Below are 288,358 nucleotides of genomic sequence, written 5' to 3' on the forward strand. Positions count from 1 at the left end.
GGTCCCCCGTTTACTGATATAACAGCCTCCACTCTTTTCTGAAGGTTTTTCACTAGATGTTGGAACATTGGAACATTGCTGTGGGAACTTGCATTCAGCTACAAGAGCATTACTGAGGTTGGCACTGATGTTCGGCGATTAGGCCTGGCTCGCAGTTGGCATACCAATTCATGCCAAATATGTTCAATGGGGTTGATATCAGCAAACCATTTCTGTATGGACCTCGCTTTCTACATGGTGTCATTGTCATGCTGAAACAGGAAAGGGCCTTCCCCAAACTGTTGCCACAAAGTTGGAAGCACAGAATAATCTGGAATGCCATTGTATGCGGTAGTATTAAGATTTCCCTTTACTGGAGCGAAGGGGCCTAGCCCGAACCATAAAACGCCCCAGACCATTATTCCTCCAAACTTTACAGTTGGAACTATGCATTAGGGCAGTTAGCGTTCTCGTGGCATCTGCCCAACTCAGATTCGTACGTTGGACTGTCAGATGGTGAAGCGTGAGTCTTCACTCCAGAGAATGTGTTTCCACTGCCCCAGGGTCCATTGACAGCGAGCTTTACACCATTCCAGCTGACGCTTGGCATTGCGCATGGTGATCTTAGGATTGTATGCAGCTTCTCGGCCATGGAAACCCATTTCATGAAGCTCCCGACGAACAGTTCCTGTGCTGACGTTGCTTCCAGAAGCAGTTCGGAACTCGATAAAGAGTATTGCAACCAAGGACAAACTATTTTTACGAGCTAAGGGCTTCAGCACTCGGTAGTCCCGTTTTGTGAGCTTGTGTGGCCTACCACTTTGTGGTTGGGCCGTTGTTGCTGCTAGACATTTCCACTTCACAATAACAGCTCTTACAGTTGACTGGGGCAGCTCTTGCAGGGCAGATATTTGATGAACTGACTTGTTGGAAAGGTGGCATCCTATGACGGTGCCAAGTTGAAAGTCACAGCTCTTCAGTATGGCCATTCTACTGCCAATGTTTGGCTATGGAGATTGCATGGCTATGTGCTCGATTTTGATACACCTGTCAACAATGGGTGTGGCTGAAATAGCCAAATCCACTAATTTGAAGGGGTGTCCACATACTATTGAATATATAATGTATAATAAAAGGTTTACACTATTCATCTATGGCATAGATACTTATATGTCTCCCCTTTCATCTGTGTCTGGTGTTAGCTAGTTACTGACTTGCTAGGTCTTCAGCTGGCATGGAAGAAAAGGGGAGGATTTTTTATTAGATTTATTTATGTAACCTTCATTTAACTAGGCAAGTCAGTTAAGAACAAATTATTATTTACAAGACCTCTCAAAAGGTCGGGACAGGGGATAGGATAAAAAAAAAATGTTTAGGACAAAACACACATCACGATAAGAGAGACACCACAACACTACATAAAGGGAGACCTAAGACAACAACAGCATGGCAGCAACACATAACAACACAGCATGTTAGCATCACAACATGACAACAACATGGTAGCAACACAGCATGGCAGCTGCACAACATGGTAGCAGCACAACACACGGTACAAACATTATTGGGCACAGACCAAAGGGCAAGAAGGTAGAGACAACACTACATCACGTGAAGCAGCAACACAACTGTCAGGAAGAGTGTCCTTGATTGAGTCTTTGAATGAAGAGATGGAGATAAAACATTCCACTTTGAGTGTTTTTTGCAGCTCGTTCCAGTCGCTAGCTGCAGTGGAGCGACCCCGGGATGTGTGTGCTTTGGGGACCTTTAACAAAATGTGACTGGAAGAACGGTTGTTGTAGGTGGAGGATGAGGCTGCAGTAGGTATCTCAGATAGCGGGGGAAGGGTAATTCAAAACCGTGTATTTTTCTATTGTATTGTCACTGACCTGGTGGCGCAGCAGGACATTCAAGTAGTTACCAACCAATAGCTTGTGAGTTCAAATCCTATGTGATGTATAGTCCCAATTAATTAGCACTCAGCAGTAAAAAAAAAGTATTTTCACGTACCGCAAAAAAACGGTACCAAAGATTACAATAAGAATAAATTACTGTAAAAACAACTAGATTTGTTTTACAGTGTAGCAGCCAACCTGCTTGCACCAATCCAATGTTATTACAGTAAATTAATTTAATCAGTTAATTTGTTAATTCACTACGAGTACCGTAGCATTTACTTTAGTACAATATAATACAGTCCAGTTTACTGTATTGTACTGTGTTGTAGATTACAGTAGGTATAAATTACTGTCAAATTCACGGCAACCCCTTTACAGTGTACCCAGGTCACCTAACCCCACCCTGAAGATAATCATGGAGTCTACGTCAGCCCTAAGCTGCTTAGTGAAGAGGGGGAAGAAGCTGGCTGATCTGGCTGGGTGGAAGACACAGTGTAAGCCTCTTTACCCCTACACTGTTCTGCTGTATACCTTTAGGCTATGCTATGTGGTCAGTGCTCTGTGCTGTTTGCTGTCTTGACCTCGACCCTGAAGCCTTTGATACAGGTTCCATTCTTGAAGAGTCACCTCTGCTCTGGAGGTCTGGGATGTCCACTTGAAGGAGATCTACAGGAGGAGATTCCTTTGGAAATCTGCATCACGCTCTCTCTTTGGATCTTTACATGACCCGTGATGGTGGATGTCTGACATGTTCACAGCTCTGAGATTTTAGAGGCCTGTCCCCACATTTTTGTCGAAGTCCTCTGCGCTGGAGGATTGAAGTGTCCTGGTAGAGCTGAAAGCCATTCTAGAATTCTGGCTGAGTTGTATTTAGAGTGTTGTACCCTGCTCTGCGGGAAGGCTGAGGGGGAACCGGGCAACATGCCCACCCTCAACAGCCTGGGCAAGCTGTGTAGCACCAACCGTAGCCACACAGTGGACCGCCTCACCCGCATCAAACATAAAAACTCAGTCAAGCGCATGTCCATCATTGAGGACGGTCAAGTGGCTGAGGTGCTCTACCTCATTCCCAAAGTGTACATGCAGCAGCTGCCGTACCTCAACCCTAACGACTATTACCTGAGTGAGAGACTTATCGATCTGGCACCAGGTAGGACTATGGTATGGGGTAGGAGGTCCTGGCAGGGAAAATCTGTCTGTCTGTTGGTGTCTATCTTTCTGTCTGTCTACTGGTCTGTCTGTCTTTGTGTCTGCCTGCCAGCCTGCTTGCCTGCATGTATCTATTAATCTCTTTACTCTTCATTAGTCACTTTGAACTCGCCATTGTTTTTCAGAGTTATACAATTAGCTCTACATACTTTTTGAGTATGGTTTGATATTAGCATTAAGTGCTGTGGTCCAAGTGTAGCATCAGTCAAAGCTCAGCGTGCTGTTTGTGAGTAGGCGGATAAAGCAGATTATGAAAGTGAATTGATAAGGCGTTGCACAGAGATTGAGATTACTTCATTTTAATTACATTGAAAGTGAGTAATTATACCACTTCAGGCACTGCAGCACTGGCCTGTGTGTGTGTGTGTGTGTGTGTGTGTGTGTGTGTGTGTGTGTGTGTGTACGTCCATGTTTGTGGTGTGTTACGCAATCATATCCAAAAAAGTGTTATTGCAAAGTCCAAAATGTATTGCTGTCTTCTCGGAATTTATGTAATATAAAACTTATGCAGGGAAAGGGGCCACAGTCTGCCAAGTAAGGAACCAACATGGTGGTTTACATCAGGATTACAGTGTGGATGAGGACTTTCCAGACCTTATTCGTCCATTGACTGCACGTCAGGCTGTGAGATATGGGCTATATCCCAAATGGAAACCTATTCCCTATATAGTTCACTATTTTTGACCAGGGTCAATAGGTATGTAGTGCAGTTTGGATGCCATTTGGGATGTACCTTAGATTGTAAAATGTGCATGATAACTAACTCGCTCTTATCACATGACTATTATCTCTGTTTTGTAATACATTATACTATCAGAAGCTAACCCCCCATCAATGTCCAGAGATAGATAGAGATCCAATAGCTGCACTTTAATTAAGAGCAGGATTAGAATTAATCCCAATTTGTGTTGGGTTATTTTAATAAATCGGTGGTGGAAGAGGCAATTGCTTCAGACCTCACATCCCATCATCAAGAGGCCTCATGAGCTGGGCATTTAAAAAAAACAAGATTCTCAGTTCGAGGCTCCCCAAACAGTGGCATGTCCAGAACATTTTGAATGCAGTGGCCAAGGTGGGGCACAGACCCAGTTTAGGGGGGCCATAACATTTTGAACCTTAATCGATGCAAGGTGGATTAATTCAATATAGTTATGATAGTTCAACGCATTAAATGCTCCAGTTTAGGCATGGTACACTTCCCTGTTCAAATAAATCACAAATCAATTCCAAAAGTTTTGTTTGTGTTTGCATTCAAGGTTAGGATTTACATGAGGGTATTAGCATACATCAGTAAATTCACTTAAAAGAGCCAGCCAGCGTGTGAATCATACCTTGACACTCGTGGGTCTCTATATTTTTAAATGGACCAAGTAAAGATGTAATGTAACTGTAAAAATGTATTACTTTTTAAATGTGTCTTGATCACAACCAGTCATGAAGTTTTCATCTGATTGTCAAACAAATAACTTCAAAAAGTAGGTTAAGTAGATTACCTGTGCACGTTCGTCTACTGCAAAATATGTCCAGCATTCGAACAGTGCCTGGCCACTGTGCCCAGGTTAATGAGGCCACATTTTTCATCTTTTTTGTCAACAAAGGAAATTACTCTATAGAGCCAAATAATAATTCCTAATAGATCAATAATGTATTTCTATACATATATTATATAGGTTTTCTCATGATGGTAGAAACAGGTGTCATTAATCACCCACAGACTGGTTAATAATAATGGACTATTCCACCCTGACAGAGTTCCAGTGCATTGTTTCACGTGATATGATTGCAAACGTGACTTTCATTGAAATTAAACTGCAGCAATAATAAGCTTTCAGAGCGGTGAACATTTAATTTGAACAGAAAAATTACCTAAGTTAACGCATTTCTTTAGTAATAATACAATACTGCCATCGTCTTCTTTTTGTTGTTGTTGATACCCCTACCCAAGGTAGAACATAATACAACCATGTTTTCTCATATCCCTAATGTCTCCCATATATGAAATGGATGGGTGTGTAAACATATTTTTGTGGCTAGTGTAATCTGCTCTAAGAAAAACAAGTGGGCTCAAGACATCGGAATTAGATATTTTGGGGTTCAAGGTTCCTTGAAGGATTTTGTATCTTTAGCCCCTACTCTTGTTATGTCAGCTATTCAATGTGTGGTGATCTGTATCAAATTCTACAACAGTTGGGTGCAGACATTCAGGAGATGCGGCTTGCATGCCAACGAGACCCATTGACTAATTGGTATGTTATCTCAGCCTGAATGATGCTGTGGATACTCCAGTAGTGGAATGGTATGTTTGACCATCCTCTTGTTTGCCATAGATTCAGTCTTATGTTACAAAATTTGAAATGTTGTTTTTTGCATTGGATAAAAGTAGACTCACAGATAGAAAATGGTATATCATACACTACAGTTGAGCAACAATGGGAAAGTAATTCTGCTTTGAAAGTTAATCAACTTTGAGAAAATGGCCCTTGAATTTTTTGGTACCTACTGGAGAGCTATTCTTTGTCGACACCCATTCAGAATCATTCATACCCTCTTAAGCTTTGTGAGGCTATGTACTAAACAACCAAAGATTTGAAGCCTAAAGGCTGGCTTATACTACGGGTGTGTTAATGAATTTAATCTGGAATGCCAGATTGTGCTCTGGGCGTTGGTAAACTCAGAGCATTGTCAGATTGGCCGTTTGTAAATTCAGAGCGTTTCGCACTCTGAAGTCCCGAAGCGCACACTCAATGCTCTGGACGAAAAGTAGGGTTGATCCAAGCGTTCTGACCTAACAACAGCAGTCAAGCACCCAAACTAACTGGCTAACTTTGCTAGCTACTGCACTTCCAGTCACAAATGAGAAAACAGCTCACTCTGGAAACACGTTTTCAGACCCTTTGCTATGAGATGCGAAATTGAGCTCAGATGCATCCTGTTTCCATTTATCATCCTTGAGATGTTTCTACAACTTGATTGGAGTCCCCTTATTGTAAATTACATTGATTGGACATGATTTGGAAAGAACACTTGTCCATATAAGGTCCCACAGTTGACAGTGCATGTCAGAGCAAAAACCAAGCCATAACGTCGAAGGAATTGTCCGTAGAGCTCCGAGACAGGATTGTATCGAGGCACAGATCTGGGGAAGGGTACCATTACATTACATTTAAGTCATTTAGCAGACGCTCTTATCCAGAGCGACTTTCTGCAGCATTGAAGGTCTCCAAGAACACAGTCCTCCATCAATCTTAAATAGAAGAAGTTTGGAACCACCAAATCAAATCAAATCTTAATGGTCACATACACATGGTTAGCAGATGTTAATGTGAGTGTAGCAAAATGCTTGTGCTTCTAGTTCCGACCATGCAGTAATATCTAACAAGTAATCTAACAATTTCACAACAACTACCTTATACACACAAGTGTAAAGGAATGAATGAGAATATGTACATATAAATATATGGATGAGCAATGGCTGTGTGGCATAGGCAAGAAGCAGTAGATGGTATAGAGTACAGCATATACATATGAGATGAGTAATATAGGGTATGTAAACATTATATAAAGTGGCATTGTTTAAAGTGATTAGTGATACATTTATTACATCCAATTATTAATTATTAAAGCAGCTAGAGATTTGAGTCAGTATGTTGTCAGCAGCCACTCAATGTTAGTGATGGCTGTTTAACAGCCTGATGGCCTTGAGATAGAAGCTGTTTTTCAGTCTCCCGGTCCCAGCTTTGATGCACCTGTACTGACCTCGCCATCTGGATGATAGTGGGGTGAACAGGCAGTGGCTCGGGTGGTTGTCGTCCTTGATGAACTTTTTGATCTTCCTGTGACATCAGATGGTGTAGGTGTCCTGGAGGGCAGGTAGTTTGCCCCCGGTGATGAGTTGTGCAGAACTCACTACCCTCTGGAGAGCCTTACGGTTGTGGGCGGAGCAGTTGTCGTAGCAGGCAGTGATACAGTCCGACAGGATGCCCTCGATTGTTTATCTTTAAAGGTTTGTGAGTGATTTTGGTGACAGCCAAATTTCTTCAGCCTCCTGAGGTTGAAGAGGAGCTGTTGCGCCTTCTTCACCATGCTGTCTGTGTGGGTGGACCATTTCAGTTTGTCCGTGATGTGTACGCCGAGGAACTTAAAACTTTTTACCTTCTCCATGATCATCTCCTTTGTTTTGCTGATGTTAAGTGTGAGGTTATTTTCCTGACATCACAGTCCAAGGGCCCTCACCTCCTCCCTGTAGGCCGTCTCGTCATTGTTGGTAATCAAGCCTACCACTGTAGTGTCGTCTGCAAACTTGATGATTGAGTTGGAGGCGTGCATGGCCACACAGTCCTGGGTGAACAGGGAGTACAGGAGATGGCTGAGAATGCACCCTTGTGGGGCTCCAGTGTTGAGGATCAGCGGGGTGGAGATGTTGTTTCCTACCCTCACCACTTGGGGGCGGCCCGTCAGAAAGTCCAGGACCCAGTTGCACAGGGCGGGGTCGAGACCCAGAGTCTCGAGCTTAATGACGAGTTTGGAGGGTACTATGGTGTTAAATACTGAGCTGTAATCGACAAACAGCATTCTTCCATATGTATTCCTCTTGTCCAGATGAGTTAGGGCAGTGTGCAGTGTGATTGCAATTGCGTTGTCTGTGAACCTATTGGGGTGGAAAGAAAATTGGAGTGGGTCTAGTGTGTCAGGTACGGGGGAGATGATATGATCCTTGACTTGTCTCTCACAGGAGTTGATGATGACGGAAGTGAGTGCTACAGGGCGATAGTCATTTAGCTCAGTTACCTTGGCTTTCTTGGGAACAGGAACAATGGTGGCCCTCTTGAAGCATGTGGGAACAGAAAACTGGGATAGGGATTGATTGAATATGTCCATAAACACACCAGCCAGCTGGTCTGCACATGCTCTGAGGACACGGCTCGGGATGCCATCTGGGCCGGCAGCCTTGCAAGGGTTAACACATTTAAATGTTTTACTCACGTTGGCTGCAGTGAAGGAGAGCCCGCAGGTTTTGGTAGGGGGCCGTGTCAGTGGCACTGTATTGTCCTCAAAGCGAGCAAAGAAGTTGATTAAGTTTGTCTGGGAGCAAGACATCGGTGTCCACGACGGGGCTGGTTTTCTTTTTGTAATCCATGATTGACTGTAGACCCTGCCACATACGTCTCATGTCTGAGCCGTTGAATTGCGACTCTACTTTGTCTCTATACTGATGCTTAGCTTAATTGATTGCCTTGCGGAGGGAATAGCTACACTGTTTGTATTCGGGTTCGCGTTTTCAGTTTTGCATGAATGCCGCCATCAATCCACAGTTTCTGATTGTGGAAGGTTTTAATAGTCACCGTGGCTACAACATCACCGATGCATTGCTAATAAACTCGCTCACCAAATCAGCGTATACATCAATGTTGTTGTCTGAGGCTATCCGGAACATATCCCAGTCCACATGATCGAAGCAATCTTGAAGCGTTGAATCAGATTGGTCGGACCAGCGTTGAACAGACCTGAGCACGGGTGTGTCATATTTTAGTTTCTGTCTATAGGCTGGGAACAACAAAATGGAGTCGTGGTCAGATTTGCCGAAAGGAGGGTGAGGGAGGGCTTTGTATGCATTGCGGAAGGTAAAGTAGCAATGAATACTGCCAGCCCTGATAATATTTAGGGAGCCTTGTTTTCAGATGAGCTTTGTTAAAATCCTCAGCTACAATTAATGCAGCCTCAGGATACGTGGTTTCCAGTTTGCTTGGGGGGGATACACGGCTGTGATTATAATCAAAGAGAATTCTCTTGTAGATAATGTGGTCAGCATTTGATTGTAAGGAATTCTAGGTCAGGTGAACAATAGGACTTGAGTTCCTGTATGTTATTATGATCACACCTCGGCTTGTTAATCACAAGGCATACACCCCCGCTCTTCTTCTTACCAGAGAGATGTTTGGCTGTACCGACTCTGATAAGGTATCCCGAGTGAGCCATGTTTCCGTAAAACAGAGAATGTTACAATCTCTGATGTCTCTCTGGAAGGCAACCCTTGCTCGAATTTTGTCTAGCTTGTTGTCAAGAGACTGGACATTGGCGAGTAGTATTCTCGGGAGCGGTGAGCGATGTGCCTGTCTATAGAGCCTGACCAGAAGAGCGCTCCGTCTGCCCAACCGTTGTTTTGCGTTGCCTATAGGGATCTATCCATTGTCCTGGGTGGTGGTCTAAACAGAAAGTTGTTTCGGGAAAGTCGCGATCCTGGTCATAATGTTGGTAATTTGACAATGCTCTTATAGCCAATAGTTCTTCCCTGCTGTATGTAATAAGACTTAAGATTTCCTGGGGCAACAGTGTAAGAAATAATACATAAAAAACAAAATACTGCATAGTTTCCTAAGAACGCGAAGTGAGGTGACAGTCTCTGTCGGCACCATGTTACGTTCCAACTCTCTTCCTAGATCTGGCCACCCTGACAGAGCATCAGAGTTCCTATTTGGAGATGGGAGGACCTTCCAGAAGGACAATGATCTCTGCAGTCCTCCACAAGTCAGGCCTTTATGTTAGTGTGGCCAGACGGGAGTCACTCCTTGGGCGACTTTAACCTCCCCACGTCTACCTTTGACTCATTCCTCTCTGCCTCCTTCTTTCCACTCCTCTCCTCTTTTGACCTCACCCTCTCACCTTCCCCCTCTACTCACAAGGCAGGCAATACGCTCGACCTCATCTTTACTAGATGCTGTTCTTCCACTAACCTCACTGCAACTCCCCTCCAAGTCTCCGACCACTACCTTGTATCCTTTTCCCTCTTGCTCTCATCCAACACTTCCCACACTGCCCCTACTCGGATGGTATCGCGTCGTCCCAATCTTCGCTCTCTCTCCCCCGCTACTCTCTCCTCTTCCATCCTATCATCTCTTCCCTCTGCTCAAACCTTCTCCAACCTATCTCCTGATTCTGCCTCCTCAACCCTCCTCTCCTCCCTTTCTGCATCCCTTGATTCTCTATGTCCCCTATCCTCCAGGCCGGCTCGGTCCTCCCCTCCTGCTCCGTGGCTCGACGACTCATTGCGAGCTCACAGAACAGGGCTCCGGGCAGCCGAGCGGAAATGGAGGAAAACTCGCCTCCCTGCGGACCTGGCATCCTTTCACTCCCTCCTCTCTACATTTTCCTCTTCTGTCTCTGCTGCTAAAGCCACTTTCTACCACTCTAAAGTCCAAGCATCTGCCTCTAACCCTAGGAAGCTCTTTGCCACCTTCTCCTCCCTCCTGAATCCTCCCCCTCCCCCTCCTCCCTCTCTGCAGATGACTTCGTCAACCATTTTGAAAAGAAGGTCGACGACATCCGATCCTCGTTTGCTAAGTCAAACGACACCGCTGGTTCTGCTCACACTGCCCTACCCTGTGCTCTGACCTCTTTCTCCCTCTCTCTCCAGATGAAATCTCGCGTCTTGTGACGGCCGGCCGCCCAACAACCTGCCCGCTTGACCCTATTCCCTCCTCTCTTCTCCAGACCATTTCCGGAGACCTTCTCCCTTACCTCACCTCGCCCATCAACTCATCCCTGACCGCTGGCTACGTCCCTTCTGTCTTCAAGAGAGCGAGAGTTGCACCCTTCTGAAAAACCTACACTCGATCCCTCCGATGTCAACAACTACAGACCAGTATCCCTTCTTTCTTTTCTCTCCAAAACTCTTGAACGTGCCGTCCTTGGCCAGCTCTCCCGCTATCTCTCTCAGAATGACCTTCTTGATCCAAATCAGTCTGGTTTCAAGACTAGTCATTCAACTGAGACTGCTCTTCTCTGTATCACGGAGGCCCTCCGCACTGCTAAAGCTAACTCTCTCTCCTCTGCTCTCATCCTTCTAGACCTATCGGCTGCCTTCGATACTGTGAACCATCAGATCCTCCTCTCCACCCTCTCCGATTTGGGCATCTCCGGCGCGGCCCACGCTTGGATTGCGTCCTACCTGACAGGTCGCTCCTACCAGGTGGCGTGGCGAGAATCTGTCTCCTCACCACGCGCTCTCACCACTGGCGTCCCCCAGGGCTCTGTTCTAGGCCCTCTCCTATTCTCGCTATACACCAAGTCACTTGGCTCTGTCATAACCTCACATGGTCTCTCCTATCATTGCTATGCAGACGACACACAATTAATCTTCTCCTTTCCCCTTCTGATGACCAGGTGGCGAATCGCATCTCTGCATGTCTGGCAGACATATCAGTGTGGATGACGGATCACCACCTCAAGCTGAACCTCGGCAAGACGGAGCTGCTCTTCCTCCCGGGAAGGACTGCCCGTTCCATGATCTCGCCATCACGGTTGACAACTCCATTGTGTCCTCCTCCCAGAGCGCTAAGAACCTTGGCGTGATCCTGGACAACACCCTGTCGTTCTCAACTAACATCAAGGCGGTGGCCCGTTCTTGTAGGTTCATGCTCTACAACATCCGCAGAGTAGACCCTGCCTCACACAGGAAGCAGCGCAGGTCCTAATCCAGGCACTTGTCATCTCCCGTCTGGATTACTGCAACTCGCTGTTGGCTGGGCTCCCTGCCTGTGCCATTAAACCCCTACAACTCATCCAGAACGCCGCAGCCCGTCTGGTGTTCAACCTTCCCAAGTTCTCTCACGTCACCCCGCTCCTCCGCTCTCTCCACTGGCTTCCAGTTGAAGCTCGCATCCGCTACAAGACCATGGTGCTTGCCTACGGAGCTGTGAGGGGAACGGCACCTCAGTACCTCCAGGCTCTGATCAGGCCCTACACCCAAACAAGGGCACTGCGTTCATCCACCTCTGGCCTGCTCGCCTCCCTACCACTGAGGAAGTACAGTTCCCGCGCAGCCCAGTCAAAACTGTTCGCTGCTCTGGCCCCCCAATGGTGGAACAAACTCCCTCACGACGCCAGGACAGCGGAGTCAATCACCACCTTCCGGAGACACCTGAAACCCCACCTCTTTCAGGAATACCTAGGATAGGATAAAGTAATCCTTCTCACCCCCCTTAAAAGATTTAGATGCACTATTGTAAAGTGGCTGTTCCACTGGATGTCTTAAGGTGAACGCACCAATTTGTAAGTCGCTCTGGATAAGAGCGTCTGCTAAATGACTTAAATGTAAATGTAAATGTAAAAGGCACATTACAGCCCACTTGGAGTTCGCCAAAAGGCACCTATAGGACTCTCAGACCATGAAAAACAAGATTATCTGGTCTGATGTAACAAAGTTTGAACTCTTTGGCCTGAATGCCAAGCGTCATGTCTGGTGGAAACCAGGCACCGCTCATCACCTGGCCAATACCATCCCTACAGTGAAGCATGGTCGTGGCAGAATCATGCTGCGGGGATGTTTTTCAGCGGCAGGGACTGGGAGACTAGTCAAGTTTGAGGGAAAGATGAATGGAGCAAAGTACAGAGAGATCGTTAATGAAAACCTGCTCCAGAGCACTCAGGATCTCAGACTGGGGGTGAATGTTCACCTTTCAACAGGACAACGACCCTAAGCACACAGCCAAGACAACGCAGGAGTGGCTTCGGGACAAGTCTCTGAATGTCCTAGAGTCGCCCAGCCAGAGTTCGGCTTGAAATTGGATCGAACATCTCTGAAAATACCTTAAAATAGCTGTGCAGCGACACTCCCCATCCATCCTGACAGAGCTTAAGATGAATAGGAGCAACTCCCCAAATACATGTTTTCCAAGCTTGTATAAACATACCCAAGAAGACTTGAAGCTGTAATCGCTGCCAAATGTGGTTCAACAAAGTACTGAGTAAAGGGTCTAAAAACTTTTAATTTGTAATAAATTCACAGAAAGTTCTAAAAACTTGTTTTGCTTTGTCATTATGGGGAAAAAATATTTAATACATTTTAGAAAAAGGCTGTAACGTTCTGACTTGGTGTGAAGGGAGAATAATGTAAGAACGGCCCATGTTCTGAATTCCACCGCTGTACATTTGGAAAGTGCTGAACAAATATATTGACTACGTACGTCTTAGCTCGCTTAATCAAAAATAAAGATTGCCTCTTATCCACTCATCATTCCCTTATGCCATAGTACAGTCATGGCCAAAAGTTTTGAGAATGACACAAATATTAATTTTCACAAAGTTTGCTGCTTCAGTGTCTTTAGATATTTTCTGTCAGATGTTACTATGGAATACTGAAGTATAATTACAAGCATTTTGTAACGGCTTTCTACTGGTGAAGGAGAGTCGGACCAAACTGCAGCGTGTAGATTTCGATCCATGTTTAATAAAACAACTTAACACGAATCAACACACAAACTCAACAAAACAATAAACGAAACGAAAACTGAAAACAGCCTATACATGTGTCTACAAACCTCTAACAAGGACATCAAGACACACAGGACAATCACCCACAATACAACCAAAGAATATGGCTGCCTAAATATGGTTCCCAATCAGAGACAACGGTAAACACCTGCCTCTGATTGAGAACCACTTCAGACAGCCATAGACTCTCCCAGAACACCCCACTAAGCTACAATCCCACTAAGCTACACACCACATACAAAAACCCATGTCACACCCTTGCCTGACCAAAACATAAAGAAAAACACAAAATACTTCGACCAGGGCGTGACACATTTCAAAGGATTTTATTGACAATTACATGAAGTTGATGCAAAGAGTCAATATTTGCAGTGTTGACCCTTCTTTTTCAAGACCTCTGCAAACCGCCCTGGCATGCTGTCAATTGACATCTGGGCCAAATCCTGACTGATGGCAGCCCATTCTTGCATAATAAATGCTTGGAGTTTGTCAGAATTTGTGGGGTTTTGTTTGTCCACCCGCCTCTTGAGGATTGACCTCAAGTTCTCAATGGGATTAAGGTCTGGGGAGTTTCCTGGCCATGGACCCAAAATATAAATGTTTTGTTCCTGAGCCACTTAGTTATCACTGTTGCCTTATGGCAAGGTGCTCCATCATGCATGCTGGAAAAGGCATTGTTCACCACCAAACTGTTCCTGGATGGTTGGGAGAAGTTGCTCTCTGAGGATGTGTTGGTATCATTCTTTATTAATGACTATGTTCTTAGGCAAAATTGTGAGTGAGCCCACTCCATTGGCTGAGAAGCAACCCCACACATGAATGGTCTCAGGATGCTTTACTGTTGGCATGACACAGGACTGATGGTAGCACTCACCGTGTCTTCTCCGGACAAGTTTTTTTCCAGATGCCCCAAACAATCGGGAAAGGGGATTCATCAGAGAAAATGACTTTACCCCAGTCCTCAGCAGTCCAATCCCAGTACCTTTTGCAGAATACCAGTCTGTCCCTGATGTTTTTCCTGGAGAGAAGTGGCATCTTTGCTGCCCTTCTTGACACCAGGCCATCGTCCAAAAGTCTTCGCTTCACTGTGCGTGCAGATGCACTCACACCTGCCTGCTACCATTCCTGAGCAAGCTCTCTACTGGTGGTGCCCCAATCCCGCAGCTGAATCAACTTTAGGAGACGGTGCTGGCGCTTGCTGGACTTTCTTGGGTGCCCTGAAGCATTCTTCACAACTATTGAACCGCTCTCCTTGAATGTCAGGTGGTCCTTTTGTGGCAGGGCTGAAATGTAGTGGAAATGGTTTTGGGGGATTCAGTTCATTTGCATGGCAAAGAGGGACTTTGCAAATAATTTAAATTCATCTGCAAGCTCTTCATAACATTCTGGAGTATATGCAAATTGCCATCATACAATGTGAGGCAGCAGACTTTGTGAAAATTAATATTTGTCATTCTCAAAACTTTTGGCCACGGCTGTACATCTCAATTGTCAGTCGAAACCACATTTATTGAAGCAAGTCAACCATATCAGCTATGTTTCTTAAAATTGCAGTAAATTTAGGCTGAATTAACTGTTTCTCTGCCAGACAAGGCTCCGTCAGGTGTAGCAGTAGTAAGGATTCACTCCATGGTGCTGCAAAGAAAGCTCTGCTGTTGGGACAGATGTATTTAGGCCTTAACAGTTTTTGGGCCCTGTTTGTCACTGTTATTTTGCAATTAATGTATTGTTTAGTGTTGAGTTGTACTGTGGCTTTGCTGGCATGCCTCTAAAAAAAACATGTTGAGTTTTTGCCCCACAGAGATTTACATGATAAAATCGCTACTGTAAGGCTATGTGTAATTTGTCAATATAGTTCAATATATATTCAAATCCTTCTGCTGCAGGATTATTTACCTTCTGCGATGAAAGGGTTAATATTAAGATCTGTCATCTGTCTTTTCCATCCAACGCACATAGAAAGCTATTGACAAGCATTTGGAAGGGGTGCAAGGAAGCTGCTATGTTAAAATGACATAACAATTCCTGACAAAAATCTGCTTTAGAGGCAGGATCCACCTCTGTTCACCTAAGCCGCTAGCAAAATAAAATGATGAAGCATTTTTCCCCTTCAGAATACAGAGCAAATAAATATGAAATGTGTCATAACTGTAGGTTTTGTCATCCAGCAGATGACACAGTTGACACTACATTTAATGTGAAAACACATTCAGTCAGTAGAGCTCTGGCACCCGACCTGAGCCCGACGGGCACCGATATTATACATTTGGTTAGGGCCGGGTAGGGCCTGTTTTTTCAACAATAAGTATGGGCAGGGCTCGTGTATCACTAAATTGATCACTAAAATGTTGAAGCTGAGACATTTGCTTGTGCTCTGCTGTGCAGTACAGTAATATCTGGTGTCAGAAGTGCTTCAACCTCATCAAATATACAACAGCAGAGATTATTCCACAGAAAAAATAATGTTTTTTGAGTTTTGTCGGAGTTTAGAGTGACGAAAAGTAGCTAACAGCTAACAGTTCTCTTGTCTCTTCATTGAGCAGTGCAGCCCAAGGGGAGCTGTTGCTATGGATACTCACAGACTCAGCGATGCCACGAGCAGAGTGTATGCAGAGCGAGCTGCATGCAGGAAGCGAGTAATAGACAGAGAAAAGCAGCTAATGGATTTACTAATGGAGGAAGTTATTTCTGATTTCGGGTTTCGGGCAGGGCCGGGGGGCGTGAAATCTGTCAGAAGCAATCAGCCTGGGTAGTGTAGGGTCTTTAAGTCTCAGGCATGGGTATGACTCATGCTTAAAATTCATCCCTGTGCAGGGCTCTATCAGTCAGACAGAGACCCTGTATATTGCAATAAAAACATTTCAGTGGAAAGGAGGAATATGGCCTAGGCCTATCTCTTCCTGCCTGCCTGCCATAAGAAGCACTGAGAAGTTCAGTGATCATGTGATTGTTAATTGGGATTAGTGGGCCAGTGGTAGATCACCTCTCCAATCCTCTCTTCTCGAGCCAATGTATTTATAGGTCTAAAGACATTGGATTGGATTTCTAATGCTCATCTGCTGGATCTGACAATGGTGGTTGCTTTCCCCCCAAAAGTCTAAGGCATTTTGGGCCGTTTTTCACTACCTTGACACATTGGCTTCTACAGTGCTCCTCCTGTATAGGAGAATCAAGTGCTTTATGGCTTTGGATTCAACACACTCTCAGCTACAAATAGTAGAATATCAAAACAGACTTTTGAGACACTTGAGTGTGTGTGATATGTGTGATAAAAGCAAAAAACTCATTGCTTCATTTTGTAAGATAAAGCATTGCACACACTGAGGAAGTAGGTTTTGACCAATAGAATCCGATTTTCCCATCGGTCTTGGGTACCTCTATACATTTTAGGGGGCAAAAATATTAATCAAACAAACAGCTATATACATTTTTTGGACTACTCTCCACATCTGTTTTTCAACAGAACAAAAAGCCCAATCAGACAGAATTGCCGTGTCTGTCCCTCACGTTATGCCACAGGTGAAGAGGTCACCCTTGACCCCACACTCATTAGTGGGATTAGATCTCCATCTACTGGCCTTCATGTGATGTAGCAGTTGGTCACAGCAATGTCAATGAAATGGAAAAACAGGGTCCTGTACCATCTCTTAGTCTTGTGGTGCACAGAGTAGTACTGTAGTGTCCATCCACATGGTAAAGAGGAGGTTGCCATCTCTGATCCACCTCAGTGAGTTGGTTGGTTGGTCTGGCTCATCGTATCTTCTTGACTTAAATAAAAAATATAAATTAGGATTTAGTTGTACATAGTCTTTTTTTCTTGCCATGTTTGAAAAGCAGAAGATCCTTAAATACCAACATTCATACTATTTTTTTCACAAAATGAACTACCCTTCCACATTTAGCTCAGTGGAGGTGGAGGTGCGAAGGGGGAGAAAGTTATAGGTGCTATTGTTTTGTTGGAGTGGTAGGTGGTTGGGTGAAGTTCTGCGCCGTGAAAATGTATCATACAGTAAGCCTACTTACTAGACTAAATTTTAAGTTCTGTGCTGTAGCGGGTCATGATGTAGGGAGGGGGTTACCCTGATCTTAACTTTTTTTGTACATAATGTCGGCGCCATAATTTCCTATGACCGGAAACAGCTTCTGGACATCAGAACATCATTCACTAACCTCAATTTGGATGACCATTTCTACCTCTACGAGTTGGCAGCTTTGGACGTTCTCCTTACTGCAGACCAGGCCTTAATCCCGGAGAAAGAGGAAGCAGGGGCCAAAGAGAGGCAGGCAAGGCAGCATCCTGAAAAGAATATGCCGGTGAGCAAATAGATCGCCATTGCTTTCTATTCTATTGGCAAACGTGCAGTCACTGTAGACTGAACAAGATGGTGTCTACAGACACGGCCACCTTGTTTCTACATCCTAGCCAACTTTGCAGTATATATATATTTTTTTGTTATTTCTTACATTATTTGCTCAGAACATTTCATGTATTATTACCTACAACCAGAAATACCTTTTGGGAATTGGATGGACAGTAAATCTCCAGAAATTCAAGCAGAAATGTGACTTCCTTGGCCTGGATCCTTTGTCTGATCTTCCAGAGGCAGCTCTATTCATCCCGGGGGATGCACCAAAATGCAGACACAGGAGAATAGGTAGAAGGAGTGGGGCCCTAGACAGACTCAGGTGGCTTGCATACAATTACTTACAAATGTTCAGTCCCTAGACAATGAAAAACACAAGCTCGGAGCGAGGATCTCCTTCCAGAGAGAAATCAGGGATTGTAACATACTCTGTTTTACGGAATCATGGCTCTCTCCGGATACATTGTCCCCCTCCATTCCAGCGGGGTTCTATGTCCGTCGCATGGACTGGAAGAAAGAACTCTATGGGAAAAAGAAAGGTGGAGGGGTTTGTTTCATGATTATCAACTGCCTTTTGTTCTACCAATCTGGAGTACCTTACCATCAAATGCCGACTACATTACCTCATGAGAAAATGTTCTTCGGTCATCATCACTGCCATAGATTCCCCCCACAAGCCGACACCACAACTGCTTTCAAGGAACTACACTATGTGCAAACTGGAAACCGCATACCCTGAGGCTGCATTTATTGTAGCTGGTTACTTTAATAAAGGAAATCTAAGGAAAATGCTACCGCTATTCTATCAACACATCTCCTGTGCTACACTTGCAACATGAACCCTGGATCATTGCTACTGTCCCTTCTGGGGTGACTACAAGGCCCTCGCCCACCCTCCCTCCAGCAAATCAGATCACTCCTCCACTGCACACTGCCCTCTCCCACCTAGAATACCTATGTAAGAATGCTTTTCATCGACAACAGCTAAGCATTCAACACCATAGTGTCCTACAAGCTCATCGCTAAGCTCAAGGCCCTGGGTCTGACACCCTCCCTGTGTAACTGGGTCCTGGGCCTGGGCCAACCCTAAGTGGTGAAGGTAAGCAACAAGACCTCCACCAAGGTGATCCTCAACATGGGGGCCCCACAGGTGTGCGTGCTCAGCCTCCTCCTGTACTCCCTGTTCAGCCATGACTGCGTGGCCACACACATCTTCAACTGAATCATCACGTTTTGTGACGACACAACAGCGGTAGGCCTGATTACCAACAATGATGAGACAGCCTAAAGGGAGGCCCTGTCGGAGTGGTGCCAGGAAAATAACCTCCCCCTCAACGTCAACAAACCAAAGGGGCAGAGGAGAGCAGAGAGAGCATCGCCTCATTCACCTCGACAGGGCCAGAGTGGAGAGGGTCAAAAGCTTCATGGTCCTCGTGATGCACATCACTAACAACCTGAAATGGTCCCTTTACACAGATAGTGTAGTGAAGACGGTGCAACAACGTCAGGAGGCTGAAGAAATTCCTCTTGGCCCCAAAGAACTTCTACAGATGCACCATTAAGAACATCCTGTATGGCTGTATCTCCACCTGGTATGGCAATTGCACCATACGCAACCGCAGGACTGTCCAGAGGGTAGTGCAGTCAGCCCAATGCATCCCCGGGTGCACAATGCCTGCCCTCCAGAGCATCTATAGCACCCAGTGTCACAGGAAGGCCAAGAAGATCATCAAGGACCTCAGCCAGCTAAGCCACAGCCTGTTCACCCCACTACCATCTAGAAGGAGGAGACAGTAAAGGTGCATCAAAGCTGGGACCGAGAGACTGAGAAACAACTTATACTGTATCTCCAGGCCATCAGACTGATGAATAGTCACCACTAGCTTTAGTCACTGTTAGTAGCCGGATACCACCCGGTGCTCTGCCCTGCACCTTAGAGATGGGGTGTGAATACTTTCTGAAGCAAACAGTATGTAAAGATCATAAAACGTGACCAGTGTTCAATGACTCTATGTACTCTATGTAACATGATTTTCAATGACTACCCCATCTATGTACATAGAGTCATTGAACACTGGTCACGTTTTATGATCTTTACATACTGTTTACTTCAGAAAGTATTCACACCCCTTTTTCCACATTTTGTCTTGTTACAGCCTGAATTTAAATTGGATTGATAAGTTGTGTCACTGATCTGCACATAATGTCAAAGTGGAATTTAGTTTTGAGATGTTTTTAAACAAATTAATTGAAAGTGATAAATTGAAATGTTTTGAGTCAAAAAGTAATCAACCCCTTTGTTATGGAAAACCTAAATCGTTTAGGGGTAGAAATGTGCTTAACCTCTCTGCGCACGGAACCCGGTAACATACGGTGATCGCTACATAAATAGTCATATTAAACATTCATGAAAATACAAGTGTCTCACATGTATCGAAAGCCTAGAATCTTGCTAATCCAACTGCGTTGTCAGATTCAAAAAAGGATTTACTGCGAAAGAATACGATGCGATTATCTGAGCATAGAGCCCCATAAAAAACAACTATTTCAACCAGCACAGGCGCAACAAAATCACAAACTGCAATAATATAAATTGTTTACCTTTGACGATATTCTTCTGTTTGCAATTCCAATGCTCATTGTTACACAATGAATGATCTTTTGTTTGATAAAATCCGTTTTTATAGCCGAAACATTTTGTGAACCGCTTGTGTAGTGAATTCCGTCTCATTCCATTTTCGACGACACATTCCAGGTAAATCACCCACACAGAATGTGACTTTTCCAGTCATGTTTGGTTTCACTGCAATCAACTGGTTTGTTTGTAACACAATCAAACCTGATGGGCCATTTCGCTGGACATATTGACTGAAAGAAACCGATTTGAAGACAACAAGTAATGACATCATTGTGCACCAATGATTTGCCCGCTGTTTTGTTGATTGACTGTCTTTTAACCCAATGACCACTGATCGTCTTGAAATCTAGCTGGGTAGATAGCCAATGATCTGAGCTAAACGGCAATACGCCATGTTTATGTGTTGCAAGACCAACCCATGTAGTAAGCTCCAGTGTAAAGAGAGTCATGCGCTATTGAATTTTCATACCGGAAGGAGAAACACATTACGCATGGCATTGTTTGGTAAACGCGCAGATTCAGCTGTTTATATATCAATCATTATGGCGACTAAGTCAAGTCTAGATATACAGATGTACAAACAATTTTAGAATAAATTGATTGGGAAGGTGAGACAGAGATTGTTGTAGGACGCTTCATTTAGCGATTGTGGAGGAATATTTTTTGAACGGGAGAGGACATCGTTTTGGACTGGTAAGTTCTTATCATGCTAATGCCCTTGTTTGAAATTAATAATATAAAATATTATTTGTGATTTTTTATTTATTTTAGAAGCAATATATAAACATTTAATGTCATGAAATGTGAGATGCGTGTGTCTGCCGCCCCACCCCAACCCACATGAAATAGCCTATTTGAGGCTGTTGAGGAGAGGGCAGGGCCACATCAATGGCCAAAGTGAAATGGAGACAGTAGATACAGCTGGTCTGTTGTAATATAATAAAGACAGTAGATCTTGCTGAAATGTCATAATATAAAAGAGACAGTAGATCTAGCAGGTAATAATAATATAATAATATATTCAACCTTCCTGTGTGAATTTAAGTATGCTCTTATTTTTCTCAATTTATTTGGGGGGGGGGGGTGTTAGAATACCATTTTGGTATTTTATATATAGTTATTTGTTTCAAAATGTATACCTTCACCAATTTGGCCACTTGGGTACATTTGGGCGACTTGTGTGGGACACCTGGGTGACTTCATGATAAATGTCATGTAAGCACACTCATTTTGGAAGTTATCATTCTGAAACTTTGCACAAGTACTGTTGCCCTCTTATATTTTCCACTGAAATTGTCCCCATCATCCTATCTGAATGTTTGTTTTATCTTGTTCATTTTAAAGATGATGATACAAAAATAAAAATAAAAAACATATGTTTTTTTCATTGTTTTATCTAAACCAGATCTATTGTGTGTTATTCTCCTACATTCAATTCACATTTACACAAACTTCAGAGTGTTTTCTTTCAAATGGTACCAAGAATATGCATATCCTTGGTTCTGTGCCTGAGCTACAGGCTGTTAGATTTGGGTATGTCTTCAGGCAGAAATTGCACAATGTAGGGGGGGAGCTGCAAGAGGTTTTAACATGATTTTCAATGACTACCCCATCGCTGTACCCCACACAAACAATTATCTGTAAGGTCCCTCAATTGAATTTCAAGCACAGAGTTCAACCACAAGAAGGTCACCAACTGGTAGATGTGAAAGGAAACAGACACTGGATATTAATTTGAGCATAGTGAAGTTATTAATTAGGCTACAAAAATACAGGCGTCCTTCTTAAAACCTCTTTGGGCTAGGGGGCGGTATTTTGACGTCCGGATAAAAAGCCCAGAAGCTAGGATATGCATATAACATGTAGTATTGGATAGAAAACATTCTAAAGTTTCTAAAACTGTTAAAATAATGTCTGTGAGTATAACAGAACTGAAATGGTGAGGACAAACCACCCCCAAAAGAAATCAGCATCACACTGATTTCAATGGCTGGCACTTTTATTATACGGCGAAATCCTCCCTGATTGCAGTTCCAAAGGCTTCTTGAAAAATTAGGGAAAAGTTGTAGTTTTTGTAAGTGGCTCCCATTTTGGCTGTAGTGTTTCCAAGCGCGTGGAGGAAAGCGCGTTCTTGGTGATTTATTTAAAGACAGTACCGATTCTCCGTCTTAAATTTGATCGTTTATTTGCGTATTAGGGTACCTAAGGTTTTATTATAAACGTTGATTGACTTGTTTGGTTAAGTTTATTAGTAACGTTTGGGATTCATTTTGTGTGCATTTTTAAGGAGGGAAATCAGTGGATTATTGACTGAAGCGCGCCAGCTAAACTGAGTTTTTATGGATATAAAGAAGGACTTTATATTTTTGCTTTGGCCATAAAGCCTTTTTGAAAGCTGAAACCTTGGCTGGATTAACAAGAAGTTAAGCTTTATTTTGATGTATTGCACTTTGGATTTTATGAAAGTTAAATATTTATAATACTGTATTTTGAATTGGGCGCTGTGCAATTTCTCCGGATGTTGGCCAGGTGGGATGCTACCGTCCCACGTACCCTAGAGAGGTTTTAACTAATTTGCCGTAGAGCGGAGTCAAGATCACTTTCTAAATTAAAATATAAGCTGAGATCGACCGCTCAGATTTCTTTTTAAAACATGACTTAATGCTGTATAAGCTATCGTTTTTTAACCAATTAAAAACAGTTTTACAGCACTGAGGTTTGTGCAGTAGGTTTTGGCCCAATACATTGCATATTGGCTATGCTTGAATTGCCTTGCCAGTTTTCTTCTTCTCAGACCATTTGGAAATTATATTTCAAAATTTGAGGTATATGATCACACTGGTAATTTATTTATTGTATTATACTGAACAAAAATATAAACGCAACATGCAACAATTTCATTGAAATTACTGAATTATAGTTGTCATGACTTGCCCTCCTGCATGAAGATCAAAGGTATCGTCTAACCAAAGGTTTCAAGACCCCCGTAAATACCTTGCAGGTACTGTCTCTCCCTGGCCAGGCACTATTGAGGGGAAAGAACCATTTTGTTACAAGGAGATTCTTCCCGCCGAAACTATAACATCCAAAAGTGGATAATGAAACAATATTCCTAACACAAAGAATGTGGGAAATGGTCAGGAGGGACTTAACCTCTAGTGACACCCCATCCCGTGAACGGGACCGTTGTCATCATCTGACACTAATTAGCATAACGCAACGGACTAAATATTACTAGAACATTTTCCTATCCATGAAAATCACAACTGAAATATATTGAGACACAGCTTAGCCTTTTGTTAATCACCCTGTCATCTCAGATTTTCAAAATATGCTTTACAGCCAAAGCTAGACAAGCATTTGTGTAAGTTTATCGATAGACTAGCATAGCATTTTGTCCAGCTAGCAGCAGGTAACTTGGTCAAGGAAATCAGAAAAGCAATCAAATTAAATTGTTTACCTTTGATGAGCTTCGGATGTTTTCACTCACGAGACTCCCAGTTAGATAGCAAATGGTCCTTTTTTCCCCAAATATTTTTTTTGTAGGCGAAATAGCTCCGCTTGTTCTTCACGTTTGGCTGAGAAATCGCCCGGAAATTGCAGTCACGAAAACGGCGAAAAATATTTCAAATTAGCTCCATAATATCGACAGAAACATGGCAAACGTTGTTTATAATCAATCCTCAATGTGTTTTTCAATGATCTATTCGATAATATATCCATGGGGACAATTAGTTTTTCAGTAGGACCGATTGGAGTAATGGCTACCTCTGTATTTTATTCGAGAATCTCTCTGGGAGCATCAGGTGACCACCTGCGCAATGTAGCCTCCTACGGGTATTCTTCAACATAAATGCGTAAAACTACGTCACAATGCTGTAGACACCTTCGGGAATATGGAGAAAGAATCTGGTTGATAGCCCATTCACTGCTCAATAGGGACACATTGGAACGCAGCGCTTTCAAAACATGAGGCACCTCCAGATTGGATTTTTCTCAGGCTTTCGCCTGCAACATCAGTTCTGTTATACTCACAGACAATATTTTTACAGTTTTGGACATTTTCGAGTGTTTTCTATCCTAAGCTGTCAATTATATGCATATTCTAGCATCTTGTCCCGTTTATTACGGAACATTTTTTTTCCAAAATTGAAAATACTGCCCCCTAGTCACAAAAGGTTAAAGAACAATCATGTCAGATCATTTATTGTTTGGTGATATCATTAAAGACGTTAAATCAGAAACATTGTAACTTTAAGAGCTTTCACAATGTATGTCAGAGTTGTAAAACGTATATGATTAAATACAAAACTATTTGTGATTTTAGCCTTCTAAATGAGATAATTGTTTTTCATGTAAAGCTTTACCCAGTCAGTAACCACGCCCACGTGAGCACAGACATTATGCCAAAAGGAACGCCCCTTTTTCCAGAGTGCTTATAAAAGGACTCCTAACGAAATGTACATGAGACCAGAAAACGTGGCGCTATGGCTACACATTGAAATGGTTGCAATTTAAATACAGACCAAAACATGACGGGTTGCTGCCAGTGTGGAAAGGGGTCTTAGCTGTACCCTGAATAATCAACCATTAGACCAGAAAGCGTGGAGCAGTGGATACACGTGGAAATGGTTAGACTCTATCAGACCAGAGAACGTGAAGACCAGCATGACTAACAGTGTGAAGGTGAAGACTAGACATTCACAGTCTGCAGCTGTAATGTAAACTAGTCTAGAACTTTGACCAAAGACACGAGGGAGATCCCTTCAAACGACCATTAGAACGTCTGAAGGATCCAGTCTAATGGACAACCAGAGACTTTCTGTGGAATACTCCCCATAGACGGACCAGGCGATTTTAACAGAGATACGACAAAGACATACAAGTGTAAATATGTGTTGCATTTCTAAATCCGAATGAGCGGTTGTTAGGGTGCAAATTATCCATATTTACGATTATTGAACTGTATGTACGATTGTTTAATTCCTTTGTCTCTCCTTCTCCCGCTCTTTCTTTCCCCACCCCATTCATTGTGTCCAAGACACAAAGGGGGGGAATACTAGCCCAGACCCAATATGAGCCTCGTCAAGGCCGGTGATGGGTTAGATACTAATTGTAACAACAATTGTTACGAGATTAATTTAATCACATAATCAATTCAAAGTATTTAATTGATTTGATAGAATAATCATCATCACATGATATTCACGTCATGACACAGTTCATATGAGGAAATCAGACAATTTAAATAAGTTTATCAGACCCTAATCTTTGGATTTCACATGACTGGGAATACAGACATGCATCTGTTGGTCACATATACTGTACCGTAAACAAATGGACCTCAGGATCTCATCATGGTATTTTTGTCCAATTAAATTGCCATCGATAAAATGCAATTGTGTTTGTTGTCCGTAGCTTATGCCTGCCCATACCATAACCCTACCGCCACAAATGTTCAAAACATTGACATCAGTAAACCGCTCGCCCACACCATGCCATTGCACATTTTAGAGTGGCTTTTTATTTTCCCCAGCACAAGGTGCACCTGTGTAATGACAATGCTGTTTAATCAGCTTCTTGATATGCCACGTACCTTCAGACACAGGAAATGGTTCAAAATGGGAACACTTTGCCTTCCTGGCTCTAGGGCTGATGAATCAAGTGCACTTACCATCAAGAGCGCGAAACAAATAAAAAATAGGAACGCAAGCCTTTATCGTTGGGTTTTTAACAGACATTTTTGGTGATCGACTAGAAATGTCTTGGAGATTTACCAGTCGATCATGATCAACCGTTTGGTGATCACAGTCGTAGAGGAAGGAATCCGCTCAGGGATTTCACCATGAGGGCAATGGTGACTTTAAAACAGTAACAGGGTTTAATGGTTGTGATATGAGAAAACGCAGGATGGATCAACAACATTGTAGTTACTCCACAATGCTATCCTAAATGACAGAGTGAAAAGATGGAAATGTGTACAGAATAATGAAAAGAAGGAATTGTGTAGAGCATAAAAATATTCCTAAACATGCGTCCTTTTTACAACAAGGCACTAACAGTACTTTCGGAAAGTATTTAGACCCCTTGACTTTTTCCCAACATTTTTACGTTACAGCCTTATTGTAAAATAGATGGAAAAATGTATCATCCTCGGCAATCTACACACAATACCCCGTAATGACAAATCAAAAACAGATTTTTAGACAGTTTTGCTCATTTAAAAAATGTAAAACAGAAATGCTTTATTTACATAAGTATTCAGATCCTTGCTATGAGACACGAAATTGAACTCAGGTGCATCCAGTTTCCATTGATCATCCTTGAGATGCTTCTACAACTTGATTAGAATCAACGTGTGGGAAATTCAATTCATTGGACATGATTTGGAAGGTACACGTCAGAGCAAAAACCAAGCCATGAGATCGAAGGAATTGTCCGTAGAGTTCCCAAGACAGGATTGTGTTGAAGCACAGATCTGGGGAAAGGTACCAAAACATTTCTGCAGCATTGAAGGTCCCCAAGAACACAGTGGCCCCCATCTTTCTTAAATGGATGAAGTTTGGAACCACCAAGACTCTTCCTACAGCTGGCCTCCCGGCCAAAATGAGCAATCGGGGGGAGAAGGGCCTTGGTCAGAGAGGTGACCAAGAACCCAATGGTCCCTCTGACAGAGTTCTAGTGTTTCTCTGTTTCTCTTGCAGAAGGACAACCATCTCTGTAGCACTTCACCAATCAGGCCTTTGTGTTAGAGTGGTCAGATGGAAGCCATCCCTCACTAAAAGGCACATGACAGCCCGCTTGGATTTTGCCAAAAGTCACCTAAAGAGTCTCAGACCATGAGAAACACGATTCTCTGGTGTGATGAGTCCATGGTTTAACTATTTGGCCTAAATGCAAAGTGTCACATCTGGAGTACCTCTGGCACCATCCCTATGGTGAAGCATGGTGGTGGCAGCATCATGCTGTGGGGGTGTTTTTCAGCTGCAGGGACTGGGAGACTAGTCAGGATTGAGGCAAAGATGAACAGAGCAAAGTACAGAGAGATTATTGATGAAAACCATCTCCAGAGCACTCAAGACCGCAGACTGGGGCAAAGGTTCACCTTCCAACAGGACTATGACCCTAAGCACACAGCCAAGACAATGCAGATGTGGCTTCGGGACAAGTCTTTGAATGTCCTCGAGTGTCCCAGCCAGAGCCCGGACTTGAACTTCATCAAACATCTCTAGAGAGACCTGAAAATGGCTATGCAGCGATGCTCCCCCATCCAACATGACAGCGCTTGAGAAGAATGGGATAAACTCCCCAAATACAGGTGTGCCAAGCTTGTAGCATTATACCCAAGAAGACTCAAGGCTGTAATCGCTGTCAAAGGTGCTTCAACCATGTAAATTGTTTGAATACTTATGTAAATGTTATATTTCTTTTAAAAATTCTTAATACATTGGTACATTTTTCAAAAAACATGTTTTTGCTTTGTCATTGTGGCATATTGTGTGTAGTTTGATGAGGGGGAAAAATTGATCGATTAAAGAATAAAGCTGTAACGTAACAAAATGTGGAAAAAGTCAAGGGGTCTGAATACATTCAGAATGCACTGTAACCATGTGTGTGATGTGTATACTTTTGTTTCAAAGTAGATTTGTTTAAGACTACCAAGAATCACTCGATGTGACCCTGATTTAGCCAACTGCAGTAGAATGAAGGAAGTCTTGAGTTTTTGCTCACCTGAGTTTTACCAAGAGTGTTTTCATCTGTATTTTTCTTATCTGTTTATTTACCACCACAAACCATAGCTGACACTAAGACCGCGCTCAATGAACTGTATAGGCCCAAAAACAAACAAGAAAATGCACATTCAGGGAAAGTGTTTTTTTGTGGCCGGTGATTTTAATGCAGGGAAACTGGAAACCTGTGCAACTAGAGGCAGCAAAACTCTAGATCACCTTCATTCCTCACATGGAAACGCAAGGCTCTCCATCGCACTCTCTTCGGCAAAACAGACCATAACTCTATCCTCCCGCTTTCTGTTTACAAGCAAAAATTCTAACAGAAAGTACAAGTGACACGCTAAATATGGTAGTAGTCCGATGAAGCAGATGTTGAACTACAGGACTCTTTCGCTAGCACGGACTTGAACATGTTCTGGGATTCATCCGATAACATTGAGGAGTATACCAAATCAGTCACCGGCTTCATTAAGTGCATTGGTGACTTTGTCCCCACAGTGACCGCACGTACATACATATCCCAACTAGAAGCCATGGAGTAAAGGCAACATCTGCATTGAGTTAAAGACCTGCCACTAATCCAAACGCTCATAAGAAATCGCCCTACGACCTCAGGCAAGCCATCAAACAGAGAAATCGTCAACACAGGACTAAGATTGGATGAGTAATCAGAGGATGTGCTGGCCAGCTGGCAAGTGTCTTCACTTACATTTTCAACCTATCCCTGACCCGGTCTGAAATAAAAAACTTGTTTCAAGCAGACCACCATAGTTCTTGTGCCCAAGAACGGCAAGGTAACCTGCCTAAATGACTATCGCCCCTTAGCACTCACATCTATAGCCATGAAGTGCTTTGAAAAGCTGGTCATGGCTCGAATCAACACCTTCATCCCAGACACCCTGGACCCACTCCAATTCCCATACTGCCCCAACAGATCCACAGATGACACAATCTCTATTGCACTTCACACTGCCCTCACCCACCTGGATAAAAGTAATACCTATAAAATAATGCTGTTCATTGATTACAGCTCAGCATTCAACGCTATAGTCCCCTCCAAGCTCAGGACCCTGGGACTGAATACCTCCCTCTGCAACTGGATACTGTACTTCCTGACAGCCCGTCCCCAGTTGGTTAGGGTTGGGAAAAACACATCCGCTACGCTGACCATCAACACGGGGGCCCCTCTGGGGTATGTGCTTAGTCCCTTCCCATACTCCCTGTTCACCCACAACTGCGTGGCTGCATCATCAAGTTTGCTGATGACACAGCGGTGGTAGGACTGATCACGCAGTCTATAGGGAGGAGGTCAGATACCAGCCAGTGTGGTGGCAAGACAAAAACCTCTCTGTCAATCACAGCAAGACAAAATAACTGATTGTGGATTACAGGAAATGGAGGGGCGAGCTTGTCCCCATCCACGTCGATGGGGCTGTAGTGGAACGGGTCGAGTTCCTAATTATCCACATCACTAAAGAATTAACATTATCGACACACACCCACACAGTTGTGATAAAGGGTAAGACAATGCCTCGTCCCCCTCAGGAGGCTGAAAAGATTTGGCATGGGCCCTTAGATCCTCAAAAAGTTCTACAGCTGCACAATTGAAAGAATCTTGATTGGCTGCTTAACTGCTTGGCATAGCAAACGCAAGGCACCAGACCGCAAGGTGCTACAGAGGGTGGTGAGTACGGCCTAGTACATCACTGGGAATGAACTACCAGCCATCCAGGATCTGTATACCAGGCGGTGTCAGAGAAAAACCCCAAAATGTTTCAAAGGTTCCAGACACCCAAGCCATAGTAACGGTACCAGTGCACCAAGTCTGGAACCAAAAGGACCCTGCACAGCTTCTACCCCCAAGCCATTAGACTGCTAAACAAGAATGCTAAATAGCTCATCAAATGGCTACCCAGACTACTTGCATTTACCCATTTTTTTGCACTAACTTTTTTTGCACTAACACTGACTCTATGCACACACATTGGACTCTACCCACACACTCACACATACTTACACTGACATCTCAACTCACACTACATATGCCCACACACACAACATGCTCACATATGCATACTGACGTCACACACACACACATTCACACCCTTTCACGCTCACCATATACGCTGCTGCTACCGACTATTATCAGTCCATTTGCCTAGTCACTTTACCCCTACATACTGTATATGTACATACAGTGCCTTACAAAGTATTCATCACCCTTGGTATTTTTTGTATTTTGTTGCATTACAAACTGTAATTTAAATTGATTTTTATTTGGATTTCATGTAATGGATATACACAAAATATTCCAAATTGTCGAAGTGAAATGAAAGAAATAACTTGTTTCAAAAAATATATATAGATATATGGAAAAGTGGTGCATTCATATGTATTCACCCTCTTTGCTATGAAGCCCATAAAAAATATATTGTGCAACCAATTACCTTCAGAAGTCACATAATTATTTAGATTGCACACAGGTGGACTTTATTTAAGTGTCACATGATCTCAGTATATATACACCTGTTCTGAAAGGCCCCAGAGTCTGGAACAACCCTATGCAAGGGGCACCACCAAGCAAGCAGCACCAATAAAGACCAAGGAGCTCGCCAAATAGTACAGATCAGGAAAAAAATAAATATCAGAAACTTTGAACATCCCACGGTGCAACATTAAATCCATGGCACCACAACAAACCTGCCAAGACAGGGCCGACCACCAAAACTCACAGACCAGGCAAGGAGTGCATTAATCAGAGAGGCAACAAAGAGACTAAAGATAACTCTGAAGGAGCTGCAAACCTCCACAGCGGAGATTGGAGTATCTGTCCATAGGACCACTTTAAGCCGTATGCTTCACAGAGCTGGCCTTTACGGAAGAGTGGCCAGAAAAGAAAAAATAAGCGAACCCTTTTGATGTTCACCAAAAGGCAAGTGGGAGACTCCCCAAACACATGGAAGAAGCTATCCTTGTCAGATGAGACTAAAATGTAGCTTTTTGGCCATAAAGAAAATTAGGACTAGACTGGATTAGGACCTGCGCTGCTTCCTGTGTGAGGCAGGGTCGTACTCTGCGGATGTTGTAGAGCATGAACCTACAAGAACGGGCCACCGCCATGATGTTAGTTGAGAACGACAGGGTGTTGTCCAGGATCACGCCAAGGTTCTTAGCGCTCTGGGAGGAGGACACAATGGAGTTGTCAACCGTGATGGCGAGATCATGGAACGGGCAGTCCTTCCCCGGGAGGAAGAGCAGCTCCGTCTTGCCGAGGTTCAGCTTGAGGTGGTGATCCGTCATCCACACTGATATGTCTGCCAGACATGCAGAGATGCGATTCGCCACCTGGTCATCAGAAGGGGGAAAGGAGAAGATTAATTGTGTGTCGTCTGCATAGCAATGATAGGAGAGACCATGTGAGGTTATGACAGAGCCAAGTGACTTGGTGTATAGTGAGAATAGGAGAGGGCCTAGAACAGAGCCCTGGGGGACGCCAGTGGTGAGAGCGCGTGGTGAGGAGACAGATTCTCGCCACGCCACCTGGTAGGAGCGACCTGTCAGGTAGGACGCAATCCAAGCGTGGGCCGCGCCGGAGATGCCAAACTCGGAGAGGGTGGAGAGGAGGATCTGATGGTTCACAGTATCGAAGGCAGTCGATAGGTCTAGAAGGATGAGAGCAGAGGAGAGAGAGTTAGCTTTAGCAGTGCGGAGGGCCTCCGTGATACAGAGAAGAGCAGTCTCAGTTGAATGACTAGTCTTGAAACCAGACTGATTTGGATCAAGAAGGTCATTCTGAGAGAGATAGCGGGAGAGCTGGCCAAGGACGGCACGTTCAAGAGTTTTGGAGAGAAAAGAAAGAAGGGATACTGGTCTGTAGTTGTTGACATCGGAGGGATCGAGTGTAGGTTTTTTCAGAAGGGGTGCAACTCTCGCTCTCTTGAAGACAGAAGGGACGTAGCCAGCGGTCAGGGATGAGTTGATGAGCGAGGTGAGGTAAGGAGAAGGTCTCCGGAAATGGTCTGGAGAAGAGAGGAGGGAATAGGGTCAAGCGGGCAGGTTGTTGGGCGGCCGGCCGTCACAAGACGCGAGATTTCATCTGGAGAGAGAGGGGAGAAAGAGGTCAGAGCACAGGGTAGGGCAGTGTGAGCAGAACCAGCGGTGTCGTTTGACTTAGCAAACGAGGATCGGATGTCGTCGACCTTCTTTTCAAAATGGTTGACGAAGTCATCTGCAGAGAGGGAGAAGGGGGGAGGGGGAGGAGGATTCAGGAGGGAGGAGAAGGTGGCAAAGAGCTTCCTAGGGTTAGAGGCAGATGCTTGGACTTTAGAGTGGTAGAAAGTGGCTTTAGCAGCAGAGACAGAAGAGGAAAATGTAGAGAGGAGGGAGTGAAAGGATGCCAGGTCCGCAGGGAGGCGAGTTTTCCTCCATTTCCGCTCGGCTGCCCGGAGCCCTGTTCTGTGAGCTCGCAATGAGTCGTCGAGCCACGGAGCAGGAGGGGAGGACCGAGCCGGCCTGGAGGATAGGGGACATAGAGAATCAAGGGATGCAGAAAGGGAGGAGAGGAGGGTTGAGGAGGCAGAATCAGGAGATAGGTTGGAGAAGGTTTGAGCAGAGGGAAGAGATGATAGGATGGAAGAGGAGAGAGTAGCGGGGAGAGAGAGCGAAGATTGGGACGGCGCGATACCATCCGAGTAGGGGCAGTGTGGGAAGTGTTGGATGAGAGCAAGAGGGAAAAGGATACAAGGTAGTGGTCGGAGACTTGGAGGGAGTTGCAGTGAGGTTAGTGGAAGAACAGCATCTAGTAAAGATGAGGTCGAGCGTATTGCCTGCCTTGTGAGTAGAGGGGGAAGGTGAGAGGGTGAGGTCAAAAGAGGAGAGGAGTGGAAAGAAGGAGGCAGAGAGGAATGAGTCAAAGGTAGACGTGGGGAGGTTAAAGTCGCCCAGAACTGTGAGAGGTGAGCCATCCTCAGGAAAGGAGCTTATCAAGGCATCAAGCTCATTGATGAACTCTCCGAGGAACCTGGAGGGCGATAAATGATAAGGATGTTAAGCTTGAAAGGGCTGGTAACTGTGACAGCATGGAATTCAAAGGAGGCGATAGACAGATGGGTAAGGGGAGAAAGAGAGAATGACCACTTGGGAGAGATGAGGATCCCGGTGCCACCACCCCGCTGACCAGAAGCTCTCGGGGTGTGCGAGAACACGTGGGCGGACGAAGAGAGAGCAGTAGGAGTAGCAGTGTTATCTGTGGTGATCCATGTTTCCGTCAGTGCCAAGAAGTCGAGGGACTGGAGGGAGGCATAGGCTGAGATGAACTCTGCCTTGTTGGCCGCAGATCGGCAGTTCCAGAGGCTACCGGAGACCTGGAACTCCACGTGGGTCGTGCGCGCTGGGACCACCAGATTAGAGTGGCCGCGGCCACGCGGTGTGGAGCGTTTGTATGGTCTGTGCAGAGAGGAGAGAACAGGGATAGACAGACACATAGTTGACAGGCTACAGAAGAGGCTACGCTAATGCAAAGGAGATTGGAATGACAAATGGACTACACGTCTCGAATGTTCAGAAAGTTAAGCTTACGTAGCAGGAATCTTATTGACTAAAATAATTCAAATGATACAGTACTGCTGAAGTAGGCTAGCTGGCAGTGGCTGCGTTGTTGTTGTTCTATCTCTCTATAGTGCTGTTTCTTGTATTATGGTCTCTTGTTTCTTTAGAGGTTTCACTTTGTTGTCCTTTTTCTTTTCCTTTTTCTTCTGTCCTTATTTTGTCTTCCTTTCTTCTGTTAACTAGATATTTTTGTTGTTATTCTTTGTAAGCTAGCTAGCTTCTTCCAGGAGAGTCCCTAGCAACTGCTTAGCAACAAGTAAACAATTCAGCTAGCAATTCAGCTAGCTAAGATAACTGTACAATTTTATGAAAAATAGTTACTTCTTCAAAAGCCTGTCTTTTTGGTTTGTTCCTTGTTTTGTCTTCTATTGAGTCTTGCAGTTTTCTCTTGATTTTTTCGATGTACTTCACTCTAAAAAAACATTTAAATCTCAATATATACAGGAGCTCATTTTTCAGCAGCTGCTCAATTTGGAACTCCGGAACACATCACTTAACTTGAAGGAGCTGGAGCAGTTTTGCCTTGAAGAATGGGCAAAGATCCCAGTGGCGCGATGTGCCAAGCTTATAGTGACATACCCCAAGAGACTTGCAGCTGTAATTGCTGAGAAAGGTGGCTCTACAAAGTATTGACTTTGTCGGGTGAATAGTTATGCACGCTCAAGTTTTCAGTTTTTTTTGTCTTATTTCTTCTATATCTACCAATAAAAACAATTTTGCATATTCAAAGTGGTAGGCATGTTGTGTAAATCAAATGATACAAACCTCCCAAAAATCGATTTTTAATTCCAGGTTGTAAGGCAACAAAATAGGAAAAATGCCAAGGGGGGTGAATACTTTTGCAAGCCACTGTAGCTACCTCAATTACCTTGTACCCCTGCACATTGACTCGGTACTGGTACTCCCTGTATATAGCCATGTTATTGTTAGTCGTTATTGTTATTCGTTATTCACTGTGTATTTATTACTTGTGTCACTATTTCTATATATATATTTAGTTTTAAAAAATCTTTACCTTTAACTCTGCGTTGTTGGGAAAGGACCCATAAGCAAGCATTTCACTGTTAGTCTACACGTGTTGTTTACAAAGCATGTGACAAATATAATTTCATCATAATAGGAAAACTATCTGGACCAGATCATCTCCTTCATCCTCACTGCTCTTCAAAGTAATGTCTAACTCTTGTTTCATGGTGAACGATTATTTTGCCTCACGGACTTGTTGACTCAAGATTTATCACTCCGTGAGGCTTCGGGAATAAATCTGAGAACCACGAATCAACTTCCTGTTGGTTGTGTGACGTCCTAGGACAAGGTGAAAGCATAATCTGTGACTGGGTAACAAAATTGTGATGGGGTACAAATGAATCATCTGGACAGGACTCAGGTTAGTGTTTTTCATCATGAATGGAAGATGAAAAAGCACATTTTGGTTTTCAGGAATTTTCACAATATAGCCAATTTTGACTTTGCAGCTGGCCCAACTAGTGGAAATTGCACAATTCTGCCTCCAGGGCAAGATTCATGACACTAAACCTTAATTAACCTGCGGCTGGAAGGGGTGTATCGATCAAGCGTCTCAAAGTACGAGTGCTGATTCAGGATCAGTTTTGCCTTTTAGATTCCAATGAATAAGGTTTTATGGACATGTAAACACTCTAAAGCGGCTACTGTGAATTTGACAGAAATTTACAGGCAGCTTGGTGGCAAGTAAATTTCTGTATTTCATATTACATTACACCTATTGTAATGTAAACACGGTATCAAGGCAAGTACTGTGTAATGAAACACAGTGCCATACCATTAAATTGACTGTATTATACTGTAAAAAGGTAAATGCTACCGTAATCAGGATTAATACATTTATGGATGAAATTCATTGAAGGGAGGGGTCTCTATTTCACAGTAGGTAAAGGTAAAGTGTTCACACATTACAGCATATTAATTAATATTTGTTGGAACTCCTAAAGGCCTTAACAAAGGCTTCCCAGCTGGTCGTAAATACAGGGCAAAACAGCCTGAAAAGACATGGCAAACTGCTCAACCATTAAAAGTTGAAGACTTTTCGCAGCATAAAATCTGTCCCCTATTCATTTTAACGTGATGGAGCACTATAACCACATACGAGTTAAATTGGTACAGCATTCTTACTCACGAGCCAGGAACCATCGACATACTAGTGGTCAAAAGGTTTTTGGCACTCCAAAGAGACTGTACGGTACTGTATTCTGTGCGATTGAATTATAGCACCGTTTGAAATACAGCTATTTTTTCCCCCCGCTCACAACATTTTCCCAAAATGCATCATAATTTACAATAGGCTGAAGTAAACTGTTTTAGACTATTTTACTGTTGATAATACCCCAAATTACCATGTTATTGACAGTTTTCCGTTACAGTGTAGATCAGCACTCCTATTCTGAGATGCTTGATACATACAGCCCCAGAGCTTGATATTTCTTTGTTACATTGTTGAGTGGTTATGTAAGAGGGATTTACTGTATATGTGAAAATATATATACTCACTGCTCTAATCATTCTTTTCCATGCATCATGTTTATGTACAATATACTATTCATTGACTATAACCTCTTGTGTATTACTCTTCGCTGTCGGTCTCTGTCCCCCTTCAGACAAACATCAGTCCTTTTGTGTTCCCTAGCAGTAATACAGATGAAGGATCTTAATTTCAGCCAGTTTTCTACAGCAGTAAAATAACGGGGCAACAACAGGAACTGTGCATTTTTTGTGAATTATAATTAATGGACTTTTTTGTAGGGGTTGATACATTTTTCATTCGGGCAAATCAAGTTTGAAATTACCAAGTGGAAATGACGAACTTTAGAAGCCTTTTAAAAACTCGAATACCCTTCAAGAACATTTTCAGCAACAAAAGAGTGATCAAATTAACATCTCACATCTGAACATGGGTGTCTGGCTAGAAGTAAAGCACAACTGCATGGGGAATTGTGTGTTTTGTCAACTGGTTAGGGTGTTGGCTGTCTTTCATAGGCTGACAACCAAACAAGACTCATGTCTCCCCCAGGAGTCCTTAGTCCTATGTTGTCTAGTTTGAGACTGGAATCAATAGCTGTGGTTTTACTATTGTTGTCTACGTAAAGCTTAGAACACAACAAGAGAGATAAAAAAGAGACAGGCCAAGAGATTATTTGAGAGACAGTATGGCAGCACGATAGAGGTACTGGGACTTGAAAACAGACACAGTAGAGTGTGTGTGTATGTCTGTATTTTTGTATTTGTGTACACGTGGGGTTTCTGTATGTGCTTAACAGCTCTGTGTGCGTGTGTGTGTGTGTGTGTGTGTGTGTCTGTGTATAATTTAACATATTGGGGGATGTTTCGGGGGTCTAGAGTATGTTTGTAACACGGTAGCAGCTGCCATCTCCTAGGCACTGCAATGAGGTGAGGGCTGACAGCAGAGGGGATGACCAAGGGGAGGTGGGGAAAATGGAGTGTGAGGGGGAGGGGAGGTGGAGAGGAGAGGGAGTGGAAGAAAATAGCCTGGCAGGAGGCATACCCCATGCTGCCGTATTGGTTTCGGGAGAAGAGCTTTTCTCCTGCATCTCTCACTCTCTAGCTTGCATAGCTCGTTTTTTCACTCTAAGGATACACCATCTGCCTGGACGTATTTTATACATATCAACCCTCATTTTCTGGTCAGTTTTACCTCAATACCAATGGTCATGGTCAAGGAAAAAGGTAACTGAATTGTGTGTGTCTGTGAGATTTGTTTTGATTGTTTTGATTGCCCGCAGTCTGATGTGCAGTGTGTGTTTTTGTGGATCTGTCCTGTATGCTGATGTAAGCTGCAGACCAGTATTAGTGATCAGCGAACACATTTTTGTAAGGATTGTTCTTTGAGGGAGCATACTAAAGCATAACCAATTCACACAGGATAGAAGATCCCTTTTTGCTATCAAGGAGATATCTGCAGTGTATCGCTCCGCTGATAAAGACACACATGCAAACATACAGTTCCTTATGCTGAAATATTACGTTGATATTTGGAACTGACTGCGTTTTACTACATGTAAATATACGAATATGGCTTGATGGCTAGTTTCAGTGGTGAGTTTGAGGTAAGATAATGTACATTTGTGTACAGAGGGAAAGTGGAGCACTAGTGTAGGGATCCACACGGCGCACAGCCGCCCCAGTCAGACACGCACACATACTCAGTCTGCAGCCATAACCATGGTAACCGACTAAAAGGTACACTCCATTATTGTCTGCCGTGGCCTCATTCATAGTGAGGTTTTTCTTACTGAAATCAGTCCATGTCCTACCATAATATGGTTCGAGTGTGAAATATCTGTGTGTGTGTCTAAATGTAGAGGGTGACTGAGTGTGTGTGTGTGTGTGTGTGTGTGTGTGCACGCTAGCGTGTGTGTGTCAGACAGGCAGGCAGACAGGCAGGCAGGCAGAAAGGCAGACAGACAGATCACATGATATGGCCTATCTGAGACCCACTGAGCTTTGGCGTCTAAGCTGAATGTGTGACACATGGAAAACTGAACTAAACAATGACTACACTCAGAGAGATTGTGCTTGTGGGTGGATTTCCCTATTAAGCTAATAATACTCTAGGCGCACTTGGCAATTTACAGGGTCTGCGAAGTACACCCGAGGAGACAGACCTACTTACCTTGAGTTACATGCGCTCTTTACGCCATCATCACATCTTCAGTATTTGCTTCAGTTGTGTTTCTCATTACTGTGTGTGTGTGTGTGTGTGTGTGTGTGTGTGTGTGTGTGTGTGTGTGTGTGTGTGTGTGTGTGTGTGTGTGTGTGTGTGTGCGCATGTCTGCATGCGTGTGAGTGTGTGAGTTGGGTGTGTACTTGTACATTCTCTTTGTCTAATCCTATGCTGACTCCAGCCGCCTGTAAACACAGATAATCATCAAGAGCATTTCTACCTCATGCCACAGAAACAACGATACACAGAATCCCCTAATTTATCATCACAATCACTTTTATATTTTTGTGACTCACCCAGGTTTTGCAGAGTACTGCAGACACTGCAGTAGTGCCTCCTCTTTGAAGCGTGGCTCTCTCGCTCTCTCTCTCTCTCTCTCTCTCTCTCTCCTCCCTGAAACAGTAGCGGAACATCCTCACTGTTACAGTTTTTCTCAATTGCTAAAACACAATTTCTGAAACCTTGCTCCATTTCCTGAAAACATTAAACACAAAACCTCATCTTCAGGCACTATTTACATAACCTCTGACTCCTCTCGCAAAATGAAACATTCGCCTCAAAACAGTTTTACCTGTGTTCAAAATCAAACACTGCTCTCAAATCACAAACAAAGTGATCAACATGATATACGCTCACAAGCAGTCAGTAAACAATACACCGAAAAATAGAAAACACATTGTTCAAAACATACAATTCTTAGGGAGAAGTACATTTTTAATCTAAAAAAATATTCACATTTTTCCGCCATTGTCTTTTGATGAACGAAAACATGTTCTATCATAGTAGTTCAAAATTGATCAGAAATTACTATTCTGCTTTGCTCTTTGCAATTTAGTTTTTTGTTCTTCCTCCTCATTGTACCCCTATTTTTACAGTACTGTACCCTGCATCTCACAAACTTGTCCTTTGTCTCTGTGATACTGAAATTCTTGTTCTTTGTTTATATGAACTTGCAACCAGCCAAAATGTATTGTCCCTGTTAGTAAATGTAAAGCACAATGTTCAGGGCCATACAATTTGTCCATTGTACAGTATACAGCCTACAATGCACTGTACTACAGTATACATTACTAAAAGGGACAAAAATCAAAGGATTAAACGTGATCAATGTGCTTCTTCTTGTCTTTGGGCTGGGTCAGGCCAGAGCACTTCGTCGACATCACAAGCAATATTGTCCCTCCTGAGGCAACGGGGGAAGAAGCCTCTTGTGTGCCGTATCCAGCCCTGACATGATTCCTCACCTATATCACCACAGGCTAAATCCATGGCTTGCAGCAGATTTACTCTGGTGTAGGGTTGTCTATCATACACTTTCCATCTCCAAGAGGAGAAAAACTCCTCAATCGGATTCAGGAAAGGCGAGTATGGAGGGAGGTACAAGTTCATAAACTGCCCATTGATGTTAAACCATTCCCATACCTGAGCAGCTCGGTGGAAACTGACATTGTCCCACACTATCACATAGGTGGGAATGGGATTCTCATTTAGCTCTTGACCCTGCTGCTCTTGAACCTGCTGCTCAAATAAAATATATCTTAGATTGGCAATAAAACTTAGAAGGTGCTGGGTGTTATATGGCCTGAGTGTAACATGGTGATGTAGAACACCATGGTTGCTGATAGCAGCACAGATTGTGACATTGCCACCTCGTTGATCAGGGACTTCAACAATGGCCCGCTGTCCAATCATGTTTCGGCCTCTCCTTCTCCTCTTTGTTAGATTGAAGCCTGCTTCATCGACAAAGATGAACTCATGGGGTCTGTCCAAGGATTCGAAGTCAAATATTTTCTGTGTAGAAATACAATATACTGTATGTAGGATTTTGTATGTTGTACAGAGACAGTGCTATACTGTAGAGTACAATTAGGCTTCTGATTCACATACATTGTATGTGCTGAAGAGTAATGTCATTCACATAGTATGTGTTAGTACTGTAGACAATCTGGATTACAGTAAATGTTTCTGAATACACTTACTTGCACATACTGAGCTTGCAGTTCTTTCACCCTTGGTGAGTTGCGCTCAAAAGGTACTCTGTATACTTATTTCATTCGCATCCTGTTAGGATGGAGGACACGGTCAATTGTGGAAATGCTCACACTGTCGATGTGTTGTCTTGAATCACTCGTTCCTGGATTTCTCGGAGTCGTATTGCATTATCTTGAAGGACCATGCCAACTACAACGGCCTCTTGCTCCCGAGTGAATATAGCTGTCCTTCCACCTGCATGTGGCAGCCTTGCAATTCTACAAAAAGTAGCTGTGCAGTTACAAAACATATTCATGCAGTACAATACATACAGTGATTAACTTTACAAATGTATATTGAAACAGCTGCATATAGTGTAGTACAGTAAATTTGCAATTACAAAAATACAGTAGTATCCTGTACCTGTTCTCTTCTCTGAATGTCCTTACTATGGTGGACACAGAAAATCGGCTCAAATTGGGTTACACTCTAAGTCCTGCTTCCCTCATTGTCAGTCCATGGACAAGAACATGGTCTATAACTGTTGCTCGTATTTCATCAGATATTTCCACTCTTTGTCTTCCTCTTCCTCTTCGTCCTCCTCTTCCTCCTCGTCGCCCACCTCGCATACGCACTCGTCCTCTCACACTGTTTCTTCTATCCATTCTCAGACTTTCTCCTTTCCACCTTCAACAACCTGTTTGCTCTCTGAACTGGTTTATATTGGTTGTGTTCGCATCATTTGAAACAGGTTAAATCAATTTTGAGTGGTTGTGTTCAATCAATGACATGTTTTCTCTATTTGTATTTGATTGTTGCCACTTGTGTTTACCAGTATGGATGACATGTGTATTAGAGTGCAGAATGTGTTTTGAGAATGAGAATGTGTTTAGAGTTTTGCTGAAAAGTCTAAGTGAGATCTGCAAATTGTGTTTTTCCATGTGAAATAGTTTAAGGTATTGACAACAGACTGCATAACTAGCTAAATGAGTCCAGGCAACTGAGAACCTTGTTCAGTCAATGGGTTTTAGTGTTTTAGCAATTGAGAAAAACTGTAATACAACTGTAGCAAAGGATCAGCACTTATAGAGGTAAAGCGGAGTGGATACATCCCAAATGGCACCGTATTCCCTACATAGTGCACTACTTTTGACCAAGGCCTATATGGTCCCATTTGGGACGCAGATCGTGAGTTAGACACAGCGAGCACCAGTGTTGCGGCCTAAAATCAATACACAGAGCTCTGAAACCTGCATCCCCCTTGAGATATAATTAGTTTAGAGAAGGAAATAGAGGGGACATCCAGGTTGTGTATGACAAACCTTAGAAATACTCATTATATGTGACAAACATCCCTTTGCCATTTGCTCTGTGCTAAAACTGAACCCCTCATCTGATTATCATAGGAAATCTGACACATGATGCTAAACAGAGAAGATAGAGTCTAGATTTGGGCCTGATTTTGGATCCTGTAATGTATTTAAATGTACTATCTTTCACAGGGAGGTAACAATTCTTTTGATAGGGTAGGGTTTTTTGATAGGGTTTTTATTGTTTAGGAAATGATAAGAGGGGGCAAATAGTCTTAGATACACAGTAATCCTGTATAAAAATAAACACTATATATTACACACTTGACAGATACACAAAAGTACATACACATGTCTCTACACACACAGTATGTACCAAGAGCTGGGTGGGTGAATTGAAAGTCCTTCTCCGTTCATACATTACAGGTAACTGTGTTAGTTAGAACATCCCAACAACAACAACCCTCTGGTCTATGACAGCCAGCCATTTAGAAACAATGATTATTCTGTGTTAGGTCCCCGGGGATTAGTTATTCAGGGCTGGGGGGCTGGTAGAGGGAGATACGTTCCCCCCAATTTGTGCCCATGTTTGAAGTGCTTTGTCTGGGACACTGGTGCAGGGGCTGGCGGTTGGTCGGGGGGTAGGGGTTGTGAATCAAATCATACATATTCATAAGAGGGAGGTTATAGGATGCCTTATTATGTCTGTGTGATAAAGAGTACCGCACGCCCTCACCAAAACACACATGCACACACACATGCAACCTCGCACGCACGCACACAAGCACTCACACACACACACTTTTACCACAGTGGGGATATTTAGAATTTGATATTTGTTGTAAGCCATGCCACTCCAGAACTGCTCATCCCAGAGGGGTTGGTTGGATGGGAGACCCAGAGCCATACACATGTGTGTGTGGGAGGGGCATGGTTTGGTGGGGAGTTGGTGTGTGTGTGTGTGTGTGTGTGTGTGTGTGTGTGTGTCTGTATGTGTGTGTGTGTGTAAATAGAGTAGTGTGTGTGATACTCATTGCATCTGGCTTGTATGTTCTGTATATATCTTCTATATCTTATCAGTGGAGTGTCCCAGACACGCCACAGGGGTCCTGTTTTTCTGCTAGGCTCCACAGGAAGCAGTCATTTCAGTCTCATACTTAAATGACTTACAGAAAACAAATAGTGGTGTGAAAATACGCTATTAGAACTTTTCCTTTGATTTTTTGAGTATTCCCAATCCATTTTCAAAACACTACTACTGTTTTGTGCATTTTAGATAGAATAGTCTAGGACGAAAATGGGAGACCCAGAAAAAGGGTTATCTGAAGGACAGCTGAAGAACCCTTTATGGTTCAAGGTAGTCTAGAAAATAGGAAGTTAAAGCTTGAGCCTGAGAGTGAAGATGAGAGTGGAGGCTTCATCAGTTATTTCCCCTCTCCATCCATAAATTACACACAATCTATTGTTATTTACCGGCAAGGCCTGTGCATGCGTAACAGGAAAATATGTCCATGGGCGATTCAATCTGTCCTTCTCCAGTTCCCCCCAGTGCATCATCGGCAATCTTTATTATTGCTTATGCAGAGGCTTTAAAGAGATGGGGGTTGGGGTTGTAGTAGGTGGGTTGAAAGCACCACTCGTCGAAGTGTGCTGTGCCTGGGGAAGCTCTTTTGGTAACTTTACACCTACATCCATGGATTTGGGGGCTACGCCTGTCTGTCTGTTGCCTTGTATCAGTCCTAAAGCAATGCAGGCTATGGGCTGTAAGTGTGAGAGGAGGCCTGGGTGATGATTAGGGCCATGTTCGGTAGGACAAATGTTGTGGAAAGTTTCACACAGAAATGTCATAAATACAGTGGACACTACTCCTTTTTCTACATAACATATTTCTATCTGAACATTTCACAATGTTGTGCCCTGTTGAATGTATCCCAGTGTACATGGTTTTACCTGTGATCTTCCAGTGATGAGGCAGAGGCAGTATAGATCTCTCTGTCAGCAGATATTACAGTTCCATCCTCTGTAGACTGAGACATCAATGCAGTAGTAGAGTCGAGGGTGGAATGTGACATTGTGTGACCATAGTTACTGATTAATCACTCGGTAAGAGCATGGTATAGCGAAGATATCACAGTCTCACATAGTTTTTTGACATCCTTGTACAAACGTATATTTTCTACTAGTAAACTGCATGAGATCCAGACGATTTAGGCACACAGAAACAATTACGGTTAAGACATTAATTCCGACTGGCTTAAGTTAAGAGTTAAGGTTTGTATCACATCCGGACATGATTGGGAGTCCCATAGGGCGGTGCACAATTGGCCCAGCTTTGTCCAGGTTTGGCCGGGGTACGACCTTCATTGTAAAATAAGAATTTGCTCTTAACTGACTTGCCTAGTTAAATAAAGGTGAAATAAAAAATAAACAGAAACAACTTTAGGGTTAAGTTCAAGCATTCATTCCAATTGGTTAACAGTTCACGAATTCATACTGATTGGTTAAGTTAAGGATTAAGGTTTTGTGATAGAGTTAATTCAATTCAGGCATTAATTCCGATCGGGTAAATTAAGGATTAAGGTTTGGAATAGGGTAAAAACTGAAAAACACGGTTAAGTTTAGCCATTAATTAAGATTGGCCTTGCTAACTCAATGTGGATGGATGGTGCAGTGGTCTAAGCAGTGACCTCCTGCTCCATAGACTTTGGGCTTAATGCTAGATCCGGGCACTTGTTTTGAGTATTACATTTTCTCCCACGGTGGATGGTTTCGACAGGGTCTCCCAACGTCCTGGCGACCTGTGATCGAGTGATCTCTCTGGGGATAAACAGTTCTACTTACTTACAGCTATGGTGATAGCACAGTCACCGTACTGGGCTAGCCCTGGGTATTCCCTATTACTGAGGTAATATTGTCACAGTTGGTTTATTCTCGGAACCCAGAACCAAATCTTGCAAGAAACTACAGTTGGTTTGGAGTATTCATTACTCCTTAGTCCCAGTAAGTTGCTGTATAGTTACATACCAGTGCTGAGGCGCCATATCACATTGTGAGTACTGAGTACTGAGCCCTCACCACTGCTGTCTTAGTTCACTGCCACTCTGGTCTAAGACCTTTGTTATTGAAGAATGACTCACAGCTCTGTGGAAAATCACATTGAGCACACGAGGGAGACAGACTCCCTCCCTCCTTACCTTACTTCCCCCCTCTCTCGCTCTCTCTCTTGCTCTCACCCCTCTTTTTCTCTCTTTTAACTCCCTCCTTTCCTCCATCCGTCCATCTCATCCTATAAACCAGGGTTGCCCAATAGGCGGCCCTTGAGCCAATTTCCTCCCTCAGGTGATTTCATTTGCAACCCCTTAAACTTTCTGGGCAAAAATATAAATAATAACAATTTCTTGTATAAATAATTTTCATTTTGGGACATGAAATAAATTACCAGGAAATTAGCTCAAAGTTATTTTAATTGAGGAAATCTGTTCCCAAGTACTCCCATGCATAAAGAGAGAGGCATATGTGATCGTATCCCAATGTCATCGAGGTCGGAATTTATTCTGTTTTTTGTCAAATATTATATATTTTTGGGATTCTTGCGGTCAAATTGCGGTGTACAAATTATTATTATTTATTTATTTATTTAAATTTGACCCCTTTTTCTCCCCAATTTCGTGGTATCCAATTGTTTAGTCGCTACTATCTTGTCTCATCGCTACAACTCCCATACAGGCTCGGGAGAGACGAAGGTTGAAAGTCATGCGTCCTCCGATACACAACCCAACCAAGCCGCACTGCTTCTTAACACAGCGCGCATCCAACCCGGAAGCCAGCCGCACCAATGTGTCGGAGGAAACATTGTGCACCTGGCAACCTTGGTTAGCGTGCACTGCGCTCGGCCCGCCACAGGAGTCGCTTGTGCGCGATGAGTCAAGGATATCCCTACCGGCCAAACCCTCCCTAACCCGGATGACCCTGGGCGTCGCCGCAGCCGGTTGCGACAGAGCCTGTGCGCGAACCCAGAGTCTCTGGTGGCATAGCTGGCGCCAGCTGGCGCTGCAGTACAGCCCCCTTAACCACTGTGCCACCCGGGAGGCCGTGTACAGGGTTATTTAGGGTCCAGGGTCAGCGCACTCTCAAATGTTGTTTTTCCCATCATTGTAAGCCTGCCACACACATATTATACAATACATTTATTAAACATAAGAATGAGTGTGAGTTTTTGTCACAACCCGGGTCGTGGGAAGTGGCAAAGAGCTCTTATAGGACCAGGGCACAATCCAGAAATCTGGCAGTGGCTTCTGATTAAATCAAATTATCACAGAACAGCTTGTTGCAATTTCGATGAGGCTCTGTTGTTCAGATATCGGTAAGTGGACTGGAGGCAGGGCATGAAAGGGATAACGAATCCAGTTGTTAGTGTCATCAGTTTCGGGAAAGTGCCTGCGTAATTGCAGACCCAACTCAGTCAGGTGCTTCGCTATATCACATTTGACATTGTCGGTAAGTTTGAGTTCATTTGCACACAAAAAAATCATACAATGACGGAAAGATGAATGGATAAGAGTGTCTGACTAAAATGGAAAAATGTGAAGTGAATATGTTTGCTGAACGTTTTCTGAAGGTGTTCCCTTGTCAGAAAGAATTTAATGTGAAGGGTGGAGGTGCGATCTGTTTTTATAACTGATTACTATCTGTTGTGGTCGTTCCCTGGCTTATTACACAGAGAAAATGCCTGGTACTTTATCCTCAGGTATAATACTTTTTAACTGGGTATAAGCATGTATGAACCTTTACAATATCTGATAATAAGGGGTATAATATGTTATGCCTCTCTATGTATTAATATTTCAACTGACTCAAATTGCTGTTAATTACTCAGGATCATTATGAGTTGACAAAAATAAATTATAGGGGGGGGGGTGTACATACTTAGGACTGGTGTTACAATGCATTATAACGGCATCATAGTACATTAAACCTGCATGCTGTAAAGTGTGACTGAATGTTTTGGTAAAAGGTATGTTGTTCATGTTAAAACAACTTTAATCTCAGCAGAATTGTATGTGTGTGTGTGTGTGTGTGTGTGTGTGTGTGTGTGTGTGTGTGTGTGTGTGTGTGTGTGTGTGTGTGTGTGTGTGTGTGTGGACATGTTTAACTCTTCTTGTGGGGACCAGAAGTCTTGACCAATTTGACCAACTGGGGACATTTTGTTTGTCCCCACGAGGTCACGAATGCTATTTCTAGGGTGTGTGTTTCTGAGTTGATGCTCTTGAAAGTGTAATAATCTGCAGTTTCAAAATAAACTGCATTGCCGCAATGGAACAGTATGTGTATACAGTATAGTGGTGTGAATGTGTGTGTGTGTGTGTTATTCTTTTCACTGTCATGGTTTCTGAGCAGTTGGTCCTTATCCACTGCTCCATGTGGGAACACAGATACAGATACAGAGCCTCTGCCTGCCCATATACCCGCATCAATAGCCATTGGAGGGCAAAGCTACAGTTTACTAATGTATAACCTACTGTGTATTATATTTTATAGGGTATGTTTCTTGGACATTGATAAAAGGGGCCAAACAACAACAAAATGCTCACCCTGCCACTGTTATCGTAAACAGCTGTGCGATTGGGCTGGAGAAATGTAACTACTCTCAAATTCATAAACAGGGCTATGGATCCAAGGACGATAGTTTTATTTAAATGTTTCTCCCCAGTTGGTAGTTACAGTCTTGTCCCATCGCTGCACCTCCTGTACGGACTCGGCAGAGGGCGAAGGTCAAGAAGAGCCGTGTGTCCTCCGAAACACAACCCAGCCAAGCTGCACAGCTTCTTGACACATTGCCCGCTTAACCCGGAAGCCAGCTGCACCAACGTGTCAGAGGAAACACTGTACACCTGTTGACCGCGTCAGCTTGCGTACGCCCTGCCCGCCACAGGAGTCGCTAGAGCGCAATGGGACAAGGACATTCCAGTCGGCCAAACCCTCCCCTAACCTGGATGACGCTGGTCCAATTGTGTGTCGCCCCATGGGTCTTCCGGTCGCAGCCGGCTGTGACAGAGCCTGGACTCGAACCAGGATCTCTAGTGGCACAGCTAGCACTGCGATACTCGGACTATAGGAAGGACTATAGTTTTAACCATGTTTCGAGGCAATACAGTTTTTGTTTACAATTTCACTGTTTACAAACAATGGAGTAAATCCAGCCATATTTAGGGTTCTGACGAGGTTCAAAAGCTGAACTAAGCTCATGAGGCATTTTTTAATGAAATCCATCAAGAACAAATGGGTATAAAGGATATATTTAAAAGTCCAAACATGAGGTACCAATCCTAGATTACCCTAGTCTAAATCTATGACTAGGCTTAGCCTGTGAAATGATAAACTAGACCTATACACTGTTCAAATGAAGTGTTTTATAACACACAAAAAATAGTGCTGCCACCAACGTTAAGGTGACGAAACGAACCCGGAAAAAGTTGAAAATACTATCATGGTGTCAGTGGTGGGAAAAGTACCCAATTGTTATACTTGAATAAAAGTAAATATACTCTAATAGAAAATGACTCAAGTAAAAGTGAAAGTCACCCAAAATACTACCTGCGTAAATGTCTAAAAGTATTTTGTTTTAATATACTAAAGTATCAAAAGTAAAAGTATAACTATAAATAATTTCAAATTCTTCATATTAAGCAAACCAGACGGTCTTGTTTTTTCAATTTACAGATAGCATGGGGCACATTCCAGTCCTCAGACATAATTTACAAATGTGTTTAGTGGGTCCGCCAGATCAGAAGCAGTAGAGATGACCAAGGATGTTCTCTTGATAAGTGTGTGAATTGGACCATTTTCTTGTCCTGCTAAGCATTCAAAATGTAATGAGTACATTTGGGTGTCAGGGAAAATGTATGGAGTAAAAAGTACATTATTTTCTTTGGGAATGTAGGGTAGTAAAAGTAGTCAAAAATATAAATAGTAGAGTACAGATGCCTCAAAAAACTACTTAAGTAGTAGTTTAAAGTATTTTTTACTTAAGTACTTTACACCATTGCAAGTCCCTCCTCTTATTGTACATTCCCTGCTCTTATAAGATGTGATGATTAAGTCCTCATTAGTAATTCCAAAACGTCAAACGAACAGTATTATTCTTAAACAAAGAATACAAGACAATATCGTTTTGTGAAAATACAAACGATATGCTTATCCATGATATAATTAATGAGTGTAAATGTGCTTTTTCAAGACATGATTTTGAAGCTTCAAATGCTTTATCTTTTCTTTGCAAATTATGAAATGACAACATAACATTAATTACTGCAGTCGACTAAATCAGGGTCACACAGAGTGTTTCTTGGTAGTCTTAAACAAATCTACTTTAAAACAAAAGTATACACCACTCACAGGGTTATGGGCTTAAAAAAAGAAGACACCTGTACCATGTCAGATATAGAGTTGACATGTATTACATTTTGAGTTTGCATCCCATTATTACACTGTATATACATCACAGAAGACTGAAATATAACGAAACCATTTGTCTTAGAAACACCAGATTTTAGGTGTTACATTTAAAAAAAAACGTTTAATTAATGACGAAAGTATGACAAATATGAATAACATTCCACCCATGAGGCCACTAGGTCATTTGAATGCAAGAATAGGCTACCAGGTGTTTCACATTTTTATATTGATAAAGTAAGACAGGTCAAAGATCTGTAAGGCATTCTATTTCATATTCATGGGGAAAAAAACAGCTAACGGACTGCTAATGTTAGCAGTAGCACTTATACAAAACATGTTCAAAACGTCAGCCCGGAGCTCAATATGATCCACCAGTTTTTCTATAGGGAGACAGAGAAATAGCAAATAATAACAATAAATAATGATAGTATATGAATGCATAATTAATTTACTAACTGCTATCATGTTAATACATTGCAATATGAATATACAATTATTAAACATATTAATAGCAATATGCAACATGTATATACATGAATGAAGCTGTGCAAATATAGCAACAAGATAACAATAGGAATCTCAAAAGTAGGATACAATAACATGTGGCGTGGCCTCCAATATGAAGTAGTTTAAGTGTCTCCATTACACATTTAGGCAAATTGTGCTTCAGGCTTAATACATTGGCGACAGCCCTCCCACCTATATGTTTCATGTCTCAGGTAGCCCGTGAAAGCTAGCATGGATAGAATGCAATAGTTTACTATTATTTGCTATATTCTCATAATGTTCATGTGTTAACTTATCGCCACGGTCCGCGCTATGGTGAAACTAGCACTCTGAGAGATCTGAAATCATTTGATGGTGAACTTTGGCAGCCAACTAGAGAAGAAAGGCAAGCTATTACATACTTGAAAGTCAGGACAATACTTGTCCTGAAAAGAAACATTATTTTTAAAGTTTATTTTATTTTATTTAGCAAGCAGTAGGAATTTAGAATTAAATGTGGAGTGTAGCTTTATAGTTACATGATGACATCACCTGCCTCACATACCTTATTCGGCAATCATAATGTATAATTTTTTTTATTTTTTATAATTCTATCATCATTTGTCACAATAAAGAAAGTTTGACAAAAGAAAAATCCACCCCAGCATATACTCTCTGATTACAACCTCATTGAATCCTGGCGAGCACATGATCCTAAAGCAAAAGAGAACACTTTCTACTCAAACAGGCATAAAACATTCTCACATTTCGATTTCATACTATTATCTACACCTCTGTTTTCTTTAAACAAGAAAATATAAATTCGACATATGAGCTTATTACTGCCATATTCAAATCTTAGAATGTACTAAAAGATTCACAAGATGGCATTTCAAAGTACATTGCTACATAATTCTACATTCTGTGATGTCAAATGGATCTAATTGAATACATAATTATCAATTAAAAGGCAGTCGATGACCGAAGGGTTCTATGGAATGCCACCAAAGGTTTTATAATTCTTTTTTTAACTGCATTTGCATGTGGTTTGAATATAAAAGAATTGGAAATGTTTAACTGCGTTAGATCGTTCTCAACAAACACTCATGACCAGGTAGCTATTCCTCTTTCCAAGGTTGAGACAGAGCTCAATTAACTGATTAGAGAGCAGAATTTGCCATCCATCGAATTTGACTCAACCATTGCTTCCATGGTAATCGTCCTAGTCATTTACTGGCCAACAAGCTAAGCAGTAATGATCAATTAGCTGTTATAGCAACTATTGAATCTGGAACAGGGGAATTACTATCAGAACCCACATTAATCAATCAAAGTTTCTCCCACTTCTATAAAGAACTGTATACCTCAGATTATAAAACCGCACACCCAGCCAGACTAAGTCATTTCTAAAATAATTAAGAACTCCTCTTCTCTCAATAGAGGAAGACACCCTGGCTGGGAGCCTGAATTGTTAGGTATGCTGCACTGTTGGATATTGAAACATAAGCATTTTGTTGCACCTGCGATAACATCTGCAAAACATGTCTTTGCGACCAATAAAATCAGATTTGATTTGAAATCTTCTTCAATTAACTCAAAGGGGTATTGGATAGCATAAATCAAGGCATATCACCTGGATGAGACGGTATTCCTCCTGAGGTCTGTTTAAAATGTGGGAAGCAATTATATCCGCTATCAAAATGAGTAACACACGTTCACAAAGGGTCAATGTGGGGGAGATGTGAATTCAGCACTAATTATGCTTGTATTAAAAAAAGATAACGAACCCAGTGTTCTCACTATTGACCCCTGTCTTTGATGAACACAGATTTTAAACTGTTTTCCAAAATGTTGTCTTCCCATCTCGAGACTTACTAACCAAAATTGGTCCTACTAAAGCGGGTTTGTTAAAAAAAAATGTATCCTTGGATAACCTATGTCGACTATTACATATACTATACAAAAATATGTGGACACCTCTTCAAATGAGTGGATTTGGCTATTTCATCCACAACTGTTGCTGACGTGTATAAAATTGAGCAGACAGCCATACAATCTCTATAGACAAATATGGGCAGTAGAATGGCCTTACTGAACAGCTCAGTGACTTTCAACGTGACATCGTCATAGGATGCCACCTTTCCAACAAGTTAGTTCATCACATTTCTGCTATGCTAGAGCTGCCCCGGTCGACTGTAAGTCCTGTTATTGTGAACTGGAGGAACAACAACGGCTCAGCTGCTCGAAGTGTTAGGCCACACAAGCTCACAGTACTGGACCGCTGAATGCTGAAGTGTGTAGCTTGTAAAAATTGTCTGTCCTCGGTTGCAACACTCACTACTGAGTTCCAAACTGCCTCTGGAAGCAACCTCAGCACCAGAACTGTTCTTTGGGAGCTTCATGACATGACATGGGTTTTTATGGGCAAGCAGCCACACACAAGTCTAAGATCACTATGCATAATGCCAAACGTTGGCTAGAGTGGTGTAAAGCTTGCCGCCATTGAACTCTGGAGCAGTAGAAATGCGTTCTCTGGAAGGATGAATCAAGCTTCACCATCTGGCAGTCCGACGAACAAATCTGGGTTTGGCAGAAGCCAGGAGAACGCTACCTGCCCGAATGCATAGTACCAACTATAAGGTTTGGTTCGGGGCAAGGCCCCTTAGTTCCAGTGAAGGGAAATCTTGACGTTATAGCATACAATATAGATGATTCTGTTCTTCCAACTTTGTGGCAATAGTTTGGGGAGGGACCTTTCCTGTTTTAGCATGACAATGCCCTTGTCTACAAAGCGGTGTCCATACAAAAATGGTTTGCCGAGATTGGTGTTGAATAATTTGATTGGCCTGCACAGAGCCCTGACCTCAACCCCATCGAATACCTTTGGGATGGATTGGAACTTCGACTGCGAGCCAGGCCTAACATCAGTGCTCGACCTCACTAATGCTCTTGTGGCTGAATGGAAGCAAGTCCCCACAGCAATGTTACAACATCTAGTTGAAAGCCTTCCCAGAAGAGTGGAGGCTGTTACAGTGGCAAAGGAGGGCCCAACTCTATAATAATGCACATGATTTTGGAATGAGATGTTCAACGAGCAGGTGATCGTATCTCTTGTCTGTCTTGGAACATACAGTGCATTCAGAAAGTATTCAGACCCCTTGATTTTTCCCACATTTTGTTACGTTACAGCCTTATTCTAAAATGTATTAAATATTGTTTTCCCCCTCATCAATCTACACACAATACCTCATAACGACAAAGTGAAAACAGGTTTTTAGACATTTTTGCAAATGTATTAAAAATAGAAAATATAATTATTTACTTACATTCGTTTTCAGAACCTTTGCTATGAGACTCTAAATTGAGGTCAGGTGCATCCTGTTTCCATTGATCATCCTTGAGATGTTTCTACAACTTGATTGGATTCCTCCTGTATTAAATTCAATTGATTGGACATGATTTGGAAAGGCACACACCTGTCTATATAAGGTCCCACAGTTGACAGAACATGTCAGAGCAAAATCCAAGCCATGAGGTCGAAGGAATTGTCCGTAAAGCTCTGAGACAGGATTGTGTCAAGTCACAGATCTGGGTAAGGATACCAAAACAATGTCTGCAGCTTTTAAGGTACCCAAGAAAACAGTGGTCTCCATCAAGGTGCTTCAACAAAGTACTGAGTAAAGGGTCTGAAAACTTATGTAAATGTTCTATTTCAGAATTATTATTTTTTTAAACCTGTTTTTGTTTTGTCATTATGGTGTATTGTTTGTAGATTGGTGAGGGGGGAAAAAAACAAATGAATCCATTTTAGAATAAGACTGTAACGTAAACAAATTGTGGAAAAAGTCAAGGTGTCTGAATACTTTCTGAATGCGCTGTATACCTATTATATCTATTTAGTTTTACTAAACGCATACTTTCTTGGACTGTTTTGGAGATTTTCACCAGAGCGTTTGGTGTGCTCTTTCCTGTCTGAGTTTGTGAAGGGCCTGAATACAGCAGGGCCGAACGCAAACATGCCTGTTTTAATACAAGACCACAGAGTTTGCTAGAGGACACACCAAACACGAATGCCCTCTAACCACCTCCATGCCCCAGAAATTAGGGGAATTCTGAACAGTATGGCAGCACAATGTTTGAAGTTCACAATTTGTCTTTAATCTATCATTTGTATTCTGATATGGGGGCCCAAGTTCTTCACATGGTATGTGTCTGTGTGGTTTAGTGGGTAAAATTCTAATTAAATGTGCCATTTTACTGCCCCAAAAGTCGGGGGTTCTATTCCCACTTCTGCCTGTTCTACTTTCACTCCTTCTCCATCTCCTCCTGCTTCTAATCTGTCTAAACAAAGCAGACAAAAAAATAATAATTCCTATTCAGATGTGAGATAAATTGATTTAACATGGACTTTTTGACTTGAGTATATGGTAAGTCGACATGTCTGAATCAGGTCCCATGTTCTCAGTGTAACAAGGGTGGTTCAGCACAACAGTTTATTCCTGAAGACTGGCTGAATGGACTAAAGCAGTGTTTTCACAAACAGACCAGTGATGAAGGCCCACTCTATACATGTTAATTGCGCTATAACTTACATACCCCTAAACATTTTGATTTTAACATAATTTATAATCTCACAATAGCAACTGAAGCATATAATTGGTCAAATGTTCTACCATAGGAAAAATATTAAATATTAAATTCCCAGTGTCTTATTTAAAATGTTAATTCAAGTCTGGTCTGAAAATCATCATCAATCAATATTTACATGATATACTTTTCATGGTTTCAGAACACAATTATGGTGTTTTGAGTCTTTCTATTTTAACAGTGTAGTGCATGTGATTACAGTGTTTCATACTCATGTCTATTTGTGTTCTGTTCTGTTCTATTCTAGTGGCACATGCTCAGGACGCACACAATTCCAATGAGAAGCCTCTGATCCAGTGCTACAAGTGTGGGGAGCCATGTAAGGGTGAGGTGCTGAGGGTCCAGTCCAAGCACTTCCACCTGAAGTGCTTCACCTGTAAAGGTAAGTACAGTACCAAACCCTGAAGATAATTTGTTGATGGTGGTATGACCTATGCTCCTCATGAGGTAAAAGGGTTTAAAGCTTAAATGGTTTAAATGTGGAGGTCTACCATTTTTTTCTGAGGTCTTGGCTGATTTCTTTTGATTTTCCAATAATGTCAAGCAAAGAGGCAGTGAGTTTGAAGGTAGGCTTTGAAATACATCCACAGGTACACCTCCAATTGACTCAAATGATGTAATTTAGCCTATCAGAAGCTTCTAAAGCCATGACATAATTTCTGGAATTTTAAAGGCACCGTTTAAAGGCACAGTCAACTTAGTAAACTTCTGACACACTGGAATTGTGATACAATTGTGATACAATGAAATAATCTGTCTGCAAACAATTGTTGGAAAAATTATTTGTGTCAAGCTCCAAGTAGATGTCCTAACTGACTTGCCAAAGCTACAGTTTATTTTTTGAATTTTTTTATTTGACCCCTTTTTCTCCCCAATTTCATGGTATCCAATTGTTTTAGTAGCTACTATCTTGTCTCATCGCTACAACTCCCGTACGGGCTCGGGAGAGACGAAGGTTGAAAGTCATGCGTCCTCTGATACACAACCCAACCAAGCCGCACTGCTTCTTAACACAGCGCCATCCAACCCGGAAGCCAGCCGCACCAATGTGTCGGAGGAAACACAGTGCACCTGGCAACCTTGGTTAGCTCGCACTGCACCCGGCCCGCCACAGGAGTCGCTGGTGCACGATTAGACAAGGATTTCCCTACCCGCCAAACCCTCCCTAACCCGGACGATGCTAGGCCAATTGTGTGTCGCCCAACGGACCTCCCGGTCGCGGCCGGTTACGACAGAGCCTGGGCGCGAATCCAGAGTCTCTGGTGGCACATCTGGCGCTGCAGTACAGCGCCCTTAACCACTGCACCACCCAGGAGGCCCGGAAGCTATAGTTTGTTAAAAAGAGTGGTTGTGGAGTGGTTGAAAAATGAGTTTTAATGACTACAACCTAAGTGTATGTAAATTTCATCGATTACAGCTCAGCAATTAACACCATAGTACCCTCCAAACTCGTCATTTAGCTCGAGACCCGGGGTCTCGACCCAACCCTGTGCAACTGAAAACAGCAGAGGGAGCACCCACGTATGTAAAGTGGGACATTTTTAAGTTCCATCACGGACAAACTGAAATGATCCACCCACACAGACAGCATGGTGAAGAAGGCGCAACAGCGCCTCTTCAACTTCAGGAGGCTGAAGAAATTTGGCTTGTCACCGAAAACACTCTCAAACTTTGACAGATGCACAATTGAGAGCATGTGACCAATAGAATTTGATTTGATTTGCTTTGATTTTCAATTCTTATTGCTAGCTCTCTCATCACCAATCACCATCACTGTTTCCTCATGTTTCCTCCTTCCATTGAAAATGGTTGTCGCTGGTAACTAGGTCACTGATTATAGCCCCAAGTGTGAGCCAAACTAATGCACATCAAGTATAGCCTGGTCCCAATGAATCACAGTCTCTGCTTGTTTATTCACCCAAGGCCCAGAGGACTACAATGTGTGGCCTGTTTATCTCCTGTTGTGTCAAAGTTACAAGTGCCTTGTCAATATTATAATAAACAGATTGAACAGCCAATTAGTTCATATTTTCCCACAGCTGCTGTACACAGTCCAGAAATCGAGAATAACAATTAGTCAGTTAGCTAGTTAGCTAGCCAGGTCATCAAATCCTACTTGAAGGCAAGTACTGTGGCATTGAGAGTCACATAGCCATAATATCATTTCAACAGTATGAACAGGCAGTGGTTACAGTAAATCCACTCATTTGGAGTTACACTACATTACCAAAGTATTTGGACACCTGCTTGTACATCTCATTCCAAAATCATGGGCAATAACATGGAGTTGGTCCCCCAATAGTTGGTCCCTCAAATATAACAGACTCCACTCTTATGTGAAGGCTTTCCACTAGATGTTGGAATCTAATCAAATCAAATGTATTTATATAGCACTTCTTACATCAGCTGATATCACAAAGTGCTGTACAGAAACCCAGCCTAAAACCCCAAACAGCAAGCAATGCAGGTCTAGAAGCACAGTGGCTAGGAAAAACTCCCTAGAAAGGCCAAAACCTAGGAAGAAACCTAGAGAGGGACCAGGCTATGAGGGGTGACCAGTCCTCTTCTGGCTGTGCCGGGTGGAGATTATAACAGAACATGGCCAAGATGTTCAAATGTTCATAAATGACCAGCATGGTCAAATAATAATAATCACATTAGTTGTCGAGGGTGCAACAGGTCAGCACCTCAGGAGTAAATGTCAGTTGGCTTGTCATAGCCGATCATTGAGAGTATCTCTACCACTCCTGCTGTCTCTAGAGAGTTGAAAACAGCAGGTCTGGGACAGGTAGCACGTCCGGTGAACAGGTCAGGGTTCCATAGCCGCAGGCAGAACAGTTGAAACTGGAGCAGCAGCACGGCCAGGTGGACTGGGGACAGCAAGGAGTCATCATGCCAGGTAGTCCTGAGGCATGGTCCTAGGGCTCAGGTCCTCCGAGAGAGAGAAAGAAAGAAAGAAAGAGAGAAAGAGAGAATTAGAGAGAGCATACTTAAATTCACACAGGACACCGGATAAGACAGGAGAAATACTCCAGATATAACAGACTGACCCTAGCCCCCCGACACATAAACTACTGCAGCATAAATACTGGTGGCTGAGACAGGAGGGGTCAGGAGACACTGTGGCCCCTCCCGATGATACCCCTGGAAAGGACCAAACAGGCTGGATATAACCCCACCCACTTTGTCCAAGCACAGCCCCCACACCACTAGAGGGATATCTTCAACCAACAACATACCATCCTGAGACAAGGCCGAGTATAGCCCACAAAGATCTCCGCCACGGCACAACCCAAGGGGGGGGCGCCAACCCAGACAGGAAGACCACGTCAGTGACTCAACCCACTCAAGTGACGCACCCCTCCTAGGGACGGCATGGAAGAGCACCAGTAAGCCAATTACTCAGCCCCTGTAATAGGGTTAGAGGCAGAGAATCCCAGTGGAGAGAGGGGAACCGGCCAGGCAAAGACAGCAAGGGCGGTTCGTTGCTCCAGTACCTTTCCGTTCACCTTCACACTCCTGGACCAGACTACAATCAATCATAGGACCTACTGAATAGATGAGTCTTCAATAAAGACTTAAAGGTTGAGACCGAGTCTGCGTCTCTCACATGGGTAGGCAGACCATTCCATAAAAATGGAGCTCTATAGGAGAAAGCTCTGCCTCCAGCTGTTTGCTTAGAAATTCTAGGGACAATTAGGAGACCTTATGACTGTAGCGTACGTGTAGGTATGTACGGCAGGACCAAATCGGAAAGATAGGTAGGAGCAAGCCCATGTAATGCTTTGTAGGTTAGCAGTAAAACCTTGAAATCAGCCCTTGCCTTAACAGGAAGCCAGTGTAGAGAGGCTAGCACTGGAGTAATATGATCACATTTTTTGGTTCTAGTCAGGATTCTAACAGCCGTATTTAGCACTAACTAAAGTTTATTTAGTCCTTTATTCGGGTAGCCGGAAAATAGAGCATTGCAGTAGTCTAACCTAGTAGTGACAAAAGCATGGATACATTTTTCTGCATCATTTTTAGACAGAAAAATTCAGATTTTTGCAATGTTACGTAGATGGAAAAAAAGCTGTCCTTGAAACAGTCTTGATATGTTCGTCAAAAGAGAGATCAGCATCCAGAATAATGCCTAGGTCCTTCACAGTTTTATTCGAGACGACTGTACAACCATCAAGATTAATTGTCAGATTCAACAGAAGATCTCTTTGTTTCTTGGGACCTAGAACATGCATCTCTATTTTTTCTGAGTTTAAAAGTAGAACGTTTCTAGCCATCCACTTCCTTATGTCTGAAACAAAGGCTTCCAGCAAGGGCAATTTTGGGGCTTCACCATGTTTAATTGAAATGTACAGCTGTGCATCATCCGCATAGCAGTGTAAGTTAACATTATGTTTTCAAATGACATCCCCATGAGGTAAAATATATAGTGAAAACAATAATGGTCCTAAAACGGAACCTTGAGGAACACCGATATTTACAGTTGATTTGTCAGAGGACAAACCATCCACAGAGACAAACTGATATCTTTCCGACAGAGAAGATCTAAACCAGGCCAGAACTTGTTCGTGTAGACCAATTTGGGTTTCCAATCTCTCCAAAAGAATATGGTGATCGATGGTATCAAATGCAGCACTAAGGTCTAGGAGCAGGAGGACAGATGCAGAGCCTCGGTCTGACGCCATTAAAAGGTCATTTACCACCTTCACAAGTGCAGTCTCAGTGCTATGATGGGGTCTAAAACTAGAAGCATTTCGTATACATTGTTTGTCTTCAGCAAGGCAGTGAGTTGCTGCGCAACATCTTTTTCTAAAACTTTTGAGAGGAATGGGACATTCGATATAGGCCGAAAGTTTTTTATATTTTCTGGGTCAAGGTTTGGCTTTTTCAAGAAAGGCTTTATTACTGCCACTTTTAGTGAGTTTGGTACACATCCGGTGGATATTAAGACGTTTATTATGTTCAACATAGAAGGGCCAAGCACAGGAAGCAGTTATTTCAGTAGTTTAGTTGGAATAGGGTCCAGCATGCAGCTTGAAGCTTTAGGGGCAATGATTATTTTCATCATGGTGTCAAGAGATATAGTATTAAAACACTTTAGCGTCTCCCTTGATCCTAGGTCCTGGTAGAGTTGTGCAGACTCAGGACGACTGAGCTTTGGAGGAATATGCAGATTTAAAGAGGAGTCTGTAATTTGCTTTCTAATAATCATGATCTTTTCCTCAAAGAAGTTCATGAATTTATTACTGTTGAAGTGAAAGCCATCCTCTCTTGGGGAATGCTGCTTTTTAGTTAGCTTTGTAACAGTATTAAAAATACATTTTGGATTGGTGTTATTTTCCTCAACTAAGTTGGAAAAATAGGATGATCGAGCAGCAGTGAGGGCTCTTCGATACTGCACGGTACTGTCTTTCCAAGCTAGTTGTAAGACTTCCAGTTTGGTGTGGCACCATTTCCGTTCCAATTTTCTGGAAGTTTGCTTCATTGCTCGGCTATTTTCTATATTCCATGGAGCTATTTTCTTATGACAAATATTTTTCGTTTTTAGGGGTGCGACTGCATCTAGGGTATTGCGAAAGGTTAAATTGAGTTCCTCAGGTGGTTAACTGATTTTTGTCCTCTAATGTCCTTGGGTAGGCAGAGAGAGTGTGGAAGAGTGTGGAAGGATCCCCCCGCGGGGGATATGGTCACTAGTGTAACCAGGAGGTGAGGCCTCATTTAACACAGTAAATTCATCAGGCTTAAGCCAAGTTTCAGTCATGCCAATCACATCAAGATCATGATCAGTGAATAGTTAATTGACTATAACTGCCTTGGAAGTGAGGGATCTAACATTAAGTAGCCCTGTTTTGAGATGTGAGGTATCACAATCTCTTTCAATAATGGCAGGAATGGAGGAGGTCTTTATTCTAGTGAGATAGCTAAGGCGAACACCGCCATGTTTAGTTTTGCCCAACCTAGGTTGAGGCACAGACACGGTCTCAATGGGGATAGCTGAGCTGACTGTGCAGGCTAACAGCCTGCTGCCTAGCCTACACCCTATTTCATTGTGGAGCTAGGGGAGTTAGAGCCCTGTCTATGTTTGTAGATAAGATGAGAGCACCCCTCCAGCTAAGATGGAGTCCGTCACTCCTCAACAGGCCATGCTTGGTCCTGTTTGTGGGTGAGTCTCACCAATTATCTACAAATTCTATCTTTTGGGAGGGGCAGAAAACAGTTTTCAACCAGCGATTGAGTTGTGAGACTCTGCTGTAGAGCTCATCACTCCCCCTAACTGGGAAGGGGCCAGAGACAATTACTCGATGCCGACACATCTTTCTAGCTGATTTACACGCTGAAGTTATGTTGCGCTTGGTGACCTCTTACTCTTTCATCCTAACATCGTTGGTGCCGACGTGGATAACAATATCTCTATACTCTCTACACTCACCAGTTATAGCTTTAGCCAGCACCATCTTCAGATTAGCCTTAACGTCAGCAGCCCTGTCCCCTGGTAAACAGTGTGTGATCGCTGGATGATTCGTTTTAAGTCTAATACTGTGGGTAATGGAGTCGCCAATGACCAGGGTTTTCAATTTGTCAGAGCTAATGGTGGGAGGTTTCGGCATTTCAGACCCCATAACGGGAGGAGTAGAGACCAGAGAAGGCTCGGCCTCTGACTCCGACTCGCTGCTTAATGGGGAGAACCGGTTGAAAGTTTTTGTCGGCTGAATGAGCGACACCGGTTGAGCATTCCTACAGCATTTCCCTCAAGAAGTCATGAGAAAGTTGTCTGGCTGCAGAGACCGTGCGATGGGGATTTATACTACTATCTGTACTTACTAGTGGCACCGACGCTGTTTCATCCTTTCCTACACTGAAATTACCCTTGCCTAACGACTGCATCTGAAGCTGGGCTTGTAGCACAGCTATCCTCGCCGCAAGGCGATCGTTCTCCTGTATATTACGAGTACAGCAACTGCAATTAGAAGGCATCATTTTAATGTTACTACTTAGCTTCGGCTGGTGGAGGTCTTGACGAACCACGTCCAGATAAAGCGTCCGGAGTGAAAAAGTTGAATGGAAAAAAGTTGAGTGAGGGAAAAACAAAAAAATATAAACGGTAATTAAAAGTAAAAAACGTGAAGTTGTCAGGTAGCAAAGTAAGGTTAGCAACAAAACGCACAGCAGCACGTAAACAAGTCTGCAAGTTGTGACCGGAAATGACACTCTTCTATAATAAAAAGAGAAATACAGAGAGAAATGCCCACCTCTCCACTTTCGTGGTAGACAAAAACTTTGCTGCGTCGTCTTGCTTCCACTAAGCCACGAGAGCATTAGTGAGGTTGGGCACTGATGTTGGGCAATTAGGCCTTAGCTGGCAGTCGGCGTTCCAATTCATCCCAAAAGTGTTCGATTAGGCTAAGGTCAGGAACCTGTGCAGGCCAGTGAAATGTACATGGCTGTGTGCTCAATTTTATACATCTGTCAGGTGTGGCTGAAATAGCCGAAATGACTAATTTGAAGGGGTGTCCACATATTTTGTATATATAGTGTATCTTATTTCAGATATTCTGTGTTGGATGAACCTCAACTGTTGAGGTTGTTATAGCTAATCTCTGACGGGGTGAGTGTTTGTGATTTGGCGTTGCTCACCCCCTCCTCAAATCAAAGTACAGTTGCCTCACACACCGAGATAAAGCCCTAAATCTGTCTATGTCAAGTGTTGTTGGTGCCGCTGTCCTTACAGGCACTGTGTGGTGGGGGTATGTGCATGTGTGTGTGTGTGTGTGTGTGTGTGGGCTGGCAGTTGTCAAAGCATACATTAGAGCTATCCTCTTAAAAAGTGTAAAAGCAACTGTCAAATTGTTGATTCTGTTGTCTTTAGCTGCATCCCAAATGGTACCGTATTCCCTATACAGTGCACTACTGTTGATCAGAGCCCTATGCTCCCTGGTTAAAAGGAGTGCACTATATAGGGAATAGGTTACAATGTGGGATGCCCCCTTTAACTTAATTTGCATTGTTATTGCAACATGCTTGCTCCTACATGTACATTAGTCAGAAAAAATGTATTATGCTAAAAATGTGTGCGTGGTTTTACTGTATCCTCTATGATATTCCCCGTGTTTTGGTATTTGGTATTTTACTAGGATCCCCATTAGCTGTTGCAAAAGCAGTAGCTACTCTTCCTGGGGTACACACGAAACCTGAAACATGACATAATATAGAACATCAATAGACAAGAACAACTCAAGGACAGAAATACAAACATTTTTTTTAAAGGCACACGTAACCTACACATCAATGAATGCACATAAACTACTGTATCTAGGTCAGATAGGGGAGAGCCGTTGTTCGTGAGGTGTTGCTTCATCTGTTTTTTGAAACCAGGTTTGCTGTTAATTTGAGCAATATGAGATGGAAGGAAGTTCCATGCAATAAGGGCTCTATATAATACTTTCTTGAAATTGTTCTGGATTTGGGGACTGTGAAAAGACCCCTGGTGGCACGTCTGTTGGGGTAAGAGTGTGTGTCAGAACTCTGTGTAAGTTGACTGTGAAACTATTTGGGATTTTCAACACATTAATCTTTCTTATATAAAAAGAAGAAGTGATTGCAGTCAGTCCTCAACTCTTATCCAAGAGAGACTGGCATGCATAGTATTAATATTAGGCCTCTGATTACAATGAAAAATGTGCAGCTATGTTCTGGGCCAGCTGCATCTTAGATATTTTCTTGCAGCACTGGACCACACGACTGGACAATAATCAAGATTAGACAAAACTAGAGGCTGCAGAACTTGCTTTTTGCAGTGTGGTGTCAAAAAAGCAGAGCATCTTTTTAAAGGACAGTCCTCTCCCCATCTTTACAACCATTGAATGTATATGTTTTGACCATGACAGTTACAATCCAAGGTAACGCCAAGTAATTTAGTCTCCTCAACTTGTTCAACAGCCACACCTATTCATTACCAGATTCAGCTGAGGTCTAGAACTTAAGGAATGATTTGTACTAAATACAATGCTCTTAGTTTTAGAGATGTTCAGGACCAGTTTATTACTGGCCACCCATTCCAAACAACTCTTTTTTAAGGGTTTCAGTGACTTCATTATCTGTGGTTGTTGATGCGTATATGGTTGAATCATCAACACACATGACTTGTTTAATGCCAGGTCTTTAGTCAGTTTGTCAGTTTGTTTGAAACTCCCACAGTCCCTATCCTCCACATACACAAATACTGTACACATGCACATGTACAAACACACACACACACACACACACACATACACATACACATACACATACACATACACATACACATACACACACACACAGAACACAAACCCAAGGTGGTATTTATGTGTGTCTATAGAGGAACCCATTGCATGCTACGCTTAGAGAAAAACTCATTTTAGCACTGTCCATGCATTTCACTTTCAATTACAAATTGCTTTGTTATAGCTCGCCGCCTCTCACACAGGGAGACATACACAAGCCCTTACAACAGAGAACACTGTTACCTTGCATGCAAACCAGCCTGACTTGTGTGGCCTAAACCTGCTTTAGACAAGGTGGGCTGAGAACCAATCAAATGGACTGTTTCCCAAATGGCACCATATTCCCAACATACTGTATGTAGTGCACTACTTTAGACCAGATACCTATGGGTCCTGATCAAAAGTAGTGCACTAGAGAATAGGGTGCATTTGGGACACTGCTAGACATTACCTCTGACTGATGGTTCTCGCTCAATTCGATTAGTTTAAGAACTAATCTAATCTAACTAATCTCTGAGCCTTAATCCAAATAAATGTTATTCTCTCTCTCTCTCTGGGTCAATTCATCATTGGGAGTGAATGCGGCTCGTTGCATACAGTATGTCATGGTTCCACCTGTAACCAGAGGACAGCAGAGACCATCCTCGAGACATTAATGGCACTCAAGTGTGCACTCAAGTGTGTCCAATTTGCTCAGTAAAGTATTATGTTTATCCTTAACCACTGATTCCTCATCTGGTTTCTTCTCTGCACCTGGGTCCAACCTTATCATGTCACAGCAAGCTTCACCCAGATAAATAATGTTTTAACCCAACAAGGAGCACTGCTGGGGCAGAAGCAATAATAACTCTCCCAAATATCAGAAACCCTGCGGACACTTATCGACTCCCTCCAACCACAGTTCAGCCTCAACCCAGGAGGAGCCAATGTCCAAGTCTTATCGCTCAGCGCTACAGGCATCGCTGTAGTTCCTCAAAGAAACTTGAACCAGGAACCCAAGATCCCAGCCCCCAAGTGGTGTGCTGGCCACCTGGAAAGATGCAAGGGTTCCTCACTGAGTGTTCTCTGGTGTTCAAGCTACAGTCCTTCTCGTTCCACACCGATCGGGCCATGATCACCAACATCATCTCTCTACTCTCGGGCAAGACCCTGGCGTGGGCAACGGCGATGTGGGAACTGCAGTCACCATCCTGCAGTTCCATATTAGCCTTCATTGCCGAGCAGCGATGAGTCTTTGACCACCCTGACGGCGGACGAGAAGTGGACAGTCGACTGTTCAATATCCACCAAGGGGCCAGACCAGTTGTTGACTTCGCCATTGAGTTCCGCAACCTTGCCGCCGAGAGTGGGTGGAATACCGAGGCCCTGGTCATCGCTTTCCACCAGGGTTTGTCTACCTCAATCAATGATGAACTGGCCTCAAAGGGAACTGGGAGAGGACCTCAAGTCCCTGATAACGCTGGCAATCAGGATCGACAACCGCCTCCAAGGATGAGTGAGACAGCGCATTTTTGACACCACCCCAGTATCCCGGTTTTCTGAGCACCCCAAGCCCCCGAACCCAGCATTCAGGTTCCCATGCAGCTGGGACGCACACGTCGGAGCCCACAGGTGCGTGAAAGGCCAAAGCAAAAGGTCTGAATACTTGTAAATGTAAATACGCTTTTTATTTCTCTATATAAATTTGCAATACATTTAAAAAACCTTGTTGTTTTGTCATTATGGGGTATTGTGTGTAGAATGATGAGACATTGTTTATTTAATAAATTTTGGAATAGGGCTGTAACGTAACAAAATTTCTAAAGTCAAGGGGTCTGAATTATTTCTGAATGCACTGTAGTTTCACCCTCTGGTTGGTATTGTCATTGGAACAACTTAGTCCTTTTTGAACAGACTAAGAGCAATTTATCTATTTGACATCTGTACAATATAAATAAAGTATTTCCTCGTTTATCATGGCAAATCTACTGTGGCAATTTACCCAACACTTTGTGTGAATGGAAACAAATTTTGGTGCAGCCTACTGTTATTTTTTTTACCCCTATTTATGTAATGCAAAAGTGTCTAATTTGTTAATTTCTTGTAAAGGTCGAGGGTAAAAATCCCTAGACTGACCATATTAGAAATGTGTAACTAAATCAAGTCAATCAAGTCATTTGTGCCAGATTGGCATGGGCTGGAATCAAACCTATGCCGACACGGTAGGCCTAATCGTGAATAATGATGAGTGAGAAAGTCACAGACACACACATATCATACCCCCAAGACATGCTAACCTCTCACCATTACAATAACAGGGGAGGTTAGCATTTTTGGAGGGTATAATATTTCTCACTCATCACTATTCAAGATTCATTCAGGACTGTCCATAATCATCGTAGCGTCCACATTAATGTAGAAGTGTTAAGAAACATATTATATTCTTATTTACAATTAAAGTGGCTCCATAATGTCCCAATACATTATATACAATTAATTTCCATTGGACAAAAAATAATCTGAAACACCAAACAACCAAAACAAACAGAAAAAGCATCCAACAAGTTTGTAGCTTGTTGATGTAATCAAGCTTGATGTAATCATTGCGCGCAAAAGGTGCTGAAAATATGCCTTCTGGAATGGCCCAGTAAGTCCTGACCTCAACCCGATTGAGATGCTGTGGCATGATCTTAAGAGAGATGATTCACACCAGGCATCCCAAGAATATTTCTGAACTGATACAGTTTTGTAAAGAGGAAAACTCCTCTTGACCATTGTGCAGGTCTGATCCGCATCTACAGAAAATGTTTGGTTGAGGTTATTGCTGCCAAAGTAGGGTCAACCAGTTATTAATAACAAGGGTTTACATACTTTTCCCACCCTGCACTGTGAATGTTTACATGGTGTGTACAATAAAGACATGAAAAAGTATAATTGTTGTGTGTTCTTAGTTTAATCAGACTCTGTTTGTCTATTGTTGTGACTTAGATGAAGATCAGATCAAATTGTATGACCAATTTATGCAGACGTCCAGGTAATTCCAAAGGGTTCACATACTTTTTCTTGCCACTGTAAGTGAATTTGTCCCAATACTTTTGGTCCCCTAAAATGGGGGGACGACGAACAAAAGGTGCTGTAATTTCCTAACAGGTATAAAAAATACCCCTAAATTAAAGCTGACAGTCTGCACTTTAACCTCGTAGTCATTGTATCCTTTTAAATCCAAAGTGTTGGAGTACAGAGCCAATACAACAACACATTTGTCACTTTCCCAATACATTTGTAGCTCGCTGTTCATTATTTACAAGTGCAAAATACAGCATTGGTAGCAATCCCATATGGGAAGACCCAAGGAGCGGCCTTCTTAATCATTTATTTATATTCCATATCTCTATAATTGAAGGTGGAAGATATTGTTCTTGTCTCTGGAAACACAATAAATAATTCACCTTACATATCCACAGAGGCATTGGCATTTGACTTTATTTTATCGTACTTTTTGTCAGAGTGACATTCAGTAGCCTAATGGACATACAAACACACATTTCTACACATCCACATGGAAAACCCACACATGGATGGATGGATGGATGGGTCGATGAATGGATAGGTTGATGGATGGATGGTTGGATGGATGGATGCATGGAAGGAGGGTAGAGAATAGCATGACTTACTGACTGCTTTTGTGTCCCTGCAGTGTGTGGCTGTGACCTGGCTCAGGGAGGCTTCTTCATGAAGAATGGAGACTACCTGTGTACCCTGGACTACCAGCGAATGCACGGGACGCGCTGCAATGGCTGTGGGGACTTTGTGGAGGGAGAGGTCGTCACTGCTCTGGGCAAGACCTACCACCCTGCCTGCTTCGTCTGCACCATCTGCAAGTAAGAACCCTCACCCGAAACCTACAGACACTTATTTTGAAGTGCATACTCCTATTTTGGAACTGTATGTATCCCTTACATGCTGACCATACTGCTTGCATTATGTGTGTGAGCGTAGCAGAATAAATTTACACATGTTATTCAATCATTTAATCCAAACTGCTAGAGTGCGTCAACGAGCGCCTGCGTAGCCAGGCGCTAAAACAGAACTTTGTAACATTTTTGACGCTTGAAGAGCTGCAAGTCCCGCCTCCCCCATCTCCTCATTGGTTTTTAGGAGCATATTCCCACGTGGGTGATTGAAAGATGAACTGAGGTTCACACTCCAGTCCAGTTGGTGGTGGTAATGCACCTTAAAGTCCAAAGAAGAAGAAGAAGAAGAAGAAGCAGAAGAATGAAGGAGGAGAGATTACTTGGAAACTAGGTTCACCCATTTATCTGTGGATTAATTGTCGGAGTAGAGGACCTTGTGCATTTCAGGTAAAATAACAACCCAATGTTTATATAGCAGGACAAACTAGCTAGCAACAGCAAACTAGCTAGCTAAATGGCCATGATTGTTTCATGCGTTTCGACCTGTCCCCAAATTAATAAAGTTGGTTCAGAGTTCATTGGTATCGTCTGGTATGGATGGACAAAATCGACATGCGTGCGATGGCGCACGAGGACGCACGTGCGTACTCGGTCTAGTCAGCATGTTAGTTATTCAGGAGAGTACTATTGAGAATCTATTTTTCAAATGAGCCCTGGTCAAGAGCTAGAAGCATTACTCATTATCTATCTCATTACTCTTATTGTTCACCTTATTGTACTCTTCTTATCAACCTGACTGCATCTTCTTATCTACATCGATTTCTTTGGTCTTGCAAAGGGTCACTCCAACAATGCTGAAACACGTTCACGTCATCATACGGGGTGGTAGGTAACCTAGTGGTTAGAGCGTTGGACTAGTAACCGAAAGGCTGATAGATCGAATCCCCGAGATGATAAGGTAAAAATCTGTCATTCTGTCCCTGAACAAGGCAGTTAACCCACTATTCCTAAGCCATCATTGAAAATTTGAATTTGTTCCTAACTGACTTGCCTAGTTAAACAAATAAAATTATACACTGTTACTCGATACATGGGATATTCTCAGCCAGACATACCCTAATGTGACCTGTACATTATCCATCTGTATCTGTTTGGTGTCTGACCATTAGTCCATGTATCTGTCTGTCTCTCCCACAGACGACCGTTTCCTGCTGGGGATAGGGTCACCTTCAATGGCAAAGACTGTCTGTGTCAGTACTGTGTCCAGCCCACATCCCCAGGACCCGGCAAAGACATCATTGACTCCAACTGTGAGTAGCCTGTCTCCACTCTCCTTACAGTACTGTGAATAGCTTAGTTACATTGAACTAACACTCAAACAAAAATGTCCAACAAATGTATTTGAGTTCATATGTGTGTAACCCATTGTTAGTGATAAACACCAGAACTCTGTAAACTACTGTCACGACTTCCGTCGAAGTAGGTCCCACTCCTTGTTCGGGCGGTGTTCGGCGGTCGACGTCACCGACCTTCTAGCCATCATTGATCCATTTTTACTTTTTCCATTGGTTTTGTCTTCCTACACACCTGGTTCCAATCCCTTCAATTGCATGTTGTGTATTTAACCCTCTGTTTCCCCTCATGTCCTTGTCGGAGATTGTTTGTCGTATGTAGGTGTTTATTGTTATTTCTGTTGTGCGACGGGTTTTGCACCTTCTATTTGTTATTTTGTATACTTTGGTTTTCGGAAGTTTTGATGTTTATTAAACAGCTCTGATTTACCAAGTTCATTCTCCTGCGCCTGACTTCCCTGCCATCAGCACGCACCACATTACAGAATCTTCGACCTTGCTATGGAGTCAGCAGGAGAGGGTACCCCGGCCATTGAGGTGGAGGAGCGCATCCAGGAGCATGCAGTTATGCTTCACCATCCTGGCGTTGCCATGGATCGCATTGTCCAGACGATGGACCGCTGGGAGAGACAGGGAGTTCTTCCAGCGCCTCCACCAGCACAACCGGGTTCTCTCTTGTGCGCATCTTTCCCGCCTGAACCCAGTGGGATCCATCTCTCCTTGACCCAGGAGTATGACGGGAGGGCTTCGAACTACCAGGGTTTTTTACTGCAATTAAACCTTTATCTGGCCACTGTCCACCTGGCTCCATGGTTCCTCTGGGAATCGAGGCAGCAGGCAGGGCACTCGGGCATCACACCAGGTGAGCTGGCATAATTCTCTCTCAGAGCCCTCTGTTGCACATATGTTTGTGTCTATTACTTTTCCTGAGTTTTCTCCATATTCCCAGCATAAGGCGCTCGTCGATTCAGGCGCGGCTGGGAATTTCAGCGATAGAGCATTAGCTCATAGTTTAGGGACCCCCATTTTTCCTGTGGATGTGCTCTTCCCCTTTCACCATTAGGGTCAGGGATAATTAGGGAGGTCACCACGCCGTTGGGTATGGTGATGCAGGGGGGTGATACAGAGAGAATTAGTCTCTTCCTCATTGACTCTCCTGCGTTTCCCGTGGTGCTGGGCCTACCCTGGTTAGCTTTTCATAACCCCACTGTTTCTTGGCCACAGAGGGCTCTCATGGGGTGGTCGCGAGAGTGCTCAGGTAGGTGTTGGTGCTACAACGGTGGAGAGTCCAGACCAGGTCTCCACCGTGCGCATTCTCCCTGAATATGCCGATTTGGCTCTCTCAATTACCACCTCATCGATGGGGCGATTGTGCGAAAGACCGCCTGGTAGATTCTGCACTTCCCAGGAGTCACGTGTATCCCCTCTCACAGGCGGAGACGGAGGCTATGGAAACATATGTTTTAGAATCCCTGCGTCAGGGGTACATTCAGTCCTCCACTTCACCCACCTCCTCGAGTTCCTTTTTTGTGAAGAAGAAGGATGGGGATCTGCACCCGTGCATTGACTATCTGGGTCTGAATCAGATGAGGTAGGTATAGTGAGGTATAGTTACCCGCTACCAATGCACGGGGCGTGCTTCTTCACCAAACTAGATCTCAGGAGCGCTTACAACCTGGTACGTATCTGAGAGGGAGATGAGTGGAAGACAAATCAAATCAAATCAAATGTATTTATATAGCCCTTCGTACATCAGCTGATATCTCAAAGTGCTGTACAGAAACCCAGCCTAAAACCCCAAACAGCAAGCAATGCAGGTGTAGAAGCACGGTGGCTAGGGAAAAACTCCCTAGAAAGGCCAAAACCTAGGAAGAAACCTAGAGAGAAACCCGGCTATGTGGGGTGGCCAGTCCTCTTCTGGCTGTGCCGGGTGGAGATTATAACAGAACATGGCCAAGATGTTCAAATGTTCATAAATGACCAGCATGGTCCAATAATAATAAGGCAGAACAGTTGAAACTGGAGCAGCAGCACGGCCAGGTGGACTGGGGACAGCAAGGAGTCATCCTGAGGCATGGTCCCGAGAGAGAGAAAGAAAGAGAGAAAGAGAGAATTAGAGAGAGCACACTAAATTCACACAGGACACCGAATAGGACAGGAGAAGTACTCCAGATATAACAAACTGACCCTAGCCCCCCGACACATAAACTACTGCAGCATAAATACTGGAGGCTGAGACAGGAGGGGTCAGGAGACACTGTGGCCCCATCCGAGGACACCCCCGGACAGGGCCAAACAGGAAGGATATAACCCCACCCACTTTGCCAAAGCACAGCCGCCACACCACTAGAGGGTTATCTTCAACCACCAACTTACCAACCTGAGAAAAGGCTGAGTATAGCCCACAAAGATCTCTGCCACGGCACAACCCAAGGGGGGGGGGGGGGAACTGGATGACCACAAGACGGCTTTCAGTACCACCTCTGGGCACTATGAGTGACTCGTCATGCCGTACGGGTTGATGAATGCGCCCTCAGTCTTCCAAGCATTTTGTAGACAAGATTTTCAGGGACCTGCACCGGCAGGGTGTAGTGGTGTATATTGATGACATTTTCATATTCTCCGCTACACGCGCCGACCATGTGTCCTTGGTGCGCAGAGTACTTGGTCGCCTGTTGGAGCATGACCTGTACGTCAAGGCTGATAAATGCCTGTTCTTTCATCAAGCCATCTCCTTCCTAGGGTATCGCATTTCCACATCAAGTGTGGAGACGGAGAGTGACCGCATTTCAGCCGTAAGTAATTGGCCGACTCCCTCCACGGTAATTGGGGGTGTAGCGATTTTTAGGATTTGCCAATTACTACTGGAGATTTATCCAGGGTTTTGGTCAGGTGGCTGCTCCCATTACCTCACTGCTGAAGGGGGGTCCTGTACTGCAGTGGTCAGTTGAGGCGGACAGGGCTTTTGGGCAACTAAGGGCTCTGTTTACCTCGGCACCCGTGCTGCCCATCCGGATCCCTCTTTGGCATTCACAGTGGAGGTGGACGCGTCCGAGGCTGGGATAGGAGCAGTGCTCTCTCAACGCTCAAATACGCCACCGAAGCCCCGCCCCTGTGCCTTCTTCTCGAAGAAGCTCAGCCCGGCGGAGCAAAACTATGACGTGGGGGACTGGGAGCTGTTGGCTGTAGTCAAGGCCTTGAAGGCGTGGAGACATTGGCTTGAGGGGGATAAACACCCTTTTCTCATTTGGACTGACCACAGCAATCTGGAGTACATCCGGGCAGCGAGGAGACTGAACCCTCACCAGGCAAGGTGGGCCATGTTTTTCAACCGTTTTGTTTTCACCCTTTCGTACAGACCAGGTTCCCAAAACGTTAAGTCAGACGCACTGTCCCGGCAGTATGACACAGAGGAGCGTTCCATGGATCCCACTCCCATACTCCCCACCTCTTGCTTGGTGGAACCGGTAGTGTGGGAGCTGAATGCGGAGATTGAGTGGGCATTACGTGCAGAGCCCCCTCCCCCTTGGCGTCTGTACCTTCCGTCTGCTGTCCGCAACCGGCTGATCTTTAGGGCCCACATGTCATCCTGGGATCGGTCGGACAGTGAGCTGTCTTAGTGGGAAGTACTGATGGCCCACTTAGGCTAAGGATGTGAGGGTTTATGTTCCCTCCTGCTTGGTAAGTTACAACACCTGCCCGTTCCACAACGGCCGTGGTCGCACCTGTCGATGGATTTAATAACCGATCTTCCACCTTCACAGGGAAAAACCACGATCCTCGTCTCCTCCCTTTGCCCGGTCTCCCTACGGTCCTACAGACTGTGGAGGCCCTGTTTACTCACATCTTCCGGCACTATGGGGTACCTGAGAATATAGTGTCTGATCGGGGTCCCCAGTTCACTTCGAGGGTCTGGAGGGTGTTCATGGAACTTTTGGGGGTCTCGGTCAGCCTTCACCCCGAGAGTAACAGGCAGGTGGAGAGAGTTAACCAGGATGTGGGTAGATTTCTGAGGTCTTATTGCCAGAACCGGCCGTGGAAGTGAGCAGAGATGGCCCAGAACTCGCCCCGCCACTCCTCCACTAACCTCTCTCCCTTCCAGTGTATGTTTGGGTATCAGCCGACTCTGACTCCTTGGCCAGACCGAAGCTCCTGCGGTGGATGACTGGTTCCGGCGCGAGGAGGAGACATGGGATGCCGCCCATGTCCATCTTCAGCGCGCCGTGCTGCGCCAGAAAGTTGGCGCAGACCATCACCGCAGTGAGGCCCGGTGTTCGCACTGGGTCTGGCTCTCGGCCCGGAACCTGCCCCTCTGCATGCCCTGTCGGAAGCTGGGTCCGCGGTTTGTGGGGCCATTTAAAGTCCTGAGGAGAGTGAACGAGGTATGTTATAGGCCGGTGGTGGCTGGTCCGCTCCAGGAAGCTGAGGTGCGGGAGGTTCCTCCACCCCCTCTGGACATCGAGGGGGCCCCGGCGTACTCCGTTCGATCCATCCTGGATTCGAGACGTCGGGCGAGGGGCCTTCAGTACCTCATGGACTGGGAGGGGTACGGTCCGGAGGAGAGATGCTGGGTTTCGGAGGAGGATGTGTTGGACCCTTCTATGCTGAAGGGATTTCCACCGTCTCCGTCCGGATCGCCTTGAGCCTCGCCCTCCGGGGCGTCCATGGGCCAGTGTCGGCGCACTGCTGGACCCGCTGGTCAAGGGGGGGGTACTGTCACGACTTCTACCGAAGTCGGTTCCTCTCCTTGTTCGGGCGGTGTTCGGCGGTCGACGTCTTCTAGCCATCACGATCCATTTTCATGTTCCATTTGTTTTGTCTTGTTTTCACACTCACCCGGTTTCAATTCTCTAAATTACATGTTGTATATTTTCCCTCTGTTTTCACCCATGTCCTCGTCGGGAATTGTTTGTTGTATGTAATGGGGCCAAGTATGTTATGGTGTGTGATGGGTTTTTACCCACTTTCTTTATTTGTATGTTGGTTTTCGGAGTTTGTAAGCATTTATTAAATATATCTGTTTATACCAATTTCGTTCTCTTGCGTCGGACTTCCCTGCCACCAGCACGCACCCCATTACTGTGTGTGTGTGTGTGTGTGTGTGTGTGTGTGTGTGTGTGTGTGTGTGTTTTTTACAGGCTGTACGGGCTGTGGTAGAGACATTAAGAATGGTCAGGCTCTATTAGCTCTGGAGAGACAGTGGCACCTGGGCTGCTTCAAGTGTAAGGCATGTCAAAAAGTCCTCACTGGGGAGTACATCAGCAAGTAAGTCTAAAAAACAACTATTATACATTACATTTACATTTAAGTCATTTAGCAGACGCTCTTATCCAGAGCGACTTACAAATTGGTGCATTCACCTTATGACATCCAGTGGAACAGTAGTGCATCTAAATCTTTTAAGGGGGGGGGGGGTGAGAGGGATTACTTTATCCTATCATGACATGCTTACACACAGTGAAATACACACATATTATACTTGCAGACAAAGGAAAACACATTATTCTATTCTACTCTATTTAATTTTAATCTAATCTATTCTAATGCACACAACATACACACAGTAAACTTGCAGACACAGTGAAAGACATTGTTCGATTCTATTCTGTTCTATTACACACATAGTGAAACACACAGTATACTTTCAGACACAGTGAAAGACACAATTCTATTCTATCCTATTCTAATGCAGTCTGTGTTATCCTCTCTCTCTGCACAGGGATGGCACACCCTATTGTGAGAAGGACTACCAGGTCCATTTTGGGGTCCAATGCGAAGCCTGCCAGCAGTTTATCACAGGCAAAGTGCTGGAGGTAAGCCAATCACCTAACTTTCATTCCTCCCCCTGACTGTCACCAATTGGCTGATTGGTTTAACACATAGGGAGAGCCGAACTCTGTCCGGCGTTCAAACTTACTCTTGAAAGTTGTAATAGTAGAATGCACAAGGTGGGTAGTGCATCATCAGTTTTCATCTTGTCATGTCAGTCATTGCATACCTTAGAGAGCTATTTATAGCTTGTCAGAAATGTCCAGATCAACTAGCCCATGTCAGCTAATGTTTTTGAGTTAGGTTTTTTTTATCCCATAGATTTTGTTGTAATATTTGAGTCACAAATGAGCTTTAAAACTTCAACATTTTCTCTGCACCCCATGATAAAATGTGTAGAATTCCAGGAAATACGCTTTAAAATGGCAAAATGTTCACTCCCCCAACAAGAGGGGTGTGAGCAGTTTGTGTCATGAACAGTGCTTGTGCCTATAGAAATAGGCGTGGCCGGTGCGCATAGATGGGGGGCGCGGGATGTTTCCCAATGCTGGAAGGGGGGCCTGAGTGAAAAAATGTGGGAACCCCTGCCATAACTCATAGTCCGATTGCATCTCTGTCTGCAGACAGGCTGGCCACTACTATGGCAGGGAGAGAGAAAGGACATATAGCTGGGGAGAGAGAACATCAGAGAAATGCAGGGTGGAATGACAGAAGCAGATAGGAGAGGGGCAAACAGAATGAGTTGTGTCACACAATGAGGCAGACAGATTTGCTGCTTTGTTCTACTCTGGATGCACTGACAGTAATCTAGCCATCGCTACTCTGTTTCATTCCCAATGGATTTGGCCATTGCCTGTGGCCAATGTCTGTGAGTGTGTGTTCACAAAAATAATTCACCTTTAGCATAACAAATTCGTGTTAGTGACTATTTGGCGCAGTCCTGTATTCAGAAGATGTATCAATGGATTACCTAAGAGCATTTCACAGTTCTGCTAAAGATTAATCGTTTTTGTGTAGACACATATCGACACTATGGTTTTCTTTAGCGCAGTTTGTGTGTGTGTCTGGACTGGAGGGTGGTTCTGGACCAACAGGGATGGTTAAAGAGTCACCGGCATTGTATCTAATGACATTTTTTTATACTGTAGCTTATTCAGATGTGCGTGTGATCCAGCCAACCCTTACAGGTATTGCCAAGCCTGAAAATGAACTATGAAAATACACATTTTCAAGGCCATAGCCACATATCTGTGAATTGGCACTTGTCTATTAGCTTACTGGTGAGTGGGAAGGGTGGTTGGTCAGGGGCTGGTTGCTTCTCCGTTCTTCTGTTCAGTGTCCTGTTCCTAATAGCTTTTGTGTGACATGTTGCTGTGCATGCTAAGCACCTCATTATACAGTTTCAAAGTACTGTAGCCCCCTATGCAATATCAGGGGAGGATACTGTTAACTTTACTTTAGCACAAAGGGAGGATAGCTCCTATATTTGAAGGCATGTTGACTGACAGTGAACCCTTTGTGGTATGCCTGGATGAATGGGTAAATCAAAGGTAGATTTAATCAGTTGACTGTATATGTATATCATTTTAACCTCGTCTCCAGGCTCGAATTGTTGGCGCATAGAGCCTTTCAATAGTGTGGGAATGTTTGTAACTTAGGGGGTGTGGATTTAATGAGTGACATGCTACTCAATTCAAATTCTGACCGAATCACACGACTGCATATTAAAACCTGCCTATTTCTAAAATGTATCTTCTTAAAATCTGTTTTAAACCTAAACTTAACCTTAACCCTAACCTTAACCACACTGCTAACCTTATGCCTAACCGTAACCTTAAATTAAGACCAAAAAGCACATTTTTGTAGCCAATTTTGACTTTGAATCTGACTTTGTGGCAATGGAAGCTAGGGGAAACCGAGGATGAGCTAGCCTGTGACAGTTATATTAGATTGTCAATCAATCAATCACTTTAACCATATTATTTTGGGGAAGCACAAATTTAAAAAGTGTATACGTGAAAACTATTTGTGCTGCTTGTGCTTTGAAGTCCACAATGTAGGGGAGGGTGGCGCTAAATGGTATGGGTTGTGCTAGATGGTGATGGACTGAGAGATCAGCCAATTCAAACCGGTGGCTGTTTTTGCCGCTCCTCCCATAGTCTACCATTCAAGATCCATTCTGAGACGCTGTGAAACCAGACAGTTCGACAGAGAGAGAGGTGTCTGGTGGACAAGATTAATGTCATGTAAATGCCTCTTAATTAACTGCTCCTGTGAAGAAATGCACATACACTGGACATTACACTAAACCATACCCTGGATGGACTAGTGAGTCAGCATGTTCCAGTTCTTAAGAAAACTGCATGTGGGTTGATTACTTAGTGCACATCAAATGATGACATAACATGACTATGTTCCTTCTCTCTGCTGGGCTGTTGTTGTTGACGTGATGAACAAGTAAAGACGGCCATCAGTGGAGCAGTGTCGGTGTGAAGGAACGACATGGGAATGAGAGACACGAGAGAGCTACACACACACACACCACACCACACCACACCACACCACACCAACCACACACTGAGTGCTCTGAAACAGGGTTCTAGCCTATGTGTAACATGGCGCCGACAGAGATGGTCGCCTCACTTCGAGTCCTTAGGAAACTATGCTGTATTTTGTTTTGTATGTATTATTTCTAACAGTGTTATTACATACAGATATAAGAGCGACATCAACTTACCAACATTACGACCAGGAATACGACTTTCCTTCGTTCGGACCACCACCCAGGACATTGGATCTACTCCCAGAGGCCGAGCCAAAAGAACGTTGCCGCAGGAGAGGTAGACGGAGCGACCTCCTGGTCAGACTGCGAAGGCGTGCACACAACCCATCGCTTCAGAGCATATTACTCACCAATGTCCTGTCTCTAGACAACAAGGTTGATGAAATTAGGGCAAGGGTTGCCTTCCAGAGAGACATCAGAGATTGTAACATTCTCGATATTGTTGCTCCTGCTGCCGCTGTTGCTTCTCCTCATACCAGCGCCTCTCAGCTCTCGCTGCCTCCAGTTCTTCTTTGGGGCGGCGATATTCTCCAGGCTGATCCCAGGGTCCTTCTCCGAACAATTCATCCTCCCCTGTCCATTCCTCTCTTTGTTGCTCCTGCCTGATACCACGCCGCTTGGTCCTGTTGTGGTGGGTGATTCTGTAACGGTTCTCGTCTGGTGAAGGAGAAGCGGACCAAAATGCAGCGTGGTATTTTTGAGACATGTTTAATGACGATGAAAAAACACGAACAATACAAAAACAACAAACAGAACGTGAAAACCTATACAGCCTATTTGGTGACAACAAACACAGAGACAGGAACAATCACCCACGAAACACTCAAAGAATATGGCTGCCTAAATATGGTTCCCAATCAGAGACAACGAGAATCACCTGCCTCTGATTGAGAACCGCCTCAAGCAACCATAGACTATGCTAGAAAACCCCACTAAGCCACAATCCCAAAACCTACGAAAAACCCCCATACATAAACACAACACAAAATAAACCCATGTCACACCCTGGCCTGACCAAATAAATCAAGAAAACACTAAATACTAAGACCAGGGTGTGACACTGTTTCATGGAAACATGGCTCTCTCGGGATATGTTGTTGGAGTCGGTATAGCCACCGGGTTTCTTCCTGCGTCGCACCGACAGAAACAAACATCTCTCTGGTAAGAAGAAGGGGCTGGGGTGTATGCTTCATGATTAATGATTCATGGTGTAATCATAACAACATACAGGAACTCAAGTCCTTTTGTTCACCTGAACTGGAATTCCTTACAATCAAATGCCGACCACATTATCTCCAAAGAGAATTATCTTCAATTATAGTCACAACCGTGTAGATCCACCCCTAAGGAGATACCTCGATGGCCCTCAAGGAACTTCACTAGACTGGAAAACATATATCCTGAGGCTGCCTTTATTGCAGCTGGGGATTTTAAACAAAGCTCATTTGAGAACCAGGCTCCCTAAATTCTACCAGCACATTGACTGTAGCGCGGGCAATACACTAGACCACTGCTACTCTAACGTCCGAGATGCATGCAAAGCACTCCCCCGCCCTCCCTTCGGCAAATCCAACCACGACTCCATTTTGCGCCTACCGTCCTATAGGCAGAAACTCAAACAGGATGCACCTGTGACGAGAACTATTCAACACTGGTCTGACCAATCGGAATCCACACTTCAATATTGTTTTGATCACGCGGACTGGGAAATGTTCCAGGAAGCCTCAGAGAATAACGTGGATTTATGCGCTGACCCAGTGAATGAGTTTTTAAGGAAGTGCATTGGAGATGTTGTACCCATTGTGACTAATAAAACCTACCCTAACCAGAAACCGTGGATAGATGGAGGCATTCGTGCATAACTGAAAGAGCGAGCCACCGCATTAAACCATGGAAAGATGTCGGGAAATATCACCGAATTTAAACCGTGTAGTTATTCCCTCTGCAAGGCTATCAAACAAGCGAAATGTTGGTATAAGGACTAAATGGAACCGCAATTCAACGGCTCAGACACGAGACATGTGTGACAGGGTCTACAGGCAATTACGGAATACAAAGAGAAAACGAGCCACCTCACAGACACCGGCATCTTGCTTCCAGACAAACTAAACACCTTCTTTGCCTGCTTTGAGGATAATACAGTGCTACCGACGCGACCCGCTACCAAGGACTCCTTCTCCGTGGTCAACATGTGTAAGACATCTAAACGTGTTAACCCTCGCAGGGCTGCTGGCCCAGACGGCATCCCTAGAGGAGTCCTCAGAGCATGTGCAGACCAGCTGGCTGGTGTGCTTACAGACATATTCAATCACTCCCTATCCCAATCTGCTGTTCCCACATGCTTCAAGATAGCCACCATTGTTCCTGTACCAAAGAATGCAAAGATAACTGAACTAAATGACTATCGCCCCGTAGCACTCACTTCTGTCATCACAAAGTGCTTTGAGAGACTAGTCAAGGATCATATCACCTCCACTTCACCTGCCACCCTAGACCCACTTCCGTTTACATACCGCCCCAAAAAGTCCACAGACGATGCAAACACTGCCCTATCCCATCTGGACAAGAGAATACCTATGTAAGAGTGCTGTTCATGTATCTTATACCGTTTTAAAGGTAACCTTGTTGTTAATTCCACCAGTGTCCGATTTCAAATAGAGTTTACAGTGAAAGCACCACAAACAATTATGTTAGGTCACCGCCAAGTCACAGAAAAACACAGCCATTTTTCCAACCAAAGAGAGGAGTCACAAAAAGCACAAATAGAGATAAAATTAATCACTAACCTTTGATGATCTTCATCAGATGACACTCATAGGACTTAATGTTACACAATACATGTATGTTTTGTTTGATAAAGTTCATTGTTTGTTTGATAGAGTTTACATTGCCGCGTTACGTTCACTAGTTCCAAAAACATCCAGTGATTTTGCATAGCCACATCGATTCAACAGAAATACTCATCATGAATGTAGATGATAATACAAGTTATACACATGGAATTATAGATATACCTCTCCTTAATGCAACCACTGATTTAAAAAAACCTTTACGGAAACGGCGCTCAGAAAAATAATCAAATTAGCCACCATGTTGTAGTCAACAGAAACCAGAAATCACATTATAAATATTCCCTTACCCTTGATGATCTTCATCAGAATGCACTCCCAGGAATCGCAGTTCCACAATAAATTATTTGTTCGATAATGTCCGTTATTTATGTCCAAGTAGCTACTTTTGTTAGCGTTAGGTACACATATCCAAATGCTCGTGTATTACTTCGGACAAAAACATCAAAAGTTATATTACAGGTCGAAGAAACATTTCAAACCAAGTATAGAATCAATCATTAGGATGTTTTATCATAAATCTTCAATAAAGTTCCAACCTGGAGAATTCCTTTGTGTCTAGAGGAGCAAGTTGATATCATGTGGAATGCGCATGACCAGGAAATGGCTCTCTGCCAGTAACCTGACTCATTCAGCTCTTATTCAGTCCCGCAACTCAGGAGAAGCCTCATTCAAGTTTCTAAAGACGGTTGACATCTAGTGGAAGCCTTAGGAAGTACAACTTCATTCATATCCCACTGTGAATTCAATAGGGCCTGAGTTGAAAATCGACCAACCTCAGATTTCTCACTTCCTGTTTGGATTTCTTCTCAGTTTTTTGCCTGCCATATACTATTATGTACTATTATACTCACATACATCATTCAAACAGTTTTAGAAACTTCAGAGTGTTTTCTATCCAATACTAATAACAATATGCATATATTATCCACTGAGACTGAGGAGCCGGCCGTTTACTCTGCGCACCTCTGGGCACCTTTCATCCAAGCTACTCAATACTGCCCCTGCAGCCATAAGACGTTTTAAGGCCCTGGGGCTCAACCCCGCCCTGTGCAACTGGGTCATGGACTTTCTGACGGGCCGCCTCCCAGGTGGTGAAGGTAGGAAACAGCATGTCCACTTCACTGATCCTCAACACTGGGGCCCCACAAGGGTGCATGCTCAGCCCCCTCCTGTACTCCCTTCTTCGTATATATTTCGTATATATTTTAATCTCACTTTACATCTACGGACTGAATATACTCTCCTGCAACCGTCCTCTCCCGATATGGTACGGATCTGCAAGTGCTATACTATAGAACCCCCTTCTGAAGCTAGCCAGCTAACTAGCTACCAGCCAGTCAATTCCTGCCAGTCTGAATAACGCGATATCAACCCAGAGCATATCGGACTGCTTTTTATCTACCACATCTCCGGATTCCTACTGCAAGCTCTGAACCTTTACACTGGATCATCTTAGCAATGATCTTAGCAATCATTGCCTCATTGCCTGCGTGCTTCCGTGGTCAAACGACCACCCATCATCACTGTCAAACACCCCCTAAAACACTTCAGCAAGCAGGCCGTTCTAATAAACCTGGCCCGGGTATCATGGAAGGATATTGACCTCATCCCATCAGTAGAGGATGCCTGGTTGCTCTTTCAAAGTGCTTTCCTCGCCATCTTAAATAAGCATTCCCCATTCAAAATGTTTTAGAACTAAGAACATATATAGCCCTTGGTTCACGCCAGACTTGACTGCCCTTGACCAACACAAAATCATCCTGTGGCGTACTGCATTAGCACCGAATAGCCCCGCGATATGCAACTTTTCAGTGAAGTCAGGAACCAATAGACTCAGTCAGTTAGGAGAGCCAAGGCTAGCTTTTTCAAACAGAAATTTGCATCCGGTAGCACTAATTACAACAAGTTTTGGGACACTGTAAAGTCCATAGAGAATAAGAGCACCTCCTCCCAGCTGCCCACTGCACTGAGGCTAGGAAACACTGTCACCACCGATAAATCTACGATAATAGATCATTTCAACAAGCATTTTTCTATGGCTGGCCATGCTTTTCTCCTGGCTACCCCTACCCCGGCCAACAGCTCAGCACCTCCTGCAGCAACTTGCCCAAGCCCACACTCTGTCAATCACTGCATTCTTATTGGCAGACTCAATAGGCTTGGTTTCTCAAATGACTGCCTCGCCTGGTTCACCAACTACTTCTCAGATAGAATTCAGTGTGTCAAATCGGAGGGCATTTTGTCCGGACCTCTGGCAGTCTCTATGGGGGTGCCACAGGGTTCAATTCTCGGGCCGACTCTTTTCTCTGTATATATCAATGATGACACTCTTGCTGCTGGTGATTTTCTGATCCACCTCTACGCAGACGACACCATTCTGTATACATCTGGTCCTTCTTTGGACACTGTGTTAACTAACCTCCAAACGAGCTTCAATGCCATACAACACTCCTTCTGTGGCTTCCAACTGCTTTTAAATCCAAGTAAAACTAAATGCATGCTCTTCAATCGATTGCTGCCCTCACCCGCCCACCCAACTAGCATCACTACTCTGGACGGCTCTGACTTAGAACATGTGGACAACTACAAATACCTAGGTGTCTGGTTAGACTGTGACCTCTCCTTCCAGACTCATATCAAGCATCTCCAATACAAAATAAAATCTAGAATTGGCTTCCTATTTCGCAAAACAAAGCCTCCTTCACTTATGCTGCCTAACATACCCTCGTAAAACTGACTATCCTACCGATCCTTGACTTCGGCGATGTCATTTACAAAATAGCCTTCAACACCCTACTCATACTAACTGGATGTGGTCTATCATAGTGCCATCCATTTTGTCACCAAAGCCCCATATACTACCCACCACTGCGACCTCTATGCTCTCGTTGGCTGGCCCTCACTACATATTTGTCGACAAACCCACTGGCTCCAGGTCATCTATAAGTCTTTGCTAGATAAAGCCCCACCTTATCTCAGCGCACTGGTCACCATAGCAACACCCATTCGTAGCACGCACTCCAGCAAGTAAATTTCACTGGTCATCCCCAAAGCCAACACTTCCTTTGGCCGCCTTTCCTTCCAGTTCTCTGATGCCAATGACTGGAACGAATTGAAAAAATCACTGAAGCTGGAGTCTTATATTTCTCTCTCTAACTTTAAGCATCAGCTGTCAGAGCAGTTTAACGATCACTGCGCCTTTACACAGCCAATCTGTAACACACCCAACTACCTCATCCCCATATTGTTATTTATCCTCTACGCTCTTTTGCACCCCAGTATCTCTACTTGCACATCATCATCTGCACATCTAGCACTTCAGTGTTAATGCTAAATTGTAATTATTTTGCGTCTATGGCCTATTTATTGCCTTACCTCCCTAATCTTCTACATTTACACACACTGTACTTTGATTTTTCTGTTATGTTTTGACTGTACGTTTGTTTATGGGTAACTCTGTGTTGTTGTTTGTGTCGCACTGCTTTGCTTTATCTTGGCCAGGGCGCAGTTGTAAATGAGAACTTGTTCTCAACTGGCCTACCTGGTTAAATAAAGGTGAAATACATTTTAAAAATCAAATAAAACCACCTGAGCTGCTGCCTGTTCACACCGCTACCATCCAGAAGGCGAGGTCAGTACAGGTGCATCAAAGCTGTGACCGAGAAACTGAAAAACAGCTTCTATCTCAAAGCCATCACTGTTAAACAGCCACCACTAACAAAGAGAGGCTGCTGCCTACTTACAGACTCAAATCATTGGCCACTTTAATAAATAGATCACTAGTCACTTTAAATAATGCCACTTTAATAATGTTTACATATCTTACATTACTCATCTCATATGTATTGTATTTTATACCATCTATTGCAACTTGGCCAACTCGGCCATCGCTCATACATATAAGAACAAGCATTTCGCTACACTCGCATTAACATCTGCTACCATGTGTATGTGACCAATAACATTTGATTTGATTTGAGCCGTGGCATGCTACTCATTATGTAAGAAAGCATATTGTGTTAAACTCAACTGGATTCTCCTGAAGGCGGAAGGTAGCCTAGCGGTTAAGAGAGTTGGGCCAGCAAGGTCACTAGTTTGAATCCCCGGGTCGACTTGGTGAAACATCTGCTGATGTGCCCTTGAATAAGGCACTTAACTCTAATTTCTTCTGTCAGTAGCTCTGGATAATAGTGTGCTAAAGGACTAAAATGTCAATTACATCTCTGTGTGTTTCCAGGCAGGGGACAAACACTACCACCCCAGCTGTGCACGATGCAGCAGGTGCAACCAGATGTTCACAGAAGGAGAAGAGATGTACCTGCAAGGTGAGCTAGATGGGCTGAAGTTATACGTGGAGCATTTTACGGGTTATTACGGTAGAGCTGGGTTGGTTTAGCATGGTCCCTGATCTGCTGTATTGCCAACTCTTAGGTTTGATCATAAATGTTGGCAAGAGAGCACAAACAGATCTGGAACCAGGTTACGTTTGGTCGTCTTTGTTCTCTAATACCATCTGTCTCTGTTCTCTTCCACAGGATCAACAGTGTGGCACCCTGGCTGTAAGAACACAACCAGAACAGAGGAAAGACATAGGGAACGGGTAGGAAATACATCTGCCCATTAACTACCTCTTGTACCTTGACCTTTTTTGCACTGTGCAAGTGTCTCTTCTGTCAGCCACTCCTAATTTGCCCCCTATATCCTGTCCCCTTGGCCCTAAACCTGTTTGCAGATTTTGTAAGGTGGAAATAATAAGGTGGAAAATCCACCACTACACTGCTTATACTTACCCAGACACCACAGATCTGAAAACATCAAAGGGTTAGAGCCAAAGAGAAGGGATAGGGAGTGATCATTCAGTGATCACACAGACACCTATGGTATGCCTCTCTCCCCCTTTAATCCTATGTCTACCGGTGTATGTAGTGTGTGAGTGTCCTTTGCTCCGTGGTGGTTGTGTGTGTGTGACCTGCAGGTTTTGGGTCAATTCCACTTCAATTCAGTCAATTCAGAAAGTAAGCAGACATTTTCTCATTGGAAAGAGTTGATAAAAAAACATACATGTTCTCATTGGAAAGCATTGAGAAAAAATGTACAGTTTACTTCCAGAATTTACTGAATTGAAATGGGATTGACCCCAACCTTGGTGAACTGTGATCTGGCCAGCTGAATGGGCTCCATCTAAGTCAGGTTGGAGAGCCCATGTGTGTGTGACTTCCTGTGAATCCCCCCTCTCCCTTCCCTTCCTCCACAGCTGTTGCCTCCGTCACTATTACTCCTCCACAAAACAGAAAGGCAGGTACTGTATTCGCTATTGACTATGCGATGGCATCATCCTGTGTTCCTTTCACCAAGATGTTGCATAGGTCATAGGACATGATGCACTGTGTGCTGACCCCTGCTGGAGCCAGCCTGCAGTGTTAAAATGCTACACACATTTGCACATTACATCTCATACACCTGTATCGCCCTCATGTAGAAGGAGCATGGGCTAAAGACACAGACATATTTGAGGAGTAGACATGAACAGTGTTCAAATTATACATGGACTCTTGTGGATACCCAATGGCTCTTGCGGGCATCCAATTTGTTGTGGGGGTGCCCAGTCCACTTGTAATTCGGACCATGCAAATAAATATCAAACAATAAATTACTGGTTGTTTTCACCCAAACTACTCTTTAAAAATACCCCATTTAAGGCCTCCCGAATGGCGCAACGGCCTAATGCACTGCATGAGGCGGCGCACAATTGGCCAGGCATCGTCTGGGTTATGGGAGGGTTTCACCGGCCAGGATGTCCTTGTCCCATCATGCTCTAGCGACTCCTGTGGCGGGCCAGGCGCATGCACGCCGACAAAGTCGCAAGGTGTACGGTGTTTCCTCCGACACATTGGTGCAGCTAGCTTCTGGGTTAAGCGAGCAGTGTGTCAAGAAGCAGTGGGGTCGTGTTTCGGAGGACGTATGGCTCTCGACCTTCTCCTCTCCCAAGTCCGTACGGGAGTTGCAGCGATGGGACAAGACTGTAACTACCAATTGGGGAGAAAAAGGGGTAAAAAGACCCCATTTATAGTAACCATGTGGTTGTGAAAACATGATTCATGTCAATGGCTGCATTCAATCAATACATGAATTCAGGACTGTTGTTTCCATCTGAATTCTGCATTTCCCATTAGAAGGCATGTGGTATTTACAGTATTAAGGACATTACTAATGCTCTCATTCACTTTGCAAGAGGCAAATTATTGATGACATTGCGAGATTATTTGTTTGTATTTTATTTAAAGATTTAATCTACTTGTCATATGAGGTGTGACAATGTGGGGCATTTATAACGCTGGGCCAGTACCAGAAAGGTCATTGGTTCGAATTCCCAAGCCAACAAGGTAAACAATCTGTCAATGTGCACTTGAGCAAGATACTTAATCCTAATTCGCTACAGGAGTGCCGTACTACTATGGCTGACCCTGTAAAACGACACATTTCACTGCACGTAGTATCTGTTGTATGTGACAATAAAGCATCTTCTCATGGAATTTCTAAAACAAAGTTAGGTGTTGAACTAGGTGTCTTTTCCCCTCCTGTTGATGACGCAGTGATTGAGTTGACATACACTATATATACAAAAATATGTGGACACCCCTTCCAATTAGTGGATTCGGCTATTTCAGCCACACCAGCTGTTGACAGGTATACAAAATCAAGCAAACAGCCCTGCCTCTCCATAGACAAACATTGGCAGTAGAATGGCCTTACTGAAGAGCTCAGTGACTGGTAGGCCAGGCAAGCTCACAGAACGTGACCGGCGATTGCTGAAGCGTGTAGTGTGTAAAAATCGTCTGTCCTCAGTTGCAACACTCACGACCGAGTTCCAAACGTCCTCTGGAAGCAATGTCAGAACTGTTTTTCGGGAGCTTCATGAAATGGGTTTCCATGGCCTAGCAGCTGCACACAAGAGTAAGATCACAATGCCAAACAACGGCTGGACTGGTGTGAAGCTCGCCACCACTGGACTTTGGAGCAGTGGAAATGCATTCTCTGGAGTGATGAATCCCGCTACACCATCTGGCAGTCTGATGGAAGAACCTGGGTTTGGCGGATGCCAGGAAAATGTCACCTGCCCGAATGCATAGTGCCAACTGTAAAGTTTGATGGAGGAGGAATAGTCTGGGGCTGTTTTTCATGGTTCGAGCTAGGCCCCTTAATTCCGGTGAAGGGAATCTGAGCATCCAATGACATTCTAGACAATTCTGTGCTTCCAACTTTGTGGCATCAGTTTGGGGAAGGCCCTTTCCTGTTTCAGCACGACAATGCCCCCATGCACAAGCGAGGTCCATACATAAATTATTTGTCGAGATTGATGTGGAAGAACTTGACTGGTCTGCACAGAGCCCTGACCTCAACCCCATCTAACAACTTTGGGATGAATTGGAACGCTGACTGCGAGCCAGGCCTAATCGCCCAACTTCAGTGACCTACCTCACTAATGCTCTTACCACTGAATGGAAGCAAGTCCCCGCCTCAATGTTCCAACATCTAGTGGAAAGCCTTCTCAGAAGAAGTGCAGGCTGTTATAGCACCAAAGCGGGGACCGACTCCATCTTAATGCCCATGATTTTGGAATGAGATGTTCGACCAGCAGGTGTCCACATACTATTGGTCATGTAGTGTATTTCACTCATCATTTGCAATGGGGGCAAACATAATGCTGTAGCAACTTGGACCCAACACCTAGCAACCTCGTCAAGAGGTTAGGATCTCTTGGTGTAACAGTAAGAGATACAAACAGGTGTCACTGGACCAGTGTTTGAGTCCTGGTTGGGGCTGTCCCTTGAATTTCCTGCAATGCCGATTGAAAAAGGATGAGATGACATGAGCCAACTGAAAGATAACTAAAAGCTAGCCCAGAGATGCCCTTGAACTTGCACCGAGAGATGTTGTCTTGACATATCCCATTTCTGTTCAATAATGTAACCAACAGTTCTCCTCTTGCAGCCTTCGAGGTCGTCGTCCGAGAGTATCTGTTCCAGACCTGGTTCAAGCATACCTGGCTCACCGGGTCATACCATATATGTGAGTTCTATCTCCCGTATATCTTGCCTGGCGACTCACATTCAATTTTTCCACTGCTCTGCTGCAATCTTTAGTCTGAGACTACTATCATTGAAGTAGTTTGTGGTGAGGAGGGGCACGAGGGGTGTTGTACAAAACAAAGTAATCAGCGATTGGATAGTCTCTAACCAATCAGAGTATTAAAGCAAATGATGAATTTTAAAATGGGTCCCTTTAACCACATGTGTTCTGGCTCTGGCCCAACCAGAGTGTACTTCGCATTCGGTGAAGGTTCGGGGAGGTACTAAAATCCAGACTCATTGCGGAGAATAAACTAACGTTTATGGGCGTGGCATAGCGTTTGGCAGGAGCAGGGAGTCTGGGGAGCCAGGCAAACATACATCTACCTTCACACACGTAACGGGGCTGGATGTGCTGCTTCTATTTTTAGAATTTAGGCCACTTCTCCCCTAACGAAGCTTAAAATAAATTGTGACTCCCTGTGTAAACTTTGTCTTAATCCTTTTTCATACCGGTACATAGATTTTCTGTTTCCCCTTACATTGTTCATGTTTCTGTACCCTTACTGCCAATCCTTACTTCATGTAAAACAGAAGGGGCCCTAGGCTTATCAGACTCCCTAATAGTTATTCTATAGACCGTTGCAAATTGATTGTAACTTTCCCAAAACTCCCAGGTATTCCACAAATCCTGGTTGGAAGATCCAGTCAAGAGGGAATAGGTAGCAAATCTGTAAATCCTCCAAATGGGATTTCTGGAAAACCTGAGAATTTGGGGAAAGTTCAAGGAATTTTGCAACCCTACTGACCACTAATACTTGCTAGTGTTAACCTGTCTCGGTAGATGTGTGCTTTTAGTTGTGTATAACCTCTCTCGCTCTGTCTCTATGTATGTGTCGATCTGTCTGTCTGTCTGTCTGTCTGTCTGTGTCCCTAGGCAAAAGTAGACAATGAGATCCTTGATTACAGGGACCTAGCCGCCATTCCCAAAGTCAAAGCCATTTATGACATAGAGCACCCTGATCTGATTACCTATGAGCCTTTGTACACCATGTCCCTGGATGAGAGGGAGGAGAGGAGGGAGAGTGTGGGAGAGGTAATTAGAATGCAACCATGCATGAACGTCTGTGTGTGTTTGCATGCACGTGTGTGTGTGTGTGACGCATCATGTAAAAATGAATGAGCCTGCATTCTGAAGTTACAATCGGTGCTGTGTAAGTATTTGTTTGAAAGAAAACGTCTGTGATGCATAAATAATACAATCTTAAGTCATATTTCTTCCATCTTTCCACCCTGGAAAGTATGTCTGTTGTTGCAGGGTGGAAGGCTGACACTTTTAGTGCATTTCATGTTTAGTCTAGTGTAAATCCTTTCACATTCAGTTTGCTGAGTCACCTTCTGTGTCCACAGCTCCATACTGCGAGAAGGGAGCGTTCCTCCATGCCAGACGACAAGGTAAGGCACCCAATTATTATCATTGGTGGTACATGGTTTTGGTGTGTCTGTTCTTACAGTATGGTAATGTTGGATGTTGATATTAATAAATGTTTTCTTTTTCAGTCCTCAAGACACATGTCACCTACACCGTCTGCTGAGGTGAGTGCCTCTGTCAAGACAGTCAGTGGTTTGATTTATATTTACATTTACATTTAAGTCATTTAGCAGACGCTCTTATCCAGAGCATCTTTACTTGACAGTGGCTACGATGTAATTCCATCTGCTTCAAAAACAAAACTTGAAAGTAAAAAAGAGAACACTGTATCTCAGTACCGCATTACACCATAATGCTCTTGTTTAGCGTTCAGGAGGAATAGAATAGAATAACTTAATTGTGTTGCAGAGAGACAGCTTCTGTGGCTGATAATGAAGAGAAGCTCCTTGGATTGATAGTTTGGCAGGTGAGGTCACTGTGTTGTCCCTGTTAGGGCTGCTATGACATGAGGGAACGCATCCTCCAGAGGTCCACCAGTCAGGGTTCTATCGGATCACACGTCTACAATCGCAATAGTTACACCCCGTTGTCACGCTCACCGCAGCATTTTCACAGACCAGGTGAGTGTGCGTGTGTGTGTGTGTGTGTGTTTGTCTGTGTAGTTGTGTGTATGTATGTGTGCGTGTGTGTGTGCGAGCATGTGTGATTTGTATTGTTACTCTTTACAGGTTGCTCAGGAGAAAGAATTGAAAATAGTCTGATAAATACAGTAGGCACTGACTCTCTCCACTATTCCCTTGCGATTTTGACAAGAACACAATACCACTTGTTCACAACTCACAGGAGTAACATTCATGCCTGTCACTCTTTCTTAACCCCACCGTAATCTTAAGTCCCCACTGCAGCTGCTCTGTTGCTGTCCTCTTTTATCTTTACTCTTCACATCTTCACTGACCACCCTGGTAACACTACAAACTTGAATGAATATTCCTTATAAATACTTTAAATGTAAAATAATTGAATAATTAAATATTTATTTATTATTAATGTACAGTGGCTTGTGAAAGTATTCACCCCTCTTGGCATTTTTTCCTATTTTCCTACCTGGAATTAAAATACATTTTTTGGGCGTTGGTATCATTTGATTTACACAACATGCCTACCACTATGAAGATGCAAAATATTTTTTATTGTCGAACAAGCAAGAAATAACACAAAAAAACGGAAAACTTGAGCGTGCATAACTATTCACCCCCCCCCCTCAAGGCAAAACTGCTCCAGCTCCTTCAAGTCGGATGGGTTCATACCACCGATTCTCAATTGGATTGAGGTCTGGGATTTGACTAAGCCATTCCAAGACAATGTTTAATGTTTCCCCTTAAACCATTCAAGTGTTGCTTTAGCAGTCTGCTTAGGGTCATTGTCCTGCTAGAAGGTGAACCTCCGTCCCAGTCTCAAATCTCTGGAAGACTGAAACAGGTTTCCCTCAAGAATTTCCCTATATTTAAAGCGCCATCCATCATTCCTTCAATTCTGACCAGTGACCAATGCTTCACTGTGGGGATGGTGTTCTCGTGGTGATGTGTTGGGTCTGCCAGACATAGCATTTTCCTTGATGGCCAAAAAGCTCAATTTTAGTCTCATCTGACCAGAGTACCTTCTTCCATATGTTTGGGGAGTCTCCCACATGCCTTTTGGCGAACACCAAAAGTGTTTGCTTATTTATTTAAACAATGGCTTTTTTTCTGGACACTCTTCTGTAAAGACCAGCTCTGTGGAGTGTACGGCTTAAAGTGGTCCTATGGACAGATACTCCAATCTCCGCTGTGGTGGTTTGCAGCTCCTTCAGGGTTATCTTTGGTCTCTTTGTTGCCTCTCTGATTAATGCCCTCCTTGCCTGGTCCGTGAGTTTTGGTGGGCGGCCCTCTCTTGGCACGTTTGCTGTGGTGCCATATTCTTTCAATTTTTTTATAATGTATTTAATGGTGCTCTCTGTGGGATGTTCAAATTTTCTGATATTTTTTTATTACCAATCCCTGATCTGTACTTCTCCACAACTTTGTCCCTGACCTATTTGGAGAGCTCCTTGGTCTTCATGGTGCCACTTGCTTGGTGGTGCCCCTTGCATAGTGTTGTTGCTGACTCTGGGGCCTTTCGGAACAGATGAAAATATACTGAGATCATGTGACACTTAGATTGCACACAGGTGGACTATTTTGAACTAATTATGTGACTTCTGAAGGTAATTAGTTGCACCATATCTTATTTAGGGGCTTCATAGCAAAGGGGGTGAATACATATACACGCACCACTTTTCCATTTTTTATTTCTTTGAATTTTTTTAAACAACTAATTTTTTTCATTTCACTCACCAATTTGGACTATTTTGTGTCCATTAAATAGGAAAAATGCCAAGGGGGATGAATACTTTTGCAAGCCTCTGTATATATATTTTATAGTTTATTAATGCAATTGATATACACACCGTTTTTTCATTTGAAGGTGTATCTCGTAATACACTTTTTCCTTATTCCTTATCCCCATCTCCTTCAAATAGTTTTTCCTCCAAGTTTGTTGTTTTCTAGTTTTTACATGATTCCGATTATCTCCCCCTTCTTTTCGTTCACCCTCTCTCACCTCCCCCTCTCTCCCTTCCTAACTGTGGTGGTGGTGTCCACTGGGTCTGTTTCCTCTCTCACCTTTCTTCCACATCTTTCCTCTCTCCCTGCCTCCCTCCCTGTCTTTATCTGTGATGGTATGTCTACTGACTGTATTACTTCTTCCTCGACTCCACACCTCCCTCCTCCTTTTCCACCTCCCCTCCACGTCTCTCTCACATTTCCCTCCACATCTCCCTCCCCTCCCTACCTGTGGTGGTGTCTCCCCACCGGCTCTGTCCCCCCCTCCCCTCTCTCACCTCCCCTCCCCTGCAGAAACTCTGACAGGCATGCAGAAGCTCTGCTCTGACCTGTGCAGTAACAGCCATAGTGACTCCCGCCCCACCTCCCCTTTCAGACACCACTTCCTACCCCATAGCCAAGGTAAGACAGGGCCCTAGTCCCCATGGTCCCTCCACTCTCCCCACTACCAAGGCAAGCTGTGTCACCTCATTCAAGTCTTAATGCCTCATACGCTATCGCTAAACTACTCATGTCCCTACCACATTCTTCAGCCCCTATACATTGCTTAGTGAAAGTCTACACACCCCTTGCACTGCTTTAACATTTGATCTGAAAGGGATTACATTCAAAGTGAAAGAAACATTATAGAACATTTTCTAAATGAATTTAAAATATATAACAAACATATCTTCACACCCCAGCGTTAAAACCTGGTGAAAACACCTTTGGCAGCAATTACAGCTGTGAGTGATTTTGAATTTGATTCTACCAACTCTGCACAACGCTTATGGCAACATACTGTATATCCATTGTTTTTGTCAAAATTGTAATGCCAAAGACACACCAGAATGGATTTCCAAAAAGTGTTGAGTTTTCCTGAGTTTTCCTGCTTGACATTCAGACTACGTTTTTATATTTCTGTCCATCAGTGATTTCCAACCAAATTTACTGAGCGTTTAGCAATTTAGACAAAAACAATGGATATATATTGCCATAAGAGTTGTGCAGAGTTGGTAGAATCTTATTAAAAATGGTTCACTGCTGACAAAGGTATTTCCACCAAGTATTAACTCAGGGGTGTAAAGACATATGCAATCAATAAATCTTTGTCTTTTAGTTAATTTATTAATTAGTTAATAAACATTTATATATATTTGTATTTTACTTGGGGTATGTAGACTTCCACTAGGCACTGTATACTGTTGCCATGCACATTTGATGTGAAGTGAATGTCAGAAGCTGACTAGCCTGGTCCCAAATCTGTTTGTGCCTTTTTTACCAACTGACTGGCAAACAGATCTGGGACCAGGCTAGAGACGTCTCTTCTGCTGTCATGATATAGACATGCAGCCTAGTTCACTTAGACCAGAGGTTCCCAAACTTTTTCACTCAGGCTCCCCTTCCAGCATTGGGAAAATTTGAAATGTTCCACCCAAGTCACATTACTGACAATTTGCCTGTTTAATGATACATGTCCATTATGTCTACTTGCACAGCCTGGTCTCCTAGACTAGACGTAACATAGTAAATATAAATCCTGGACACTCAAATTAGTATGAGATGTTACGTTTGGTATGGTTACATAAGACATATGGTTACTTAAGGCACAAATGAAAGTAGGGTGGATGGGTGGGAGTATAATGCGAACATCTAGCAACCCGGAAGTTGTGAATTCAACTCTCATCATGGAGAACTTCAGCATTTTAGCAAATTAGCAACTTTTCAACTTTTACTTACTACATTTTAGCTATTTTGCAACTAAGCATGTTAACTAACCCTTCCCCTAACCTTAACCCTATTAGCTAACTCTAACCCTTTAACCTAACTCAACTCCTAACCCCTAGCCGAACTAACATTAGCAACCTAGCCACCTAGCTAGAATTCGTAACATATCATACATTTAGCAAATTCCTAACATATTGTATGTTTAGTGAATTTATAATGTATAATACAAATTCTAATTCGCAATTTATCTTATGTTACGACATCCACAAATTAACACATACCATACTAAACGTAACATATCATACTAAATGGAGTTTATGGAATTTCATACAGAATAATACGAAATGCTCTGAGACCAGGTTGGCCTACATCCTATGGTTAGGTCTCATATTACCTCATGGCTACAGTATGTTACTAACATTGTTGGTTGAGATTAGTAGGATTAGGGACGGGTTAGGGTTTGATGAGAAACATTTTCCAGCATCCATGTAGTTAGCATTAATCTGCCAATTGTTTTGGATAAAACGTGTTTTTAAAATGATAAACTAGATATTAGATATGATATCAGTCTTACGGTCTTTTGTGTTTTGATGCTGTTTGGTTGCATGCTAAAATGTGTCCTCATCCTCATATACTGTGTTATGATAGGGACAAACAGAGTGAATCTGTAGCTGTACCAAACTCAGAGTTGCATATGGTTCATACTGTATGCTCTGGTATGCTTCTTGTCTGCTGTATGCTTTAACTATGCTTTAACTAACTCTGCATGATTTTCCCATCCATTGATTTGGTAATACAGGATCCTTCAATAGTTCTCAAAACTGGGTCACTCTTTCAGAGTAAAGTAACATCCACTTGCGTCCATTTTTATGCTTGACCCTAATCTCACATGCCAGACCTTACAGCTATATCCAATACTCAGAGACACGCTCGTCTGGCTCTGCAAGATTAGCTTTCTCCAAATTTATGATTTCCTTATGGTTGCCCTGCTTACATTTTGTTCTTGGTTCTTCTCATCGGAGGCACTGATCCACCCAGCGGGCGGAGCTCCCCTATACCCCAACGGCCAGAGAGCCGGCCGGTCACTCCGCCTCTCTCTCTGACCCCTAAACATTTCCACCTCCCAGGTAGGAGATACACGGAGTGCACCCTGTCACTGTTACTGCTACTGGTCACCTGAGACTTTTTATTGCTCTCACGCAACTTCTCTCTACCACTTTTTCCATTTCAATAATGCTTTTGGCTCATGTGTCACTGGAAAAGTGTTTGATACGTATACATGAAATGCAAAACACTGAGCACAAACTGATTGAATCAACGTTGTTTCAACGTAATTTGTCGACGTATTGTGGCACGGACTCTACATGGAAAATACATTTAAAAAATGTTGACATAGACAAACGTTGTATAAAATATGTTGAATTTGTACCTTTAAGATAATGCCAGATCTTCAGCGTTATATCCACTATCAGAAAAACAAACAATAAACTGGGCATAGTCTACACATAGTCTTTGGTCTCCCATCCAAGGTTTTAACCAAGCCCAGCTATGATATTTGTCATTGACTATTACCAATGTGCTATTGTGAGAATGATTGATGATAGATCCCCACTTAAAAACTAAATAGATAGGGCCTCCCGAGTGGTGCAGTGGTCTAAGGCACCTCATTGCAGTGCTTGAGGCTTCACTACATTCCCGGATTCGATCCTAGGCTGTGTCACAACTGGCCATACCCAGGAGACCCATGCGCTGGCGCACAATTGTCCGCGTTGGGGGAGGATTTGGCTGGACGGGATGGGTGGCGGGTTGGGTGCCTGCAAGCTGACTTCAGTTGCAAGCTGACTTCAGTCGCAAGCTGTCTTCAGTCACATTGGTGCAGCTGGCTTCCGGGTTACGTGAGCAGTGTGGCTTGGCAGGGTTGTGTTTCAGAGGATGCATTGCTCTCAACCTTTGCCTCTCCCTAGTCTGTAGGGACAAGACTAATTACCAATTGGATATCATGAAAAAGGGGTAAAAGTATTTTAAAAATATAGGAATAAACAAAATAGATTTACTATTGCTATCAAAGTCATTCCAAAGGGTAGGTTTAACAGAGCTCATATATCATATATGATATCATCAAGACATCAAGACAGTGGATGGTTGACATTTTACGTGCTCCTAATCAATTGTATTTTTATGTTCGTTGTTTGTAACTGATTTTTTTACTTATTTTATACTTGTTACTTTTATGTCTTATTCTTATTCATGTTTTTTAAACTGCATTGTTGGTAAGGGGCTTGTAAGTAACATTTCAGTGTTGTATTCGGCCCATGTGACTAATACAATTTTATTTGATTTTTGAATGACACAATTTAGGCTTATATAGCATTTGCAAAGTCATCAAAAGCTATTGTTTCATTTCAACCCAGAATTCAACATAAAATAGACAATACAATAGGCCTAGGGTTTTAAGCTTTGGCTGATTTTCAAATTGAATGATATTTAGTGATTGAAAACTGTTTGGTTGTCAACACAACAAAATATCAACATTTGAAGGAGATGAAGCCTCTATATTCTGATTGGATAGTTGCATCTGTGCCACTGACTTAGTCTGGCTTTCATTTCAGTTTGTCTACAAAATAATAATTGATATGTTGGATTCAACTCCATCTCAACTAAAAATCTAAGTTAAATAATAAGACTCAATCAGATCAAATGATTTAAAGTGCATTTAACGTTGGATTTGATTTGATTTAATCCTATCCTTTAACTTTGATGTTTGATTGAGATGGAGACGTGAATCCGACGTACCAATGATTCATTTGTAGACAAACTGGAATTAAAGCCAGACTTGTGGACTAAATTCACCAAAGGCGAGGCATGCATGATTTTCTTTTTATAAGCATTGTTTTGAATTATAATAACCCAACCGAAGCCAGGTGGGCAGGTTGTCCTCCATGACGCCTCGCTCATTTAAAACCTGTCACGAGTTTTGTGATTTATTTGCTGCCGCTGTAGTCACACAAAACATTTTTTGTTGTCATTATTCACTTTTTTTTTTACTCATTTGAATTGGAAGAAGTAGCTAAATATATATATTTTTTACCATAAATGCTAAATTAGACCAATTCACCCACCGCTATCAGCAAAGATGATTGGAGATATGGACTATCCTGCTAGCATACAGTCACTGTTCTGCCTGTCCCATCCTTCCCACCCTCTTCGGTCTGTTTGCTCCGCCCACCCGCTTCCAGTGACTTTTTCGCTTACGTCAGTGGCACAGATGGAACTATTCAAGCAGAAGATAGATCTCCTTCAAATTGATATTTGGTTGCGTGGACAACCCAAAACAATTCACTATCACTTTTGTGATACAGTAAATAGCCTAAAGTTAAGTTTCCTGGTTGCTAAAATTCTAATCGTTCGCTGACTTTCAGTTTATGTGACAAAACAGGCAACATAATGTGTAAAGAAAACATTGTACCATTTAAACCGCTGTGAAATATATTTTCAAAACCCAAAATATTGTATTTTCAGCTGTTTGAAGCTGGTGTACAAAACTGAAAGTAAAGGACAGGAAGCATAGACATAGCGCACATAGAACAGATCTACTGCTTCTTAGACTTGCTTTCAATGAGAATGACAGATCTATAACTATGTGAATTTGGTTGGGTCGCCTAAAAAGTGACATATTGCAGCTTTAAAAACAAATTAAAAATGTTATCTTACAAACTAATGTAAAATTCGACTTTAATATCGGTAACACATCCATGGCCACATTTTGAGGTGATGGTAACTATACATTTCTTCTTATGTATTCACATAAAGTGTTCTAATTCAAGATAGCTATGCTATAATAATCTGTGCACAATCTCAAACAACATTGATCAATTGCGCCATGTGCTTTTAATGTAATCTCTACTGCAATCCAGTTATTTTGGTTCAGCCATTAGATGAAGTACAGCGATAACACATGAATCTGTTGTATAGATAAACAAAATATCTGACATTGTATTCCCGTTTGAACAATGCTTTGCTTTTAAATTATTGAAAGCACGGAGATAGACATTTGGGTGACAACTAAACCAAAAATCAGACGTTGTTTTTCCATTTGGAATTTGGTTGTGCTATAAGATAATTGAAAGCATAGTAATAACACTTTGGAAATTCAACTAACTTTTGTTTGTCTTTTTGAGTGGGTGAATATATCTTGTAATCCCATTGATCAACATCTCAACCAAATATTCCCCAATTATCCACGTTGAAATGACATGGTGTGCCCAGTGGTTTTGACTATGTCTTTCTCCTTCTGCCCTTTCAGATCAGGGGATCAACATTTACAGGAAACCACCCATCTACAAACAACATGGTATAATTCACTCTCTGTGACCTGGTTTCACCAGCATTTTTATTTTTATTTTTACCTTTAACTAGGCAAGTCAGTTAAGAACAAATTCTTATTTTCAATGACGGCCTAGGAACAGTGGGGTAACTGCCTTGTTCAGGGGCAGAACGGCAGATTTGTACCTTGTCAGCTCAGGGATTACAAACTTGCAACCTTTCGTTTACGAGTCCAACGGTCTAACCACTAGGCTACCCTGCCGCCCCGGCAATAATTATACTGACTGCAAATAGAGACAGAGCTTTCCAAGAGCATGACTAGGTAATATTACTTCTCTTAGCAGGGACATGATATGAGGAGTTGGTTTACTGTAAAACGACGTGATTATAGAAAGAAAGAAAGTGTCTTGAAACTCATTCGCTATAAACAAGACCGATAAGCTTAACTATACAAAGCACCACCTAACCTTTTAGTAATGGTATAGGGTTGGTGGACTAGATGTCAATGAGCAATATCTGGGTCCTTTCAATTATGTTTTTTTCAGTTTGGATTGAAATTGTGTAATCACCACATTGACCTCTAATTGTACACCATTTACTGTGACCACCTCCAATGTCAATGTGTCAATATTGTTTGAAGTCTCTCTCTCTGACCAAATACTTTCTGAACACTTTCTGAGAATTTATAAACCTAAGCAAAAGATCAAGGAATGCGAGCCTACAGTACCCCTGTAATCTAAAGAGAAGGTTTGGGATGTCACCTTAATTCCCTTAAATATGATTTATCGCTGACATGTTTTGGAGTGTGGTCCTTCTCCTACTAATGGTTCTGTAGCCCCTTCTTTCTGTCAAATGACCTAGTGGCCTTATTGCCATCAATAAATACTATTGAAGGCAAATAAGTTGCCATCTGGAACCGTCTTTTAAAATTACATTTGTACATTCCTAGGACTGAGCACCCCTTCAGAGGTGCAGACAATATTATACATATTGATTAGAGCGCCATCACACTACAACTATTTACATAATCTGTGAACAATTTTGAATAATAAGTGTAAGTGTAAGGTTTGGTGGGGTATTATCTTTACCATGTACACAGCAAATTTGAGATCAGAATTTTTACATCCACTGTGTTAAATGTAACCCTTTCTTAGTGTGTATACTGTATATGACCCACTGAAAAAGTGTTAAACTGTTGCAAATTCCAATTTAAAAGAACACTTATTAGAGATGATGGTGTTACAATTTATTTTTGTTAAGTAATCACATGTAGTGTTTCAGTATTTTAGTCTTTTTGGGGGGTGATGTTTTAACACTATAGATGTAAAGCCTTATTTACATATTTCCCAGCATGCCTTTCCAGTGAGCATGAGAGATACCCACCCATGACTATGTTTGTTAGTGACGGAGGCATGTTTGTTGAATTCATAACAGTTCAATTCTGATGCCTTCACCAAGTAACTGCAAAGGTGAATGTGTTTGAATTTATAGCCAAATAAAACACATTTGTCATGTATTTAGTTATGGCCTAATTATCCTTGACATTTCAGTCTGAAAATCTTGGTTCTTGGCCACATCAGACCTGCAAATAACAATATTCTGGTTTATGAAATTATTATTTGTACTGCAATTCCTATCAGAATCCAGCCATTTAGAAAAACTGTTTTTGAGAAGGATTTAAAAGTGAGATCATATCATTTAAACTGGAACAACCATCTCAGTGATGGGTACACTAGATTGGATTAGTTTAGAAAAATGTATGTCATTTATCTTTGTATAGCATAAGATCAATCAATGTGCATGCAGAAGCATAGTTACTAAAAACAAACTATTCTAAAAATCAACCTGCAACAAATTGTGCTGGGAAATGTGATAATGAGGCCCCTCCCACATATTTTCTACTCTGAGAGAGATCACGGAAATTAACTCAACACAATCAAGTAACAACAACACCACGCAGTGTTGATTCCACTGTGATTTAATAACACTTCATTCTCTGTCAATTTGTTAACCCAACTCGAATCAACACTCACAACACTTTTCACCTCAACACTTGTAAATTTGCTGTGTAAAGATTATCACAAGACATTTCAGACAGATCATGTTGAAATGTTCAGCTGTGTTAAAGGGGATTAAGGGTACTCACTCAGACACTGATAGTCCAGTTCTTCTGGTTACCAATTTAGATTCACCCGCACCAAAAAGAAAGTCTGCTGATGACATCATCAGATCCGCTACATTTCCTGCCGCCCATGTCCCCCCTCTGGATGACACATCACCGACAGAAAATGACCACTGGCCCCCCTGCTCTCCCTCCCTGACCTTGCCTGCCTTAGGTACAGTAGGCTCCTTATGAGCATGCTTGCACTGCCCCACCTCCTTCACCTTAGAGGCTCACTACCCCTAACCAAACCCTGAACTTGTCCCTGTCCAGAAACAACCACTAGTCCCTAACCTCTAGACATTTATGGAGATCTGAGAGAATTTGATAGGTTTCAGCAATATGTCAATAGCACCACCGTGAACTCTGATAGGCTAGGTGTAATTTCAGCCATATGGCTTTTCCGAACCTCTCATATTTTCACAAGTGTCTAGGATGTAGGGTTTGGGTTCTTTATGGATCGGTCATAATCTCAGTCTTATGCACTTGAAGCTTAACATCACCACTAAGCTTTATTGCATCCCTGCTCTCACCACAATTTGACTCTCTAGAACACAGATTTTAAAATTATTTTGCTGAATTTTGTGCAATGCTGATGAACAATGTATCCTTGAAAGACTGTTGTTGTTGGCATCATGTCACTTTTTGCTTGCTACAGCTTCAGTTGCACCTTCCTTTACAGCTTGCTTTACAGCTACCTATAAAATCAATCAATCGACCGTTCACAAATGACTTGGACAGAGCTAACTGAGACTGGCTTCAAACGGATCTGTCTTCCTACACTGTGTTGTTCTGTGTATCAAACTCATAGTAAATATCTCATCTTGTGAAGACTTGTAGTCTCCTTGTTAACATTCTGTGCAGCTGAGTAGTTTCACTGTTTTTGTGTTGTCTGTGTTTATGTCTAGTGAACTCTTTCTCACATTTGTGTTCTCCCACACCCCTGTTGCTGGAAAGATAAATCCTACAGTACTTTTGTCAATCCTTTTAAAAATCCTGTACAGTACTTTTGTGAACATGATGTCCACAGATGGGAGCATTCTATTATGCCTTCTGTTGTAGTTTTTGACAGTCTTGTTTGATTGTATTTAGCACTACTTCTCGGTCAAGACGCCTGTAATTCACACACACAGTTATAAGGGTGTGTGCGTGTATGTGCATGTGTGTGTGTTGGCTTATTCGCGGGTTGTTTATGCCACTCAAAGGTTCAGAAGGAGGAAGGAGACGGTCTAGGGAAGAGGAGGAAGAGGAGGCTATGAAGAGAAAGCAGATCCAGGAGGAGCAAATCAACAAGGTTAGAGAAGCCACATTCATACACTCACCCCCACAATGACACCCACAAACACACACACGTAGGCAGCTCTTTATAATAACACACACGTAGGCAGCTCTTATAATTTGTTATAAGCATGTACAAGCCTTTATACTGCATTATAATAAGGTTTACACTATGTTTTGTCTCTGTATGTATCAACTTTTCAACTGACTCAAAATAGCTGGTATTTAGTCAGGATCTTTATAAGATTCATTATAAGATATTATACATGCTCATGACAAGTCTTACAATGCATTATACCTGCAGGCTTTAAGTTAAGTATTTTACCATATGTTCTGTGTGTCCCCAGATCCAGTCTGGTTTGGGGAAGCTGATAATGAAAGAGGAGAATGAAAAGGAGCAGATCAGGGAAGGTCATGCACGCAGCCAATCAGCTCAGCGCTATGAACCTCAGCAGAACAACTATGATGGAGGTATGTTCTGACTAACTTCACCATATAGTAACAAGCACATTGTTTAGAAGAACCACATCAAATTAACTCTAAATCAGGGTCAAGTTCATTAGGTACCAAACTGTAGAAAGCGATCCAAAATGGATTGAAACACAGAGTTACTATCTGTACTTGTCCAATACAACAAACACCATTTTTTGTTGTAACACTCGTTGTTTGAAGGATGATTGGACAAAGATGCAGCGTGGTGTAGGGTAATAATTTTTTATTAATGATAACCGGCACAAAACAAGAAAGTGTAACAAAACGAAACGTCCAGCTTTGTAGGGCTCAAAAGCAACAATACAGAATCAAGATCCCACAAACAACAGGTGGGAAAAGGCTGCCTAAATATGATCCCCATTCAGAGACAACAATAGAGAGCTGCCTCTGATTGGGAACCATACCAGGCCAACATAGAAATAAAAAAACTAGAGTACCCACCCTAGTCACACACTGACCAAACCAAAATAGAGAATAAAAAGGCTCTCTAAGGTCAGTGCATGAGGTCAGTGCATCCCTCCGCTTCTGTGGAACCGGACAGTGAGTCGTCGCTGGAGGCTCCGGACCATGGATCGTTGCAGGAGGAACAGAACCGTGGATCGTCATCGGAAGCTCCGGACCGTGGATCGTCGCCGGAGACTCTGGACCGTGGATCGTCTCCGGAGGAATCAGACCGTGGATCGTCGCCGGGGACCCCGGACAGTGGATCGTCGCTGGAGGAACCGGGCCGTGGATTGTCGCCGGAGGGACCGTGGATCGTCACCGGGGAATCCGGACCGTGAATCGTTGCCGGGGACTCCGGACCACCTCCGGAGGCTCCGGACCGTGGATCGTCACCGGGGACTCCAGACCGTGGATCTCCGGATGGGGAACCCTCGCAGGAGGCTCCGAACTGGGCACCCTTGCAGGAGGCTCCGGACCATGGATCATCACTGGAGGCACCCCTGACGGTAGATGCCCACCCGGACTCTCCCCTATTGAGTCAGGTTTTGTGGTCGGAGTCCGCACCTTTGGGGGGGATACTGTCACGTCCTGACCATAGAGAGCTGTTTATTCTCTATGTTGGTTGGGGCGTGACAGTGACTGAACCGTGGATCTTCGTCAGAAGCTCCGGACCGTGGATCATCCCCGGGGCCTCAGATCGTCGCCGGAGACTCTGGGCCGTGGATCGTTGCCGGAAACTCCGGACCTTGGATCGTCGCCGGGGACTCCGGATCGTGGATCGTCGCCGGGGACTCCGGACCGTGGATCGTCGCCGGGGACTCCGGATGGGGAACCGTCGCTGGAGGCTCCATGCCATGGATCATCACTGGAGGCTCCGGGCCATGGATCATCACTTCATCACATTTCGTTTTGTCTTCTGTTTTGTCTGGTGAGTTTATTAAACACGTGGAATTCTACGCACGCAGCACCTTGGTCCAATCATTCAAACGACGGTGACACGCGATATGTTTAGGCTACTACATGATACTCAAATGTTCTCCATATACATCATGAAGTTGCTACAACCTAGCCTATGAATGAAAGTTTACAACGTAGGTGCACAGAGAACATTTTTAAAAGACAGACAGTGACACATGGACAGACTGTGACACGTTCAATACTGCCTTGCACACTCTTGCCTGCATCTAGCTGATCTAGGGTGTAATCATTAGTCCAACAATTACAAACAAGAGTTTCTATTGGACAAATTCAGGTATGTTTATCCCCGTTTCATTCTGTTTTCTTCCATTTAAGAAACATTTTTCAACAGAATTGGTGGACTGAATACTCCCCTGACACACGTAAAGACAGTTCACTTTCATATCCGGGTGGGCATCTACCGTCGGGGGTGGCTCCAGTGATAATCCATGGCCCGGAGCCTCCAGTGATGATCCATGTCCCGGAGCCACATTCTATTCCTTCTTGCATCTATGCACTCTCCCCCTCTCACCTTTTCCCTTCGCTTGTGCACAACACATCAGCTGTATGTGACCAGCCGAAAAAACTTTCCAAGCCAAACCATATCGTAACCGCTACACACAGCCTCCATCGTTGTCAGCATATTAGCTAAAGTAATGTCATAGTCAACATAACTAATAGAACTAATGCGTTAGTAAACCTGCTACAATCATGCAGTAACTTTACAGTGTACAGTCAGTAAAGCAGTTTATCACATTTGTAAAACCAAAAGCATACCTTGACTTGGAAGAGTTCTAGTGTTGTGTTGGATAGTCATAGCCGGCTACCTAACATAGCACCCCTCTGTTTGAGAAGGGTGTTTGAGTAGGCTAAACTAACTGGCTGCATTTGAAAGGGGAAAAATGACTCTCTCTCTCTCTTGCCTCTCCTTCTTTTTGGAAGAAATGAATTTGTTCAAAACTGTTCAACTATTGTCCTTCTCTCTCTTTGAGTCAACTACTTACTACATTTTATGAACTGCAATCCTGTAGCTTATGCTTTCATTACGAGATTTATTCTCTGATCCTTTGATTGGGTGGACAACAGGGCAGTTCATGCTATGCTGGAGCTCTGATAGGTTGGAGGATGTCCTCTGGAAGTTGTCATAATTACTGTGTAAATCTGTGGAAGGGGGTTAGAACCATGAGCCTCCTAGGTTTTGTATTTTAGTCAATGTACCCAGAGGAGGATGGAAGCTAGTTGTCCTCTGGCTACACCATGGTGCTACCCTACAGAGTGCTGTCTACTGTAGAACTTCATTGCAAAAAAGTGTATTTTAATCAATTATTTGGTGACGTGAATATATTTAGCTTTTTATCGAAAAAGTATGACTTTTAAAATGTTTTACATGTTTTTTTTAATGAAATTTACTGAAGAGGATGGTCCTCCCCTTACTTTTCTGGTGAGCCTCCACTGATGTATGAGCCACTGAAATAGTGTTATAGGTCCCGAACCTTTCCCAAGTAAAATAGCCTTTTGAGTGACTAAAGCAACACCCATAATGTTTTTTCCTGATAAAATTTGATAAAATGTAAATTTTCTCTCATGTCTAACTACCAGGAAGTCTGAAAGACAGACCTTACCTTGGCGGGCGGTTCCTTGAAATACCTATGTCAAGCCAAATTGACCCAGTGAGCAGTGCTGCAGTGAGATGATCTCAAGCAAATTTGCTGATACACAATGCAACTCAAATGCTGATACACAAAGCAACTCAAACGACATTGAAATTGCATGAAACATCCAATCCTGTCATACATCACATCTTGGTTTCAGAAATAATTTGTTCATCCAACTGCTTGGTTATTGGAAAGCATCAATATTGACACAATGTTTACTGTATCATTTAGCTAGCTAGCCCAAATGGAATTGTCAGTACTGTTTTTCAAGATTCATAATAAAATAAAAACAGAAATACTTTATTTAATTTAAGAATTTTGCTATGAGACTCGAAATTTAGCTCAGGTCTATTCTGTTTGAGATGTTGAGATGTTTCTACAACTTGATTGGAGTCCACCTGTGGTAAATTAATTGATCAAGCATGATTTGGAAAGGCACACACCTGTCTATATAAGGTCCCACAGTTGACAGTGCATGTCAGAGCAAAAACCAGCCAATGAGGTCAAAGGAATTGTCCGTAGAGCTCCGAGACATGATTGTGTTGAGGCACATGTCTGGGGAAGGGTATCAAAACATTTCTGCAGAATTGAAGGTCCTCAAGAACACAGTGGCCACCAAGGACCTTTCTAGAGCTAGCTGCACGGCCAAACTGAGCAATCGGGGGAGAAGAGCCTCGGTTAGGGAAGTGACCAAGAACCCTATGGTCACTCTGACAGAGCTCCAGAGTTCCTCTCTGGAGAGGGGAGAACCTTCCAAAAGGACAACCATCTCTGCAGCACTCCACCAATCAGGCCTTTATTGTAGAGTGAACAGACGGAAGCCACTCCACAGTAATATTCACATGACAGCCTTCTTGCAGTTTGCCAAAAGGCACCTAAAGGACTTTCAGATCATGAGACACAAGATTCTCTGGTCTGATGAAACCAAGATTGAACTCTTTGGCCTGAATGGCAAGCGTCACGTCTGGAGGAAACCTGGCACCATCCCTACGGGGAAGCATGGTGGTGGCAGCATCATGCTGTGGGGATGTTTTCAGGGACTGGGAGACTAGTCAGGATCAAGGGAAAGATGAACAGAGCAAGGTACAGAGCGATTCTTGAATGAAACCTACTCCGGAGCACTCAGGACCACTCAAGTCTAGGGTGAAGGTTCACCTTCCAACAAGACAACAACCCTAAGCACACACAAATACAGTGCAGGAGTGGCTTCGGGACAAGTCTCTGAATGTCCTTGAGTGGCCCAGGCAGAGCCCGGACTTGAACCTGATCAAACATCTCTGGAGAGACCTGAAAATATTTATTTATTTATCTATTATTTTACCAGGTAAGTTGACTGAGAACACATTCTCATTTGCAGCAACAACCTGGGGAATAGTTACAGGGGAGAGGAGGGGGATTAATGAGCCAATTGTAAACTGGGGATTATTAGGTGACCGAGTTGGTTTGAGAGCCAGATTGGGAATTTAGCCAGGACACCAGGGTTACTCTTACGATAAGTGCCATGGGATCTTTAATGACCTCAGAGAGTCAGGACACCCATTTAATGTCCCATCCAAAAGACAGCACCCTACATAGGGAAGTGTCCCCAATCACTGCCCTGGGGCATTGTTACATATATATTTTTTTAGACCAGAGGAAAGAGTGCTTCGTACTGGCCCTCCAACACCCCTTCCAGCAGCATCTGGTCTCCCATCCAGGAACTGACCAGGACCAACCCTGCTTAGCTTCAGAAGCAAGCCAGCAGTGGTATGCAGGGTGGTATGCTGCTGGCCAAATAGCTGTGTATCGATGCTCCCCATCCAACCTGACAGAGCTTGAGAGGATCTGCAGATTAGAATGGGAGAAACACCCCATATACAGGTGTGCCAAGCTTGTCGCGTCATCATACCCTAGAAGACTCAAGGTTGTAATCGCTGCCAAAGATGCTTCAACAAAGTACTGAGTAAAGAGTCTGATGTAAATGTCATATTTTTTTATTTTTTTATATATATATTTGCATTTTGATTGAATACAAGGTTATTTAAATTGTGTAAGAGAATAAGAAGTTACCATTTGTGTGATCAAATTAGGCTTTTTGTGATATCGCAAAAGTTCTTAATAATCCAGCCTCCTGAATCCAACTGTTTGACACGAGGGAGGGGACAAGTAAATTTATGAACAAACTTTATCAATGTAGAAGCAACTTTGATCTGGTTTCATCCAAATATCATAAAAATTAATGGAAAACGTACACTTTTGAGTGTTGACAAACTACCAAATCTAGTGTTGGTTCGCTAACACTATGGGGGTGCTGCAAATTCTGCTGTTCTGCTGTTACACTTTTTTCGTGTTAAGGAATAACACGTGTAGTTTTACAGTATTTTGGGCCGTTTTGTTTTAACACTGTAGGGTGTAAAGTCTTATTGACATTTTTCACAGCATGCCTTGTGAATGTGAGAGATACCCACCCATGACTGTGCCTGTTAGTTACAGACACATGGTTGTTGCATTCATTAACTTCTAGTTCTGAAACCTTCACCAAATGACTGCCTAAGTGTCTAAATTAAAACTAAATCCTTTATTACCATATATAATTGCATAAATTACCTTGACATTGTGGTCTGATAAGCCAGGGTTATATCGGACCTGCAAATCACAATATGTTGGTTTGTGAAGTCATTATGAATTCCAGCCGGAGGTAGGATGGCCAAAAATATGAAGATTTTATGACTCACAATCTGTTTTAGGAATGACTGCTATGTTGAAAGACAAGACTGCCTAAACCATCTAAACTGGAACAACCATCTCATTAACGGGTGCAATAAATCCAACCCCTTACAGATTGGATTAGTTTAGAAAAGCAGAAATTACTTATCTTTGTATAGTATAAAATCAATGAATCAATCAATGTGCATGTAGAAACATAGATATTAAAACAAACTATAAACTTTTTACCTCAACGCCGAGATTTTAACACTTGCAAATTTCCTGTACTTGAACAATTCAAACTAAAGGGCAGCCAAATTGAGTTTAGATGTTTCAGCGAAATGATGATACTTACCATAGTTTCAACTTTTCAGATGATTCCAAAACTTCCTCGCTGCCTGGTTATGGACGGAATGGATTACACCGGGTAAGATCAAACACCTATCAGATATCACAACTTGATTAAATCCAACAAAATCAATCAAATCAATATTTGATTTAATGTGGATGTTTTCCACCACCATGTTTTCCGCTATGACAGCAGCAGATAGCCTGGAGGTTAAGAGTGTTGTGACAGTAACCAAAAGGTCACTGGTTTGAATCTCTGAGCCGACTAGGTGAAAAATCTATTGATGTGCCCTTGAACAAGGCACTTAACCCTAATTGCTCCTGTAAAACGTTCTGTTTTTATTAAAATTGTTCATAGAAATATGTGACTGTTGTTATTAAAATACTGTTTCTGCCTCTACAGCCTCAGTCCACAGATTTCACTCAGTACAACAGCCATGGGGACATGTGTGGGGGAGGAAGAGGTGAGTGTTGCTCACCAAACAAAGCTCTGGTTATATTCACAACTACTTCCACAATTTAAATACTCTTAAAGCTACAATCTGGGATGAGCAGTTCAGCAAAATGACAGGCCCGCACTTGTTTTGGTATACAGCTGAGAAATGGGGCTTGGGAAATGTAACCCCTCCCAGATCCCAGATTGTACCTTTAACCGATTACACACATAAATAATTCATCAATATGTTTTATAATAAGGCACCCAATTATTTGGAAATAATGTAGTACTTCGTTCAGATATGAATGATAAATGGTAGAGAAAAAACATTAACTGTGAGTCTCATTTTCTGTCCCATTTTGTCCTGCAGAGTTTCAGGTATGTCTCTCATTTGCTTATCCACAACTGCCTTTCATTATACCTTTAATTTTGCATGTGTTTGCTCACTCATTATTCCTAAGATTGCAAACCTAATGTTGTCCTGAATGTCAACCCAGTCCTGCTAAATGCCTGCATCACTGTTTGCTATTCCAAATTGTAGTGATTGCATTGCAGTGATCCTGCATGCTCCTGCCTTGGAACGCAAACAACACTGCTTTAGTTACATATTCAATTGCAAACCGTAACAGTCCTCTAGACTGTGAGAGGTGGAGGGGTCACAAGCGTAGAGGCCATTGAGATGAATTGTATTAAAAGAATGCCAATCTTTGAAAACCGAAACCCATTACCCAAAGAGACAGACAAATGTACTGCAGTGACCATATGTTACAAGTATATTGCTCTATATAATAGTAATACGACACAGTTGCTGGGCTAGTGGTAGCTATAGTAGATAGCTATGCTAGAGACATCTCAGTTCCATACCACTATATTACATGTGTGTGTATGTTCTATCCTGTAGCACATAAGGGATGGCTGTGCCGCAGTAACAAGAATGGACAGGGGAGTATCTATGCCTAATATGTTGGAACCAAAAGCAAGTATCTTATTTCTTGATCATTTTTGTTTTATTTACCTGATGATCTCTGAGCTGTATGTAGAGCTAGAGCTGTATGTGCCCTATGCGTTTTTGTATATTTCACTGACATGACAAGTTTTTAAAATAGACTTCACTACAAAAATGAATATGCTGTATGCAACAGAAAGGAATACTGAGTCAGTGGAGAGTGAGCTCAGAGGTATATGGCTGGTGGCGTGTCTTATAATATCACCACTAACTTACCTACAGTATGCAGCTGGTAGTCAGTTCCATCATGGGTTCCTGGAACCAAATGCAGCCCCTCGACAGTACTACATCTCCCATGAGGCTGTGGCTGTGCTGAAGTCCAGACAGGAGCTAGTGAAATGAGTCACCTCTCGCTTAGCATGCCAGCTTCTCCATGTTCATTCACACATCGCTTCAATATAGACTGTATGTAGCATACAGTGGAAAATCCAACACCAAATGTATATTTGAAATGACTCTGATCACTGTATACTTTATGAAGAAGAGACAGCTTCATTGTTGGATTTTCATGATTGGTGTGGCTATTATGAGTTTGTCAGATGGAAAAATTAGAAAACAAATCACCCCTCTCATTGCTTATTAGAGTATTTCAGTAAGATCTTGCAAAACTCTCACTCTAAATTTAAATGGATCTCATCCATGTCTGTTTGTGTACTAGACCTTAGCATAAGTTCGCTGTAAAGCCCACTGTATAGCTGCTTTCCAGGACTCGATATCTATGTCTTGAATTTTATTGAACAAAATTGTTTAAAGCTTACAGTACAATTTTGTTACTTACTTACAAAATGTTAGGGTCACAGTTAGTTCTCTGAAAATGTGAATTTGTAGCCTAATCTTGTCCATTTATCTAGTCAGATATTCCAACATATTCACATTTTAACTGATATGCAGTACCGGTCAAAGGTTTTAGAACACCTACTCATTCAAGGGTTTTTCTTCATTTTTACTATTTTCTACATTGTAGAATAATAGTGAAGACATCAAAACTATGAAATAACACATATGGAATCATGTAGTAAAAAAGTGTTAAACAAATCAAAACATATTTTATATTTGAGATTCTTCAAATAGCCACCCTTGCATTGATGACAGGTTTGCACACTCTTGGCATTCTCTCAACCAGCTTCACCTGGAATGCTTTTCCAAAGTGTAACGGTTTTGACTTGAGGTTATTATTTATAGGGGTGCCAGGTAGGTTGTGCCTACCAGAGAAAACATTGGTTTCTCCTTTTGGTTTGGGAGGGAATGAGTCCCATCTGGTCCGTCAAGTCTACACCAATACAAAGGACTTATGTAAAAGTCAGGATGGAAATAAACTTTTCATAAACCCTTAAAACATTGGAAAGAACTTCAAAAACAACTATATTCTTTTGTGTGGGTTGTATTAGCAACATCAATGATTACACACACATATAATAATATCACAATGAGTTCTGGTTCTTCAAGCAATGTCCTGTACCTCGGGCCTAAAAAGAGTCCAGCCCGGTAAAGGAGTTCAGGGAACTCAAGTGACCTTTGTCATGCAATGTTTGTCCATTCATTCAAGTATAGCGTAAACCCAGTATTAATCATACAATCAATATAACAATTATTTTACCACCGAACTTTAAAGCGTATCAACTCTTACTAAGTCCTCAACTACAACTAACTACATAAATCATCACCGTATACATCACATCAAAACAAATGAAAAAACAAATGAAATACACAAAGAGTGGATCCGATCCTGGGTAAACTCTATTAGCCTACAAAACACACGTTTAACGGCAACAAAACAAACGGAATAGAGAAGAACTGAGGGTTGAACACATCCTCATTGCTTTTGCGCAGCTGATGCTGGCTATTTAATTGGGAATTTAAGGGAAAGCACCCTATTGGAAGGAGAAGCACTGAGACGGTTCAGAAAAATTCAGGGCCGTCACAAAAGGTCTTGAAGGAGTTCCCACATATGCTGAATACTTCTTGGCTGCGGTCCAACTCATCCCAAACCATCTCAATTTGGTTGAGGTCGGGGGATTGTGGAGGCCAGGTCATCTGATGCAGTACTCCATCACTCTCCTTCTTGAAGGTGTGTTGGGTCATTGTCCTGTTGAAATACAAATGATAGTCCCACTAAGCCCAAACTAGATGGGATGGCGTATCCCTGCAGAATGCTGTGGCCATGCTTTTTAAGTGTGCCTTGAATTCTAAATAAATCACAGACAGTGTCACCAGCAAAGCACCCCCACACCATAACACCTTCTCCTCCATGCTTTACGGTGGGAAATGCACATGCGGAGATCATCCGTTCACCCACACCGCGTCTCACAAAGTTATGGCAGTTGGAACCAAAAATCTCCAATTTGGACTCCAGACCAAAGGACAAATTTCCACCGGTCTAATGTCCATTGCTCGTGTTCCTTGGCCCAAGCAAGTCTCTTCTTATTATTGGTGTCCTTTAGTAGTGGTTTCTTTACACCAATTTGACCATGAAGGACTGATTCACACAGTCTCCTCTGCATAGCAGATGTTGAGATGTGTCTGTTACTTGAACTCTGTGAAGCATTTATTTGGGTTACAATTTCTGAGGCTGGTAACTCTAATGAACATATCCTTCGCAGCAGAGGGAACTCTGGGTCTTCCATTCGTGTGACGGTCCTCATGAGAGCCAGTTTAATCATAGCGCTTGATGGTTTTTGCGACTGCACTTGAAGAAACTTTCAAAGTTCTTGAAATGATCCTGATTGACTGACCTTCATGTCTTAAAGTAATGATGGCCTGTCATTTCTCTTTGCTTATTTGAGCTGTTCTTGCCATTATATGGACTTGGTCTTTTATCAAATAGGGCTATCTTCTGTTTACCACCCCTGCCTTGTCACAACACAACTGATTGGCTCAAACGCTTTAAGAAGGAAAGAAATTCCACAAATTTACTTTTAAGAAGGCACACCTGTTAATGGAAATGCATTCCAGGTGAGTACCTCATGAAGCTGTTAGAGAGAATGCCAAGAGTGTGCAAAGGTGTCATCAAGGCAAAGGGTGGCTATTTGAAGAATCTCAAATATAAAATATATTTTGATTTGTTTAACACTTTTTTGGTTACTACATAATTCATAATGTTATTTCATAGTTTTGATGTCTTCCCTATTTTTCTAAAAATTTAGAAAATAGTAAAAGTAAAGAAAACCCTTGAATGAGTATGTGTACTGAAACTTTTGACCAGTGGTATTCATGTTTTGTTAATAATAAGAGCACAAATGCATGTACCTACACAACGATACAGGCATCATGCACCTTCCTATCAACTGATACCCATATAGTTGAGTCAGCCCCATCTGCCCTCTTAAAGCCCTCACTCACAATCTTCTGTCACAGTTGTTGTCCCTACTCAGCGCTTTCTCAGACAAGACTATCAGTGTTGAACATGCTATAACTGTAAAAATGATGCCCTATCTAATCAAACATGGATACCCCGTTTCTGTGGTACCTCTATGTCTGTCTGCAGGAATTAATGTGTGGAATCATGTACTCAATAAAATAATTACAGCATAAAATGCTTTATTTTACATTTTGGTTTTATCTCAAAAACCTAGTATCCACGTTCGATTGAATGGGGTCCTCAGTCAGTTGTGATGGCCCCTTGGTCTATCTTTCAACAGTTTCCTTTTGAAGCTTGATTCAGTATTGCCTTCCTTTACGAACTTTGCTATCCGGGATCCTTGGGACTTCCCTACCCCTTTGAAGTTGACATTTTAAAAGGTTAAGGTAAGGGTTAGGGTTAAGGTTAAGTAAGGGTTATGGGTAGGGGCTAAGGTAAGGGGATAGGGTAGGGACGTTCCAAGGAGCCTAGATAGCACAGACCCTTTCCATTACTGACAAGTGTCTCCCTTTGAAGGTTGTACCATATGAAATGCTCACGATAACCAGTAGAGGGCGAGCTAAACTGCCCAGGGAGGTGGACAGAACAAGACTGGAGGTATCATTTGATTTCTGCATGTGATGATAGATACTCGATTGTCTACTTTGTGTGCATGAATGCTACACAAAAACCTAGTGAGGAAAGTACAGACTCCATAGCTCCATATAGATTCTTGAGAGTTTTTCAATGACTTTATAGGAGCGTAAATGCTAACCACAACATACCCCTCCCCCTTCCTTCTTTTCTCAACCTCTCTTCTCACTCTAGCGCCACTTAGCCCCAGAAACGTTCTTTGACATCTTTGGGATGGAGATCCAGGAATTTGACAGGCTTCCACTGTGGAAACGCAACAACATGAAAAAGAAGGCCAAGCTCTTCTAGCAGTCAGAGCAGCATGCACTCATCCCATCCCATAAGATAGCAATCTACTCTACCACTGTAACATAGATGTAGGATTTGTTTTGATTTTCCCCCTTTCCCTCTTTTTTGACATGTTCAAGGAAGCAACAAAATGGACTCTTTTTACTCTATGCTTCCTCTACGGACTGAATACATAATTAACGAACCGATAGATGCTACAAGGAAATAGAATAAACCCATTTCTTGAGTGTTCAAAAATGAAAAAGAATGAGAAAGAATTATAAATTAGGTCATGTTTTTTTGTTTTTTTACTGCTGCGCTTGTTTTTTGTTTTGTTTTTCGCTTTGCTTTGAATGGAGCTGCTTTTACTTTCTTTCCCTTTTCTTTAATCTCATGGCACCAAATGGAACATGTTCTTCACATGCGAAACTGGAATGTCTGTCTGTCAGCTTCATAAGTCAATGGTCAGCTTGCCCTCATTTTGGCTGAAACATTTTAGACCAGTGTTGATGTCAAATCAAATTGGCTCACAGTCTTCATCATGGAAATATTGGGTCTTGCCATTTCTTTATGGCTCTAGTACATAATATGAGTCCAAATCTTCAAACACTGCTCAGCTTGCCTGAGCACCTAGCCATGTTACTCTCACTGGCTTCAGAGTCTGGAAAAGCCATCAATCAAAACAATATAATGTGGTTTCCATATAGATCCGGGTTATATTCATCAGGGCATGCAACATTTTAAAATGTTCTGTAATGGAAAACTGAAATGAGCGTGGACAAGTCCAAGTAGTCCCTCCCCATTTCAGTTTGTTTTCTTCCATTTGATGCCTATTAAATATGACCCAGGTAGCCTCTTCAACAAAACAGTTTATCCTATCAGGCTCCCATGAAAACGACCCAATTTAGTTTTCCGTTGGTTAAATTGGAGAAGCAATTCCTATTTTACTCACAAATATTCAACAAACACCACCCTAAAAAATACAACATTAAATGTACAAAAATAACAACTGTATTTAAAATGACTGTTTTATAAATGAAACCCACACTGCCATTTGTTGTATTGAAATATAAGCAAAAATAAAGCTTTAAATCCCTGTGTATGATACACCAAAGGTATCACCTGTATTAGTTTATCTCCTCTCAGCTATTAAACTATAATAAACACAGTGTGTGAGGTAGTATGAGGACTCTCCTGCCAAGTTTTATGGGACCAATCAGGCATAGTGTCCTCAGGGGACTTCCTGGACTTAAAGAGGCAATAAAGAGGCAGACACCCATGGAGCTGTCTGTCTGTCTCTCTCTCAAACACACACATACAGATACACACACACCCAGGCTCATAGAAGGCCTATAGTTTTGAAGTATGGTATGAATCAAAGTATGAATGGAGAAAACACAGTGTTGCTAAAGATTATCTGTGTATCAAACTGGATAGAACATCTCTGTTAGCTTATAGCCTGCTTACAGCATCTCATACCATGAATGTAAACATATTATTTACAGTCATTTGCCAGGGATCAATTTACACAAGTATATTCAATGTTATACAGTACGTATAGGGTTGGTTTCCCGGACACAGATTAACCCTAATCCTGGACTAAATAGCATGGTCAATGGAGAGCTGTGACATCAGGATGGATGTCACATTGTCATCTAGGGATTTCCATTGGCAAAGGTTGACCAATCCAAAGCTAGAATAATGGAAAAGGGTTGCAACAATGACACTGGAACTTAGAAGACAGATGCCTGATGACCTGCATGGTCTGTCTGGAGTAATTTACAGGATAGCGTGTTTGAGTGAGTTGGACAGACAGCTCAAGGTGAATACTTTCCAAGGCAGAGAAAAAGGGACCCACTGACATAACCATAGAAATAGAATGACTAGAATGGATAATCCCCTCATCCCCACAGCAATTTGACAGCACCCTCATGGATACACCCAATCTGGCTCAATGAATGGGCCATGTCTGTTCTAGTGATTCTATTTATACGGACACAACACTATCCACTATGCTCTGGCACCTAACCTTGTGACACTAGGGAGGCATGGGATTGTTAAAGAGGGCCAGGTGCCTGTGTCTTAAATCACTCTGCTGCTCCAGAGGTATGGTATGTATGAGACAGGCCATTCTATAAACAGAGGAAGAGAGACACATGCAGACAGACACAAGAGCTGGACGTGAATGAGAGTAGTCTCTACTGATTTAAGACTAACTGACACAGGACTAAAAGTCTTTGGCTTATTACAACTTCACTTGGCAGCATCATTAGCCAAGCTTTTCGTCATTGGTATAACTGATCATCTCCCTTAGAGTAAGACCATGGAGATGAATACCCAGGCTCAGGTGTGTGCTACTGTGCTACAAAAGAGGGAATTTGGTGGGATCCATCTTGGCTCTTTTTTTTGTTATTCTGAAACCTTCTCTCTCCAGGAGATGCTGTTGAAGCACCAAGAATGTCTGAAGAGGCAAAGAGAAGCGGTGAAGTTCCGAATGAAGAAATTAAGCACAAAGCAAACTGAAATCACTGTAAGTAAACTAACAGCATGGGGATTCATCTGTGTGAACAGAGGTCCGACGCATCACACTACCATGTTAGTCATATTAAACGCACACATGAGAGTTCCAGTCAAATTGTTGGGGTCTGAGGGGCTTCGGCCCTTCTAGAATTTATATTTGGTAACACTTCCTTGTAACAAGTATGTAACAAGTATTGTCATTAACTGTAATAATACATAGTTAAACTGTAATAACAACATGTAACTGGAGGTAAAACAGTCTGTAATTACAGAGGTGTAACAATGAACGCTTGTTACCATGCTTGTTACAAATCTTAACGTTTCCGATAGCATCCCAATCAAATATCCCAAAGCACTATATTTCAGCCTGCACAAACCATGTGATAAGTTAGCTCATTTAAAATCAACCACTTCATTGACTGACAAAACTCTGACACAATAAATGGCTCTGTAGTCTTTAGGCCAAATGAATAAAACAAGTTCACATTACTTTCAATTGTGAAGTCAATTAATGGTGTATTTGACAATCGGTAAATTATTTTAACCAAACATTTTTAGACACATGAATAAACATTTATGGTTAAAATTGTGAGATAGTCATTCGTGCTTGACAAATTGAAAGCCTATTAAGGTTGGCTGAATAATGGTTTGTAAATGCTCTTAAAATGTTCATAAGACAACTTTTATTTAATCTTGTAACCTTGCAAGGGTTTCACTGTTGAGGAACATTTTCACTTTTGGATGGGATACATTGGTGCAATTATTTATTTATACCAGGAATTAAGTCATTATGTCAAGATCTACGCATCTGAAATAACGACAAATGGGTCTAGAAGGTCATGCCGCATTCAAAACCACTTGGAACTTGGAACTCGGAAATCTCCGACTCCAGTGCTTTCAACGAAACTCGGAACTCTGTAAAAAACAAGCTCCAACTGGGAAAAATCTGTTTGAACGGTTATCCAACTCGGAATTCGAAGTTGGAAACTGTGGCATCTTTCAAGAGCTCCGACTTTCTGACCTGAAGATCACTGATGTCATGATTTGACTTTTTTTTCTGAGTTCCCAGTTCTCTTGAAAGTATCATCAGTGCGCATCGTCAACAAATCAACGTTCGCTTTGTGAAATGCTAATCCGGCTCTAACCAATAGTGCAAAAAAGGTCATAGGTAAGTAAAGAAATAAAAGCAACAGTAAAAAGACAGTGAAAAATAACAGTAGCGAGGCTATATACAGTAGTGTGGCTATAAAAGTAGCAAGGCTACATACAGACACCGGTTAGTGAGGCTGATTGAGGTAGCATGTACATGTAGATATGGTTAAAGTGTCTATGCATATATGATGGACAGAGAGTAGCAGTAGCGTAAAAGAGGGGGTGGCGGGTGGCGGGAGACAATATGAGGGAGCACTGGTTGGTCGGGCCAATTGAGGTAGTATGTACATGAATGTATAGTTAAAGTGACTTTGCATATATAATGTTAGAGTTGTGTAAATCTGGTATCAGGATAAATATAGCAATGAGTCACCGATATTATACTATGCATTTTTTATTAGCTAAGTAATAAATGGCAAATGCAACTTTCGTATATACGGGCTCACTGTAATACCACGCAGGGCAGAACAGAGAACTGACAAGATGTATGTAATACAGTATTCTTTATACTGTGATAGACATAGTTCTAACCCGTCTGTTGGCCTATCACAGTAGAGGCTGGGCGTGGTTTAAACTTGCCCAGCCTATTGCAGGAGCTCAGGCGGGTCCCCGCCTCTTGGCGCTTCTTGGAGTTCTCCCTCCTTCGATGTATAGATCCTTACTGTTCTGGTATCGCAGCCTAGTTAGAACAGTTGCTCAGTTCCTGCTATTGTGTTGTTCAGTATTTTTCCATCTCAGTTAAACCTCGTGATGACCACCCCTCCCTATCACAATTTTGTAACATACAGCAAGTCACACCATGTGCTCAATATTGTTACATACAAACACAAGGACAAAGCATCTGCTGGGCTGTTATCTACAGTTTTGCAACAAGCAGGTCACACCATGTTAATCAGTTCTTGTCACACACAAACAGGCAAGTAGCAAGCAGTTGTTTAATCTCATAATGATGCTCCAGTGCACAAATGCAGACACCTCACACAACCAACATCAGATCATATTTAATCATATACATCTAATGGCTATAATGTAAAATACAGGATCCAACAATAATAAACAGAGAGTAGCAGCAGCGTAAAACTGCGGTTTGGGGGAGGCACATAATGCAAATAGTCCAGGTAGCCATTTGATTACCTGCCTTTTTGTCCTAGATGTGGCAATCCGGTACCGCTTGCCATGCGGTAGTAGCGAGAACAGTCTATGACGGGGGTGGCTGGGGTCTTTGACAATTTTTAGGACCTACACCGCCTGGTGTAGAGGTTCTGGATGGCAGATAGCTAAGCCCCAGTGATGTACTGGGCCGTACGCACTACCCTCTGTAGTGCCTTGCGGTCGGAGGCTGAGCAATTGCTGTACCAGGCAGTGACTACAAGAAGAAACCCAGCCCAGTCACGGACCAGGATGTTTTGCTCCCAGGCAGACTAAATAACTTTTTTGCCCGCTTTGAGGACAATAACAGTGCCACTGACACTGCCTGCAACGAAAACATGCGGTCTCTCCTTCACTGCAGCCGAGGTGAGTAAGACATTTAAACGTGTTAATCCTCGCAAGGCTGCAGGCCCAGACGGCATCCCCAGCCGCTCCCTCAGAGCATGCGCAGACCAGCTGGCCGGTGTGTTTATGGACATATTCAATCAATCCCTATACCAGTCTGCTGTTCCCACATGCTTCAAGAGGGCCACCATTGTTCCTGTTCCCAAGAAAGCTAAGGTAACTGAGCTAAACGACTACCGCCCCGTAGCACTCACTTCCGTCATCATGAAGTGCTTTGAGAGACTAGTCAAGGACCATATCACCTCCACCCTACCTGACACCCTAGACCCACTCCAATTTGCTTACCGCCCAAATAGGTCCACAGACGATGCAATCTCAACCACACTGCACACTGCCCTAACCCACCTGGACAAGAGGAATACCTATGTGAGAATGCTGTTCATCGACTACAGCTCGGCATTCAACACCATAGTACCCTCCAAGCTCGTCATCAGACCCTGGGTCTCGAGACCCTGTGCAACTGGGTACTGGACTTCCTGACGGGCCGCCCCCAGGTGGTGAGGGTAGGCAACAACATCTCCTCCCCGCTGATCCTCAACACGGGGCCCCACAAGGGTGCGTTCTGAGCCCTCTCCTGTACTCCCTGTTCACCCACGACTGCGTGGCCACGCACGCCTCCAACTCAATCATCAAGTTTGCGGACGACACAACAGTGGTAGGCTTGATTACCAACAACGACGAGACGGCCTACAGGGAGGAGGTGAGGGCCCTCGGAGTGTGGTGTCAGGAAAATAACCTCACACTCAACGTCAACAAAACTAAGGAGATGATTGTGGACTTCAGGAAACAGCAGAGGGAACACCCCCTATCCACATCGATGGAACAGTAGTGGAGAGGGTAGCAAGTTTTAAGTTCCTCGGCATACACATCACAGACAAACTGAATTGGTCCACTCACACTGACAGCGTCGTGAAGAAGGCGCAGCAGCGCCTCTTCAACCTCAGGAGGCTGAAGAAATTCGGCTTGTCACCAAAAGCACTCATAAACTTCTACAGATGCACAATCGAGAGCATCCTGGCGGGCTGTATCACCGCCTGGTACGGCAACTGCTCCGCCCTCAACCGTAAGGCTCTCCAGAGGGTAGTGAGGTCTGCACAACGCATCACCGGGGCAAACTACCTGCCCTCCAGGACACCTACACCACCCGATGTTACAGGAAGGCCATAAAGATCATCAAGGACATCAACCACCCGAACCACTGCCTGTTCACCCCGCTATCATCCAGAAGGCGAGGTCAGTACAGGTGCATCAAAGCTGAGACCGAGAGACTGAAAAACAGCTTCTATCTCAAGGCCATCAGACTGTTAAACAGCCACCACTAACATTGAGTGGCTGCTGCCAACACACTGTCATTGACACTGACCCAACTCCAGCCACTTTAATAATGGGAATTGATGGGAAATGATGTAAATATATCACTAGCCACTTTAAACAATGCTACCTTATATAATGTTACTTACCCTACATTATTCATCTCATATGCATACGTATATACTGTACTCTACATCATCGACTGCATCCTTATGTAATACATGTATCACTAGCCACTTTAACTATGCCACTTTGTTTACTTTGTCTACATACTCATCTCATATGTATATACTGTACTCGATACCATCTACTGTATGCTGATCTGTACCATCACTCATTCATATATCCTTATGTACATATTCTTTATCCCCTTACACTGTGTATAAGACAGTAGTTTTGGAATTGTTAGTTAGATTACTTGTTGGTTATCACTGCATTGTCGGAACTAGAAGCACCAGCATTTCGCTACACTCGCATTAACATCTGCTAACCATGTGTATGTGACAAATACAATTTGATTTGATTTGATTTGATGTAACCAGTGTTGCAGCTGTAGAACTCTCAATGTTGCAGCTGTAGAACAGCTGTAGAACCTTTTGAGGAGCTCAGGACCTATGCCAAATCTTTTTAGGTTCCTGAGGGGGAATAGGCTTTGACGTGCCCGCTTCACGACTGTCTTGGTGTGTTTGGACCATTCTAATTTGTTGGTGATGTGGACACCAAGGAACTGGAAGCTCTCAACCTGCTACACTATACAGCCCTGTCGATGAGAATGGGTGCGTGCTCGGTCCTCCTTTTCCTGTAGTCCACAGTCATCTCCTTAGTGTTGGCTACGTTGAGGGATAGTTTGATATTCTGGCACCACCCGGCCAGGTCTCTGTTGGCATAGCCAACAGCTGTGTTGGTTATGCTAGCTAGTTAACTGTAGGTAGATAATCATAACTTCTCTAGGCTATTTGGCTAGCTAGTTACCATCTACAGAATAGACCTTCAATGAAATATGGTGAGTTCTCTAACCTTGACTAGCTAGCTACCTAAATCTGTAAATCTAGCTATGCTATGGTCGCTACTCGCCAGCTAACTAGCTAGCTAATGTTAGCTGGGCTCTATGGTCTAATCTTCCTTGAACATTGTTCTCAGGGTATCGGTACCTCAAGGGTATTACGTTAGACACAACCAGCATGTTAACGTTAGTTAGCTAGCTTGCTACTTGTGTCACACTATGAGTAACGTAAAGTCCTTTTCAGTGTACTGTAAGCTTCTGTACATCGTGCTGTAACGTACGGGAAAAACACGCTGGATGACTTGACTAAACATGCAAGACGAACTGGCACTGAGAGACAGGAAACACAGGGATAAATATACTGTGGAAAATAAGCGACACCTGGAACAGGAATAGGTGAAACAGATCAGGGCGTGACAGTACCACCCCCACCTGGCTGACCATGGTGTCGGCGGTGGAAATCGACGATGAAGGCCCGGGTCCAAGATGGACCCAGCACCTCTCCTCCGGGCCATAACCCATCCAGTCAACCAGGTACTGGAAACCCCTGCCCCATGGTCGAACCTTCAGGAGGCGGTTCACCGTATACGCTGGATGGCCACCGATAACCCGGGGGGCTGGAGACAGAAAACAAAGGACTGTGAGACATGGGCTTAATCCTAGACACAAGACGGACAGCAGTGGAACTCAGGACTTTGGAGATGGGAAAAGGACCAATGAACCGGGGAGACAGCTTGCGAGACTCTACCCGAAGGGGCAGATCCCGAGTGGAAAGCCATACCCTCTGCCCAATGAGGTAGCGGGGACCTGGGGTCCGGCGATGGTTCGCTTGTCGACGATACCTGTAGTTGGTCTTGAGAATAGCAGCCCTGGATCTTTTACAGGTACGTCGACAGCGGCAGACAAACATCTGGGCCAAGGGTACGCTGACCTACGCTTGCCGTGGAGTCTTGATTCTGAGCACACACTGTGCATGCGACAACGAAGGCAGAGACATCAGGGACCATTGTGGGCCACCAGAAATGTTGTTGGAGGAAGCCTAGTGTACGACGGGACCCTGGATGACAGGTCAGTCTGGAGGAATGAGCCCATTCCAGGACCCGGGACCGGACTGGATTAGGGACAAACAGCCGTTTTGTCATGCCCCCTTCAGGTCCAGGCTGAGAGCATTGTGCCTCATGGGTCAGGTTCCCAATACCCCAATCCACAGTGGCAGCAAGGCATGAGGTAGGGAGAATGGTTTCAGAGGTTGAGGGTGTGGCAGAGGAACTGTATAGGCGGGAGAGGGCATCAGGCTTCACATTCTTTGACCCTAGGCGGTAGGAGATGGTGAACAGAAGGGCCCACCAGGCCTGCCTGGAGTTAAGGCGCTTGGTTGTACGGAGATATTCCAGGTTTTTATGGTCGGACCAGACCAGGATTGGCTGTTCTACTCCTTCCAGCCAGTGCCTCCACTCTTCCAACGCCATCTTCACCACCAGGAGTTCTCGGTTGCCAACATCGTAGTTCCTTTCACAAGGATTGAGACGATGGGACAGGAAGGCACAGGGATGAAGCGTCTGGTCCTGGGCTGATCGCTGGGACAGGATGGCCCCCACTCCAACATCCGAAGCATCCACTTCCACCACAAATTGACGCGAGGGGTCCGGATGGATGAGGACGGGTGCTGTTGTAAACCGATGCTTCAGGTCCACAAAGGCTTTGTCAACAGCTGGAGACCATTTGAACGGTACCTTGGGAGAGGTGAGTGCCGAGAGGGGGCCTGACAGGGCGCTGTAGTCCCGAATGAAACGACGGTAGAAGTTTGAAAAACCAAGAAACCACACCCTGGATATTGTTTGAGGCCAATCCACCACTGCTTTCAACTTTTCTGGATCCATCTGAACATTGCCCTCAGCAATGACAGTAATGTCATTAAGTCCCCGGTAGTCAATGCATGGATGCAGGGTCTTGTCCTTCTTCTCCACAAAGAAAAACTCTGTGCCGGCAGGAGATGCAGATGGACGGACGGCCCCAGTGACCAGAGACTCCTCTATGTACTCCTCCATAGCTGTGGTCTCTGGTCCAGACAGAGAATACTATTGACCCTGAGGTGTTGTAGTGCCTGGGAGAAGATTAATGGCACAATCATAAGGATGGTGCGGGTGAAGGGAAGTAACACGTGCCTTACTGAACACTTCCATGAGGTCATGGTATTCTGTGGGGATAGCAGAGACATCCACAGGCTTGCTAACATCCAGAGAAAGATGATTTGAGGAAGGCTGGGCTGCTTGAAGTTAGTGGGAATGGCAAAATGGGCTCCAATCCAGGATGGAGCTTGTGGTCCAATCTATCATTGGATTGTGCTTCTGAAGCCAAGAAAATCTCAAAACAACCAGAACATGGGGAGATGCAATGAGGAGGAACTCTATTGTCTCACTGTGGTTGCCAGAAACCCGTAATTGAACGGGCACAGTACTATGGGTGACTTCCCCTATAAAGCGGCCATCCAGTGCCCTAGCATCCATGGGCACAGAGAGAGGCTGAATGGGAATACCAAGCTTCGAAGCTATCGTGGCATCCACAAAACTTTCATCAGCCCCAGAGTCAATGAGCACTCGGAGAGACATAGATTGGTCTCCCCACAGCACAAAAGCAAAAAGGGGTGTGTGGGTGATGGGAATTAGGGAACTCCCATTCTGACTCACCATAGTACTGGTGCCCACTAGAGACAAGGGTTCCCTAATAGGGCAGGTAGCTATAAAATGTCCTGCCCCTCCACAGTACAGACAACAGTTGTTATTCATCCTCTGAGAGCGCTCCCAAACTGATAGCCTAGTTCTTCCCAACTGCATGGGCTCAGGAGTATCCAACTCACCCGTTGTAGATTCTCGAGAGGGATTGGGTGACTTCAAATCCTCTCGGAAGAGCTGCCTTCGGAAACTTCCGGATGACCTTGGAGGTGAACATGCCATAGCGGGTGCACGAGTGTGCCCGAGACCAGACCTCCTCTCACTCTTCCGTTCCCTTAGGCGTCCATCAATTTTAATGGTAAGGTCGACAAAGGAGTAGAGATCCATCGGAAATTCCTGAGCAGCTAGCTCATCCTTTACATCCTCAGATAATCTGTGCAAAAAAGCATTGAAAAGACACTCCAGATTCCAGGAACTCTCGGCGGCCAACGTGCAAAAATCAACCGCATAGTCTGCCACACTACGGGAGTTTTGATGTTAAGCACTTTACTGGCCGCCTTTCCCCCGGAAACCAGAGACTCAAATACCTTTCTCACTTCTGCCATGAATTCCTCCAGATGCCCACAAATGGCAGATTGTTGCTCCCAAACTGCCGTAGCCCAGGAGAGCGCCCTTCCCGACATTAGTGTAATAATATACGCTTTCTTCAATCTGTCTGAAGGAAACGAAGATGGCTGTAGCTCAAAAATAAGCGAGCACTGAGAAAGAAAACCCAGGCAGGTACCAGGATTCCCCGACTATTACTCCAGAGGAGGTAAGCGGGGTTCTCGGGGAGCCTGGATAGGCTGTACAAACTCACCACAGATAGGGGGAAAATTACTGGGTGATTGAGGTTTTTCAGAGGTGGTAGGTAGCCTCTGAGCTAACTCCCATAATAGCCTTTGGTTGTACCGTTCTTTCAAGGACCTGAGCCCTTCCTAAAGTTCCTGTACCAACTCCTCATGTCTCCTAATGGTGGCTCCCTGCAGGGAGACAGCATGGCAGAGCTGGTCCAAGTCTGCTGGGTCTGTCATGGCAGATGGTTGGATAGGCGTCCCGCTTGAAGGACACAATTGGAGGGCGTGCAATTCAAATAAATAATCGTAATATTAAACATTCATGAACATACAAGTATCTTATATCATTAAAAGCTTAAATTCTTGTTCATTTAACTGCGTTGTCCGATTTACAATAGGCTTTACGGTGAAAGCATACCATGCGATTGTCTGAGGATGGTGCCCCACTTCAACATATTTTTCAACCAGCACAGGCTTCATAAAATCACAAATAGCGATTAAATAAATCACGTACTTTTGAAGATCTTCCTCTCTTTGCAATCCCAAGGGTCCCAGCTACAACATGAATGGTCGTTTTGTTAGATGAAATCCTTCTTTATATCCCAAAAAGTCAGTTTAGTTGGCGCCATCGATTTCAGTAATCCACTCGTTCAACATGCAGACAAAGGAGTCCAAAAAGCTACCGCTAAAACTTTGTCCAAACAAGTCAAACGACATTTCTATTTAATCCTCAGGTACTATAAATGTAAATAAACTATCATATTTCATACAGAATGTAATATGTTCAATAGGAAAGCAAAATTAGTAAGCGTGCGCCCTCTCCTTCAGGCGCCGAAAGACTGATTTTGTTCCGGTGGTGTCCTAACCAAAACTCAAAATTCTTGCTTGTTTTTCAAAAAGCAAGCCTGAAACCTTGAATAAAGACTGTTGACATCTAGTGGAAGCCATAGGAATTGCAATCTGGGAGATGGATTTACATACGAACAGTAAGTATCCATTTTAAGAAAAAATATTTTGGTTGTTTTTTCTTCTGATTTTCACCTGCCATATCAATTCTGTTATTGTCTCAGACATTATTTTAACAGTTTTAGAAATTTCAAAGTGTTTTATATCCAATGATACCATTATTATATGCATTTTGTTACTCTGTTACTCTGGCTTCTGGGCCTGAGTAACAGGCCGTTTACTTTGGGCACGTCAGTCAGACGGAAATTCAGGAAACTAGACCCTATCCCAGAGAGGTTATTAAGAATGATGGAGGCCACTGTGTTCTTGGGAACCTTCTTGGGGATCAATGCTGCAGAATAATTTTTGGTTCCCTTCCCCAGATCTGTGCCTCGACACAATCCTGTCTCGGAGTTCTAATCAAAACAAATCAAATCACATTTTATTTGTCACATGCACCGAATACAACAGGTGTAGACCTTACAGTGAAACGCTTACAAGCCTTTAACTGGCAATGCAGTTTTAAGAGAAAAGAAGAAGAAATATAACAAAAAATTAAGGAGCAACAATAAAATAACAGCAGTGTGGCTATATACATGGGGTTCCGGTACAGAGTCAATGTGCGGGGGCACCGGTTAATTGAAGTCATTGACGTAATGTGTACATGTAGGTAGAGGTAAAGTGACTATGCATGGAAAATAAACAGAGAGTAGCAGCAGCGTAAAAATGGAGGGTGGGGTGGGGACAATGCAAATAGTCCGGATAGCCATTTGATTAACTATTCAAGAGTCTTATGGCTTGGGGGTAGAAGCTCTTATGAAGCCTTTTGACCTAGACTTGGCATTCCGGTACCGCTTGCCGTGCGGTAGCAGAGAGAACAGTCTACGTCTAGGGTGGCTGGAGTACATGGCAATTTTTTGGGTGTCCCTCTGACACCGCCTGGTATAGAGGTCCTGGATGGCAGGAAGTTTGGCCCCAGTGATGTACTGGGCCGTACGCACTTCAACTCTGTATTGCCTTGTGGTCGGAGGCTGAGCAGCTGCCATACCAGGTGGTGATGTAACCAGTCAGGATATGCTCGATGGTGCAGCTGTAGAACTTCACGACTGTCTTGGTGTGTTTGGACCATGATAGTTTGTTGGTGATGTGGACACCAAGGAACTTGAAGCTCTCAACCTGCTCCAGTACAGCCCTGTCAAGGAGAATGGGGGCGTACTCTGTCTTCCTTTTTCTGTAGTCCACAATCATCTCCTTTGTCTTGGTCACTTTGAGGGAGAGGTTGTTATCCTGGCACCACACTGCCAGGTCTCTGACCACCCCCTATAGGCTTTCTCATCATTGTCAGTGGTCAGGCCTACAAATGTTGTGTTGTCGGCAAACTTAATGATGGTGTTGGAGTTGTACTTGGCCATGCAGTCATGGGTAAACAGGGAGTACAGGAGGGGACTGAGCACTCACTCCTGAGAGGCCCCTGTGTTGAGGACCAAAATGGCAGATGTGTTGTTACCTACCCTTACCACCATGGTGTGGCCCGTCAGGAAGTCCAGGATCCAGTTGTAGAGGGAGGTATTTTGTCCCAGAGTCCTTAGTTTAGTGATGAGCTTTGAGGGCACTATGGTTTTGAACGCTGAGCTGTAGTCAATGAATAGCATTCTCACATTGGTGTTCCTTTTGTCTAGGTGGGAAAGGGTAGTGTGGAGTGCAATAGAGATTGCATCATCTGTGGATCTGTTGGGGCGGTATGCAAATCGGAGTGGGTCTCGGGTTTCTGCGATAATAGTGTTGATGTGAGCCATGTCCAGCTTTTCAAAGCACTTCATGGCTACAGACGTGAGTGCTATGGGTCGGTAGTCATTTAGGCAGGTTACCTTGGTGTTCTTTGGCACAGGGACTATGGTGGTCTGCTTGAAACATGTTGCTATTACAAACTCGGTCAGGGACAGGTTTAAAATGTTAGTGAAGACACTTGCCAATTGGTCAGCGCATGCTCAGAGTACACGTCCTGGTAATCCATCTGGCCCTGCGGACTTGTGAATGTTGACCTGGTTAAAGGTCTTACTCACATCGGCTATGAAGGACGTGATCACACAGTCATCTGGAACAGCTGATGCTCTCATGCATACTTCAGTGTTGCTTGCCTCAAAGCTAGCATAGATGTTATTTAGCTCGTCTGGTAGGTTTGTGTAACTGGGCAGCTCGCGGCTGTGCTTCCCTTTGTAGTCCGTAGTAGTTTGCAAGCCCTGCCACATCCAACGAGCATCAGAGCCGGTGTAGTACGATTCAATCTAAGTCCTGTATTCACAGTTTGCCTGTTTGATGGTTCGTCGGAGGTCATAGTGGGATTTCTTCTTAGCACCCGGGTTAGAGTTCCGCTTCTATCCTTTAGTTCAGTGTGGCTGTTGCCTGTAATCCATGACTTCTGATTGGGGTATGTACATACGGTAACAGTGGGGACGACGTTATCGATGCACTTATTGATGAAGCCAGTGACTGATGTGGTGTACTCCTCAATGCCATCGGAAGAATCCCGGAACATATTCCAGTCTGTACTAGCAAAACAGTCCTATAGCTTAGCGGACAATTCCTTCGACCTCATGGCTTGGTTTTTTCTCTGACATGCACTGTCAACTGTACGACCTTATATAGACAGGTGTGTGCCTTTAAAAATCATGGCCAATCAATTGAATTTAGCACAGGTGGACTCCAATCAAGTTGTAGAAACATCTCAAGGATGATCATTGGGAACAGGATGCACCTGAGCTCAATTTTGAGTCTCATAGCAAAGGTTCTGAATACTTAGGTATTTAGGTATTTATGTATTACATTTTTTATAAATTTGTAGACATTTCTAAAAACCTGTTTTATGCTTTGTCATTATAGGGTATTGTGTGTAGATTGATGAGGAAATACTATAAAAATCTAACTTTCATTATATCACACATACAAAATGGCTTTTCGGCGAAAGCAAACAATGCTATTATCTGAGGATAGCACCTCCGTAAACAAAGAGAGAAACCATATTGCAACCCTGCAGGCGCGACGCGACACAAAACGCAGAAATAAAAATATAAATCATGCCTTACCTTTGACAAGCTTCTTTTGTTGGCACTCCAATATGTCCCATAAACATCACAAATGGTCCTTTTGTTCGACTAATTCCGCCGATATATATTATGGTGCGTTTGATCCAGAAAAACACTGGTTCCAACAGTTACCTGTAAACTTTGCCAAAACATTTCAAGCTACTTTTGTAATACAACTTTAGGTATTTTTTAACGTAAATAATTGATAAAATTGAAGACGGGATAATCTGTGTTCAATACAGGAGGAAAACAAACTGTAGCTAGCTTTCTGGTGACGCGCCTCTATCTAACAGTACACTTCAAGTGACCCTCGTTCAAGATGGCCGTACTTCTTCATTACACAAAGGAATAACCTCAACCAATTTCTAAAGACTGTTGACATCCAGTGGAAGCGATAGTAACTGCAAGAAGGTCCCTTAGAAATCTGGATTCCCAATGAAATCTCATTGAAAAGTGAGTGACCTCAACAAAAAACAAAAATATGAATGGTTGGTCCTCGGGGTTTCGCCTGCTAAATAAGTTCTGTTATACTCACAGATATGATTTAAACAGTTTTAATTTCAGAGTGTTTTCTATCCAAATCTACTAATTATATACATATCTTATCTTCTGGGGATGAGTAGCAGGTAGTTGAATTTGGGCATGCATTTCATCTGGACGTGAAAATACTGCCCCCTGTCACCAAGAAGTTAACCCAGATGGTACACTTTTTGGGGGCAAGTGCTAGCAACAATATTGAGTGGACATTTTGAAGAGTGTGCATTCACAGATAGGAAATCAGAGTTTATGTCATCTCAGGACACCCAGCGCATGCGTCCACAAGAGATTATACCCTCGGATGAAGCTGAGAAGAAACAAAACACTGGTGAAGTTAGTGAAAACTTGACCATTTGTAACAAGCATTGTAACATGCATTCGTTGTTACACCTCCGCAATTACAGAATGCAATTGATGACCTGTTGATATTACAGTGTAACTGTGAGTTATTACAATTAACTTCAATGCTTGTCACAGAGTAATTATCCATGCAATTACACTGTAAGGATCCCTTAAAAGGAAGTGTTGCTTTATATTTCTGTGGTTTCTGTGGTCACATCTATATTTCAATGGTGTCTAATTGTGCTGAAACACTCTCAAAGCATGGTAGCATTTAAAGCTCTAAGATGGGATATGTTGCAATGACTTTCACACTGATTGAGTCTGTGTCACCCAACCAGAAAAAGTCATCAGCAATGAGGGAGAGTATAAGGAAGAAGTATGAGGACATCCAGAGGGTTCTGGATGAGGACCTGGGGATGACTCTAACCCACCTGGAGATGGAGGAGAGAGCTGCAGTCACAGCCCTGGAGGACCTGATGGAGAAGAACTGCACCATCATTCAGGAGATAGAGCAGGATCTGGCCAGGCTCACAGCTGAGCTGGCCCAGAAGGACTTTCTACTGCCTTATTCACTGGTGATTTGGCTCTCCGGTTCTATTTAACATGAACTCAATCAATGGATATTGATGATGGATGTAACTATGATATGTACATATTGTGAACTGCCTATTCATTGTCACTATCTTTATTTCCTACCCATCTTCTCCAGGACACTGAGATAGTTGGCAGGTATGTCATTTGATCCAGATACATTTTTTTGTTTCTTATACCACATGCAAATCAGATACAAATCTTTTTTAGGGAAACCTGTTATTGACAAATGTGTTTTCAATCATCATTATTGATCACGAACTGTCACTGTTCATGTGATGGCTCCTGCAGTAAATATTGATGTCTGTCTTCTCTCACCCAGAGTGATAGATCTGCTGAGCAGGACAGATCCCAGCAAAGTGAACTTGGATGAGCCTAAAGCTGACCAGATCCTCAGCCTCACCAACAACATGCTGCTACTCATACGCTCCCAGACCCCCATCACCAAGAGACTCATCAAGAGCTGTGAGTTCCCTTAGTATTCCATGAAGTCTTTTCATTTTTAATGATTTCATTCATAAGATGTGATGTCAATTACACTTGAAGCGAGATAGCCAGGTCTGTCAGAGTTATTTCGTTATAGATGTGTTACATCTATAATGTATGTGTGGGTAAGCCATTTTAACATGCAGCATGTTTTTGAACCTAAAAACGCAATCTCAATTGTACCTCACACTGCCCTCTCCCACCGGGACAAGAGGGGAAATAACTATGTTAGAATGCTGTCATACAGCTCAGTGTCCACACCATAGTTCCCTCCAAGCTCATCACCAAGCTGGGGACCCTGGAACTGAACACCTCCCTCTGCAACTGGATCCTGGATTTCCTGAAGGGTCACCCTCAGGTGGTAAGGGTAGGCAACAACACCTCCGCCACGCTGACCCTGAACAGGGTGTCCCTCAGGGTTGTGTGCTTAGTCCCCTCTAGTACTCCCTGTTCACCCACAACTGATTGGCCACGCATGACTCCATCATCAATTTGTCTGATGACAACAGTGTCTCACCGAAGGCGATGAGACAGCCTACAGGGAGGATGTAAGAGACTTGGCAGTGTGGTGCCAGCACAACCTCTCCCTCAAAGTCAGTAAGTCCAAGAAGCTGATCGTGGACTATAGGGGAAAGAGGGGAGAGCACATTCCCATACACATTGACAGGGCTGGTCAAGAGCTTCAAGTTCCTTGGTGTCCACATCACTAAGGACTTAACATGGTCCACACACACTCACACTGTCAAGAAGAGGGCATAATAGTCTGAAAATATTTGCCATTGGCCCCCAGATCCCCAACAAATTCTACAGCTGCACCATCAAGAGTGTCTTGACTGGCTGCATCACAGCTTGGTATGTCAAGTGCGCTGCCAAGTGCTAAATAGGGTGGTGCGGACAGCCCATTACATCACTGGGGATGAGTCCACTTTGACATAATGGGGTATTGTGTGTAGGCCAGTGACACAAAATCTCAATTTAATCTATGTTCAATTCAGGCTGTAACACAACAAAATGTGGAAAAAGTCAAGGGGTCTGAATACTTTCCGGAGGCACTGTATATATCTACCTCAAACACCTTGTAACCCTGCACATTGATCTAGTACTGGTACTCCCTGTATATACCTGTAGATCCATTCTTGTGTATTTTATTCCTCGTGTTACTATTTTTCTTTGTATTAATATTTTTAAACTCTGCATCAATAGGAAGGGCTAGTAAGCAAGCATTTCACTGTAAAGTCTACACACGTTGTATTCGGTGCATATGACAAATAAAATCTGATTTGATTTTAAAACCTAAAACTCTGTGATTTCAAATTTTTATCAGCACAAAGCGGTTATGGCTCGCAACACCCAGCCAGTGAGAATATTTTCTTTTAAATATTGTAATTTCTCATGGTAAAAATACACATCTGTCCCCAGATTCCACAGAGGTTTCCCTGGACCCAGAGACAGCGCACCCTAAGCTGATAATTTCCCCGCGCGGTGACAGTGCCACCTACACAGACACCTGGCAGGAACTACCAGAGCTCCCGGGCCGCTTTGACACCACCCTCAACGTGATCAGCCTGCAGGGCTTCAGCTCTGGGCGTCACTACTGGGAGATAGACGTGGCTGGTAAGACGTACTGGGAGCTGGGCCTCACCTACCCCACCATCTCCCGCAAGGGCCGAGCTGAGGACTGTTGGCTGGGCCGTGGCTCTGATTCCTGGGCTGTGGAGTTCTTTGATGGGGAGTACACAGCCTGGCACAGTGGGGTGCCCCACCAGCTGCCTGTCACAAAACACATCAGCCGTATTGGGGTGCTATGTAGTTTCCCAGGGGGGATGGTGTCTTTCCTGGGGGCGGACAGCATGACCCCTCTGTTCTCGTTCTGCGCAGGGGCTTTCAGGGACTGTCTCCACCTGGCGTTGTGCTCAGGTCACGATCACAATGGTACAAACACCAAACCCATTGTGATCTGTAACGCACCTCCACCTCCTAGTGCTTTCCAGAATGCCCAGGAATGCTGACTCTGCTCCTTATGATGCTGCTACTGACTCTTAAAGGCTTTATCATTGGATCATCAGCATTTAGTCAGCGATGTTATTTGTCAATTTCTCATGTTGCTGCTCTTTTATCTATACAAGTACTTAAATATGCATTCTGTAATCTATTAATGACTGGATTTAAGGTGCTGTTTCGAGGTAGAAGGGGAGGATCAAGATCCTTTTAAATTTATTGTGGTTCCAGTTTTAGAGAAGTCCATATCTTTCTAACCAAAGTATTAGTGGTTTTAGCTATCAAATAAATAAATAATAAATATATATATATATATATATATATACAGTGCCTTGCGAAAGTATTCGGCCCCCTTGAACTTTGCGACCTTTTGCCACATTTCAGGCTTCAAACATAAAGATATAAAACTGTATTTTTTTGTGAAGAATCAACAACAAGTGGGACACAATCATGAAGTGGAACGACATTTATTGGATATTTCAAACTTTTTTAACAAATCAAAAACTGAAAAATTGGGCGTGCAAAATTATTCAGCCCCCTTAAGTTAATACTTTGTAGCGCCACCTTTTGCTGCGATTACAGCTGTAAGTCGCTTGGGGTATGTCTCTATCAGTTTTGCACATCGAGAGACTGACATTTTTTCCCATTCCTCCTTGCAAAACAGCTCGAGCTCAGTGAGGTTGGATGGAGAGCATTTGTGAACAGCAGTTTTCAGTTCTTTCCACAGATTCTCGATTGGATTCAGGTCTGGACTTTGACTTGGCCATTCTAACACCTGGATATGTTTATTTTTGAACCATTCCATTGTAGATTTTGCTTTATGTTTTGGATCATTGTCTTGTTGGAAGACAAATCTCCGTCCCAGTCTCAGGTCTTTTGCAGACTTTTCTTCCAGAATGGTCCTGTATTTGGCTCCATCCATCTTCCCATCAATTTGAACCATCTTCCCTGTCCCTGCTGAAGAAAAGCAGGCCCAAACCATGATGCTGCCACCACCATGTTTGACAGTGGGGATGGTGTGTTCAGGGTGATGAGCTGTGTTGCTTTTACGCCAAACATAACGTTTTGCATTGTTGCCAAAAAGTTCAATTTTGGTTTCATCTGACCAGAGCACCTTCTTCCACATGTTTGGTGTGTCTCCCAGGTGGCTTGTGGGAAACTTTAAACAACACTTTTTATGGATATCTTTAAGAAATTGCTTTCTTCTTGCCACTCTTCCATAAAGGCCAGATTTGTGCAATATACGACTGATTGTTGTCCTATGGACAGAGTCTCCCACCTCAGCTGTAGATCTCTGCAGTTCATCCAGAGTGATCATGGGCCTCTTGGCTGCATCTCTGATCAGTCTTCTCCTTGTATGAGCTGAAAGTTTAGAGGGACGGCCAGGTCTTGGTAGATTTGCAGTGGTCTGATACTCCTTCCATTTCAATATTATCACTTGCACAGTGTTCCTTGGGATGTTTAAAGCTTGGGAAATCTTTTTGTATCCAAATCCAGCTTTAAACTTCTTCACAACAGTATCTCGGACCTGCCTGGTGTGTTCCTTGTTCTTCATGATGCTCTCTGCGCTTTTAACGGACCTCTGAGACTATCACAGTGCAGGTGCATTTATACGGAGACTTGATTACACACAGGTGGATTGTATTTATCATCATTAGTCATTTAGGTCAACATTGGATCATTCAGAGATCCTCACTGAACTTCTGGAGAGAGTTTGATGCACTGAAAGTAAAGAGGCTGAATAATGTTGCACAAAAGTTTGAAATATCCAATAAATGCCGTTCCACTTCATGATTGTGTCCCACTTGTTGTTGATTGTTCACAAAAAAATACAGTTTTATATCTTTATGTTTGAAGCCTGAAATGTGGCAAAAGGTTGCAAAGTTCAAGGGGGCCGAATACTTTCGCAAGGCACTGTATATATATATATATTGCTGCTCTGTAAACCAGACAGGGCCACAGAAGGAAGATTTGCCGTAAAATAAACTTCATGCCCCTGGAGAGTAGCCTACACAGCTAACATGTGATGTGAATCCAAAGTCTACACTCAAACAAAAAACAATCTCTCTTTGTAAATAGGATCTCTGAGCTCTAATGGTAATATCCAATAGTAAATGACTAGTCCTATGTGCTAACTATATTTTCACAAACAATCTAGGTCAGTGTTGCCTGAATTGATGAATCACTTACTGTTAGAGTTGCAGATAATGTGTATGTTTGTTTATTATATGTGTTTTAAAGTAAGCTCTCTTTAAATGAAAAAAAAACTCTTGACACCCCCTTAGTCAATAGAACGGTAGTGTGCGGTGAGAGACCTAGATGCCAAAGCACTCTGTGCATACAAAGGTTAGTCTTCCCACACAAATGGTTGGGAAATGATGTGGGTGATCTGACAGAATTACTCTTCTAGCCGCACATAATCACTGCCATCATGAACTCCAAGCCTCTTTTCTTCTGCCTCTTCCTTGTATTGCTCATTCTACCTGTTCAAGTAGGTATTCTACTCATTTGATGGGTGATAGTTTAGAGTTGCAAGTTTAGAGTAGATGCCTGTCGAATGTGTTTGCTCTCCCGTACAACATTTTTCCAGTTGTTTAATTGTTTATTTTGCTGTGTTTAATAAAATCTCAAAGATGTGTTGTTTACAAGTTTTGCAGTTTGGCAAATATTGCATGAGTGCTGGCATTAGGCCTACTGTTGCACTGGTAAAATACAAATGTAGTAAATGCTACTACTGTCCATAATGTTACTTGGTTGAAAGAAGAATGATGACACCTTTTATTCAGTTACGTAAACAAGAGAAGCATGGAAAACATCTGAAACAGGAAAAACACAGCAAAAAGCCTGAAAGAAAGTACAGAAGACACGAGGATATTCTGAAGGGTAAGCATATGATTTATTCATATATTATTATTATTCATATTTATTCATATTATTTATTCATAATGCAAAATAGTATAGGCTTTCACAATATGCTTTCACACGCATGCACACACACAGACATAAAGAGAGAGGGGAAGAGGGAGAGGGAGAGCTAGACCATGTAACACGACAATGTTTGATAGTGTATCTCCGCTCTAGATCCATTCTTTGAGATCGTAGACGAACCAGGTGAGGACGATAGTGATGATCCTGACTGGCTTTATGAACTCCAAGAACCAGATGGTGAGATGTGAAGAAGAAATTGTCTTATGACATGCACTACATTCTAAAACCTTCCCTGCTGTTTTTACCATAACATAAAGGCAGCAAGTTGCCTGAAGGTTACTGTAAAAAAAAATATTTAAAAAGTACAGTATGTTACCGTACTGTATTTTACAGTATCCAATACTGATATTGTGATATTTTATATTGTTGTTTTAATGCTAACTTGCAGGCAACTGGCTGCCTGTAGGTTACCATAAAACAGATGTACAGTGCATTACTAATCTTTTAACCGTAATTGTAATGAATAAATGAACAAAATGTAAATCATTGAGAGGAGATGGGGTTTGCATTTTACAGTATTTTACTGTAATTGTATGCAATTGGTAATGTGTTTACATATTGCAGCATATCAATGAATGCCAGTTTGGAAGTCTTGTTTGGTCTTTTCTATCAATTGCACTTCTAGAGGACTAAACAACGGCTTCCAAACTAGTAGTGAATACATGGCAAAACAGACCAAAGGACATGTCAAATACTCAACCATTAAAGGTTTGAGACTTGCTGCCACTCCCATCTTTCCCCTATACACATTTCATTGTTGGGGCACTACTACCACACATCAGTGAAATTGGTACAGCAGTTAAGGTGGCACAAATGTAGCCTCTGACAAGTCACGCTACAGAATATGTTCATGAGCCAGAAAAACTATACCACGCAACCACTAGTGGTCAAAGGATTTTTGATACCCCAAAGATTATGTGGGGTGGAATTACAGCACCATTCAGAATACAGCAATTCTTTCCCGGCCCACAAAATTTCCCCACAATGCACAATAATTTACAGTATGCTGCAGTATAATGCTTAAAAGTATTTAACTGTTGATAAATCTACAAATTTACCGTACTGTAAAAATGTAATGTTTTCATTACACTGTAATATTTGGTGTAATTAAATTTGTAAATCATTTAAATATGCACCCTGTTTGATTGGTTCACTTCAGACCTTGATGTCTCTCAATCCTATCACTCAGAATTGTTAGAAAAAGTTGCAAGTTGCCAATCCCATAATGCTATGCAGTTACAGTAATGTACTGTTGAACCAACATTTCCTTGGGATTTACAGTATAATTTACTGTTTACGCGTAGAATCCCCCAGAGTGCATTGCCATTTATAGCAATTAACTGTAAATAATTAGTATGTTACTTTAGTGTTAGTTTTATTGTATAATACTGTCAAAACAACATACTGTAGATATAGTATGTCAGATGACATACAATTGTGAGGACACAAGAAGACGTTATGGTCTATACTGACTGAGTCTAAAGTCGATGCCAAGTCTAAATCAATCACTGTTCGAAACTGCTCATGTAAAAGCCTTCCTCCTCCCCTTGTCTTGTTCATATTGCAGGCCAATGCAACCCAAACCCTTGCCTCAATGACGGTGTGTGTGAGGAGAAGGGAAAGAGAAGGTTCAAATGTGACTGCCCCAAGCCATTCAAGGGCAAGAAGTGCCAGAAAGGTAGGAAAGGGAAAAGAGGCTCCATAAATTGAAAAAGCTTTATACTTTAGTCCTTGGCTTGTATAGTAGATTTTAAATCGTTTTTAGACCAAAATTATTTACGACAAAGATTATGCCACATTTGCCTTGCGGATACAGTCAGATGTAGTGAGAAATAAACTGATGTGAATCTGAATTGTTCTTACAGGGCCCAAAAGGTGTAAGAGGGGCACATGTGGTCGTGGCGAGTGTGTGTTGACCTCTAAACCACCTTTCTACGCGTGCAAGTGCAAGCAGCCCTTCCTGCCACCAGACTGCAAATTACGTGAGAGCCCTCCTGACCTCTTGCCTCTGAAGTGTCCTCACAAATTATTCTAATTATTATCCTCTTTCATTTTTTTGGGGGGGGGGGGTAATGTGAGAAAATAGCAATGTATACTATGGAATTTATTGGTCATTTTTAGCTAATCATGATGCTTCTGTAATCACATTCCTTTCCCAGTTGCGGTGTGTCAGCCTAACCCCTGTAATAATGGAGGCTTGTGTGTCAAGGACGGCATGGACTTTGACTGCCTCTGCCCAGAAGGCTTCAGTGGACGTTTCTGTAATGTTGGTAAATAAATACAGTACATTCCAGCTCTTCAGTCAGCCAATAGAGTTGGGTTCACGTCCATTTCAGGAACTAAACCAACATTTGTTGAAAAAAAAATGGGAAGTGGAATTTCAGTTTACTGAATTGAGAGAATTTAAATAGAATGGTCAAACCGTTCCTGATATACTGACTGGATGTAAATGTCATCATCTTGACTAGGCCCAGATGACTGTTATAAGCTCAAGGATGACGGGGAGTCATATCGTGGCAACGTGAGTGAGACAGATAACGGAGAGGAATGTCTCTACTGGAACTCCCATTTCATCCTGGAGAAAGGCTCTGATCCCTTCAATGACTTTGAGGATGACGATGGACTAGGCCCTCATAACTTCTGCAGGTCTGGGCACATATTCACATAGAGTCTCAGAGTATGAGTGATGATGTAGGATCAGTTTATCCTTTTAGATAAGATCAGTATAGTATGCGACTCCGGGATGCTGGCCTTCTGAGCAGAGTTGCAAAGAAAAAGCCATATCTCAGACTGGCAAATAAAAATAAAAGATTAAGATGGACAAAAGAACCTAGTCACTGGACAAAGGTACTCTGCCTAGAAGGCCAGCATCCCGGAGTCGGCTCTTCACTGTTGACGCTGAAACTGATGTTTTGCGGGTACTATTTCATGAAGTTGTCAGTTGAGGACTTGTGAGGCGCCTGTTTCTCAAATTACTTGTCCTCTTGCTCAGTTGTGCACCGGGGGCTCCCACTCCTCTTTCTATTCTGGTTAGAGACAGTTTGCGCTGTTCTGTGTAGGGAGTAATGCACAGCATTGTACAAGATCTTCAGTTTCTTGGTAATTTCTCACATGGAATAGCCTTCATTTCTCAGAACAAGAATTGACTGACGAGTTTCAGAAGAAAGGTCTTTGATTCTGGCCATTTTGAGCCTGTAATATAACCCACAAATGCTGATGCTCCAGATACTCAACTAGTCTAAAGAAGGACAGTTTTATTCTTTAAATCTTCTTTAAATCAGAACAGTTTTCAGCTGTGCTAACATAATTGCAAAATAGTTTTCTAATGATCAATTAGCCTTTTAAAATTATAAACTTGGATTAGCTAACACAACGTGCCATTGGAATACAGGAGTGATGGTTGCTGATAATGGGCCTCTGTGCGCATATGTAGATATTCCATAAGAAATCTGCAGTTTCCAGCTACAATAGTCATTTACAACATTAACAATGTCTACACTGTATTTCTGATCAATTTGATGTTATTTTAATGGACAAAAAAACAAGAACATTTCTAAGTGACCCCAAACTTTTGAACGGTAGTGTATACTTATCTCTCTCACACTCAAACATATTGCTTTATACAGCTAACTCTCTTGTTTACTGTTGTGTATTGATTGGTCCAGAAACCCAGATGGTGACACTCAGCCATGGTGCTTCATAAGAAGAGGGCGGGTGCTGCTGTGGGATCACTGTGGCGTCAGGGAGTGTGCTAAGCCCACAGGTCAGCATTAAATATCATATCTCTGACAGCTGCCTATATGGACAGGAAGTGAACATCAGGCCAAATAGTTTATCCCGCGGGGATAAGTCTATCAAATCAATCAAATGTATTCACAAAGCCCTTTTTACATCAGCCGATGTCACAAAGTGCTATGCAGAAACCCAACCTAAAACCCCAAACAGCAAGCAATGCAGATGTAGAAGCACAAGTAAAATTGTACTGAATTCTTTCAACCATGGTCACAACAGATGCTGGTCCCAAGCCTACTACTGGTCCGAAGCCCACTACTACAACTACTACAACTATCAAGCCTACTACTCGTCCCAAACCCACTACTACAACTACTACTACAACACCCAAGCCTGAACCAACACCGGCCAAACCCTCAGCGGGTCCAGAGAAACCTACAGCGCCAAAGGCCAGTGGAGCCCCACGACAGCCCACAGCTAGCCCCACCTCTGATAAGCAGTTCACCACCTGTGGAAAGCCCCAGCCGAAGAAGGCCATCACCAGGATCTACGGAGGCTTGAAGGCCGTCCCTGGAGCCCAGCCCTGGCAGCTGTCCCTGCAGGTCCGACCAAAGGGCTCCAGCCAGGCATACAGGCACATCTGTGGAGCGGTGCTCATCGATAGCTGCTGGGCTCTGACTGCCGGCCACTGCATGTGAGTATAACTATAATACAGTGCTTTCAGAAAGTATTTATACGCCTTGACTTATTCCACATTTTGTTGTGTTTCAGCCTAAATTGAAAATGGATTCAATATTTTTTTCTTCACCCATCTACACACAATGCCCCATAATGACAAAGTAAAAACATGTTTTTTGAAATGTTTGCAAATGTACTGAAAATGAAATACAGAAAACCCCAATTTACATAAGTATTCACACCCCTGAGTCAATAAATGTTAGAATCACCTTTGGCAGCGATTACAGCTGTGGGTCTCAATAGGTAAGTCTCTAAGAGTTTTGCACATCTGGAGTGTACAATATTTGCACATTATTATTTATAATACGCATGAACCCATACAATATAGACCACTGACATAGTGTACCCAGAGATACACTGTACTGTATATACACTATGTCAGTGGTCTATATTGTATGGTTTCATGCGTTGGTCCTTATGGATGCATGTGTATATACAGTACCTTCAGAAATTATTCGCACCCCCCACATTTTGTTGTGTTACAGCCTGCATCCCGAGTGGCACAGTGGTCTAAGGCACTGCATCTCAGTCCAAGACGCATCACTGCAGTCCCTTACAGCCTTATTCTAAAATGGGATTAAATAGCTTTTTCCCTTATCAATCTACACACAATAGTCCATATTGACAAAGCAAAAACTGCTAACACATTTACATAAGTATTCACACCATTTACTCAGTACTTTGTTGAAGCACCTTTGGCATCGATTACAGCCTCGAGTCTTCTTGGGTATGACTCCATCAGCTTGGTGGTTCCAAACTTCTTACATTTTAGAATGATTGAGGCCACTGTGTTCTTGGGAACATTCAATGCTGCAGAAATGTTTTGGTACCCTTCCCATGATCTGTGCCTCGACACAATCCTGTCTCTGAGATCTACGGACAATTCCTTAAATCTCATGGCTTGGTTTTTGCTCTGACATGTACTGTCAACTGTGTGACCTTATATAGGCAGGTGTGCGCCTTTCCAAATCATGTCCAGTCAATTGAATTTACGACAGGTGGACTCCAATAAAGTTGTAGATACATCTGAAGGATGATCAATGGAAACAGGATGCACCTGAGCTAAATTTTGAGTCTCATAGCAAATTTTCGGAATACTTATGTAAATAAGGTATTTCTGTTTTAAATGTTTAATACATTTGCAAAGAATTTCAAGAAAACTATTCACTGGGTATTGTGTGTAGGTTGTTGAGGAAATTAATTAATTTAATCAATTTTAAAATAAGGCTGTAAGGTAACAAAATGTGAAAAAAGTGAAGGGGTCTGAATACTTTCCGAATGCACTGTATATCCATCCCACTGATCACTGCAAGTAATTTTTGAAACCCTACATTGTGTTTGTGTTGGACCAGTGATCCAAAGGACCAGATGCAGGTGGTGGCTGGGAGTCTGACTCTAGGAAAGGATGTGCCCATTGGGCAGACGATCATAGTGGAGAAAGCTACAAGGCATGAGAATTACAAGGAGACATCCACAGCTGTTTACAATGACATAGGTGATATTTGCACTTGCTCTTTCTCAAAGCTCTGTTTACTGTAGTTTGCATGTCAGGATTTCCTTAAGGATGTTTTATTGTTATTAGGGGTTGGGACCAATTCCATTTCAATTCAGTCAATTGAGGAAGAAAACCGAAAAACTCCAATCTCCAATTCAAATAAGGAACAATTGGAATAAGAATTTCAGTAAACTTTTTGAATATAATTGACTGCATATAAATGAAATTGATCCTATTTATACTTTGTATTTTATATGGGTCTATACATTTCTATCTCCTTTAAAAAAAAAACATGTCCCATGTTGTTATATTTTAGTGACTGCAAAGTCAATGTCCCATAATATAAATTTCCTTTCTGACCCAAAGCGGTGCTGAAGCTGAAAGCCACAGATGGTCACTGTGCCAGAGAGAGCCAGTTTGTGAAGGCAGCCTGCTTGCCTGATAGCCCATTCCCTGATGGGACTGAGTGCACCATCTCTGGATGGGGCGCTACTGAGGACTGTAAGAGCAGGCTCTACTGCATTTCCTTATGTTCAATTACAATGTGCATGTACCTATGTTGTCATCATGCCCACAGCATATTTATTTAATTATATTACTCGTATCATGTGCATGTACACTAGTCATGTGTTATATAAAAATGTAACTGAATTCAATCAAATGGAATCTGATCATATTACATGGGTATTTTATGTGTGCTTGCAAACATCTGTTATATACTTGTTGTTCTCTTTCTCTACTTTCTAGAAGTCCTCAGAGTGTGAACTATTATTTTCCCTTCACTATCACTCTTCTGCTCCCCCGTAGCTGACTATGGCTCCAACCACCTACTGGATGCCCAGGTGCTGCTGATCAGCCAGGAGAGCTGCTCAAGCAGCAAAGTCTATGGAAGCGCCATAGACAACACCATGTTTTGTGCCGGTTACCTGCAGGGAGGAGTGGACTCCTGCCAGGTCAGTGAGTTGATTGGGGTGGATTGAGACTCAATGCTGTGTTTGGGAGATGCTTTGAGACCAACTCTGATGGAGTACGGTACGATATCACGTAAAGCATCGTTTTGGGGGATTGAATTAGGATTGGATTGAGATTACTTCATGTGTTTGGTATTGAATGGTTTGAAAATGTTTAATGAACACTCCGTGTGACTGACAGGGTGACTCTGGAGGGCCACTGACGTGTAACAAGGAGAGCTCCCATTTCATCTACGGTATAGTGAGCTGGGGAGACCAGTGTGGGTTGAAGAACAAGCCTGGGGTCTACGCACGGGTCTCCCACTACCTTGACTGGATCAAGTCAAAGACACAAGCAGCATAGCTGTCCATACAGTTGAAGGCACTAAAAAGTTAGATTACGGCACGGTATTGGCAGAACAATTCCTCAATGCATATGCAACATGGTGCTTTAGTGCCTTCTAGCGGTAGTTTATCACAAAAACCCTGAAGTAGCAAGTGGTAAAATAAGTGTCTCTTAATTGGACCGCTACTGAGTAATCATTGATTTATGTTTGAATATAGCTGACATGCTGTCATTCCAGGATATAAAATTACTGATTTGACTGTAAGAGAACAAAACCATTAAAACGTCCCTCTATGGACCTTCCTGCAAAGATGGGGATTCTGAATACTGTTTCTATTATTTTTTACAATGGTATTCTTGGATAAACTTGTAGTGATAATGAGAGAAAACTACGTAGTAAGTATAGGTCTATAAAAGGAAAGCACAGAACCTTTCATGGTGGATAATATGTGGTTTAATGGTCAATAGCATACTTGTTCGTTGCAAGTACAAGTGGAGTACACCAAAGTCTTAAAATAATATAAAACAGATGACCAAAGGACAGAGGGACATACAGTACACTGAGAATCAGAACTTAGGACTGTGGGGGTGTTAAGCCTGGTCAAGCAGACTGACTGCTGCACTCACTTTTCGTTTCATTTGACACATGAAGTGAAGCAAAATACGAGCTCTCGCAAGATGCAGGCTGGTTTCACAAGGCTAGTGGGTGTTGTGCAGCCTCAGTGCTGCTAACAGACCTATCTGAAGCATCTCTTAGACAGAACAGGATGAGTGGCTCTCTGTTCACATCAATACAGGGGTTAAACATAGGGTAGAGGCCCCACACACTGCTGCACAAAAAAACGGTGGAGCAGGATCAGTGTGTCTGCATTAGAAAACAACAGCTCCCCCTTGTGGACTTCAGCTTTCGGACTCCTTCCCCCTAAAGACAGTAACGTCTCATGGGAGTCATGACATGTCAAGTACTGTCCATCCCCATGGTAGATGCAGAAAGATCCCTTGTTCACCTTGCTAAACCCAGGTTGGTCAAGTCCTGAGTCTGGTCCATTCTCCAATCTATACTGGAGATGCACCCATTGACTGCACCAATCAGCCAATAGGGTTTCTCATGGACAATGACTTCCCAGTAATGCAGGCCAGTGGAGAAGGACTCCTGTGCGAGGACACAGTACTGAGAGTCATAACGCTCATATCGGTCCATTCCAATGGGCTCCGTGTTCCAGCACACCTGTAGCCTGTCCCTTGACACCTCCAGCTTCGGATGGGACGTTTTCGAGTCCAATGCCAGTGTTCTACAGATAGACAATCATAGTCAATGCACCATGGATATGCAATGCATTGAAAACATATGGACTATTCATTGATGGTGATGAATGAACAGCATAAGTTATACATGTACTATGTACGACCATAAAACGTTCACAGTACATGGCCACATGCCATTCATTCCTAATGCAGATTCTCTTACCAATGCAAAAAAAAAGCATCAAGAGAAACAATTGCTATGTGAAGGTCGGTTTCAATGATAAGGAGTAAAGTTTTGTACTAACGTGTCTACATCCATGGAAAGGGCTGAGTCAAAGCCTGAGACAACTCATCCACCATTCTCTCCACTGTTCTCATCCTCTCTGGGGCACAGAGCTCCCTCTCCACTTCCTGCGTGGGCAGCAGATCCAGGTCCCTATGATGGGGACACAATGACAAAATCCATGTCTGGGTGCGTCTATTCAATTACTTGAGGTTTTTCTGTAAAACGTATTGGATAAAAGGTTAGATTTAGATATCTACAGTGCATTTGGAAAGTATTCAGACCCCATTGACTTTTTCCACATTTTGTTACGTTACAGCCTTATTCTAAAATGGATTAAATCGTTTTTTCCTCAATCTAGACACAATACTTCCATAAGGACTACACAAAAACATGTTTTAAGACATGTTTGCCAATGTATATATGTATATATATATTAAAAAAACTGATATCACATTTAAATAAATATTGAGACCCTTTATTCAATGCTTTGTTGAAGCTCCTTTGGCAGTGATTACAGCCTCAAATCTTCTTGGGTATGAAGCTACAAACTAGGCACACCTATTTTGGGAAATTTCTCCCATTCTTCTCTGCAGATCCTCTCAAGCTCTGTCAGGTTGGATGGGGAGTGTCTCTGCACAGCTATTGTCAGGTCTCTCCAGACTTATCCCGAAGCCACTCCTGCATTGTCTTGGCTGTGTGCTTAGGGTTGTTGTCCTGTTGGAAGGTGAACCTTCACCTCCAGTCTGAGGTCCTGAGCACTCTGGAGCAGGTTTCCATCAAGGATCTCTCTGTACTTTTCATCTTTCCCTCGATCCTGACTAGTCTCCCAGTCCTTGCCAATGAAAAACATCCCAACAACATGATGCTGCCACCACCATGCTTCACCTTTGGATGGTGCCAGGTTTCCTCCAGACGTGACGCTTGGCATTCAGGCCAAATAGTTCAATCTTGGTTTCATCAGACCAGAGAATCTTGTTTCTTATTGGTCTGAGAATCCTTTAGGTGCCTTTTGGCAAACACCAATAGGGCTGTCATGTGCGTTTTACTGAGGAGTGGCTTCCATCTGGCCACTCTACCATAAAGGCCTGATAGATGGAGAGCTGAGGAGATGGTTGTTCTTCTGGAAGGTTATCCCATCACCAGAGAGGAACCATGGGGCTCTGTCAGAGTTACAATCAGGTTGTTGGTCACCTCCCTGACCGAGGCACTTCTCCACCGATTGCTCAGTTTGGCCGTGCAGCCAGCTCAAGGAGGAGTCTTGGTGGTTCCAAACTTTTCCACTTAAGAATTTAAGAACGCAGAATGGAGGCCACTGCTCTCTGTTCTTGGGAACCTTCAATGCTCCAAAAATGTTTTAGTACCATTCCCCAGATCTGTGCCTCGACACAATCCTGTTTCGGGGCTCTACAGATGATTCCTTTGACCTCATAGCTTGGTTTTTGTTCTGACATGTACTGTCAACTGTGGGACCTTATAAAGACAGGTGTGTGCTTTTCGAAATCATGTCCAATCAATTGAATTTACCACAGGTGGACTCCAATCAAGCTATAGAAACATCTCAAGGATGATCAATGGAATCCGGATGCAACTGAGCTCTATTTTGTGTCTTATAGCAAAGGGCCTGAATATGTATGTAAATAAGTTATTTCTGTTTACTATTTTTAATAAATGTACAAAAATGATAAAAACCTGTTTTCACTTTGTCATTATGGGGTCTTGCGTGTAGATTGATGAGGATTTTCATTTATTTAATCAATTTTAGAATTAGGCTGTAACGTAACAAAATGTGGGGGAAAGGAAAGGGTCAGTGTCATATGTTCATCAATTGGTTGAGTCACATAAAAAAACATCAGTAAAAACAGTTGTTGCCACACACACCAAAGCCCTTTGCTAAAATAAAAAAGATCAGGAAAAACATTTTATGATCAACAGCCTGCCATACAAAACATGCAGTTAGATAAAAAAAATTATATCAATCTAAATCATAATAATCATTGAATATTGTAACAATAATTGATCATTTATAAATCAATTTGTCAAATTGTCATTGTATTATGTCAATTACACTCTTTGAAAAAAAGTGCTAAGTAGAACCACACAGGGTTCTTCAGTTTGTCCCATGTGGGATACCCTTTTTATTGCTGGGTAGAACCATTTGCAGAGGGTTCTATCTACCCTTTATGTAGGGTTCTTCAAATAACCCCCTGTATATGGTTCTGCTTCAAACCCTCTATGAATGGTTCTACCAAGAACCATTTTATCATCTAAAGGTTCTTCCTGGAACCGTCTGTGAAGGGTTCTACTGAGAACCCTTTTATCTTTGGAGGGTTCTGCCTAGAAGCCTCTATGAAAGGTTCAACCAGCCTTATTAGCCTTTAAAATGTTATTATTTATGACAATACATTACATACATAATAAGGCCTTTATTTGAAGGCCTAATTATACCATAACACAGTGGTGTTAGAAATGTCCTGTTTTACAAGCCTCATCAGGCCTGCAAGTCACATTATTCTGGCTTTAACATATCCAACAAGTGGAATTGTTATCTCTCAAATGTAAAAGTCCCCATATTTGGGGACTCAATTAGATTTGTTTTTTCATTTAATTCAGTCTGGTATGAGAAGGTAGCCCCTATCGCCAAAAGCAGGGTGTCTGCGGAAAGCTGAGTATCTTGGCTATTGATGTGTTCAATACCGGAGGAAAACAAAGTGGAGCGAGCTTTCAGGTCATGCGCCTCAACCACAACAGAACACTTCACTCAACCCTTGTTCTGAACCGGGCTACTTCTTCATTTCTCAAAGGAAAAACATCAACCAATTTCTAAAGACTGTTGACATCTAGTGGAAGTGATAGGAACTGCAAGCAAATGCCTTAGAATTCTAGATTCCCATTGAAACCTTATTGAAAAGAGAGTGACCTCAAAAAGAACATTCCTGGATGGTTTGTCCTCGGGGTTTCGCCTGCCAAATAAGTTATGTTATACTCACAGACATCATTCAAACAGTTTTAGAAACTTCAGAGTGTTTTCTATCCAAAATACTAATAATATGCATATCCTAGCTTCTGGGCCTGAGTAGCAGGCAGTTTACTTTGGGCACGCTTTTCATCCGGACGTGAAAATAGTGCCCCCTAGCCTTAAGACGTTTTAATGGGAACATCGAATGTCCACCGAGTGACTATGTCTTTGCTCATCAAAAATATGATGTTGCCTGCTTACGCGTTGTAGTCACCCATATCCCCTGTATGTCCCCCGACACCACAACAATGTTTGAGAGATGTTGGTGTTGTAGAAATTACATTTTTATAGTGAACAATGACTTTAGGCACATCCAGTGTTCAAAAACAGTGCAATTACCACATTCGGACACTTTGGGGAGGTTGAAAGGACACTCGAATGTACATACCCTGGATACCCCATAACACCACCACAATGTTAGAGTGAGGTTGATATGGTAGAAATTGTGTTTTTATACTGAACATATAGCATTTAGGGATTGCACATATGTAATAGCACTGGAACTATCTAATTTACAGACATACAGTATGTCACTTTGGAGAGTTTTAGGGACACTTGGAAATGTCCCGTGACCACACCTGACACTACTTACTAAAACATTGCCCATTTCTAGTTGTTAGGTCTATCAATCCCATTTTTTGGGTGATATTGTTCATGTGTTGTGGAAGCTGATATGTGTTTCCAGCACTAGTCATCAATAATTAACTTATAGCTTGTCAATGAAAGACTACTTTCAAAATAAAAATCAATTTATATAAAGTTATTTTGTGTGTGCTTGATCTTGTGTATTCTGAACTATGTACCTCTTATCTATTTTCTGATCATTTCCTCACAATCTCCCAGATGTCTTCTTTTCAAATATAACAGGTTTTTGCATATCAGAATCATGTAATTACACATGAATAGCAGTTACTTTTGGGTATGTATATTTAGGCAGAAATCTACTTTTTGCAATTACATTTAAGAGGTTTGTAATTCACTTGCAACCTGCATTCAGAATGAATGCAAGGGTATGACAAATGAAATACTGAGACTACCTCAATCATGTAAACTGCAAAAGCCATCTCAGTAATGGGTGCAATATATCCAATTACTAACAGTGTCACGTTCTGACCTTTATTCCTTTTTTTATGTCTCTATTTTTGGTTTGGTCAGGGCGTGAGTTGGGGTGGGCATTCTATGTTTTTGTTCTATGTTTTGTATTTCTGTGATTGGCCTGGTATGGTTCCAATCAGAGGCAGCTGTCTATCGTTGTCTCTGATTGAGAACCATACTTAGGTAGCCTGTTCCCACCTGTGTTTGTGGGTAGTTGTTTTCCGTTTCAGTGTTTGCACCATACGGGACTGTTTCGGTTTTCTTTTGTTCTCTTGTTCTTTTGTATTTAGTGTTCAAATATGAACACGTACCACGCTGCATTTTGGTCTACTCCTTCTTCCTCAGACGGACATCGTTACAAACAGATTTGACTCGTTTTAAAAAACTATATGCTAATTGTCTTTGTGTACCATAAAATGAACCAACCAAGCAAGGTACATGCAAAAACACAGATAATACAGTAAAACAAACAATTCTGAAAATCTCCCTAAAATAAAGCATGCTGAGAAATGTAGAACCCTTCTTGCCTTCCAAATAATCCTTCTTGACTTCCAAAGAATCATAAAAGAACCATTCCTCCAAAAATAGTTTCTTAGGATGGTAAAGGTTCCAGGTAGAACACTTTGCCTTACAAATAACCACTTTGGAACACATCTTTCTAATATTCTCCACCTGTAGGAATTTCAAGTTATTTATTTATTGGATGAGAGATTTGCTGATGCCTCTGAGGAGGTCGATCTCTTGGAAACATCTCTCCATGCTCTTGGACTCCAGCCACTGTGTGATATACAGTACCAGTCACAAGTTTGGACACACTCAAAGATTTTTCTTTATTTTTACTATTTCCTACATTGTAGAATAATAGTGAAGACATCAAACTATAAAATAACACGCATGGAATCATGTAGTAACCAACAAAGTGTTGTTACATATTTGAGATTCTTCAAAGTAGACACCCTTTGCCTTGATGAGAGCTTTGCACACTCTTGGCATTCTCTCAACCAGCTTCACCTGGAATGCTTTTCCAACAGTCTTGAATGAGTTCCCACATATGCTGAGCACCTATTGGCTGCTTTTCCTTTACTCTGTGGTCCAAATCATCCCAAACCATCTCAATTGGGTTGAGGTCGGGTGATTGTGGAGGCCAGGTCATCTGATGCAGCACTCCCTCACTCTCCTTCTTGGTCAAATAGCCCTTACACAGCCTGGAGGTGTGTTGGGTCATTGTCCTGTTGAAAAACAAATGATAGTCCCACTAAGCGCAAACCAGATGGGATGGCGTATCGCTGCAGAATGCTGTGGTAGCCATACTGGTTAAGTGTGCCTTGAATTCTAATTAATCACAGACAGTGTCACCAGCAAAGCACACCCCACACCATCACACCTCCTCCTCCATCTCAAATTTGGACTAAAGATTTAACAAAAGGACAGATTTCCACCGGTCAAATTGTCATATCTGCTCCTGCTACGCCCTCTGGTGTTCATCCGGTGTCTTCTTGACCTGCAGTTACTTCCCCTGTACACACTCTCTCTCTCTCCCTCTTCCTCTCTGCGTGATTGTGTGGTTGGAGACAGGTGTGCTGGAGTCAGGGCAGATCCCTACCAGCTGCAACTCGTTCCATGTTCAAGACCTCTACAAATACTCAGTCCTGCCACTTCCACTCTGCCAGATCGTAATCTCTGCTCAGTCAGTTCATGATTCTAGACATTTATGATTATTCAAGATCCTGTTACTCTGCTGCACCTGTTTTCCTGCCTGACACCAGTTATCCTCTCATTGCAGTACCGCTCTGTCTCTGTTTCCTGTTCCACATCTCAACACCCAACTACCTTGCTCTGGATTTTACTCACCACTACTTTGGATTCCCCTCAGGACCTGTTTACCCAGTTCTACTCAGCTAACTCCAACCTCAGTCTCCACATCTGTTTTTTCTGCAACTCATCCAAACTTCCCCGGATCTGCACTCCATATCTCCCTGTGTAACAATAAATATTTTGGTTCATTCATCCCTGTTTCCTCAACTGAGTCTGCTCTTGGGTTCCCGTCTCGCTCTGCTTAACACTAATTTCCATTGCTTGTTTCAGGCCCAAGCAAGTATTTTCTTCTTATTGGTGTCCTTTAGTAATGGTTTCCTTGCAGCAATTCAACCATAAATGTCATGTTGTTCTTAATATTGGTCGGATCAAGGCACAGCGTATGTTGACTTCCACATATTTTAATAAAAGTGAAACTAAGCAACGACAAAAAAATAAATAAACTAACAACGAAACGTGACGACAATGCAGTGCGAACAGTCAACTATACATAGACAAGATCCCACAAAACACAAAATGGGAAATGGCTGCCTAAATATGATCCCCAATCAGAGACAACGAAAAACAGCTGCCTCTGATTGGGAACCATACCAGGCCAAAATAAATTACCTAGATAACCCACCCTAGTCTTTGTCACTCCCCAATCACCATGGAGAATAAACATCTCTTTATGGTCAGGGCATGACAGTACCCCCCCCCCCCCCCAAAGGTGCGGACTTCGACCGCAAAACCAGACTCAATTGGGGAGGGTCCGGCTGGGCATCTACCGTTTGGGGCGACTCCGGTGCGGGGAGAAGTACCCATTCCGCTTGCGGACACATTATCCTCAATGGCGGCTCCGGACCGTGGATCGTCGCCGGATGCTCAAATAAACTAACAATGAAATGTGACGAAAATGCAGTGCGAACGGGCAACTATACATAGACAAGATCCCACAAAACACTAAAGGGGAAATGGCCGGCTAAATATGATCCTCAATCAGAGACAACGATAAACAGCTGCCTCTGATTGGGAACCATACCAGGCCAAAATAAATCACCTAGATAATTCACCCTAGTCATTGTCACACCCCAACCACCATAGAGAATAAACAGCTCTCTATGGTCAGTGCGTGACAATAAAGGACTGATTCACATAGTCTCCTCTGAACAGTTGACGTTGAGATGTGTCTGTTACTTGAACTTTGTGAAGCATTTATTTGGGCTGCAATTTCTGAGGCTTATGAGTCCAATAAACTTGTCCTCTGCAGCAGAGGTAACTCTGGGTCTTCCTTTCCTGTGGCAGTCCTCATGAGAGCCAGTTTCATCATAGTGCTTGGTTTTTGCGACTGCACTTGAAGAAACTTTGAAAGTTCTTGACATTTTCCATTTTGACTGACCTTTGTCTTAAAGTAATGATGGATTGTTTCTCTTTGCTTATTTTAGTTGTTCTTGCCATAATATGGACTTGGTCTTTTACCAAATAGGGACATCTTCTGTATACCACCCCTACCTTGTCACAACACAACTGATTGGCTCAAACGCAGTAAGGAGGAAAGAAATTCCACATGAACTTTTAACAAGACACACCTCTTAATTAATTGAAATGCATTCCAGGTGACTACCTCATGAAGCTGGTTGAGAGAATGCCAAGAGTGCAAAGCTGTCGTCAAGGCAAAGGGTGGCTACTTTGAATAATATTTTGATGCATTTTGATTTGTTAAACACTTTGTTGGTTACTACATGATTCCTTGTGTTATTTCATAATTTTGATGTATTCACTAAAATTCTACAATGTAGAAAATTATTTAAAAAATAAAAGAAACCCTTGAATGAGTAGGTGTGTCCAAACTTTTGACTTGTACATCTCCTCTGTTTCCAGTATCTCCATCATCAGCCACTCATCTTCCTCAATCCCAGCCCTAATCCCGCAGTACTTCTCCGAGATTCTATCCCTGTAGGCTTTAGCAGAGTGCTACAAGAGTGTGACAACAATATGAGAGACTGTGAATGTACTGTATTGTATAATATCAAGCTGTGATATTGACAATGAGAAGGGTGGTGATTATGCATTTACTTCACAGTAATTACAACTGGAGATAGCCATTTTAAGAGGATATTTTTTTAATGGATGCATTGCTTTGCCACATCTTCATCATGAAGGGGTTTGTCCACAGTATTTACCATAGTCTTAGTGTACAGTCACTCCAAGTCCTTAATTGAATATTTTGTCACTCTCCTCCTCTTCAGCAGCTGGCTCATATTGGCCTCCAACATGTTCTACAGATAGAGATACAACAGACCCATACAAGAAGGATAGGCCATAGGTACATAACAGCAAAAAAACAGATGGTAAGGTTAAAGGCAATATTTTCATGGAACATATTTTCATGGAATATCTTTGCTAAGTCTGTTGGCGAGGTCTTGCTAACTCCTATGATAATTATCATGTTTGGCTATAGGCTACTACAGCATGAACAGATCTGGGATCAGGCTAGTCTTTAGGTCTACATCACAGTGTGTTTTCACCTTGTGGTCTGGGTAGGCTTCCCGCAGCTGAACAGCCTGGTGGTTATTTTACAGGCTGACCAGAACACAGAGGGAACACGCAGGCACCCACTCCTCCAAACAGAACAGCTTCAGCTCCTCATGGTCAGGGATGGGCAAAAATTACAAAATATAATTACAAAATTTCATAAATATCAATGTATCAAAATAAAAATACATGTATTTTAAAATACTTATATACATTTGCAGGTAGCCGGGCTGAACAGCAACAACATTCTCAGTACCACTGTGATAGTTTGTTGTTTATCTACCTTAGTTGAATGCACTGACTTTAAGTCACTCTGGACAAGTGCCTGCTAAATTACCAAAATGTAAATGTAAATGTGAAAATGAACATACAAAAATAAGCTGAAAAGCACACTGGTTATTATTATTGGCCTTGTTCTGGGGCAGAGTGTATTAGAATACTACTCAGCATGTTTTGCAATTGTTCATTTTTACATATACATTTATATTTAGTTAATTTAGCAGATACTTTTATCACACCATTGTGCCTTCACAGTTTTGATACCAATGCAGGTTGAACCAAAAAAATATATAGAAAAGTATTATTAAAATACACATTTCAGCTCTTGAAAGTATGTTGTTACAAAATACATTGGAGTGTAGTTCAGCCCAGTGTAATACAAATGAGAAAATATTCAGAAGTAATTTAAATCTCTGCTCGCAGTGCTCCCAGCCCTCAGTCACCTCCACCAGGTTGTGCGCCCTCAGTGCTGCCCTCTGCTGGTGGAGAAGGGCATGTGCCTCGCACAGGTATGCATCAGAAGTAAGACACAGCCTCACTGCCATGGCCTCACTGCTATGCAGTGGTCACAGATGAACACAGAAGCTGATGATGGTGATTGTGATGTCCCTGCTGGGTTAAAAACAACTACATTTGGGTAAATATTGGACAGAACTCATGTCGGGTTATTTTGACCCAACTGGACTGGGTTGTTGATGCTGGGCTATTGAGCTATGATCCACTGGGTCAGACCAGAAGACTTGAGGTGTGGCTTAGTAAGGGTGAGGCATTCAGATAGTTATTTTTTGCCACCCATGAGAGTAAATGTAATTCCGGTTGAACGCTAAGACTTTTGTATCTTAATCCCAATGTTGGGATAGTTACTACTTTGTTATAACATGTAAATAACATTATTCATTTTATGGTAAAATAGGTAATGTGCAAAAATATAGAAGAAAAATCCAAAAGTGCAGTGTACAAATTTAACATGATGAACATGGCCAAAAATACCAATCTGAAAGCAACACCCCCAATAGGCCACGCCTTTGGATTAACCAAACATGAGTTAAATGAACCAAAAATTTGATTTGTATTCACTTTCATGGTGGGTTGACCCAGCTGATGGGTCTTTTTTAAAGGTACTGAACAGTCATTCTGATTACCATGTAAAATAGCCTTTTGAGTGACTAAAATATCATCCATAATACATTTTGTTGTGTTACAGCTCAAAATTCAAAAATCAAATCAAATGTATTTATATAGCCCTTCGTACATCAGCTGATATCTCAAAGTGCTGTACAGAAACCCAGCCTAAAACCCCAAACAGCAAGCAATGCAGGTGTTGAAGCACGTTGGCTAGGAAAAACTCCCTAGAAAGGCCAAAACCTAGGAAGAAACCTAGAGAGGAACCAGGCTATAAGGGGTGGCCAGTCCTCTTCTGGCTGTGTCGGGTGGAGATTATAACATAACATGGCCAAGATGTTCAAATGTTCATGTCAAATAATAGGTCTGGGACAGGTAGCACATCCGGTGAACAGGTCAGGGTTCCATAGCCGCAGGCAGAACAGTTGAAACTGGAGCAGCAGCACAGCCAGGTGGACTGGGGACAGCAAGGTAGGTATGTACGGCAGGACCAAATCAGAGAGATGGGTAGAAGCAAGCCCATGTAATGTTTTGTAGGTTAGCAGTAAAACCTTGAAATCAGCCCTTGCCTTGACAGGAAGCGAGTGTAGGGAGGCTAGCACTGGAGTAATATGATAAAAAATGTTGGTTCAAAATAGATAAAAAATAATAATCTCTCACCATAATGACATAGTGAAAACGTTTTTAGAAATGTTTGAACATTTATTTAAATTGAAATACAGAAACATTTACATAAGTAAGTATTCACACCCCTGAGTCAGTACATGTTAGAATCACCTAAACAGAGATTACAGCTGTAAGTCTTTCTGGGTGTCTCTAAAAGTTTTGCACACATGGATTGTAAAATATTTGCGCATTATTCTTTAAAAAATTCTTCAAGCTCTGTCAATAAAGGCAATTCAGAAATATTCAATGTTGTCATGGTAAGCAACTCCAGTGTATATTTTGCCATGTGTTTTGGGATATTGTCCTGCTGGAAGGTGAATTTGACTACCAGTGTCTGTTGGAAGCAGACTGAACCAGGTTTTCCTTTTGGAACGCTTTGTAAAGGACATAAATGTAATTTCTTTGCCACATTTTTGGTTGTTTTACTTTAGTGCCTTATTGCAAACAGGATGCATGTTTAGGAATATTTGTTATCTGTACAAGCTTCTTTCTTTTCACTCTGTCATTTAGCTTAGTATTGTGGAGTCACCACAATGTTGTTGATCCATCCTCAGTTTTCTCCAATCACAGAAATTAAACCCTGTAACTGTTTTAAAAATCCCTGAGCGGATTCCTTCCACTCCGGCAGCGCAATATGACACTCACCTGGACTCCATCACCTCCTTGATTACCCCTCCCCTTGGTTCCTTCCCCGGGCATCAATATCTCTTTTTCATGTCTGTGTGTCGTTCGTGTTTGGATTATGGTGCGTTTTTCATTAAAACACTCACTCCCTGAACTTGCTTCCCAACTCTCAGCAGACAACGTTACATTTGTAGTGACTGGGTGTATTGATACACCATCCGAAAGTGTCATTAATAACTTCACCATGCTCAAAGAGATATTTAATGTCTGCTTTTTTTACCCATCTACCAATAGTTGCCCTTCTTTGCGAGGCATTGAAAAACCTCCCTGGTCTTTGTGGCTGATTCTGTGTTTGAAATTCACTGCTCGACTGAGGGACCATACAGATAATTGTATGTGTGGGGTACAGGAATGAGGTAGTCATAAAATAATCATGTTAAACACTATTATTGCACACAGAGTGAGTCCATGTAACGTATGTGACATGTTAAGCACATTTTAATTCCTGAACTTATTTAGGCTTGCAATAACAAAGGGGTTGAATACTTATTGACTCAAGATATTTCAGCTTTTCATTTTTAATTAATTTGTAAAAATGTCTAGAAACATATGGGGTATTGTGTGCAGGACAGTGGCATACAATCTCAATTTAATCAATTTTAGATTAAGCCTGTAACACAAGAAAATGTGGAAAAAGTCAAGGGGTGTGAAGGCTTTATATTTAAATTAGGTCAGAGAATATCATGTTCCCATTGGTGTACTAAAATGAGCATTAGAGTGATGTCACCCTATCCTCTTAATATTCCCGCCTCCTGAATCCAAATGATTGACATGCTTCAACTTTATCAATGTAGAAACAACAGTCATTTCTCATACTTTGGTCGTCATACTTTCAGCTGGTTTCCTCCAATACTGTATCATCAAATTTCATGAAAAATGATTTTGACTATTCCTGAACTTTAACTTAATCCATAGGTTATTTTCAAGAGGTGTGGCTTTCATATAGGTATTTGTTTGACCACCCGTGAGACTAAATTACATTACTGTTCATAATGTTATGTTTGTACCCTGGAAATTTAAATGACCCTTCTATATTTTTGCACATTATATATTTTTTATATATAATTAGTAATAAAATATTATAACAAAGTGGTAACTATTCCAACATTGGGATACGCATAAGCACACAACATGTGTAAGCCTCGTTAATTTACAAAAGTGTCTGTGCTCAACATTAATATGTGTTGACAATACAACAAAACAGATGAATCGGAATGACATTTACTCTCACAGGTGACCAAAAATAACCATCTGAAAGTCAAGCCCTTACTTAGCCATGTCTCCAGCCTTCCGATATGACCCGGTGGATCATTTTATTTATTTAACCAGGAAGGGCTCATTGAGATTTAAAATCTCCTTTTCAAGAGCATCCTGGCCAAGATAGGCAGCACCAAGTCATTACAAAAATTACAGACAACAACATGAAAAACTACAAGTAATCTAGTAAAAACCATAAAATTCACAAGAGTATAACAAAATCAAAAACAGCAAATTAAAAACATTGACAGGTCAGGGAATCATAAAACCCCTTTTAGCTCATTCTGTTCGGACATTTGGAACAGTTAGCAGGATAAAGTCCAGCGAACGAAGAGAGTACCCACCACATTTCTGAGCAATTGAAATGCCAAAATGAAAAGGTAGTAAACCCTTTGTAAATAAAAGTATACCAGTGACTGAGCCTACGAGTGACTAGAGAAGGCCAGCCAACCCTGGTATACAAAGTGCAGTGGTGCGTAAGGGTTTTGCAGTTTAAAATTAATCTCAAAGTGCCATGGTAAAGAGTGTCAATTGATCTCAAACACTGAGCGGAAGCATTCATATATAAAATATCCCCATAGTCTAGTAAAGGCATACATGTAGCTGATACTAGCCACCTTCTGGCTTCAAAAGAAAAACAGGCCTTATTCCTAAATAAAGTAGCCACCCTCTCAACGAGCTTTATGAGTAATGCTTTTCCAATGAGGAATGCTTTTCCAATGAGGAATGCTTTTTACACACATTTAACACGTTTTCTGGGTAGGCACAAAACTACCTTCATACTTCCATTAACTTTTTAAAACCGATACCGAGTCCTGAGACACTTGATGGGGTCATAGAGCAAAATGGAGAACACCATCGTGTTCGTGAGAATAATAATGGTTTGTAGGTCAAACCTTTCAGACGCTACACACGTCTTTGTAAAAAGAAAGATTTTCGGGATGTCTCATGATCTGACAAACACTCCTCTAGCTCTGCCACCTTTCAATGAGGAAGTGCAACATTGATTTGTATTTATTTATTTATTTTTATTTAACCTTTATTTAACTAGGAAAGCTAAGAACAAATTCGTATTTACAGTGATGGCCTACCAAAAGGCAAAAGGCCTCCTGCTGGGATGGGGGCTGGGATTAAAAATAAAGAATAAAATAAAAATATAGGACAAACACACATCACAACACCATATAAAGCACGACTAAGACAACAACATAGCATGTTAGCAACATACCACGACAACAGCATGGTAGCAACACAACATGGCAGCAGCGCAACATGGTAGCAGCACAAAACATGGTACAAACATTATTGGGCACAGACAACAGCACAAATGGTAAGAAGGTAGAGACAACAATACATCATGTGAAGCAGCCACAACTGTCACTAAGAGTGTCCATGATTGAGTTTTTGAATGAATAGATGGAGATAAAAAATGGTCCAGTTTGAGTGTTTTTTGCAGCTCGTTCCAGTCACTAGCTGCAGCAAACTTAAAAGAGGAGCGACGCAGGGATGTGTGTGCTTTTTTGAGAGCCCATGCTCTAACAATGGAACGTATAGGGAAATAATTCAATCTAGCTCCCAGTATGCAATTCCTATGACTTCCACTGGGAGTCAGCACTCAATGTTCAAGGTTACAGGCTTGTTTCTTCCAAAACGAATAAGAATAATGAGTTTTACTACAGGGACACAGTCTTGGAAATTTGTGTTTGCGTGCACCGTGAAAACGCGCATTTGCTAATATTGGTTTCCTATTGAAAGTACTTCTTTCCGTATTAAATATGTATAGTTTGATTACATTTTAGGGTATCTGAGGATTAAATACAAACGATTGATTTGTTGAAACAAAGTTTAGGGGTAGATTTTTGGATTCCTATCTTGGCTAGTTGAACGAGTGGATTACTCAAATCGATGGCATCAACTAAACTGACTTTTTGGGATATAAAGAAGGATTTTATCTAACAAAACGACACTACTTGTTATAGCTGGGACCCTTTGGATGACAAATCAGAGGAAGATTTTCAAAAAGTAAGTGAATATTTAATCGCTATTTGTGATTTTATGAATCCTGTGCCGGTGGAAAAATATTTTGATGTGGGGCACCGTCCTCAAACAATCACATGACATGCTTTTGCTGTACAGCCTATTGTAAATTGGACAGTGCAGTTAGATTAACAAGAATTTAAGCTTTCAACCGATATAAGACACTTGTATGTACCTGTTTAATGTTTAATATCCATTGTTATGAATATTTATTCAACGGAAGTTGTCTCGCTAGCGAGACGCCAAGCAAGAAGAAGTTCTTAACAGAATGTGATTTAGGCAGAATGAGTGTTGTATATGGATGATGAGGGTTGTAGTGGGTATGTCAGATAAAGGGGAGTGAGGTCTAAGAGGGTTTTATAAATAAGCATCAACTAGTGGGTCTTGCGATGGGTATACGGAGACGACCAGTTAATAACAGAGTAATATAGAGTGCAGTGATGTGTCCTGTATGGAGCATTGGTGACAAATCTGATGGCCGAATGGTAAAGATCATCTAGCCACTCGAGAGCACCCTTACCTGCATCCCCGTAATCTAGCATGGGTAGGATGGTCATCTGAATCAGGGTTATTTTGGCAGCTGAGGTAAAAGAGGAGTGATTACAATAGAGGAAACCAAATCTAGATTCGACCTTAGCCTGCAGCTTTGATATGTGCTGAAAGAAGGACAGTGTACTGTCTAGCCATACTCCCAAGTACTTGTATGCTGTGACTACCTCAAGCTCTAAACCCTCAGAGGTAGTAATCACAACGGTGGGGAGAGGGGAATTATTTTTACCAAACCACATTACCTTTGTTTTGGAGGTGTTCAGAGAAAGGTTAAAGGGCAGAGAAAGCTTGTTGGACACTAAGAAATCTTTGTTGTAGAGCATTTAACACAAAATCCGGGGAGGGGCCAGCTGGGTATACTGTATCATCTGCATATAAATGGATGAGAGAGCTTCCTACTGCTTGAGCTATGAATAGCTTCTGCCCCCAAGCTATAAGACTACTAAACAAGACTGCTAAATTGCTCATCAAATTGACCCTTTTTTTTGCAATAACTATCTTGCACTAACTCTATGCACACACACACTGGACTTTCCTCACACACACACACACACACACACACACACACACACACACACACACACACACACACACACACACACACACACACACACACACACACACACACACACACACACACACACACAGGCGTACACTGACACCCCAACACACACATACACACACACTCACTACATACAGTACACTACATTATCTTCATCTTTAACTCTGCATTGTTGGGAAAAGCCCCTTAGTAAGCATTTCACTGTCAGTCTACACCTGTTGTTTCCGAAGCACGTGTCAAATATATTTTGATTTGATTTAAAGTAAGAATTTTGCAATGAGATCCCCAGAAGTTTGATAGAATTCAGAGGTTAGCCCATCACTACCAGGGATTTGTTCTTTTTTAACTGTGTGATACCATATTATTTGATCTCCTCTCTATTGAATTCCTCATCAACATAATTGCCATCCGGAATGGAGTTAGATAATTGATTTGAGTTATTCAGGCCAGAGTCGAATGAGTACAAAATATAATAAAAGTTTGCAGTGATATTGATTTATTATCTTCAGTGACCATGACATCATTATTCAGTCTCCTGAACATATTCAGTTCACCTCTTTTCTTTTCCAAATGAAATAAATATTTGCTGTTATTTTCACCCTACTCTAAACACTCTTCTAGATCTTATAAAGCCACTTCTAGCTTTATCCGAATACATTTTGTCCAATTTTTCTTGCTAAGAGATTACAGTTTTTTGGGATTGATTACACACTAAAATTAAAAGTAGTACACTATTAGCAAAACCTTACACTCAAGAAGCAAAACATCAGCCCATATTTGCACAACTATAAGCACAATGTCAACCTCACACTTGTTGCAAAACTCTACACACAGTGATTTGCAAAACATTAAACACACTTAACATACATTACACACAAATATCTATCATGAAGTCACATCCTTGCAATACCAAAGCACTGACTGTCAGATTACAACATCCTCCAACCTATTGGTTCAACACAGTCATCAGGTGTGCAAACACTCGTTTGCTTAATTGTAGACACACCAATCAGGTGTATTAGCACTATAAAAAGCAGCAGGTGAGTTCATCGGCCTTCAAGCACAATGGAAAGAGTCAGAGAAAGAGGAGGAGGATGAGGAGGACGAGGAGAACGAGGAGGACGAGGAGAACGAGAACGATCTGCACGGTTTCAGTAACTGCTTACAGTACTGTATTCTATGCACTATCAGCACTTCTGTTACCTTTTCCTGTGAAATTACTGTACTATTTTATACTGTTTTTTTCCTACATAGGATTGAGGGTCAGGGACGACAAGGGGGAAAGCCTCCTATGTTCACAGAACAGCAAGAGAGGGAGATAGTAAACATGGTTTTGGCCAACAATGCTATAACACTCAAGCAGCTCCAAGCTAACATAACCACGCCATTTTCAACGACATCCATCAGGTCTCAACATCAACACTGGCACGCATCCTAAAAAAAAAACATATTCAAATGAAGCAAATTTATCAAGTGCCTTTCGAGCGCAATTCCGAAAGGGTGAAACGACTGCGGCATGATTATGCAGAGGTATGTATTCACTTTAGCAGTGTGATCTTGCATACTGTCTCATAATCTTTTACTGTACTGTAATATGTATACTAGATCTGCACTGAACTACACAATTTTGCCTGACACTGTTTTTCAGAGAGTTTTACGAATGGATGGAGAGGATATCCAGCATGAGTTCATTTACGTAGATGAGGCTGGGTTCAACCTGACAGGAACACGAAGGAGGGGAAGAAACATCATTGGCCACAGGGCTATAGTCAATGTCCCAGGGCAACGTGGGGGTAATATAACACTCTGTGCAGCCATTACACAGAATGGGGTCAACCACCGCCATGCCCATATGGGCCCTTACAACACAGCACTCATACTTACATTCTTGGACCAATTGCACAACATAACAGCAGCAAATCAAATTGATCATATGCAATACATTGTTGTCTGGGACAATGTGTCTTTCCACCGCTCTGCTCTGGTTCAGAACTGGTTTCAGCAACATCCACATTTCACCGTCCTATATCTTCCACCATACTCTCCATTCCTCAACACTATAGAAGAGTTTTTCTCAGCATGGCGATGGAAGGTATATGATCTCCGTCTTCAGGCTGAGGTAGCCCTCATCCAAGCCATGGAGGAGGCCTGTGACCAGATGGAGGTAGCAGCAATGCAAGGATGGATTCGTCATTCAAGACGTTTCTTTCCAAGGTGTCTTGCTAATGACAACATTGCCTGCGATGTTGATGAAATTCTCTGGCCAGATCCAGCTAGGCGAAGAGACAATGTCTAGTTATTTTTTATTTCATTTTTTTGATCTTACAATACGTAAAGTGACGTTTGGTTCCAGTATTATGAATCTCCATGTCAACATTTTGGTCATGTTGAGAAATAAATGAGTTTCTTCAGTCTGCAACATTGGTCTTGTGTAGTGTTTGGTCAATTGACATTATATTTGTACTTTGTTGATAGTAGCCTACTCTAATCATAGGGAAGTAGAAGTGCTAAAAGTGTTTTAGGTTTATCACAGCAGAGTGTAACTCGTGCAAACAGAGTATAGTAATGTGAAACGTGTGTGTTTCATATGGGAACAAAGTTTGGTTTTTAAAAAGAAGTGTATAGTTTTTACAAGGGTGTTTAATTTTGCAAAGGATCTGTAGTGTTTTGCTAATTGGGTGTGTGGTTGTGCTAATTGTGTGTAGTGTTTTGAAAACACGGAAAATCGTGCTTAAGCAATCAAAAAAAACTAAGTCGAGCCTTATCATCAACATCATAGTTATCTTTTTCTGTGATATCAGTTATTTATTTAGCTAATTTCACTCACCGAGCTCTTCTAACATATGTCCTTTACTGTCTGCTTTAGAAACATAAACTTCACCTTCAAAATTGTGGGATAGAATGGCAAACCCCGCTGAATGATTAGTGCTGTTCACTAACCATGTCAACACGCCATTGACTTTCCCAAAAAGTATTGTCTTCTAAGCATGAATGTGTCTCAAAAATAAGATCTGCATCACAGTGTTTACAAAATAGAAGAAAAGCGTTCCTCTTCACCAAATTACACAACCATCTATTGCTGATGACTGACATAAGGGCATGTGCTGTACCTGATAGACCTATCTGGTGTATATGATTATGATGGACATAATGCTTCTTGACAGTGTCATAAAGTGTATTTTCTACAAGTTATATAACATATGAGGATAAAAAAACATGACTGTAAACAATTCATTACTGCAACAATAAAGGATTTAAGAAACAAACTTTCAAATGAAAGGAATCTTCTTGGCAGGGAAAACTCATTAGAATAAATGTGGGTTTAGACACTATTATGTAGGTGTCATAACCAGACATAAAATAACGCAATATATATTATGACAGGTTATGACAAGTTATGTCATCTGTTATGACATAGTATGACATGGTTATGACCGTATAATAAAGTGTTTTGACACTGAGTGTCAAGTAAGTGTTCTTGAAGTTTCGTATCCTTCAGAAAGTAATTTCCTTTTGCATTGCTCCAGGCCACATTTCTCGCTGTGCGGAATGCAAACAGGATTGTCATCGTGTGTGACCATTCAGTGTTTTCTTCCCAAGGCAATGGGCAACATCCACAGCATTCTCCATGTAATTCTTTCCATGCTCAGGTGCCACATTCAGGCAGATATCTACCACCTTTCGTTTGACATTTCCGTTGGTCTTCTCTGAAACCCAGTTAAGACAGAGAGCCCACCTCCGTCGGGAATATTTCAGAGTCCGCCAGACGCACCACCATAGAAGCGACGGTTTTCTCCAGTACAGCACACTTTTTTACAAAGTGTTTTTTACAAAGTCTCGCTGAATGCAAAATTCACAGACGCCTTGAGCTCTTTGATGCATGATGCATTCTCCTTCACCATCTTCTCCAGGTTGTCAGCTCTCTCGTTTGTTTTAGCCGTAACTGCTTGGATGATGTTCGACTGCAGATCATAAAGTGAAAGATCATTTCGCTTCATCTTGTGGATAGGGCTGTATTAGGAGCTATTCACTGGGGTATCTGAGTCATTCGAAACCCCTTCCCCATCAGTAAGCATTTCATCCTCAGAAGAATCAGGGCCAAGGGATAGCTGTCTTGCTCTTGATTAATCATGTTCAGTAGCTAGGTTAACCATTTCTTGACTACATCCTTGTGGCTAGCATTGGCTTTTTTACCTTTTCCTCTTGAGTCCCCAACCACCGGAAATTCTGGTTTTCAGGGGAAATAGAAAGAGAGCGTGTGACGTGACTTCCACTTTTGGACTTTAACAAGAGTCGTCACTAGTTACGACAGCCACAAGGTCATAATTATGGCTAAACCCCGCCCATTTCTACCATTTAGTTTCAGGTGTTTCCTTTACGCCTGCTACTTTAGGTTATGGGGGAGCAATGAGTGAACACCATAGAAGAAGACCAAAATATGACAACAAAGATGGAAAAGGCCTATGGCTCCCCCTGTCTCCTAAAGTGGGAATGCACCACATCTGTACTCTATTTTACGCATGCTAAGACTACAATAAACATATTACAATATGGTGAAACTATCGTACTCTGTCTCTACTTTTGTTAGATGTTCTAAGTCAAGAGAGTAACGAAGTTCAAGTTAAATTCTTCCATTTGCCACACAGAGGAAGAAGGTACAGTGGTTTGTTGGATATGTACAGTAACATAGAAATATGTAAATACACTACAGTATATATGAGAATATTCCAAGATGGAACCTGAAAACTGCTGAGTAGAACAAAGATTATTATACACCAAAGCCGTCATTCAGAATGATTTCAATATGGCTGTTAGAGTAGGACAGGTAGGGGGCAGATGTTTGTGAGAGTGAGTGAAGTCCAGTTTTGCAACTAACCTTTTTCAAACCTGTTCCGAGTCATGTTTTTCTCAGGACCAAACCAGTGTGCAACTCTATTGTCTGGGCCTAGAAAAGAGTCCGACTGGATTTGTATGACAATGGAATTCAATCTAAAGGGAGCATGAGGTTGACGTGCTTAGTGTCATGGGGGCAGATATATAGAACAGTTTGTGCTGACATGATAACTCACCTGATTTTACTAACAATGCTCTGTCCTTTTTTCGGACACATAAAAGGCTCTGGGATGAGGACAGGCCTGTCCTGTTGACCTACACAGTCATGATGGGTAAGGTAAGCAGAACATATCATTGTCGTAAAAAAAAACATTACAGAGTGTCAAGTCTATTGCAATTCAAGTTCAGGTTTAGTCATAAGGGTTCTGTGTGAAATCCTAATTGTTGTACGATCCCAGGAAAATTGTTGCCTGCTTCCAGATATGATTGTGCTGTATACCCAACTCCTGTAGCAGTTGTTTGGCATGACATTGACAATGACCATGACAATAGGTGTTAGTGCGTCAGCACATACAGATCTGGGACCAGGCTAGGAAAATAGTAATTGAGGGGTTCTCCTATCCTTTGTGCAATTCTCAAAAATACTTGCAATGACAATTTCATGTGTAAATCCAAATAAAGAGGTGTTTTTCACCCAGAAAGTAGGTTCTAAGCTAGTTTGATTCAAATGTAGAGATGTTTTTGTGCTTGTATTCCCATTACTTTAGAGGCTTTCATTAAAATCTATAGATGTGCTTCTGCCTGTATTCCCATTAACTTTAGAGGCTCTCTGTTCAGATCATCTTCTACGAGGGCAGGAATTTTGAGGGACGCCACTATGAGTGCAGTGGTGACTGCGCTGACATGCACTCCCACTTCTCCCGGTGTAACTCCATCCGGGTGGACAGTGGGTGCTGGGTGGCCTATGAGAAGTCTAACTATTCTGGGTACCAGTATATGCTGACAAGGGGGAAGTACCCCGACCACCACCGCTGGTCCGGCTTCAACGACTGCATCCGCTCCTGTCGCATCATCGCTGCTGTGAGAACAACTTCATCTTGACTGACATGACACAACATAGCACAAACAAATGCTCTTGAATCTGTTATACCTTCATAAACAGTTATGACAGCTGACATAAGTTAGACATGGCTGCATATGCAATTGACTTGACACAAACTTGTATATGTGGGATGTATTGACATGTTGAATGCACCGAGGTGTCTGTTTTGAACTACTGGCACACAGCTCGGACACCCATGCATACCCCACAAGACATGCCACCAGAGGTCTCTTCACAGTCCCCAAGTCCAGAACAGACTATGTGAGGCGCACAGTACTACTCTATTCCACATCAAGTAACTCATGCCGGCAGTAAAATTAGATTTAAAAAAGAGATCAAAATATTGTGAAGCAACACAAACATAGACACATGCATACAAAACACACAATAACATGTGTATTATACACACATGTATACATGGATTCTGTGTTATACATATGTGGTTAGTGGAGTGAAGGACTGAGGGCGCACAATTAATATATTGTGAAATCTGTTATGAATGTATTGTAATGTTTTCCAAACTGCCTTCATTTTGCTGGACCCCAGGAAGAGTAGCTGCTGCCTTGGCATGGGGATAGGGATCCATAATAAATACAAATACAAACTATTATTTAGGAATGTTTGTATGAGGTATGCCTTGCCAATTGAAATTGACCAAAACAACGATTTTGTTTGAATCAATACAGGCTTAAATGTAACTGTCAGATTGTTGTCAGATTCAGATTCAAGATTACTATACATTTACATCAGCTGTCATGATTGAGTAGAACACCTTACATAATTTTTATGACAATATTGTGTGTACCTAGGGAGCCTTCATACTGTTCAGACCTAAAAGTCTAATATAGAAAACCATTATTTCAGTTCTTTAAAGTTTATCAATTTTCTCTTTGCGCAGTATAATGGAAACTACAGGATGAAGATCTTTGAGAGATCAGACTTTGGGGGTAAGACGATGGAGCTGAGCGATGACTGTCCCAACCTGCAGGACCGCTTCCACCTGAGAGACATCTCATCCTGCAATGTCATGGAGGGCTACTGGATCCTTCATGAGCACCCCAACTACAGGGGTCGTCAGTACTTCCTACGCCCTGGCGAGTACAACAAGCACAGCGACTGGGGCAGCATGAGCTCCACCAGTGGCTCAGTGCGTCGCGTCATAGAGCTGAAGCAAACCAACCAATAAAGCAGAGTCTCTAGATCTCTCTCCAGCCAGGCTAGATCTCTCTAAAAGCCTGTAGAATTCTGTACAGGGGTTGACAAAATGAGTCAATCTCAACATACGGTTGGTGTCAGGGAATAAGGAGATTGTCCTTTAATAATTAGTATCACTGGATGATAATATGACTGGGCTGAAGTAAGAAATCAGTGTCTTGGAATCCTGGTGTAGATGTACAAAGAGCATTTAAAAGGTTTTATGCAGACAGAAGTGCATTTATACACACCCTCCACTCACATTGAATAATGAACCAGTGGATGGTAGGATGGAACAGTATATTTAATTGTGTCCCTAATGCAGCGGCAAAGACAGTTGCAACTTCTTCCAACTGAGAAGCCTGCTTAAATTGTTGTGGTGTTTTAACAATATTCTGACCTCCTAAATTCAAACACATGAATTTGTGTCTGAGGCAAAATCACTTTGTTAACTTGTCAATGTTACACTTGTCATGGAATTGCCACCAGGGACTCAAAAGTCAAACTTGAATGAATCATTCTTTATTATAATCATTCTTTATTATCAGAATGCTGGAGAGGTCACAGTCAAACTTAGATGCATAAAGTACCGGTCTGAAATGACAGGGCAGTCCTTTAAGTTCTCTTATATACTGCTTACACAGACAAGCTACTGTATATGGGCATGGTTCATAGGCTTGGTTCCTGCATGTGTCTGGTACCGTGTCCTTAACTTTAACTCTTAACTTTTAGAACATTCTGACAAAAGGTCTGAGGAGGGGTTCATGACCGTCTCCCACTCATATCTCTACCAAGCACCCACAGGAACCAATGATTGAATGAGACAAGATGTACAATTCAAGGTTGTCTCCAGACTATGCATTTATCCTCCACATTCCCTACTTTTATCACTTCTATGATAATAATCGTTATAAATTTAATGAGATAAACACTTTCAAACCCTTCATTCTGGGTTATACAATTTAATTATTATGGTAATAGTATCATCATAATAAAGGTTATGCTTCTATTAACGGCAGTGAATTTATCAAATATACACACACATACACAGCATGTTAAAATTAGGCAAACTAAGCAAAAAACACACGCTGCAGCCTATTTGGCAATATGGGATCCCCAACTTCCAAATAGGGATTCCAACCAAGTTTTAAGCGTCCACTTTGTTTGTGGGGAATTATTCTTAGCAACAGTGACAATGTATTCGGCGAGATCAGGCATATTTGAAGAATTGATCTGGGACAAAAGTACAACATTTCATCGCCAACAATTGCACGAGTGCCCCCACCTGCCAAAAATATAGTCAAGTACACATGGATTTTGTGTTATACATACGTGGTAGTAGAGTAAAGGCCTGAGGGCACACAATTCATATGTTGTGAAATCTGTTATGAATGTATTGTAATGTTTTCATTACTCTGTTTTGCCAAGCCAATATACACAATTATTTTTGTTGACCATTCAGTTGTTCCAGGGCATTTCAAGTAGCATTGCCAATTTTCTCTACATGTGTAGTGATGTCACAAATTTGGTCTAGGGCACATGTACACCGTACCCAGTGAAAAACACATCAAAGAACATGGAGGCAGGTCAGCTAGAGACCTCTTATCTCTCCTCATTCCAGGGGGGTTGTAAGTCTCTTAAACAGAGCCTTCGGATATTTTCATTGTTTGTAAAGGGTTCTCAGAGCTGTCACCACAAACCCAACAGGGCAAGTATTTGATCCATTAAGATCGAACTCAACCCACACACTCAACATTCCTTTTCTTTGGATATCAGGTCAGCAACCAATTCTGCTCTAGATAAGAACAAATTGTCCTCATGATTGCGAGGGCCCAGCAGGACTCTCCTTTCACGATGACTTCCGGGCAACTCCAGGCCTGAGTTGGTCCCTTTGGCTCAGGACTCCTTCTATGATTGTCATCTTCTGGGCCACTACTCCGAGCCTGCTTTGGTCTCTTTGGCTCGGGACTTATTTCACCCTTATAGAAACAGTCTGTCTCCAAGACAGGCCTCCTTTGTACTTTGCGTATGGCCACAAATGCATTTGCACATAAATCATTCCATCTAACCCATAAGACATTAATTGCTCTACATACAAAAAACTTGCTCAAGTCATTTAGTAAGTTACAAAATGTGTCAGTTTCCAATAATACTAAATTACAATACTAAATTACTTAAATTCGCAGTGTGCAGATCTCCACAATCAATCTGAAACCCCAAAGTAACAATTTTGGACAAGACTAAATCAATTACGGGCACTGTTGACCTCACCCCTCCTTCACAGCACTCATTCTTCTGGTGTTTCTTCATTTTCTTCTTCAGATAGCTTTACAGTTTGTCCTCCCAATATCACACATGTTCAAAGTGCATGGCCTTTGATCATGTCTCCATTCCAATATCTGGGGAATAATCTGATTTTCCCAAGCAGACAGATCTCTCACCTGAGCCGCCACTGTCTTTTACAGCCCATTATGTCTTGTCCAGTACACCAGCAGCATGAGAGAATTTTGGATGGGGTTTCTCTCTATGCTCGCTCCACTTGGACTCATGTTGCACTCCTGAGAGAAAAGGCATGAGAGAAAAGCTACAAGACCATGGTGCTTGCCTACGGAGCTGTGAGGGGAACGGCACCTCAGTACCTCCAGGCTCTGATCAGGCCCTACACCCAAACAAGGGCACTGCGTTCATCCACCTCTGGCCTGCTCGCCTCCCTACCACTGAGGAAGTACAGTTCCCGCGCAGCCCAGTCAAAACTGTTCGCTGCTCTGGCCCCCCAATGGTGGAACAAACTCCCTCACGACGCCAGGACAGCGGAGTCAATCACCACCTTCCGGAGACACCTGAAACCCCACCTCTTTCAGGAATACCTAGGATAGGATAAAGTAATCCTTCTCACCCCCCCCCCCCCCTTAAAAGATTTAGATGCACTATTGTAAAGTGGCTGTTCCACTGGATGTCTTAAGGTGAACGCACCAATTTGTAAGTCGCTCTGGATAAGAGCGTCTGCTAAATGACTTAAATGTAAATGTAAATGTAAAAGGCAGTTGATAGCTTCGACTGGATGCTGTGTACAAGTTTCTGGCTCAGACTCAGGTCTCAGGTAGAAGTAGTGAAGGACCATAACGAATGCCATTATCGCTATTACTTCAGCCAGTTAGAGGGGGTGAGGTAGAGGGGGTGAGGTTCACACTGTTCTCAGTCAAATGATCTCTTCCCATTACTTTTAGATACCATCTGTGGTCACCTTTCGCCATAACCTGATGAGAGGACAGACCACAATAACAGTTTAGTTAATGGCATTTCTGCTTCAGGAAATCCAAACAAAATATTTACTGTATGACAAATTATTACTTCTACCAATATTATTAATACAGATTTCTAAGACACATGTCAGAAAATAACAAGACACTATTGAAACCATTTTTGCAAACTGACTTATACTCCCCTATCACAGTGGTGACCTCAGGGCTAATCCTTTGGGAGAAATCCCCACCAACCAGCAGACCCAATCTGATGAGATTTGCATTGAAGCAAGACAAAACAACAACAACAACAACAACAAAAAACAACAATACACTTCTTAATATATAATATATCATCCTTTACCCAGTCAAGCACTTATCTATAAGGTTACCTGCTTTGGTCCACATGGCATAGTCTCAGTATGGTCTCAGAATAACAAATCAAATTTGAATTACAACTCTTGATAACTCCATAAGGAAATCATTGAATCCCATAAGGTAATAGTAAAATAGACTAGAGACAGGTGTCCCTTGTTCATGTGCAGCTCTCTTTCTATCTCTTCTTCTCATGGTCCGAATCAAACATAGGACTATTGATGAATTATAAACTTCTTCCTAATTATCAGTGTTTACATATTCAATTTAAATCTCACCCAATGTCTCTAGTCTTTCTAGTGAGGCTGATCAGACCTCACCAGAAAGGTCAGAGGTCATTCAACCCCATTAAGTGAGTGTTTCTTCATATTTTCTTTCCTTGTACTTCAGACTCATTATTTAAAGAGATTGCAAACATTTGTGTATCAGGTTTACGTCGTGTTTTTCAGTAAATTTCTTTCCAAGATAATTTACGTGTGCAACACTTGAGAAAATGTCATTTGTGTGCCCCTTTAAGGTGCATCCTAAAACTCAAATAAAAAGACCACACACAATAAATCAAACACAGGATTAACACCACTAACAAATATTCATAACGGGTGGGTTGTGTGTGGGTGCTGGCGTGTGTGGTAAAATGTAGGGTGAAAGCAAACATATTTGCAAGGCCTTACTAAATTTGTGAGCTCCCTTAACAGCCGGATCCGGATATCTTTATACAGTATAGTACAACGTCTCAATAACTCCTCAAAGGTAGAGATACAGAATTATTGGTAAACTTGGTACTGGACATTCACCAGTCCTGGAAGAACAAAAAAATACTTAGTTTTCACTTTGCTACATCTTAGTCAGTCCAGAGAATTCTTAATCGAGTTTACTGCATCTTGATAAAACCATGTGTATACAGAATCATACTTCCGACATGTCAGATGATATTGTCCCATCTAGCGGAATAAGCACCATCTAAAGTAAACAATCCCAGAGCCTCTTTCTTGTAATCTTATCATTTTTGACCGATTGCATTGACATTTAATCTATACTAACCGTCTCCAGACTATACTTTTTTCAACGACACAGTTTAGAATATAATTACATTTTGCAGTTGATGTTTGAAGTGTGTGGCAATTCAATGCTGGTGTTTTTGATGTTCACTAGAAGTAAATAAAGTTAGAGCAATCACATTGTGATATAATCACAATAATAATACATACCAACAAATAAACCAAGTAAATCTGTAAATCAAGGAGTCCATATATTTGCTTTACCATGATTGTGAAACAAACATGATACAGAACATGAAGTACCGAACTGTACATCATATTTATTTTTCAAAGCGTCTGAGGCAAGAGGAGACACAGATAATAACACAAACAGGAGGATGTTCTGAGGACCTGTACTGACACCAAACGTGACCATAAACATAAAAAAACATAAACATTTCATCAACATCTATTAGGGCCAGTTAACAATCATGATCACAAATCATTTTAACATACAAAAAAATATTAATATAGGAGGGCACACATTGTACAAAACATCCAACATCTGTGCTTTCACTATATAAAACACACTGTTGAGACATTGTTGTGATCATCAGACACTCACGATGGCGTTTGGCCTCCAGGATCATATATACACTACCAGTCTAAAGTTTGGACACACCTACTTATTCATGGGTTTTTCTTTATTTTTACTCATTTTTACATTCTAGAATAATAGTGAAGACATCAAAACTATGAAATAACACATATGGAATCATGTAGTAACCAAAAAAGTGTAAAACAAATCAAAATATATTTTAGATTTTTCAATGTAGCCAACCTTTGCCTTGATGACAGCTTTACACACTCTTGGCATTCTCTCAACCAGATGCATGAGGTAGTCACCTGGAATAATTAACAGGAGTGCATTGTTAAAAGTTTATTTATGGAATTTCTTTCCTTCTTAATGCATTTGAGCCAATCAGTTGTGTTGTGACAAGGTACGGTTGGTATACAGAAGAAAGCCCTATTTAGTATAAGTCCATATTATGGCAAGAACAGCTAAAATGAGCAAAGAGAAACAACAAACCATCATTACTTTAAGACATGAAGGTCAGTCAATATGGAACATTTCAAGAACTTTGAAAGTTTCTTCAAGTGCAGTCGCAAAAACCATCAAGCACTATGATGAAACTGGCTCTCATGAGGACCACTACAGGAAAGGAAAATACAGAGTGACCTCTGATGCAGAGAATATGTTCATTAGAGTTACCAGCCTCAGAATTTGCAGCCCAAATAAATGCTTCACAGAGTTCAAATAACAGACACATCTCAACTCCAACTGAGATTGCATGAACAGGGCCTTCATGGTCGAATTGCTGCAAAGAAACCACTACTACCAGAAACCACCAGATATGTAAACATTATTAATGTGACTAGTGTTCCATTCCTTAAAGTGGCCAGTGATTCCTAGTCTATGCCTATAGGCAGCAGCCTCTAATGTGCTAGTGATGACAGTTTGGTGGCTTTTTTTCAGTCTCTCGGTCCCAGCTTTGATGCACCTGTACTGACAACGCCTTCTGGATGATAGCGGGGTGAACAGTCAGTGGCTCGGGTGGTTGATGTCCTTGATGATCTTTTGGCCTTCCTGTGACATCAGGTGTTGTAGTTGTCCTGGAGGGCTGGTAGTTTGCCCTGGGTAATGCGTTGGGCAGACAACACCCCCCTCTGGAGAGCCTTGCAGTTGTGGGCGGTGCAGTTGCCGTACCAGACGGCGATACAGCCCGATAGGATGCTTTCAATTGTGCATCTGTAAAAAATTGTGAGGGTTTTAGGTGATAAAGCCACATTTCTTTAGCCTCCTGAGGTTGCAGAGGCTCTGTTGCGTCTTCTTCACCACACTGTCTATGTGGGTGGTCCATGTCAGTTTATCAGTGATGTGTACAACAAGGAACTTGAAGCTTTCCACCTTTTCCACTGCGGTCCCGTCGATGTAAGTAGGGGGGTGCACCCACTGCTGTTTCCTGAAGTCTACGATTATCTCCTTTGTTTTGTTGACATTGAGTGAGAGTTTTTTTTTCAGGCACCACACTCCCAGAGCCCTCACCTCAAGAAGCTACTTAACTTTAACGCGTAACGCTCCCTTTCCATTATTATTCTATCTAGCTAGCTTTGTTATCGGTTGAAATTTAACAGCATGTCCATTCAAGTAAACTAGGCCTTTCCATTTCTGTTATGTTGTGTTGTGTTCTAGCTACATGATGTGAATGATTTTTGACTTTTTCTTCAAATATCGCTTGAACACAAAGCATCCTTGGACTGGACTGAACTAGCTAGCTAACGATAGCAGCAGCTGCCGTAGGGTGTGCGAGAATGGGCGGCTTCGATTATGCTGAGTGTAACTTTTATAACAGTTGTACCTGTCAGATTTCAGTCATTCAGGAGATGGAATTATACTGGAGTCCAAAGGCGACAAACTGGGAGAAGCCGGCTGATAAATACGAGTGTTTGCCTGATCACTGTCACTACCATCCAGCTGCTGAACAGGATAGGTAAGTTTTTCTTATATCCATGCGGACGCACACACAGTGCAGTGCACAGTGATTGCTTTGTTAGTCAGCTACAGTGGGGAGAACAAGTATTTGATACACTGCCGATTTTGCAGGTTTTCCTACTTACAAAGCATGTAGAGGTCTGTAATTTTTATCATAGGTACACTTCAATTGTGAGAGACGGAATATAAAACAAAAAATCCAGAAAATCACATTGTATGATTTTTAAGTAATTAATTTGCATTTTATTGCATGACATATGTATTTCATACATCAGAAAAGCAGAACTTAATATTTGGTACAGAAACCTTTGTTTGCAATTGCAGAGATCATACGTTTCCTGTAGTTCTTGACCAGGTTTGCACACACTGCAGCAGGGATTTTGGCCCACTCCTCCATTACAGACCTTCTCCAGATCCTTCAGGTTTCATGCTTTGTAAGTAGGAAAATCTGCAAAATCGGCAGTGTATCAAATACTTGTTCTCCCCACTGTATATCACCAAGACTTGGTAATTCATTGCTTAATAAATGGTCAAATGTATTTTCTATGTGCCGTTTCCTTTCTGAACTGGTTTTAATGCCCATTCTAGAATTCAATAATGCTGTGGTATAAATATATTTATTCTTAACACTAACAGAAATGCGTATTGCAGTCAATAGAGGAGACAATACAGAGGATGGTCTCTCATCCAGAGCAGCCTGGTGGAGTGCCCTTTAAGATCAAATACAGTGGGGCAAAAAAGTATTTAGTCAGCCACCAATTGTGCAAGTTCTCCCACTTAAAAAGATGAGAGAGGCCTGTAATTTTCATCATAGGTACACTTCAACTATGACAGACAAAATGAGAAAAACAATCCAGAAAATCACATTGTAGGATTTTTAATGAATTTATTTGCAAATTATGGTGGAAAATAAGTATTTGATCACCTACAAACAAGCAAGATTTCTGGTTCTCACAGACCTGTAACTTCTTCTTTAAGAGGCTCCTCTGTTCTCTACTCGTTACCTGTATTAATGGCACCTGTTTGAACTTGTTATCAGTATAAAAGACACCTGTCCACAACCTCAAACAGTCACACTCCAAACTCCACTATGGCCAAGATCAAAGAGCTGTCAAAGGACACCAGAAACAAAATTGTAGACCTGCACCAGGCTGGGAAGACTGAATCTGCAATAGGTAAGCAGCTTGGTTTGAAGAAATCAACTGTGGGAGCAGTTATTAGGAAATGGAAGACATACAAGACCACTGATAATCTCCCTCGATCTGGGGCTCCACGCAAGGTCTCACCCCGTGGGGTCAAAATGATCACAAGAACGGTGAGCAAAAATCCCAGAGCCACACGGGGGGACCTAGTGTTGTAACTTTAATGTGTTAGAGTTAATGTTTAAGTTCATTCTTTGAGCTGAGATATTTGAGATAATTCTTTAGATTTATTTGCATATGTAATTGTATTGGGTTGTGTTGAATTCTGCTTTTTGACTGCAAGTACCAGAATGCCTTGCGAGAGGAATGAGTGATAACACGCCAATTATGTGCAGGTGCGAGTGATTGTAGCTGACTTTCCGACAGCATCTTACCTGCATTGCTCTGTACCAAAACCATTGTTGTTAAATGTAACGTAAACAAGTATTCTTACTAAAAGAAGCTTTCTTATCAAAACCGACGTCCCGAGTCATTACTAAGAAGTTAGCAAATCTAAAATTTGGTGCCGAAACCCGGGAGTTAAGAGCTGCGACGAAGAAGTGGCTGAAATGGCTGAGTAGGAACGTCGGCATGAAGCAGAAAGAATGAGACGAAAGCGGGGTAGATCCGGATACCGATCACTTGAGTACATTGTTGGAATTGTTATCAGCTAAGGAGGACAGTTTGTTTGAACTCGATCGTGGAATTGAACAGTTAACGCCATTGGACGGATTGGAGGCAGAGATTGCATGCACGGAGGATTATAAAGAACGCATTATCATGCTGAAGAGTCGTGCACAAAGAGTGATAACGAAGAAACAGGACGTCAATCCACTACCAGCCCGGGTGAGTGACGCTAACTCAAACATATCACAGAGACAATCAGTAAGGCTTCCGAAGTTGATTATTGAGAAATTTTATGGAGATGTCAGTATGTGGCAGGAGTTTTGGAGCCAGTATGAGACTGCTATTCACAACAATGATTCACTGTATAAAAAAGAGAAGTTTATCTATTTGAAAACATATCTCACTGGACCAGCTGCAAAGGCAGTAGCAGGACTGATGTTAACAGACAGTAACTATGATAATGCAATCACTCTACTGAAGAGCAGATTTGGAAGGAAAGACCTTGTGATTAGTGCTCATATGTCAAAGCTGCTGAATCTCACACCTGTGAAGAAATCCTCTGATCTAAATGCATTGAGGCAGCTATATGATGAATGTGAAATTCAGATTAGGAGCCTGGAATCACTGGGTGTAGTGTCAGAATCCTATGGAAGCCTACTATTCCCAATCTTACTGCAGATGATTCCAGAGGACATAGCTCTTGACTATAGTCGTCAGAGGGGAGTAGATGATGAATGGAAAGTGTCTGAGATTATCAGTTTCCTACAGAAAGAGGTTCAGAGCAGGGAGAGAGCGCTACAAATGACAAGATCATACAACCAACAGAAAGAGAGCAAACCATGGAACAAGTCATGCTTCTCCAATGAAATGAAACCAAGAAGACCCAACATGCCCTCTGCTGCAGCACTGCATACAGCCAGCCAGAAGGAACAGCAAACGTGTCTATTTTGTGACAGTGCAGACCACAAATCAGAAAACTGCCCTGACTACAATATTGCTACACGCAAAGAGAAACTAAAGAACATGGGAAGATGCTTTGTATGTTTAGGACAGAGACACATAGCAAAATTCTGTAAAGTCAAAGATGTGTCATGTGCAACATGTGGAAGCAGACATCACATTGCAGTGTGTACCAGTAAGAGGAGTGAGGTGCAACCCCCTACTGTTTCTGTAGACGCTGTTGTTTCCTCAGTTATTCCCCATTCAGTGAAGATGAAACCAGATGGACAGAACACTGTGTTGCTACAAACGGCAAAGGCATGTGTAGAAGGCCCATCGGGCAGGAAGATAGCTCGTTGCTTACTAGATGGAGGCAGTCAGAGAAGCTTCATACATGAAAACCTTGTGAAGGGCTTGAAGCTACCAGTAATCAGACAAGAGGCACTCACTCTTCACATGTTTGGCTCCTCTGCCCCAGCAACATCCCAACGCAACACAGTGAAAGTCATCTTGGAGAATGTCTGGGACAAACAGCAGAGAATAGAGATAGAGGCAATTGAAACCCCACAAGTGTGCACAGCTGTGATGAAGGTTCCTGGAGAACGGATTCAGTATGAGCTCAGTAAAAGGGGACTGCAGCTCGCAGACTTTCCAGGAGATGACAATGATGCTGAACTCTCTGTCCTGATAGGAGCAGACTACTACTGGCAGATAGTATCAGGCAGAGTGGAGCGACTGACGGAGACGCTAGTTGCTTTAGAGAGCACCTTTGGATGGTCGGTGCAGGGACCCGTGTCCATGTCAAGTGTCGCCGAGGCAACCTGCATGTTCATCCCACTTGATGAAGACACATTAGTCTCCAAGCAACTGCATGCATTCTGGGAGCTTGAGTCGCTGGGTATTCTAAGGGAGAAGACACAGAACTCAGAGGAAAACGAGGCTCTTCAAAGGTTCGAGGAAACAACCACCTTCAAAGATGGGCGATACCATGTGGAGTTGCCATGGAAACGAGAAATGCCAGAACTCCAAGACAACTATAGAATCGCCAAGAAACGGTTTGAAGGTCTGAAGAAAAGACTGAAGAAGGATGTGACGTTGTACAGCAGATACAATGAAGTAGTAGAAGACTACTTACAACAAGATATGGCAGAGGACGTGCCCAAGGACAACGCATCAAGTGCAGAGAACGTAAAATACTACTTACCTCACCATGCAGTACTCCGAGAAGATAAGGTGACAACAAAACTGAGAGTGGTGTTTGATGCCTCGTCCCATGAAGATGGCTGTCCATCTCTCAATGACTGTCTACTCACAGGACCGAACCTGAATCCGGATCTGCTCAGCGTTCTGATAAAGTTCAGACTACATGAGATCGCATTCATGGCAGACATCAAGAAAGCTTTCCTGCAGATATCCCTAGCAGAGAGAGACAGAGACGCCGTGAGATTTCTATGGCTCACTGGCCCACCAAGGGGAGAAAATGAAGAGGAGCTGCGTGTGCTGAGGATGAAAAGAGTGGTATTTGGAGCTTCCCCAAGTCCATTTTTGCTGGCAGCTACAATCTGGAAGCACCTGAAACAATATGAAACAGAACAACCAGAAGTTGTAGAGATACTGAGAGAGTCACTCTACGTAGATGACTTCATTGCAAGTTCACGCAATGTTGAAGAGGCTTACCTTGTGACAACAACTGCAAAGCGAATGCTGTCGATTGCAGGCATGGACCTCTGCAAATGGATGACCAATTCTCCTGAATTGAAAACAAAATGGGAGGAGAGTACGACAACAGACCACCCGTTGACGTTACAAACACAAGGATTAGTGCTGAAGGTTTTAGGTTTAGTATGGAGGCCGGAAACGGATGACTTTGTGTTTGACCTCAGGCCGCTACTGAGCATTCTAAAGCAAAAGCAAAACACAAAGAGAAGTGTTCTGCGGTCGTCTGCACGTATCTTCGACCCTCTTGGTTTCTTAACTCCCTTCACCATCAGGATCAAGTGTATGTTCCAGGAAATGTGGGAGAGGGGACTCAGCTGGGACGAAGAATTACCATCTGATCTGACACAAGAATGGAAACAGTGGTGTTCAGAACTACCCCAGTTACACCAGCTCACCATACCAAGGTGGTACAGAACAGACATGCGGCCACAGAATAACCACACCCTGAAACTACACGTGTTCTGTGATGCAAGTGAAAGGGCTTACAGTGCAGTAGCTTACTTGCAAGGTGAGTCACAAGACAGGGAAACAACAAGTCTAGTTGCATCCAAGTCCAGGGTAGCCCCACTTAAGAAAATGACGCTGCCCCGCCTGGAGCTCATGGGAGCTGTGATTGGAGCGAGACTAGCAAACAACTTGATGACCACACTGAAAATGGAAGAAAAACAGATCAAAATGTGGACAGACTGGATGATCGTGCTGCATTGGATTTGCAGCGCAGCTCAGAAATGGAAACAGTTTGTTGCGAACAGAGTGACTGAGATCCAGTCCTTGACCAATCCAGAGTCATGGTCACATATTGAAGGGGAAACTAATCCAGCCGACCTCCCTACTACCAGAGGACAAACTGTTCAAATCTTGACACAGAGTGAGCTATGGTGGAATGGACCCAGAATTCTGACATCACCCAATCAGTCCGAAGAGACTGATGATAACAAGGTTCCAGATGAGGTGAATATAGAACTCAAGTCCAGTTGCCAGGTTACTGTACAACTCTCAGCAAACAGCACAGACAGCACTGAACCTGTGTTGGAGCTAGAAAGGTACTGGGTTAAGGTAACACAACAACAGAGTTTCGGACAGGAGATCAAACTACTGAAGGCAGGAAAAAGCCTAAATAATGACTGTAAAATCAGAGAACTGAAACCTTTCCTGGACGAACACGAACTACTCGGTGTAGGAGGAAGACTGCAACAGTCCAACTTCACATTCAGAGAGCAGCACCCATGGGTTCTACCCAATAAGTACAGATACTCAGAAATGCTGATACAGTACCACCATGAGAAGGTGATGCATTCTGTAGCAAGTGACACTCAGCACCCAACGTTACACAAGCGGGAAATGACACGCAGATGGAAGTACAGGCAGAGACTTGTGACCAGTTTCTGGAACAGTTGGCGAAGAGATCTTGCTGGATCTAAAGTCAGCACACCGCTGTGACACACCACAGCCCACCCCACTGAAGACGGGTGACGTTGTACTCATTGGAGAAGATAACACACCCAGACAAACCTGGAAACTAGGAAAGATTGAGGAAATGTTTCCAGGCCGAGATGGCTTAGTTAGATCATGTTCAGTTCATACTGCTTCAGGGACTTTGTTGAGGAGACCTATTCAGTTGATATACTGCCTAGAGATCTAGATGAACATAATTGTTCATCGGGGGGGAGGATGTTGTACTTTAATGTGTTAGAGTTAATGTTTAAGTTCATTCTTTGAGCTGAGATATTTGAGATAATTCTTTAGATTTATTTGCATATGTAATTGTATTGGGTTGTGTTGAATTCTGCTTTTTGACTGCAAGTCCCAGAATGCCTTGCGAGAGGAATGAGTGATAACGCGCCAATTATGTGCAGGTGCGAGTGATTGTAGCTGACTTTCCGACAGCATCTTACCTGCATTGCTCTGTACCAAAACCATTGTTGTTAAATGTAACGTAAACAAGTATTCTTACTAAAAGAAGCTTTCTTATCAAAACCGACGTCCCGAGTCATTACTAAGAAGTTAGCAAATCTAAAACCTAGTGAATGACCTGCAGAGAGCTGGGACCAAAGTAACAAAGCCTACCATCAGTAACACACTACGCCGCCAGGGACTCAAATCCTGCAGTGCCAGACGTGTCCCCCTGCTTAACCAGTACATGTCCAGGCCCGTCTGAAGTTTGCTAGAGAGCATTTGGATGATCCAGAAGAAGATTGGGAGAATGTCATATGGTCAGATAAAACCAAAATATAACTTTTTGGTTAAAACTCAACTTGTCGTGTTTGGAGGACAAAGAATGCTGAGTTGCATACCATACCTACTGTGAAGCATGGGGTGGAAACATCCTGCTTTGGGGCTGTTTTTCTGCAAAGGGACCAGGACGACTGATCCGTGTAAATGGTTCTTAACCTGGGTTCGATCGAACCCCAGGGGTTCGGTGAGTCAGTCTCAGGGGTTCGGCGGAGGTCAAGACACACATCAGACTCATATGATTCGTGATGACACGCCCCGCTTGGCCATCATTGGCTGCAGGTGATCACGCTACATCGCTTGCCCTATCTGTGCTGCAGGGAATTTGGTGCACTCAGTCATCGACTTGTGACTGTCGTGATGGTATGGATTCACATGTATAACGGAACGTGATGGGAGTCGGCGTCCTAACTGCATGATTTGCAATGCCAAGTTGAGCAATTCTAGTCTAGCATCGGCAAAACTAAGAGAACACTTCCTTAAGCTGCATGGAGATGGAAAATACAAGAACACAACGCTCGCTGAATTCAAGGTGAAGAGAGACAGATTCGATGAAAAGGCTACTCTGCCTGTTCTCGGCTTTGTACCCATCAACAAACCAATCCTCACAGCATCGTACGAAGTTGCTTACCTGATCGCAAAGCAGGGCAAACCACACACCATTGGTGAAACACTCATAAAACCAGCTGTGTTGAAGATGGCGAATATCATGCTGGGAAAAGAGGCTGAAGTTAAGTTATCCCAAATTCCTCTTTCAAATGACACCATCAGCGACAGAATAGAGGACATGAGCAAAGACATCTTGGCTCAAGTAGTTGCAGATCTGATTTCAAGCCCGGCAAAATTCAGCCTTCAACTCGACGAGACCACAGACGTTTCCAATCTAAGCCAGCTTGCTGTATTCGTGCGCTATGTGAAAGACGACGTGATAGAGGAAGATTTTTTTATTTTGTAAGCCTCTTACAACAACAACTAAGGCAGCCAATGTGATGAAACTTGTGGATGACTTCTTCAAAGACAACAATCTTTCATGGGATATGGTTTTTGCAGTTTGTTCGGACGGAGCTCCAGTCAAGCTGGGAAGAAAGTCTGCTTTTGGTGCGCTAGTGAAAGCCGATGCACCACACATCATTGTTACGCATTGTATTCTGCACAGGCATGCGTTGGCAACAAAACCCTTGCCTCCAAAACTGGCAGAAGTATTAAAAATTGTAGTGGAATGCGTGAACTATGTGCGAACTAGTGCTCTGAGGCACCGCATCTTCAGTGAGCTGTGTAAAGAAATGGGCTCTGAATTCGAGGTACTTCTGTACCATTCTAACGTTCGGTGGTTATCCCGGGGACAGGTGCTGAATCGTGTTTTTGCCGTGCGTGTGGAATTAGCCCTGTTTTTGCAAGAGTTCATTCTCATTTTAGCGTACATGGCTGATATCTTCGCAGCTCTCAATCATCTCAATCAAAAGATGCAGGGCGGTGGAGTCAACATCATCGTAGCGGAGGAAAACCTGAAGGCTTTTCAAAAAAAGCTACCGTTACGGAAACGACGAACATAGAACGATAACTTCGCAAACTTTCCCCTGCTGGACGACTGTGTAAGTAAGATCGAAGATGTATCTGGAATCGGAGACATTTCTGTACCCGCGGAACTGAAGCAAGCAATTGCCACGCACTTAGATGAGCTTGCAAAGTCTCTCGACGGATACTTCCCTACAAGAGAGTCATATCCAGCATGGGTGAGACAGCCGTTCACGTTTAGTGTTGAGACAACAGATGTCAATGATGAATACCTCGATGAAATCATTGAAATTCAGCAGAGCCAGGTTCAACAGCAACTCTTCAGGACAACAACGCTTTCAACGTCTTGGTGTCAACAAATGGTAACGTACCCTGTTATTGCTAAGAAAGCTCTGGAGATTTTCATACCGTTTGTTACAACATATCTCTGCGAGCAATCCTTTTCGAGGATGCTAGACATAAAATGAAGAAAAGGAACAGACTTTGTTGCGAAAATGACGTGAGAGTGGCACTTGCCAAGGTGAAGCCGCGTATTTCTGAACTGGTCTCTGAAAGGCAACAGCAGAAGTCACACTGATTTGCAGTAAATATTCATTATTATGTTTTGTTTTGTGTGAAAATCATGTTTTGATTATTTTGTTCTTTGAACACAGTGATGTTGATGCACGGTTAATTTTGTGCACCAGTCAAATATATACCTATGTTTTGAATTTGGAAGAATCATATTATATTTTTCCAATTAAGAAGGGTTCGGTGAATGCGCATATGAAACTGGTGGGGTTCAGTACCTCCAACAAGGTTAAGAACCACTGGTGTAAAGGAAAGAATGAATGGGGCCATGTATCGTGAGATTTTGAGTGAAACCCTCTTTCCATCAGCAAGGGCATTGAAGATGAAACGTGGCTGGGTCTTTCAGCATGACAATGATCCCAAATACACCGCCCGGGCAACGAAGGAGTGGCTTCGTAAGAAGCATTTCAAGGTCCTGGAGTGGCCTAGCCAGTCTCCAGATCTCAACCCCATAGAAAATCTTTGGAAGGAGATGAAAGTCTGGGTTGCCCAGCAAAAGCCCCATAACATCACTGCTCTAGAGGAGATCTGCATGGAGGAATGGGCCAAAATACCAGCAACCTTGTGAAGACTTACAGAAAATGTTTGACCTCTGTCGTTGCCAACAAGGGGTATATAACAAAGTATTGAGATAAACTTTTGTTATTGACCAAATACTTATTTTCCACCTTCATTTGCAAATAAATTCATTAAAAATCCTACAATGTGATTTTCTGGATTTCTTTTCCTCATTTTGTCTGTCATAGTTGAAGTATACCTATGATGAAAATTACAGGCCTCTCATCTTTTTAAGTGGGCGAACTTGCACAATTGGTGGCTGACTAAATAATTTTTGCCCCAATGTACCTGGATGGGGAGGGGGGATGATGCCTCGAGTGAGGTTTTTACCCTACAGGCAGCATGATTAACTGGTTATTGGAGGAGAATGACATCCGGGAGTCCACAACTTGTCTGTGGAGGATGTGCAGCATGACACTACTTAATCATAACACATTTGATGTTTGTTTGACAACAGTTGAACTACTTGACAGTTATAACCTTTGTGTAACCTTTCTCACTCACAACTCCATCATCAGATCCAGAAACTGAGTGTGGTGTTTTTAAGAGCATTTGTTTTAAAACCAAATGTAGTATTTAAAACGTCAATGTCAGAGTATTTTCCCTTAGGGTCAATCCTTATTCGATTAACTGTAATAGGCTGCTGTTAATCACAAATATATAAAATGTAACGGGAGCCGAACTACAGGTCCAGTATAATCCCTATCTTCATGAACAATAAACAAGTGAGGGGCAGACTGTAGGGCATAAAGCGTGTGAAAGAGAGGGAGTGTTACCTTGGGAACAGTTTCTGGGCAAGGAGGAGGGGGTTTCCAAAGCTCTGGTAGAAGAAGAGTTCACTGATGGTGCCATCCTAATTGGTGGTGTTATGAAAAATTAACTGATTCAAGAACTGATAAAATAGAAGTCATTAACATTTCAGACATTATTACAAAAATTTACTGATTCAAAGGAATGAGTGGCACTGAAGATATAGCGTTCAATCCCTTGTTCCAGTAGGGGAGTATCAGGGGTGTAGTAAGTCAGGTTGGAGTAGGAACGAGTGGCGCTGAAGATATAACGTCCAATCCCTCGTCCCAGTCACGGGTTGAGTGTGGAGCATTTAGGGCAATTGTAGAACTGCCATTAACCATCTGTAGAATGTCAACTCTGATGTCCTTGCCGTGTCTGAATCCTGGCTCAGGAAGGCCACCAAAAATTCAGAGATTTCCATACCCAACTATAACATCTTCCGTCAAGATAGAACTGCCAAAGGGGGCGGAGTTGCAGTCTACTGCAGAGATAGCCTGCAAAGTAATGTCATACTTTCCAGGTCCATACCCAAACAGTTCGAACCAATAATTTTGAAAATTACTCTCTCCAGAAATAAGTCTCTCACTATTGCCACCTGCTACCGACCACCCTCAGCTCCCAGCTGTGCCCTGGACACCATTTGTGAATTGATCGCCCCCCATCTAGCTTCAGAGTTTGTTCTGTTAGGTGACCTAAACTGGGATATGCTTAACACCCCGGCAGTCCTACAATGTAAGCTAGATGCCCTCAATCTCACTCAAATCATCAAGGAACCCACCAGGTACAACCCTAACTCTGTAAACAAGGGCACCCTCATAGACGTCATCCTGACCATCTGGCCCTCCAAATACACCTCCGCTGTCTTCAACCAGGATCTCAGCGATCACTGCCTCATTGCCTGTATCCGCCACGGAGCCGCAGTCAAACGACCACCCCTCATCACTGTCAAACGCTCCCTAAAACACTTCTGTGAGCAGGCCTTTCTAATCGACCTGGCCCAGGTATCCTGGAAGGACATTGACCTCATCCCGTCAGTTGAAGATGCCTGGTCATTCTTTAAAAGTAACTTCCTCACCATTTTAGATAAGCATGCTCCGTTCAAAAAATGCAGAACCAAGAACAGATACAGCCCTTGGTTCACTCCAGACCTGACTGCCCTCGACCAGCACAAAAACATCCTGTGGCGCACTGCAATAGCATCGAATAGCCCCGTGATATGCAACTGTTCAGGGAAGTCAGGAACCAATACACGCAGTCAGTCAGGAAAGCTAAGGCCAGCTTCTTCAGGCAGAAGTTTGCATCCTGTAGCTCCAACTCCAAAAAGTTCTGGGACACTGTGAAGTCCATGGAGAACAAGAGCACCTCCTCCCAGCTGCCCACTGCACTGAGGCTAGGTAACACGGTCTCCACCGATAAATCCATGATTATCGAAAACTTCAATAAGCACTTCTCAACGGCTGGCCATGCCTTCCGCCTGGCTACTCCAACCTCGGCCAACAGCTCCGCCCCCTGCAGCTCCTCGCCCAAGCCTCTCCAGGTTCTCCTTTACCCAAATCCAGATAGCAGATGTTCTGAAAGAGCTGCAAAACCTGGACCCGTACAAATCAGCTGGGCTTGACAATCTGGACCCTCTATTTCTGAAACTATCTGCTGCCATTGTCGCAACCCCTATTACCAGCCTGTTCAACCTCTTTCATATCGTCTGAGATCCCCAAGGATTGGAAAGCTGCCGCAGTCATCCCCCTCTTCAAAGGGGGAGACACCCTGGACCCAAACTGCTATAGACCTATATCCATCCTGCCCTGCCTATCTAAGGTCTTCGAAAGCCAAGTCAACAAACAGGTCACTGACCATCTCGAATCCCACCGTACCTTCTCCGCTGTGCAATCTGGTTTCCGAGCCGGTCACGGGTGCACCTCAGCCACACTCAAGGTACTAAACGATATCATAACCGCCATCGATAAAAGACAGTACTGTGCAGCCGTCTTCATCGACCTCGCCAAGGCTTTCGACTCTGTCAATCACCATATTCTTATCGGCAGACTCAATAGCCTCGGTTTTTCGGATGACTGCCTTGTGTTAATAATGGGATATGATAAAGGGTGAGTCGGTCAAGGATCGATGCAGACAAGGTGGTAGATTGTACGACAAGCGACAGGTTTATTTAAGAGTGGAGATATCTGGTACAGCGTATATACGGGCCCCTCTGTTAGCTCATCAGAGACTAGCAAAAAGGCACCTTGCTAACAGTAAGTACAAGCTTCATATACACAACAGAAAGTAGGTTGATATCTAGGAGATCGGATCTTCGGATTGGATCAGGCTGGGGTGTAGTCATCCGGCATTGGCTCTGTTGTCTGTCCGTCATCGTAGAATCCTGCCATGCCTGTTCTTGGTCGTCACACCCTGTTCAGCTGAAAAGGAGATCTGGTGTGTGCGCTATCTTCAGTCACACAATGTTCGGCTGGGAGGGAGATTATGTGTGTGTGTTAGTTTGTCTCTAAGTCTAGGCTTTCTGCCAATCTGTGGGTGTCTTATCTGGGTGTCCTCGGCAGCTATGTGTGTACTGTATGTGCGTCGTCCCTGTCTTCTGGGGTCAGTGTGTAAGAGCGTATGCGTCCCTATCTTCAGGGGAGTTGTGGCCGAACTGCCGGCTAGCACCTGTGGCTAGGAGTATCCTGTTGTGACAGTGTTCTGGATGATTACAGTGAGTGTGTGTGTGTGTGAGAGATATCCTGTATGGGGCCCAACCTGTTTTACTATGTGTCTCAGCTATAGTAGTGTAATGTCACCTACATAGGAATTAGCAGTAATGTAATGTCACCTACATAGGAATTAGCAGTCCTCTACACTTGCCTGGTTCACCAATTACTTTGCAGACAGAGTTCAGTGTGTCAAATCGGAGGGCATGCTGTCCGGTCCTCTGGCAGTCTCTATGGGGGTGCCACAGGGTTCAATTCTCGGGCCGACTCTTTTCTCTGTATATATCAATGATGTTGCTCTTGCTGCGGGCGATTCCCTGATCCACCTCTACGCAGACGACACCATTCTATATACTTTCGGCCCGTCATTGGACACTGTGCTATCTAACCTCCAAACGAGCTTCAATGCCATACAGCACTCCTTCCGTGGCCTCCAACTGCTCTTAAAAGCGAGTAAAACCAAATGCATGCTTTTCAACCGCTGCCTGCACCCGCATGCCCGACTAGCATCACCACCCTGGATGGTTCCGACCTTGAATATGTGGACATCTATAAGTACCTAGGTGTCTGGCTAGACTGCAAACTCTCCTTACAGACTCACATCAAACATCTCCAATCGAAAATCAAATCAAGAGTCTGCTTTCTATTCCGCAACAAAGCCTCCTTCACTCACGCCGCCAAGCTTACCCTAGTAAAACTGACTATCCTACCGATCCTCGACTTCGGCGATGTCATCTACAAAATGGCTTCCAACACTCTACTCAGCAAACTGGATGCAGTCTATCACAGTGCCATCCGTTTTGTCACCAAAGCACCTTATACCACCCACCACTGCGACTTGTATGCTCTAGTCGGCTGGTCGTCCTCGCTACATATTCGTCGCCAGACCCATTGGCTCCAGGTCATCTACAAGTCCATGCTAGGTAAAGCTCCGCCTTATCTCAGTTCACTGGTCACGATGGCAACACCCATCCGTAGCACGCGCTCCAGCAGGTGTATCTCACTGATCATCCCTAAAGCCAACACCTCATTTGGCCGCCTTTCGTTCCAGTACTCTGCTGCCTGTGACTGGAACGAACTGCAAAAATCGCTGAAGTTGGAGACTTTTATCTCCCTCACCAACTTCAAACATCAGCTATCCGAGCAGCTAACCGATCGCTGCAGCTGTACATAGTCTATTGGTAAATAGCCCACCCATTTTCACCTACCTCATTCCCATACTGTTTTTATACTGTTTTTTTTATTTATTTACTTTTCTGCTCTTTTGCACACCAATATCTCTACCTGTACATGACCATCTGATCATTTATCACTCATTTTTTATCACAAAATTGTATTATTCGCCTACCTCCTCATGCCTTTTGCACACATTGTATATAGACTGCCCATTTTTTTTTCTACTGTGTTATTGACTTGTTAATTGTTTACTCCATGTGTAACTCTGTGTTGTCTGTTCACACTGCTATGCTTTATCTTGGCCAGGTCGCAGTTGCAAATGAGAACTTGTTCTCAACTAGCCTACCTGGTTAAATAAAGGTGAAATAAAAAAATAAAAAAATAAAACTCCCAGGCTGCCTCTGGGGCCTTCCAATGGATTTATTGTCCACAACAGTTCCATCTGTGTGTTGCTGATGGTGAACTGGATTTGTGGCACAATCACCCCTTCCGACCAATGAAGAGCTGCAGCACCAGTGGTTGGAGGAGCTGAGGTGGTGTTGGTTGGTTGGAGGAACTGAGGTGGTGTTGGTTGGAGGAGCAGAGGTGGTGTTGGTTGGAGGAGCTGAGGTGGTGTTGGTTGGAGGAGCTGAGGTGGTATTGGTTGGAGGAGCTTAGGTGGTGTTGGTTGGAGGAGCTGAGGTGGTGGCTTGAGAGGTGAAGCTGGGGCAAACAAATCCCTTACTGATGTCAGATTGGCCCTTTACATTACCAGGGAATCTGACACGAACAACTGCAAAGGTGACTGCCGTTGTTCAGTCCTCAGCCCATGGCGGTTCCACTGGTTGGCAAACACAGCAATACCTCTGTTCACCCATGGCAGGAACACAAAGTGCAGTGCCCACAGGTGCACCTCATTGTTAAAACCTTTTAGGGCCCGGAACCCGCTAGCGGGATCAAAATCGACAACATCCAGTAAAGCTGGAGCGCGCCAAATTCAAATTACAAAAATTTAATACTCTTCTTTGGGATAGGGGGCAGCATTTTCACTTTTGGATGAATAGCATGCCCAGAGTGAACTGCCTCCTACTCAGTCCCAGATGCTAATATATGCATATTATTATTAGTATTGAATAGAAAACTGTTTCTAAAACTGTTTGAATGAAGTCTGTGAGTATAACAGAACTCATATGGCATGCGAAAACCTGAGAGAAAAAAAACTGAGAAAAAATCCAAACAGGAAGTGGGAAGTCTGAGGTTTGTAGTTTTTGAACTCACCCCTATCGAATACACAGTGGGATATGGGTTATTTTGCACTTCCTGAGTCTTCCAATAGATGTCAGCTGTCTTTAGAACGTTGTTTCAGACTTCTCCTGTGAAGGGGGTCCGGATGAGAGCTGTTTGACAAAGGGGTCTGCCAGCAGCCTCGTTCTCAGTCACGCGCTTTGACATGAGAGGTATCTCTTGTTCCATTGATTTTCTACAGACAATGGAATTCTCCAGTTGGAACATTATTGAACATTTATTATTAAAAAAACATCCTAAAGCTTGATTATATACTTAGTTTGTCAAGTTTCTTCGACCTGTAATATAACTTTTTGAACTTTTCGTCCGACTGGACCAGAACGCGCTTTTGGATTTGTTTACCAAACACCCTAACAAAAGAAGCTATTTGGACATAAATGGACATAAATGATGGACATTATCGAACAAAACAAGCATTTATTGTGGAACTGCTATTCCTGGGAGAGCATTCTGATGAAGATCATCAAAGGTAAGTGAATATTTATAATGCTATTATGACTAATGTTGACTACCTAACATGGCGGATATTTCTCTGGCTGGTTTGTGCTCTGAGCGCCGTTCTCAGATTATTATTTTTTGAATTCTGACACAGCAGTTGCATTAATAAGGAGATGTGTATCTAAAGTTCCATGCATAACACTTGAATTTTCATCAACATTTATAATGAGTATTTCTGTGAATTCCTGTGGCTCTCTGCAATATCACTCACTGCATGTTTTGGAACTACTGAACATAACACGCCAATGTAAAATAAGATTTTTGGATATAAATATGAACTTTACCGTACAAAACATACATGTATTGTGTAATATGAATTCCTATGAGTGTCATCTGATGAAGATCATCAAAGGTTAGTGATTAATTTTATCTCTATTTGTGCTTTTTGTGACTCCTCCCTTTGGCTGGAAAAATGGTTGGGTTTTTCTGTGACTTGGTGGTGACCTAACATAATCGTTTGTGGAGCTTTCACTGTAAAGCATTTTTTAAATCAGACACTGTGGCTGGATTAACAAGAATTTGATCTTTAAAATGGTGCCTAATACTTGTATGTTTGAGAAATTTGATTTATGAGATTTGTTGAATAGTATTTGGCGCCCTGCAATTTCATTGGCTGTTGGCGAGGGGTTCCAGTTCCAGTCACAAGTGGGTTACATCATTTAAAAGCTAAACTTCTTGTTTATCCAACAGCATTGTCAGATTTCAAAAAAGCTTTACGGCGAAAGCATACCATCTGAGGACAGCGCCCCACATCAAAATACTTTTTCAACCAGCTCCGGCTTCACAAAAATCACAAATAGCGATAAAATAAATCACTTAAATCACTTCCTCTCTTTACAATCCCAAGGACCCCAGCTACACAATGAATGTTTGTTTTGTTCGATAAATTCCTTCTTTATATCCAAAAAGTCTGTTTAGTTGGTGCCATTGATTTCAGTAATCCACTCCTTCAACGCATACAAAGAAATTTAAAAAAACTACCGGTTAACTTCGTCCAAACAAGTCAAACAATGTTTGTCAGCAATCCTCAGGTACTCTAATATGTAAATAAATGATCGTATTTCAGACGGAAAGAACGGTGTTCAATAGAAAAGGAAAATAATGAAGAGTGCACCCTCGTTCACGCGCGCCAAAAGACTTGTTGGGAAAGTGATCAAAGTAGCTGATTTGTGTCAAAAGTTACATAGTTTACAATGAATAGAATGTTGGAAGTCATGATGTCACAACGGTGCATTTAGAATGTTGAGGAAATCCAATGAAAGTTGATGGAGGACAAAAAGCTTAATAGTTTAAAAAGTCTAAATTATATACAAAATTTGTATACTAGCAATTTATCCACACCGGTTTACACGTTTTAAAGTTTGAATGACGTTTAAACAGTGTAAGAGTAGTAGCGTTCCAAATAAGAAGAAGAAGAAGTATGACGAAGATTTAGAATGGGACATTTGCTTCGCAAGTCCCACTAATGAACCAGAAGAAATACAATAGGGTTTCACCAACTTCAATGCTGAACCCCTAATTATAGCAGCAAGCAGTATTGCCTGGGTTCAAACCAGGTACTGTTTCTAATCGTTGGTACATTGACGCCATACCGCCACCATCAGGACAAATTTGACACATTGACCTACGTTATTTCTGTACTTCTAACCACGGTTGCCAAATATCAGAACTCGAAATCAAACTAATCATGCAATATGCTTTTGATGTATTTTAGATATTTTTAGCGGTATCGATTTGACAACATCCGGGGAAATAGCAGAGCGCCAAATTCAAATTAAATTACTGTAAATATTTCATTTTTATGAAATCACAAATGTAATACATCAAAATAAAGCTTAACTTCTTGTTAATCCAGCCGCTGTGTCAGATTTCAAAAAGGCTTTACAGCGATTATCTGAGGACAGCACCCCGCATACAAACACATGAAAATCAGATTTCAACCAGGCAGGTGTGTGACAAAAGTCAGAAATAGCGATATAATATATGCCTTACCTTTGAAGATCTTCTTCTGTAGGCACTCTAAAATGTCCCAGAAACATCACAAATGGTCCTTTTGTTCGATAATGTCATTCTTTATGTCCGAAAAATGTCAATTTATTTGGCGCGTTTGATTCAGAAATACACAGGTTTCAACTCGCCCAACATGCCTACAAAGTATCTAGTAAGTTACCTGTAAACTTGGTCCAAACATTTCAAACAACGTTCCTAATCAAACTTTAGGTACCCTAAAACGTAAATAATCAATCAAATTGAAGACGGGAAATACTGTGTTCAATACGGATAAAAACAACGTGACGCGTGTTCCAGGTCACGCGCACCAGAAGACTTGAGTCCATCTGACTGACACATGGATAGAACAGGACTACTTCTTCATTTCTGAAAAGAAAAACATCAACCAATTTCTGAAGACTGTTGACATCTAGTGGAAGCCATAGGAACTGCAACCATATTACTATTAAAAGGGCTTCCCATAGAAATCTAATGGAAGACAGATTGACCTCAAAAAACTCAGTCCTGCCAAATCAGTTCTGTTATACTCACAGACATTATTCAAACAGTTTTTGAAACTTCAGAGTGTTTTCTATCCAAATCTACTAATGATATGCATATCCTAGCTTCTGGGCCTGAGTAGCAGGCAGTTTACTTTGGGCATGCTTTTCATCCAGACGTGAAAATAGTGCCCCCTATCCATAAGAAGTTTTAAATGTCTTCTTCTCCAGAACTGATTGGCACCAAATGTGGTATATACTGTAGCATCTATGGAGGCACTTCTTCAAAAGCTATATTTTCCAAACAATATGGCCACTATGAGCCAATGAGCTTGTATGAATGGTTTTTCCTGTCCAACAGCGCCCCCATGCCGCCAAAATGAACAATATAGGGTTGCCAGGTGTGGTACAACGCATTCTGGGGGCCATGTTGGAAGACCGCATAAATTCTTCTGACAACAGCTGAGTGGGTACCCCAAGCTAAATGATAACAGTGCCTAAAACTAGTCAAATTCTGTGCAGTATGAAAGACAAGGCGAGAAAAAAATAACGTTTTGCCCATCAAGACAGCTATCAGAACAGGGTCTGGGTTCATTTCCAGTCTCCGATCATTTCATCATTGGTAAATCTGATCGTATTCGAGGTTAGTTTAGCTGTTAGCTATTATGCTAACCAGGTGTTGACGACAAGAGTATATTAGGAAACATTAGCTAGCTAAATAGCTTGTTGTCTAACTATTAGCATGGGTCTCTGTCATAGGCAGCGCATGACTTTGGAGTTTTGGGGAAGCCATTTTTTCACCCATAAAAATGCACTTGTAATAAAGCATTGCACCCGTCTATCATCACATTTGCAGATTAATGTAAGCCTACTATTCCTAATGTGATGAATAGATAGGATAGTCATAATTTCTTAGGCTACTAATATAACTCAATCTAATCATTGTGCATGGCTGAGTGAGTAGTGGCATAGGCCTATAGTCTATAGAGACATTTATTTTATTTCCTTTGCACAGAAAAAATGTGGCCTTTGCACAAGGAGTGTACAAAATATAGTATAATGATTAAGGCGTCTGCATGCTTCCCATCTGAAACAGTTCGGAACAATTTGTGCATTCAGTGGCTTGCAAAAGTATTCACCCCCTTTGGCATTTTTCCTATTTTGTTGCCTCACAGCCTGGAATTAAAACAGATTTCTTGGGGGGGTTGTAATCATTTGATTTACACAACATGCCTACCACTTTGAAGATGCAAAACATTTTTCTTGTGAAAAAATAAGACAAAAAAACAGAAAACTTGAGCGTGCATAACTATTCACCCCCCCAAAAGTCAATACTTTGTAGACATACCTTTTGCAGCAATTACGGCTGCAAGTCTCTTGGGGTATGTCTCTATAAGCTTGGCACATAAAGCCACTGGAATTTTTGCCCATTCTTCAAGGCAAAACTGCTCCACTCCTTCAAGTTGGATGGGTTCTTGCTGGTATACAGCAATCTTTAAATCATACCACAGATTCAGAATTGGATTGAGGTCTGGGCTTTGACTGGGCTTTGACTGTTACCCCTTAAACCACTCGAGTGTTGCTTTAGCAGTATGATTAGGGTCATTGTCCTGCTGGAAGGTGAACCTCCGTCCCAGTCTCAAATCTCTGGAAGACTGAAACAGGTTTCCCTCAAGAATTTCCCTGTATTTAAGCGCTATCCATCATTCCTTCAATTCTGACCAGTTTCTCAGTCCCTGCAGATGAAAAACATCCCCACAGCATGATGCTGCCACCACCATGCTTCACTGGGATACTGTTTTCGGGATGATGAGAGGTGTTGGGTTTGCGCTAGACATAGCATTTTCCTTGATGGCTAAAAAGCTTGATTTTAGTCTCATCTGACCAGAGTACCTTCTTCCATATGTTTGGGGAGTCTCCCACATGCCTTTTGGCGAACAACAAACATGTTTGCTTATTTTTTTCTGGCCACTACCGTAAAGCCCAGCTCCGTAGAGTGTACGGCTTATTCCAATCTCTGCTGTGGTGGTTTGCAGCTCCTTCAGGGTTATCTTTGATCTCTTTGTTGCCTCTCTGATTAATGCCCTCCTTGCCTGGTCCGTGAGATTTGGTGGGCGGGACGTTCAAAGTTTCTGATATTTTTTTATTACCCATCCCTGATCTGTACTTCTCCACAACTTTGTCCCTGACCTATTTGGAGAGCTCCTTGGTCTTCATGGTGCCACTTGCTTGGTGGTGCCCCTTGCATAGTGTTGTTGCTGACTCTGTGGCCTTTCGGAACAGATGAAAATATACTGAGATCATGTGACACTTAGATTACACACAGGTGGACTATATTTAACTAATTATGTGACTTCTGAAGGTAATTAGTTGCACCAGATCTTATTTAGGGGCTTCATAGCAAAGGGGGTGAATACATATACACGCACCACTTTTCCATGTTTTATTTCTTAGAATTTTTTTAAACCATTTTTTTTTTCATTTCACTTCACCAATTTGGAGTATTTTGTGTATGTCCATTACGTGAAATCCAAATAAAAATCTATTTAAATTACAAGTTGTAATGCAACAAAATAGGATAAACGCCAAGGGGGATGAATGCTTTTGCAAGGAACTGTACACTATCGCTAAAAAGTTTGGGGTCACTTACAGATGCCCTTGTTTTTGAAAGAAAAGCACATTTTTTGTCCATTAAAATAACATCAAATTGATCAGAAATACAGTGTTAATGTGTATGTGTTAATGTGTAAATGACTATTTTAGCTGGAAACGGCTGATTTTTTTATTACAGAACAACATAGGCGTACAGAGGCCCATTATCAGCCACCATCACTCCTGTGTTCCAATGGCACGTGGCATGTGTTAGCTAATCCAAGTTTATAATTTTAAAAGGCTAATTGATCATTAGAAACCCCTTTTGCAATTATGTTGGCACAGATGAAAACTGTCCTGATTAAAGAAGCAATAAAACTGACCTTCTTTAGACTAGTTGAGTATCTGGAGCATTTGTGGGTTTGATTACAGGCTCAAAATGGCCAGAAACAAAGACTTTCTTCTGAAACCTGTCTGTCTTTTAAACATTTTTTTTTACCTTTATTTAATTAGCCAAGTCAGTTAGGAACAAATTCTTATTTTCAATGACGGCCTAGGAACAGTGGGTTAACTGCCTTGTTCAGGGGCAGAATGACAGATTTGTACCTTGTCAGCTCGGGGATTTGATCTTGCAACCTTTCAATTACAAGTCCAACGCTCTTACCACTAGGCTACCTGCCAAACAAGTCTATTATTGTTCTGAGTAATGAAGGCTATTCCATGCGAGAAATTGAGCAATAGGGCTCCGAGATGCTGGCCTTCTAGGCAGAGTTGCAAAGAAAAAGCCACATCTCTGTCCAGTGTCTGTAGTCTTTTGCCCATCTTAATCTTTCATTTTTATTGGCCAGTCTGAGATATGGCTTTTTCTTTTTAACTCTGCCTAGAAGGCCATGCTCCCGGAGACGCCTCTTACATTTACATTACATTTAAGTCATTTAGCAGACGCTCTTATCCAGAGCGACTTACAAATTGGTGCTTTCACCTTGAGGCTGGTGTTTTGAGGATACTATTTAATGAAGCTGCCCAGTTGAGGACTTGTGAGGTGTCTGTTTCTCAAACTAGACACTCTAATGTACTTGTCCTCTTGCTCAGTTGTGCACCAGGGCCTTCCACTCCTCTTTCTATTCCGGTTGTAGCCAATTTGCGCTGTTCTGTGAAGGGAGTAGTACACAGCATTCTACGAGATCTTCAGTTTCTTGGCAATTCCTCGCATGGAGTAGCCTTCAACGCTCAGAACAAGAGTAGACTGATGAGTTTCAGAAGAAAGGTCTTTGTTTCTGGCCATTTTGAGCCTGTATTCAAACCAACAAATGCTGATGCTCCAGATACTAAACCAGTCTAAATGACAGTTTTATTGCTTCTTTAATCAGGACAAAAGTTTTCAGCTGTGCTAACATAATTGCAAAAGGGTTGTGGGCAGCTGAGTGAAAAAGGGAGGGAAACTAAACTTCTGGAGGACATATCATCCTTTCACTCCCTCCTCTCTACCTTCTCTTCCTCTGTATGAGCTTCTAAAGCCATTTTATATCACTCTGCATTTCCAGCTTCTGCTTCTAAACCTAGAAAACTCTTTTCCCCCTCCCCACTTAAAAAAAAGGCGCTCCTCATTCTCTCTGCCTATGGAGTCCACTGGTCCCACTCACGCAGAACTACCCTACTCCTTGGCCTCTTTCTCCCCTCTCTCTCCAGATAACATCCTATGACTAGTGAGTTCTGACCATCCTACATCCTGCCCGCTCGACCCCATCCCCTCCTCCCTTCTCCAGACCATCTCTGGAGACCTTCTCCCATTCCTCAGTTTCCTCATCTAGGCACTTGTCATCTCCCATCTGGACTACTGCAACTCGCTGTTGGCTAGGCTCCCCGCTTGTGCCATCAAACTCCTGCAACTTATCCAGAATGCTGCAGACTGCCTGGTTTTCAACCTTCTCAAGTTCTCCCATCTCACCCCACTCCACTGGCTTCCAGTCAAAGTTCTCATCCACTACAAGACCTTGGTGCTTGCCTACAGAGCAGTAAGAGGAACTGTCACTCCCTACCTTTTAGGCTATGCTCAAACCCTACATCCCAACTTGAGCACTCCATTCTGCCACCTCTGGTCTCTTGGCCCTCCCACCCGTACGGGAGGGCAGCTCCCACTCAGGCCAGTCCAAGCTCTTCTCTGTCCTGCTTCCCCTGAAGCTAGGACAACAGATTCCCTGCCCATCTTCACCTGAAATCCAACCTCTTCAAATAATATCTTAAATAATCCCCTTCCTCACCACTTCAGACAATGAGATGCACTGTCTGTTGCTGATCATCATTCTCCCAAATCCTCCTTTAATAATGTGACCACATATGCTCCAGGCCCAGTTATTCAGGCATGCTTATCTTGCGCTCTGCTGTCTCCTCTCCAGTATAGCCTAAATATGTTTCAATTAACTTTTAAAATGTATTACCTTTAATGTGTGGCATAACAAAAACACTGTCACATCTACCCCCACTCTGCCTGCCACTGGTTTGTGGGGCCATTCAAAGTCTTCCAGAGGGTCAATGAGGTAACATACCATTTACGGCTCCCCACTGACTACCGGATCTCACCCTCTTTTCATGTTTCCCTCCTCAGGCTGGTCGTTCCTGGTCCCCTGGCTGATGCCGTCCCCCACAACACCCCTCTGCCACCCTTGGACAACGAGGGAGGCCCCGCTTAAGCCGTCAGATCCCTCCTGGACTCCCGACGTTGTGGGGGTACAGTACCAACGTCATGGACTGGGAGAACTGGGAGGTGGACTGGGAGTAGTATGGTCCAGAGAAGCGATGTTGAGTACCAGTGGATGACATTCTAGATCCCAACATCATCCGAGATTTCCACTTTCGCCGTCCGGACGGGCCCGCTCCTCACCCTCGGGTCCGTCCCCCTGGCTGGTGTTGTCCTGGAGATGCACGCCGACGTACAACTGCACTTCATCATTAGGCACACCTGGAAATCACTTGATTACTTCCCCCTTCTTTAGAAATATGTGGTCATCATTCCTTAGGTGTTATTGATTGTCTATCACGTCCAGTACCATCCAACTCATCCCTGACCGCTGGCTACGTCCCTTCCGTCTTCAAGAGAGCGAGAGTTGCACCCCTTCTGAAAAAACCTACACTCGATCCCTCCGATGTCAACAACTACAGACCAGTATCCCTTCTTTCTTTTCTCTCCAAAACCCTTGAACGTGCCGTCCTTGGCCAGCTCTCCCGCTATCTCTCTCAGAATGACCTTCTTGATCCAAATCAGTCAGGTTTCAAGACTAGACATTCAACTGAGACTGCTCTTCTCTGTATCACGGAGGCGCTCCGCACTGCTAAAGCTAACTCTCTCTCCTCTGCTCTCATCCTTCTAGACCTATCGGCTGCCTTCGATACTGTGAACCATCAGATCCTCCTCTCCACCCTCTCCGAGTTGGGCATCTCCGGCGCGGCCCACGCTTGGATTGCGTCCTACCTGACAGGTCGCTCCTACCAGGTGGCGTGACGAGAATCCGTCTCCTCACCACGTGCTCTCACCACTGGTGTCCCCCAGGGCTCTGTTCTAGGCCCTCTCCTATTCTCGCTATACACCAAGTCACTTGGCTCTGTCATAACCTCACATGGTCTCTCCTATCATTGCTATGCAGACGACACACAATTAATCTTCTCCTTTCCCCCTTCTGATGACCAGGTGGCGAATCGCATCTCTGCATGTCTGGCAGACATATCAGTGTGGATGACGGATCACCACCTCAAGCTGAACCTCGGCAAGACGGAGCTGCTCTTCCTCCCGGGGAAGGACTGCCCGTTCCATGATCTCGCCATCACGGTTGACAACTCCACTGTGTCCTCCTCCCAGAGCGCTAAGAACCTTGGCGTGATCCTGGACAACACCCTGTCGTTCTCAACTAACATCAAGGCGGTGGCCCGTTCCTGTAGGTTCATGCTCTACAACATCCGCAGAGTACGACCCTGCCTCACACAGGAAGCGGCGCAGGTCCTAATCCAGGCACTTGTCATCTCCCGTCTGGATTACTGCAACTCGCTGTTGGCTGGGCTCCCTGCCTGTGCCATTAAACCCCTACAACTCATCCAGAACGCCGCAGCCCGTCTGGTGTTCAACCTTCCCAAGTTCTCTCACGTCACCTCCTCCGCTCTCTCCACTGGCTTCCAGTTGAAGCTCGCATCCGCTACAAGACCATGGTGCTTGCCTACGGAGCTGTGAGGGGAACGGCACCTCAGTACCTCCAGGCTCTGATCAGGCCCTTACACCCAAACAAGGGCACTGCGTTCATCCACCTCTGGCCTGCTCGCCTCCCTACCACTGAGGAAGTACAGTTCCCGCTCAGCCCAGTCAAAACTGTTCGCTGCTCTGGCCCCCCAATGGTGGAACAAACTCCCTCACGACGCCAGGACAGCGGAGTCAATCACCACCTTCCGGAGACACCTGAAACCCCACCTCTTTAAGGAATACCTAGGATAGGATAAAGTAATCCTTCTCACCCCCTTAAAAGATTTAGATGCACTATTGTAAAGTGGCTGCTCCACTGGATGTCATAAGGTGAATGCACCAATTTGTAAGTCACTCTGGATAAGAGCGTCTGCTAAATGACTTAAATGTAAATGTAAACCATAATCACTTTTAAAAAGAATGTAAAAAAAAAAGGACTAATGTGTGAATAGTATAACCATTTTTGGTCTGTATCTCTGTAATATGTCTTATCTATGTAAATGTATATGTATTTACAGTGCCTTCAGAAAGTAGTCATATCCCTTGACTTATTCAACATTTTGTTGTATTACAGCCTGAATTCAAAATAGAAAACGGAGATTCTTTTCTCACCCATCGACACACAATAACCCATATTGACAGAATGAAAACATGTTTTTAGAAATGTTGGCAAAATCATTGAAAATGAAATACAGAAATATCTCATTTACATAAGTATTCACTCCCCTTTACTATGACACTCCAAATTGAACTCAGGTGTATCCAATTTCCTTTGATCATCCATGAGATGTCATTACACCTTGACTGGAGTACCCCTGTGGCCAATTCAATTGTTGGGAAAGTAACACACCTGTCTATATAAGGTCTTGTCGACAGTGCATTCGGACAGTATTCAGACCCCTTGACTTTTTCCACATTTTATTACGTTACAGCCTTATTCTAAAATTGATTTTTAAAAAAAGGGTTTCCCTCATCAATCTAAACACAATACCCCATAATGACAAAGTGAAAACAGGTTTTTAGAAATGTTTGCAAATTTATAAATAATTAAAAACAGAAATATCATATTTACATAAGTATTCAAACTATGCGACACGAAATTGAGCTCAGGTGCATCCGGTTTCCATGTATAATCATTAAGATGTTTCTACAACTTAATTGGCTCCACATGTAGTAAATTCAATTGATTGGACATTATTTGGAATGGCCTAACCTGTGTATATACGATCCCACAATTGACAGCCACATGTCAGAGCAAAACCAGAGCCATGAGGTCGAAGGAATTGTCCGTAGAGCTCCAAGACAGGATTGTGTCGAGGCACATATCTAGAGAAGGCTACCAAAAAATATCTGCAGCATTGAAGGTCCCCAAGAACACAGTGGCCTCCATCATTCTTAAATGGGAGAAGTTTCAAACCTCCAAGACTTCCTAGAGCTGTCCGCCCGGCCAAACTGAGCAATCGTGAGGAAAGACCTTGGTTAGGGAGGTGACCAAGAACCTGATGGTAACTCTGAAATAGCTCCAGAGTTCCTCAACGGAGATTGGAAAACCTTCCAGGAGGACAACCATCTCTGCAGCACTCCACCAATTAGGCTTTTATGATACAGTGGCCAGAAGGAAGCAACTCCTCAGTAAAAGGCAGCAGCTTGGAGTGTGACAAAAGGCACCTAAAGGACTGTCAGACAATGAGAAACAAGATTCTCTGGTCTGGTGAGTGTCACGTCTGGAGGAAATCTGGTACCATCCCTACAGTAAAGTGTGGTGGTGGCAGCATCATGCTGTGGAGATGTTTTTCAGGGACTGGGAGACTAGTCAGGATCGAGGGAAAGATGAACGGAGCAAAGTACAGAGAGATCCAGAGAGATATGTGACCAATATTATTCAACCATGCTGGTCATTTATGAACATTTGAACATCTTGGCCACGTTCTGTTATAATCTCCACCCGGCACAGCCAGAAGAGGACTGGCCACCCCACATATGCTCTCTCTAATTCTCTCTTTCTTTCTCTCTCTCGGAGGACCTGAGCCCTAGGACCGTGCCCCAGGACTACCTGACATGATGACTCCTTGCTGTCCCCAGTCCACCTGACTGTGCTGCTGCTCCAGTTTCAACTGTTCTGCCTTATTATTATTCGACCATGCTGGTCATTTATGAACATTTGAACATCTTGGTCATGTTCTGTTATAATCTCTACCCGGCACAGCCAGAAGAGGACTGGCCACCCCACATAGCCTGGTTCCTCTCTAGGTTTCTTCCTAGGTTTTGGCCTTTCTAGGGAGTTTTTCCTAGCCACCGTGCTTTTACACCTGCATTGTTTGCTGTTTGGGGTTTTAGGCTGGGTTTCTGTACAGCACTTTGAGATATCAGCTGATGTACGAAGGGCTATATAAATAAATTTGATTTGATTTGATTTGACGAAAATCTGCTCTAGAGTGCTCAGGACCCCAGACTGGGACAACAACCCTAAGCACACAGCCAAGACAATGAAGAAGTGGCTTTGGGACAAGTCTCGGAATGTCCTTGAGTGGCCCAGCCAGAGCCCATACTTTAATCCAATCGAATTTCTATGGGGAGAACTGAAAATAACTGCGCAGCGATGCTCCTCATCCAATCTGACAAAGCTTTAGAGGATCTGCAGAACAAAATGGGAGAAACTCCACAAATACAGGTCTGCGAAGCTTGCAACGTCATACCCAAGAAGACTCGAGGCTGTAATCGCTGCCAAAGGTGCTTCAACAAAATACTGAGTAACGGGTCTGAATACTTACAGTACCAGTCAAAAGTTTGGACACACACACCTAGTCATTCAAGGTTTTTCTTTATTTTGACTATTTATTTTTTTGTAGAATAATAGTGAAGACATCAAAACTAGAACATTACACCTATGTAATCATGTAGTAACCAAAAACATGTTAAACAAATCAAAATATATTTTATATTTGAGATTAGTCAAATAGCCACACTTTGCCTTGATGACAACTTTGCACACGCTTGGCTTTCTCTCAACCAGTGTCATGGGTTAGTCACCTGGAATGCATTTAATTTAACAGGTGTGCCTTGTTAAAAGTACATTTGTGGAATTTATTTTCTTCTTAATGTGTGTGAGCCAATCAGTTGTGTTGTGACAAGGTAGGGTGGTATACAGAAGATAGCCCTATTTGGTAAAATACCAAGTCCATATTATGGTAAGCACAGCTCAAATAAGCAAAGAGAAACGACAGTGCATCATTACTTTAAGACATGGTCAGTAAATACTGAACATTTCAAGAACTTTGAAAGTCGCAAAAACCATCAAGTGCTTTGATGAAACTGGCTCTCATGAGGACCGCCACAGGAAAGGAAGATTCAGAGTTACCTCTGCTGCAGAGGATAAGTTCATTAGAGTTACCATTCTCAGAAATTGCGCCCCAAATAAATGCTTCACAAAGTTCAAGTAACAGACACATCTCAACATCAATTCTTCAGAGGAGACTGAGTGAATCAGGCCTTCATGGTCGAATTTCTGCAAAGATACCACTACTGAAGGACACCAATAATAAGAAGAGACTTACTTGGGCCAAGAAACACAAGCAATGGACATTAGACCGGTGGAAATCTGTCCTTTGGTCTGATGAGTCCAAATTTGAGATGTTTGGTTCCAACCGCTGTATCTTTATGAGACGCAGAGTAGGTGAACGGATGGTTTCTGCATGTGTTGTTTACACCGTGATGCATGAAGTTACACTGACAGTGATTTATTTAGAATTTAAGGCACATTTAACCAGCATGGCTACCACAACATTCTGCAGTGATACGCCATCCACAAGCATTTGGCTACACTTGCATTAACATATGCTAACCATGTGTATGTGACCAATAAATTTGATTTGATTTGATCCCATCTGGTTTGTGCTTAGTGTGACTGTCATTTGTTTTTCAACAGGTCAATGACCCAACACACCTCCAGGCTGTGTAAGGACTATTTGACCAAGAAGGAGAGTGATGGAGTCCTGCATCAGATGACCTGGCCTCCACAACCACCCGACCTCAACCCAATTGAGATGGTTTGAGATGAGTTGGACCACAGAGTGAAGGAAAAGCAGCCAACAAGTGCTCAGCATATGTGGGAACTCCTTGAAGATTGTTGGAAAAGTATTCCTGGTGAAGCTGGTTGAGAGAATGCCAAGAGTGTGCAAAGCTCTCATCAAGGCAAAGGGTGGCTACTTTTATTTATTATTTATATGTTTAGATGTAATAATTTTTTGTTACTACTTGATTCCATATGTGTTATTTCATAGTTTTGATGTCTTCACTATTATTCTACAATGTAGAAAATATTTTTAAAAACAAAGTAAAACCCTTGAATGAATAGGTGTGTCCAAACTTTTGACTGTTACTGTATGTAAATGTAAATGTGATTTTTAATACATTTATAAATGATAAAACCCTGTTTTTGCTTTGTCATTATGGGGTATTGTGTGTAGATTAATGAGGGGGGGGGGAACTATTTAATCCGTCTGTAATGTAACAAAATTTGGAAAGGGTCAAGAGGTCTGAATACTTTCTGAATGCACTGTATATAAGGTCCCACAGTTGATACTGCATATCAGAGCATAAACTATATCATGAAGATCAAGGAACTGTCTGTAGGTCTCCGTGATAGGATAGTGATGAGGCATATATCCAGGGAAGGGTATAAAACAATTTCTAGAGGGTTGAATGTTTCCAAGAGCACAGTGGTCTCTATGATTGGGAAACATATGGAACTACCCAGACTTTGCCATCTGACCAAAGTGAGCAACTGGGCAAGAAGGACCTTGGTCAGGGAGGTGACCAAGAACCCAATGAACACTACAGAACTACAGAGCCCCCTGGCTAAGATGGGAGAACCTGCCAGAAGGACGACAGTCTCTACCCCACTTCGCTAATCTGGGCTTCATGGGAGAAAGGCCAGAAGAAGCCACTCCGGAGAAAAAGGCACATGACAGCACACCTGGAGTTTGCAAATAGGCACATAAAAGACTGAAATTAAAATGCAAAATATTCTGTGGTCTGATGAGACAAAAATGTAAATCTTTGGACTGAATGCAAATCACTATGTCTGGAGAAGTCCAGGCACAGCTAATCACCCATCTAACACCATCCCTACCATGAAGCATGGTGGTGGCAGCATCATGCTATGGAGATGCGGCAGGGACTGGGAGAGTGGTAAGGATAGAGGGAACAATGAATGGAGCCAAATACAGGCAAAACATTGATGAGAACCTGCTTCAGAGTGCAAATTACCTTAGACTGGGGGCAAAGATTTACGTTCCAACAGGACAATGACCCCAAAAACTTTGGAAAAACATGAAGATTGCTGTTCACCACTGCTTCCTATCTAATTGAACAGAGATTGAGAAAATCTGCTTGGAAGAATGGGAGAAAATCCCCAAATCCAGATGTACAAAGCTGATACAGACATACCCAAGACGATTCAAAGCTGTAATCGCCGCCAATGGTGCTTCTACAAAGTATTGACTCGCTCGTGGTGTGAATACTTATGTAAATGAGATATTTCTGTATTTCATTTTCCAAACATTGGAAAACATTTCTAAAAAAATGTTTTAACTTTGTCATTCATTATGGCATATTGTTTGTAGATGGTGAGAGAAAATCTATTTAATCCATTTTGAATTCAGGCTGTAACACAACAACATTTGGAATAAGTCAAGGCATATGAATAAAAAATAGCCACCACAATGGAAATAAGTCACAGACTTTATTGCGCAATCCCTTAAAAATCTTTGTACTGTCTGTGTGCCCGTTCCCTCTCCCTTCTGCAGGACTACTTGCTTATGGATCCAGGTGTCGCAGACTCGCAGCTTCAACATAACTATTCAACATGACAGAGTGAGTAGTTATTGGACATTTTTGGTAGTTTTCGTTATGTGCAGGGGACCTAAATCGGACGCAGTGTGGAATCCACCTGGTGGCCTGTAATTGGCTGGTTATCTTATCTGCAATAAGGATAGAGGCAGCAAAACAATAGCAGGACACCGCCCAGGAGGAAGCCCTGCAAAGACCGAAGATTTTTTCCATACTTCTTCATAGGCATGAGTGTCATTTACCATTTATGTTCACATGCTACTTACCTGAGGTCCTCCTGTGTTTTCTAGTCTCCTGACCCCTGAAGCAACGCTGCCACCACTGCTTAGAGAAAGACAACCCTTCACACTCCACTTGCTACTCACGTAAACAGATATGGACTTTTCATTATAGTGTGACAGCTAGCTTGTTAATCACATGCTATTTATCCTATTTGTCTTGTGTGTTACAGGTCACCTGTCACCAGAGCTCCTAGAGACTCCTAGGCTCCTAGAGCCTAGCTGAATACAGAAGAGCTTCAGCAAAGTTCCCACACCTTTGCTGAGCAGAGAGGATACGAGACAGACAAACTGCGCAGAAAATCTATTTTACAGTAGTACAGCATATTGGTTAAATGCAAAGATTCTCTTTTTTATATTTTACTCTACATTTGGGTATGTGTTGTCTGACTTGTAAACCCTACTACCAGTCTGGCCCTACTCTCTTTGAGTTGGCTTTAGTTCTGCATTGATTGAATACATCTTTATTATTATTACTTTACATACAGTAAATTAAATGTTCAGTGTTATAAATAGTGTCCCTGTGTGTCTGGTCCTACGGTCACTATGACGTCGCTTGAGCTGCTGGTGATAAACGGAGCATTGGTCAACGTAGCTGACCTGTGGAATTTCACCCCTCTCTTTGAGGCTGCAGCCAAGGGCAAATAGCCAAGATATCTGCTGATGCTCAAGGTCAGTCATCCTTACTGTGCCTTTCATATGGGCTCTTCCAAAATAATTGAGTTTGATTTACGGAAGGCTACTAAGATGCTTTTTTATATCCAGTACCACAACATATAGAGCGATAACTTTTTAAGTAAAATGCTTCTCATACATTTTAATGACCATCTGTTTGTGTGTATCCTCACCAAGAAGAACTGTGATGTGGTAACATGTCTTTGAACATGGTGAAGGAGAGAGACATGTACATCCAGGACCACGGGGCTGACGACAACGCTCAGGTCAAAGGAGGCCTCAAAGAAGACCTCATCTCCCTGCACAACACAGCCTCATATGGGATGAAGATGAAAAAAGATTACATTAGGCCTTTGAATACGTTTCACATGCTGTATGGATTGCCATAATATTTTTTACATAGACAATGCTTACAAAACACATTGTGTGGCCTATGTAATAGCTTGGATGTCATTAGGCTTTTAGAAGGCATTGTATACATTGTTTAATTTACAAAGCCTTACAGAAAACCTTACATCACATAAAATAACATCACCCACAGTGTGATGAAAGAGGCCTGGTGGAAGTCTACATATGTATAAGCGTGGATGTCATCAGTCTTCTCATTCGGATTTCAAATAATGTTCTCTGTCAGTCTCTCTCGCTCCTCTCCTCTCTGTCACTCCTCTCCTATCTCTTTTGTCCTCTGTCACTTCTCTCTGTCTCTCCTCCACAGCTCTCCTGATAAAGTGCAATGCCATGTGAACGCCACAGACAAGTGAGCCTTCAACCATCTCCACAAGGCAGCTCAGAAGAAAAACACAGTGAATGTATGCATGTGTTATGCTGTATCTCTCTAATTGCACAAGTGTTTGACTTACAATGACGTAGTCTGGTGACAATAATTCCCATACAATATATTTTGACAAACATGGCTAGGGAAACCCCTTATCACCTAGTAACTCTCCCTCAATATTCTCCTCCTTCCTCAGGCTGATGATATCTGTGCCCCGTTGATGAACACTATGCCCCCAGGCACAGAGAAGAAGGATCACCAGCTCAGTTGATCAAACTGTCCAATCTCTGGAGGGGACAACAGACATTGCTCAATCTGCCCTTCATTAGGCCCATGCCCCAGCCAGCCGAACTGACGTTTTAATGCATAAATCCTTTAGCTATTGCATTTTAACATTTTGTGTGTATTTCATACAAACTTGCAGGTTGTTATGATATTATTGCTTTGTAATTCTCAGCAACCTCAGTACCTTGTGGTTGAAGCTTGGGCTGTAGGGGGTTGAGCTTGACCAGGTGAGGCTGGGGCTTGACGAGACACTCATAAAGGGCCTGGAGACTCCTGATGGTTAACAGAGCTCTGATGTATGGTGCCCTCATCTGGCTGGAGGTGAGTGGTGTACCACCATTCTCTCCCAGGTAAGATACATAGCCATACGCTTCGGACAGGGAGCCCATCATGGAGCTCTCGTTGGCAGGCGTCAACAACGATTTGTTGCACGACATGTGCTAATTTTGGAGACATAGCAGTGTAGCATAATCTATTGTGTGGTGAGAGGTCTTCCTGTAATGCAATGCACACCAAAAATACCATAAAATGAATATACTGTGGGCCAAAAAGTATTTAGTCAGCCACCAATTGTGCAAGTTCTCCCACTTAAAAATATGAGAGAGGCCTGTAATTTTCATCATAGGTACACTTCAACTATGACAGACAAAATTAGAAAAAAAATCCAGAAAATCACATTGTAGGATTTTTATGAATTTATTTGCAAATTATGGTGGAAAATAAGTATTTGGTCACCTACAAACAAGCAAGATTTCTAGCTCTCACAGACCTGTAACTTCTTCTTTAAGAGGCTCCTCTGTCCTCCACTCGTTACTGTCATGCCCTGGCCCTAGTATTCTGTGTTTTCGGTATTATTTTGGTTAGGCCAGGGTGTGACATGGTGATTTATGTGGTTTGTTTTGTCTGGGGATGTTTGTAGTAATGGGATTGTGGTTAGAGTAGTACTCTAGGTAAGTCTATGGTTGCCTAGAGTGGTTCTCAATCAGAGGCAGGTGTTTATCGTTGTCTCTGATTGGGAACCATATTTAGGCAGCCATATTCTTTAGGTCTTTTGTGGGTGATTGTTCCTGTCTTTGTGTTTGTTGCACCAGAGAGGACTGTTTCGGTTTTTCACGTTTATTGTTTTGTATTATGTTCATGTTTGAGTTTTTTCTTTATTAAAGAACATGAACACCAACTACGCCGCATTTTGGTCCGATCCTTGCTACACCTCCTCTTCAGAGGAGGAGGAAGAAGAGAACCGTTACAGTTACCTGTATTAATGGCACCTGTTTGAACTTGAAGTGTACCTATGATAAAAAATTACAGGCCTCTCTCATCTAAAAAGATGAGTGGGAGAACTTGCACAATTGGTGGCTGACTAAATACTTTTTTGCCCCATTGTATATGAGTGGAATGTTTTGTGTATGGATCTTCAAAGCAGAGCACCTATCAAGGGGTTTTTCTCTGGGGTGACGCATAAAGGAAGTAGGTGAAGTGGTTGGTGCACGTCTGCTGACCCTTATTGTAGATGTAGTGAAAAAATTCACTTCATTTGTACTTTTGTTCTTTGATGAAGTCTCTCCCTTCTCATGTAAAGTTGGGCTATATGAAATACCCTGTAAGAGCCTTCTTGCACAAACCCTTTCAAACCCCATAAATGCTGAAGATTTGAACATGTGTCAAGTGTATGCAGATGGGAAGAGTATCAAATGCCAGTGGAGGTTAGATGTTGCAATTGTGATGGCGAACATGTGCCCTAATTCCCGGATTGCCCTGTTAGGGTGAAGGAGACAGAGATGGCAAGTTTCCTACCTGGAGGCAGTGAGCGAGTAGAGATTAAGAAGCAATGGTACACCAGTGTATGATAAAGTATATTGCATGTTTAAAAAGGTGGCCTTCTAGCATGTGGTCATAAACTGCACAATGGTCATAAACTGCACAGCACAAACAGAGAATAAATCAGAGATAATTGGAATCATTGGAAATTCAGCAGAACGCTTTCTGTGACTCAGTGAGTTGACAGCTGAGGCACTGCAATAATTTCTGTCAAATTATATTTAGCCCTCACAGGCGCCTGAACCTGTGTTGGGATGTGACTTAAATTGGAATGCGACTGAAGTAGTGGGATGTGTTTTTTAAGTACATTTGAATTTAACTTTCCTATAATGGATTTAAAAATATATATATAGTTTACCACCCGCACAGTAGGTGGTGAAAAAGATCCACTTTATGTCCTGTTGAGTTTGATGCAGAGACTTTACTCGACAAATTCAATTTAGTATGTGTCAGTTATGCCTTGAGAGCTTCTGTCACGAACCCATTACGGTGTTTTAAGTGCCAAGCTTATGGTCATGTTGCAGCAGTGTGTAGCTGGGAGATTCCTAGATGTGAGGAGGGCATAAGACAAAATAATGTGTAGTATCGGTGGGAAAAGTTGTGCGTTATCTGTAGGGGTACCCTACAGCCGGCATACACATCACAGACAAACTGAATTGGTCCACTCACACAGACAGCATCGTGAAGAAGGCGCAGCAGCGCCTCTTCAACCTCAGGAGGCTGAAGAAATTTGGCTTGTCACCAAAAGCACTCACAAACTTCTACAGATGCACAATCGAGAGCATCCTGGCGGGCTGTATCACCGCCTGGTACGGCAACTGCTCCGCCCACAACCGTAAGGCTCTCCAGAGGGTAGTGAGGTCTGCACAACGCATCACCGGGGGCAAACTACCTGCCCTCCAGGACACCTACACCACCCGATGTTACAGGAAGGCCATAAAGATCATCAAGGACAACAACCACCCGAGCCACTGCCTGTTCACTCCGCTATCATCCAGAAGGCGAGGTCAGTACAGGTGCATCAAAGCTGGGACCGAGAGACTGAAAAACAGCTTCTATCTCAAGGCCATCAGACTGTTAAACAGCCACCACTAACATTGAGTGGCTGCTGCCAACACACTGACACTAACTCAACTCCAGCCACTTTAATAATGGGAATTGATGGGAAATGATGTAAAATATATCACTAGCCACTTTAAACAATGCTACCTAATATAATGTTACATACCCTACATTATTCATCTCATATGCATACGTATATACTGTACTCTATATCATCGACTGCATCCTTATGTAATACATGTATCACTAGCCACTTTAACTATGCCACTTTGTTTACATACTCATCTCATATGTATATACTGTACTCGATACCATCTACTGTATCTTGCCTATGCTGCTCTGTACCATCACTCATTCATATATCTTTATGTACATATTCTTTATCCCCTTACACTGTGTATAAGACAGTAGTTTTGGGATTGTTAGTTAGATTACTTGTTGGTTATTACTGCATTGTCGGAACTAGAAGCACAAGCATTTCGCTACACTCGCATTAACATCTGCTAACCATGTGTATGTGACAAATACATTTGATTTGATTTGATTTGCTGCTGTAGATCAGAACTGTCCGGTGAAAGAAATTGCAGGTTGATGTTGCCAGGATCAAAATAGTACAAAAGGTGACGTTTGCGGAGGTAGTGAAGAGAGTATTTCGCTACACCCGCAATAACATCTGCTAAATATGTGTATGCGACCGATATAATTTGATTTGATTTTCTGATTTGATTTGAGTAATAGAGGAAGATGGGTCCAGGGCGAGAGATCCTAAGAGGCTCCCTGTGTGCAGGCCGAGGCCAATAGAGAGTGATAGGAATAACGTGCTCCAGTAAGGTTGGCTTCATGGTGTTCATAGTCATTCTTATCAACTGTACAGCAAAAATGTAACGTAACTCACAGAAAATATAAACTACCGGTCAAAAGTTTTAGAACACCTACTCATTCAAGGTTGTTCTTTATTTTTACTATTTTCTACATTGTAGAATAATAGTGAAGACATCAAAACAATGAAATAACACATATGGAATAATTTAGTAACCAAAAAGGTTTTAAACTAATTAAAATATATTTTATATTTGAGATACTTCAAATAGCCGGACTTTGCCTTGATGACATCTTTGCTTATTTGAGCTGTTCTTGCCATAATATGGACTTGGTCTTTTACCAAATAGGGCTATCTTCTGTATCCCCCCTACTGATGGGCTCAAACGCATTAAGAAGGAAAGAAATTCCACAAATGTACTTTTAACAAGGCACACCTTTTAAATGAAATGCATTCCAGGTGACTATCCCATGAAGCTGGTTGAGAGAATGCCAAGCGTGTGCAAATCTGTCATCAAGGCAAAGTGTGGCTATTTGAAGAATCTCCAATATAAAATATTTTTTGATTTGTTTAACATTTTTTTGGTTACTACATGATTCCATTTGTGTTATTTCATAGTTTTGATGTCTTCAACTATTATTCTACAATGTAGAAAATAGTACAAATAAATGAATCTGTGTTCAATTTTTTTTTGACTGGTAGTGTATGATGTGGTGGCAGCTACAGAAATGCACTTTGGTGTACTAGATTTTACTGCAGAAGTGTTACAAGGTGTGTTGAACGATAGTGTCCCGTCTTTCCAGGCTGCAGGTCTGGTGTAGGAGCAGATAGGGCCAGGTGGAATAGTGGTGAGGTTTTAACAGGTGTAGGGTCAGTTGAAAGGGCAATTTTTCTTCCCTTTTTTATCTCTTTATCTCTTCCCTTTTGGTGTCACAAAGTGTAATGAATTTACACTCCAGATGGCCTTATATAGTATTTTTATGAATCCGGCTACTTTCGCTCTGTTTACGTAAAAGAGCCGTCCCATTTGGCTCCCAAACGGCTCTTTGTTGAAAATACTCAGATCGACCAATAACCATAAACAATTATGATCTTCAATGTAAAGCCCAAAATTAATGTAAACGTGAAATCGACATTAAAATACATTTGTACTTAGCCAAATTATTAGATGGCCTGCAAATTGTGTTTTTTTTAACAAAAAAAAGTGGACCCAATTGACGCGCTCTTCCCACTATGTATTGTTCACCCTCTTTATATACTTATTTAGCAATTAATCTGCAGAAAAACTGTTTTGAGCTCAAAAAGCCGCAGTATGCAAATCAGGGAGCCAGCTCTTTCACGATTCGGTTCCCAACGTTCACCAAAAAGATCCATTCTTAAAGAGCCGTTCGTTCGCGAATAATCCATCACTAGGAAGAAGACAATTAATATGGCAGCAGGTAGCTCCTGCACGATAGTGGAATATTTTGGGGGCGATGACGGCTACCGCTGTGGTTATTGTAAAAATGAGAAGGGTAACTTCTCTCATGGTAAGATTTGATTTGTAAATTCGCTGGGTGAACTTTATTGTACTGTCCTTCGCTTCGTAAAGGCCTCGTCGTTGACGCTGGCTAACGTTAGCCAGCCATTTTCCAACATCGGTCAGTTTGCTAGTTAGCAAGCCGTCAAATAATTGTTGCTAGCCATACATAGCTAACGTTTCCGAGTTTAAATATTTTTGCATGTTATTTGACATATTTAGTAAACACGTTGGTAACGTTAGTTAGGTAGTCAAGCACACCAAGCTAACCTTGCTAGCTAGCATTAGGTTGCTAGCTAACGGTAGCACTGTAATGACTTGGCTGCTTTGACAGCTGACCACACTTCCAACATTATAGCCTATTCGTTAGTTAGGCATAACTGACGATGTGAAGTCAATGTCTGTATCCAAAAATGAGAAAAAATTACAAGAGTGGGACTGCCCCAGTTATAAACGTTATAAAAAGTATCACTGCAGCTAATTAGGTAGCTTGAACAATTTTTCATACAGGTTGCTAACTTGTTATGCCTAGGTTAGGGAGCATGTGTTTTTAGTTCATTCTCTATAATCTGAATTTGCCGAACAAGATTGAGGATTTGCTGCTCCTCCCCTTCATGTTCATGTGTACCGTACAGCATGCAGTTGCCCCATCACATGGTCTGTCCACGCTGTCAGGAAGGAGAGGCTTAGCTAGGTGCCAAATCAGTGGGTGAGCTCTGAGCTGGAAGTGGTTTTAGGTCAGGAGGGTTCAACGAAGGTTTCCCCCCACAGACAGGAATGTTGTGTTGACACCGTAAGGGGGGGTCTAATGCAAATGTGTATCTATTTGTGTCATTAAATCAGCCGTTTTGCACTTGAGCAAGGCAGTTAACACCCAACAATAACGGCGCCCTGTACGCAGATGAGTTCGATGTCAAATAAGGCAGCCCCCCCCAACACCACAAGCACATATATTTCAGTTAAGTGCATTCAGTTGTGCAATTTACTATTTATCCCCTTTCCCATTAGTGCCGTGGTTGCACACAACACCTTGGGTTACACAAAGTATTCTCAATGAGATATTTTAGAGGTTTCTCTAAGCATAGCAGGCCAGATCACTAAACAGGGAGCACAAGGTGAGATTGTAATACCAAATGATGTGATTTAACCCCCAAAATGTTGTATCTGTTATACTGGGACTAACCGGTTAGGTACTGTTTGGTGTAGCACAGAAGATTTTTGACCAACCGTGTCCAGTTGGAGGGGGTCTGTTGAATTTAGAAAATGCTCTGTTATATATATATATAAGTTTGCTTCATGATATAATCCAACAATGTGTATGCTGCCATGTGCTTAAAGCTGCAATAAGTAACTGTTTGGACGCCCCAACCAAATTCACATAGAAATGTGAAGCAAGTCTAAGAAGTGGTAGATTAGTTCCATGTGTGATATTTCGATGCTTCCTGTTCTAAAGTTTCGTTTTTGCGTTTTGATTTTGTACACCAGTGGAAAATACATTTTCCATAACCAAAACTATTGTATTTCAAAGCGGTTAAATGGTGCAGTTATTCTCTACACCAGTGGTTGCCAAACTTCTTTTATAGTCCCGGACTCCTTCAAACATTCAGCTGCGTACCCCCTCTAAGCACCAGGGTCAGTGCACTCTCAAATGTTGTTTTTGTAAGCCTGCTACACACCCACTATACGATACATTTATTAAACATAAGAATGAGTGAGTTTTTGTCACAACTGTGGGAAGTCACAAAGAGCTCTTATTGGACCAGGGCATAATAATACATAATTTTGCTCTTTATTTAACCATCTTACATATACAACCTTATTTGTTCATAACTGACCACCAGGTTTAATGAGAAGGGTGTGCTTGAAAGGATGCACTTAACTCTGCAATGTTGTATTGGTGAGAGTCTGTCTTAACTCATTTTACACACAGTCTATGCCTGTATTTAGTTTATGCCAGTGAGGGCCGAGAATCCACTCTCACATAGGCACGTGGTTGCAAAGGGTATCAGTGTCATAACAGCTCGATTTGCCAAGGCAGGATACTCTGAGCACAGCCCAATCCAGAAATCTGGCAGTAGCTTCTGATTAAATTCAATTTTCACAGAACTGCTTGTTGCAATTTCGACACGGCTCTCTTGTTCAGATATCGGTAAGTGGACTGGAGGCAGGACATGAATCCCCCCAGCAATCCCCCCCAGCATTGTCCCAGCCATAGCCGTGGCAGCAGGAATAATTATGTCTGCCACAATAGTATGGGGCTTGCCTGTCCTAGCCACTCTGTAGCTCACCATACAAGACGCTTCTAGCCCCTTCTTATTAATGGTATCATACCACTCGAAAGTTGTCTTTATTCTCGCTCAAAAAACTTGTGGCTTATTTTTCAAATTGTCATGTTTCGATTTCTAAATGGCTGCTCAAGAATGAATGTTTCCTGTGAGAGAGTCACAGTTGTGATTGGATGTTAATTATTTGACTAGGCTACCTGTATTTGATATTGTTTATTTGTGACTCACCACCTGGATTCGGTCTTATGTAGCAACATTGTAATTTCTTTTTCTTTTTTTACATTGGATGAAACTAGCGACTGCATTTGAGGAAACAATGGGAAAGTAATTCTGCTTTGAAAGTTGATCAACTTGTAAACTGACTTTTGAGAGAACTGTCTTTCAATGTTTTGCTACTACTATTGGAGAGCCCTTTGTCTATACCCATTCAGCATTGTTCACACACTCTTAACCCTTAGCCCCCACCCAACTTTTTAAGGGTTGATCGCTTTGGCCAATAAGTAGGGTTGTTCCGAAAGCTCTGACCTCATGACAGTCAAGCACCCAAGCTAACTGGCTAACATTGGCTAGCTACTCATTATGTGTCTGGAAGAACACCCTGCTCTGACCATTTTACTCACCCTTGCAGAGTTGATTAGGCAGTTTTCATGTTATCCAGAACGTTGGTGACTGTAACTGTGCTGCTGGCAACAATTGATTTACATGTTTACTGACACCAGACACATTCAACGGGGGTGGGGCATTCAAAAATGGTTATTCTGCGATCTGGCACACTAAGACGAGAATCTTTTAAGAAATGTTGCTAGATATCTAGCTAGGTAAATGATGAATCCCAACATATAACGTTACACTAACTTGAAATAAAAATACTTTGTCAAATTTAGGAGTCTTTTGTTGAGACATCTAGCTAGCTAAACAATGGACCATAATCACAACTCCTGACAACACTACCCTGCATGAATCTGCAGGTAGCTAACCAACCAGGTTCTATGGCTATAACTAGTCAAGCAAATGTGTCTGAGATATGAAGAATAAGATCATACACATAACTTTAGCCAGGGACCCAGCCTGCTAACGTTAGCTAGCTAACAGTACACTTTAAATGAAACCTCTTTGTCAAATTTAAAAACGTGTAATATCTGAATCTTTCCAGTACACATCATGGTCGGACACATCTCCTGTCTGATGCCTTGCATGGTTGCCTTAGTTTGACTATGTATTCCAGACTGGTGTTTTCTCCATCTCCTTAGGTATTATACTCAAATTCCACTGAATTCAAAACTCGGTTGAGAGCATACACATGTTAGCCAGCGAGCCAGCCAGCTAGTTAACAATACACTTGACATTAGGTTTATGCAGTTTTACTACGCGATACATAAAAAAGGCGAATTCAACACTTACCTAGACATACTGACCAGCTCCAATAGACAGATGAGTGCTATATGGCAGACCAATCCAAACTCCTCTCGGCATGTCCAGCCCACTCATTATCTCAGCCAATCATGGCTAGTGGGACGGTTGCTCCCTTTCCTGTGGCTAAACCAACTAGGCTCGTAATTTAACCATTTTATTCATATTTACAGCTGACATACAAGTTTGATATTAAGGCACATGTAAGTTCACATGTTCTAAAAGCCATTTCTGCCAAAAATCGCATTTTGATAAATATATTTTTTATGTTCAAACGGCTCTCCTGTGAAGTCGTGACTTGCGACATGCACCAAGTTTGATTTTGTTACATCTGATTTTGTGTTACATTCCTCTGAACACTAGATGGTTTCATTTGATTTTTGGGAGTGAAAACGAGGCTATTCAGGCAAGAAAAAAAAGTCAATTATTAATCGTCACCTTATTCAGTCTCATCTGAACATTGTAAAATTCTTGGTTATCTTCACGAACCCTGGCTAACAAGTTGAATCAACAATACAAAATTTGGTTTAATTATTTATTTACTAAATACCTAATTAATCACACAGAATTACATATACACAGGATGGCTCATACATTAATTACTAATGATGTCATACAAGAATACGTCCCTAGCAGACGGAACCGATATGACTGGTTACACAAAGAAAGGGGGTTGGGTTTGAATGAAAGTGCGGGAAGACTGAGGAACAAAAGGATTGGGTCTCTATCGGACCTTATGAAGCTATGCCATCGTAAATACAGAATCATATGCATTCTAAATAACCGCCCATTTGGAAAAGGAAAATGCAAGAAATATTTACGAGCTGTGCTTTGATAGATTTGTCAAAATTCATCCTTCTAGCGTGTCGATCTTCACCTCCACTTTGAAATGTGCCCTTTTAAACGTATGGATAGCAGTCATCGGGAAGACAAGGTTGACTTTTCGTCAACAGGCTTTTGTAGTGGTGGAGAGAAGGGTGTGTTTCATAGTTAATCTTGGAACTCCCTCTCCCGGATTTGGGAAAATTGTCATCAGCTGACACTAATTAGCATAACGCAACGGACCAAAAATATGACTAGAAAATATTCATATTCATGAAATCACAAGTGAAATGTATTGAAACACAGCTTAGCCTTTTGTTAATCACCCTGTTATCTCAGAATTTGAAATTATGCTTTACAGCCAAAGCAAGACAAGCATTTGTGTAAGTTTATCGATAGCCTAGCATAGCATTATGCCTAGCTAGCATCAGGCAGCTTGGTCACAAATCAGAAAAGCAATCAAATTAACAACCAAACAAGTACAATAAATGGAATAAGGTTAGGGCAAAACATTATACAAAAATCACAATTATAACACGCAGCATTTGGGGAAGACCCTTTCGCCAATAGAAGCCCACTCATCTAATGCATGTCCAATGTCTCAACGCATCATAGGATGAGGCACTTCTGTTCAATAAAATAGGATATACAGTTGAAGTCGGAAGTTTACATACACCTTAGCCAAATACATTTAAACTAAATTTTTTCACAATTCCTGACATTTTAATCCTAGAAAAAATTCCCTGTCTTAGGTCAGTTAGGATCACCAGTTCAATTTAAGAATGTGAAATGTCAGAATAATAGTAGAGAATTTATTTTGGCTTCTATTTATTTAATCACATTCCCAGTAGGTCAGAAGTTTACATACACTCAATTAGTATTTGGTAGTGTTGCCTTTTAAATTGTTTAACTTGGGTCAAACGTTTTGGGTAGCCTTCCGCAAGCTTCCCACAATAAGTTGGGTGAATTTTGGCCCATTCCTGCTGACAGAGCTGGTGTAACGGAGTCAGGTTTGTAGGCCTCCTTGCTCGCACATGCTTTTTCAGTTCTGGCCACACATTTTCTATAGGATTGCGGTCAGGGCTTTGTGATGGCCAATCTAATACCTTGACTTTGTTGTCCTTAAGCCATTTTGCCACCACTTTGGAAGAATGCTTGGGGTCATTGTTCATTTGGAAGACCCATTTGTGACCAAGCTCTAACCTCTTGCCTCTAGTTGGGACGCTTGCGTCCCAACTAGAGCTCTGGAAATGCAAATGTGCTACGCTAAATGCTAATAGTATTAGTTAAAACTCAAAAGTTCATTAAAATACACATGCAGGGTATCAAATTAAAGCTACACTCGTTGTGAATCCAGGCAACAAGTCAGATTTTTAAAATGCTTTTCGGCGACAGCATGAGAAGCTATTATCTGATAGCATGCACCAATACACTACAACAGAAAAGCACAGCAGGGGACGTAAACAAAATAATTAGCATTTCGGGGTTACACAAACCGCACAATAAAATAGAAAACAGTCATTACCTTTCACCATCTTCTTTGTTGGCACTCCTAGATGTCCCATAAACACTATTGGGTCTTTATTTCGATTAAATCGGGCCATATAAAGCCAAGATATCGTTATATGTAGACTGTGTGATAAACGAAAAAAACAGCGATTTCACAACGTAACGTCATTTTTTAAAATTCAAAAAGTAGACGATAAACTTTCACAAAACACTTCGAAATACGTTTGTAATGCTACTTTAGGTATTAGTAAACGTTAATAAGCGATAAAAATCATCCGTAGGCGATGTAAATATCATTAGCTGTCGTCTTGGAAAAAATTTCAGGAGAGAGCTCTTCCGGAATGATCTGGGCGGAGACCGGAGGTAAGTCGTGCCCCTCTTTCGGTTCAACCAAGAATCAAAGAGGATTCAATTCACAAGACTCTAGACAACATGGGGATGCTGTGGGAGTTGAATGCTCGGTCTTATCTAATTCGGCTCACTGTTAACAATTGCTTGAAGTGGCGCAAGGATATTTATTTCCATTTTCTGTGATCAGGTTTTCCTGCGCTTTCCGATGTAACGCACGTTATGTAATAGCCACAGTCGTGATTTAACCAGTTTTAAAAACGTCCGAGGGTTTCCTTATCCACACATTCTAACCATATGAACGTACTATATTCCTGGCATGAGTAGCAGGGCGCTGAAATGTTGCGCGATTTTTAACAAAATGTTCAAAAAAGTAGAGGGTAGGAGCAACAGGTTAACTTCCAGCTGATGTCTTGAGATGTTGCTTCAATATATCCACATACTTTTCATTCCAACCATGATGCCATCTATTTTGTGAAGTGTACCAGTCCCTCCTGCAGCAAAGCACCCTCACAACACGATGCTGCCACCCCTGTGCTTCACGGTTGGGATGGTGTTCTTCAGCTTGAAAGCCTCCCCCTTTTTCCTCCAAACATAATGGTCATTATTGCCAAACAGTTCTATTTTTGTTTCATCAGACCAGATGACATTTCTCCAAAAAGTACGATCTTTGTCCCCATGTGCAGTTGCAAACTGTAGTCTGGCTTTATTTATGGTGGTTTTTGAGCAGTGTCTTCTGCTTTGCTGAGTGGCCTTTCAGGTTATGTTGCTATAGGACTTGTTTTACTATGGCTATAGATATTTTTGTACCCGTTTCCTCCAGCATCTTCACAAGTTCCTTTGCTTTTGTTGTGGGATTGATTTGCTCTTTCCACACCAACGTACGTTCATCTCTAGGAGAAGAATGCGTCTCCTTCCTGAGTGGTATGACAGCTGCGTGGTCCCATGGTGTTTATAGTTGCGTACTATTGTTTGTACAGATTAACGTGGTACAGGCATTTTGAAATTGCTCCCAAGGATGAACCGGATTTGTGGAGGTCTACCATTTTTTTCTACTGAGGTCTTGGCTGATTTCTTTTGATTTTCCCATGATGTCAAGCAAAGAGGCACTGCGTTTGAAAGTTGGCCTTGAAATGCATCCACAGGTACACCTCCAACTGACTCAAATGTCAATTAGCCTCAGAAGCTTCTAAAGCCATGACACATTTTTCTGGAATTTTCCAAGCTGTTTAACTTCTTGCGTCAAGCAATCCCGTATCCGGGAGCGTAATTATAGCCTCCAGCTCATTACCATAACACAACGTTAACTATTCATGAAAATCGCAAATGAAATGAAATAAATATATTGGCTCACAAGCTTAGCCTTTTGTTAACAACACTGTCATCTCAGATTTTCAAAATATGCTTTTCAACACAAGCATTTGTGTAAGAGTATTGATAGCTAGCATAGCATTAAGCCTAGCATTCAGCAGGCAACATTTTCACAAAAACAAGAAAAGCATTCAAATAAAAATCATTTACCTTTGAAGAACTTCGGATGTTTTCAATGAGGAGACTCTCGGTTAGATAGCAAATGTTCAGTTTTTCCAAAAATATTATTTGTGTAGGAGAAATCGCTCTGTTTTGTTCATCACGTTTGGCTAAGAAAACCCCCCGAAAATTCAGTCATTACAACGCCAAACTTTTTTCCAAATTAACTCCATAATATCGACAGAAACATGGCAAACGTTGTTTAGAATCAATACTCAAGGTGTTTTTCACATATCTATTCGATGATAAATTATTCGTGGCAGTTTGGTTTCTCCTCTGAACCAAATGGAAAAATGCACGCAGCTGGAGATTACGCAATAATTTCGACGGAGGACACCATGCAGACACCTAGTAAATGTAGTCTCTTATGGTCAATCTTCCAATGATATGCCTACAAATATGTCACAATGCTGCAGACACCTTGGGGAAACGACAGAAAGTGTAGGCTCATTCCTGGCGCATTCACAGCCATATAAGGAGACATTGGAACACAGCGCATTCAAAATCTGGGGCACTTCCTGTATGAAATTTCATCTTGGTTTCGCCTGTAGCATTAGTTCTGTGGCACACAATATCTTTGCAGTTTTGGAAACGTCAGTGTTTTCTTTCCAAAGCTGTCAATTATATGCATAGTCGAGCATCTTTTCGTGACAAAATATCTTGTTTAAAACGGGAACGTTTTTTTAATCCAAAAATTAAAAGAGCGCCCCCTATATCGAAGAAGTTAAAGGCACAGTCAACTTAGTGTATGTAAACATCTGACCCACTGGACTTGCGATACAATGAAATAATCCATCTGTAAACAATTGTTGGAAAAATGACTTGTGTCATGCTCAAAGTAGATGTTCTCACCGACTTGCTAAAACTATAGTTTAACAAGAAATTTGTGGAATGATTTTAAAAACAAGTTTTAATGACTCCAACCTAAGTGTATGTAAACTTCCGACTTCAACTGTAAATCGGAGATTTAACCTCTCCAAACAGTAGCATTCGTAAATATATATATTTTTTAACTTCAGTAATTTGAGATCTTTATCGACCCTCCATGAAGTGTCTAAATTGTAGGTACTTTAAACATATTTGTTGGCTAAACCAAGCTCGGTTTTTATGTTGGAATGATTTAAGTGACTTGAGTAAATGAAGGCTTAAGGTCAGCAATACCTGAGTGGCGCAGCGGTCTAAGGCACTGCATCTCTGTGTAAGAGGCGTCACTAAAGTCCCTGGTCCGTATCCAGGCTGTATCACATCCGGCTCTGACTGGGAGTCCCATAGTGCGGCACACAATTGGCCTGGTGTCGTCTGGGTTTGGGCATCATTGTAAATATCTGACTTGTCTAGTTAAATAAACATTTTTTAAATACCCAGTCCAGAAGTCCAATACTTGTTATTCGGGGGGGATTCTGGATTAAGTGCAATCGGTGATCAGAGTGATATGGTCTGGAATCTGCAAGTACCTTCTTGCATCTTTCCAAACTAAGAGTGTGTTACGTACTGTAAAATAGATGAGGCCTGGATCTTTTCAAAGCTATTCTTAAATGCTTAGGAAGCTATTCCTCTTGGATGACATGCTATTGATTTCATCCCATCCCAACCCAAATTGAGTGATGTCTTTTAGGCACCAACTAATCATATCCTTGATCTGAGAAGACCATTAATATAGTTGCAGATTTGGCAAAGAGCCCTCCTAAACCCTTAGGCTTAATTAATTTGTCGATTTTGTTTTCTTTTTGCTCCAGATATATTTAGAGATTGGCATTCATTTTCTAAAAAAGAACTGAGATGGCAGAGGATCTTTTGGAATAGCTAATTTAGCAGAGGAATGATATTCATCCTGATGACATTAATTCTGCCAAAAAGAGTTTGGTAGGGTAGACCAGTTAACCAGTCTTGTTTAATCTTTGTGAGCATATAATTTGCAGTGAGCATGTCTTTATGATTTGGCGTAACATACAGTGCATTCGGTAAAGCATTCAGGCCCCTTGACTTTTTTCACCTTTTGTTATGTTACAGCCTTATTCTAAAATGGATTTCATTTTTTTTCGCCAATCTAATGACGACAACCCATAATGACAAAGCGAGAAAAAAAAACCTACTTGTATAATTGTTTAAAATGTATGAAAAGTAAGAAACAGATCTCTGGAGAGACCTGAAAGTAGCTTTGCAGCAACGCTTCAAACCTGATAGAGCTTGAGAGGATCTGCAGAGAAGAATGGGAGAAATTCCCCAAATACAGGTGTGCTAAGCTTGTAGCATCATAACCAAGAAGACTCGAGGCTGTAATTAAGGCCAAAGATGCTTCAACAAAGTACTGCGTAAAGGGTCTGAATACTTATGTAAATGTGATATTACATTTTTATTTTATTAATTTGGAAAAACATCTAAACAGTTTTTTGCTTTGTCATTATGGTGTATAGATTGAGTGGGCGGGGGGGAAGCAACATTTTAATCGAAGTCTGTCACGTAATAACATTCAAGTCAAGGGGTTTGAATACTTTTTTTGCGCTGTGTGTGTGTGTGTGTGTGTGTGTGTGTGTGTGTGTGTGTGTGTGTGTGTGTGTTTACAGTACCAGTCAAAGGTTTGGACACCTATACCATTTCCAGGGTTTTTCTTTATTTTTTACATTGTAGTATAGTACACTGCTCAAAACAAATAGAGGGAACACTTAAATAACACATCCTAGATCTGAATGGATGAAATATTTTTATTAAATACTTAGTTGTTGAATGTGCTGACAAAATCACACAAATTATCAATGGAAATCAAATTGATCAACTCATGGAGGTCTGGATTTGGAGTCACACAAAATTTAATGTGGAAAACCACACTACAGGCTGATCCAACTTTGATATAATGTCCTTAAAACAAGTCAAAATGAGGCTCAGTAGTGTGTGGCCTCCACGTGCCTGTATGACCTCCCTACAACGCCTGGGCTTGTTCCTGATGAGGTGGCGGATGGTCTCCTGAGGGATCTCCTCCCAGACCTGGACTAAAGCATCCGCCAACTCCTGGACAGTCTGCGGTGCAACGTGGCATTGGTGGATGGAGCGAGACATGATGATGTGCTCAATTGGATTCAGGTCTGGGGAACGGGCAGGCCAGTCCATAGCATCAATGCCTTCCTCTTGCATGAACTGTTTACACACTCCAGCCACATGAGGTCTAGCATTGTCTTTCATTAGGAGGAACCCAGGGCCAACCGCACCAGCATGTGGTCTCACAAGGGGTCTGAGGATCTCATCTCGGTACCTAATGGCAGTCAGGCTACCTTTGGCGAGCACATGGAGGGCTGTGCGGCCCCCCAAAGAAATGCCACCCCACACCATGACTGACCCACTGCCAAACCGGTCATGCTGGAGGATGTTTCAGGCAGCAGAACGTTCTCCACGGCATCTCCAGACTCTGTCACATGCTCAGTGTGAACCTGCTTTCATCTGTGAAGAGCACAGGGCACCAGTGGCGAATTTGCAGATCTTGGTGTTCTCTGGCAAATGCCAAACGTCCTGCACGGTGTTGGGCTGTAAGCACAAACCCCACCTGTGGACATCAGGCCCTCATTACCACCCTCATGGAGTCATTTTCTGACCGTTTGAGCAGACACATGCACATTTGTGGCCTGCTGGAGGTCATTTTGCAGGGCTCTGGCAGTGCTACTCCTGCTCCTCCTTGCACAAAGGCGGAGGTAGCGGTCCTGCTGCTGGGTTGTTGCCCTCCTACGGCCTCCTCCACGTCTCCTGATGTACTGTCCTGTCTCCTGGTAGCGCCTCCATGCACTGGACACTACGCTGACAGACACAGCAAACCTTCTTGCCACAGCTCGCATTGATGTGCCATCCTGGATGAGCTGCACTACCTGAGCCACTTGTGTGGGTTGTAGACTTCCTCTCATGCTACCACTAGAGTGAAAGCACCGCCAGCATTCAAAAGTGACCAAAACATCAGCCAGGAAGCATAGGAACTGAGAAGTGGTCTGTGGTCACCACCTGTAGAACCACTCCTTTATTGGGGGTGTCTTGCTAATTGCCTATAATTTCCACCTGTTGTCTATTCCATTTGCACAACAGCATGTGAAATATATTGTCAATCACTGTTGCTTCCTAAGTGGACAGTTTGATTTCACAGAAGTGTGATTAACTTGGAGTTATATTGTGTTGTTTAAGTGTTCCCTTTATTTTTTTGAGCAGTGTATAATAATAGTGAAGACAACCAAACTAAGAAATAACACATGGAATCCTTTGTAGTAACCCAAAAACTGTTAAACAAATTTTATATATATATATATATATTTTTAGATTCTTCAAAGTATCCACCCATTGCCTTGATGACAGCTTTATACACTCTTGGCATTCTCTCAACACAGCATTTCTCATGAAGCTGGGTAATCTGTAGGCCAGTTATGTAATCTCAGCCTGGGCTGGGCCAGGGTGTGGGGAGGAAAGAAATCTGCGGCCTGGGGTAATTCCACAGGGAGGTCAGTGTGGAGGAGATGGGACATGCCTCAGGAACTGGGGTTACAGGCCAGGCGCTAACGCCACCATAACACTCGTTGCTTCACTCACTGAAAGGACATAACTACAGTAGTAGCCTACCTGCTCCAAATGGTAGCTGGTCCTAGACTACTATATCGTTGCTTTCTGATACAATCCTCTAACTCCAATTTTGCCCATTTTCATTTGAAAGCAGTAACTCCCATCAATATACTCTGAACATTTCAAGACTAGGCCTAAGGTATTCAAAAGCTTCTGAAGTTTCATAATTGTATATTCATTAATGTGGAAAATATTATGTTTTGTGATGGTATGCACCATTGGTCTCAAACTGTTGCTGCACCTAGAATGGTTTTAATCAGCCTTGTTCTTCTTGAATAGGCCTAATCAGCCGTGATTGATATCTGACTGCGACACAATACACAGCCTATGTGCAAAACACTCAAGTCCTCCGCCTCTCCACATCTCTTTCATAGAAAGCCTTTTCTTACTATCACACCTGAATAGTGTTGGTGATCGTGTGCCTGTTGTGTAAGTGATGCTTTCCATGACGACAGTAGCGCTATGACTACCCAGGATAATCTAGCCTTGTCCTTCCAGCTCTCAGTTGCAGTGTTTCCCGTACAATTTTTTTCAGCAGCGTTTTAATAAATTATGAAAACTAATATGATGAGGTCACTTCTGGTGCCTTTTTTTTGTTTTTTTTGTCACCATATAAAATATAATTTCCCCTTTTAACTACAAGCATTAGGCCATAACCTGTAACCCAAATCAAATGTTAATTGTGACGTGCCGAATACAACAGGTGTAGACTTTATCATGAAATACTTATTTACAAAGCAGTTAATAAAATATTTACTAAATGAAGTAAAAAAATAAAATAATGGATAGGCTATATGGATAGGCTATATGGATAGACTACATGGATAGACTACATGTATATATGTATTACATGGATAGACTACATGTATATATGTATTACATGGATAGACTACATGGATATATGTATTACATGGATAGACTACATGGATATATGTATTACATGGATATATGTATTACATGGATAGACTACATGGATATATGTATTACATGGATAGACTACATGGATATATGTATTACATGGATAGACTACATGGATATATGTATTACATGGATAGACTACATGGATAGACTACATGGATATATGTATTACATGGATAGACTACATGGATATACGTATTACATGGATATACGTATTACATGGATAGACTACATGGATATACGTATTACATGGATATAGACTACATGGATATACGTATTACATGGATAGACTACATGGATATACGTATTACATGGATAGACTACATGGATATACGTACTACATGGATAGACTACATGGATAGGCTATATGGATAGATATATTATATGGATAGACTACATGAATAGACTATATGGATAGACTATAGACTATATGGATAGACTATATGGATAGATATATTATATGAATAGACTATATGGATAGATATATTATATGGATAGACTACATGGGTAGACTACATGGATAGACTATATGGATATACGACATAGATAGGCTATATGGATAGACTATATTGAAAGATAGATTATATGGATAGGCTACATGGATAGGCTACATGGATAGGCTACATGGATTGGCTACATGGATAGACTACATGGATAGGCTATATGGATAGATGTAGACTATATGGATAGTACCCCCCCTTGACACGCGGCTCCAGCAGTGTGCTGACACCGGCCTCGGGGACGACCCAGGGGGAGAGATGCAGGGCAGTCCGGACGGAGACTGTGGAACTCCCACAGCATTGAAGGGTCCAACACTCCACCGGAACCCAACACAAACCGCCGACCCAGCTTCCGGCAGGGCAGGCGGAGGGGCAGGTTTCGGGTCGAGAGGCAGACCCGGTCCCCCGGTCACGGTCTGCGCTGGCGCAGCACTGCACGCTGAAGGTGAACATGGGCGGCCTCCTCCTCCTCCTCCTCCTCTGGAACCAGTTGTCCACCGCAGGAGCTTCGTTCTGACTCTGATGCCAAGGAGCTGGTACCCCAGTACGCAAAGGAAAGGGGAGAGGTTAGTGGAGGAGTGGCGAAGCAAGTCCTGGGCCATCACTGCTGAGGGCACGAACGCTCCAGACCCTCGAAGTGAACTGGGGACCCCCGATCAGACCCCCAAAAAACATTAACACTGAGGCTATGAACAGGTCAATGTGCGGGGGTTCAGGTTAGTCGAGGTAATTTACACATGTTGGTAGGGTTAAAGTGACTGCATAGGAGCAGTGTAAAAATGAATGGAGGGGTGGGTCCGGGTGGTCATTTTGATTAATTGTTTAGCAGTCTTATGGTCTGGGGGTAGAAGCTTGTTAGAGAAGCGCTCCCGCTTTGGGAATCAAATCAGCGGAAATTTCAAGTGCGCCACGTATAGTTTTTGATAAAACTCAAACTTTCATTAATACACACATACAAGGTATTGAATTAAAGCTACACTCGTTGTGAATCTATCAACCAAGTCAGATTTGTAAAATGCTTTTCGGGGAACGCATGAGAGGTTTTTATCTGATACCATGCACCCTCAAATACAGCAACGTCACCAAAAACAACAGATTTTGCGTTATCAGTCGCTACCCAAAACGCTGGAATAAAATATAAAACATTCATTACCGTTGACGAGCTTCTTTCTTGGCACTCCTATATATCCCATAAACATCCCAGTTGGGTCTTTTTCCCGATTAAATCCGTCATTGTATAGCCAAAATGTAATTTTCTGAAGACCGGTCTGATGCAGGAATATTCTGTTTTCCAAGACGCAACGTCACTTTTTTAAAATGACAAAAGGTGCCTATATACTTTTACAAAACACTTCAAATTACTTTTCTAACCCAACTTTAGGTATTAATAAACGTTAATTAGCTATACAATTCATGACGGGGCGATATGTATTCGATAGGAGCGAGTCTGGAAATCACCGGCCATCTTGGTAATTTTAATAACTTCCTGTTGACAAAATGAAACCGGAAAGGCTAAAACGTAATAGAACAAAGGATTTATTCTGCTCAAAACGCCAGCACTGGCGACATCGTGTGGAAGCTGTAGGCGATTACATTACGGCTGGATATATTTTCGTTCGTCTTTAACAATACATTGACTGGCGTAGTAATATATTTTTTGTGTTTTTGAAGAACAGTTTTTCGAGGGATTTTTACTGCTAAACACGTTGTGTTATAGCCACAGACACGATTTAACCAGTTTTGGAAACCTCTGAGTGTTTTCTATCCACAGATACTATCCATATGCATGTACTATATTCCTGGCATGAATAGCAGGGCGCTGAAATGTTGCGCGATTTTTAACAAAAAGCTAAGAAAATTCGCAACATCCTTATGAAGTTTTTAAGGAGCCTTTTGGACCTAGACTTAGCTCTCTGGTACAGCTACAACCACTCGCTGGAGTTGGACAATTTTTAGTGCCTTCGACTGACACCGCCTAGTGTATAGGATGGCAGGAAGCTTGGCCCCAGTGATGTACTGGGCCGTACGTACTACCTTCTATAGCGCCCTTCCGTTGGATGCTGAACAGTTGGCATACCGGGCGGTGATACAACCAATCAGGATGCTCTCGACGGTGCAACTGTAGTACTTTTTGAGGATCTGCGGACCCATGCCAAGTCTTTACAGTCTTAGGGGGAAAGGGTGGTGTTGTGCCGTCTTCACGACTGTCTTGGTGTGTTTCGAGCAAGACCCTTCTCCCCAGATTTTCTCAGGCGGCCAGCTCTAGGAAGAGCCTGGGTGGTTTCTAACTTCTTCCATTTAAGAATCATGGAGGCCACTGTGTTCTGGTACCCTTCCCAAGATCTGAGCTCGACGGGCAAGTCCTTTGACCTCATGGCTTGGTTTTTGCTCTGACATGCACTGTCAACTGTGGGACCTTTTATATGACTAGAGGTAGACTGATTTTATGATTTTTTTTCAATACTGATTTATTGGAGGACCAAAAAAAAGCCGATAGCAATTAATCGGCTGAGCATGTATGTGTAATAATTACAACAATACTCAACTTTTTTTATTTTAACTTAATATAATACATAAATAAAATCTATTTAGTCTCAAATAAATAATGAAACATGCTCAATTTGGTTTAAATAATGCAGAAACTGTGTCGGAGGAGAAATTAAAAGTGCAATATGTGCCATGTAAAAAAAGATTTACGTGTAAGTTCCTTGCTCAGAAACTGGTTGTTCAATATTCCCAGTTAAGAAGTTTTTGGTTGTAGTTTATAATAGGAATTTTGAAACGTTGACTTTTTCTCCACCATTTGTATTTCATACACCTTTGACTATTGGATGTTCTAATAGGCACTTTAGGCTTTCAATACTAATCTCAGGAGTTGATAGGCTTGAAGTCATAAACAGTGTTGTGAATCAAGCATTGCTAAAAGCTGCTGGCAAACGCAGTAAAGTTTGAATGAATCCTTACGAGCTTGCTGCTGCCTACCACCGTTCAGTCAGACTGCTCTATCAAATATCAAATCATAGACTTAATTATAATATAATAAACACAAATGCAAGCCTTTGGTCATTAATATGGTCAAATCCGGAAACTAATTGAAATACGGAACCGTTCTGTTTTTTTATCGAATGGGTGGCAACCCTAAGTCTAAATATTGCTGTTCCATTGCACATCCTTCAATGTTATGTCATAATTATGTAAAATTCGGACAAATTAGTTTGCAACGAGCCAGGCGGCCCAAACTATTGCATATACTCTGCTTAAGAGAAGTGACACAATTTCCTTAGTTAATATTGCCTGCTATCATGAATTTCTTTTAACTAAATATATGCAGATTACAAAAAAATATATACCTGTGTATTGATTTTAAGAAAGGCATTGATGTTCATGGATATGTACATTTGTGCAACGATATTGCTTTTGTTAAATCATCCCCCGTTTGGCGAATTAGGATTCGATGATTGATTAATTAACAGGCACCACATTGATTATATGCAACGCAGGACAAGCTCGATAACTACACATGGTTGATATTACTAGGTTGGCTAGTGTTTATGTGAAGATTGATTGTTTTTTTTATAAGATAAGTTTAATGCTAGCTAGCAATTTACCTTGGCTCCTTGCTGCACTCGTGTAACAAGTGGTCAGCCTGCCACTCAATTTCCTTGTGGAATGCAATGCAATGTAATGTAATACTCACAAGACATGTCACCCATTGAGTGCGTTTGGGATGCTCTGGATCGAGGTGTACGGCTGCGTGTTCGGGTTCCCGCTAATATCCAGCAACTAAGCACAGCTATTGAAGACTGGGACAACATTCCACAGGCCACAATGAACAGCCTGATCAACTCTATGTGAACGAGATGTCATGCTGTATGAGGCAAATGGTGGTCACAACAGATTCCTGACTGGTTTTCTGATCCACGCCACTACCTTTTTTAAGGTATCTGTGACCAACTGATGCATATCTGTATTCCCAGTCATGTGAAACCCATAGATTTAGGGTGTAATGAATTTATTTCAATTGACTGATTTCTTTATGAACTGTGTGTCTGTAAAGGATTTGAAATTTCATGTTGCGTTTTTATTTTTGTTCAGTAGACGTAGGAAAAGAATGATTGATAAATGAATTAATTGAACTGTACCACTAATGTATAAGTGTGCGTAGTTTAATATCAATGGTTGAATAATTGTACTTATTTTCTTCATTGGTTTCTATTACAATTATTTTGTTTTTCCTACGTTTCTTGTGTTTGACTTGCTTTGGATTTGTCTGCTCTTTCCCTGTCCATATGGGAGGGTGGGGTTTTGGGTGAGAGGGTAATTGGGAAATTGGGTGAGCGGTGACATTAAGTGGGTGGGTGGGCAAGAAATAACAATTCCTTTAGGATGAATTACTGTTCAATTGTGCAGGATTATTTGAAAGCGTAATAAACATTATTCCAAGTGATTCCGTGACCGAAAATCCACTTCACCAACTGTAGTTCAATAACTGTAGGTGAAAAAAAAATAAATGTTTTTTCAAACTCAATGTGTCATGTCATAGCTCAGACCACATTCTTTCTGCAGAGATCTTTGAATCTTAATTCGGAACAGATCTTTTTGGAAGTTTTTTTTATTACCCTAATTCTGTTACCAAACTTTGCATCTGCACAGTTCTTCCAGTAAATGTGTTTTTATGACATTTGTGTGACTTGTTCAAAGTGGTTAAACTTTTGAAATCAATGTTTTTTGTTTGGGAGACATTTGATCAAGTCAAAGCGTAAATCCGTTATTGTGGATTTACCCCATTTCATGTCCACTCATCCTGCCTGTGTTTTATGCAGGGATGTGGTCCCATGCCATGACAGTACAAGACTACCAGGATCTCATAGACAGAGGATGGAGACGGTAAGTCAGACTCTGAGCTTTATAATCTCACACACTGTTTTCCTCCAGGCCAGTAGTCTCTCTACACGTTGTGACACAGCAGCATAGCCCCCCATGTTTAACATATTTTTGGGTGTACAACATTGCCACATTGCTTATCTGTAGTTGTGTATATACATTCCTTATCTGTAGTAGTCTAAATGCCCACTGCATATGTTCATTTGTTATTCTTCCTTGTCTGTTACTTCTACAGAAGTGGGAAGTATGTTTACAAGCCCATCATGAACAAGACCTGCTGTCCACAGTACACCATCAGGTAAAGAGAGCCTATTATCAAAAATACTCACATCAACCTAGCTAAAACTGGGGTCGTATTCATTAGTGCTGATGGGTTCTGACGTGTAAACTTGAAATATTCATGTTACAGAGGGAGAGGGGGAAATGCAAAACATCCGGTATCCTATCCAGGTATCCTATGGAAAGAAGTTCCACAGTCAGGTTTCAGTTGTTGGGTTGTGATTTGAAATACTTGCTACACCAGAAAAGTCGGGTGTAAATGCTTGTGCTGGGGGGAACATGTCTTTGTCTGTTCAGCTGTCTGGCCCATTGGGGGAATAAACTTATAACTTTTCCTCGTTATCCATTTTTAGTTTACTCTATTACAGTGCTGCACACCTTAGCAAAATGCACAAATGTTTTCCAATAAAAAAACAGAAGCAAGAGTTCCTTATTTGACATGTTTGGGTAGTCTCACCCTATTTCAATCTGTTTTGTTTGATGCCTAATGAACATGACCCAGATGACCCTTTACTCAGTTATAAGCCATATACTAATGGTTCACTAACACACTAATACATGGTTTGTAGGTGTCATGCCTTGAACTTTCAGCCATCTAAAACCCACAAGAAGATCCTGAAGAAGATGAGCAAGTTTCTGTCTAAAGGGGAGATGCCAACGGAACAAGGCGATGGTGAGAGGAAATTTGCTTTCGTAAAATACTAATGCAAAGCTGTCTTTAGTAAACGACACATCGATTACATGTGGTAGGCTGCTCTGTTCTAGGGATGGGCATGAGTACTCAAACCAAGTACTCCTCAGTGCAGATCGTGGGCAGGGGTCAATGTGTGCTCCCATTGACGTCAGTATTCTTTCACTTGCGAGTAATACTTTTTTTCCCAAGGTTAATTTATGCATTTTGTCCACATTTTTGTAAGAAAAGTTGAGATAATGACTTTAGAAGATATGAAAATATTTGATAAAATATGTGAAAAGTTGACTGGTCTTAATGGGTACCGAATGTACCCTTTTAAGCCTGTGAGTCTTCCAAATAAGCCCACCTCTTAAATAATACATTTTATTTCATTTCCAAATGTTCAAAACTGACATTGAACTTTATATAAAATCTCCCTTAAAGTTAAAATAAGCTGATCATCACTATTCATCATGAAAGTAGCGCTCATAATTGGGGGGGGGACCTCGACCCACATCGGCCCTCTGTGTATAAGATGCCATGCACAAAGACCATAACACACAACTTTCAATGAAAAGCTGAATCACATTTGCCATACTGCTATTCTTGTTAATTAGTTTAACTTGTCTTCCTAAAGCTTTTATGAAGACTGTTTCAAATCTCCCCCTCTACTGTTGTATTAAAAAAGTACTGGCGGTGGACAAAAAACGGAATCGCCTGGATTAAAGAAGGGCAAGAAGGGTTGGGTGATATAGCGAATTAATTCAAATGTATGTTTTTGTGCAATATTCCCCAATGTCTATATCGCAAGAATTGCAGTTTTGCTCTTTTTATTTTTTGAGGTTTTGTCTGTTTTATTCTCGTATTTTTGGTCTCGTCTCTTTCTCTCCTGTGCACCTCCCCACTTACACGAGAGATCTGTATATAATGAAAAGATGCATGTCTTTGCCCTAACGGTGGGAGTCGTTGTCCCAAAGGCAGGCGACAAGCTTAGGTCCAAAATAAGCCTGTATTAAACGTATTGACCTTATTTTGGAAATTTTTGCTTTCGCCTCTTCTTCTATTGTTTACGCACACCAAGTCCCTCCCCCTGCCTCATCACATCTTCCTCTGTGATTTCAATTGATTTCAATTCGCTATTTGAGGCTTGGTCCAACTGATTCTGTCATATGGACACAAACACATTGAGACATTATTTTACTGTAATAGAGGAGAAGTAAACTTTTCTAAAGAGAACCTTTTTATTTCTCACCTACTCAAACTGCACTCAGAGCAGACACTACTCAAACGAGACTATCAATGAACATTTGATTTTGGAAAATGAATTTTGTCTCACGCTGCATTAGGGTACCATGTACCACTAGCAGCATATTGGCTAAAGATTGTTATGCTAGCTGTCTAATCTGTGTTTTATAAATGTAAAACACAATTAGTTCTAATTATGAGAAATAAAGTAGGCCACTTGTTGGCTAAACTTGAAATATAGAGATTAGCTGGCCAATCACTAGCATGTGGACTTTTTATTAATTCCCCGATTTCGTCATATCCAATTGGTAGTTAGTCTTGTCCCATCGAACTACCCCGCCAAGCCACAATGCTTCTTGACACAATGCACACTTAACCTGGATGCCAGCCGCACCAATGTCAGAGGAAACACTGTACACCTGCTGACTGTGTCAGTGTGCATTCGCCCGGCCCGCCACAGTAGTCAGTAGAGCGCGATGGGACAAGGACATCCTGGCTGGCCAAACCCTCCCCTAACCCGGACGACGTTGGGCCAATTGTGCATCACCTCATGGTTCTCCCGGTCGTGGCTGGCTGTGACACAGCCCGGTATCAAACCAGGATCTATAGTAGTAACGCAGCTAGCACTACGATGCAGTGACTTAGACCGCTGCACCACTCAAGAGACCACTAGCACTAGCAATTATTTGTGAATGTGCATGGTTCTAGTTACATAAAAAAAGGGGCATTTTCATAGACTTGAAAGCCAGGTCAGTGGCTATTGCAAAGATAATACAATTATTAGTGGGTCTTGTGGTTGTGGAAGGCATATATTTAGCCTAGGTATAACATCAAACTCAATATTTTTTGGTCACATACACTTTTGGCAGATGTTATTGCGGGTGTAGTGAAACTCTTGTGCTTCTAGCTCCTACAGTGCAGTAATGCCTAACAAGTGGTTGTTGTCCTTGATGATCTTTTTGGCCTTCCTGTGACATCGGGTGCTGTAGGTGTCCTGGAGGGCAGGTACTTTGTCCCCGGTGATGCATTGAGCAGACTGCACCACCCTCTGGTGGGCAGAACGCACCCACCGAGAATGAGAGCCCACCTTCCTTGTTAGCTGGTAGGTGGCACTGTGTTGTCCTCAAAGCAGGCGAAAAAGGTGTTTAGCTTATCCGGAAGCAAGACATCGGTGGCTGGTTTTCCCTTTGTAGTCCTTGATTGTCTGTAGACCCTGCCACAAGTCTTGTCTGAGCCGTATAATTGCCACTTCACAGTCTCTGTACTGACATTTTGCCTGTTTGATTGCCTTGCGGAGGGAATAACTACGCTGTTTGTATTTGGCAATATATCCCAGTCACCTTGCCATGGTAAAATGCAGTGGTTCACGCTTTCAGTTTTGAGTAAATGCTGCCATCTATCCACGGTTTCTGCTTTTGGTAGGTTTTAACCTCTGGGGGCAGTATTTCATTTTTGGATGAAAAACGTTCCCGTTTTAAACAAGATATTTTGTCACAAAAAGATGCTCGACTATGCATATAATTGACAGCTTTGAAAAGAAAACACTGACGTTTCCAAAACTGCAAAGATATTGTCTGTGAGTGCCCCAGAACTAATGCTACAGGCGAAACCAAGATGAAATTTCATACAGGATGTGAGCCAGATTTTGAATGCGCTGTGTTCCAATGTCTCCTTATATGGCTGTGAATGCGCAAGGAATGAGCCTACACTTTCTGTCGTTTCCCCAAGGTGTTTGCAGCATTGTGACATATTTGTAGGCATATCATTGGAAAATTGACCATAAGAGACTACATTTACCAGGTGTCCGCTCGGTGTCCTCCGTCGAAACTATTGCGTAATCTCCAGGTGCGTGCATTTTTCCATTTTGAACAGCGGAGAAACCAAACTGCCACGAGTGATTTATCATCGAATATATATGTGAAAAACACCTTGAGGATTGATTCTAAACAACGTTTGCCATGTTTCTGTCGATATTATAGAGTTAATTTGGAAAAAAGTTTGGCGTTGTAATGACTGAATTTTCGGGGGGTTTTCTTAGCCAAACGTGATGAACAAAACGGAGCGATTTCTCCTACACAAATAATCTTTTTGGAAAAACTGAACATTTGCTATTTAACTGAGAGTCTCCTCATTGAAAACATCTTAAGTTCTTCAAAGGTAAATGATTTTATTTGAATGCTTTTCTTGTTTTTTTGAAAATGTTGCCTGCTTAATGCTATGCTAGCTATCAATACTCTTACACAAATGCTTGTGTAGCTATGGTTGAAAAGCATTTTTTGAAAATCTGAGATGACAGTGTTGTTCAAAAGGCTAAGCTTGTGAGACAATATATTTATTTCATTTCATTTGCGATTTTCATGAATAGTTAACGTTGTGTTATGGTAATGAGCTGGAGGCTATAATTACGCTCCCGGATACGGGATTGCTCGTCGCAACAGGTTAATAGTCACAGTGGGTACAACATCTCCTATACACTTCCTGATGAACTCGGTCACCATATCCGCGTAGTCGGTGATAATATTTTGAGGCTGTCCGGATCATATCCCATTCCTCGTGATCAAAACATTCTTGAAGCATGGATTCCGATTGGTCAGACCAGTGTTGAGTAGTCCCTAGCATGGGTACTTAATGTTTCAGTTTCTGCCTAAAGGGAGGCGCAAAATGGACTCGTGATCAGGTTTCCGAAGGGAGGGTTGGGGTGGGCCTTGTAGGCATTTTGAAAAGTTGAGTAGCAGTGGTCCAATATTTTCTCGGAGTGAGTTCTACAGTCAATGTTCTGGTAGGACTTCGGGAGCCCCCGCCCCCCGCCCTGAACTGAGAACCCAACTGGCTGTTCGGACTCAGATATCCCGAGAGAGCCGTGTTTCCGTTAAACAACATTACAATCCCGGAATTATCTCTGGAAGGAGATCATCGGCCAGAGCTCGTCAACTGTATTATCCAGAGACTGAACGTTTGCGAGTAATGTACTTGGAAGCGGCGGGTGGTGTGCTTTCCTCCTCTCCGAATACCTCTTCTCCGCCAGCGGTATTTTGTGAGCAGCCTCTTGAATCAGTTGAATTGCCCTGAGGGGTATGAACAAAGGATCCAATTCAGGAAAGTCATATTCCTGGTTGGGAATGCTGGTGAGTTACCACTGCTCTGATATCTAAAAGTTATTTCCAGTTGAATGTAATAACACTTTTTCTTGGCTGTTAATGTAAGAAGTAACACAAACTAAATATTGCGAAGTTGCTTAGGCGCTAGAAGCACTGCTGCCCTGTCTGTCGGCGCCATTAACCCATCCTGAATTCATTCGATTATTGCTGACTGTTTGAAATGCAGTGTATTTGACATTTTAATTTGACAACTGTTATTTGAAGAGCATTTTTTTTCTTGATATTGTGAATCGCCCATAAGTTTGACCTTTTTTTTTGTGTTTTTTTTTTTGCTGATTTATTGCCCAGCCTTAACAACAATGACAAAGTGCATAAGTGGTCACTCAATAGTAATTTTCTTGTCCCTCATTTGTTTGCATTTCTGTCCACCACTTGGTCTTCTATCCCTCAACCCTGATCCATTATTCTCTCTGCACCGATGCCTACCTGTCCACTCAAAACATCTTGAAGAGAGTTCAGAGGTTTCTAATCTTGGTAAAGACACCATGGCTAGATGCATAACTGTAATTTATTTTAATGAACTTAAATCTGAACCAAAAGAAGTATGTTAATTGAATATCAGGGATATCAACACTATCCACGTTTCAATGCAAACCAGGCTTAATAGGAGCGTACTGGGCTTAATTGGAACGAGTGATTTATGAGGAAAAATACAAAATATTTTGTGTATAATATACGCAATAGACTACAATATTATGCAAAGTTAGTATTGAACAATATTTATTTATTCCAATTCTGTGTAGTTAGTGATATTTGTGCTGCTGTACCCTTTCACCTGTCTAGGACACAGGTTCCACTAACGGAACCCCCCGGGAAATTCAGAAATATTTTTTTGAAATATTTATTTTTCGCACATTAACAAGTACAATACAGCAAATGAAAGATAAACATCTTGTTAATCTACCCATCGTGTCCGATTTTTAGGTTTTACAGCGAAAACAACATATATTTGTTAGATCACCACCAAATCCCAAAAAACACACCCATTTTTCCCAGCCAAAGATGGAGTAACAAAAGCAGAATTAGAGATCAAATTAATCACTAACCTTTGATAATCTTCATCAGATGACACTCATATGACATGTTACACAATACATTTATGTTTTGTTCAATAATATGCATAGTTATATCCACAAATCTCGGTTTACATTGGCGCCATGTTCAGAAATGCCTCCAAAATATCCGGAGTAATAACAGAGAGCCACGTCATATAACAGAAATACTCATCATAAACTTTGACGAAAGATAAAAGTTTTACATTTAATTAAAGATACACTGGTTGTTAATGCAACCGCTGTGTCAGATAAAAAAAAAATGTTACGAAAAAAGAGAGACGGCTCTCAGAAGAAAATATATTTTTCCGCCATTTTGGAGTCAACAGAAATACGAAATTACATCATAAATATTCCTTTACCTTTGATCTTTCATCAGAATGCAGTGCAAGGAATCCTAGTTCCGCAATAAGTTGTTGTTTTGTTCCATAATGTCCATTACTAGTGTCCAATTAGCTTCTTTTGCTAGCACGTTTAGTTCACATGTCCAAAACCTGGCGCTGGTCCAGGCGAACTCGCCCGAAAACTTCAAAAAGTTATATTCCAGGTCGAATAAACTGGTCAAACTAAGTAGAGAATCAATCTTCAGGATGTTATCATATATATCCAATAACGTTCCAACCGGAGCATTTGTTTTTGTCTACAGAGTAATGGAACGCAAGGCGATATAATGACTACTGTGCGTAACCAGGAACTGGCATTCTGCCAGACCAATGACTCAAATAGCTGCCATCCGGTCCCACATCACACTAAGGGCTTCATTCCACGTTCTACTGACTGTTGACATCTAGTGGAAGGCGTAGGCAGTGCGAACAGATCCATATCTTATTTTGATGTGAATAGGCGATGAGTTAAATCAACCAGCCCCAGAATTTCCACTTCCTGTTTGGAAGTTTGCCTACTTCTGTTATACTCACAGACATAATTCAAACAGTTTTTTAAAAACTTCAGTGTTTTCTATCCAATAATAATATGCATATATTAGCATCTGTGACAGAGTAGGAGGCAGTTCACTATGGGCACGCAATTCATCCAAAGTGAAAATGCTGCCCCCTATCCCTAAAAGGTTACGCTTACGAGATGCTATTTTTTTGTAAATTTGACATTTATTTAACAATATAACAGTAAAATAAGAAAATGCATTTAAAAAATTTCCACAGCTGTCTAAATTTAATAATTAAACGTCTGATTGGCTTAGAGTAAATACTTGTCTACATAACCAGATTAATTAATTTGAAACATTTAACCGCAGAAAAGGTTTATTTGTTTTATTTGAATCTAAAGATGGAAGTGTGCTTAATGGGTATGTGGGCTTAAAAGGTATGCTTATCCTATTTAATCAAGATATGGCATTTTCATTTTTCCCCCTTCAAATGTTACATTCTTTACTTTGACATTAGAATATTTTTGTGTAGATCATTGTCAAAAAAAGATCATCCATTTTAGTCCCACTTTGGAACACAACAAAATGTGGAAAAAGTCAAGGGATGTCAAGGTTGTCTGAAGGCACTGTATTTAAAATTGCACTTGTTTTCGTAATTGAAATCATAAAGAAAGGTAATGACAGCAATGGTTTAGAAATGACAAAGATTCTCGCATTATTCTTTACGCTTAACATTATTTAACTGGATTATTTGAATGGTGAAATTATTTCAAATGCCCATTCCTACTCTGTATTAGCCTGGTTAAACCAGACTGAACACTCAGAACAAGTGAAAATGGTGAGTGTTCTGTCTGGTTCAACCAGGCTAACTTTTTACATTCAGACTTCATTGTAGTACATTATTAATACCTACTGATTGTGTATCAGTTGTGACTGACTGGCTTTGTGCTGTTCAGGGGAGCCCATGGACTCGCTGTGTGAGGAGGGAGGACTGCACGGCCCTGTTAAAGTCTGTCACTCTGAGGTGGCGAGTCCTGTGGTCACAGCCATTCTGACTGAGGAGGGCGACACCACACCAGCCAAGTTTGAAACCGCTAGAAAAGACCCAGTGTCTGTTCCAGACGGGAGAGGACCAGAAACAACCCCCAAACCGGGTAAGTCTAAAGGCAGGAAATCAAGAGGGCTAGACAGAAGCGAGTTAATTGTGTGGCCCTTCAGTGGAGAATGATCTTCTTTGATTGGTTAAATAAGCTGGAATCTCATGTCAGCTGGATCATTTGCTTGCTTACAATGTGCAAGAATATTGTGTATGTTGGGCTACATCTTCACCCCTCCAGGATCTAGCTCTCATCTAGGTGTAAGGATGCACAACCTCTGCTCCCTGTCCTTTTCATGAAAGATGATTTATCTAGAATAAATGAAGTTCACCATATGGGCAGCAGGTGGGAGCAGTCACCTATGAATATAGTCGTTCTCTGTCCTGATTCTTATGAATGGAACCGACGATTCTGCTGTAAGCCAATTTATCACAAGCTCTCCCTTCAGTTCCCCACAGTTCAATTGCAGGATATCCTGAGACACTCCACAGTGATAAATGGTAATGAATGAACAACATTGAGTGAATTAATACATATAAATACTGATCAGGTGAGGGAAGTGCTACGTATAACTGCTCATAATTCAGCTTCTGACGGTCCTTTCTCTCTGGGTATGTCCAAAATGTCTACCCCCTACATATCAAAATATATTTCTCACCCATCTATACACAATACCCCATGACAGTGAAAACATGCTTTTAGACATTTGGGCTAATTTGATTTTCTAGGTAAGCCTCAAGAGCTTTCCACACCTGGATGTTGCTACATTTGCCCTATTTATTATAATTTTTTTTTCTTCCCCCAAAGTTCTTCAACCTCAAATTGGTTGTTGATCATTGCTAGATTTCCATTTTCAGGTCTTGACATATATTTTCAACTCGTGTAGATTTGGGTTTTATGTTATTGCCCCGCTGAAAGGTGACTGAATCTCCCAGTGTCTGGTGAAATGCAGACTGAACTAGGATTTTGCTTGTGCTTAGCTCGATTTGATATATATTTTTTGTCCTGAAAAACTCCTCAGTCCTTAACGATTACAAGCATACATACCCCAAACATGATGAAGCCACTACTATGCTTGAAAATAAGGAGAGTGGTACTTAGTAATGTGGTGGTTTGCTTTTGCCCCGAACATAACTTTTTGTCTTGAATACAAAGTGTTAATATCTTTGCCACATTTTTTACAGTATTACTTTAGTACCTTGTTGCAAACAGGATGCATGTTTTAGAATATTTGTATTCTGTACAGGCTTTCATCCTTTTCCTCTGTCAATTCTGTAACTATTGTGGAGTAACTACAATGTTGTTGTTCCATCCTCAGTTTTATCCTATCACAGCCATTAAACTCTTAAGTCTTATAGTCCTCCTCTCTGGTAACTTGAGTTAGGAAGGACGCCTGTATCTTCGTAGTGACTGGGTGTACCATCCAAAGTTGAATTATTAACTTCACCATGCTCAAACGGATATTCAATGTCTACTTATTTATTTTTACCATCTACCAATAGGTGCCCTTTGCAAGGCACTGGAAAACCTCCCTGGTCTTTGGTCGAATCTGTTTTGAAATTCACTGCTCGACCGAGAGACCTTACAATTATCTGTATGTGTGGGCTGCAGAGATGAGGTAGTCAACATGTTTTTAAACCGGGTGAGTCCATGCAACTTTATTATGTGACTTGTTAAAACCTGTTGACTGTACAGGTTCCCCAAGGGGTACCACACCCCACCGCTCAACTGAAACAGTGGTGCACAGAATGCAAAAATATTCTTCAAAATATTTAACCTCCACACATTAACAAGTCCAATAGCTCAAATGAAAGATAAACACCTTGTTCATCTACCCAGCGAGTCAGATTTCTAAAATGTTTTACGGCGAAAACATAGCACATATTTATGTCAAACCACCACAAAGACAGACTTTGTCGAACAAAAGATGCAGTCACAAACGCAGGATTGAAAGAAAAATAATTCACTAACCTTTTGAAAATCTTCATCAGATGACAGTAATAGGACATGTTACACAGTACATTTATGTTTTTTTTCAATAATATGCTATTTATATCCATAAATCTCCGTTTACATTGACGCCATGTTCAGAAAATGCTAAAAAATGTCCGAAGAAATTATAGATAGCTCCGTCAGATAACAGAAATACACATCATAAACTTTGACTAAATATACATGTTCTACATATAGTTAGAAAGATACACTGCTTCTTAATGCAACCGCTGTGTTACATTTATTTTTAACGTTACAGAAATCGCTCACTAGGCAATAATCTGAGGCGGCGCTCAGACGTAAGCAATATTTCTCCGCTATGTTGGAGTCAACAGAAATACAAAATTACAACATAAATATTCCCTTACCTTTGGTCTTCGATCAGAATGTAGTGGAAGGAGTCATACTTACCTAATATATATAGTTTGGTTTCAGTTGGTGTGTCCTTACAGTAGCATATGCTAGTTCCAGCTGAAATGCATCCAAAATGACTTCTGGTCCCGAACAGTTGCGCATCAAAACTTCAAAATTACATATTATATGTCGACTAAACTGGTCAAACTAAGTGCAGAATCAAGCTTTAGGATGTTATAAACGTACAAAACAATTCTCAATTCTACCGGACAATCATGCTTCTTCTCAGGCATTCTGGAACCAAGGAAGGTCTGTTCCAAAAGCGCGCTCTAGCCCCCATGTATTTTCTCGCGACACCCACTCTTTCGCCTCCCAAAGGGTCAAAATTAAACGCTCTACTGAATGAGGACATCTAGTGGAAGACACAGAAAGTGTCTCCAGATCCATAGCTGGTTGGGAAGGGTGGGGGTGAGGACGTCAAAGTTGCCCCAAGTTTCAGGCTCCCAAAAATAGTTTGGGAGATTGCCTGCCCTGTGTGTTCTGCTATACTTACAGACATAATTCAAACGGTTTTAGAAGCTTTAGAGTGTTTTCTATCCAATAATTATTATTATATGCATATATTAGCAATTTTGGACAGATTTTTGTTTCAGTTTACTATGGGCACGCAGTTCATCCAAAGGGGGCAGTATTCTGCCTAGCCCTAATTAAGCATTACTTCTGAAGCTTATTTAAGCTTGCCATAAAGGGTTTGAATGCTTTAATTTGTAAAATGTTCTAAAAGCATAAATCCCCTTTCACATTATGGGGTTGTGTGTGTGTGTGTGTGTGTGTGTGTGTGTGTGTAGGCCAGTGACAAAACATACATTATTATTTTTTTTAAATTCAATACTGTACACATACCTTTAATGGTACTCTATTTTCTTCCACTCTGCATTGTTGGGAAGGGCCCATTAAGTAAATATGGCGTTGTTAGTTTACACCTGTTGTTTATGAAGCATGTGACAAATAACATTTGATTTGAAATGGCATCCTATTCCCTATGTAGTGCACTACTTTTGACCAGGGGCCATAGCTCTGGTCAAAAAAAAGTGCACTTTATAGGGAATAGGGTGCCATTTGGGACAAATTGTTCATATAAGCCCTTGGCTACACCGTGAACCAGGAAAGCCTGGTAGGGTACTATAAACCTAAGCACATATATACGCATAGACAGGGCAGATCTGTTTACCACACCTCTATGTAACGGATACAGTAGAGATGAAGACTTATGTCATGTTCCCCTTCACCTCTCAGAAAAAGTCCCACTGAAAGTCATGTCGGGGCTGCTTGTGAAATGGCTCCCTTAGTGCACTACTTTTGACCAAGGCCCATAGAGCACTACTTTCTACTTTCCCTATTGTCATGACGTTGGCCTGGAGGTAGGTTTATGACAGTCATAAATACCTCTTTCCCCCCCCCCCCCCCCTTTTTTCCTCTCTCTACCCTACTGGTTAACATAGAGATTCTGGGAACATCAGAAGATGGGGGGGGGGAGAGAAATGAACTATATTCTGGTAATCCGACCAATTGAACATATGCGGTGGTACTTAATGAATATGATGTCAGTTCGGTTGTCATCTGAGACATTCTCATCAATGATAAGAATGACATAAACTCTACAGTGGAAAGTCTACACATCAGAGTTATCGGATTCACATGGAATTGTTGTTCAATTTAAATGTTTGAATATGAAAATATTCGTGATGGGATGAAATGTGATTTTAGCTTCTAAAATGTGAGATTTGGATTTTCATAAGGTTAGGGCCCTGCTCAATCAGTGGCCCGCCCCTGTGAAGGAACATGGGCTATACAACTTTTCAAGCACGCCCTCTTCTCCCTTCCTATATAAAGCCTTGACGACAATATAACTTCCTGTTCCGAGGATGTGAGGATGACTGTCCGATGTCAGAATGGTTCAGATAATAACTACAGAATGAAGCCAACATCAGCATGAGCTTGGGTTGCGAATGGTATGAACTTTGAACTCTTATTCACTACAGAAGTGATACCTCCTAGTGGTTGAGTTAGCAACCGCCGCTGCAAACTCAGGTTAGGAAGGAACAGACAGAGTATCCCATCTACCACACAACGAAGTTACTACAACGTATCCAATTGACCACCAGAGACATTCTTCAAAGGACTTGGTTGGGCAACACGGCCTTCCATCTACCACCAACCTACCGAAGTGCAGTTCAGAGTAAATATTTAGAATACATAAGATACAGTATTTAAGATAGCACAGCTTCGCCCTTTGTTCCTCAGTCTTCCCGCTCTTTCACTCAAACCCAGCCCCTTTTCTTTTGTGTAACAAGCTGTCATATCTGTTCCGCCCGCTAGGGACGTTTCCCTTTATGATGTAATTTGTAATCAAGTTATGATTTAATTCTGTGTGATTTAGTTAGGTATTTTAGTAAATAAATAATTAAACCAGATTTTGTATTGCTGATTCAACTTGTTAGCCAGGGTTCGTGAAGATAACCAATAATTTACAACTTTCAGATGAGACTGAAATAAGGTGACAATTAATATTGACTGCTATTGATGTAAAATATTACTAGGTCTTTAAGAGTTTATTCGGAAGATAACAGCTCCATAAATATTATTTTGTGGTGCCCCGACTCTAGTTAATTACATTTACATGATTAGCTCAATCAGGTGATGTTAATTACGGCGAAATGATTTTATAGAATAGTATGTCATATCACTTAATCCGGCATAGCCAAAGACACAACACTAGAAAGGGAATAGGGTGCAATTTGGGGTGCACCCCCATGTCTTCTCCACCTCGTCCCGTTGGCCCACCTCTCTGAAATGTTTCGAGTTAGGCTAGATGGAGAGAGGTGCAGAAGTGTGTGGGAGGGATGGTAAAGCTGTAATTATTTCTAACATGGCTCCCTAAAGTTAGGGGTTGCCACTGTAGGCCTACCTAACTTTTTGTGTGTTAGTGAGTCAGTTCATTCCTGTCTTGATAAAATGTGAAATGGTTAAATGCTACATTTAGTTTATATATACAGTGCATTCAGAAAGTATTAAGACCCCTTGACCTTTTCCACATTTTGTTATGATACATTATTCTAAAATGGATTTTGTTCCCCTCAATCTACACACAATACCCCATAATGACAAAAAAACAGGTTTTTAGAAATGTTTGCACATTTATTTAAAGAATAGACTGAAATATTACATTTACATAAGTATTCAGTGCCTTTACTGAGTACTTTATTGAAGCACCTTTGGCAGTGATTAGTCTTCTTGGGTATGACACTACAAGCTTGGTACACCTGTATTTGGGGAGTTTCTCCCATTCTAATCTGCAGATCCTCTCAAGCTCTGTCCGGTTGGATGGGGAGCGTTGCTGCACAACTATTTTCAGGTCTCTCTAGATATGTTCGATTGGGTTCAAGTCTGGGCACTGGCTGGGCCACTCAAGGACATTCGGAGACTTGTCCTGAATGCACTGGAGCAGGTTTTCATCAAGGTCATCAGTACTTTGCCCTGTTCATTTCCCCCTCGATCCTAACTTGTCTCCCTGTTGCTGAAAAACATTATCCCCACAGCACGATGCTGCCACCACCATGCTTCACTGTAGGGGTGGTGCCAGTTTCCTCCAGATGTGATGCTTGAAAATCATGCCAAAGAGTTCAATCTTGGCTTCATCAGACAAGAGAATCTTGTTTCTCATATGGTCAGTCTTAAGGTGCCTTTTGACAAACTCCAAGTGGGCTGTCATGTGCCTTTGGCCAGACGGAACCCACTCCTCAGTAAATCTACCATAAAGGCCTGATTGGTGGAGTGCTGCAGAGATGGTTGTCCTTCTGGAAGGTTCTCCCATCTCCACTGAGGAACTCTGGAGCTCTGTCAGATTGACCACCCTTCTCCCCCGATTTGTTCAGTTTGGCCAGGCGGCCAGCTCTTGGAAGAGTCTTGGTGGTTACAAACTTCCATTTAAGAATGATGGAGGCCACTGTGTTCTTGGGGACCTTCAAGGCTGCAGAAATGTGTTGGTACCCTTCCCCAGATCTGTGCCTCGACACAATCCTGTCTGAGCTCTGCAGACAATGGCTTTGTTTTTGCTTCGGCATGCACTGTCAACTGTGAGACCTTATATAGACAGGTGTGTGCCTTTCCAAATCATGTCCAATCAATACATTTTACCACAGGTGGACTCCAATCAAGTTGTTGAAACATCTCAAGCATGATCCATGGAAACAGGATGCACCTGAGCTCAATTTCGAGTCTCATAGCAAAGGGCCTGAATACTTATGTAAATGTTAATATATATATATATATATATGCCAACATTTCTATACCTGTTTTTGCTTTGTCGTTATGGGGTATTATGTGCAGATTGAGATTTGTATCTATTTAACCCATTTTAGAGTAAGGCTGTAACGTAACACAATGTTTAAAAAGTCAAGGCGTCTGAATGCACTGTGTGTGTGCGGGAGGTGGAGGTGACTTCAAACATTTTATTTATTTTTTATATATATTTGTTTAAAATTCTGATTCCCATTAGCTTTTGCGGAAGCAGCATCTACTCTTTCTGGGGTCCACAAAAAGGTAACAACATGCTGATAGACATGGAGAGTCACACACATTTTTTAAAATGCAATAATACAAGTGTTTTTGTTTGTTTTTTTGTTTTTTGTAGTGCGTTTGTGTCCCCTTACAGTCCCTGCCGGTCCATTAGTTGTTAAATCCGTTTTGTAAAGGTCATTTTGCTGATTGCTTGAGTAATTGGAGATGGGAGTAACATGCAATCATGACTCTGTATAGAACTGTGCGTTGCCATTAATTTGTTTTGGACTTGGATTTGCAAGATGGTGCCAACAGAGGGTCGCCTCACTTCTAGTCCTTGAGAAACTATGCAGTATTTTGTAATTTTATGTATTTATTTAATTGTTAGCTCAGAGAACCTTTAAGTGTTATCACATACAGCCGGGAAGAACTATTGGATATCAGAGCGACGTCAACTTACCCACATTATGGCCAGGAATACGACTTTCCTGAAGCGGATCCTTTGTTTGCACCACCACCCAGGGCATTTGATCTAATTCCAGAGGCCGACCCAAAACAACGTTGCCGCAGATGGGGTGGCCTTATGGTCAGGCTTCGAAGGCATGCCCACCGCTTCCGAGTATATTACTTGCCAATGTCCAGTCTCTAGGCAACAAGGTAGAGGAAATTGGGGCAAGGGTTTCTTTCCAGAGCGCAATCAGAGATTGTAACACAGTCTGTTTCACGGAAACATGGCTCTCTTGGGATATGTGGTCGATATAGCCACCTGGATTCTTTAAGCGTTGCGCCGACAGAAATAAACATCTCTCTGGGAAGGAGGAGGGCGGGGGTATATGCTTCATGATTAATGACTCATGGTGTAAACTTAACAACATACAGGAACTCAACTCCTTTTGTTCACCTGACCTAGAATTCCTCAATCAAATGCAGACTATATTATCTCCCAAGACTATTCTTGTCGGTTATTGTCACCGCTGTGTATATTCCCCCCTCCCTCTCAAGCCGATACCACATTGGCCCTCAAGGAACTTCACTGGACTTTATGCAAACTGGAAACCCATATCCTGAGGCTGCATTTATTGTAGCTGGGGATTTTAACATAGGAAATTTGTTAGCATATTTTTTAAATTTTATTTCACCTTTTATTTAACCAGGTAGGCTAGTTGAGAACAAGTTCTCATTTACAACTGCGACCTGGCCAAGATAAAGCATAGCAGTGTGAACAGACAACACAGTTACACATGGAGTAAACAATTAACAAGTCAATAACACGGTAGAAAAAAAGAGTCTATATACATTGTGTGCAAAAGGCATGAGGAGGTAGGCGAATAATTACAATTTTGCAGATTAACACTGGAGTGATAAATGATCAGATGGTCATGTGCAGGTAGAGATACTGGTGTGCAAAAGAGCAGAAAAGTAAATAAATAAAAACAGTATGGGGATGAGGTAGTTAAATTGGGTGGGCTATTTACCGATAGACTATCTGCAGCGATCGGTTAGCTTATTCAATATATTGATTGTAGCATTTGTGCGGGTAATACACTCGATCACTGCTACTCTAACTTCCGTGATGCATACTAGGCCCTGCCCCTCTCCTCCTGTCCTATAGGCAGAAACTCAAACAGGATGTACCCGTGATAAGAACTATTCAACGCTGGTCTGACCAATCTGAATCCACACTTCAAGGTTTTTTTCTGATCATGCTGACTGAGAAATGTTATGGGTAGCCTCGGAGAATAATATTGATGTATATGCAGATTCTGTGAGTGAGTTTGTAAGAAAAAGTGCATTGGAGATGTTGTACCCACTGTGACTATTAAAACCTACCCTAATCAGAAACTGTGGATAGATGGTGGCATTATCACCAAACTGAAAGCTCGAACCACTGCATTTAACCATGGAAAGATGACTGGGAATATGGCTGAACACAAACAGTGTAGTTATTCCCTCCAAGGCAAGCGAAATGTCTGTATAGGGACAAAGTGGAGTCTCAATTCAACGGCTCAGACACGACATGTGGCAGGGTCTACATGCAATCACTGACTACAAAATAAAAATATGCCACATCACGGACACAGTCTTTTTCCAGACAAACTAAACACCGTTGCACACTTTGAGGATAATACAGTGTCACTGACACAGCCTGCTACCAAGGACTGCAGGCTCTCCTTCTCTGTGGCCGTCGTGAGTAAGACATTTAAACGTGTTAACCCTCACAAGGCTGCCGGCCCATACGGCATCCCAAGCAGTGTCCTCAGAGCATGCGCAGACCAGCTGGCTGGTGTGTTTACGGACATATTCGATCTCTCCCTATCCCAGTGCCCACATGCTTCAAGATGGCCACCATTGTACCTGTACCCAAGAAGGCCAAGGTAACTGAACTAAATTACTATTGCCCTATAGCACTCACGCTGTCATGAAGTGATGTGCTTTGAGAGACTAGTCAAGGATCCATACACCTCCACCCTAGACCCACTTCATTTTGCATACTACCCCAATAGGTCCACAGACGATGCAATCTCCTGCACACTGCCCTATCCCATCTGGACAAAAGGAATACCTATGTGAGAATGCTGTTTGTTGACAGCTCAGCATTCAACACCGTAGTACCATCCAAGCTCATTAAACTTGAGGCCCTGGGTCTCAACCACATCCTGTGCAATTGGGTCCTGGACTTCCCGATGGGCCGCCCCCAGGTGGTGAAGGTAGGAAACATCACCCCTTCGCTGATCCTCAACACTGGGGCCTTACAAGGGTGCATGCTCAGCCCCCTCCTGTTCTCCCTGTTTACCCATGACTGCGTGGCCATGCACACTTCCAACTCAATCAAGTTTGCAGACGACACAACAACGACGAGACGGCCTACAGGGAGGAGGTGAGGGCCCTTGGCGTGTGGTGTCAGGAAAACAACGTTCCTCAGTGTCCACATCACGGACAAACTGAATGGTCCATCCACACAGACAGTGTGGTGAAGAAGGCGCAATAGCGCCTCTTCAACCTCAGGAGGCTGAAGAAATTTGGCTTGTCACCTAAAGCACTCTCAAATTTTTACAGGTGCAAAATTGAGTGCATTGTATCAGGCTGTATCACTGCCTGGTACGGCAACTGTACTACCCACAACCGCAGGGCTCTCCAGAGAGTGGTGTGGTCTGCACAACACATCACCGGGGGCAAACTACCTGCCCTCCAGGACACCTACAACACCCAATGTCACAGGAAGGCCTAAAAGATTATCAAGGACAAGAACCACCCGAGCCACTGCCTGTTCACCTCGCTACCATCCAGAAGGCGAGGTCAGTACAGGTGCATTGAAGCTGGGACCGAGAGACTGAAAAACAGCTATCAACCCCATCACACTGTTCAATAGCCATCACTAGCCGGCTTCCACCTGGTTACGCAACCCTGCACCTTAGAGGATTCTGCCCTGTATACATCGACATGGAATCACTGGCCACTTTTAAATAATGGAGCACTAGTCACTTTAATAATGTTTACGTACTGCTTTACTCATCTCATATGTATATACTGTATTCTAATTTACTGTGTTTTAGTCAATGCCACTCCGACATTGCTCGATCAAATATTTCTTAATTGCTTTCTTTTACTTTTAGATTTGTGTGTACTGTTGTGAATTGTTTTTAGATCCTACTGCACTGTTGGAGCTAGGATAACAAGCATTTCGTTACACTTGCAATAACATCTGCTAAATATGTGTATATGACCAATACAATTATATTTGAGACTAACTAGCTCCTTATTCAGTGAGCTCACTGGCTTTGGGTGCTGACATGGAGAGTGTGTACCATGCCCTGAGGGACACCGCACTGTACATATCTGATGTTATAGAAGCTTCCATTGAAGAACACTGGGTTGTATTGGATAAATAACTCCAACCATGGGATGGCAGATGACGTAAAGACATAGCAAGTAATCTTTTTTCAATAGCAATTTATGATCAGGTTGTGACGGTAAGGACAGGTTGTTAAACCCCCAGTGCTCTATCTGCTGCCTACGCCCCTGCCATAAATATACATGCCAACACCGCTGCAAGGCTAGAGGCTAGCACAGAGGGATGACGCAGCAACAAAACGACCTCTTCTACTGGGAAACATTAAATCGTGTGTGGGTGGTACGAGAGCAAATCAGTCTCAGTTTTCCTGTGCTTGTATTACTAGGCTACTTAATGAAAAGTGTTTGTGTGGCTGAGGGGGCAGGGAGAGTGCTATAGATTTGATGAAGTGTTAACTGCTGGAGTGGGAGACTCGGTCTTCCACATCTGTCATTTTCTTTACCAAGGCTGCATGCTCTGTCCTCGAGTACCTCTTTGTGTGTGTGACTGAGAAATGCCTATCTGTGTGTGTCTCTGCTAAAGAGAAGGGGTAAATTGTCTGGCGACATGTCATGTGACAGAGGGAAAGTATGGTTGAAGTCAGAAGTTTACATACACCTTAGCCAACTACATTTAAACTCAGTTTTTCACAATTCCTGACATTTAATCCTAGTAAAAATTCCCTGTTAGTCAGGATCACCATTTTATTTTAAGACTGTAAAATGTCAGAATAATAGTAGAGAATTATTTATTTCAGCTTTTCTTTCTTTCATCACATTCCCAGTGAGTAGGAAGTTTACATACTAATTGAGTGTATTTGGTAGCATTGCCTTTAAATTGTTTAACTTAGGTCAAGCATTTCGGGGAACCTTCCACAAGCTTCCCACAATAAGTTGGGTGAATTTTGACCCATTCCTCCTGACAGAGCTGGTGTAACTGAATCAGGTTTGTTGGCCTCCTTGCTCGCACACACTTTTTCAGTTCTGCCACAAATTTTCTACGGGAGTGAGGTCGGGGCTTTGTGGTGGCCACTCCAATACCTTGACTTTGTTGTCCTTAAGCCATTTTGCCACAACTTTGGAAGTATGCTTGGGATCATTGTCCATTTGGAAGACCCATTTGCGACCCAACTTTAACTTCTTTGGGTTAGGGGGCAGTATTGGGAATGTTGGATGAAAAGTGTGCCCAAACTAAGCTGCCTGCTACTCAGCCATAAAAGATAGAATATGCATATCATTAATAGAAAACACCCTGAAGTCTCTAAAACGGTTTGAATGATGTCTGTGAGTATAACAGAACTCATATGGCAGGCAAAAACCTGAAGAAATCCAACCAGGAATTGGGAAATCTGAGGTTTGTAGTTTCTCAACTCAGCCCCAAACCAATATCCCACTGTGTATTTGATATGTTGCACTTCCCACGGCTTCCACTAGATGTCAACAGTGTTTAGAAACTGGTTTGAGGGTTCTACTATAAAGGAGGGGTGGCAGGGTAGCCTAGTGGTTAGAACATTGGACTAGTAACCGAAAGGTTGCAAGTTTGAATCCCCGAGCTGACAAGGTACAAATCTGCCCCTGAATAGGCAGTTAACCCATTGTTCCTAGGCCGTCATTGAAAATAATTTGTTAACTGACTTGCTTAGTTAAATAAAGAGAATAAAATAAGAGCTCTGAGTGAGTGGTCTGGCAGAGTGCCACAGCCTCAGTCGCACGCTCACGTGAAAGGTACGTTCCACTTCATTTCTGAAAACAAAGGAATTGTCCGGTTGGAGTATTATTGAAGATTTATGTTAGGATGGTTTTTAAAGATTGATTCTAAACATCGTTTGACATGTTGCTACGAACTGTAACAAACTTTTAAAAACTTTTCGTCTGCTCCTAGTGAAAGCTCGTCATGAATGTGGATTACTGGACTGAACGCGCAAACAAAATTAGCTATTTTGACATGAATTATGGACATTATCAAACAAACATTTATTGTGGAACTGGGATTACTCAGAGTGCATTCTGATGAAGATCATCTAAGGTAAGTGAATATTTATAATGCTATTCTGACATCTGACTCCAACATGGCGGATATCTGTTTGGCTTGATTTGGGCTCTGAGCGCTGTACTTTATTTTTGCTTGATTATTGCTTTTTCGGTAAAGTTCTTTTGAAGTCTGACACAGCGGTTGCATCTAATTCCGTGCATATTACTTGTATTTTCATCAACATTTTATGAGCATGTCTGTAAATTGATGTGGCTCTCTGCAAAATCACTGGATGTTTTGGAACTACTGAACGTAACGCGCCAATGTAAACTCTGATTTTTGGATATAAGTATGTACTTTACCGAACAAAACATGTATTATGTAACATGAAGTCCTATGAGTGTCATCTGATGAAGATCATCAAAGGTTAGTGATTTAATTTGATCTATATTTCTGCTTTTTGTGACTCCCTTTGGTTGGAAAATGGCTGAATGCTTTCTGTGACTAGTTGCTGACCGAACATAATGATATGTTTTGCTTTCGCTGAAAAGCGTTTTTGAAATCTGACACTATGGTTGGATTAACTTCTTGACGCTACCCATCCCTTAAGCGGGATAATTGGCACCAGCAACCGCTGAATAGCATAGCGCCACAGGCAATCCAAGCGTTTAAGTTTATCGATCGCATGACAAAACATTAAGTACACTTAGCATCAGGTAGTTTGGTCACAAATCAGAAAAGCAATCAAAAAAATTATTTACCTTTTGATCTTCGGATGTTTTCACTCACGAGACTTCCAGTTACACAACAAATGTTCCTTTTGTTCCATAAAGATTATTTTTATATCCAAAATACCTCAGTTTGTTTGTCGATTTATGTTCAGAAATCCACAGGAAAGAGCGGTCACGACAGCGCAGACAATTCCAAATAGTTTCCATTATGTCCACAGAAACATGTCAAACGTTTTTTATAATATTATATAATCGATAATATGTCAACCACAAATGTCTTTCACAGTAGGAGAGGGAAAAGCAATACCTATCCAAACTCTGTTGTGCGAGCAAAACTCATGTGACCCCTTGACGCGATGTTATCGTTCTGGCTCATTTTTCAAAATAAAAGCCTGAAAATGTCTGAAGACTGACACCTTGAGGAAGCGATAGGAAAAGGAATTTGGTTGATATCCCTTTAAATGGAGCAATGGGAGGCTATGGAACATGGAGTTTTCAAAATAGAAGCCACTTCCTGGTTTGATTTCTCAGGGTTTCACCTACAATATCAGTTCTGTTATACTCCCAGACAATATTTTGACAGTTTTTGGAAACTTTAGAGTTTTCTATCCTAATCTGTCAATTTTTATATGCATATTCTAGCATCTGGTCCTGAGAAATAGGCCGTTTACTTTGAACGTTATTTTTCCAAACATAGAAATAGTGCCCCCCAGCTTCAAGAGGTTAACAAGAATTTTATCTTTAAAATGGTGTAAAATACCTCTGAGGAATTTTTAATTATTGTATTTCTGTTTTGAATTTGGCGCCCTGCATTTTCACTGGCTGTTGAGGTGGGACGCTAGCCTACCTAGAGGTTAACTTCCTGACTAAAGTCTTGAAGTTGCTTCAGTATATGGACATCATTTTCCTCCCTCATGATGCCATCTATTTTGTGAAGTGCACCAGTCCCTCCTGCAGCAAAGCACCCACACAACATGATTCTGCCACCCCCGTGCTTCACGGTTAGGATGGTGTTCTTCGGCTTGCAAGCCTCCCCCTTTATCCTCCAAACATAACGATGGTCATTATGGCCTAACAGTTCCATTTTTGTTTCATCAGACCAGAGTACATTTCTCTAAAAACTACGATCTTTGTCCCCATGTGCAGTTGCAAACCGTAGTCTGGCTTTTTATGGCGGTTTTGGAGCAGTGGCTTCTTCCTTGCTGAGCGGCCTTTCAGGTTTTGTCGAAATAGGACTCGTTTTTACTGTTGATATAGCTACTTTTGTACCTGTTTCCTCCAGCATCTTCACAAGGTCCTTTGCTGTTGTTCTGGGATTGATTTGCACTTTTCTCACCAAAGTACGTTCATCTCTAGGAGAGACCTTCCTAAGCGGTATAATGGCTGCGTGGTCCCATGGTGTTTACTTGCTTACTCTTGTTTGTACAGATGAACATGGTACCTTCAGGCGTTTGGAAATTGCTCCCAAGGATAAACCAGACTTGTGGTCTACAATTTTTTTTATTTTTTGGGGGGGGGTTTTGCCATGATGTCAAGCAAAGAGGCACGGAGTTTTTGAAGGTAGGCCTTGAAATACATCCACAGGTACACCTCCAATTGACTCAAATGATGTCAGTTAGCCTATCAGAAGCTTCTAAAGCCATGACATAATTTTCCAAGCTGTTTAAAGGCACAGTCAACTTAGTGTTTGTAAACTTCTGACCCACGAATTGTGATACAGTGAAATATAAGTGACATAATCTGTAAACAATTGTTGGAAAAATGACTTGTCATGTACAAAGTTGATGTCCTAACCGACTTGCCAAAACTATAGTTTAACAAGAAATTTGTTGTGGTTGAAAAACGAGTTTTAATGACGCCAACCTCAGTGTATGTAAACTTCCGACTTCAACTGTAGGTCCTTGAAATGTAAGTGCTTAAGTCTTTGCGTTTAACTTGCCAATGTCTGTATGAACCCTGTATTGGCTTCTTGTTCGGCTCGCAAATGAAAGATAAAATCACTAGATATTGAAATTATGCACGCGTCATTTTCTTTCCTGTCAGATCTTGTCCCAGGCTGGTATTTTTTTTCATTTGGACCAGTAGCTTTCAGTTGGCTCTGGCCCGGTGTGCCACTGGCAAATTTACCTGCATGTCATGCCCTGCGGTGCACTTAGGGCCTATATGTCTACCTCGTTGTGTAGCCGTTAGCGATGCTAATGATGGCCTTTTTCGGGTAGATAAAGGTAATTGAAAAGTAGCTTCAAAGTTGCCTTTGCCTACCTGGTAGAATCATGCGTATTTGCAGCAATCCAGTGGCCATTTGTTTTCAAAACAATCTCAATTTCGGGACAGATACACCGCTAGCCAAACACAACTGTTTGGCTGGTGAGCACCTGAATAAAGGGTAACCTGAAGGGAAAAAAAAAAAATGTTTAAAAAAATTGGGGGAAATCAGTCCTCCAAGTAGTTTTTCAGATTCTCCCCTCTAGAGGATTTTGCCGAAAAGAAAACCATGGTAATTTGAAATCTGTAACAAATAGATTTTGTACTTTTTGAATTCTCTTTTCTTTGCTGTTACAGTAAGTCTATCCAAATCAATGTAAGAACACAAGGGCATGCACATTTTAAAAGATGCCTAGTCATTATTAGCCTGATTCTGTAGGGAATGCAAGCACATTATGGGACACAGGCCAAGGCCTGGATTCACAAAACCTTGTTAACACTAGAACTGCTGGGCCTCAATGGACTATCTAAAAAAAATAATAATAATTAGCTGGTTTTATGAAGGCATTGGTAAACATTAGAATATGATTTGTATTTTATTTCAAATAACACAATAGCATTTTCATTAGTTTCTTTTGGTTAACAAAATCAATGCAATAACACAATGCCAAAATTCAGGTGTTCTATATATATATATATTTTAAATGTCATGGAGTGCCTTTGTTACAACTATGAAACAAAGCATATGTGTTGAAACATGGTAACAGCTTATTTTTATAACCCTAATATTTAAAAAAAAATACACCAACCACTATGACACATCGTCAAAAGACGAGCGGTCAAATTATAAAAAGAAAAGTATCATAAACATAAGCACCAAGTGGCCTTGATAAATAGTGAAACTGCACAAAAGCAATAAGGGTATTATAATGAATAGAAGTGTTGATATGACAGCAGTCAGTCAATTATTGTCAGCTCGTGCTTGTGTTCATCGTCATGCAATGGTATCAGTTGGATTTCCTTTAGCTGTTATCCCTTGTCCTAACAGTTGATAAAACGTTCAGAACTTTCACTTGCTTTACGCACTACATACCTTTTTGTTTGTTGTGCTTAATAGTATCAGGTTTTCTTTGTCCATGTGTCTTGTCATTCTTCAACACTGTCTCACTTTGTTCATGATGCCGGTCAGACTTGTTTTCTTTGCAAGCAACTTGTTCGCCAATGACAGTGACGTGAAGAAATTGTCCATGGTGACATTGCTCCCCTTGCCAACATAAGGTTCCACAAGTCTCATCACGTCATTCTCAGACACTCGCACCTGCTGCCTGATGTGGATATTGAGAGCCTTTCAACATGTAAAAATAATTACGCTCTCGCTGTGAAGCCTACTCCAAGTAGGATGGAGTACTCCAAGTAGAACAGAGTAGACTGATAAGACTGCTTTGATTCGGGGAACTCCTATAGGGTATTAACCATTTTAAAATTAGGCCTATAATTTAGATGGATAAATACAATGGAATGTTATTTAATTTTAAATGTACCTTTTATTTAACTAGGCAAGTCAGTAAAGAACAAATTAGGAACAGTGGGTTGCCTGCCTGTTCAGAGGCAGAACGACTGATTTGTACCTTGTCAGCTCGGGGATTTGAACTTGCAACCTTCCAGTTAGTCCAACGCTCTAACCACTAGGCTACCCTGACTCGCCCTGTTCTTCATTCACATAATTATGCATTCTTCGCTCCCCTGCGCTCAACTCTCCCATTCTCCCATCATACTTTACTTATTTATTTAATCTGTAACGTGTGAAATTAGTTCGCTATGGTTTAAGTTCAGTTTCGAGGGCAATTGTCGGGGGGTGATTATCAACTGGGCACTGCACTCTCAGCTGTAGGAAGAGGGAGCAGTGTAGGCCTTACTGTTGGGATGAGAGGCAACGGGAAAACCGTTCAAGATGACGACATGCCCTCTTAAAACTGGTTATTAAGATTCTAACAACGGCAGTGTGTTACATAGACGGCAGTGTGTTACAAAGCTTTACTGGTTCTCGTTTTAAAAAATCTATATATTTGTACCTTATTTAATACTAGAACCATCATAGGCCAACGGCCACTGATGCTTCATTTTTGTAATTATAATTTTTGAAATGAGCCAAAAGAAAAAAACAATGTCCTACTCCTTCCTTGACTTTTCCTAAATGGTTGTATTTTACATCAGAATTTTGGAATCACAAACAGGAATAGGTGTGAAAATACTTTTCTAACTTAACCCACCAAGACAATATGCTGTAGGACGTTGGTACCTATTGCTAACTTAACCCACCAAGACAATATACGGTAGGACGTTGGTTCCCAGCCGGGCGCTAATGCCTCCCTCTCTCTCCTCACTGAATGAATGACAAATAGATGAATGGGCAATAATCATTCACCTTCACAATTTCAAATAAAGATGGGCTTTTATGGGACTTTTATTTACTGTAATTCTATTACTAATCAAATGTATTTTAAGGGAAATGCAAACATGCTAAATGTTGCAGTAGGCCTTGAATGCAAACCATATCCTTGACTCTATTCAACTTGATGAGCAGGGAGAAAAAATGATGCCTGCACAGCCTGCCCATCGAAACTATATCTCAACTAATTTCATACATAATAAGAGTTAGCCTATAGACAAGATTTAAATTGAAAAATATCAGACGGAAAATATTGTCAGTTTTTCCAAATGCATTGTAGTATCAGAATGCACATATTTTGCCGTTTCTATTACCCTTGTCAAATAACACTCATACTTCAAGAGGTGCAGCTCTATTTGAACTTTTTCCAAGAATATCTGTGCTGTCCATGCATTCGGCACATGACACCTCCCGCGGCAGCATTCATCTGGCTATTAAGCAAAAACTAACATATTACAATATGCTATTTCTTTATGTAATTCATGAGCTGGTCCTTTTGTTGAAGAATGCAGCAAAATAATTTCACCTGTGCACCTGGCTGATATTATCTTTTTCATTTCTACTTTGTCAAAAGCTGTAACTGGACTTTATTCATTACTATAACTCTATTACTAATCGATTCTACAAATAAATGTGATCAAATGAATTACACAGTTTTATTGTAAGGGAAACAAAAATAGGTTATCGGCCTACGTTTTTTTTCCCCCCTAGGAATTTGTAGGATTATACAGAACATATCCTTTACTCTATCTAAACAAATAACTCATTTAAAAAATATATATAATTCCACAGTTATTCATGCAATCCTTTTAAAATTGTTTATGCACTATCAAGCGATGGTGCTTATGTTTGCTGCACCTTGCTTGTTGATATGCAAATGCTTAAGACGATTCTTCAAAAAAAATAAAGTTATTGGATGTTCTTAATTCCAACATGGCTCAACCCTTGTCTTAAACTCATTGAAGTAAGGAAAATAAGCTAATGAAAGCAATTGAACATGTTTAGTTGACTCACAAACTTTGTCTAGAAGTTTCAGTATTGATTGTTTTAAATCCAAGTATATTTGTTTTGTCAGTAAGAAATGTGCTAACATGATTGCCCTTACTAGCTAGCTCATTGCTTCGCAACAATCATGATCTTAAAAATATAGTTAAGTTCATAAAATCCTACATTAAGAAGAAATGTTTTAGGAATCGCACTTACAAATTATCTTAAACTTATTTAAAAATATATATATTTTAAGCTTTTTTTGTGAATCTGGGTCCAGGTCATGATCAATTATATATTTATTTTTTATTAAATATTGCTGCGACCAAAATCATGTGAAAAAAATTGGTAGCAGTAAAAAAAGAAAGATGTAGAACCCTGCTATGTGTTTGGATCAGTCACAGTCTTCAGTCTGAACAGAGGCCAGAACCCGATATGTGACCGCTCAATCTGACTGTGTTTAGTTTATACTTATTTGGAGGGAAACCATTTGACCGCGCTGTCACTCCTGCTCTCTGTTTATCTCCTGCTCGGAAACGTTCTCTCTTTAGTCACAGGATACGGAGAGAATTTGAGGATATACAAGGGAAGGGGGTAATGCTCTCTCCTCAGTCATCTGTCTGAGACACATCATTTTCTGTTTGTCTCTGGGAGAATGTGAATTGGATCGGCTTCACAATGGTGCTGCCTTACAGAGTTCTGTTGAAGCTACTGTAGACTTTCATTGCAAAAGTGTTTAAATCAATTATTCGGTGACGTGAATATACTTAGTGTAGTTTTATCTAAAAAGTACAACTTTAAATGTTTTACCATTATGAAATTCACAGTGGATGGTCCTTTTGTGCCTCCTCTGAGGAGCCTCCACTGCCTCGCATCCTCTCGCCACTATCCCCGCCTCCTTCTCAAAACCCATTAGAAGAGGTCAGAGGGGACGGACCTCTAGCTTTCTCATCCAATGGGATTTGAGGAGGGAGGCTATGAGGAGTATGCTATTCAGATCTTCCCTCCCTCTTTTTCTTGCTTTCTCACGCTCTCTCCTTCATTTCACGTTGTCTCATAACTTGGTGTCTATTGTCTAGAGTCTAGACACAGAATCACTCAACCTGCCCCATAGCATTAGCACCCAGACAACTGCAAAGTTAACCGTGACTGAGGGATTTATCTATGGTCTCTCGGGGTCCTGATTGAGTTCAGATAAGCTCACAACTCTTACCTCAATGAATGATTTACAGAAAAGTGTGTAGCCCTCAAGTCAAAGTACCGCCCATATAGATACTGAAGGGAGTGTACAGTTCATAGTATGTAGAGACATTAGTTAGTATGTGTAGGTCTATGCTGAAGGCTGAGGATCGTTCCACCCAGTTTTGACACACGGTCATATTAGTTAGTAGTAAAATGCTTTGCAACAGAAAATAAACTAATCTTCTGATTGGACACGTTTTTAGGTAGTCCTTGTTTCAGTTATTTTTCTTCTGTTTGACTAGTGAATATGACCTTGGTTCTGGTTCCTGACACTAGTACTTGCCCTCTCCTTCTGCGGGTCTCCGATATGACATTCGCCAATCAAAAGAGTGCTTTTGGTGGCGGCTTGCAGAAGGCCAGGTGGGGAGGGATGGAGCTGCATTGCGCAATATATGCGTGCGTCAAGTTGACAGAGTAGTCCGTCTGTCTCGGTCCTCTGTCATGTAGATGCAACAGACTCCTCTGTAAAGAATGGGGTTTGTGTGTGTCACTTTTCGTAGTAGGTCTGGAAGAAGATCCAGTTTCCTTACAGTACTCTTCTCCTATCCTGTTTAAACTGTATCAGCCTGGTTTGTATGTTTGTCTCTAAGACACTGTTCTTGTGATTGTAGTGTGCTCCCTCTGATGTCAGCAACAGACACACACCTCTGCCTAAGGTCCAGTACTCTGTGGAGCAGCTACTGACATGCTGGAAAGCTGAACGCTGTTTCCCATCAGAACCTGCAGCCCTGTCCAAACCATCCAGCACAACACCATTGTGTATACTTCTGGCCCCTCTTTGGACACTGTATTAACTAACCTCCAGACGAGCTTCAATGCCATACAACTCTCCTTCCGTTGCCTCCAACTGCTCTTAAACACAGGGAAAACTAAATGCATGCTATTCAACCGATCCCGCACCTGCTCGCCCGTCCAGCATCACTACTCTGGACGGCTCTGACTTAGAATACGTGGACAACTACAAATACCTGGGTGTCTGGTTAGACTAAACTCTGCCAATGACTGGAACGAACTGCACAAAAATCACTGAAGCTTGAGACTCATATCTCCCTCACTAGCTTTAAGCACCAGCTGTCAGAGCAAATCACTGCACCTGTACATAGCCCACCTGTAAACAGCCCATCTACCTACCTCACCCCCATACAGTATTTATTTATTTGTCTTGCCCCTTTGCACCCCAGTATCTCTACTTGCACATTCATCTTCTGCACATCTACCATTCCAGTGTTTAAATTGCTATATTGTAATTTCTTCGCCACCATGGCCTATTTATTGCCTTAACTCCCTTATCTTACCTCATTTGCACTCACTGTACATAGACTTTTTTTGTTTTCTTTTGTTGTGCTGTATTATTGACTGTTTTGTTTATTCCATGTGTAACTCTGTGTTGTTTGTGTCGAATTGCTGTGCTTTATCTTGGCCAGGTCGTAATTGCAAATGAGAACTTGTTCTCAACTAGCCTACCCGGTTAAATAAAGGTGAAATAAATAAATACATACACACACAGTCCTGTATGGTCATGATCTTCGTCATTCGATTGGAAACTCCCCAGAGGCAGAGGACCTTCTATCTCCTAAGTTGATACCCCTTCATTTGAAACCAAAGGTGTCCACAAAAAGCCAAGAAATCACTTGCAGTCAACAAACAAAACCCATGCTGTTTTATAGGTTCTCGTGCGGTGATGTCATGTATTGAGGAAGGGGGGAAAAAATAGAAAACGACATCCATGTAGAGCTGTTTTTTTTTTTGTGTGTGTGTTGGCGCATGCGTGTGGAGGCTACGCTAAAGCAAACAAGGCAATCCGACTTCGCCTGAGGGGAGCAAAGCCATTGGAAACATGGCCTCACACCCACAAAACATCCCCAAATGTGGGACTCATCATCAATGGCAACATCGTTTAAAAGTAACCACCTCTTTCTCACTCCCGCACTACCGTGTTAATAAACCTCATGCAGAAGTCTTGCATGAAGGGGAAACTTGTTCGCCTGTTCCATAAGGCTGTAGTTTAGTTCTTCTTTTACACAATTATTTTATATTGAACAGTTTTGGAAATGCCATACCCCAAGCTTGTTTTTGGAGCGAAAAAGGATTACGATGTGGTCTTAACATCCTGAAGTTCTCGCACCCTTTGAAAGGAAACTTGTGCTCCCATCTATACCATTCTAGTTTCTAACAATAGTATTTATTCTGTCCCTCCCACCCTCTCTTTCTCTTCCTATTTTTCTCCCGCTCTCCATCCCACTCTTCTCCATCTCTCTCCTCCCCTTCAGGGGTAGGAGCGGACCCCGGCAGGCCGTTGTGTAGGAAAGCCAAAGAACTGAGGAAGGCTCGCCGGCTGCAGAAGGAGCAGAAGAGACAGGTGGGGGGTGGAGTCCCGGACTCTGCGACCTCTAACCCCGCCACGCCCGTCCAGCTCAACCAACCCAAAGCCCTGGAGGAGTTCATCAACGAATCTCTGCCCGATAGTCCTCTGCACCATCTCGAGGTAAGCGAGAGAGGGGTTCAGGTCTACAGCTACTTCCTAGCCCCTACTCATTCAATGTCTACAGATCTGAAGGAACCGGATGGATGTAAGTAATACAGTGATGGTGCCGCCTAGCCTTCCAGTGGCTTTAGGTGAGTTTCCTCTATATTGCTTTACGTCTATCCACTTCCAAAGGATCTACCGTCAGACCCGGCCAGAGAGAGGCCTCTATCAGCTTCCCTAACCCAGTGACTTCACCATGCGTGCCTGTGGGGAGAATGGTACGGCCAGAGCCCAAGTGGAAAATCCAGCACTTCACGACACAAACTCAACCAAATGGTAGCCTGACCACACACACGGGCTCAGGCTACCCCAAGTAATCACATTCAAATGACTGCAGAGCTCTGCATTGTTTATAAGAGATGTAAATGTACTTTTGGCTCTGGGATGTACTGCAGGCAGGGCTACATCCCAAATGGCACCCTATTCCCCATAACCTATAGTGTATTACTTTTGACCAAAGCTCTAATGGGCCCTGGTCAAAAGTAGTGCACTATGAAGGGAATATAGTTCCATTTGGAACACATGCCCAGATAAAAAAAAAAAAAACATCCCTTTCCAGTATAAGGTGAAGTTTTGGTCCATCCTCTTGACTTTCGCTGAGGTTGGTAGTCTAGAGTGATGTCAGCTTTTGATTAAGCCAGACCTTGAGACGAGCTATTCATTCACTGACTGGCACTGAGCTCCCATCAGACTCCTCTCCCAATCAGCTCATCTTAGCTGATTTGATTACTTCTATTGGCTGTGATGTTTACTCATTCAATATCCGTAAGTGGATGAACGTACACACAAAGTCGAGCCACCCAATTGAAGGTTAATTTGTTGTTTGGCAATTTAAGATGATTGAAAGGCTGTGTTTTGAAACACGAGTTTGTAATGCCGATGGGCTGCAATCAATGCTAGGAATTGGGATGTTTATGATTCTGATGATTATGGAGATAATTGAATCTGGGTTTTGCCATTTACACCACTCTTTATGAGTCTTAGACTTCAGCAGGAGCCCGTTCAGAATGATCTAACATACCAGAAAGTTCAGAATTAGATAGAAGTGAATTGAGTTGAGCACATCTGACTGCCTGTCATGTAGAATAGGGATCGTGCAGGTCTGCTCTATTTATTCTATTTCTATCGACAACTTTCTATCAGAACGTTTCATATCACCAAATACACCCCAGTTCAGATTTGTTGAGTAAGCTGTGGAGCTACAGGGGGAAACTGAAGGTCTTGGACCGCAAGGATATTTTGGGTGTTTACACAAATGCAATTAGCAACATTCCAGCTCCACTTCATCACCAGCACAACCGTTAAACATGTCAGACCGCCTGAGTGATGAGTCAGACAATCATTAGGAAAGGACTGGGAGGAGGAGAGAAGCACGTACATATGGCCCCAATGAGAGACGTTAAAGAGAGAGAGGAGATGTGATCGAGGGTAAGGGGCCCCTGACTATAGGTAAGGCCCCTTCCCTTGTATTGATAGACACATTGAGACTGTGGGAATTTGTAATAAAGCCTTTTCCTGTAACCACAACCCTGTTCTCATCCACAACCCTTAGTGTTTTACAGTAAAACGAGTGGCTTTTAGTGAATGACATAGATGAGATGTCTGGAGGGTCAGGTTGGGACACATACTTGTGCCTTTGCCTCCACCAGGGGTCAGTGTGGACACACGATTGACAGGCCCCCCCTTTCCCCAAAGAGAAGCGTATAACACCAACCTGTCTTTCTCGCTCAATATGCCTTCCTATTATTTATTATCTTTTAGTTACAAACCCACTCTCCTCTCACACGTTCACTTGCTCTTGTTTGGCCATTGGCCTTCTCTGTTTATCAGACACATTCTATAGTCAGCGAGTCTCTTCTGCGTGTTTTTATCAAAGAGAACAGGATATGGGCTCACACAGAGTTCCACATGTGGAACAACATATCGGCTTACAGGGGCTTTTGAAGGCCAATATCTCTCCATTTTAATTACGTGGCATTACAGAAACATTATTGGAATGGTTTGGTGTTAGTCTGTCGGTGCCATCTCATTCGATTTGTTATGAGAGCGTTGCGTTTTCACCAAACTATCCAGTGTGGTGTTGGCTCAATAAAACTATTTTGGCGTATCAAAGGATATCTGGAGTTTTAAAAGTACATTTAAAGAGGCCTTACTTACTATTATCTTTTACGTAAAAGGCCCAACATCTTTGTTTGAATATACAGTGCGTGTACCAAGCAAGTCATATGAGAGCCCTATGCATGTCCAACTCAAACAAACCTTGGGTTAAATTCCCTCGCAGGCTACTATTCAAATGGCAGGGACATGTTGGCCAAAAAAAGCTTAAAAACAAACATGTTTAATTAAAATGAAGCTGGGGGGATTATGAAGGTTGAATTCTCACATTCTCAACACTAGTGGTTATGCTTTATCCTAAGCTCAAAGGCCTGGCTGCCTGACTTTTGGGCCTGTTTTAAAACTGGTTCTAATCCTCCCCTACTGTAGCTTGACATGACATGGTGAAGCACTGGAAATAGGGTTTATAAGAGGTGTGTGTGCGCACACACACACACACACACACAGGTCATGTTTGAATGATCTCTTTGGTTTTTCAGAAGATCAACCCAAGTAAGGTCTTTAAATGATGTTTCTTTTAAACATGATGACAAACACTTGTAGTGTTTACCCTATTTGTTCTCTTTTGTCATGCTCTCACCTGTCACTCTGCTTGTCTCCATGGAGATGGACACAAACACGCCCTCCTCCTTTATCAACCTCACTGCTTGGGTGTAGCACCTGTGGTTGCGGTAATAGAAAAACTGCATTGTAAATAACTCCCACCCAATATAACTTCTGAATGCTGTTTACGGTGTTAATCATTCAGTCAAATACCTTTTTCAAGATGTATAATAAAGGCTCACCTTGGTGTATCCTGTCCCCACACACGTGGAATATAGAATGCTTACTTAATACAAAACATCTTCTTAAAAATGTTCACAAGGGCCTACCTTAAAGGAGGAAAACGGCTTAGATGGTTTAAAGCCTGATGTGGCATGCTTGAAATTGAGAAATGTAACACTCAAAGATTTGCCTTAGTGACGGACAGAGTTAATGGAGGACGAGACGTTCAGTTTACCCTCCATTCTGTTTCTTTCATACTTTTAAATACATTTTTCCTCCCTCTGCTTTAATATGTGAATGTGGTGTACCCTCTGTGTGGATTTGTCTCCACTTATCGTTCTGTGTCCTATTTTTAAATGCCTGTCTTTTTATATTTGTGTTAACCCTTCTCTGCCCATCCCTCTTTTGAAGGTGAGGCTAGTGCGCTCCAACCCCCCAGTTCACAGTTCAAAGCCTCTTTCGACGCCTCCTACCAGGTGTACAAACTCTACCAGATGGCCATTCACCACGACCCTCCAGACAAGCCCACCGAGAGCCAGGTCAGGGGTCAGCAGGTCAACCTGCTCAAGGGGCACAGGGGGAAGGGGGGGTGGGAGGGTGAGGGTTAAGGGGTGCTTTTGATATCAAACCACAGTGAACAGTGTTGAGAGTAAATTCAGTTGTCTTTATTATAAAACACCATGTGGGAAATTTGTCTTTGGATTCATAACATGATTTATATAAAAACAAACAACATTAAAACATCATCAGGAGCATCTCGTCAACATTGGGTGAACATCTTGAACCGACAGATGTAATTGTTATCTGGAGTTTTCCAAATAGTATAATCAGTCTCTCTCCAATGTGAGCGAAGTATCTCTGACCAATGTTTGTGTGCAATCTGTCATCAGGCAACTAAGATGATACAGATGCAAGTGAATGGGGTGCTAAGTGAAAGGGAATGGAGACATTTGATAGAGTAGTGGAGGGGAAATGGCGAGAACGTGGAGTTAGGTGACATGAAAGAGCAAGTTACCATAATCACTCTCTGGCTATGGAAGTGGTTAGGATGGAGAGAAGAAGAAATTGAAAGTGTGACTGTGGGCCAGAGGAGGCTGCGGAGGGCAGGACGGCTCATAATAATGGCTGGAAAGGAGCTAGTGGAATGGCATCAAACACAAGGAACCCATTTATTTGGTATCATTCCACTAATAATGCTCCAGCCATTACCACGAGTCTATTCTCTCCAATTAAGGTTTCACCAACCTCCTGTGGTATGGGTATGAATGAAGGACTCAGGATTAGGGGAGTGTGTCTGTGTGCGCGCTCTGTTACATGTTTGTGGATGTCTGAATGTGTGTGCATGTGATCTCTTGTTCGCTCGCAGGGGGAAATTTCCCATACACGGAGGAGGGTGAAGGCAGTGTTTCTACAGGTGCCTCAGTCTAATTGGGTCTTTTAGTTTCTGGTTGTGTCCTAAGTAGCACCCTATTCTGTACCTAGTGCACTACTTTTGACCAGAACCAAGTAGTGCACTATGTAGGGAATAGGGTGCCATTTGGGATGCTACGTCTAGCTGTTTGAATATGGTGGCAGTCAGGTATTCATTCCCACCCTCTTCCTCTTTTCTTCATCAGTCTTCCACTCCCTCTGTGCCCATCACTCCTGCTAGTTTGGGAATGGAATAAAAACAACCAGTCACAGTTGTTGAACTGAAGCATCCACTTAAAATTCAGTGTTAGCATTAGTTTGTCGTTTTTGCCCATGCTGGCTCTTGACACAGTCGGAGGATTGTCTCCGCCCTGCGGTTCTCACTAGACATTCTGTCTCGAAGGCTGGAGCTCAGCCTGATTTTTATCTGTGTAAATCTCACACCACTTGGGACATTGCTATTGTCTCATATCTGGATGTATACAAGAGTAAAAGTGAGTGTGTAGATCCCTATCTGAATGCGAGTGTGTGTGGAATGTGGATGCCTGTTGTTCCTTGAATCTCATATCTTAGAACTCCATTCAACCTCTAGTCCCCTGTCTTTCTCTGAGGGTTTGTCGTCAACCGTGGCGTGGGGGTGGTACACTAGCCTCATCTTCAGGGTCCTTGGATCCCTCATCTCCAGGCAGTAAACACCACTGGACTCACTCTCCCAGAATTCTTAGTTTTGGTTTGTTGTTAATTCTATGGTTGGAATCTTGATTGGTCTGACTCGTCTCAATTCAGAACCGAGCAGCTAAAAAAATAAAATAAAGAATCAACAGAACTTTGAACTGGGAGTCTGAATTGCTTCAGTAGAACGTTTTTATAGTGCTAAACTGCTTATGCGGCATTGTCTAAAACCTCTCCACTTATTGTTTGGTTCTCCTATTGTCTGTCCATCCCCCCCTGCAAACCAATACCACACCTTCCTCCTCTTCATTTTCCCTCCAACACCCCAACTCCATACTGTATGTCCTCATTCTTCTTCGCCGTTTGTCTTTCCTCCTTCGCTGTCCCCACTCTCGACATCCAATGTTGACTTTATCCATCCCTCCACTTCTTCTTTCACCATCCTCTCCGAAGGTGAGGCTAGTGCCCGTCAATGATGATGATCCTCAGTTCATGGCGACCTATGAGCAGTCGGCAGCGCTGTACGCACGCTACCAGATGGCCGTTCACGGCGACACCCCTTCCGAGTGTAACGAGAGTGAGGTACGGTAACGTTTCTGACATCGCACCTACTGTAATGCACAGGGCACAGTGACTGCCACAATGCTACCATGCGCTGTGCTGTACACACCACCCTGCCACATTTTGCTCCTCCATCACAAACACAGTACCATCCATAGAAGGGTTGAAGTTCTTTTTTGTTGCCAATTAACTTGAAATAAATATCTGTTCATTTGTCTGCAGATAAAATATGCCTAGATATGAATATTCATTTATTTAAATTCTGTCAGCGATCTGTCCTGTTGAGAATTTTCTGCCGGTTTACTTTTCCATTTTTGAGTACAATGTCAATGTCCTTAACATCACATGATTGCGCTGACCGCGTAGCATGTTGACACAGCAAATCTCCTGCATGCTTGTTTGCAGATAACCCCATACACATACCCATTGTGGTGTGTTTAACGGTTAGATTACCCTGCATGCCATTATGTAAGTTGATTCCATTGTGTTTGATGGTGATTTATGATGAGGTGAACTCAATGCATGTCATTGCCTGTGTGTTTCATGGGCTGTGTCTCAAGGCATCCTATTCCCTATATAGTGCACTACTTTTGAGCAGAGCCCAGAGCGATTACAGGGAATAGGGTGCCATGTGTGTATTAACCAGGGTTAGCGAAGACACACACATGGAACCTAAACATGATTAATTATTCTTAATTTTTTTTCCTCCACCTTTTATTTAACCAGGTAGGCCAGTTGAGAACAAGTTGTCATTTACAACTGCGACCTGGCCAAGATAAAGCAAAGCAGTGCGACAAAAACAACAGCACAGTTACACATGGATGAACAAAAGTACAGTCAATAACGCAATAGAAAAATCTTTATACACTGTGTGCAAATGGAGTAAGGAGTTAAGGGAATAAATAGGCCATAGTAGTGACGTAATTACAGTTTAGCTAATTAACACTGGAGTGATAATGTGAAGATGATGTGCAAGTAAAAATACTGGTGTGCAAAAAAGTAAATAAAAACAATATGGGAATGAGGTATGTAGTTGGGTGGGCTATTTACAGATGGGCTATGTACAGCTGCAGCGATCGGTAAGCTGCTCAGATAGCCGATGATTAAAGTTAGAGGGAGATATAAGTCTCCAACTTCAGCGATTTTTGCAATTCGTTCCAGTCATTGGCAGCAGAAAACTGGAAGGAAGGGCGGCCAAAGGAGGTGTTGGCTTTGGGGATGACCAGTGAGATATAGCTGCTGGAGCACGTGCTACGGTTGGGTGTTGTTATGGTGACCAGTGAGCTGAGATAAGGCGGAGCTTTACTTAGAGCAGACTTGGTTGGTCCACACTGAGGTGATCAGGCGATCAGGGAGTTAGTTTCACTCTAATGAACAGGATGAGGCTGGCCTGAATCCTGGATACTCCTCTCAATCAACAACTATTAATCACAACACTAAACTCTAATGAGCCAGTGTGGATCAAATGGGTCATTCCACACACAGTGCATTTTGGGTAGTGTAACTTGGTAAAAAAAAATGAATTTCAATTCATTTTAACATTCTGTCATAGAGAGCACATGTTTGACTTCATAAAAAACATGTTTTCCCATCTTAAGGGGAAAAACAAGACCTATAGTAAGTGCCAATAATGTAACAGCGTTTGACTGTAACAGGGTTGAGGTTTTATCTTAAATGAAACATAAATCCCCTTGTGACGGGGAATGGAAACGGAAACTTGTTTTGTGCAACAGCAAGCTGCAATTGAGTGCAACCTCACACTTAAAATGTTTTTTTTTTTTTTTTTTTTTCAAACATTTCTAACCCATCTTCATTATGGGTAACAGGGTGTTATGCTCGACTCACTCAGTTTTCCACCACTAAACACCAGAAAATGGCCAGAAAGAGTAGATCCAGCTCACCTGCTTTTACATTATGATTAGACTATTATACTGTATATTCAATGTTTCTATTGAAAAAAATATTTTTAAAAGGAATAGTTTTACCATATCAGTTCACATTAAGGACAGACTTAAATTCATCATTAATCACATATCAAATAATCTTCAGAAATGACTTTGTCAAAGCAAGGACATAACCAGGGCTTTAAAATTATGGTAAAAACTTGAAGAAATGGCTGGGTTAAAGTGGGTTAAAACATTCCAAACTGATTTTTGGCACTTTAGCAAGTCTATATTCATCTTAAATCTGATTTATTTAATTTTCAGTGAAGTCTCTATTAAAAATCATTCACATCCCGGGACTTTTTCCACATTTTGTTGTTATAGCCTGGATTTCAAATGGATTAAATTGAGAAACATGTTTTTCACTAACCTACCCAATAATGTCAAAATTGAAAAGCTGAAATGTCTTCAGTCAATACGTATCAAGCCCTTTTATTATGGCAAGCCTAAATAAGTTCTGGAATAAAAATGTGCTTAACAAGTCACAAGTTGCATGGACTCACTCTGTGCAATAATAGTGTTTAACATAGATTTTTGAATGACTACTTCATCTCTGTACCCCACCCCTCGGTCAAGCAGTACATTTCAAACACAGATTCAACATAAAAAATCAGGGAGGTTTTCCAATGCCTCGCAAAGAAAGGCACCTATAGGTAGATTGGTAAAATAAAATAAGCTCACATTTGAATATTTCTTTGAGCATGGTTTAGTTATTTATTACACTTGGATGGTGTATCAATACACCCGGTAACTACAAAGATACAGGCTTCCTTCCTAACTCTGTTGCCGGAGAGGTAGGAAACCGCTCAGGGATTTCACCATGAGGCCAATGATGACATGAAAGCAGTTGCAGGGTTTAATGTCTGTGATGGGAGGAAAGTGAGGATGCATCAACATTGTCGTGCATAATACTAACCTAATGGACAGAGTAAAAAGGCTGTACAGAATAAAACATATTTCCGAACATGCATCAAGGCACTAAAGTAAGTTGCAAAGCATAATGACAAAGCAGAAATAGATTTTTAGAAATGTTTGCACATTTATAATAATAAAAAAACCTCTTATTTACGTAAGTATTCAGTCCCTTTGCTATTAGACTGGAAAATGAGTTCAGGTGCATCCAGTTTCCATTGATCATCCTTGAGATGTTTCTACAACTTGATTGGAATCAACATGTGGGAAATTCAATTGATTGGACATGATTTGGAAAGGCACACACCTGTCTATATAATGTCCCACAGTTGACAGTGCATGTCAGAGCAAAAACCAAGCCATGAGGTTGATGGAATTGTCTGTAGAGCAATCGGTGGAGAAAGGGCCTTGGTCGGGGAGGTGAACCAGAAACCGATGGAGCTCCATAGTTCCTCTGGAGATGGGAGAACCTTCCAGAAGAACAACAATCTTTGCAGCACTGCACCAATCAGGCCTTTATGGTAGAGTGGCCAGACGGAAGCCTTTCCTCAGTAAAAGGCACATGACACCCCGTTTGGAGTTTGCCAATAGGCACCTAAAGAACTCTGACCATGAGAAACAAGATTCTCTGGTCTGATTAAGTTAAGATTGAACTCTTTGGCCTGAATGCCAAACGTCACATCTGGAGGAAACCTTGTACCATCCCTACGGTGAAGCATGGTGGTAGCCGCAAAATGCTGTGGGGATGTTTTTCCAGTGGCAGGGACTGGGAGACTAGTCAGGATTGAGGGAAAGATGAACGGAGCGAAGTACAGAGATCCTTGATGAAAACCTGTTCCAGGAGCACTCAGGACCTCAGACTTGGGCAATGGTTCACCTTCCAACAGGACAACAACCCAAAGCATGCCGCCAAGACAACGCAGGAGTAGCTTCAGGACAAGTCTCTGAATGTCCTTGAGTGGCCCAGGCAGAGCCCGGACTTGAACCCGATCGAACATCCTTGGAGATACCTGAAAGTAGCTGTGCATTGATGCTCCCCATCCAACCTGAAGAGCTTGAGAGGATCTGCAGAGAAGAATGGGGAAAAACTCCACAATTACAGGTTTGCCAAGCTTGTAGCGTCATACCTAAGACTCAAGGCTGTAATCGCTGCCAAAGGTGCTTCAACAAAGTACTGAGTAAAGGGTCTAAATACTTGCAGTACTAGTCAACTTGGAACACACCTACTCATTCAAGGGTTTTTCTTTATTTTTGTTATTTTCTACATTGTGGAATAATAGTGAACACATCAAACTTTAAAATAAGACATATGGAATCAAGTAGTAAACAAAAGGGTTAAACAAATCAAAATATATTTTAGACTCTTCAATGTAGCCACCCTCTGCCTTGATGACAGCTTTGCACACACTTGGCATTCTCTCACCCAGCTTCAGGAGGAATGCTTTTCCAACAGTCTTGAAAGAGTTCCCACATGCTGAGCACTTGTTGGCTGTTTTTCCTTCACTGTACACTGCGGTTCAACTCATCCCAAACCATGTCAATTGCGTTGAGGGCGGGTGATTGTGGAGGCCAGGTCATCTGATGCAGCACTCCATCACTCCTTCTTGGTCAAGTAGCCCTTACACAGCCTGGAGGTGTGTTGGGTTATTGTCCTGTTGAAAAACTGATAATAGTCCCACCTGCATTGCTTGCTGTTTGGGGTTTTAGGCTGGGTTTCTGTACAGCACTTTGAGATATCAGCTGATGTACGAAGGGCTATATAAATAAATTTGATTTGATTTGACTAAGCGCAAACCAGATGGGATGGCACATTGTTGCAGAATGCTGTGGTAGCCATGCTGGTTAAGTGTGCCTTGAATTCTCAATATATCACTGACAGTGTCACCAGCAAAGCACCATCACACCACCTTCTCCATGCTTCATGGTGGGAACCACACATGTGGAGAAAATCCGTTCACCTACTTTGCGTCTCACAAGGAGACGGCGGCTGGATCCAAAAATCTCAAATTTGGACTCATCAGACGAAATGACAGATTTCCACCGGTCTAATGTCCATTGCTAGTGTTTCTTGGCCCAAGCAAGTCTCTTCTTGTTTGTGTCCTTAGGAGTGGTTTCTTTGCAACAATGCGACCCTTATAGCCTGATTCACACAGTCTCCTCTGAACAGTTGACGTTGTCTGTTATTTGAACTCTGAAGCATTTATTTGGCCTGCAATTTCTGAGGTGCAGCAGAGGCAACTCTGTCTTCCTTTCCTGTGGCGGTCCTCATGAGTGCCAATTTCATCTTAACGCTTAATGGTTTTTGCAGCTGCACTTGAAGAAACTTTCAAAGTGCTTGACTGACCTTCCTGTCTTAAAGTAATGATGGTCTGTCATTTCTCTTGGCTTATTTGAGCGGTTCTTGCCGTATGGACTTGGTCTTTTACCAATATCTTCTGTATACCCCCCTACCTTGTCACAACACAACTGATTGTCTCAATTGCATTAGATGGAAATAAATTCCACAAATTAACTTTTAACAAGGCACACCTGTTAATTGAAATGCATTCCAGGTGACTACCTCATGAAGCTGGTTGAGAGAATGCCAAGAGTGTGCAAAGCTGTCAAGGCAAAGGGTGGCTACTTTCAATCATTTTCACACTTTTTTGTTTGTTTACTACATGATTCCATATGTTATTTCTTATCTTTTATGTCTTCACTATTATTCTACAATGTAGAAAATAGTACAAATAAAGAACCTTTTGACTGGTACTGTATGTAAATTAGATTTCTGTATTTCATTTTGAATTATTTTGCCAACATTTTTAGAAACACTTTCACTTTGTCATTATGGGTTATTTTGTGGAGATGGCCCAGCGCCATCCGGGTTAAGGGAGGGTTTGGCCGGCCGGTATTTCCTTGTCCCATCATGCTCTAGCGGCTCCTTGTGACTGGCTGCGCGCCTTTTAAGCTGATTTCGATCGCCAGTTGTTGTGTTTCCTCTGACACATTGGTGTGCGGCTGGCTTCCGGGTTAAGTGAGCAGTGTGGCTCTCGACCTTTGCCTCTCCCTAGTCCGTACAGGAGTAGCAGCGATGGGACAAGACTAACAATTGGATATCACGAAATTGGGGATATAAAGGGTAAAAAGTAAAAAACAATGTACTCGATTCTTGGAACGACCCATATACAGTTGAAGTCGGAAGTTTACATACAGTTAGTTTGGAGTCATTAAAATTTGTTTTTCAACCACTCCACACATTTCTTGTTAACAAACTATAGTTTTGGCAAGTCGGTTAGGACATATACTTTGTGCATGACAAGTACTTTTTCCAACAATTGTTTACAGACAGATTATTTCACTTATAATTCACTGTATCAAAATTCCAGTGGATCAGAAGTTTTCATACACTAGGTTGACTGTGCCTTTAAACAGCTTGGAAAATTCCAGAAAATGATGTCATGGCTTTAGAAGCTTCTGATAGAGTAATGACATAATTTGAGTCAATTGGAGGTGTATCTGTGGATGTATTTCAAGGCCTACCTTCAAACTCAGTGCCTCTTTGCTTGACATCATTGGAAAATGAAAAGAAATCAGCCAAGACCTCAGAAAAATAGTTGTCGACCTCCACAAGTCTGGTTCATTGTTGGGAGAAATTTCCAAACGCCTGATGGTCCCACGATCATCTGTACAAAAAATAGTATGTACAAAAGTATGTACCGCTTAGGAAGGAGATGTGGGCTGTCTTTTAGAGATGAACGTACTTTGGTGCGAAAAGTGCAAATCAATTCCAGAACAGCAGCAAAGGACCGTGTGAAGATGCTGGAGGAATTGGGTACAAAAGTATGTATATCCACAGTAAAACAAGTCTTATATCGCCATAACCTGAAAGGCCGCTCAGCAAGGAAGAAGCCACAGCTCCAAAACCTCCATAAAAAAGCCAGACTACGGTTTGCAACTGCACAAGGGGACAAAGATCGTACTTTTTGGAGAAATGTCCTCTGGTCTGATGAAATAAAAATAGAACTGTTTCGCCATAATGACCATCGTTATGTTTGGGGGAGAAGGAGGGGGCTTGCAAGCTGAAGAACACCATCCCAACCGTGAAGGCCGGAGGTGGCAGCATCATGTTGTGGAGGTGGTTTGCTGCAGGAGGGACTGGTGCACTTCACAAAATAGATTGACAACCATCTATGTAGCACTCCACCAATCAGGCCTTTACAGTAGAGTGGCCAGATGGAAGCGGATGGAAAGTTGTGACTATATTGAAGCGACATCTCAAGACATCAGTGAGGAAGTTAACGCATGGTTGCAAATGGGTCTACCAAATGGACAATGACCCCAAGCATTCTTCCAAAGTTGTAGCAAAATGGCTTAAGGACAACAAAGTCCAGGTATTGGAGTGGCCATCACAAAGCCCTGACCTTAATCCTATAGAAAATGTGTGGGCAGAACTGAAAAAGCGTGTGTGAGCAAGGAGACCCAAGTTAAACAATTTATAGGCAATGCTACCAAATACTAATTGAGTGTATGTAAACTTCTGACCCAATGGGAATGTGATGAAAGAAAAGCTGAACAGACATTCTCTACTATTATTCTGACATTTCACATTCTTAAAATAAAGTGGTGATCCTAACTGACCTAAGACGGGGAATTGTTACTAGGATAAAATGTCAAATTGTGAAAAACTGAGTTTAAATGTATTTGGCTGTATGTGTAAACTTCCGACTTCAACTGTATACGAAAGTATGTGGGCACCCTTTCAAATTAGTTGTTTCGGCTATTTCTTCCACACCCGTTGCTGACAGGTTTATAACATCAAGCACACAGCCATGCAATCTCCATTGACAAACATTGGCAGTAGAATGGCCTTGCTGAAGAGCTCATTGACATTCATCGTGGCACCGTCATAGGATGCCACCTTTCCAACAAGTCAGTTCTTAAAATTTGTCCTGCTAGAGCTGCCCTGGTCAACTGTAAGTGCTGTTATTGTGAGGTGGGAAAGGCTAGGAGTAGCAACGGGTCAGACGCTAACTGGTAGGCCACACATGGGACCACTGAGTGCTGAAGGTCTTAGCGCGTAAAAATCGTCTGTCCTCTAACACTCACTACCGAGTTCCAAACTGCCTCTGGACGCAATGTCAGCACAAGAACTGTGTTGTCGGGAGCTTCATGAAATGTGTTTATATGGCTGAGCAGCCACACATAAGCCTAAGATCACCATGCGCAGTGCCAAGTGTCGGCTGGAGTGTTGTAAAGCTTGCCGCAATTCTCTGGAGCAGTGGAAACGTATTCTCTGGAGTGATAAATCACGCTTCACTGTCTGGCAGTCTGACTGGTGAATCTGGGTTTGGCGGATGCCAGGAGAACGCCATCTACCTCTGCATAGTGGCAACTGTGAAGATTGGTGGATGAGTAATGGGGATGTTTTTCATGGTTCCAGTGAAGGGACATCTTAATGTTACTGCATACAATGACATTCTAGGTGCTTCTGTGTTTCCAACTTTACTGGTAACAGTTCAGTGAAGGTCCTTTCCTGTTTCAGCATGACCATGCCCCATGCACAAAGCGTGGTCCTTAAAGAAATGGTCTGTCAAGATCGGTGTGGATGAACTTGACTGTCCTGCACAGAGCCCTGACTTCAACCCCATCGTACACCTTTGGGATGAATTGGAACTCCTACCGAGATGGGCCTTATCGCTCAACATCAGGGCCCTAACCTCACTAATGCTCTTGTGGCTGAATTGAAGCAAGTCCCTGCAGCAATGTTCCAACATCTAGTGGAAAGCCTTGAAGTTGAAGGCCGTTATCGCAGCAAAGGGGGGACCAACCCCATATTAATGTCCATTATTTTGGAATAAGTTGTTCGTGCAGGTGTCCACATACTTTTGGTAATGTAGTGTCTCTTTCCTTCAAAACTAATAAAGCAACCACTATCTATTTTATGAGCATGTTCCATTGTGTGTGTGTGTGTGTTTGCATGTGATAATGTGGTTGTGGCTGTGTACAAACGTTGAGGGTTCAAGTGATTTAGGGATGTTACTTATTTACTTGTTGAAAGTTTTTGAAACCCTATTCTGTGGCAACTATGGCAAATCCTACTAGATGAGGTCAATTCAAACCTGAAATTGAGACAAGGCTCATGATTGAATACTGCTACACAGAAAATTAAGACGTGTGCTCTTGCAGTCTCGCGCAAGGTTCAGGGTGTGTTTTTACTATCTCGCCAAATCTTCACCCACAGTTGAAATATTTTGCTGTGAAACAGGGATGTTTTCAGTGTCTGGGAGCACAATGGACTTTTGCATGTGATTGGGGTGGAGGAGGAGAAGAGGTTGTCTAGTTAGAATGCGGTTCCTGGACATTCTCTCTGAAGTTCACTATCTAGGGAATTGGGTGCCGTTTGGGATGCAGCGTCTCAAATCAAATTGTATTTGTCACAAGCTTCATAAACACCAGGCAGTGTTAAGTGAAATGCTTACTTACGTGCCGTTCCCAACAATGCAGAGAAATATAGAAGAATAATATAAGAAATAAATAACACAAGGAATAGTCTCACTCATACACACACCTGTGAGGACCCTTTGTCCCAGAGTGCTGGAAAAACCTCCACCTGCCTAGCTATCTGCCAATGGCGCACAGCAAATGACCTAATTCTCCAGCTTGTAAAAATGAGTGAAGTCAGTCAGTCCGTCTGTGGTGACGGATTATTTCTTGGTGCCATAACAACACTAGGACTGTTAATTGTGAAGGTGTCTGCTTGTGTGAGTGCAAGTATATTTGTGTTCTGCCCAGTTTCACTGCTGTGTTGTGAGCCTGGGACAGAAAGGAGGACCAGAGAGGTGTGGACCACAACACGGACATCTGTCTGTTTCGTGCCACATTTTAGTATACATTTTTTTTGTGGAAGGGGTTGCCAGGTTTGATGGGGTTGCCAGTTTTGGGTTATTGATGGTGGTATGCATGAGGCTACGGGTGAATGTAAGGCTGGTTAGTTATTGTACCATCTGGGTTGTGCCAGTTACCCTGTTTCACCTTCATACCAATGGGATTGGGAAAGAAAGAGGTTTGTAGGACTATGAACCCTTCATTCATGTAGACTGTGTGCTAACAGTAGTATTTTTGATACACAGAAATTGGACATGAGTTTTATGTTTATTTTAGGGCTTTTTTTATGTGTTTCATGACACGGAAAGTATCTGTTTTTACTTTGTGCTTTATAGATCCGTTGTTGACATAGTGCCTTCGGAAAGTATTCAGTCCCCTAGACTTTTTCCACATTTTGTTATATTACAGCAATTTTTCCAAAATGGATACGTTTGTATTTTTTCCTCGCTATACACACACTACCCCATAATGACAAAGCAAAAGCAGGTTTTTAGAAATCTTTGCTAACTTATGTGAATCTGAGTATTTTATTTTATTTTTTACAAGTACGGTATTCAGACCCTTTACTCAGTACTTTGTTGAAGCACCTTAGCAAACCTGTATTTGTTGAGTTTTTCCCCATTTTTCTCTGCAGATCCTCTCAAGCTCTTGTCAGGTTGGATGGGGAGCGTCGCAGCACAGCTATTTTCAGGTCTCTCCAGAGATGTTCGTGCTCTGGCTGGGCCACTCAAGGACATTCAGAGACTTGTCCCGAAGCCACTCCTGCGTTGTCTTGGCTGTGTGCTTAGGGTCGTTGTCCTGTTGGAAGGTGAACCTTTGCCCCAGTCTGAGGTCTTGAGTGCTCTGGAGCTGGTTTTCATCAAGGGTCTCTGTACTTCGCTCTGTTCATCTTTGCCTCTATCCTGACTAGTCTCCCAGTCCCTGCTGTTGAAAAACATCCCCACAGCACGATGCTGCCACCCATGCTTCACCGTAGGGATGGTGCCAGGTTTCTTCCAGATGTGACGCTTGGCATTCAGGCCAAAGAGTTCAATATTGGTTACATCAGACCAGAGAATGTTATTTATCATGGTCTGAGTTTTTAGGTGCCTTTTGACAAACTGGAAGTGGGCTGCCATGTGCCTTTTTACTGAGGAGTGGTTTCCATCTGGCCACTCTACCGTAAAGGCCTGATTGGTGGAGTGCTACATAGATGGTTGTCCTTCTTGAAGGTTCTCCCATCTCCACAGAGGAACTCTAGAGCTCTGTCAGAGTGACCATCGGTTTCTTTGTCACCTCCCTGACCAAGGCCCTTCTCCCTCGAATGCTCAGTTTGTCCGGTCAGCCAGCTCTAGGAAGAGTCTTGGTGTTTCCAAACTTAATTTAAGAATGATGGCGGTCCCTGTGTTCTTGGGGACCTTCAATGCTGCAGAAATTGTTTGGTACCCTTCCACAGATCTGTGCCTTGACACAATCCTGTCTCGGAGCTCTACAGCTAACTCTATCTAGCGCTATATCCTCTCCCATTCTCCATCCATTTCCTATTAATTTACGGTTGAAGTCGGATGTTTGCATACACCTTAGCCAAATACATTTAAACTCAGTTTTCCACAATTCCTGACATTTAATCCTAGTACAAATGCTCTGTCTTAGGTCAGTTAGGATCACCACTTTATAATAAAAAAAGTGAAATGTCAGAATAATAGTAGAAAGAACGATTTATTTAAGTTTTTATTTCTTTCATCACATTCCCATTGAGTCAGAAGTTTACATACACTCAATTAGTATTTGGTACTTGGGTCAAACCTTTCAGGTTGCCTTCCACAAGCTTCCAAAACGTAGTGTTTTGTATTGTTATTTTGGCCCATTCCTCCTGACAGAGCTGGTGTAACTAAGCCAGGTTTGTAGGCCTCCTTGCTCGCACACGCTTTTTCAGTTCTGCCCCCAAATTCTCTAATAGATTGAGGTCAGTGCTTTGTGATGACCCCTCCAATACCTTGACTTTGTTGTCCTTAAGCCATTTTGCCACAACTTTGGAAGTCTGTTTTGGGTCATTGGCCATTTGCGACCAAGCTTTAACTTCCTGACTGATGTCTTGAGATGTTGCTTCAATATATCCACATAATTTTCCTGCCTCATGATGCCATCTATTTTGTTGGCACCCTCCTGCAGCAAAGCACCCCCACAACATGATGCTGCCACCCTGTGCTTCACGGTTGGGATGGTGTTCTTCGGCTTGCAAACCTCCCCCTTTTTCCTACAAACATATAACGATGGTCATTATGGCCAAACAGTTCTATTTTGTTTCATCAGACCAGAGGATATTTCTCCAAAATGTACGATCTTTGTCCCCATGTACAGTTGCAAACCAAAGTCTGGGTTTTTCATGGCGGTTTTGGAGCAGTGGCTTCTTTCTTGCTGAGTGACCTTTCAGGTTATGTCGAAATAGGACTCGTTTTACTGTGGATATAGATACGTTTGTACCTGTTTCCTCCAGCATCTTCACAAGGTCCTTTACTGTTGTTCTGGGATTGATTTGCACTTTTCTTTTTCATCTCTAGGAGACAGAACATGTCTCCTTCCTGAGCAGTATGACGGCTGCGTGGTCCCATGGTGTTGCGTAGTATTGTTTGTACAGATGAACGCGGTACCTTCAGGCATTTGGAAATTCCAATGGATGAACCAGACTTGTGGAGGTCTACAATTTTTCTTCTGAGGTTGATTTCTTTTGATTTTCCAAACGAGCAAAGAGGCACTGACTTTGAAGGTAGGCTTTGAAATACATCCACAGGTAGAGAATTCACTCAAATTGATGTCAGTTAGAAGCTTCTGATAGGCTAACGCCACAACATAATTTTCTTGAATTTTCCAAGCTGTTTAAAGGCACAGTCAACTTAGTGTATAAACTTCTGACACACTGGAATTGTGATACAGGTAAATAATTGTTGGACAAAATTACTTATGCACAAATTCGATGTCCTAACCGACTTGCCAAAACTATAGTTTGTTAACAAGAAATTTGTGGAGTGGTTGAAATACGAGTTTTAATGACTCCAACCTAAGTGAATGTGAATTTCTGACTTCAACCGTACCTGCCCCCCTCTCTTCCAGAAGCTGTCCTCCCCCAATCCTCCTTTCCCCTCCAGGTGTATTTATTGAGCAATGGAAAGTGTTGTGCATCATTAAAGTGGTGATGGCTCGTTAGGGTTGTTGGTGACCTGCCATGCCCGGTGCTGCGTAGGGGGAAGTTGGGTCATGATGTTTTGTAGGTATTTATTAATCCATTAAGGTATTACCTAGGGACATACTCTGGTAGGCTATAAACCAGCCCTGCTTTCTGAGACAGCAGGTGTGTGTGTGTGTGTTTGGGCAATGCGTGTTCCTGGGTTTCCTCAACTCGGGTGTGGATTTGTTATCCATGGGGGGCCCTTTTCCTCAGGAATGGAGTCTACACCACTGGGTGGTTTCCCAGATATGGGAGATCTTTACTAGGGCTGTCCCCGACCCCCAAAAATATCTCTTAATTTGACAAATCGATTGGTCAATATTTAGGTGTCTTTTTCCATATTTAGACACATCCTATGTGTTTTTAATCAGACCAGCTATTTGCACTGAGCTTGTCCTATGCTTTAAGCGCACTGTTTGATTAAATAATTAAGACACACTAGAGGGAGTCCAACCGCAATGGATTTGATTGTGCTGGACCGGGCTCATACTTAATCGGCTGTGTAGAAAAATGACAGCGTGTGACTAGTACCCGTTGTGTCTCTCCTCCCTACTGCTGCTACCACCACAGAACATCAAGTGTTTATCACGCTGTCCGTGTTGCTGAAACATAATTACAACCATTTCTGACTGAAAAGTTACATTACCGAAGTCCCTCATTTTTTTAGGAAAAACATTCCCTATTCCCTCAACCCTTCCTCTCGTTCGTGACACATTAATGCATCGCATGCACATGACCAATAGGGCCTGACCTATAGCATATCATAATCGTATCAATAAATTGGTTATAACACTGTAACACGTGACAGCAAAATGGATGCAGATGTGACAAATAAACTTGAAACAAGGTAATGTTTACTGGTTGGTCTGGAGGTAAAGGGGAAGTCAATAAATTTGATAAAGAAAAATATGGATAAGGTGCTATTATGTGAGTCGATCGTTTTTTTTAAGCCAAAGGCTAACAGTGGCATGCATTCGTGAATAAAATTGCTGAAATGGAATGGTGGATTTGTTTACGCTAATTATTCTAGGATCGCTTTATTTATATTTTAAAGCTAAAATGTTTGATTTGCATTTCAAATCATGAATGACTCGTATGCTCTGTGATGACATGAACAAATTAATGATTGATTCAGTAGCATGTAGTATAAGTATTGAAATATAGTCCTAAGTAAGTTATAGTATTAAGACTGAACAGGATGAGCTCATACAATGCGGACAGCAACCGCTATCAAACTCTGGAGAAAGCGCATTATAAAATATTATTTTTATTGTTGCACCATTTGTCTTTAACCATGTACAATCTTAGTATCACTCTCTTTGAGTGGAATGTTTATTTATTTATTTATTTATTTCACCTTTATTTAACCAGGTAAGCAAGTTGAGAACAAGTTCTCATTTACAATTGCGACCTGGCCAAGATAAAGCAAAGCAGTTCGACACATACAACGACACAGAGTTACACATGGAGTAAAACAAACATACAGTCAATAAAACAGTAAAAAAAAAAAAAAAAAAAAAAAACAAGTCTATATACAATGTGAGCAAATTAGGTGAGAAGGGATGTAAAGGCAAAAAAGGCCATGGTGGCAAAGTAAATACAATATAGCAAGTAAAACACTGGAATGGTAGTATTGCAATGGAAGAATGTGCAAAGTAGAAATAAAAATAATGGGGTGCAAAGGAGCAAAATAAATAAATAAATTAAATACAGTTGGGAAAGAGGTAGTTGTTTGGGCTAAATTATAGGTGGGCTATGTACAGGTGCAGTAATCTGTAAGATGCTCTGACAGTTGGTGCTTAAAGCTAGTGAGGGAGATAAGTGTTTCCAATTTAAGAGATTTTTGTAGTTCGTTCCAGTCATTGGCAGCAGAGAACTGGAAGGAGAGGCGGCCAAAGAAAGAATTGGTTTTGGGGGTGACTAGAGAGATATACCTGCTGGAGCGTGTGCTACAGGTGGGAGATGCTATGGTGACCAGCGAGCTGAGATAAGGGGGACTTTACCTAGCAGGGTCTTGTAGATGACATGGAGCCAGTGGGTTTGGCGACGAGTATGAAGCGAGGGCCAGCCAACGAGAGCGTACAGGTCGCAATGGTGGGTAGTATATGGGGCTTTGGTGACAAAACGGATAGCACTGTGATAGACTGCATCCAATTTGTTGAGTAGGGTATTGGAGGCTATTTTGTAAATGACATCGCCAAAGTCGAGGATTGGTAGGATGGTCAATTTTACAAGGGTATGTTTGGCAGCATGAGTGAAGGATGCTTTGTTGCGAAATAGGAAGCCAATTCTAGATTTAACTTTGGATTGGAGATGTTTGATATGGGTCTGGAAGGAGAGTTTACAGTCTAACCAGACACCTAAGTATTTGTAGTTGTCCACGTATTCTAAGTCAGAGCCGTCCAGAGTAGTGATGTTGGACAGGCGGGTAGGTGCAGGTAGCGATCGGTTGAAGAGCATGCATTTAGTTTTACTTGTATTTAAGAGCAATTGGAGGCCACGGAAGGAGAGTTGTATGGCATTGAAGCTTGCCTGGAGGGTTGTTAACACAGTGTCCAAAGAAGGGCCGGAAGTATACAGAATGGTGTCGTCTGCATAGAGGTGGATCAGAGACTCACCAGCAGCAAGAGCGACCTCATTGATGTATACAGAGAAGAGAGTCGGTCCAAGAATTGAACCCTGTGGCACCCCCATAGAGACTGCCAGAGGTCCGGACAGCAGACCCTCCGATTTGACACACTGAACTCTATCAGAGAAGTAGTTGGTGAACCAGGCGAGGCAATCATTTGAGAAACCAAGGCTGTCGAGTCTGCCGATGAGGATGTGGTGGTTGACAGAGTCGAAAGCCTTGGCCAGATCAATGAATACGGCTGCACAGTAATGTTTCTTATCGATGGCGGTTAAGATATCGTTTAGGACCTTGAGCGTGGCTGAGGTGCACCCATGACCAGCTCTGAAACCAGATTGCATAGCAGAGAAGGTATGGTGAGATTCGAAATGGTCGGTAATCTGTTTGTTGACTTGGCTTTCGAAGACCTTAGAAAGGCATGGTAGGATAGATATAGGTCTGTAGCAGTTTGGGTCAAGAGTGTCCCCCCTTTGAAGAGGGGGATGACCGCAGCTGCTTTCCAATCTTTGGGAATCTCAGATGACACGAAAGAGAGGTTGAACAGGCTAGTAATAGGGGTGGCAACAATTTCGGCAGATAATTTTAGAAAGAAAGGGTCCAGATTGTCTAGCCCGGCTGATTTGTAGGGGTCCAGATTTTTCAGCTCTTTCAGAACTTCAGCTGAATGGATTTGGGAGAAGGAGAAATGGGGAAGGCTTGGGCGAGTTGCTGTTGGGGGTGCAGTGCTGTTGACCGGGGTAGGAGTTGCCAGGTGGAAAGCATGGCCAGCCGTAGAAAAATGCTTATTGAAATTCTCAATTATGGTGGATTTATCAGTGGTGACAGTGTTTCCTATCTTCAGTGCAGTGGGCAGCTGGGAGGAGGTGTTCTTATTCTCCATGGACTTTACAGTGTCCCAGAACTTTTTAGAGTTAGTGTTGCAGGAAGCAAATTTCTGCTTGAAAAAGCTAGCTTTGGCTTTTCTAACTGCCTGTGTATAACGGTTTCTAGCTTCCCTGAACAGCTGCATATCACGGGGACTGTTCGATGCTAATGCAGAACGCCATAGGATGTTTTTGTGTTGGTTAAGGGCAGTCAGGTCTGGGGAGAACCAAGGGCTATATCTGTTCCTGGTTCTAATTTTCTTGAATGGGGCATGTTTATTTAACATTGTTAGGAAGGCATTTAAAAAAAATATCCAGGCATCCTCTACTGACGGGATGAGATCAATATCCTTCCAGGACACCCCGGCCAGGTCGATTAGAAAGGCCTGCTCGCTGAAGTGTTTCAGGGAGCGTTTTACAGTGATGAGTGGAGGTCGTTTGACCGCTGACTCATTACGGATGCAGGCAATGAGGCAGTGATCGCTGAGATCTTGGTTGAAGACAGCAGAGGTGTATTTAGAGGGGAAGTTGGTTAGGATGATATCTATGAGGGTGCCCGTGTTTAAGGCTTTGGGGGGGTACCTGGTAGGTTCATTGATAATTTGTGTGAGATTGAGGGCATCAAGTTTAGATTGTAGGATGGCTGGGGTGTTAAGCATGTTCCAGTTTAGGTCGCCTAGCAGCACGAGCTCTGAAGATAGATGGGGGCAATCAGTTCACATATGGTGTCCAGAGCACAGCTGGGAGCAGAGGGTGGTCTATAGCAGGCGGCAACGGTGAGAGACTTGTTTTTAGAGAGGTGGATTTTTAAAAGTAGAAGTTCAAATTGTTTGGGTACAGACCTGGCTAGTAGGACAGAACTCTGCAGGCTATCTTTGCAGTAGATTGCAACACCGCCCCCTTTAGCAGTTCTATCTTGTCTGAAAATGTTGTAGTTTGGAATTAAAATTTCTGAATTTTTGGTGGTCTTCCTAAGCCAGGATTCAGACACAGCTAGAACATCCAGGTTGGCAGAGTGTGCTAAAGCAGTGAAAAGAACAAACTTAGGGAGGAGGCTTCTAATGTTAACATGCATGAAACCAAGGCTATTACGGTTACAGAAGTCATCAAAAGAGAGCGCCTGGGGAATAGGAGTGGAGCTAGGCACTGCAGGGCCTGGATTCACCTCTACATCGCCAGAGGAACATAGGAGGAGAAGAATAAGGGTACGGCTAAAAGCAATAAGAATTGGTCGTCTAGAACGTCTGGAACAGAGAGTAAAAGGAGGTTTCTGGGGGCGATAAAATAGCATCAAGGTATAATGTACAGACAAAGGTATGGTAGGATGTGAGTACAGTGGAGGTAAACCTAGGTATTGAGTGATGAAAGAGAGATATTGTCTCTAGAAACATCATTGAAACCAGGAGATGTCATTGCATGTGTGGGTGGTGGAACTAATAAGTTGGATAAGGTATAGTGAGCAGGACTAGAGGCTCTACAGTGAAATAAGCCAATAAACACTAACCAGAACAGCAATGGACAAGACATATTGACATTAAGGAGAGGCATCCTTAGTCGAGTGATCAAAAAGGGTCCAGGGAGTGGAGAGGTTGGTTTGGGGGTCACGGCGATTTAGACAGCTAGCCAGGACATCGGTAGCAAGCTAGCATAGGATGGAGGTCTGTTGTTAGCCACCTCTTGCGTTCCGTCAGTAGATTAGTAGAGTTCCGTGTTGTAGAGGGGATTAGTCCAAATCACACAACAACAAAAAATAAAAACAATAGATATAGTTATAGAGGCCCAAGAAGAAACATGTTAATAATAAAAATAAATAAATTGTCCGATTGTCTATTCTGAGAGCATCCGGTAAGACAGCTAACGGTTAGCAGGCCGCAGATGGGCATTCAGGTAACGTCGCGACGGAGGAGCCAGTCGGATCTCCTTCGGGTAGATAACGTCGGCAGTCCAGTTGTGAAGGCCCGGAGGGGCTCCGTGTAGGCAGTAAAACGGGTCCGGATAGGTGACTGCAGCCCAGGAGTGATTGACGGAGCTCAGGAGTGGTTGACGGAGCTCGCTAGCTCCGGAGTAATTGATGTTTGCTCCGGAATCGACGAAAGCAGATAGACACACGGATAGCAGCCAGCTAGCTGTGAGATCCGGGAGTGAATGTCCAGAGAGCAGTTGAAATCCAGGGACATGGAGAGAAAAAATCGGTCCGGTATGTTCCGTTCCGAGCCGCGCTGCGCCGTACAAAACTGGCGATAGATTTTCGAGTTAAAGGATAGCTAATGACCACAAACCGTGGTTAGCTGAATACGAACGAGTTGCCAGTAAAGAAGCTAACTAGCTTCTGATTAGCTTCTGGCTAGCTCCTGGCTAGCTTCTTGGAGGATTGCAGATTTGAGGTAAATAATACTTATTTATACATATCAATTGGTGAGGCAGGTTGCAGGAGAGTGTATTGAAGATGAGTTGATGGAAAATAAAAATAAAATGTATGTGAAAAAAAAGTTGTAAATATATATATATACACGACACGACAAGACGAGGACAAAAGACGTCTGAACTGCTATGCCATCTTGGGGAAAAAAAAAAAAAAAAAAAAAAAAAAAAATGTGCCATCCCCACGGCCTCAACAATGGATTAGTCCACTCGGACCCGTGTGGGCATTTAGAATTCAGGCTGTTACACACATTGTGGAATAAATCAAGGGGTATGAATGCTTTCTGAAGGCACTGTATGTCTCGGCTCGGTACATGCACAGACTGCCCTTGCTCGAATCAGTTGGTTTGCGAGACTAGGGAATGGCAGGCACTGTTCCCCCAATAGCCTGCGGTGCAGGTTCACTTGACAATTGTTTAGCGTTCTTTAGGAGGCTTGGTATTTCTGATAGTCACTTCATCTCCCGGGTTCCTGTACCTCGGCTGGATCTGAATTGCAGGACGCGGAAATGGATTGGGTTGCTGGTCGAGTTGAATGTCTTCCGGCTCCTGTGCACTCTGCCGGTTACGGGAGGCTATTCGAAAAGATAGGGTGACAAGGTTCTGTAGGTATCACCCTGCCGCCTGTGTCTAAACACTGATTTCCTCTCTTCCCAGAGTGGTCCTGGTCCCACCTCGGTGATCCGGTCCTACGTGAACTTTCGAGACCAGGCTAGCTAAAAAGGTTCTGCATCGCGTGCTTGCCATGTTAGCTAACTTGCAGAGGCAAGCTAGCTACTGCTAGTTATTCCAGCTTCATAATGGTGGAATTTATTGGCTAACTCTCTTGTTTAGGATACGTAGCTAGCATAAAGTTGCTTGGTTATTCTAAATGGACGTGCTGCAGACAGAGGCTAGCTAGCTTAGACTAGAAGCCTCATGGCTAAAGTCATGCATTACTTCCGTCAAATTAAGCTTACTAACTTTCCCCCGTTATGGCAATCACATTCCCATTTCCAGTTCTTGGAGCTTGAGGGCACTTCTGAGGATGCAGCCATCGGGCACTTGGCTCAGGAGCGAAGGGCCTTAGCACAGGCCTGAGCAACCTGAGCCCCTCCCAAAAAACATTACTGTGACTTCAGTACTCCCGCGTTTGGTTACATCCAGCCATTGCCGGAGCCCCCTGTGTCCATGATGGGCCTTGCTTCATCCAGTCTCACAGAAGCACAACTTAATTTGGAAGCTTGTCCATGTTTAAAGGCCT

At 42.3% G+C, this 288,358-nt stretch overlaps 4 protein-coding genes and 1 pseudogene across 4 annotated transcripts in view; all 5 read left to right on the top strand.

Annotated features, from left to right (window-relative positions):
- Positions 1-2,381: 2,381 nt before the first annotated feature.
- On the top strand, positions 2,382-114,994 carry ablim1a (actin binding LIM protein 1a). The gene is made up of 25 exons (XM_065023443.1): positions 2,382-3,027; positions 54,528-54,662; positions 67,217-67,400; positions 68,631-68,743; positions 73,924-74,050; positions 74,505-74,598; positions 84,207-84,294; positions 84,505-84,569; positions 87,962-88,039; positions 88,976-89,134; positions 89,449-89,493; positions 89,599-89,634; positions 89,964-90,090; positions 92,404-92,511; positions 94,839-94,943; positions 98,120-98,167; positions 100,326-100,475; positions 101,506-101,594; positions 101,926-102,049; positions 108,186-108,238; positions 108,563-108,623; positions 108,966-108,973; positions 109,497-109,571; positions 113,476-113,556; positions 113,767-114,994. The coding sequence occupies exons 1-25, from the start codon at positions 2,799-2,801 to the stop codon at positions 113,878-113,880; spliced, it is 2,496 nt and encodes an 831-aa protein (XP_064879515.1). The 5' UTR covers positions 2,382-2,798; the 3' UTR covers positions 113,881-114,994.
- Positions 114,995-115,809: 815 nt separating this feature from the next.
- On the top strand, positions 115,810-133,179 carry LOC115135369 (probable E3 ubiquitin-protein ligase TRIML1). Its single transcript, XM_029670008.2, has 5 exons — positions 115,810-116,389; positions 130,153-130,389; positions 130,524-130,543; positions 130,728-130,870; positions 132,311-133,179. Exons 1-5 carry the CDS (start codon positions 116,183-116,185, stop codon positions 132,898-132,900), a joined length of 1,197 nt encoding a protein of 398 aa, XP_029525868.2. The 5' UTR covers positions 115,810-116,182; the 3' UTR covers positions 132,901-133,179.
- A 2,043-nt stretch (positions 133,180-135,222) lies between these two features.
- Positions 135,223-143,463, top strand: habp2 (hyaluronan binding protein 2). Its single transcript, XM_029670009.2, has 13 exons — positions 135,223-135,380; positions 135,676-135,772; positions 135,971-136,054; positions 137,445-137,555; positions 137,743-137,859; positions 138,037-138,147; positions 138,346-138,523; positions 139,543-139,640; positions 139,889-140,303; positions 141,700-141,842; positions 142,209-142,343; positions 142,650-142,795; positions 142,995-143,463. The coding sequence occupies exons 1-13, from the start codon at positions 135,321-135,323 to the stop codon at positions 143,154-143,156; spliced, it is 1,857 nt and encodes a 618-aa protein (XP_029525869.2). The 5' UTR covers positions 135,223-135,320; the 3' UTR covers positions 143,157-143,463.
- A 21,859-nt stretch (positions 143,464-165,322) lies between these two features.
- LOC115135372 (gamma-crystallin S-1-like) lies at positions 165,323-168,851 on the top strand (annotated as a pseudogene).
- Positions 168,852-212,574: 43,723 nt separating this feature from the next.
- LOC115135373 (arginyl-tRNA--protein transferase 1) overlaps positions 212,575-288,358 on the top strand; it is a 190,276-nt gene continuing 114,492 nt past the window's right edge. Inside the window, 9 exon segments of the mRNA XM_029670013.2 lie at positions 212,575-212,733; positions 231,456-231,519; positions 231,752-231,814; positions 232,365-232,468; positions 239,763-239,960; positions 262,497-262,711; positions 266,045-266,069; positions 266,072-266,172; positions 268,169-268,297. Coding sequence (XP_029525873.2) covers positions 212,634-212,733; positions 231,456-231,519; positions 231,752-231,814; positions 232,365-232,468; positions 239,763-239,960; positions 262,497-262,711; positions 266,045-266,069; positions 266,072-266,172; positions 268,169-268,297 — 999 coding nt within the window. The 5' untranslated portion in view covers positions 212,575-212,633.

Source organism: Oncorhynchus nerka, linkage group LG10 (assembly GCF_034236695.1).
Source record: "Oncorhynchus nerka isolate Pitt River linkage group LG10, Oner_Uvic_2.0, whole genome shotgun sequence".
In the NCBI taxonomy this organism is placed as follows: Eukaryota; Metazoa; Chordata; class Actinopteri; order Salmoniformes; family Salmonidae; genus Oncorhynchus; species Oncorhynchus nerka.

Excerpts from the sequence above, each read along its gene's own strand:
- ablim1a (XM_065023443.1), top strand. The coding sequence starts at position 2,799 with ATGCCCACCCTCAACAGCCTGGGCAAGCTGTGTAGCACCAACCGTAGC. Across the intron at positions 3,028-54,527 it reads ACTTATCGATCTGGCACCAG|TGGCACATGCTCAGGACGCA; the intron begins GTAGGACTATGG and ends GTTCTATTCTAG. Across the intron at positions 89,494-89,598 it reads CCTCCATGCCAGACGACAAG|TCCTCAAGACACATGTCACC; the intron begins GTAAGGCACCCA and ends TTTCTTTTTCAG.
- LOC115135369 (XM_029670008.2), top strand. The coding sequence starts at position 116,183 with ATGGAGATGAATACCCAGGCTCAGGTGTGTGCTACTGTGCTACAAAAG. Across the intron at positions 130,544-130,727 it reads GACACTGAGATAGTTGGCAG|AGTGATAGATCTGCTGAGCA; the intron begins GTATGTCATTTG and ends TCTCTCACCCAG. Across the intron at positions 130,871-132,310 it reads CAAGAGACTCATCAAGAGCT|ATTCCACAGAGGTTTCCCTG; the intron begins GTGAGTTCCCTT and ends ATCTGTCCCCAG.
- habp2 (XM_029670009.2), top strand. The coding sequence starts at position 135,321 with ATGAACTCCAAGCCTCTTTTCTTCTGCCTCTTCCTTGTATTGCTCATT. Across the intron at positions 135,381-135,675 it reads TGCTCATTCTACCTGTTCAA|TTACGTAAACAAGAGAAGCA; the intron begins GTAGGTATTCTA and ends CCTTTTATTCAG. Across the intron at positions 142,796-142,994 it reads GAGGAGTGGACTCCTGCCAG|GGTGACTCTGGAGGGCCACT; the intron begins GTCAGTGAGTTG and ends TGTGACTGACAG.